At 38.9% G+C, this 288,358-nt stretch overlaps 2 protein-coding genes across 9 annotated transcripts; both read right to left on the bottom strand.

Annotated features, from left to right (window-relative positions):
- Positions 1-152,495: 152,495 nt before the first annotated feature.
- On the bottom strand, positions 152,496-202,173 carry mctp2a (multiple C2 domains, transmembrane 2a). The gene is made up of 23 exons (XM_084409921.1): positions 202,090-202,173; positions 198,059-198,805; positions 197,262-197,321; positions 197,060-197,171; positions 187,631-187,773; positions 187,089-187,165; positions 186,867-186,978; positions 186,527-186,562; positions 183,138-183,299; positions 182,307-182,437; positions 181,131-181,317; positions 180,880-180,973; positions 180,649-180,751; positions 180,463-180,565; positions 180,265-180,366; positions 179,993-180,067; positions 179,607-179,726; positions 165,129-165,248; positions 163,783-163,824; positions 158,942-159,051; positions 158,239-158,348; positions 156,343-156,440; positions 152,496-153,235 (listed from the first exon to the last, which is right to left on the bottom strand). The coding sequence occupies exons 2-23, from the start codon at positions 198,761-198,763 to the stop codon at positions 153,167-153,169; spliced, it is 2,871 nt and encodes a 956-aa protein (XP_084266047.1). The 5' UTR covers positions 198,764-198,805; positions 202,090-202,173; the 3' UTR covers positions 152,496-153,166.
- A 1,707-nt stretch (positions 202,174-203,880) lies between these two features.
- mef2aa (myocyte enhancer factor 2aa) lies at positions 203,881-285,283 on the bottom strand. Of its 8 annotated transcripts, none has more exons than XM_084409576.1 (11): positions 285,059-285,265; positions 281,202-281,344; positions 259,766-259,986; positions 249,026-249,229; positions 225,928-226,059; positions 225,728-225,862; positions 223,924-224,149; positions 213,936-214,123; positions 208,968-209,085; positions 208,603-208,726; positions 203,881-207,276 (listed from the first exon to the last, which is right to left on the bottom strand). In XM_084409576.1, exons 3-11 carry the CDS (start codon positions 259,817-259,819, stop codon positions 206,925-206,927), a joined length of 1,533 nt encoding a protein of 510 aa, XP_084265702.1. In that variant the 5' UTR covers positions 259,820-259,986; positions 281,202-281,344; positions 285,059-285,265; the 3' UTR covers positions 203,881-206,924. The 8 variants fall into 8 exon arrangements, with proteins under 8 accessions (XP_084265702.1, XP_084265704.1, XP_084265703.1 ...); XM_084409578.1 differs by having other exon boundaries at positions 213,936-214,120; XM_084409577.1 differs by lacking the exon at positions 281,202-281,344 and having other exon boundaries at positions 285,059-285,283.
- Positions 285,284-288,358: the final 3,075 nt, after the last annotated feature.

Raw genomic sequence — 288,358 nt, 5'->3', positions numbered from 1 at the left:
AGTAGCACTCACAAGATGAAATGAGATATAACTTTGAGATATTTATAGCAACTGTGTTTATCTTTCTCGCCATTCTGTTCTCATCTGGTAGTTCTGAATGGTTGAGCATCAGTTGTTTCAACAGTCAGAATTTGTTGTTGTGCCTGGCTGATTAGTTATTATAGTTAAAACAAAGTGTCCTTCTATGTTTCTGTCAAGCGACAAAACACCAGATTAATGATCGACTCATCTGGACAGCCACCTGTTGATGTGATCTGGGATAATGTGTAATTCACAGCACAATTTTATTGGTATATTAACACCTTTTACTCCTCAAGCATAATAATACCTGACTTTGTTATGCAGATTACTTAGTGATGCAAATACCATGGTGTGCACTTATAATTAGACATTCATTATGGTACTAAAGACAAAAAATGTAAGGTGTTAAAATGTATCTCTTCATTGATTCCACTTTTCCATTGTTATCTGAGAACAGTTGAGAAGCAGAAGTAGAAATCAATGATCAAAATAAATCTGTTGGGTTTCATTCTGCGCTGTTCAGCGTGTTCTTGATTTTAAGAAAGATGAGAGAAAATAAATCACCAGCATGCAAGCAAGCAGCAAACCTCAATGACACAGGGGCAGCTCTATTGAGAAAGCGCTATTCCATCAGCAGCCCTGGGACACAATTTCCTCTTTCAAGTCATGATAGCACATAAAATATGAATTAAATCCCCAAGGTGACGCACAAATTGCAGCGTGATGGGGGAATCGGTGTAGAATGTAGATGGCCTGTTCCCTGCTTTATGTGTGTGCTTTGTCTGTTTACCTGTCAACCTGTGTGTGGTTGTGTGTGGCCGCGGTCTCCTCTCTTTCACAGAGCTCACCAACCATCACACACCTCTGCTCAGCCATGACTGGGCTGAAGGTGGCCGGGGTCACTGTGGTAAATGGGGTTGCTCTTTCAAAACGTTGGGACACAAGCAAATGGGTCACGCCACTGTGTATTAACCACAGTCAAAGCTTGGATAAATGTGAGGAAACTCAGGGACGCTCAAAGGGTTGAGGGCAGAACCTCAGATGTGTGTGAGACTCTTCCTACTGTATAGATTCTGTTCTATTCAATTGCTCTCTCTGTGCAGGAATGACAACTTATAATAATATTCTGGGTTCAATACAAGTCAAGCTTAATCAACAGCATTTGTGGCATGTTGTTGATTTTTAAAAGAATATCATTTTGGCCTGTCCATCATTTTCTTGTGGAAGTACTTTTTTAAAGTTAACTTTGGAGGATTTAAAAGCAGATATGTGAAGCACTTACAATAATACTTATGGTAATACTCAAGTATTATTTGAGCTGTAAAGTTGTTTTAGGGTTTTAGTCATTACGTTGTAATGTCATTGTCATAAATGACACTTTTTCAACAGTGAGCATTTTAGCATATACGGTTTCACCCCAAATCACTTCAGTGTTATTTTAGTATTATTTATTTACTCTTATATTTTAATTAATATTTTGAATTTGCTTTATTTTCACATTTTCAGTTTTTTTCAATTTATTTAAAAAAAAGAAGTTTTTTTTTTTTTTTTTTTTTGTAATTTTGTTGGTTTTCATCTAACATTTACATTTTAATTTGTTTAATCTTTAAATAGTTTTAGTTCTACTTTTAGTGAACAGCACCAAACCAGAATATTATTATTATTATTGGTTGCACTTTATTTTAAGGTGATGTAGTTACATTGTACTTACTTAAATAAATACTGAGTAATATTAGTTAACTACTTATTATAGAGTTACGGTTAGGGTTTGGGTTTGGTTTAGAGTTAGTTATTTGGGTAACACTTAGTTTTACAGTGTCATTGTTACATATGATTACATGTAGTTACTATAGTAATAACTATAAATGATGCATAATTACATGAAACTAACCCAAAACCAAATCCAACCCTATAGTTACTTAATATTACTCAGTACTTAAATGTATAATTATAGTGTAACCGTTATTTGTAATTAAGCATAAATTACTGTTTACATATAGTAACTATTATATGTCACCTTAAAATAAGTTGAAATTACTTATGCCACCAGTGCTGTCAACTGAGCTCTGCTGAACCCAATATGTCCCATAAAAAATAAGCTCAAATCATTGGCACACTTTTGGATTATTTTTCAATCTGTTACTTGAGTTGCAGTGCATTCTGGTCTTTTCAATTCTATTACTCACTCAACGCATTGAAATTAAATCACCTCAAAGCATTGACAACAAACAATGTGACAACTATTCGATTCTACTCTATTCTGTTTTTTCTATTATATTCAATTCAATTCTATTTACATTTATGCATTTGGCAGACGCTTTTATCCAAAGCGACTTACATTGCATTTCAAATTCCCTGGGAATCAAACCCATGACCTTGGCGTTGCAAGCGCCAACGCTCTACTGTTTGAGCTATTCTATTCTATTCTATTCTATTCTATTCTATTCTATTCTATTCTATTCTATTCTATTCTATTCTATTCTATTCTATTCTACTCTACTCTACTCTACTCTACTCTACTCTACTCTACTCTATTCTATTGTGAGTACATACATCAGGATTTGAGGAATAGGGCAAAGTCTTTGCAAACAAAGCTGCAGAGAAAGGGAGAGTTGGGTGAAAATGTGAGTAAGTCTGGGCTTGGGAGAAGGTAAAAAGGGAATCAAACAAATGAGAGAGAAGACAGCAGTGTGTGAGGAAGTAGTAAGGAGTACTAATCCTCTATTAGGCTCTGGTGATCTAATGAGGCATCAGGCAGAGCTCTGTCTCCAGCTCAGTAGAGCCCAGCTGTGGCTGTGCGCTGTGGATAAGAGGTCAGTCTGTAATGGAGGGCTCCATGGCGAACCCTCCAGAGAAGGGAGGGGCCTGCTCGCGTTGACCCATTAAGTCGAGTTGCTCTCCACTGACCCTCCAAAAAGATGGGAAGTGGGCGGCCGACAAGCTCCAGACTCCCCACACATAGCAGCCCCTCTCATGCCCACAGCTATGGACCAACCAGCCGGCATGTAGCAGGGAGACAGGGCCCGCGAAAGATGTAAATTGAAAGGAAAAGGAGCAGAACTTTAACCTATGGGCTATTACGCGGGCGAGTGAAACCGAGCTGCCGTTCGAAATTAAAGGACAATGAGGAGGTTCAGGCTGAGGGCATTTACCCAACGGGCTGCGAGAGTATCACATCACAATCTAAGTGACATCGCTGACCACCTCCTTGCTCTAACGCTGATCTCTGGTGGCAGCGCACAAGACAGAGAGAAAAAACAAGGGAGAAAACATGATGTAAGATGGCAGAAAATACCGAAAAACGGATGAGAAAATAAAAATGAGACCCCGGTGGACATTACAAGCCATCGTGTGGTGCAGAGGGGCAGCAAAGCTGTGTAAATAGTCACCGGCGCACGCAGTCAATAATTCTTGCAATCTGGGGGGACAGAAAGCTATAATCAACAAAAATCCATAACATGGGTGAATGCCATAGTTTTTTTCCAAATGTCAGCGGCGTGTTTGCAGAAGGGCAGCGATGACAGATGAGGTGTGTAAACCGAGCTGAGTATTTGAGCCTGATGAGGTGCCTGTGTATGCGTCCTGGCTGGGAACATTGAAGGCTTCAGGGATTCACCCAAACCTGACGCTAGAAATCTATGTACAGCAATAAGATGCAATGTTCAGAACAGTTTCTTCAGAAGCGTATGCTGTATTTTGCATGTGTGTGTTTGGAAAAACTGGTGATTGAGCAGTGTTAAGTTACAGCAAAAATTCATGGCCTGCTGTCATAATATTCCTAGCCTGTTTGACTACTTTTACTTGGCGGAGCTCCACAGGGCAGAGATTCTTTGGTTTTCCTCAGACCGTAAGCTCAACAATCTGCCAGTGCTCTCCATCTTAACGTGAACTGTGTTGCAGTGAAATGAAGTGGTGTTTTGTGTTCGATTTCTCTCAACTCAATCATTTTGAGTGAGAGAAGTCTATTCTTTTTTTCCCCTTCTCTAAGGTCTTTTAAGTCATTATGAATTTTTTTCTCCTTTTTTCATTTTTGGCTTAGTCTGCTTGAATGAAATAAGTGCAGATTTGCTGGAAATCAGAGGCTTTTGTGTGTGGCTGCAGGAGCATGGTGAAATGTTTGGACACTAATACCCATTCATTTCAGGGAGCCCCATAAATAAAAGCAGCCAGCTATGCGGCTTGCCGTGAAGTGGTATTCTTTGGTTCCCAGCAGGACGTCCTGTTCACATTAGCCCAGCAGGGAAGCAAAGCGTCCGGAACAGCCAGACAACTAAATCAAGACATTTTCAACTTTTGACAAAAATTACTAACGGAGAGAGCCAGTTTTAAAAGGTGGGAGGTATGGTGGGGGGTAGGTTTGGGGTGGGGGGATGTATTTGTATTCAATGTGTGTGTTAGGGATTTTTGAGGGAGGGGAGAAAGATGATGTCTTTTCAGAAATTTTGTATATTCCAAAGAATACCGTAAAGGAAAGCTCCATGTGGTTGACATGGCAAAGGAAGTATTACCAGAACGTGAAATACAATGCCTTGAAAGATATTTAGGCTGATGTATTAAAAAGACCACAGCTGTGTATAAAATTAAGTAGACAATGGGAAAGAAATACAACGACAACAAAAGACTATCAGACTCCTGCTCAGTTTTATTCCGCAGAGAGGAACTACACTTGGCACTAGGAATGCTAAGGCATTGTTGTTTTGGTTTTGTAATTAAATATAAATATAAATCCTTCTATAAAATCATATCATAGTTAAGTTCAATTTGACAGTGATCTTACTGATTTATTGTTAATGACTACTAAGTTAAACCATTTCAACTTGAGATATAAATACTTTTTTTTTTTAAATAAAGAAATAAAATAAAATAAAACAATGCATGTGATACACATTTTTATAATGTTATATTTATTCATTAGTTTGTCTTAAAAAAAATTGTTTTATCCATATTTGACCCAAACACGGGTTGAAACAACCCAACATTTTTACAGTGTTGTTTTATTCTTTGAATAGTTTGAATTAAAATAAAATAGCAAGCGTGATTCAGTTTGAAAATTCATTCATGACCATGTCCAGAATCAATCGTCAGTGTCATTATTTGTAGTTTGCAGGTGGTCAGTTGCTTGTTTCTTTTTGGGGTTCAGTTGGAGAGGATCACTGTCCAGTCACTCCAAGACCACAGCTGGGATGTGCCATCGTGCCATCTTGATTACTGCTGAGTTTAACCTTCTGTATTTAATTGAGAATAAAATGAGACAATTGTGCTTTGCGCTATTGGATTTTCAAAAGAATAAAAAATAAAAGAGATAGTGTAGTGCATTGTCCCTCCCTTCCCCCACACCGCCAAGCACATATTGTATCCAGTGGAGGAAAATTAGGTTTGGCAGTGCCACCACGAGGTTGGGGCTGGATTTTATTTGTCTTGAGGCAAACTGGAGCCCTTCCAGCCCTTCTCTCCTCCCTTCTTTTTCCACTCTTTTAGAGTTCTGTGAAGTGGAGCTGAGCGAACGCTCCCTCTCTCGCTGCCGTCTCCCTTTTGTGTGACTCGGCTTGCAATCTTTGCTGCAGGGTTCAGTGGACCTTGAGAAAACACCAGCAGAATCTGTCACCATCTCCCCTCCCCTGAAGGACAAAGTTGGCCGGCCACTTCTGAAGCTGCAGTGACCCGAGGACTGAACCCTGCTGTTCTCGACTCCCTGTTCAACGTCAGCACTGGGATTGCCTGACCCTCTAGAGCATCAGTAACAGGGCCATATCAAGCCAACCCTGCCATGCTGTCATGTACATATCCTACTGTACAGGATGATGTTTAAATCTTTGCAGTCCAAAGAATTTTACAGCCCCAAAAACGATTCAACCTCTACCTAGCCATTGACTGACAATTATTATCATGACTTTGTTATCATGAGTGCAATAATTCTGGGAAATTTATGCCAATTTGTCCTGGCCCAGATGGCTCTTAATTGGTTGGCAAAAGCAGAGAGGGAGTCCTCTTTGAGGCGTGAGGAGGGATTGTTGCAGTGAATGGCTGGCGGTGTGATATAGGGCTGAAGCGGGGAGAGAGCAGCTTGCACAAAGGGAGCACCAGCCATGCTCACAGGGGGTGGGTCCTGAAGAAAGACTGCCCGAAAGGTCTAGCTCTGCAGAGGAGAGGGGACTACAAGTGTGTGGGAATGTATCCTCCCCACAGACTTCAGAGAGAAAGTGTGATGCGATAGACTATGTATGAGTGTGAATGAGTTATAATGTCTATATCCACCCTCGTAAAAAAAAAAAAAAAAAAAAACGAAATACCAAAAAACGCAGAAATCTATTTCAAATACATTAAATTTACATAAAATGTATAATTAACCTTTATTTGGAGTATTTTCTTTATTGCACAATGCACATTTCTTAATATTACGCCTAAAATGTTTTAATATCACACTGTAAAAAATTTCTAACCCTCCCAAATCAAAAATTTCAAGTGACCGATAACATCTAAATTTTTCAATTGGCCCAAGTGAAATTCTGTAAATTATAAAATTAAATGTACAGATTTTCACTTGGGCCAATTGAAATTTTTATCTATCTATCTATCTATCTATCTATCTATCTATCTATCTATCTATCTATCTATCTATCTATCTATCTATCTATCTATCTATCTATCTATCTATCTATCTATCTATCTATCTATCTATCTATCTATCTATCTATCTATTTGTCAGTCTGTCCGTCCGTCCGTCCGTCCGTCCATCCACTGTAAAAAAATAAATAAAATAAAAAATCTGTGCAATTTATCTATCTATCTATCTATCTATCTTACCTCGACCCTTACAATAAAAGAAACTGAGCTGTCTCTGATATGGCACCTTTTCATCTCGACTTATTGCTCGTTTTAAGTAAGAGACAAAAGACAAAGAAAGAAAAGAAAAAAGACTGTGGCCTTACATTGCCACAACACCTAGAAGTCTATGTTTTTACAAGCACAAGGCAAAATTAACCTGTGTCAACTTGATAAGCCTGTGGAAACGTTGAGAGAGCCGTCGAATGAGGACTTGTGCAATAGCAGATCCCATTATAAATGACACAGGCAGACCTGGGTGCAGTCAGAAGCCAGCAGCGAGGGAGAACTTCTGGTGTGACTGGCTTCATTAGAGCCCTGTTTTCAGGTGAGGTGATGGCTCTTCACTTGTCCTGAGAGGGGTGAGAAGCGAAATCTCTTTCACTCCTGCCAGCACCTTGTCACTTTAATTTCTTTTCTGACGCTCGACTTTGACACCTGGGAATGCTATGAGACAAGAGGAGTAGACCAGGATTATGGGAAGGTCCTATTTAAAGGCAGTGCTTGACACACATGACATTTCCTCTTCTTTTGTCTCAGCTTTTTCATCCTTTCCTTATTAAGAAGAGAAATGTGTCACAGTTTAAGGCATGATTTTTCAGATACTGCCCTACCGACAGTAAAGCAATGCATTGTTTTTGGTTAGACTCTGAGGACAATCTTTCTTTTTTAACCATTTGCCATATTTCCTTCAACATACTGTATGTTAATTGAAAACGCTAAGCCATTTTAATGTTGCAGATATGAGTGGGTCTGATTATTTTCCGTTTAAATGAAAATGCCAAGAAAAGGCACACTACAATGTGCACAAAATACTGGCAGCTGTGGTTGCTGTAAAAATACAATAAAAATGTAAACATATTAACTGAACAACCTATAGATTTTAAAATACTTTTTAAACTGGTAAATCCAACAGCCCTTAATTAGTAAGGCCACATTGCTTCTAAAATCTGTTTTGAACCTTTAACATTGACTGGCACCATAATAACATAATAATTGTCACGTTATTTGGTATTTTGGTTCATGTTTTTTATTTTGTAGTCATGGTTCCTTTGCTTCCTAGTTTTGTCATGTGATTCCCTTATCCCGTCATGTGATCATGCATTGTGCTTACCTAGTGTTAATATTGTCATGTTCTTATTGGTTGATCGTCTTTATTGTTCACAGGTGTTTCTTGTTCATTTTTGTGTGTGTGTTTATGTAACCCGCTGTTGGTGAGTTCATGTTTCTGTTCAAGTTTAGTTCATGGTTTAAGTCAAGTCATGCTAAGTCTTTTTATTGTACATTTTGTCTATGTTTATGTTAATAAACTGCTCATGGGTTCTACAAACTTGCCCGCAGTGGACATTCGTTACAATAACATGAATCAAAGTTCATCTTCAGCTATACAAAAAAAAAACAAAAAAAACATCATGGTAACACGACACCAAAAGAACCAAAAAAACAACAACAACTAATTAACAGGTTTACACATTTTAGCGTTTTTACAGTGTTTTACAAGCATGACTTGACTAGACCTTGACTTTTATCTAATAAAAAGGGGAATTTCTATATCTTGAATTAAAAGCTCAGGCTCCAAACCAACCATGCAGAACAAGTGAACTCGATAAAGTTGACAGGCCGTCAATGGCATGTTAATAATACAATATGCTCCCTCTTCCTCAAGGGGGTGCATCTTCACTATGCGGGTCAGTGACTGTATTGAAGAGGTTAAGGGTGGGCCATAAATTTATAGTGGATGCTACAGCAGCATTGGAGCTGGAGCACTAATGGATGACCTTGTGGCTAGGCTGCTCCAGACTCAAGGAGATCAGATCTCACTAGCTTCCAACCAGCAGCATGACCTCCTTCCCTCACCGGTCCCGGCCTCAACCTTTAACTTGCTGATCTTTGACCAACTTATTAAGCAGACACCTGCTTTCCGGTGTGGCTGTAAAGGGAGGAGAATGTCTTTAATTTGATGTAAATGTTTGGTGTGACAGTATCCTTCCGACTAGAGGGATTCCATCTGTGCAACAGTATAGATTATTTACTGTCTTTACAGCAGAGAGCTGCACTTCTCTCCTCATATGCCCTGAAGTCAGTGAACTCTGATCTGAGGGCCTAGTACTGCTTTGACAACAGTAGTGCTCGGGGAGGTCAAAACATAACGTGGAAGTAAAAATATGCTGATAATATGTGTTGATTAGCTGTACTTTGGGCCTCCCTATGTCCGTTTCCATTCACCCTAAAATGTATTTAGCAGATTAATGTTTACTTAATTGAATTCTTAGTGTCATTCAGTGCAATCCACTTCCAGTTTTGAAATAAAAGGCTACACTTTAGATTAGAGAACACTATTCACTATTAACTAGTTGGTTATTAGCATGCATATTACTAGCATATTGGCTGATTATTAGTACTTATAAATCACATATCAGTGCCTTATTCTACATGACCATATTTTACATCCTTTAACCCTATACCTAAACTTAACAACTACCTTACTTACTATCAATAAGCAGAAATAGGAGTTTATCGAGACAAAAAACTTCTATAGTGAATGTGTTCCCTAATCTAAAGTGTTACCAATTAAAGTTTATTTAATCCATTTATGTTGGGACTAAATGAATTGTGTCCAATGAGGAGAGAATTACTGCTACTGGGTTTCCAGCATGCATGCTTTGCTTGAGACTAGATAGGGAGCCAAAATGTTAAAATTAAGTGTTGTGTTTGCAAGATAAAAACTGGGAAGATATGTTAGAGTTCAATGTTCTGTTTTGGGGCTTATAGTGCAGAGTGAAGCTTGTGATTATGAGGACAGACATCAACAACATACTGTACACTCAACAATTTAACCTTGTTTTTTGCTTAATTAAAACAAGTCATTTACTTGTTTCAATTGCATTCAATTAATTTACTTCATTTCATTTTAGTCTACTTTGTGTTGTTTAGAATTGGTGAACTGGGTAGAGGATATGGATACTAGATGCAGTAATAAAGTGTTATTTTATGCATTTTGTTATCAAGATGAGGTATAATTGTTGATGTTTAAGTGTGTATCTTGGTATTTAAAGGAGTTATTTGGTATCTAAAATAGCTAAAATATATTGTCATTGTGGTGAAGATTAATGCATGCATAAGTTGAGGTCAGGTTAGTACAATTTAATGTTGCATCTTTCAAAAAGCAGTTACTGTTTATGCCAGAGTAGTAATCAGTCACGACAATTTGTATGTAAATGAACAATGTGTACTCTTTCTCTGTGTTACCTGCACCCAGATATCCCTTTTTAGTTGTCAGCAGACGTCTGCCAGATGAAGCAAAATACATTTGATCGCTTCAGGGCTTTTGATAAAACATTTTTTTGAATTCTCGCCCATGGGTGGGCAGTCGGATCAACAGAGGGGTGGCACCAAAATCGAAAGCGAGTTATGGGTTTTGAAGTTTTTGGCAAAAGGGAATGTTATCGCTACATGACTATAGAAAAGAGAAAAGGAGCTATGACTTCAGAAATGTTTTGCCTTTCTACTGCATGCATAGACAGCCAATTTTTATTAAAAGCGAGCAGTGAATTACCCCATTAATAACTAACTGCAAAATATTTGTGCTACATATATAGTATTCGCAAAGAGTTTACACATTTCCAAATGATAAAATTATAAAAAATGATTAAATTATATAATTTTTTGATTAAATAATTTATATATTTATTGTGGTTTGCTAAATTCTGCTTCTCGGGGTATTTGAATAGTTTATATATAAATCTAAAGATAAGAAAATCTATCTATAAGGATATGAACCACCAACATCTACAGACTATATCCATTACACACACACACACACACACAAACGTATAGTCAAACACCTTTACTGTGACATTTTATCTGCTTGGACAGCTCTACGGTCTTGGGGACAGGTAGTTATATGAGATAAACTGTGTCCTCTTGGCTATGGACTCCAAGGGCATTACTACCTGCCCTATCTAATGTGCAGTGAAAAGTAAATGCAATGGCAGGAGAGGACGCCCAGGTGTGTGTCTGCAGGGCAAAGATCCACTCTGTATTAAAGCAGCTCCTAGTGGCTTCTGACTGCAGTGCATAAAACAATTCAGACAGGATTTAGTGCCATTTGTTGGTGCAATTTGTCACTTTTGTGCCCAGGGAGTTAACATTAGAGGACACATTGTGTCCATGTACAGTATAAATAAGCTGTTGTGACCTCTCTCTGGACATTTGGATTAAAATATCTCAGAATCTTAGTGAAGGATGTACTGAAAGCAATAAAACATGGCAGACTTTCTAAAGTCATAGCGTCATTATCGCATTTCACAGCCTATGTGTTGAGGATTGTGGAGTGCATTAGGAATCTGCATCCCTCATTTACAGTTACCCTTAAGACCTCATCCGGTTATAAAAGTCAGGCTGTTTGCAATTGTTAGTGACATGGAGGGAAGTTATGATAATTGGTGCTATTGTACATCCAGTTGAGGATGTAGTCCTCTGTCAAGGACACAAAGCTAACAGCACAAACCCTAAAGACCTCTCGGTATCTCTGGGACCGGCCTGTGTCAAACTTCAGGCGAACAAAGAAAACCCAGCCCGAGCCATTAAGGTATGGCTTGGGAATGACACTGACCTAGGTCTGCCATCCTGTATTGTCCCACCATCTGCACCGACGTGAACTTTGCCTTTAAATCCTGCCTTCTCAATTAACATGTCCAGCTGGGTGGAGAATTCCGCCAGCTCCCTAATATCATTACTATGGCGGCAGAGTGGGATATTAATATTAAAAAAGTGCCCAGAGCTCTTTCTTGGGCTCCGGGAAGGCCTCTGCTTCTCATGGCGTAATGAGGTGCACATACACAGCGGTGTAATTCTAGACACCATGCTCTTATTAGGTTCTGTTCAATGGGAGAGGGAGGGGAGAGAGCGAGCGAGAAAGAGAGACAGGCAGAGAGGGAGATGTCTCGGACTGTCTTTGTTTGTTATACTCTCACAGATTCTCCTTTGTGCTCCACAGAGAGTCCAGACAAAGAGCCATCTCTAGCCTCTCACACCTTGATCATGGACAAGTGGCTTCCCCCGTGCCTCTATCTCGCACTCTGCCGCCAATGTCAGAAACGCTGCCGTTTCCGGCAAGCAAAGTGCGTATCAAAGAAAAACGGCTATCTTTCAAAGCCAGCCTGGTGAGGTCTCTTTTGATACCTTCCGATTCCATAAGAAGGCCGCTCTGATGTCCGTTTGGTGCAAGTATGCGTCTTAGGTGGGAAAAAAAGCCAATGAAGTCTTTGAATGTAGTACACCGCAGCTTGTGACAGTTAATCTCCCCCACAGTTCTACAGACGGTCGTGGATTTAGGGAGTTGGCATCCTTGCTGACCAGTGCTGTTTGATTAGATAACAGGACCTACTTCTGACGGCATCAATGGTCCACCATGCTGAAATGAAATGGTTCACCCAGCGGTCGCCGTCCAGTCAGCCTATAGCATGATGGGGGAACCGCTTGCCCGTCTGACACACTGCGCTGCCAAGCTGGCGTGGCTCTGCCGATTCCATGCAAAGGCAGCAGCTTGCACCAGATGCTGGGAATTAGTCGGTCCCTGTGACAATCAGAGCTTGTGAGCACCTCTCTCTTCTTGGGACAGATTGCTCGGTGTTGCTGGGGAAGCCAGTATGCTTTATTCAGACCATCTTCAGCATACTTTCTTCTTATCTGGCTTTTGCCTCTTTCTCTGTTTCGCGTTTGAAACTGTGGCTCCGTCGGAGCTATTATTGGCTTCGATAATGCTGAGTGGCCCAAAGGACGCCGCCTGGCTTGCTCATTATACTCGGTTAACATGTTGACCAGATCAAGACCCCCTCTGTGCCCTTTTGTTGCCAGAAGAAGTCCATTCACTACTAGAAGACAATAAAGAATATTGACACTGATTCGAATCTATAGAAAGGCATTATTGGATAGAGAGGAGAATCGTCTTGATGAATTTAGTGAAACCGATCAAATTAGTATCAGGCGTTGAATGAGGCGTGATGATTTTTGTAGAACAGGCTGTGTGAATTCAGAAAGTATGTGAACCATGCTTCTGGCTAGAAACAAAGTTGCTCTGGCCACAACATTCGAGCCATGCAGCTGTGCAAACAATAGGACAAAATGTAAGAAAGCTTGATTTGTTTATCTAATCGCCAGGAGCTACAGTCATTCTTCCCTTCTCTTAGATATAGACATTCCCCCTTCTTCTTTCCTTCTTTATTTTCATGTTCTAGGTTTAACTGTTGTTGTTGTTGTTGTTATGTGTTGATTTTCCAAGAATAGGACTCTACAAGAAGTTTACAAATTCAAATGCATTTCATGAACTTGAAGGAAGGACTTTTCACCCTAGCTCTCAAATGCATGAAGGTTTTCTTGTAGCAGTTATTTACAAAATAAGCAGTTTATTAATCTTAATTTCAATTGACAGCACTTGTCACTTGTGTCATAAAGTTTTATTTTTATTTTATGGGGGATATTTGGAATCAAAGTGAATGGGGCCAATCACTAAACATAAAAATAAATCACTTCCTACCCCTTTCTGTGTAAAGTAATTTTACAACTTAAGTGATATGACCGCATAATGCCCCAAACCAATATTATGCCACAAATCATGTCGATTAAACTGAACTTTACTGAACCAAGAGTATTCCTTTAAAGGGATACTCCACTTTTTTCGGAAATATGCTCATTTTACATCTCCCCCAGAGTTAAACAGTTGAGTTTTACCGTTTTAGAATCCACTCAGCCGAACTCCGGGTCTGACGGTACCACTTTTAGCATAGCTTAGCACAGATCATTGATTCTGATGAGTCCAGTAGCATTTCTTTCAAAATGACCAAAGAGTTTCAATATTTTTCCTATTTAAAACTTGACTCTTCTGTAGTTAAACCGTGTACTAAGATCGACGGAAAATGAAAAGTTGCGATTTTCTAAGCCTATATGGCTAGGAACTACTCTCATTCCGGCGTAATAATCAAGGAACTGTGCGGCTGTACCATGGGTGCAGCAGGCGTAATGATATGACGCAGCGCCTGAAAATAGGTCTAATAGGTTAGACAAACTTAGTCCCGGTCACGTTGGAAGAAGTTACCGAGCTGGGGACTATTTTCAGGCGCTGCGTCATATCACTACGCCTGCTGCACCCATGGTACAGCCACACAGTTCCTTGATTATTACGCTGGAATGAGAGTAGTTCCCAGTCATATAGGCTTAGAAAATCGCAACTTTTCATTTTCCGTCGATCTTAGTACACGGTTTAACTACAGAAGAGTCAAGTTTTAAATAGGAAAAATATTGAAACTCTTTGGTCATTTTGAAAGAAATGCTACTGGACTCATCAGAATCAATGATCTGTGCTAAGCTATGCTAAAAGTGTTACCGTCAGACCCGGAGTTCGGCTGAATGGATTCTAAAACGGTAAAACTCATCTGTTTAACTCTGGGGGAGTTGTAAAATGAGCTTATTTCCGAAAAAAGTGGAGTATCCCTTTAAATTGGGTTTATTGTTGTCTCATAAATGAATAGATGAAAATGTAATAAAGACTATTTGCAGAGGTAAACACGTTCATATGATGATATGTGATAAAGCCAAATTCAAAGCTGGTTTGTCTTTTAGGTCCTTTGTGAGCAAAATCTTTGCACTGTGTATAGATTTAAGCATGTGCTGTTTTTGTGGCATACTGGAACTCACATTTGGGGTCCTCATGGGGGAAATAATATACAACAATGATATCTTTGATCATTGTAAGAAGTCCGGCAGCCCAGGAGCTGTGTTGAGTGTGGTTATCATCAGCCCATTTTCTATCCCCCCTTCTCCACAAGCACATACACACACACACACACAAACAGCAAGCACAAATCATTCCCGGCCTGCTCCATCCCATGCGCCAGTGCGGGGCTTCAAAAGCAATTTCAGCTGAAAAATAAGGTGCTTTTCTTCAATTTTCGAGCCATTTGTGCAGGGGTTAGTCTTGTTTACCTAGCCAGTACACTGGTATTTACATACCTCTTTAAAGGGAAAGGAAAAGATGGCCAGTATGATTTATGGACTGCAGCAGAAGCACAATTTTCCATGTTGTGCACCTAATCTAAGAGGCCAGAGAGAAAGGTCGCATCGGCCGTACAAATACCAAGGCCCCTCTATGGAGAGGGGGAGAGCATATTCAATCCCTCTGACAAAAAATGCAGTGGACCTTTTAAGGTGTAGGATTATAGAATGCATAAAGCATCGGAGTTTCATATACGGCTTTGAGGTAGATGCACGACGAAGGAGCCCGTGTCGCCATTGGTAAAGATTATTATTACAAGAAATACACGCGTGCTTGATGTATATGAAAGCTAATCTTGTGTGAGTAGCCATGATCAGAAGCCTGTTATTATATCCATTCTGGTATTGTTATATACAAAGGATGCAGTTCTCAATATTCTATATAAAATAACCAAAATATAAGACGATAATGTTTCATGCATAATCACATATTTTTCATTATGACTTGACACATATGTAAATCATAATGCAAAGGAAAATATTACAGCAGGTCGGCCTTACCGAATGTGTTAAAGGAATAGTTGAAAAAAAGAAAGATTCTTTCATAATTTACTCAGCTTCATGTTGCTTCCAAACCTGTATGACTTTCTTTGTTCAGTGGAACACAAAAGAAAATGTTTTGAAAAAATGTTCCAACTGCTTTTATCCACACAATGAAACTCAATGGTGTCCAAAAACAACATCATCTGCGTTCTGGTTTGGAGTGACTTGAGGGTGACAGAATTTTAATTACTGGGTGAACTTTTTTTTTAATTACTGAGCGAAGATGGGAAAGACGATGAGACAATGAAAAAGAGAGCGATGCCCTGTGTCAAGTTCTGATGCTCCATAGTTCTAACCTTTACCCTGTCCCTTCCCTTGGAGGCTACATGCTACCATGGGATTGAAATAGAGAACGAAAGTACATTTAAAAGTACTTAGTGAACATGATACCGCTTTAGGCCTTTCTGTGTATTTATTCATTTCCCATGCAAGCACGCTGTGTGTGAAAGAAAGCCATCTTTCTTTAGCAATGCTTTGGCTTGAATTTGATCTGCTTGGCAGGGGTTTGGGGGCAGAGGGTTGTGGGGGGATGACCTGTACTCAGTCTTTTATGATTTATCAAAATACCAGTCACAGAATGGATGGCATCCCGCCTGAGGCAGTGGTTTCTGAACATGCACAGTTAACAATCAATGGCCAGTCTCTCTAATTTAATATCCATTACAGGCTGACATTCCTTGTGTTGCTCATTAATATTAACTCTGTGGTATTACCATGTGGCATGGACTTAGGTTTCTGTTCCTGGGAAAAAAAAGGGGGGATGAAACTCATGAAAAGGTCAGAGGAATCACAGAACTGCTGCAACACTCGACAAAATAATAAAGGGCATCACAATCAAGCTATCGTATCGGGACAAGCCACCGGTGGCAAAATGACAGCAAGCTCAACTGCATTGAAAAGCCCGGAATAATGTATGCATTATTTCTCATGAAAAGTATTGTTGTTGCTGTAGGCTGTAGGTACTCTATGACATTTTAATGGTTTGATAAAAAACGGTGACAATGAGGATAATTGGAAAAGATTTGCATCTTGACAATTATGATTTAAATGGCTTTGGTTTGGGTAGCCACATCGCTAGCGGGAAACACAATCCCGCTTCTTTTGCACAGTATCAAAAAGCAATATTTACTCTACCGTTTTTTGTATGTTAATATATACATTTCACAATTAATTTGCTGTTTTTTTTTCCCCTTTCAGCACAACAGTACACTATAACCACTGATTAGCCCCGTGACTCACTGTGTCCGCTGTGTACCGACCCACTGATCTCTCTTCGTGTTGAGGAGGATCAAGTTCAGTCCTAATGACGACCCAGAGCTGACCTCTCCAGAGAAAACAAATGGAACCTCAAGGTGATGTTTCAATCCAGCTAACCACTTGGGTGTCCCAGGGAGGCATGAACAGATGTAGCTTTAAGGATGGGAAAGGGGTGAGGTGCAGGTCAAGGTTGCCATACGCCAAGGTTAGGGTCAGATAAGCACGGCTGGCTTGGGGTCTTCACATGCCCAAAGGCCAAAAAGGGGAGGGAAAGATTGCAGGAACTGTGGATCAAGTGTTGGTCCTCGGAGACTGGGTGGGGGCATTTGCTGTCATCTGTGAAGCTTCAGAGTAGCAATTCTCAGGGTCAGGGTTTAAAGACACAGGATGCTAATTTGAAAATGCGTAGCTAGCTGTTGTTTTCTTGCGTTTTGGGCGCTAGTTGCAAATTATAATTTTTGCACTGATGCATTTGGTTCATCATAGCATCTTTAGCAGCAAAAGGCATTTGCATCCAATGTTTTCATTATAACACAATGAGGTACCATGTATTTGACTTTGTGTGCTTATTAAGATTTTAAGATTAAGGTTAAGAGGTGCATTAGTTAATGCATCACTATTTTTACGATCTCATGTTTTTATATCAGACTTTGCCATAAGAAAAGTCAAAACATACCTGCAAACAGGTAAAAAAAAAAAAAAAAGAGTTGTTATGGCACTCTGATATATTAGGCTGAAGGTAAGAAATCTAAGTCTTGACTGAAGAAAACATGGATGTGATTAAAAAGGTGCAATTAAAATGACCAGGTATGTATCTTTAGACAGTAAAACATCAGTTGGAGTTGTCGGTCCCAGGGTATTTCTACGGAATATATTAACTCCAGCATTCTTATTTTGACTTAATTAATAAGATGGCTTAAGTGATTTATTTGATTTTCCATGTCTGGATGTTGCAGTAATAATGCACCGGGAAAGTGCGAAGAATTCAGCCCTGGAATAAAACCGCAATTAATGTCATCCTCGGTAAGAGGAAGACTAATAAGGAGCCTCTCATTTCGCAACAGGTCCAATCAAATGTAAATGTATTCTGTCAGGTTGTGTCTCCATTAATTAGAATGAGCTAGTTGTTTGTTAAACTCCTTTAGCACCACTGGCTGTCACTTCTTAGCTAATTTACTCCTGATTTCGGCACAGTGGTGCCCATTTTGTAACATTTTAGCCTGTTAATAACAAACCTAGGTGAAAGCACCTCTGTAATAGAGATAAAATGGTATAATAAACATGTGTTAGCATGGCTACAGGGCACATTTCCGAGGTGTGCCTGCTCTGCATTTGACAATGTGAAAGAGAATCACTGCACTCATCGGTAAATTGAACAGAATTATCATTATCATCAGAAATATGTCATTTAGACTGCCATATCATTTTTCTCCTATGGTTTACTTATAATGAGCAAAAACTTAAGCGCAATCTTGAGTGTCATGTGACACAAATATGCATTAAGATAAATAAAATTCAATAAATAAAATGATAGGCACGTTGTAGTTTCAGCAGGAAACTGCAGATGAAACATTCCTTGTTGGTCTGTAACACTGACATAAACATAGCAAAAATACTAAATATTTAATGAAGATGGAGATACTGGAAACTCATTGAATTTCTCTCACATTAACATGATATGCAACGGAAAACCAAGCAGAACTGGAATAGACAGGCTGCTGGATGTTATCTACAGGATAGACCCGTTTGAAAACTGCGGTGCATACCTTCTTGACTTGTCACTCTAGATATGATTGCAAAGTATTATTCTTTTGTCTTTATACAATTTCTATGGAACATTGATATGTGTATAACTGTGACCTTAACAGTAACGGATCATATCTTACAAAATCAGAACTGGAGTTCTATTATTGTCAGTCAGTGATTTATTTTTGTTTAAACAGTTTCTGATACCTTGCATATGAAAAAAAGTGGGAAAAAAATAATATTTTAAGGGTAAAAGAGCTGTCATGTGGTCAGTATTCTCAAATGGAAAACGTTCTACCCCTAAAAGGTACATTTACTAGTACTTTATAATAATATGAACCATTAAGATACCATTATATGAACCTTTTAATGGTAAAAAAAAAGCATGTACTGTGGCGTGTATGCACTTGGTTTTCCATTGCATATCATGTTAATGTGAGAGAAATTCAATTCAATAGGGTGTGGTTTCTTTTTCACATGACTGTATACATATATAATTTCTAAATACTTTGTATATAAATCATTTTGAAATCATACCCCTTGTTCCACAGCCAAGACTTAAATTTGTCCCAGATTAAAATGCATGTTTTGAGCTCTTTTAACTAAAAGCAATTTGTTTCAAAACCATTGTTTTGTCTCAAGATGCACACCAGTAATGTTTTTTTTTTTTTTTTTTTAAGGCAAGGTTAAAAAATGTACTTAAATGTCCTCATTTAAATAAGGCCTAATCTTAGTCTAAGCCCTGTCTATGAAACCAGACCTTGATATCATTTGTAAAACTTATAACACTGTAACAAATATGATATATGATAAGTTATGACACAATATGTTTTTACATAACTTTTACAGCGCTTTTAAGTCACTTTAATGTAATTTAAGTTGAAATGACTTAACTATTCAAATTGTACTTAAAGATTTAAGGGATAAAATATGTTTTATTTATTTTCTTTATAAGAACATATAAGGTATTGTAGGCTGTAATACTGTAACAAGACATTCAATGGTTACACTTTGCCACTTTTAGTGCACTTTAGTGGAGATCAGCTGTAATTTAAGAGAATGACTAATTTAAGAGAAGGACCAACCACAGTGTTTGGGTTCACTAATCATGTGATTAAAAACTTGTGTGGCAATAATAACTGGGGTTTAAATAAAAGAGAAAAAAGAAAGCACGGTATCATTAGCACCAGCAATAAAGAAAAGCAGACACAAACCTGGAGCGAGAAAGAGAGGGAAAGAGAGCGAGAGAGAACGTGCTCTTTCAAAGGTCAGTCCTTCTTTGTAGTCAATAATTGACATTTAAACGTGCGTTTCAGACGTCACTGATAATGTTAGGCGAGATAATGGGGGAGAGCTGCTTACACTGCCACGTAATTATGAGCAAAATGAGATGCAAAAATGCAAATGGCTTTGAGCCCACTCCAGCCCGCCTTTTGTCCGGCACGATGACGGTTGTGCTGGATGATAGATACCACGCCGGCGGTGGCAGACTGCACCGTGACATGTGGGAGTGGAAGCAAGCAGGGAACAGAATTAGGGCAACTGCACCACACTCCTCCTTAAAAAAAAAACAAAAAAACATGCTCGCACATGCACAAACACACACAAACACGACGAATTCACCAATGCGACGGCGAATTTCTGTGTGAACGCTCTCCAGAGCGCCACTTTGCAGATGACTACTTGTTACAGGCTGAAAAGCCTTGGAGTCAATTTATGATTTGCGAAAATGCAAAACTGTGAAAAGTGGAAAGCTGTGGGGAGTCAAAGAGGGAAAACAAAATCAGCGATAACCATCTATCCTTCCCATACGACACAAGGAAGCATCTTGATTATGCATACAGCTACTGTATACAGACTATATGGTGACCTCATGTGCAACCAACACAACAGCAGCTTAAATCCTGTAGTAAGCAGAACGCAGAATTATGCAGAGGGAAGAAGTTCCTCCCGGCTTCTGTATGACATCAGGTCACCGGTGGGGTCAGACGGTGGGATATGGGCGGCTGCATGCTAAGCACAGTGCAGTGGTCAGATGCCCTGGTCACGCTAATTGGCGTATGAGGCAGACCTGCGCGGGACGGGGGCTAGAAGAACACAAAGCGCAGGGAATACAAATAGTGTTTGGAGAAAACTTTTGAGTTGGAGAGAGAATCACTGTAAACCTGACGTCTGTATTCAGTTTTCAAGGCTTTTAAGCAGAATAATGGCAATATTTTAAGCTCAATGTACTTCAAGATTATGCAAAGTAATGTTATGGCATAAGGTTTTGCTCGAAAGCACAGGGCGCGTAAATATTTATAGCTTGACCAAGTTTTTAATCAAGCTGCGTGGTGTTAAACACCTGAAAAATACAATGAAATAACATAATTTTCCCGCATCACTGCAAGTTGTTTAGGCGGCCAGTGTCCTCCGACACAATAAAAATGGTAATGAGCTTCCTTTCTCCAGATGAGGCGTGTAAACCCGCGCCTCCCGGCATATGTTTTGATAACATAAATCACCTTAGATCAAGTATGCCCTAAAACATATTGCCTTGACCCCCTACCCGGCCCGCCAGACCTCTCCCACCCTTCCATTTTGGGTAGGTAACGGAGTGGCACAGACTGGCTGTAAGCAGTCATGCTGTTTGTTAGCGGCAATTAATTTCTCTGCTGCTTTTGCTCTATTCAGCTAGAAGCTTTTGTGCTTTAAATCCTGCGCCTCTAAGCCTCCCCTCTTGTTAAAAGGGGAAAAAAAAGGAAAGTGAGTGAGAGATGAGAGAAAGTGAGGTGGGGGAGAGAGAGAGAGAGGGAAAGAAAGAAGGAGTGTGAAGCAGGTAGTGAAAGAAAAGGCACACAGTAAGCTAAGGATGACAGATTATCTTGGTCCAGTTAAGCATGTAATTGCTTAAATTAGTTAAAATCCTTTCAAATATCTTCTTTGCACCTCATCTCACTACTTCTTAGACTCAAATATTTGACAATGGAAGTAGATCAACTAAAATACGAATCTCCATTAATTGCCAACCAACCACCAAGACAGGCATTCTCTTCCAGAAGGCCATTTTCGGAGGATTTGTGAAGGCTTCAAAAAGTGTTTAACACTCTCCCCTTTTTTTCCTCCCATGTCCTCTTTCTCTGCCATAATGGACTGAACTGTGTCCATGGCTAAGCATATCCATTAACTCTGTTCCTTTGTGTATAATATGCACTAAACCGCCGTGCTACCTTAAACTTTTAAGTTAAAGTTTCCGATGTTTATTTTCTGCTCACAGAACAACGGCTGTCCGTAATCTCCCATAGCCGGTGTTGACTCTGCCATCAGCTCTGACGAGAGCGGCGTGCGGGAAACAGATTGGACGGAACTGATCAGAGATGTTTGTGATGGAGTAACAGAATGGATGTGCCTTAACTCCTGAGACTGGGAGATTGTGATGGAGGGTGACAGACACAGCAGTCCACACAAGGATCTGGAGACTGTGTGCACAGCTTCTGCCAAGCCTTTACACATAGCCACTGTTGCTCTAGGTCCGTGTGGATGGATGCCCACCCTGTGGAGGAGGGGCTTCCTCATGCCAGTTTAACTGGGAGCTGTTAGGTAAAAGAGAGCAATTGACTTTCACGGTAACACTTTACAATAAGGCTCATTAGTTAACATTAGTTAGCTACCTTAGTTAACATGAACTACGAATACTTCTACAGCATTTATTAATCATAGTTCATATTAATTTCAACATTTACTAATACATTATTAAAATCAAAGGTTGTATTTGTTAACATTAGTTAATGCACTGTGAACTAACATGTACAAACATGAACAGCTGTATTTTTAGTTCCTAACATTTACAAAGATTAACTAATACAGTAACAAATGTATTGCTCTTTGATAATGTTAGTTAATTAACCTATGTTAACTAATGAACCTTATTGTAAAGTGTTACCACTTTCACAATGTCATTTATCTAATTACTATGGTTTAGTTTTATTCCCTTTCATCAAATTAAATATATACATAAGTAAAAAAATCTAAAAATCTAAAACAACTGTTTCAGGTATATATGGTCAGCAGATGCAACGGCTGTCCGGCAATTGAGATTACTTGACAACGGTGTTGAAAACTAACACACTTGACTGCGAATAAAAAGGTAACAGTGATGAATGTCATGAGGTGGGAGGGGGAAGGTTTCGAGTTTCGCCAGGTGTATTTGGGCCTTGCCAAATGCCACCTTCGGAGCAGAGAGGGTGAGCTGTTTTGCCGCCCGCCCAATGAATGCTAATGAGAGCATGTGTGCGTGTGTGTCTAAATGTTATTCACACCGGATCAAACTAAGCCTACAAAGAGGTGCAAAAGCGAGGCTGGCAGACTACCAAACCAAAACACCCTGGAAGCACGTCAATACATTACATTTACTTAACACATGTAGCAGTGGAAAGTGTGTCAGCCACAATAACCATCAGCGCATAATGGCTTTTTTAGAGTTTTATGTTCAATTGCATCATAAACTGCAAAGCTAGCAGTGGCTGCTCTTTTTCATATGATTGGATATATTGAAACATGCCAAGGTTTACACGGTACACCAAATGCGGCACCCTGTTTTGTTTTTTTATTTTAGTTTTGGCTGAAAATCGGCCTTGAAAAAAAACGCTCCTTTTGTTCCCGTAAAGTTAGGCGAACTGAAAGATCCCATATTTTGATGTCGCCTTCTCGCACACCTCTTCAATTGATATAATTTGCTTTTGAAAAACTGGGTGGAATAGAAGAGTATATGTGTGCTGATGCCTGAAGTTTTCCCTACAGATTTTTTTTTAAAATTTTTATTTCAGTCGTACTTCAGCAGTAAATGGAAGGCTGGTGCTGTTTGTAAGATTTTCTCATAGCTGTTTTTTAAAGTTGGTCATGAGCACCTTCTGTCCTACCCATTGTTTTCAATGTCATTCAGTGCAGAATTGCTATGCACAGGATCTGGATGAGAGAAACGTATTCTGAATAGGAGTCATCTGATTGGCTGACAGTTGACAATCTGACAAGGTCATTGGATGTACAAGCTCTCATTAAAAAAAAAAAAAAATAGTCATTTTAGCAGGGCTGGGGTTAGTTGGGTCTATCAGGACTGTCAATCAATTAATGACAATTATTGAGCAAGGACACCCAGGGGAAGTGAGAGGGAGAATGAGAATGATAGTGGCAGGAAAGAACAGAGAGCAGGATAAATTAAGGAGATTGGAAAATAATGACGGAAACCCCCAGGATGATCAGGCCACACATGTAGATATTATTCATTAGAGTTTCAATTTTAGTTTTGTGAACCGATTTACACCATTTGATTGATTTTGTATCATTTATATTGTCTGATGTTACACAAAGAGTCATCACAATACTGTGAAACACTTAAATCAAAGAGTGATTAATTTAGTGAACAGTGTGCGTCAGAATCATATCAAATATACTGTACAGTGATGCCAGTGTTTCTTTTGAACTAGCACTGATAGTAGGTTAAGTGATTTAAACAGAGGGCTCACGTATTTCAGTATGAAAGGAATACCTTTTGATTAATGAGAGGGCCTGCACGGAAACCTGGTTAACCCGTTTTAATGAATAAAATAAGAATACGAATACTTATGAGACTGTTTGTGCAAGAGAGATATAGTTAGAAGAGTGGAGGCTATGGAAAGAAAAAAATATATCACACAGTGCAGAACACACTTTCTCAAATTGAAGCTATTGAGAGAGTAAGAAAGACACAGAGCGAGGGAGAGAAAGCTTTTTGAAATTCTCCAGCTGGCAGGCTTTAATTTTCCACCATTCTAATTAAAATGCAAATTAAATTTATAATTAGCAACCACAGTATCCGAGAAACCACCTTGTGTGCAGCCCAAACATATGGGCCAGCCAGCGGTGGGTAGAGCTGGGTGTCTGTGGCACCGGGGGTGGGGGAGTGGAGGGATAGAGGGCCATCCACACCCTCTCAGCGGGTCTGGAAAATCGAGGTGGGCAGCTTAGATGGCGAGCTCAGGCTAGCCGCTGCGTTTTCCTGGGTTCCCCAGCTGGAGGACGTCCAGGCCCTTTTGAGGCACGCAGAGCGGTGAAGGCGAAGACCACGTTCCACACTACTGTCACTGTCTATGTCACAGTTCAGCGCCTGGGTCTTCAGGGGCCCGTAGAGGTGTAAGCACTGTTGTGTCCTCTCAATCGAAAGGTCCCCGAACAAAATTAACCTCTGTGACACCCAGATAATTAATTTTCACTCACGGAGAACAACAGCAAATATCTGGAATTGCACATTCTTCTGTAATCATTTGGGAAAGGAGCATGACATGAAGCTACTGTCAGGGCCTCAACGTATTTGGGCATTTAAGCCAAAATTCAATTAAAAACACGCATAATAATAATAATTGCAAAAAGTGTGAAGTTTCTTTGCAGATTCTTCCTGGTTGGATATTTTGGGATGCAATGACATTTAGACCGTTTGAAGAATAGTAGTTTGAGATCGTTATGATGTATAAAGAAGTGTCCTATGCTCACCAATACATACGTTTTTCTATTTTAGTATACATTTAAAAATATAATGTGTTCCTTTGAGGCAAAGCGAATTTTCAGCATCATTACGTCACACGATCCTTCAGAAATCATTCTAATGTGCTGATTTGGTGCTTAAGAAACATTTCTTATTATTTGTAATGTTAAAATGGTTGTGCTTAATGTTTTTGTGGAAACCATAATACATGTTTTTTTCATGATTCTTTGATGAACAGAAAGTTTAATAGAAAACAATTTATTTGAAGTAGAATTTTCTTGTAACATTATAAATGCCACTTCTGACCAATTAAATGCATCCTTTTGGAATAAAAGTATTATTTCTTAAAAAGAAAATCAAATCATGTCGACCTCAAACTTTTAAATGGTAGTGTATGTGTTCAAATACGTTTGGGACAACTTTACAGTAATTAAATAACATCCAAATAAAGTCCAAATAAAATGAAAGTTTTTTTTTTCTTTTTTCCTTTTCATTAATTTTGTCATTGGCCCCGTATACACAGCCACCGGTTCTCTTGTGTGTACGGGTCAATATTTCATTTTCTTTAAGGTGACCGGTCTGAACACTGATGCTGGCCAAATGGCAGCATCAATCTCTCGTCAGCTGTCAGCTGTTGAAGTGTGGGGTCAAGGCTGGTACATGTCAAAATGAAAGCCACCTCTCCCCATGCGCTTTCAGTTCGGACAGTGAGACTGACACGGGCTCGCCGCAGAGGGACCGCCACCAGATACCCAGTTATTCTCTCCAATCAACCTGCCCCGTGTGGAAGTAACCAGTGTCACGTACGACCTCCTCAGTGGCTGTGTCAGTTTGTCACCTGTGTGAGACCTTTGGTCCTGTTGTGCGCTAAGTGTCTTGCCCAAAACCAGACTTATCTTGCTAGCCTGTCAGGTCATTGAACAAGCAGGCCTCTAGCTTTCAATGGACACTTTGATGTGGCCCTGTGACTTGGCTGACATCGCTGGGTCTTTCGGGCTTGCTTACGGGGCGCTATTCACAGCTACATAGGCATCTGGGACAATGACCAGTTAAATAATTCACCCCTTATCTGAGGATTCCTTCACTGAAAGAGGTATCCTGACTCAGGGAGAAATTTTGGCATGGGTTACTTCCCCTCTGTTTCCCTGGCCAACAGTTTTTATGTTTCCTTTTGAACTCCACAAAGAGTTTACAAAGATTAATGCATGTGACTCTTTAGTATGCATCAATCTGCGGAGGACCTTTAAGAGAAGCCTTTCAAGAAGCCCTGCTACTGATAACCACAGACCAGCCACATTCAGAAAAAGTCAAGATGATGTATGGTTCCACCAAGGTGGGAGCCATTTTCAGACAAAACGCTTTTCCTCTGCACAATCCCTTACATTGTCTGGCCCCTCTTTTGCAATATTTCCCCTTTTGCTGCGTGGCAGTGCCACCTGTTGCCCCATTAATCATGCAGAGAAGATACTCATAAATCATAAACATTCTGCAATTAATCAAGCTGTCAGGTCCGGGGTCACAGGTCAGCCTCGCAGGAGCCAAAGGTCGTCACTGGGGTGCGAAAGGGGTCGCGGTTGTGTGGCATCTCTCATTCTCGGGAGATGTCAGAAAGGAGACCGCTAGAACAAAGGAGAAATCAAAGTCCAGGGGGGAGTAAGAACAGAACTGCTAGGGTCCAGATCACAAAGCCAGTCAAATTGACCTGTCATTATATCAAGGGTTTCTCGCCAGACTGCAGCACTATCGCGCTCCGCCATACCCGTTCAAAATGACAGAGCTCCTGTAACCTTCCGGGCTCCTCACTTTGCTCTATTTACATAATTAACAAGTCCGTTCTTCCTTTCAGTTGACTTACATTCATTTCTTGTGGTAATCAAATGAGTTGGCACCTGCTGTATGAAATGTGATGTGTTTTTTAATGAGCTATTAAAGCAATATTGCAGTTTAATAGAAGTTAAGCTCAATTGACAGCACTTGTGGCATAGTTGATTACCATAAAACATTTTTGACTTGTTTCTGTCAAACAAACAAAAATACAAAAACTAAACTCTTTAACTAAAAAGTTACAGTTAAGGCACTTATCAGTACAATGCATAAACGCTGTTTCAATAGTAAAACAAGATGTAAGCAACATGCACGTTAACATGATAAAAAAAAAGAAAAAAAGAAGATCTCTTGTGTAAATTTAAATCCAATTTACAACTGTGTTATCATGGCAATGGCTAAAATTACCATAAAATTGAACGACTTACAGCTCAGATAATATATAAAATTCATATTCATACATATATTCTTCATATACGGTATATTTCTGTTTTTAAATCCTCCAAAATCTGGCCCAGTTCACCTCCACTATAATTGCTGTTTTTTTAGGAACTAATCGAAATGATTTTTGTGATAATCAGCGTTATGCAACAGATTTTGTTGACTTGAGCTTAAATTAACCATGAAATCAAAATTGACAATTCTCATTTGTTTTTATGTAAGGTTGAAGTTTTTATTATAAATGATATAGCTGTGCATATATTTCCAATAATCCCTCCTCTACAGCAACCTGTCACTCAGATTACATCACAGCAAATGACTGCCCTACATTTTCATTTGGATATACGCCACAATCGCGATTTCAAGACAATAGCCATTTCCATTTCATGCCAACTTTAAATTCTGTTGAACTCTGAATATTCATTTAAAAAGTGCATAGTTGTCTTGTTTTGATAAATCAAACACTTAATAGCATATACAATTAGGAAAGTATTTCTAGATATCCCAGAGTCATACATGCTGTGTTATGTCTACCACCTCTCTTTGAAACTGTCTAGCTTGACTTACCAAGCACCATTTCACCTCTGGCAGCCAAGAGTTATTATCTGGCACCCTTTCTCAAATGGGAATGCGGGTTTGCAGATGGCGACCTTGGCATGGATGATGGCGAAATTAGCCCACATCACAAAGCCACCGTGGCATTTGTGCAGTGCCTGGCACTTTCCTGGCAGTGCTGCAGTTGTAGGGTGAGGGTCTGTCAATGTTCGTAGTCAAAGCTGAAGCCTGTGAGGGCGTATGTGAGAGCTGACACCAGACCTGCTGTTACCTGCTCTCTGCACACCTCATCTCATTTCCCTGCATCATCACACTCACCCCCCCAGCCAAAGAACAGGACTTTAATAGGGCTCTCGCAGGTGTGGGGTCCATAAGAAGCCAATGGATTGTGACGAGCACTTCTGAAAACCGCTTGTAGGTAGTTCTTCTTTAATAATACGAGCCGCTCAGGGAATTAAATGATGCACATTTGTAAGTGCAAAGTTTGAAAAATAGCTCAAAACAATGTTTTAGCCATGACCACCTGCATGGCTCAGACTCAGAGTAGTCATTGACATCCATTTCTCTATCGTATTTGTCTTTTACCCTGCTAGCTCTATAGGGTGTGGGATAATAACAAGGCAGGACGGTCTCTCTGTTCAGCATTGTCTCAATCTTCTGAAAATGAGATGGATGCTTTCAGCTCAAATCCATAATGCGGAAAAGAACATTGCGTTTGTTGGAAACTTCACACAGGATAATCTGATCTGTAGGCTCACAGGGGAACTACACTAGACTATTATGTACAGGTTCTGTTTTATACTGGGAACTTCTGTTTTGTTTCGTTGATATATTGAAAATCTGAAAATGTCAAACAAGGTGATTCAGGGCACAGATGATAGGAATTGTCAAGGATCAATTGTGCATTCTTACACTTTTCAAGCAGTCAGATTTGTGTACAGTAGTATTAAAAATAGACAGTTTAGTGAGGAATATGCTATAAACATCTTTTTTATATATGGAAACAAATGTATTTTTGATGTAAATGTATATGTAGTTTCATATTGGTATATATAAGACATTATATAAGACACAAGTTGTTGGTGTTGTTAAATGAGGATGATAATAATACTAGCAATAATAATGGTATTGGAATATTAGCACTTGTAAGGTTTTTGCAATTTTGAATGTTTTGTTTATTTATATTTTCTAATGGCATTAAAACAATACGTTTAGAATGCTTGATTTTATTAAAATATTTGTTTTGTTTCATTCATGTTAATTTAAATAAGGATATTAAATTAAATGAATACATTTAAATGAAACATTTTAAGCTTGAAGATATTGCGTCTTATCTACAAGTGCTTGGCTTTTAATGCCATGTGCATCAAATGTGAACTCTGAACAGCTGAACACATCAATCACTCCTCAGATTGTGTTTGTCGTTGCATTAGTGAGCATGAATGACATTTAAATCTTACAAGTGTTGCTGCTGCCCTTTCACAGGCTACTTACGCTCTTTTAACTGTATATGATTCTGTCAATGACTGAAAAGTGTTTCGCGTGCGAACGCTAAGATTGTCAATTGCCACCGTACAGAAGGAGGAAAATGGTCTATAATTGCAGGTGGTCTCCCACAATGCATTTCATGTGCATATTAATGAGGAGAAATTATGGTAAAGTGTAGAAGAAAAGAACGGATTCAAAGAGCAGACTCGAAATATTCTTAAAGAAACTGATGGTGAAATTTAAATAATTGGCATATTTGCGACTTTTGGTTTGAATTATTAATGAAAAATATGTAAGGAAAGTGATTTCACCTTTACTAATATCTCCAATTATATAAAGGGTCATTTTTGTCAAAAAAAAAAAAAGAGAGAAAGAAAGAAAAATCACAAAGAGACAAAAGAACTCTTTTGGGGAAAAAAAAAAAAAAACTTGAAATATACTTTTTTGTTGAGTGTATGCACCATTACAAATAGTGTCTGTTTAACAGTTTGATTAAATACTTTAATCAATCACTATCTAGGCCTGTTTATTAATCACTTTATCAAGCAGTTGATGCATTGCTGCTTTTAATAGACTCCATTTATTTTGATTTCTCTCCCCTTTGTCTTATCAGGACACTCTCCCAATCTGGGGCAGATAAAGGGAGGGGCGCTGGTGGGGGTGCGGCGGCGTACAGGAGTGAGTACACCCGAGCTCAGTCTCCTTAACTTCATTACCATCACCGCACACTGACTTAACCAATTTATTAGAGGCAATATGTTCCCTGGGCAAGTGGTGAGTAAACCACACAGCTAAACTCAGATAAACAGCGGGCCATTCGTTTGCCTTTTCACCTGACACAGCGCAGATACACAATCCTAATAAGATTAATATCCCCTCATCTTCTTCCCCTCCCTTTTTCAATAGAGTGCCTCTAATGTTCCACCTCGACGATCGCAGCTCTAAATATGTAAAGAGTAGCGTCAATGTATTTCTGTGCTTTTAAGTAACACACAGCCGTTTGTATCTTTATCGCAGGTAAAACGTTTCCAGCTCATTTTCTCATGCAAAAAGCACTCTCAGAATTCCGCGTTCCGTGCTTCACGGGGCTTGGGAATGTTTTTGGAGTAGTCCTTGAACTTGTCATGCTCTGGTCAGAAATGGCCATCATTAGCAAACAATCCAACCCTCCTTTTGTAGTCTGACCAACCCCGACTTACCTACCCCCAACTAGCCTTGCCGCCTTGCCTATCCTCAGCACTCACGGCCCCATCCGTATCTGTCCTGTGTCTGCCTCTTCCATTCTCCTTATCACTCTGTTGTGTGCTAAAAAGCCATTGTCTGCATCATCTGAGGCTCTGTGTGTGCTCACCAGGCATCAGTGGAGGAAAAAAAGGAAGACAAAAATGCGGAGAACACAGGTTGGACCAGTGAATAGAAAATTGCACTTAAGTGGCCTTCGCCAGCCCATCACCCAGCGCTGCTCCTCTGCCTCCCCACGAGAGGGGCTGTGTGCTCAGGCTGTGAGGGCTAGCCAGGGGGGCACAGGCAAACTTGAAAGCTGCCATACATTTGCAGCACTCTCAAAAACAAGCGTTTCACACCTGAAGCCTTTCACGTGGGGGCCTCTGAGTGTCCCCCTTCAAGGTATTTAATTGGCTATTGCCTCTGAGCTTGTTGAACGGGGCCATTATGGTGAGGCGACAGGCAGCCAAGTATGCGGAATGAAAAGGGTCCTTCTCCCAGATGGGCCGGGGGGCATTAAAAATCGCCAGATCACTTCTTGCTGTTGACTGACAGAGAGAAGGCACAGTTCATGTGTAGACACAACACAACCTCACCTGAACAGAAGACAAAGGCGACGAAGGTTGTGTAAAGGTGCGGCGTTGTGTACGGAGCGCGTTCGGAGCGATTCGCGGAAAAAGGATTTGTTTTGACATGCATATGCGGCCGTTTAAAAATGACCGTGAACTTGATTGCACGCTCGCTATTTATTACAGCAACGCGAGGAGAGTGATTGAGGTGGGCTGCGGTGCAATACCCTGTTGCCCGCTTCTAAAAGGGGCTTGTATACAAGCAGTTAAATGTGAATAATTCTTTGTGGCTTAATTGAGCAATTCATTCAGAGGGTAGAAGTGAAAAGTACATGGCTTTGATGAAAGGCATATCCAGCTCACCCCTGAAAAATAATTATATGCAGGAAATGGGGAATGTAATGGAAGCTTTGTGTCAGACCTACAGTATACCTCTAAGATATGTATTTTCCGTTCCTGAGCCATCTGCCTCGTTCATTCACTCTCGGATTTGCCTGAGGCAGCAGGTCCCTCCAATGGCCTTGCTTTTGGGCTAGGAGAGGGGGGAAGCGCAGGGGCATGCTGACTCTCTGGACAGCCTTGAGGCAGGCCAGTGAAACTAGGTGCTAACTCTCCTTTACGAGGGAGGGGCTGCGGGTTAGGCGGTGCAAAGGCTCATGGGAAATCTGTCTCACAACTGATTCTGACTCCAAGCCAATATGCGGTATCACGAACTATTAATGGGGACAAATTTTAGTTTGATTAATATTATTTCTCTCTCTCTTTCTCTCTACCTCTGTGCCAGAAAATGTGAATACAGAAATAAAATGCAATAAAAATGACTGTATGATATTTTAAAGAGATGGGCTATTGTACTTCCATGACTTTGACTAGCCAAATTCACTGTTCAGATTTATGTTAAATCAGATCTTCCCAAGTATGACAGCTCACATCACAAAAGCAATTTCCAAAGTCACTTTTTGGAATATTAAAGGTGCCTTTCCATCCTCCGAAATCAAAGCACTATATTTTGCTTTTAGCAAAGGCACAGAACAGATATTGAGAGAAGTGATAAGTCTAAAACACTTAACTGAGAGAGAAAGAGAAAAAAAATGATGTACTCGCTCTCCCATGCAGTAGAAATCAAGAACATGTGACAACACCATCTAATTATTCTGTCCATATTTCCCCACCTGCCAGTCACACTTTTTGGGGACTAAAGCTTAAAACACGTTAGCTCACAAATGATCTGTTGTATTTACATTAACACCTCAGCTGGTTGCACAGACGGCCTCTGATGGAAAGCAATTCATTAGAGGCATTGCCATGCTGGGTAGGCACGTTCGTCCCCATTTTTATGGTAAATGGCCTGGTCTTAAATGGAGAACAAAATATATTTGGCTCCAAATATGATCATAAAAAACGTATTCATGTTTTTCTGTCATTTTTCCCTGCCCTTCACAATTGTCAGACTATAAACTGAAGAGTGGACAGTGCTGATGGTAATGGGGTATAAATCAGATCGTCTACCTCATTACTTTTATTGTGCTACAATTGTTTTCAATGTTAAGAGACATAAAATGATACAAGCTTTCAAAATGTACACAAAATCACACACGGTAGCCTACAAATGATTCATACAGCTTCCTATGGGTTTGGTGTTTTTCTGGAGGTCAGAGGGTTTGGGCAATCCTTTTTAATCAAAATTAGATCTTACAAGAGCGAGATCTAATATCATGGCACTGCATTCTGGTTGAATTGATGCGCCTGTTGAATCGGTCACTGACACGGAGTAACATGATATCAGAACAGTGGAGTGTGTGTGTATATGTGCATGTGTAACTGTGTATTCAAGTGGCAGAGCACTTCCTGAGTCCTCGTTTTTCCGAAGGGTCAGACTACAGTTGCGGTCAGGGAGTTGGAATGGTGACGAGAAGGTGGCAGGTTCAAACTCCCAAGTGAGATGTTTCAACGAGACGCTTAACCTGGCAGACTTCAATAAACATGCCACTGAATAAATACACCAGCTGTAGAATGTCAGTGTGTCGGGGAAATGTATAGATGACCAGAGAAGAGGAAACTCTCACCTTATAGAGTTAGTTCAGATTGATTGTGGTGGATAATGAGTTTTACAAGTAGGGCCTATTCCTGTCACAATTCTGTGGCTTAAACCCACTAAATAAAATAAATAAAAAAATAAAAAGTTGAAAGAAATTTGCATTATGCTATAAAAGTATATGTTTTAGAGATTATTTATTACAAACTGTAAAACGAATAAAATGAAATAAACATCGTAAATATCAACGATATTGTTCTGTTTGTGCTGCAGTTTTGTCTTCTGCCGCTTTAAAAGCTCGAGCTCTTTAAAGCAGGATGGATTCTGATTGGCTGTCAATGTTTTTGTTCAAAAGATATGGTTTCGATGTGCCACTATGTTATAGTTGTGGTGGACTCTGCTATTCTTTTATATTTAGAACAACTATGTCTTTATCGTTATTGCTCTAGCGTCTTTAGTGAACGGGCCTTGTATGTATTAATATTTACATATGAAGAAATGCATTATTTATTGTTGATTTATTGATTTATAAAAAATATATATATTTTTTACATGAATAAAATGTATAAATGAATGCATTTATTATTATTTTTTATAAAAGAATACATTTATTTATTAATAAGAAATAACAATTTTGGAGAAATACTGCATAAGAGCAAGTGAGGCGTTCAGCTGTATCTGCCCTGCACTGCACATGCCACCCCAGCTCTCCTCTCTCTGTTCCTGGTTCAAAGCAGGAATAAAAAAAAATCAATAAAGCAGCAAGATGCCCAGTCTCAATAGCTTTCACTTCAGATTAGATACTGGCCAAATAAAGAGGGGGAAAACACACCTAATGACCCCACTGAATTACAGCATCATAATCAAAATTCTGATTGATTAGCGGACAGTAAAAAAATGCATAATAATCTTACCTGAATCTGAAATCAGAGGCCCCCTGAATAGCCGATGACATGATATTAATCAGGGTGAGGGGGGGGGGAAACAAGGTTGGGGGCGGCACTGGCTTAAGTGATCTGGCAGGCAGTATGATGCCCTCCCTGTCAGAATCGATCAGTCCTGCTGAAATTAAGAGCCAGTAAGTAAACTGCATTTAATATAGTGTTTTATCCATGCCCCCTTACACTCTGGGAGTGCTGGTGGCCTGCCCCGGCGCTCCAAAGAGGAGGGTTCTCTGAAGGGCCACGGCCCCCAACCGCCGAAAGCCAGGGCGGGAACACAAATGTCACCGCCTCTCTTTTCGCCCAAGCTTGCAATAAATAGAAATGTCAGAGTGCTAGCATGGTGCAAAGTTGGGCTACTTTGAAATATTGAGTAGTGTTCTGTCGTGCATTGCTCTTTGTGATTAGGAGACACGGGACAGAGCACCACCTCTCACCCAACAACAAACTGCAATCGCTTCCCCTTGGCCTGAAGCAATAGTCTCCTCTGTCCGTAAATGTTAAAGACTCCTTTAAATAAAGAATATGTGTATGGGTTCCCCCACCCGCTTCTTTTTGCTGGAAAATAATCTGCTTACATCATTAGGCTAAGCTTGCTGAAACTAATTACCAGATGTTGTGTTCCTTTTTTCTCCTTTTTTTGCATGTGTGGGTGCATTTAAAGACCTACTACTATTCTACCCTTGGTAGCGCCTCCTCCTTCTTTGGCACTTCTATACAATAAAACCATTTGCAAATAACCACAATTGAAAAAAAAAAAAAAAAAAAACACACACACACAAAAAAACACAGGGAATTAGAGGGAAAGAAAGGAAGAGCGATAGGAGACCTATCTTGTGCTTTTCACCTCCCTCCCCCTTGTTTTTTTTTTATATGGTGCAGTCATGTGGGGGCCTGAGAAAAAGGAAAATACCTGGAGAAAAAAAGAAAACAGAAAGGACCAGGGCAATTGGGGTCCCCCTGTCGCATTTACACTTAGTAGGGATTTTTAAGGGCCTAGTCTAGCTTATCACATTATTAGCCATTAAGAGACATAAAAAGCTCCCTGTGCTTATTACACCACAGAGGCCCGCTGAGCTTACAAACACCTCTTTTATTTCTTCTCAACTATTTGGAACACTGATGTTCCTTTCACTTGTAGTCTCCACAACCATTTCTTGAAAATGTAAGATTGTATTAGAACCTCAGAAATACTCGTGAAAAACGAGAGAGAGAAAAATCTGAACAAGTTGTTCAATGCTTATAGTTAATTTTATTAATTTTTTTTTATTTTTCATTGTAGGCCTATGTATAATTTGCTAATGATTTATAATATAGTCTAATAAAATATATAATTGAGAAATTAATTTATGCTTGGAGGAAGCCTAATATGAAACAAAATACTTAGGGGAAAAATATTCATTTTAAAATAATTATTTTATGGCGGCGAATTTATATTGTATTGGAGTAAGCTGCTTTGAACTGTATTGTGAAAAGCGCTGCAATAATTTTGACGACTATTATGACCATAACTAGCCTACATGATCGTGTGCTACTTAGACATGTCAAATGTATAAAATGAATACGCGAAAATATCAACGCTAATTGAAACAAGTGTTAAAATGAGTCTGATCGCAGCATAAATAAGGTCTTAATCTACAAAGAAAAACGAAATAATTTTAGTATGTAGCCTAATAGTATAGCCGGTGCATGTTTAATGATCGTTATTGTTGACAATAACAACAACAATAATAATAAATCGTATAATAATAGCCTAATAATTATAATTATTATTTATTGTAATATAATACTTTTAAGCCGCAAAATGTTCCACTGTAGCCTAATCAGTAAAACACAGCTGACGTGTTAATTTTTTTTTTTTTTTTTTTTTTTGTACTTTGATAAATAATAGCTCACTTTCTATTGCAGAAATAGCCATAACATGACAAAACCTGTGACAGTGTCATTACACTATTGTAGAGCAGACAGCAAACACTGGATCCTGGCGATGTTACAGAGATGTTCTTTTCCCCAGCCTATAAAAGAATAAACAGACAACATGCTCTGTCTGTGAGAGAGAGAGAGAGAGAGAGAGAGAGAGAGAGAGAGAGAGAGAGAGAGAGAGAGAGAGAGAGAGAGAGAGAGTCTTATCGCAATCCAGACAGCGTTATAGTGATTCATAGCGGTCATTTAAGCGATAATACACTCATTCACAATACTAACAAACACGCGCCCACAGTTATCAGTAAAGTTAAGTCGGTTGGACGCAGGGCGCGGAGCAGGAGGGAGAGATTCAAGATGGTGGTGACTGAGAAATTGACAGGTTAATTTTGGAGCCGATAATAAGAGTAAGAGCACACGGGCTGAAAGGAAAGCGCACGAGATTGTGCTCTACAGTTTGGGTGCAGCGCCATCTATCTGTAGCTTGGAGTGCAGCAAAAGTTGCTTTCTTTAGTCAAGCACTTTGTGTATTCACCGACATTTCAATTGTGTCAAGTATTTTATAGCCTGCTAGTTATTTTAGCAATGTTTTGTAAAGGTCCACTAAATGGTTTTTATTTTATGTAGCTTTTTTATTATTATTGAGACACATTATATTAATATTGTGGGTGTCATATGAATTCGGGTTATTTTTAGTTTAGCCTACATATATCCTATTGCATAGAAATGAAAATATCCCTTCACATTTCTTCAAGGTTAATAAAGATCGATTTAATATAATACTGAGAAACTTCACATAGGCTTAAAAGAAGACGAGTTAATATAGGTTAGGCTAATTAAATCGCAAATAAAATGAACAAAAATAGTTCTAGCAAGTCGTTTGGCGTTTACGGTTTAATAGCCTACGTTTTATTTAAATAGGCCTACACCGAGACTCATATGTGTATATGCGATTTAAGTGAGTAAAATAACACATTTTTCTGAAATCTGTTTTCCAGTCTTGATTTTTCGCCCCTCTTTTTTTTCTTCTTCTTTGTATGTGCACGTGTTTTTTCCATAACCATTTTTACAGCATGCATTTTATATTATTTTATTGTTTCTTTTTCAAATGTTTTAAGTACCATTAGGCTATATCTATAATATCATGATTTAAAAAAAAGTTTTATCAGTAGGTACACATGGCTTACAGACATGTGGCAGTTCAATACTTTCTTTTTTTCCTCGTAATTTTATTTCTGGAAAGCATAATATTTATGCAAGCATTTACAAAATCTTAATTGTTTGCAAGTTATTATAAGCACGAATATAGCCTATCTACTAAACAAAGTGGTGCTATGCTGTTCGTGTGTGTGCGTATGTGTGTGTGTGTGTGTGTGTGTGTGTGGTTATTAGCGTGTAAAAGTATTTTTGATCCGTATCAACTTTCATTGTTTGTGATGTGAAAATTATTGGAAATTATATTTTCTTTGATTAAAAAAATCACTGTCACATAATTTTGAACTATTTGGGATGCAGTTGGCAAACTAGTCAAGAAACCTGTATCAGGCTTAATTAGCAGCTACAAACTCTTCAGCTAGGTGGGAGAGTGTTTCAGGAAAGGTTAGAGAGGTTTCTAAATCTGACACATATTTCTGCCGCTTGTCAGTACAATGTGCAGAGTCGACAAGCTTTCCTAATTAACTCTCCTCTCTTCATGGCTTTATATGAATCAGCATGCAACATTATCATAATGATATAGTATTATTGTCGTCCCTATACGTTGCTCTGTGAAGAAATAATTCCAGGCCTTCCTTTTTCTTCCACACAAACTTGTTTACGCGTGTTGTTGTTTACGTCTTTTCCCGCTTATTATCGCAACGGACACCATACATTATGTGCGAAATATTTGTTTATTGAAATATTTACTTTGCTTTTTGATCATTTTTACATAAGTTTGCCATCCACTCGAACCTAAAAAAAACCCATATTAAAACACCTAAAATTGTGATTGTGATTGTTTTTTTTTTTTTTTTTTTTTTAAAGCAATAGCCTATATTCGTAAGGGGAAAACGCTATCGAAACTTGCAAACTTATACGAATTAGATTGTGTATCGAAACGAGCTGTGCTTGGGCGCAGTGAACAGTACTTAAAAGGCAACCTATTTTGACCCAATTAGTGTATTTCTCTGGAGCTTGCCTGTTGTACAGCTCCCAAGACCACGATCCCTTCTGGGTTCTTCTGAATTGAATTTTCTGGCTCTTAGATGCCTCTGCCCATCTCCCAATAGCGTAGCCGTTGGCTGGGAAACTCCGGTTCTAAGTTCACTATGCTGAACCCTTTGGCTCTTTTGCTGTGCTGTAAAGCTGTCAGCTTTGTGATCAAGATGACCCATGTTTTCAAAGCAGGTTATAAAACACTTACCTCTCTAATAATTTATTTTAAACCCCTTGAACCAAGCTCAAGAATATATATATATATATATATATATATATATATATATATATATATATATATATATATATATATATATTACAATTAGAGATCATTGATGTATTTTGATAGTGCTGCGTTTTATCGCCTGCGAGTATAGTTTTAAAAATCGTTTCAAAATTCTAAATGTAAAAACACCGAGTTAATTAGGAAATCAACTGTTAAAAATTAGTGGAGCTTAATCTTTTTTTTTTTTTTTTTTACCATATTTCAAGCGTTAGCTGGTAGGCCTACTAAACACGTGTGATTTAAAAAATTGCAATAATAAAAGAGCCTGATAAAAAAAAGTAGAAACCATAGTTCATTAGCTCCATTCATTTCAAGGTAGCCCTTAAATTGCATTCTTTGTTTTGCCTGTCTGCTCTGCATGGAACCATCAGCCTATACCCAAAGGGGAATTACAAACAGCAGAGCAATTTGGCATCATTACAAACCACCGCTACCTCGGTGTTCAGACACACTCGGCTTGTGTCTTGAAGGAATAGAGCATTCTGATGTGACAAGTGAACAGTGTCCCAGGAGTAGAAGGCTCTCTTGAGCTTTTGCCAAGTTGCACTACTTCAACTTCTTGTTACTCAAATGTTCTTCCAGCATAACTTCCCACCGAACGCTTTATTGTTTTGCCATAAACACAGAAAGGAAAGAGACAAAGACAAGTAAATATCATCCTACCTGTTCTCAGTGTGATTTTTTTTCTCCCTCTGAATTCACTTACAATATCCCTGTACATTTGCTATTTAAATTGTATGTAGATGCTATAGATTTGCATTAATCATACAGCTGATTGTCTCGAAGTGGCAACGAAATGGCCGTGCAAGAGAGGTGAAATAATCGCAAATCATAGACAATAAGTGACTCTTCGTTCCAGACTAAAAAGAGGACACAAAAATGGCACCATTGAACCGACAGCACGACTGAACTCTGACCCCGTGCCATACGGTGCTGGATGCCCGCGCGTTGACATCAAGTTGCCCATGAGAAACTGATGACCCACTTCATCTCAATGTAGCTGCAACTTAAACTTCTCCCATCAGTCAAGCTCCAATCAAGTACTCTAGTAAATGTCTCACATGCCTGGCCTCTGATTACTCATCAGCCATCTTTGGTTTAGTGTGAAATGGCTTCTTGAGACTCATAAGTTATGAAGAATGACCCAATTATCTCAAGGGTATTCTTAAACAGAATACGCCGAATGAAATTGTGACGTTTTAGGAATCGTCATATCTGAAATCTCTCTGTTAAAGAAAATGCTGTGTATTTGGAATTTTAGCACTGTTGTTGCGTAAATGACCCATAAGAAAATAATGGATTCATATGATTTTCATCAAAATAAAAAGCGTTTTGTCAATGTCCACTGAATATTTCTTGTTGCAGGTGTGTCACAAAAGCAAAATGGCCTCCGTGTTCCCACTCATTGTCAGAAACCAAACAGACTCATCTCAGAACGAGCGATGAAGCTGTATCGCTGTAAATCTTCCATTCTGCTGGTGTTAATTCTCTTGTTGGTGAGGAGCAGCTTGGTGTCACCTGGGGGTCCAAACGGACGCCTTTCATAGCAGAACCCCCGCCTCTGACAGACAGACAGCACAACAACAAACCGCCATTGACTTAGTGCTGCTGCGGGAAGGGTTGCTGGGGACGCATCTTTGAAAGATCATCCCGAGCACCAGCAGCTTGATCTTGTGTCAATCTGAGGGTATAGGACTTTGGTCGTCTTGCTCTCCTTTTGTCTTTGAAAGCTAAATGGTTAATTGTAATGGATAAAAAGGGGTTTAAGTTGGAGGCGTTTCTCAAGAAAAGAGGCTGGATGCGAAATAACGTACATGAAAAGCTACTGAGGATAATAAAATTAGATATGGGGGGTTTAGATTTAGAAATGAGCAAGGCAAAAATAGAGCAGGAGCGAATTTGATGCACTGACCCTTATCATCTATGGTGAAAATAGGAGATTAAAACCTGTGCCATGCTAATTTCCATGGAGATTTTTTATTTTATTTCTTCTTGTCCATCCCGCCAGACCCCCACCCTCCGGAGCGGGTAGGGTGGTCTGCCCTGTCACACCGTTGGCCCCTTGCTGTGCCCAGGCATCCCGAGATTACTAGAGCGAAGCTGACGTCTCTATCATCCCGTGACACCGCCATGCCCTTCTCCCATCTTTCTTTACCACACACACACATACACACCTAGAACTGTCAGACGACGGCTTGATCACTCTCCGCAAACTCTCACCAGTTTCCCACTCTCTTTTTTTTTTTTTTTCCAGTTTTCATCATTCTAACATTTCATAAAACTGCCCCCCTCCCCTTTTTTGTAGACCTTTTGCTACCCCTCTGCCTTTTCCCCAAGAACTTGCTGCCTGCTCTGAGCTTGTGCTTGCCACATCAAAGGAGAACCAAGGGTCACAAAGCCACCGGCATGGAATATAAATGCAGCTAGCAGCATGGAAGTATGGGAAATCAATCCTCTAAAGATAGCTTCATCTACTTCATGAACCCATCATCATCCTCCATCATGTGCACTATAGATGATCCTGCATGAACACTTGCATTCACGAAAGCAAATGTGCGTAAGATTACAGACATTGTAGAAAGGCCATGTTTGTCCATTTTTAACTATCCTCTTGTGTATGCTCTGCTTCTACAAACATTGTGTCTAGATCCACCAGGGAATCGATGCAGATTCAATAGACAGGAGAATATTTGAGAGGAGTTCAGGTTTTATACTACAAACATATGTAGAAAGAGCGGTGGTTCTAGAATTTCAGTCTTTGATGTGTTATTTCTATGTGTTGGTCTAGAAGTTTTTTTACAAGTACACACACACACATACACAGAGTAAAAACAAAGCAAAAACTAGATATTTGCTTGGCTAAAAGCTACTCCAAAGTATTTCTTCAAAAGTCAAGCTTTTTTTGAAAAGGTAATTGGCTACATTACAAGCTAATAAAAAGTAATACACTACCTTATTGAGCCAAACCTTTTTTTTTAAAACATAACTATGTGATATTATTTTGTGTCCCTTAATTAGGCAGATTTTCTGCCACAACCATTTTGTAATGATTTAAAAAATAAATAAATTAACAATCCAGTCTCAATTAGAGTGATTAAACATTAATATATACATTTACACTAACAAAACATCGGCGAAATTTGCAGCTGTAGAAATTAGGTTTAAAATACCATGAACCGTCTTAAAGCAGTTCACTAAAATGATTCTTTCCAATGCACACGAGAGAGAGGACAGTTTAGGAAAATGGGTTTGGATATTTTTTTCAATTTGCTCAGCGATAACACTAACAGTGTGACATTAACAATACTTATGGTTAATTACTCCAAAATGTGGATTGTAAGGCAAATTATAAGGCAAATCTGGTGATTTTTATGAAGGTCTATATGGATAAGACAACTTGTAAAGTTTATCTATGGCTGCGTAAATAGTGGATCAGACAGTACTTTTAACTCTTGTTTGTTCACTTTAGCTTGGACAACTCATGAAGTATATCCTGACAAAATAACACAATATAAATTCATAACAGTATGAGTAAAATATCGGCAAACGGTGGCCAGAATCAGCTCTCTATTCATGCCGCACAAGCTTGAGCCTCTCATCACAGGAGGGAACCCGTGGCTTTGTGCTGTTTCTGGAATCCTGGGAAAAAATGTCAGACAGTTTATTGAGCAAAACACTGTGGTGGAAATATGTAAACAACCTTTGTCGGAGGCCCTCTGCAGAAGACTACTGCCAGCAGAGTATTCAAGCTTCCCGCTGTATGTCAATATCATGCTCCACTTTGATTTAAACATCTGTGAAATACGCCTGCATCTTTAACCATGGAGATTGTCTCCTTAGAAATGTTTGATAACACTTCTCGGTTCCTGTTTTCTTTACAGGAAAACAGTTACGCAACCTAGCATGTAATAGCGATTGTGTCCAAAAGATAAATCTCGCAACCCTTCTGATTTGTGAGGTCTGCTAGCAGCCAGAGCAGCGAATCGTAAATAAAACGAAGAAAAGTGAAGCTTTCGCTCGTTGCCAACCGGCCTTGTTTGAATGTGATGGCTCCACACGGAGGCTATTGGTTGCGGTTGCTTAGCGTTAGCATCAGATAAACACGCTGCCGGAAGATGTCAATGTCTCCATTAATGTTGGGCCTGCCACACAGGCTGTGCTTGAGTGACACTGGGGTTTGTGAAGTGTGACGGGGGGTTGTAAATGTTAACTCTTGCTGGCTGCCTCTCGCGGCCTGGCAGCAGCCTCGCCTGATGACTCTTGGGAATGAGGAACCCCCAAAGACACAAACGTTAAGTGAACACACACAGATGTTGTCCTCTTGCTGTCTACTCGCACTCAAATGACTCAATACAAGCATCATGTCACATTTATAGTGTGAAAACTTACAGTTCATTAAGATGTTGACAGATGCATTAAGTTAGGCTGGGATTAAGATATAAGATTGGAATTGTCACAGTTGTAAAAGAAACATTAGCTTAGCAGGAGTGTCTTTCTCCAGGGAGGAAAGGGAGGTAGTGCCTCCACCCAAAAATATGGATGATAATATTAAGTACATTGACAGTACCAAAATAAATCAAAACAAATATTATTTAGTTATTATTAATAACCTCTCATCAATCTCATTGAGGTCTTAAAGTGAGACATCACCACATTTGGTCACAGTAAAAAATGTAAAATGTGTAAAATTTAATTAATACAAAGCATTTCACTATACACATACAAAAAGCTTTAGTTGCTCATCAATATACCCAAGTTAAAATGGTGTCTCATATAACCTGGAAACTGTGTGAACATTAAATGGAAATGTAACATGAAAAAAAAAAAGCCAGAGAGGGGACTTTGTCGTCTCATTTCTGAAGTCCACCACACTCCGTTGTTACCCAGATGCATTAAATGATGTAGATATCAAATAGTCTGTATATCTGGACAAGGTAAAGTGAAGCACATCAGCAAAAGTTGTAGTTTTTTGTGGCCATGTGGACATTTTTTAAACCATGTTTTATAACATAAGTGATAAGATAGGGCTTATTCGGCTTTGGTGAGTTATCACTCTGTACCACCTCAGTCTGAGAGATTATCCTCTTCCCTTGGACCGTTAACCGCACTAGGCCTTCTCACTGAGCTCTTCAAGCCACAATATAAAAAGCTGTACATTCAGCACAAATGTAATGCACTTAAAGCATGCCACAAGTAAGCACATCCAGCGGCACAATGGGCAGGATATGGGTTTTTCCATGCTTTCACAAAGCGAACAGAGAGTTGTTCCAGTCAGAAAAGGAGCCGCTGTGTCTGGGGATGCGATACTTTTGAAGAGGAGTAAAAACATTTTTAATTAATTTTTGTCTGACCCTGGCCCTGTATTTACCATAACAATTAAAAAAAAATGTTTTAAAAAGTTTGAAATGCTTTTTGCCTTGTTTAATGTGCCACTGTAAGATTATTTAAATGATAGACCTTATGTAGCCCCGCCCCTTTTCAGCGCTACGCTCGTTGTCTTTTGACTTCCGGTCTGTATTTTCACAGCGATCTTGCGTATTTATGAATGAACGGCTCGTTTTAAAATCTTCCCGGTCTACTGACATTTATAAGACATCTGCTTTAAACATTACAATCCTCATGATGACTTTCGTTAACTTTACATTAAGTAAATCCACTTCAAAAGCTAATTACTCCGTTCCGTGTTTTTTAAACAAATCTGTGAATGATTCAACTCAATCAAAAGACTGCCACTACACTGTGAAAAATGATTGTTGTTTTAACTTAAAAAAGTAAGTTACCTGGTTGCCTAAATTTTGAGTTAATTGAAAAAAAAAAATTTGAGTTAATACAATGAAGGAGATTGATTTAATATTATGTTATCTGAACCACATTAATGATCTAAGTTGATTTGACAAAAGATAAATAGTTGTGATAACAAATCATGAAATTGTTTTTTTTTACAGTGTAGAGTTGTTCCTGAATGAATCTGTGTTTTTAACAAATCTGGTTGAATGAATGAATGACTCACTCATAAAGAGTGCCGCCACCTACTGGCGTAGTAACAATCAGATTCAATCAATCAAATAAATAAATAACAGTGATGATAACTTCAATAAAGCCTCTGTATTGAGAGAAACTGAACGATGTACTGGGTTTTAATGTCAGTCTGCCTGTACTCTGTCCACCTGACTCAGAGGCTCCACATTAACCCCATTAACCTTCTGTCTTTTCAATGCTCATTCCAGGTGGAACCTGAACACTGCAGGCCCAACAATAATTAGCAAAATTAATATTTTTTTGCAGTAGGCTTCATATTGCTTGTGTGATAACTTTTCCAACACACAAAAGGCTGATTAAAATTACTGCGGTTTTGTTTTGGGGAATGTGCACATTCATTCATAGGAGCTTGTGCCACATACAATCCTAACCTGAATGAGCAACTGGGGAGCAGAAGGGAATACAGGCATGCTTCCATCAGTCTCCGACTAGCCGGGACTCAATAAGACTAGCCCACTAAGAGCCCCTCTGTTGCCTGATGGCAGGGCCAGGCAGAGCAGTGTACCTAATGCCCCGGTTTCATTGATCTTTCCCGTAACTGCAGCCCTCCACACAAACCCACACTATCTAGACTGGGGAGTGCTCCTGGGCACCCCCCACTTCAAAGGTGCATATTTACTCTTGGAAATTTAGAGAAAGTGCAGCTGTGGATGCATCCAACAACCACAATCAATAATGGGGCTGGTCCTCCTGACCCACCCTGCTGGCTAATAAAGTGCTTCTCAAGCTTGGTGGTTTTTTCCTGCCAGTCTTTTAAAGTTGGCTCCAAGCAGCACTTAGAGGTTCCTTTCCTTTACCCCTTCTCGTAAACAGAGTTGCGTGCATGGTTTATTTGTAATATTACTTTTACCTGTACTGTATTTGACAGCTCACCAGTCATGGTCAAGTGTTAGATGCTTTTGTGTTGTTTAGGTTTAATCCCATAAAGTCAGCATGAAACTGAAGATAAGATAGTCTTCTCTTCCCTATTGTGAAGTATATCTGAGTGTGTCAGGGTTACGTCTTGTTTAATGTGTTTCTGTTCATGTGTCTCAGTTTCTTGTCTATGCATGGGATTTTGGGAAATCAAAGGCAGAGAATGATACATCTATGCTGCCTTCAAAAATCAGATGAAGGTATCTCAGGAGACAAGAAGTGAAGCTTACCTTGGATTGAGATGTTGGTGCAGGTTGGAAGTTCCTTTGTTCCTAGATTTAGTTCCTTTAATAACTGATTATTGTCGCCTGTGTCTCGTTTAGTTCCCTTGTTTGCTCTTGTGTATTTTATACACACCTGGTTCTGTTCAGTTCTTTGTTGATTCACGTATTTATTTCAAGTGTGGTTAGTGGTAATTCTCCTTGTATTTTCTTGTGGATATTCTCCTTATTGATTAAAATGTCCATCGGAACTTGATTGGATCGTTGGGTCATTGTGGTTTGCTATTGCTGCAATCTCATGCAATCTCAATGCGTCATCAGCGAAGAGAACAGATGTCGCTGCAAGAGGGAAGAAGTTATTTTGATTCAAGATTATAAGACCTCATGAATTTGATAATGATGTGCATGGATAAATAATTATAAGTATAATAAATACTGCAATATACCATTAAAAAAATTGTCAGTTTTGATTTCATCATGACTTTAAAGGTAGGGTAGGCAATTTTCAGATCGGCTAGCAATAGCAAGCTAGCTTTAAAAGCATAAGATCCCACCCTCCCTTATGAGCGCTCTCTTTCAAATCATATGAATGCACACTGCAAAGCGCCACGAGACGAGTTACGGTGTTAAACTACCTCAGCACATAACATTACAATAAAAATGATCATAAACAAGTTAAAAAGCACTGACCTGTACCACCTGACTGCTGCAAATTAATTTCGCCGTTGATAGTGTTGCCATTCAAAGGCATAAATGTAATGACTTTCAAAATGCAATCGGACCGAATGCAATGATTGGACGAACATTTTATGGTCCTATGCCTTACACAGATGATATATATAATCAGGGCTTGACATGAACTTTTTTGCTCACCAGCTAGTGATTTTCCAAAGTTACTAAACACTCAGCATTTTCACTGCCACAAAACTACCATATAGATATTTTTAGTATTTCATAATTTGGCATGAATATTAAGCTGCAGAATATTAAGCTGCTGTCACGTTAAGACATGAACACGGTCCGTGTGTATAGCTAATATACTTGTCTTTATGTGCACGCACTTTTGGTGTGCTCCAAAATTATGCTCAATACGTGCAATCCCACATGAAACGTGTGAGTGAAGGGAGGCGGGTTTGTGTGTCAACTAGCTCTTGGAGAGATGAGAGAGCAAGAACGTGCAGCTGGTATTGTGAATCCTGCAGAAGAGTTTCAGATATTTCAGTAACGATACCTAGTTTATTTCAGATGCCTTTTTAAAAGACTGAAACATTTATATTATATAAAATTCAACCCACCAAAGTGGCTAGTAGGAGTGACCGTGTTACACGCCACCGCTGAAATCCACCCGCATTTGCCGGGTGTTAATGTCAAGCCCTGTATGTAATATAAATACATTTAGACCACTTAACTTAGTGATTGCTATCAGGATGTGAAGAGACTTTTAGCCAGCATAACAAATGTTTCTAGAACAAATGGCCTACCCTGCTTTTAAGGTCACATATTTAAGTATGTGAACACAGACTCATCTTGCTACTCAAGCTCGATTTCACTTGTCGTTGCATTCTGAGCGCAATTCATAGCCTAATGCAAGTGCGCATTGCATTCTTAGCCTTTCTTTATAGCTAGGATTAGCGTAGCCTGAATGTCTTCTTTTGAGGTCACTTTTCCAACCCAGGCTCTATTGCCCCCATGACTACTGAGATTTGTAATTGCCAGACCAATGCAAGTATGTTCAACTGGACCAATCCTTTGCTAGTCCCCGTAAACCACATATGCCTGTTTGTGTGTGTGTGTGTGTGTGTGTTTGCTAGATGTTTAATCCCACTATTTCAGAGTGATTTTAAACTCGAAATGAAGTAAGCTTGATATCTCCTGGTGTCTAAAGTCTCTTGATTGTCTTATTACAAACGCTTCAATTTCTTTCATAATTCTGGATGTGTGGATTACATTTTTTAGCGGATCTTTCTCTCTCATTTTGAGTATAGTCTCATGCTGAGACCCATATAATCATAATTGTCTCTGACACCACTAAAACAAATGTGTATTAAAGCAGAGGATTGGTATGGGCCTTCTGCAGCAGTGAAATTGAGACAATCAAAATCTTTTGTAATTATATGCAACAATATTCTAATTACTGATGATTACAGATACTCCATGAAGCTCGCTTTCCCTGTAGGCAACAATTAGAAAAATATATATCAGCTGTGTTTTTGTCAATCATTTCATTTATAGTTGAGCCTCTTAAAGTGGCACAGTTGGAAATGTATTTTAGAACAATGAAAATGCAATTGTCCTCTTTGTGTAGACCATGTTTAACTTTAATACAGCTTGCTGGAGTCAAAATGCTAAAAACGGCATCCATTTGCAGAGCTATTTATTTCAGAAGAATCCTGCAGCACATGTGAAAGAGTTTCCTTTTTTCCCCTAATTAAGCTGAAAGATGTACCCACACCCCCTATTTAGAAAGAATACAGATATAACCCCTATACTGTAAAACAACATCTGTCTGCAGATCTCCAGACAGAAATTCATAACATTGTCTTCTGTTTTTAGTTTGAGCGAGTAACTGCGCACCCCTGTGAACTCATCGTATTTAGATATAGAGTTAACAATGTGTACTAAATGGACCATCATAGAGTTCTTTCAAGTGTGTATGGATACTGTTATTAGTGACATTAAGGGAAACAGATCAGGCTTTTTTCTCACATATGACTGAATCGTTTTACTGATAACACTTAAGAGATTTAATTTAAGAGAGCGCTGAAGTTAATAGAGGCAGATGTAAGAAAATATATTTTCCTACATAGTTTACGGTGTCATTATGCCAGGCTCAGCCATGCGTTACTATCAGTAATTCTGACTATTGAATTATTCTTTCACTTTCTTTATCTTTCACTTTTCATATCTCTCAATTTCTCTCTCTGTCTCCCCAAGCTTGTCTTACATGTTGACAGCCGCTTGTTAATAGGTATCAGTTTGCAGTGAGTGAGACTAGAGGGATGTGTGGTAATCATTTTCATCTCAGCACTGTTGGCAGGCTCTTCTCTCTCACTATGCCGGCAGACACTTGCCATTGAGTGGCTGTCAGGCAGAAAGGGTGTGTGGGATGTGGGAACAGGTAGCACGGGTCACGCTCCTTTCTCTCCAAAAGCCGCTCCAGCTAAAACCTTAAGTGGTGTTTTAGCTACCTGCACTGTCACTGCTGACACTCTCCACTTCTATAACGAGGAGACCACCGGAGCTGCAGCCAACTCTATTACCTCTCGGCTGCCAATATGTGTATGTCTGTGTGCATATGTGTGTAATGGCAGGACATTACTGTCACGTCCCCTCTTCAAACAAAAAACTGTTCAGTCAGATTTGCAGTCGAAAAAAGGAATTTAGCGCCAGTGGTCACCAGATTTCGTGAATTTGTTAACTTGGGTGTGAGTGCTAATGAAATTGACATATTGGAATGTATAGACCTATATGTAGTAAAAGACTATGGGCCCTATTTTAACGATCTGTAACGCAAGTATCAAGCGCGAAACGCAAGTAACTTTGTGGGCGGGTCTTGACGCAATGACAAAAGAAACGCAACGACGCAAATCTAAAATGGGTTGGTCTGAAATAGGTGTGGTTTGGGCATAACGTGAAATTAACCAATCAGAGCGTCATCTCACATTCCCTTTATGAACAGGCGTGCTTGTTCCATGGCAGGTTGCTATTATAACCATAGACAGTAAAAGAAAGATTATAACGGCAGATTTGCCAGGCGCACACCAGGAGTGGTTCACAGCCGAGGAGACCGACGTTCTCGTCAGGGCCGTAAAACACAGAGAAGTGACATTGGGGATGGGAGAAACCCACCCAAATTAGCTTCAGCTAAACAGGCGTATAATAATTTGGGTAAATGTGTAAGCTAGATTTACGCCTATTTTTTTCACATCTTCATGGACACAACAATGATTTCCCTCGTGTGTTAATATTTTTCCTTGTAATAATGTATGATTTGCAAAAATGAAAACTGCTGCTTCTGTGTAGATGAGAGAATCAAAGTGTATGCGCGTTGTGCACACGCTACATTGATTATGGCAAGCATGCGCCCTTAAAATAGCATATGAATAACATGCGCAACACAATTGTTTTCTAAACCTGCAAAATAGCACCAGGGAACGTTTGCGCCGAAACACGCCTCCTCTTTTCGCCGCACTGCCCCCGGGAGCGCAAGTTCATTCCCTAGTTTAGCGGCGTACGTTTGTGGAGGGAAAAGTCGGAATGATACATGCGTCAGTGTACAAAGTCAATTGCGCTGGGTGCAAGATAGGGCCCTATATATCATATAAGTGATGTTTTTTTTCTAAATGCAAAAATGCTGAAAGTTTGCTGTGATGGGTAGGTTTTGGGGTAGGGTCAGTGTAAGGGTATGAAATATACAGTTTGCACAGTATAAAAATCATTGTCTATGGAAAGTCCCCATAAAACATGAAAACACAACGTGTGTTTAAAATCTCCCTGACTGTAGATATCCAATACTTCCACATATAGACAAATATATATATATATATATTTGTACGCACACACACACACACACACACACACACACACACACACACACACACACACACACACACACACACACACACACACACACACACACACACACACACACACACACACTTTTCATTGTTTAGCTATTGTGAGGACCTCCATAGACATAATGGTTTTTAAACTGTACAAACTGTATATTCTGTCCCCTTATACTAACCCTACCCGTAAACCTACCCATCACACAAAACTTTCTAATATAATAAATTTTTCTTGTGAGGACCAGCAAAAAGTCCTCACAAAGTTGGGAATCTCAAGTTTTACTATCCTTTGGGGGACATTTGGTCCTCACAAGTATAGCTAAACATGCCCACACACACACACACAAAACAATCCCCAGCCTTTTTTAGTTGTTGCCATAAGCAAAGTATCATTTCCACAGTGTTCCACAGTCTGTCAAGCTCCATAGCTGACTGCTATCTAACAATAAGGCAAAGTTTCACTTGTCCGGCATAGTGAGCACATGTTTCCTTAGACATAAAAACATTTGTCAACTCTCCCCATGTTTTATCCTCACACATGGAGCCTGCTGTGGCGCTCGTGAATATATAGAGTGCAGGCTCGTAAATGGATCACATCAACAGTCCTTCAGGCTACAAGTCTGGAGGCACTGAGAAGGTTTAGTCAATGACCAGCGAGTACGTTATTGTACGGCACAATCGGAGGCACTCTGTCATCGTCGACTCTTTCCCAGCTTTGACGGATGTGCTGCTGAATAGCTGGTGGATCTGGTTAAACACGATGAATGAAAGATTTACAGCCACTGGTCAGCAAGGTTTACAGAGGTCCCTGCAATGCTCCACTGGTTTGTTTTGTGTTCTGCTCTGTGTAATGTTAAAGCCCAGGCAAAGTGCTGAGGTGGTAATTGGCCCCGAAAACCCAGAGCAAAGGGTGACTTTGAAGCGGAAAAAAAAGGCAATTTATTAGGATGACATTTTGGACTTCTTACTGATGGGGGGGCAAGCATTGCTTTGTGGCTTTGAATTGACATTCATCTGCTGGCAATATGTTAGTCAAAATGAGTTAACATTTGTGTTGCTCCAAAGGTTCATGTGCTGACTTGTGCAAAGTGGGGACACCAAAACCCATTTGCCAAGAAAGTTAGGAAAAGTACTTTTTTTTAGATGGTGTTTGCTAACTTTTATGTCCAGGGGTTTGATTTTTATTATACCTAACAAATTTAAAAGCTTTAAATAACCATACAAATATGAATTATTAAAATGATTACTTAAAAATATGCATTATTTAATGCAAAGAGTAAAATTCACAAACCATTGTAATATTTATAGTGTGAAAAAATTGTTTATGATTTTTTTAGGCCAAAACTTATGTCATTTCCAACAATGTCATTAAATTTGGTGGAAATGTTAACTATTTTGAGAAAGAAAATAAAAGACAGAATTTCTCTGGGATGCATGCATAAACCCTGTTGAATCTCAAACCCTCAGATTCATTAAAAAAATTATTTCAAGAGTTTATTTTTTTTCTTTTTCTTTCATCCACCTGCTATGCATCTTTACTATATCTATTATGTATCTGCAATGCTTTTCATAACAGAAATAAAACAATAAAAGAAATTCACTTTGCGAGTAAGAAAGAAGTTTAAAAAAATGGATGTTGTTAAACTGCAAGCAACAGTAAGTATTTCTCACTGAAAACAAAAAGAGCAGGAAAAAAGAAAACAAAGACATTTTGCTTGGATTTTTCGATGCAGTAGACACTCCCAGTGTTCCAGTTACTCCCTGACAATTATTCTGAATTAATGCAGGTTCTTCCCCAAGTTCAACAAGCAAAGCCCTCCTAGTGTACGCTGTGTTATCTAGCAACAAAACTAATTAGCAATCAAAATCTCAAGCTGCTCCAAGAGGTTATCTCCCTAAACAAAAACTGCATATGAAAGAGAACGGCGAGTTGTGTGGATGCGAATTGGCTTCTGCTCGATATGTTACAAGCTCTCGTGACCCAGACCCACAATCTTTTGAGGGATACCCTCAAGTTCACTGCAACAAATGCACTCAATCACTAAGGGAAAAGCGTTTTCTCTCAGTAGACCAATTACTGGTTTCTAAAAGCCCGGGGCGTCCAGCAAACTTTGACACTTGGAAATAAAGACCAATCTGAGAGAGAAACATAACGGCTATTAAAATCTTTATAATTCTACAAATCGCAAGTGATTTGTTTTGCCCAGTGGCTTGTTCAGATAGATGCTTACCACTATTGCAGGGGTCATGAATGCACCGCAATGGAGGAGAGCAAGCTTATTTTTACCACTCAGCCTGAAAGGAAAGGCTGGTCTTTTTTCATGTGCCGGGTGCCTGGAACAGTCAAAGATCTCCTGTGTGTCATAATTGCCTGAAGTGAGGGAGCAAAGGCCCACGAATCCTGATAGAGGAGGGTGTCTTTCATCAGGGCATCGGAGTCAGAACTTCTTTTAAAGGATCATTGTCCATTGAGGATTTTGCACCATGTTTTGTATATAATAAAGCACTTTGAGAGAAATGCATGAGCAAGTAAACTCTTTTTTTTTTTTGCTCTGGTGCAGATGCCCTTTCATTCTTACACAAATTGATTTCCAAAATCTATCTTGTTGTTGTTGTTGCTTTCATTATTCTTGCAAAGAGGTAATATTTCCCTTGAATTAATTGCATTTTACAAGTAAAACATTGCGCTTTTCCAGATACTATGTGAATTAATTAAACATTTACATAGTGGCGTTAGATTACTTATCTCAACAAAGTGAAAGCCCAAAGTGCCAGAGAGGGTCATGTAATTATGTATAAAATCACTCCAATAAAACATTAGCGTGTTAACTTTTGGAGTGCTCACACTCAGCTTTCAACTCCACATAATATAATTAGGAATCTACTTTATAAAAGCCCGAAATTAGATGCAGACATTAACAGTGTATGGGTTTATCCTGTGATGGTTTTAGGTTAAGAATGGCACTCTAACTCTGGCTGCCTCGCCGCTGGAGAGCTGATAGGCCTTCTGATAGGCCCTCTGCAAGCAGATGAGGGCCCTGAATGAGGAGCCTCTCATACTTCTCTCTCTAATCACCGCCATGTCCCCTGTGCCCAGCTGATGGACCACATGGGTCGCAGGAAGGGTGTCTCACCCATAAATCAGAAGGCTGGGGTGACAGCACACAAAATAGGTGAATTGTTCTTGGGATCCCAGGCCGACGACCATCCATGTCTTCGGAACACACGCTCCGCCCCCCGTTCTATATTTTTTTTGGAGGGGGGGATCACAGATGCCACCAAACCAGCTTCGCTTACCCCCTTTCCCATCTGCTCCCACCCCTATGACTCCGTTCAGCCAAGCACCAGCTATGAACTTCTTCCAGAGTCAGTTACTGGTGTAATTGAAAGTGCTTTGTCATGGCTTTCAGGCCAACACTGATGGATGTGAAGTTGAATGAGCTTTAGGTTTTGTACAGGGGGAAGTCGAGGGGAGATTTATCATCTCTGACTCGTGAGGCCACCAGGAGCCATTGAAAGCGCAACCTCCCTCTACCTTCCTGTGATCTGTTAATTATAACTTAGTTAACCTGGCCCGGTTAAATCACTGCGCTATATCTTTTCATTTGAAGTTAAAAGGAAATATCAGCTTTTCTTTTTATTCATTTAATTATTATTTTTTTTTCAACCAAGTGAATAGAGGAACAAAAAATACTTTTGGAATTTTATCCTGCTAAGGATACATTTTCATGTAGGCTAATGGAACCTATATTCTCCAGACTGAAGAATTAGAATAGAACATGTTACTACATTATCATAATAAACTATATTAGAGTTGGACGATTAATCATTAAATGAAGGCGATCTTGATTCAAACACTGACATGATCTTATTTCTAAATGACAATGATTCGGCTTTGTCTAGTATACTTTTGTCAAGTACGATTATAGCAAACATTGAAATCTGCCCCATACAGCAACGGCCCAGATCCGGGCCACATCTGGTACATGTGGATTCAACGCGTAGCAGATGTGGGTGGGATCTGGGCCGACACTATTTTGCTGTCTGGGGCGTTGGCGCTGCTGCTGACCCAGAGAGAGCAGTTGTCATGAATGAACAGAGAAAAATTTGTGATTCTCAATTGTAACTAATTACCTTAACGAAATATTCCATTACAATATTCAAAACAATCGGTCTAGCAACAAGACAAACACTGCAGCAATTTTGCGCTAATATTATTGCTGAAGTCTACTGAGGTCAATTACTCAAATAAGTACTGAGTAATGTTAATTAACTACATGTACTTACTATAGAGTTACGGTTAGGGTTTGGTTTAGGGTTAGTTACTTGTAGTTAGCATCATTTACTGTTATTAGTAAGTACATGTCGTAACGTGTAACCACGTCACCTTGAAATAAAGTGTTGCAAAAAAACAAAATAATCCAGACTTTCGTGAATTAAGAGATGTGTGATGAAAAGTAAAAAAAATAAAGTCAAAGCTTCACATAGCCTGTGTAACTTTGTGGGTGTCTCATTTCAAAAAGCACATTCATTAGTTAAGCAGTTAAAAAGTACAACTTTCATGACCCACAATGCAAGGCGCAGGAAGTCAGTGCGTTCTTATTGTCTCCTGATTAGAGCACGCCCCCAGCCCTGGCGAAGGGCCAGAGCGGGGCCAGCTTTGCTCTGATCTGGGCTTCTTTGTGAAGCGAGGAGTGTAGAAGTTTAGCTGGGGCTGCTGTCCTAGAGCCATGTTGGAATGTTAGAACAGCAGAGGAGGTGCAGAGGAGGGATGTGACCCTGCCGTGTGATGTGTGTGCAGGGGTCATGCCGTGAGGTTAGCCAGATTATAAATAAAGCCGAGCTTGATCTCTTTGCCATGGCGATGAGGAGACGTGGAAAGGTGAATGCCAGCGCTAGAAGCAGAGTTGTAAAAGCCCACCCGCACTTGCTCCAAACCCTTGGCTCAAGGCACAGAGGCAACATATGTGAGATGGATGTTACACTATATGGTGCAGTGAAAAACCCATTGAGGGGCTCTATCGAAAACGTGTCCTGTAGGCTTCCCTAACCCTAAGTGCTCCAAAAGAACCAAAATCAGTTCAAGAATGATATCAAATGTTAAAGGTGCTATCTGCATTAAAGATTTCGATTTTTCAATAGATAAGTCTTAGAGAGAGTGTAATCTGAAAGAAAAAGGGCCTTGTTTTAGTTTAGTTCTTAGCGCTCATGGGAGTAAAGTTTTTACATTCCATGAGAAACTCAGTTGGAATGCTAAGTAACAGAAGAGGTTGTCCAAAGCTCATTTGTTTGGCTAAAGGCAAATAAGTTGTGGGAGGTGAATGATTTTGGGTCATTGCATGTATGTAGCAGTTTTATCTAGTGCAGTTCATGGACAGAACCAGATAAAGAGCAGTATCACATTCATTCACCAAGACTAAACTAATCCGAGGAGACGGAAAAAGGGAGAAAAATAGAGCAGGGGAGCCAACCAAAATGAATACCTTAGTCTCCTGAATATGCCTTGCTCAGATTTAGCAAGACCTTCTGATTTAAAAACATTTTATTTTTAATAATTCTTTAAGGGCTAGCATCCAATAACCATATTTTAGTCTAGTATAGTTTTTGACAACCTATTACATGCTCGACATGGCGTTGTCTAACTCTGTGTTACATGTCATTTAGTCTGTTTCTTAAGAATGACGAAATCCCCCAAGTAGAAATAGATAGACTGTTACCTTTGGGAAAATTAGCATGGTAAATGAATATTAACTTGCAGATGGTTGGATATAGGGCACAGCAGTAGCTCCTAACTAACAATTGATTAACTTGTAAATTCCCATTGCCCAGCTGTTGTTCAGGCTGTTTACCATAAAGAACAGAAAAAGGGGGGCAGAGAGAGGATCCAGATGCTACGGGTACAGAGGCAAAGGCAATCTGTCATTGTTGAGAACTAACACTGATGGATGCTGCTTTGAATGGGTATTGGTTTTAGTTAAACATGACAGAGTGAAGGATGATATGTCATTGGTCACACAGGTCTGACAACAACTCGGCACTGGGTTTATTTTCCACCTAAGACTTCGTGACAATGGACCAGCAGCAAGTTAAGTCAAACAGTTTGGATGAGTTTAGGTAAAGGGAAACAAATCAATGATAAACAATGTGGTTTATCATGTTTATTATGTTATTATATATATATATGATAACATACCTACTATGGTTTTCAAGTTTTAAGTTTTCATTTTAACCACCTTAAACCTTAATGACTCTAGTCCGGTAGGTCTTTTTTCAAAAGAATAATAGAAGAATACTTTTAGTTTAAAGATTTTTTTTAAAGAAATTAATACTTTTATTCAGCAAGGATGCATTAAATTGATCAAAAGTGACAGTAAAAACAAAATGTTGGAAAACATTCCTATTTCAAAAAACTGCGGTGTTTTTTAAAACTTTTTATTCAACAAAGCCACCAGGTTCACCAAGAAGCAGCAACGTTGCCAACATAGGAATACATCATATATTTTAAAACATATAGTTTTCCTGTTATTTATTTATTTATTTAATAAATGCATCAATGAGCATAAAATAATTCTTTCAAAAACAAGAAAACTTACCGACTCTACTTTTGAACTGTAGTGTGTGTGTTTTGGTAACAACTCAATACATGGCAGCATAGAGGCAGCCCCCTAAAAACACTGAGCTGACGCTGTGCTTTATAGCACTCACATGGGAAATACAGAATTTGCATGAAACTTTTAGATCAGCACAGCCTGGCTTCCAAACAGGCCAGAACGAATCATGAAACATTGGATGGTCTGCTGCATCCTGACTCTCTGACCCTCAGTTCCTCAGGGTGAGGCCAGGTACATGTGGACCTTCCATCCAGCTGCACAGGATCAGACGTACAGCATGTGAGAGACACCGCTAGGGACCCTGCAGGACAACAAGCCAATCCATGACCCGACAGGCAGGCCTCCTAAGCTGGCCCCAGGTGACGTCTGGTCAGCCGGACACAAGGGCAGAGTCTGGGGAGTGTCTCCATGGGTTTGAATAAACAACACTTTGGCAGAACTCATCTCCCACTGGCTGCCAAACCTCGTTAATGTTTCATCTCCAAACCTTTCGAGTATCAGGAGTCATAACGCATATTTCAAGGAGGAAACGTATATATTTATTATGGACTGTAATTTATTTTCTTGCCTTTCCGATTCTGGAATATTGAATATTGACCCACGGCACATTGTTATGAAATGTAGTTTGTGAAGTCCCCTAACATGAAATCAATAGTTTTACCCATTTAAAAAGACTCTGGGATGAAAATCCATTGCTACTAGCAAATTATTAGGTTGTCGTTTTCTTAATACATGCCAATTAGCATGGCAACAGGTATAAGAAAAAGTAAAAGAATAATACATATGACTTTTGCAACAAAGTTATATAAGTGATAATTTTACTGTATACAGGAGTATTAATTGAACATCAAACTTAATTTAAATTCATTTTATTATAATTTTATGTTTATCACTTTATGCTTATACTTAATAAATAGGGCCAAGCCAACCTGTATTATATTTTTATCCCCCCCCCCAATATATACAGACCCTTTCCAAAAAATTAGAATATCATGGAAAAGTTTGTTTATTTCCATAATTCCATTCAAAACGTTAAACTTCCATAGATTATAGATTCAGGGCCCACAACTTAAACAATTTCAAGTATTTAGTTGTTTATTTGTACATAGTTTGGGCTTCCAGCTCATAAAACTCATGAAAACAGGATTTCAAAAAATTTGAATATTACATGAAATCACACAGTAATTACACAGTGATACCATGGTCATTGAACCAGGTTTTGGTTCTTTTGGCAGTGTGGGCAGGTGCAAATCCTGTTGGAAAATGAAGGAAGCATGAAGTGCTCTGAAAATGTCCTGGTAGACGGCTGCGTTGAGTGGACAGCACAGTGGACCAACACCAGCCGATGACCAACACAGACTGTGGAAACTTCACACTGGACTTCAAGCATCTTGGATTGTGTGCCTCTCCATTCTTCCTCCAGACTCTGGGACCTTGGTTTCCAAATGAGATGCAAAATTTGCTCTCATCAGAAAAGAGGACTTTGGTCCACTGTGCTTTATTAAATCCAGAGTCAACGCAGCCGTCTACCAGGACATTTTCAGAGCACTTCATGCTTCCTTCATTTTCCAGCAGGATTTGCACCTGCCCACACTGCCAAAATAACCAAAACCTGGTTCAATGACCATGGTATCACTGTGTAATTACTGTGTGATTTCATGTAATATTCAAATTTTTTGAAATCCTGTTTTCGTGGGTTTTATGAGCTGGAAGCCCAAATTGTACAAATAAACAACTAAATACTTGAAATCGTTTAAGTTGTGGGCCCTGAATCTATAATCTATGGAAGTTTAACGTTTTGAATGGAATTATGGAAATAAATCAACTTTTCCATGATATTCAAATTTTTTGGAAAGGGTCTGTATATATATATATATATATATATATATATATATATATACACTAAACAATCAATGTGTTTATATATATATTAAAGCTACATGGCAGAATTTTATTCTATTTGTATGCAACTCGAGGTGTCTAATGTTTAAATGAGCACTGTCGGGTCACATTTGAGGTTATTGGAAAAAGGTCGAGTAAATGTTAATTCATGTTAATATGGCAATTACATCAACACGACTAAAATGCACAGTAGATCATTATTCAGTTATTGCTTGTAAACCACACATTTTACACCACAGTACAACGACTGAGTGAAAAACTATTTCCCTTTTCTGCAGTGTACTGGGAATTGTACATTGTCTTGTTATAAAACAGTGTGACATTCCTTGCAAATACATTATGTTTTCTACCTAAACAGTGGGGAATTAAATAGGACTAAATAGCCCGGATCTGTAGGCGGATGTGCGATGCAGCCCTTTAAGAGTGAAAAACCCTCTGATCGAAACCCTTGAGGCTCGATGCCCTCGGACATAACCACCGACGGTAGCAGGTGAAAGTGTACAGGAAGAAGGACTCACTGCTTTGGTCAAAAGGTAGATGGGTGAAAAAAGAAAAGCAGTTGAGAAGCTTTTCAGCCGGTGAGCTTCAGATGGGAAGACCCTGGAGGAAACAGGAGAAAGCCATTAATAACCACAGTATCACGGTGATCTATTTGCATGGATGAGCTACAAACGGATAATGAACTAGCCGTACTGTTTTTCCTTTTCTCAGCGTAGCTGTCTCTTTGCTTCCTTCCAAGCTTGTAGCGCACCACTGGGAGAGCTCTCGCCTGTACAAAACAGCATGACAAATCAATGCCTTATTCCAAAATCAAGGGAAAAGGTTATTCTCTGTCTCCACGGGATTCGGCGCGCCCCAGTATCTTTTGCCCTCCCCTTCTCCATTTAATACCAAACAAGCCTCAGTCTTACGCACACTCCCTAATTAAGAGTAGGGCAGTGGGGCGTTTTTTTGTCTTTTTGGTTATGCTTGCAGTGTTAGTGTGGGGAGTGTGAAAACAGATCTGATGGACTGCATGCCCCCGACTCTACTCCGCCCAGGCTCCAGCAGGTACGGCAGCATGATTGACAGCTCTCAGGTCAGCCACTCATCTTCCAGACTGTTGTAGGGTGGGCGTTAAAGAGATTTGGAATGCCTGGGACCCTGATTGCTTTATAGCTGGGCTGTCAGAGCCATTGTATGGGTTGGTATTATTAGGGTTCGCCATCTCTCCCCGCCTGGGAGGCGTCGCGTTCGCTGCTCTCAACATAAAGAGGCAACACCACACCATTTATATCTCTTCTTTCTCTTTGGCTGAAAGAAAGAGAGAGGGAGAGAGGGTGAGAAAGAGAAAAAAGAAGAAGGGAAACAGAATCGTTAGTGTCCCTTGGGAAAGCAACCAAATGCGGTGGAACTCACACCAAACGTTCTTTGTCTTTGACAATACCGAATTTTCAATCAATACACTGCAGCAGCTTGTGCAAAATACACAGATTCAAGTATATACATTTTTATGATATACTGAACAGGTAAAAAGTTAACAAAATAGACAACAAAAACTATAATGTGTACTCACTCTAAATAATATTTAGTACCTTGCCATTTTATAGTTACGATTTGTTTAAAGAAGAGATTTGTTGAGCACACAGAAACTCGATATTTCTAGTCAAATTGACTAATTATTAATTATTTTAGAATTTTATTCCAACTGACATAAATGCTAAAGATTCTAAGTCTTCCTTCCCAAAATGTATTTAATTATCTATTTTTTACATTTCTTAAAATAGGAAATAATGACTAATATTTATGTAATCAGCAACAAAATACGTTATGGATGTTTCATTTAAATAGTAACAATTCAGAAAAGCAAAAAGCATTTCATGGAATAAAAATTTATATTACATTATAACACAACATCCTTCCTTTGGCAGATGTTTCTTCAGTCATCTCATTCCCGCAGGTAAAGCAAGTGTGCATCGGTCCTAAGAACAACAAGCAAGAATACATGTTCTTTTTTTCCCCCATCTCTTCCCTCCCCTCTTAATTCCCCAGGCGGGGATGACAGACTTGACAGGTTGCCGGAGGTCAGTGGAGCAGTGGCCCTTCTCTCCCTGGGACTGGGCTGATAGTCTATACAGGTCCCAGACACTCCTGGCTTCCTCGTGTTTTTTTGGCTGGAACCCTGCCGATGACTCGCCGGTGTACCAGCCTCCTTGGAGACTTGACAATGGGCGGGGTGCTACGTTGCCGACTCACACCTTTCTGGTCAACGCCTTTCTGCGTCCCAGTGGGGTAAGCCGGGGCCAGCATTACTCACTCAGTCAGTCTATCCACCCCCCTTTCCCGCTAGCACATAGGACATCCCGGCTTCAGTCGGGCCCCGGCGCCCTGGCACGGACGGCCCTGTGAGATTTGCCGGGATACGGCGCCTGAGACGTCGGTTCAGACCTGCGAGTCTGGGCAGGGCCTGAGAGGGGCAGCGGCGCGCTGGGACGGCCCAGACTGAGGCTGCAGATCATACTCCATTATGTTTGGACTCAGGGGGTGTGAAAGCACAGCGGTCCCCAACGTCTCTCCTCCTAAAAGATCATCAGTTGGCTGTAGCTGGAGGCGAGTGCGGCCCCTAATTCACGTCATTATCCCTATGTCTTTGTTTGGGCTTTTTAGGATGTGCTTTTGTGGTACATGACTACACCATATATACCGTAACATCTGAAGCTGTCTCTAACGGAAAACGTGTGAGGAACAGGCGGTAGAGCTTCCGGTGCTGACACCGGTATTGATTCGAACAAGTCGTGACTCCTCCGCCATGTGTCTGTATGTCTTCTCATCTGAGAAATAAGTGTTAGTCTCTTCCTCACTGTACTCCATTGTGTCCTCAGCAGTTGCCATATTGATTTTGTTTTTTCTTTGAGTCCTCCCATTGTCTGTGCCCTTTACCGCTGGGATTAATCTAATTGTTTATCTCTGAATCTTTTTCCTGCCTTCACTCCCGTCTGCCTCATTATGTGCCAAGATTTGACAAGTTGAGTCTCCACACTCTCCAATCGCATTTTACAACATGTCGATCTTCAGAACACTACAGATGGCCTGCCTCTCAGCAGACCCTCCCACATGGAATGTAACAAACATGACAACGCTGCACATTCTAACATGGTAACACGCATACACGTTCACACACGTACACAAACACACATCCACACTGGCATATACTGTTGGATGCGCTCGAGCACACACATGCAAGCGTTCGCACAAGCAACACGTTGCGAGATGCAGACACGCACAGACGCACTGACCAACCCTTCGCGTTAATACGGGATAAAAAATAAATAAATCTGCTTTTCCTCACATCGCTGTGAATTTTTTAAGAGAAATTTCAGTGGGTGCAGCCGAGGAGATGACAATATGTGCAACATCTCCAAACGCTTGTCAATCCACGTGGTACACTCGACAGCATTGTAAGCAGACAATGCTGGAGAAATATATAAATAATGCCAGCCAAAAAGACACAACTGTCAAAGAGCTTCGTCTCTCCAGACTGAGGGGACGTACAGGCAGCGATCTTTTTCCACTCGCTTTGTGTTTCATCTTTTTTTTCTCTCCCGTTGTTTTTTTCAACAGCATCCCAAACGCTCTTGGGCCCATGGAAGCCCTGTGGTCAGGTTTTATCAGTGAGTTAACTCTACAGAAGTGGGCCAGATCAATACAAGCATTCTCTGAGAGACGGGGTGCAGTCGGAGCCTTGTGAATGTAGATATGTGTGTGTGTACGAGTGCCTTCAGGAGCAGATCGATGGGCTGACAGGGGCTCCGCTTTGTTCTCACACAGTGCTCAGATGTTCGACGTGCTTTACATGATTGCTTAAAGGTTTCTGTTTGCCGTCTTGTTTGTTTGCTACATACTTTTTTCTGTCTGCTTATTTTTCATTATGCACTTTGCTAGCACAGCAGAGTTTACAACTAGTTATTGTTTTTATTGTCAGGTTTCCTCTGTGCACACTTATAATAATAAAAGACTTCATATATTCAGCTCGACAGAACAATGGGGAACGCTTGTAGTCTCAGATACTTAACTAGTGGAAATCTGAGCAAAGTGCTGCATATCAAACAGTATTGGTCAGAGTGATAAACAATAGACTCTTCGCTAAACCCCGTCTTAAAATTTGACAAGTCAATCCAACATTAGCAACTGTTGCTAACCGCCAATTTTCTCAGACAAGCTTTTGGTCTTTTCTAATGTAAGTCTATGGATAATCTGTGTTTGTATAATTTTAAGCACAATTTTTTGGGCTTTTCCAATAAATCTTTAAAGCTGCATATGGAATTAGGTAATTTGAGTGTGGCTAATAACTAACGTTCACAGCATAGTGAATATGTTGTAGAAATGTTAGGAACCATTCCTTTCACTTACAATAATGTGAATGTTTTAAATTGAGCCTTTTCTCTTTTGAGTTGACTGTCAGAAGCGTTTGGATCTATTAGCAGTAACTACAGCTCTATTAAATCACGTTACTGCGTAATTTAACAATTTCGGCAGATAAAAGTGCTTAATTCATGTCACAATTAATTCCCATAAGAATAATATCCCACCAGTTTTTACCACTTTAGGAGAACATTTGACTAAAAAAATCATGCTGTTCACAGAAAACTCCAAATTTATGGGACATTCTGTCAAAACTCATATGAGTTAGCAACAGTAACCAAGAGGAGGGTGGAGCTTAGTGAAAGTGTGATTTGTCGCTTTAGAACACACAATTGACTGCATTTTATGATAGAACTTAGAATTCAATTTGTTTAAATCATAAAAGAAAACTAAATGACCCCTTAAAACAAGGTATCATCATTTTTGCATGATAAATAATATTTCCTCAAACTATAATAAGCAAAATCAACAGGCCTCCTGTACACAAAAGTCTGAAATGTCGTCCAACAATATTCACCCACTCCACTTCTAAACAACTGTCCTAATAAGTGCTTGCAAGAGTGGCTGAAGCTTGAGAATAAGTGTCTGCATACTTGCTGTGCACAATTCTTCATCTGAAGAACTATTTTCGTCCTCTGACAGAGTTGGCCTTTGACATCCTTTGTCGTCTTTAGAGTCTAAAGAATTTTTTTTGCACCAAATTCACCCACTTCCACCGTGGCCCGCACGGTCACCTAAGGCAAGTTAAGCACTTGCCTCTCTAAATAAGCAGCCTGAAATTACTTCTAATAAGAACTTATGTGCGTAGGCTGGCCCTCCACTGAAAGGCGCTGACCGTCGAGGACAAGTAGGTGTCAACAGATCTAGTCTCCGAGCCTATGGGACTTTGAGAAGCATGAGCTCTTCTTCAGGCCTTAATAAGACTGCACAGATGCGCCCTTGTCTGAGCACGGCCTCTGTGTCTTATTGTACTTTGGCCTCACAACCACGGAGCCCCCTAACAGGGCAGGGCCGGGACCGCGTCGGCTGTGTAAGAGGGTCTCATTAAGAGAGGCAAACGAAAACCGGGGTCAAGGTACATAAAGGTGCCCTGAGCTAAGGAGCATGCCGCTAAGATGAGCTAGGAGCTTCTCCACAGCTCAGGGTCGCCCCTCCAGACCTCTGGCCCTCCCTGCCGTGACCTCCTATCTCCAGCATTATTTGATGAAGCAGAGCTTGATAATTATTTTGCATGGATGGAGAAGAGGGCAAGGATGTGAAAGGAGAATGTCATTCGGAGGGAAAGGATAGCAGGGGACGACAGAGAAGAGAAAGAAAACCAGGAGAGGAGAGAGAAGAGTGAAAAAAAAAAAAGATCAAAAGCAGGCCTTTCGCTTTTCATGCCTCAGAAGGCTCCAAAGAGGATAAGGAACAATCAGGCCTTGGGTCTCCTGTCCTCTCTAGCAATTAGACTCAGCTGATGAAGTGAATAGGATGAATGGCAGGGTTCAAGGCCTTTCTAGGATTCACACAACAGGGTGTGTTTTTCCCCTTCTCCTCCTTTATCTCTTTCTCTCCTCCGAGTGGCACAAATGCAGCTGAAATATTTCCAAATGAAGACAATGTGGTCCAAGGTGCCAAATCTTAATCACGGTGGCTGATGAGACTGAAGAGGAGAAAGAAAAGAAGGGAGGGAGGGAGAGAGGGTGTGAGAGCTGCTCAGGAGAACAAACACATACATTCAATGCAGTGCATCTTTGCACCTTATCAAACCACCACCACCACCCCCCAAAAAAGAGAAGGATTTACGTCTCAAAATCCCCTTTGTGTGTTTGCCGTTGTTCGGCTATACTAAAGAAAACAAATAAGAGCGGGGAAAAATGTATCTCTCACATCATGACAATCGCCACTGTGCTGTAGACTGAAAGCACCTCGCAGATGGCGCTTTGTCTGAAACTGATAGTACCCTGGAAATCTGGACGCGCATGTACAGCAACTACACATTCTAGGCATTCTAGGACAGATAATATTGCGTTTACCGCTCAATCCTGGAAATAAAACACCACATTGTAAATCCACATAATGACCAGGGATGGCGGAATTCAGCGAAATCCGCAATAACAATAAAGACAACAATCAGGCTCCTTTTAACCTTTACTCCTTTTTTCTAGATCATTCCTCCTATTCTATTTCATTTAACCCAAACTTAATTTACCATGAGAGCGCAGCTTTTTTTCCCACCAACCCCTCTGGTGTGTTTTGTCAGCCATTCCTAATACAGTATATGGCAGTAAGTGGCTCTGGAGGCCCGGTCCATGCCGCCACACTGCACTAAAACCTTAAGATGCTTAGTGATATTCTTTAATCTGGCCCACTGATAATGTGTTTAAAGGAGCAATTCAGCTTTCCAAACTTTGAGGGTTCAAAGTCTCTGAGGCATGGGGTCAGAATGCCAATGAGCTAAATAAAGAGTAGCCAGAATGGGCTTTGGGGAGGATTTGAAATTTGGGCTTCTCAATCTCTTTGATCTAAATAGAGTTTCAGGCCACAATGATGCAGAATATCAAATGCTAAGAACTGTGACTCGGCCTGCATTTGCTGTGTTTGGTATGCTGAATCCACAGAATGTTCAATAGTGTTTACACAATGGGCTCATTTCAGCGGTACATTTGGGTAGGGGGCATTTTTTGTGGCAATGCCACAAGAAAAAAAGAGAAGAGAAGAGAAGAGAAGAGAAGAGAAGAGAAGAGAAGAGAAGAGAAGAGAAGAGAAGAGAAGAGAAGAGAAGAGAAGAGAAGAGAGGAGAAGAACATAATGCACTGGCTCTTAATTGTGCATCTTAAAAGAGCTCATATACTCTATTATTTATTAGTTACTTACATTAAGAAGAGGTATTCTATCTTTAATGGTGTAGTCCTCATCTTCACAGGATATTATAAATTACAGTGAAGTGCTCCACATAATATTGCTAAACAGTCTATTGATATTAATAATAATATTTTAGAGTTCTGGATTAATTTTGTAATTTATATTTTAATTGAAATATCAAAATGTCACAATCAGAGCGAACTCATTTATTTCATTTTTAATATTCATCCATTCTGTAATTGTCATTGAGCAACTAAATGAACAAAAAGGATATTATTAACTCGCAATTGACAGAAATATTCCAAGATTAATGAAGGACATAAAAAAGTGCTGCGCCAACAACAGCTGATTACAGGACACAACACAGTAATCAGAAAACATCAGAGAAAGCTAATTTTCATATTAATTGTTTAAATCAAAGGTCACCTATTTAAGTTATTTTGCACAAAGGGGAATTAAGGAGGTGAAATGTTCCTGTTAGAATAAACCTAAGCTTGTAAAAGCACGTGATTTCACTCTTTACATTTTTTTAAAAGCACTTCATGGTCGTAGTAATTTTGATTTATGTTTTTTTTGTTACATAACCGCTCTCTCTCTCTCTCTCTCTCTGTATGTGTATATAATGGACAAATAAATCAGACGGAGTACAATTATAGCAATTCATTATAATAATGAATTCATTTAGGGTACAAAAATGTGTACTCCAGATCAGATTGTGTAATATTACACGCCCATATATCCTAAAACGATCCCATTGTTTTAAATGGCAGCGTCAATGATTCCATAATTGTGGTTGTAGTTTGTGTGAAGATCATTCCAAATAAAACCAATGAAATGTGAATAGGAAGTGAGGATGCTCTAGATAATGGCTGTCTATTTTTAATTGTTCACATATTTTTTCTTTTCCTCAGTGACATGGCCATTACTTGGCAGTCAACACTTATCGGCGAAATCGTCCAGGATTAATGGTCTAACTTGGGTTGGTAAAAAAAAAAAAAAAATGTTGAAGTTGTCCCGATTATCAGCTCAGGAAAAAGAATAATGGTTATTTGTCATTGTGTTAGTCTGAAAGAAAGAGTAATCTAACAAAACACAAAGTTAAGTACACTATTAACCCTTCATCGAGAACACATTTAGTGGGGGAAGAGGATGCCCAGATTGCTTTGTGTATGGCTCTATTGCTTTTCTTTAGTTGCCAGTATTGAGGCTTGAAGAAAGGACAAAGGATCATCTCAATCTACAAAAAATTGCCAAGGTTAGCGGCCATTCAAAATTAGAACTTGTATAATGACATCAGCAGACAATCCCATCTTGTTTACTTAAAGCATATGAAAAGACCAAGGACATTAAAAAAAATCTATCTATTCATCATTCATTCAAATGATCTGTATGTCTCCATTTCAGATATACTCTGTACATTTCCATTGTACATTGTGTTTTAAAGGGTCTTACTATCCACTTATTTCACTTCAGCTTGTTGCAAATATATGCAACATTCAATAACTGCTGTCAGACATGTGAATATATACATGTATACAAATATAAAATGCATATACAATTTATAACGACTCCACACTTGTACAAAGAATGTCTGGATGTCCCTAGAAATTCTGATTTGGAGCTTGGCTTGTATCAAGTGCTTAGTTGAATTCAAATGCATGATCTGACATTAAATGATACGAATCAGCTAGCCTATAAGATTTCCCAGGATGATATTATTTAAAAGCACTGAACACTATACCGCCTGAAACCATGTTCACCTCAGTGTGGCCCACAGGACAGACAGGTTGTGACATCTTGAGAGGGGGGCTATCTGTATGGCAGTGTTTCCTCTTCATCCCAGCCGAAGAGAGCAGCCATGTCCCTGCCTCATTAATCTTTAACAATAATTTTTCTTGTCTCCCTCCTTGGAAGTATCTATTAGCTACTCACTGCTATCTGTTTGTGGGCTATTTTCTTCCCTTTTTCCCGATGAATGTTTGATATATTGGAGAGAGAATGATTGTTCACTGCAATGAGGCCAGCCCATGGCCCCAGTAAGACAAATTGCTCTATAACGCCCAAATGGCAGTCAATGATAACTCATTGTAAGGAGTGTAAGTGACTTCCAATGGAGTGGCTGGAGAAACTGAGAGTAATGGTGGTGCATGGGTGAAAAATAGATGTTTGGTTCTCTATAATTACTCCATTAGGGGGCTCTCTGTTAATCCACCAAACCACAGCAAGTGTTTTCGCAGCAGTTCCCAATAAACACAACTGGACGGAGACAAGAGGAGCCGTTTGTTTTCTTGACTTTCATTTTCTGTTTCTTTAAACTAAAATGCTGTAAAATGAAACATTTGCCTACACCTTTGGGATTGTATAAGTATCTGGCTGATCTCATTTTAAAATAGCAAAAAAAAAAAAAAAAAAAGAGATTTCAGAGTAATAAAATTAATGCCAAAAGCAGTTCTGCCTCATCATATATTGAAGACCTGCATGTGTCTGGACAGATTTGACCCTCTCTATTCCTCCCCAACGTGAGAGCTGTTCAACTAGAAAGGAAAGCGCTAGCAGGACAAAAGAGGACAATCTGTCCTTTCAGGAACCTAAGTAACTCACCCTTCCCATCCCCAGACACACATAATGATAACAATTTTTAGACCATTTGGTGTCTGCTCCCACTGCCTGTAGCACTCTGGACAAAGACTAAGCAAAAACTGCAGCAATATGGTCTTTAGGGTTTGATTTGACCAAACAATCTGCTTTCTTAAGTAGACTTTTAAAAACACAGCTACAAGCAATGCCCACAGCTTTGCCACTAAGTCGAGAGTCGACCTCATGCCCTACTCAGACTGTACATCCCATCTGCTTGTATGCCCATCTCGGATTCACTCAGATGGGTTTAAACCTGTCCCTCTCGTTCTCATTTCTCCAAACCTGTGCTCATCTTTAAGTCTCACAGTAAACTGCCTGCAATGTAGAGTAATAATCACTGAGTCTTTGTGGTTCTCAACTGGTGGGTTGCTTGTGACCCAAAAATGGGCCACAGGTCTAAAAGGGTCATGGAGAACAGGAACAAAACAAAACTAAAATTAAAGCAAATAATACAACGCAAATATAATCTTGCATACTTAAGAAGGCACAATAAATAAGCTTATCAACTTTTAAATGGGTGGATAAAATGCTTTCCATGTCTTCTGTTGACGTCAAATCAAATTCTACAGTATTTTAATTCAAATGAATCTTTCACCAGGAAGAAACTAGACAGGCAAATGCCCTCTTCCTCAAAAACCATGGCATGGAACCAGGAAATATGAACCAGACTTCAGTGAATATCACTCTCAGAAAAAAAGGTACAAAAGCTGTCACTGGAACAGTACCCTTCAAAAGGGTTCTAATATGTACCATTTAGGTACTAATATGTAGGCTACACGTTTGGTACCAATATATACACGTTTGGTACCAATATGTACCTTTGAGGGACTTAAATGCACTCTTTAGGTACAAAGGTGTACCTTTTGAAAAGGTACCGCCACAGCACAGCTTTTGTACCTTTTTTTCTGAGAGTGTACAATGTATTGTGTGTGTAGCCTATTATTGCATGAAACTATTGAAATTCAATTTTGTGCAATAAATAGTTGAAGCAAAGCACTTAGAGAATCACCGATCTAAGCTACAAAGGATTTTGAACATTATATGAACATTACAGCGAGGCAAGCTTTGTTCAAGACAAAAAAACATGTAACTGTAACAGCTCAAAGGATGCTAAATTATATGTGGTGTTTACCAGCAGTCTGAAGCTCACAATGCTATGGCAGAATAGTAATTTTATATATATATTGTTTTATTATTGATATTATTTGTAGGCTATTATTAAATATATCATTTTAAAGCGAAAAAAAAACCCCATTTAATTAATATTGTGTTTTATGGGAAAACTCCATGTTGTGAAATCAACGCTTATATTTTAACTTAAAATGTTCACAGTGTTCCTACCTGCATGTCATGGGGTGTCAGATGCTTTTCTCTTGTCAGTGTGTAGTGCAGCAGAAGTGACGTGCCTCGCTCTCCTGTCACCTTGGAGCTTTCCCGCGCCCGCGCTCTAACACATCATTTTCGCGGGCTATAGCGCCGCTCAGTGGATATATCTAGTCCCTCTTTGCTCCTTTATGGTTTATGGAGACCTTGGAGGACAAACAGAAACGTCCTGTCCTTCGCCCACTTATTTTCTTGTTTGAATGTCTTCATTTATAAATCTCAGGAACTTATATAATGTGTCTAACCACTATACTAGCCTTTATAACTGTCTTTACGCGTGGTGTTTAGACATAAATTGACCACGCGGTGTTTATTGACGTACCGTGGACTCACCAACACGACTGGATGCAAGTAATGCTGTTGAAAAGTGAGGTGAGTATTACACCTGTATCTAAGCAACTGTCCAGAAATTCATTCAGAACAACAGTCGTTTTGACATGGGGAACTTTATGTTTACAAACCTATCCAGACAGCCCTCTTACCCATTTTTAGGCCTCACAGACTTTGGCATGTTACTGTATGTAACATGCAACTACAAGTTAGCATATATGATTAAATTATTATGTTTAATAAATATTGATATAATTATTTATTCAATTGTTTATTAAAAAAAAAAAAAAAAATATATATATATATATATATGTATTACTGGAGTGTTTTATGATACATGCATGTATCATACATGTTGTTTTAGACAATGTTTACTGCATTATTTTAGTATCATATATGTTACCCTGATGGTGGTTTGTGTAGCTCACACTGTGTCTTTATGGTATTATTGACCATTGCCAGAAAGCCCAACTTTGAAGAACTTGAAATTATCATGTGGTTTTCTATTGTGTCATCAATTTTATTATCGGTACAGTTTACAAAACCGTCAAAAACAAGTTCAGTAGCTCAAAAATGTTGTCATGGTATATAACTTGTGTTATAAACTAAAAAAATAGTCTCCAAAATGCCCTCCTGTAATGCTTGTTCTTCATCATTGTAGTTTTTACAATAACAATCTGGCAATCATAGCTGCATGTTTTTACCGTACATTTAACAACAGAAAGGTGTAGTTTTCGAGGCATATTTAGGCACATATGGCCACTTTCACAAATGTCTAAACTAATGAGATGGAAAGACCTGCATTTTATTGTTTCTGCTCAATTGTGTAAGATTTATTTTACACTGTTGAGGTGGATAAATGCGATACCTTATGAAGTGCAGCATTTTTATTTTTATTGCTCATTTTGGCAGTAAAATCAGCTGTAAATCGAGGCTACTGGTGTTGGATGCTTAAAATGTCTCTTGTGAATTGCCAATTTGGCCACTCAATGCAAAACCACTGAGTAAAACGTAAAAAATTAACATAAATATTTTGAACCCCCCTCCAAACCATGGATATTTTCGTATGCACTGTAAATCTGATGTTTTTCAAGAAGGGCAAGAGGAAAAGACTTGTAGAGCAGAGCAGTGTGTGTTCTGACCTGCTTGAAAAGTGAGGTTTACCTTGATTAGCTTTGATTGATTAATTAATAACAGATCATTGAACACGCATGCTGAGATCTAACTGATTACTGGGCCTGTTGTAGGGGTGGGGGTTTGCCTGAATGCTTGCTGGGGTTGTAATTGTGTGCAGCTGGGTGGCCGGGTGCTTTAAGAGTAATGGAGAGAAAGCGAGAGAAAGGAGAGTGTGGCCTCCTGCTCTTTGAAGAAGCCTGTCGCAACACGTCCGCCTGATATCACCTCTCTCTGACACCTCCCCATACAGGATGAGACCGCACCGATTTAATGGTCTCAAGCCATATGTCGAAAAGCATCGCGGTGTGTGTGTGTGCGCACCTTGTTGCTAAAATAAAAAAAAAGCCTTTTTAGCTATTGCTATTATATGTTGGGCCAACGTATGCATCGTTTCTGTTTTTGATGATCGCTTAACCAAACCTTTTGTAAACCTGCAGGATTTTTTGTGTGTAACTTTTTAGTGACGTCTTTTGGGCAATTTTGGGCATCAGAGCACATGTGGTCTTGTTTCTCTAGGCTTGCTTTGTATTAGATCAGTGTCCTTTATCTAACATTGCTCTGAAAAGATTTGCCTTTAAAGGGATAACAGTCTGTTTAAAAAGGCTCAGCGACGTGTTTGAAGCTCTAAGTGCAACAGAGGAGGGCCGGAGATTGGCAGTCTTCAGGATGTGTGAAGGAGGAACAGGCGAATTGCTTTCTCTCCTCACCCAAAAGGAGAGTATGTGGCCAAGCTTGATTATCCAAGATGAGAGAAAAGGATTGTTGAGTTCTAAAAATCTCACACTAAAGTTGTCCAGTGTAACATAAGATGTAGCACTAGGATTCTCTCCTCCTTTGTAGTTTTCTCACTCTTATTTTGTGATTGCATGTTTTCACCTAAAAAAATGACAATTATGTTTGACAATAATAATTGCTTTTTGCATATTGAAAATCTAATATTATAACGTGCATGATGTTATTAGTCGCCTGCCAACATTTGATGCTATAACCAAAAATTCTCCAACATCATCAGTTAGCGCTTTGCCAACTGGCTAATGTTGGACATACAACATCTGGTTTGTTCAGCATTAATTCATATCAAAGATGAAATAGAATTAATTTAAGTGTGCGACTGATCAATTTGGCAACTATGCTGATGATGTTATGATAGATTTATTTTAAATGCTTTTTGTCATTCAACACAACCGCTGCCAAAATTTTGCTTCATGATTAGGCCATTGTAAGCTCACTACGCCTAATGAACGCAGCGCTTAGCGCGAGCTAGACTGCTCCGTTCGTGAATCTCTTCGTCGCGACTGCCCGGTAATAACACAGCTGTGGCGTTATGTGACATCTCCAAGCATGGATCCAGGATCTTTGCTCTCCGGGTTTCGGGTGCCACTCAAGCCCTCCCTGTGAAAAGCTGTTTTTCATTTGATGCTCCAGCCGTTGGTTATTGTCAGCATATTCGAGAGGTCCTAAGTCCCGAAATGAGTCCTGTATTATTTTAGACTGGCTTGAATATTGCACTGCGGGAGGCTGAAAATGAGACCTTCCATCAAAAGATTGCCTGCAGCGCGTTCTACTCGGTGCAGCATTCGGGAGGTCTCACACAGAGCGAAAACACACTCTTTGACCACACAATTATATATTTATTATCAACTCCTTTGATGTTTTTTTTTTCTTTTTTTTTTTTCTTCCACTTCTATTCTTTACCTGATTTTGGTAGCTGAAGTGGACTAGAATTGAAGAGCTTCTAAGCTGTAGTAAGAATGTGGGCGGCCTTGTGGTTTTGGGCTGTTGAAAGATTAGAGAAAATGCAGACAGCTAGTGCAGGCGGAATCAAGTGAACCGTAAAATAAGGTGTTTTCTCACCTCCCTCGACTCAGGTGCACAGCTCAGACAAGGTTTAAGAATCTTGCAGTGCCTGTTTTATAAATGAATGAACCCGTAGCAGTTGTTCAGCTGCAGACGAATGCCAGATGTGTTCCTAATTCATATTTTCAGTTAGACAGTGCAGTGATGTTACTGCTGCTTTTTATCATTATAGACATTATAAATATAATTTATATTATTATAGACAAGTAAATATAGCAGGGAATAATGGGTAGGTGCCTGATTCGATCTTGTACTGCCCGCATGAGCACCGCAGCTCAATATGTTGCGAGCTAACCACTTGCCCACAGGTCCGACATCATGTTTGGAGTTTTGAATGTGAAGTTGCGTAGCCTCTTTGTTTCTGCACGGTCTGTGAACTTAAATTCAGATCACATCATGGTTTTGTTATATTGAGCTGTGGAAGACTGCTGTGCACAAACATCTCTGTATTATCTGAAATACATCAGAGGTTATTGTAAGGTTTTCTGGGTTGAAATTGATGGATGTACAACAAAACAAATGACAGTGTTTGTTAATTCTACAACACTTGTCTCTTTTAGCAGCAACTAACAAAGCACTTCACCACAGATTGAGGTTTGTATAAAAAATGTAAGCCTTGATAAGAACAGAAGAGAAGAATACATGTAGGAAAAAAAAAAATAGCTGCCATATTCTAGAGCTACTCATTTAAATTTCATGAAAATGCCTGTCAGTGCTTTACAATATCCACTGACCTATTGTAAAGGCTAGTTCGAATTGGCTAACGTTAAAGACAGGAGATGCCATTTGCATGGAAAAGTCCTGCTTTCAGCAAGGGAAAAGTCAGACAGAAAAACCTCGGACTTAATCAAGGCGACTTCAACTGCCTGCTACCTTTGGGACGGATCCATATCTCTTTTCCCTGGAAGAAATGGTGATGATGGCAGGCAGAAGTGTCCTTTGTGTCTAGTGAAGATATCGAATGTTTGAAGTGTTAACGCGGATACTAAGCCTCTGGGGCGAGCGGGTGAAGTCTGCATGTCACACTACGGGATGGGACTTGGATCTTTACTTCCCCTCTACTGACCTATGACCATGGCTGGTTTTCAGGGTTGCGCTGGTTCCCAGTCCTCCAAGGCAGTGTCCGCTTTGATCAGATCACAAATTGCATTGGGAATTTTTTTTTTTTGTTTACAAATACTAAAATATGAATTCCACAACAGAAAAAAAAAAAAAAAAAAAAAAAAATAATATATATATATATATAATTTATTTATTTATTATTTAAAAATCTTTAGCAATTATGTACTCGCGCACACACACACACACACACACACACACGTGTATATGTGTGTATTTTAATGGAAAATGGGAAGACAAATATAATTACATATCTTGAACATGTACAGTTTAAAAAAAAAGATTTGTATTTGTTTATTTATTTATTGTAAATTATTTATGTGTGACATATTATACGTTCTGTATTTAGTGAAACTGAATGTCTTTATTGGACACTCTTCCAAGCACCCTCTGTTTGCATGTTCTTTTGTGCCGCTGTTTGTGTAGTGGCCAGACTGACATGATCCATTGAGGCCACACATAGAACATCTTGCCATCTGCACTCCAAGCGTGGTTTTCGGCTGCATTCCCCCATCCTTGCTTTTTCCTGTCTGTGTGCAGCCTGACCCCTCTCTTTCCTTTTCCAGGCTACAGTGTCCCAATGCAAAGAAGCTTTCAAAGGCACTGTCTGCTCAAATCAAGTCAGGGGCCCTTTTTTATACTCGGCTCAAAGATCATAGCAAGTCGAAGTCAGGGAGGAGGATGACCCTTCCCTTCAGGCTTGATCGGATCTTGGCCCAGTCAAAGCCGGTAGGGTTGTGTCTCTGTGTGGCCACGTCTCTACGGGACTGGGCTGTGTGATAGTGGGAATGAAAGAGGGCACCAGCCTGAGCTACAGTATTGCAGTGTCAGGCCCCGTGTCCCTGCGGTCTCTCAGAGCAAACGGAGGAGGCAGAGGACACAGCCAGCGGGGATGCGGGCCCGCAGCCAGACCTACAGACTGTGGCTTGTCATACCAGGGCTGTCCTAGTGCTTTTAGTTCTGAACTTTGGGATCAGGTCAGGCCTGTGATGAAGGGCAGACAAAGATGCAAGGAAACAAAGGACCATGTAGAAAAGCTGAATATTCATTATAACAAGCCTGACATAGTTAAAGACTTCTCTGCAGTTTATTCAAACATTGTATTTAAGCATGATTAGGATTTAGACTACACACACCAAATAATGTTACTTTTAATATTTTTTGTTTGTTGGAAAAATACAGTGCTATCTGGTCTTTTTAAGTGAAACAAAAACATACAGGTTATTACTAACTGTGGGTCTAAATCAATGTAGTTCGAGATGTAAAAATTATTATTTTTTTTTTTAAAGATTCCATGTATTTTATAAATTAAAATCTAAAACACACACACAAAAAAAAAATGTTTTAAAGCCTTTTTCCTTATTTTATAACATTTTAAGGAACTTATGACTACCTAGGATGTTGCGTCGGAACTGTGGCGCAATTCGTGTGATTGTGAAAGCACCTCGGGTGCTCACTTCATAAAGTTCATGAAGTAAAGTAACATGCACATGCATTTGAGCTGATAATGACGTCATTAGTTCAACAAAACACACTTAAGGGAGGACAGTGGTGATGATTCATCTTGGATATGAGCGAGAGTCAGCGTGCAGAGTAAATGCGCATAGTGAGTGCAATCAGAGTGCAATGAATTGAATATCTAACATTTACTGTCTCTTCAAGAGTCCGTTTGCAAGCAACAGAAAGCCGCATTCTGCAGATGCAGTAAACACAAGTGTCTTTGCGTGAATGTTTGTGATGACTTAAGATGAACTCAAATGCACCTGGGTTTGATTAGAATTAAGCGTGAAACCAGGCCAATGCTGCGGGGGGCGCCGGGAACGATCGCACTCGGATTGGGACCGCAGTGCAGTGCCCACTGCTCAGTACCCAGAGTGAAAGCCCCCTACGTCATCTTAAGGCCCTTTTGGAAGTTTACTGTGGCCCCTTATTGGGCCCAGGCTCCCTGTTTGAGAGCCACTGGTGTAAACGGGTGTAAAACTGATTTAAATGTATTTATTATTGAAATTATGATCATTTATCATTTGGTTTTGTCACAAAATTTCTTCTAAGTTCCAAAATAATAATTAATGGAATCGATTCCCATCTCTTTTCCATTACTCCCTGTTGCTAATTTCATTTACTTGCCAGTTACTTGGTTACTAAGTGACTGGCAATGTATTTAAGGTATACATTTTTTTTTTTTTTTTTTTCTCTGAGTGTGTGTTCCCTGCCAATTAAACCCACAACCTTGACATTGCTAGCGTCACACTTAACTTTGAGGGCACCCTAGCTGCATGGGGTTCGAGCCCAGAGCTTTACTCACTGTGCCACACAACCGTTCTTATTTCAATAAATATAACGTCCAGTACTATTATCATACCCCATGTTTGGTCGTATTCACCCACGGCTACAGGCACACCATGTATAGATGCAGTAAGACAGTGTAGGACATTGTTGGCTCACACGAGTTTCACTGCTGAGCGCAGGCATTAGTGTGCAGTCTCATACTTCACTGTTGCATAGATTAAGCCCATCAAAGGCGGCTGCCATGCCAGGCTTCTCTTCACTGTAAATTTAGCTGCAGGTTGTGATGGTGGGAGCTAACAGTCCTCATGTTGACACATAGGATTAGTCCCTCTGTGATTTTGACCCTGTCCCTGCTTGACTGCCGCAAAACACACAAGCCCATGCACACACGCTTCCAAACACACACACACATACACAAACATACCCTCGCTCTCACCCGAGATCAGTGCATTCATTAAAGCTAACATATTGCTTAAAGACGGCCTCTCTTTACATAAAGGCATGCAGGTTTTGTGCCGGGCCCAGTGTGTGAGGTAAAGGGCTGAATTTTAAACGTGACAGTGCCTCGCCTTCCCATTGACCCTGCTGAAAAAGCTCAGTGATCTCATTCTCCGCTTCACTAGAATGCTGCTGATTCTCTCCCTAGCTATGTTACCCTTGCTTTAAAGAGAGCCTCTGTAGAAGCTGACAATGGCATATCACTGCAGGCTACTTTTCTCTGTATTCCCTTAAAATAAGAGTAGAGGGAAAATGACTTAATTCATACGCCTTTGATATGGAGATCCAGGCTGACCTCCTGTTTAAGCGCTTCAAAGAAAGAAATTAACTGCCAGAAAACATAATCCATCTGAATATGTGCAAACTTCAGACTGGCAGGAGGTGCGGTGAGAGCTGCATCGTGCCGCTTTGTGCTCAGGCAATTGCTTGTGAGGACTTGCGAGTTGGTGTTATTGTTGCTAATTAGTTAAAATTCATTGTTGGCTTTTGTAACCTAAAGCTGATCGTATTACACTTGTAGTCATCAGATTATTTCGGGTTTAGAGAATTTTTTTTGGCATTACGTCTCAATGAGATCATAATGATATGTAGCTTGTATAAACTATTCGATTGAGATTACGTCCAGCGCTGTGGTGATCCTCCTGCCCCCAAAGCCCGTGTCCCAGCAGGGGATGGCGGTAAAGTGATATCGCTAAGCTCCGTTGTGTGTAAACTGACTCTGAATTGTCTTCGGGACTGGAGACCTGAGGTCAGGAAAGGGCAAGGAGGTATGCATGAAGGACGCATTATACCATCAACTTACATGGATCAAAGGCTCAGATCAGATGGACTTGAACTGCTATTCTGCAGCCGTGTGTGTAAAGTCTCACTTCAGGCTCTCTAGAACAGAGGATGTGAACATCCTGGTCCATCCACTTCCATCCTCTCTGCTGTTTTGGGACAAACAGAGTTAATAGGGTGTGTCTGAGGCATTTGACAACAGTTCTTCAGGGGAATCAGTCGGTCCGGGAAAGAGGATACCTTCAGCTACCGCAGTAGCCGTATACATAACAGCACACATAAAAGAGAGTGTTTGACTCCGGCAGGATTTTGCCTCGTTTCCCGCACTGAATGAAAGGAAGATTTAGCGTCAGCTCTTGTACTTTCAGTCGTGGGAATTTACTTATATGAAGCGCTTGGGGAAACGTGGTGTGCCTTTAAGTGGTATTTCCCCTTCAGCTTTAAACGCCGGGGCATATACATTAAAGTGACACCACTCTCACCAGCAGTGATTATAATGTGTTTAACATTATGTCAGACATCACCGCATAATGCCAGTCATGAGCAAAACTAAGCAGTCAGTGCTTTGAGAGACCCTGGAAAGGTATTTCAGACAATGGTTATGTTGCCAACACAAAAAAAGTCTCACATAGATGTATTTTTTGCGATCACTGTCAATAAATCATTAAAGATTCATCAGGATGCTCCGAGGATGATCTTTTATGCACTTAGTGTATGTGTGCATGTATGGCATGAAATGTGCATATAAAATGGACCCTAAACAAAGACAATAATAAAGCATGATTTTAAAATTAATCTGGTTAATTTGTTCCAGCTATTTTTCAACATTGATAATAAAAACAAAATGTTAATTGAGCAACAAATCAACATACTAGAATGATTTCTGAATAATCATGTGAAACTAAATACTGGAGTAGCTAATGGCTGCTGAAAATTCAGCTTTGCCATTACAGGAGTAAATTGCATTTAAAAATATACTAAAATGGAAAATATTTATTTTAAATTAATAATACAGGTATTTCTATATTTGCTGTAATTCTGATCAAATAAAGACAGACTTGGTGAACAAAATCATTACTGTTTGAAACTTTGGGGTTTAGTGTATACTTTTTGTAATGTTGATTTAGACCAAAAGCACAAATGTCTTTTAATTGTTACTCAGTTTCAGTATTTCAAATTCTAGCTTTTCATTTGCATAATGTAGACTGATATTAATACTGTAGCTTAACATGAGATTCTTATTGTAGCCAAAATACAGACATTATCCTGAGAGAACCCAGCCTTGGGTCAGAGGTGAAAAGTCACCCCATTGTCTAGTCATGTTTCATTCCCCATCACTGTAATGACCTTTAGATGGAGACATCAGTAAATGGAGGACTTGTGATACCTCTGCATTGTCACTGGCAATATGGTGAGATGGTTATCAAAAATGGCCTCTTTTGGCCACCCTTGGCCTCTGACACGGCCCTTGTCATGTGGAGGGACAAATGGTTTCATTTTTGCCCTTTGCAAAATTTAGCTGGAGGACAGGATGATGAGACCTTCAAATGATGAGGGCATTATGTCATTCAGAGGCATTTCAAATGTGTGGATTTATTTTTAAGCTGTAATTAGTACTATCAGCTGTAGAGAGAAGCAGGAACCATTGGAAAAAAATAACTTTGATTAGCAGCACTGGTTAGAAAATATTTTGTAAAGATCAGTTTTACTGACCTTTTTGAATACTAAATGCATTCTTTTTTAATATCACATACTTTATATATCACTTTATATATACATGTATTTTATACAGACCCTTTCCAAAAAATTAGAATATCATGGAAAAGTTGATTTATTTCCATAATTCCATTCAAAACGTTAAACTTCCATAGATTATAGATTCAGGGCCCACAACTTAAACGATTTCAAGTATTAAGTTGTTTATTTGTACATAATTTGGGCTTCCAGCTCATAAAACCCACGAAAACAGGATTTCAAAAAATTAGAATATTACATGAAATCACACAGTAATTACACAGTGATACCATGGAGAACCAGGTTTTGGTTATTTTGGCAGTGTGGGCAGGTGCAAATCCTGCTGGAAAATGAAGTCAGCATCTCCATAAAGCTTGTCTGCTGAAGGAAGCATGAAGTGCTCTGAAAATGTCCTGGTAGACGGCTGCAGTGGACCAACACCAGCCGATGACATGGCTCCCCAAACCAACACAGACTGTGGAAACTTCACACTGGACTTCAAGCATCTTGGATTGTGTGCCTCTCCATTCTTCCTCCAGACTCTGGGACCTTGGTTTCCAAATGAGATGCAAAATTTGCTCTCATCAGAAAAGAGGACTTTGGTCCACTGTGCTTTATTAAATCCAGAGTCAACGCAGCCGTCTACCAGGACATTTTCAGAGCACTTCATGCTTCCTTCATTTTCCAGCAGGATTTGCACCTGCCCACACTGCCAAAATAACCAAAACCTGGTTCAATGACCATGGTATCACTGTGTAATTACTGTGTGATTTCATGTAATCAAATTCTTTGAAATCCTGTTTTCGTGGGTTTTATGAGCTGGAAGCCTAAATTATGTACAAATAAACAACTAAATACTTGAAATCGTTTAAGTTGTGGGCCCTGAATCTATAATCTATGGAAGTTTAACGTTTTGAATGGAATTATGGAAATAAATCAACTTTTCCATGATATTCACATTTTTTTGGAAAGGGTCTGGATATTAGCTCTAAAAGATAAGTGAAATTAAAAAAATAATCTCTGACAGACCTGATTCTAATGGTTTTTATTGATTTTTTTTAATTTATTTTTTTACGGCAATAAATAAAGGTGCTAGTTTTTTTTTAAACACTGCAATAAATTGCTGTAAATAAAGCATCTTAGATGCATACTGTAGTATAATATGAATTATTTACCTGTTTACATTTAAGAAATGTGACATGCACAATGTTTTTTTTTAAATGAGGATGACTTTTGGTCCATGAAAGCCTTTTACTAATGAAACCACACAGGGAGAGAATCTTTTGGTCATCTTTCTTGCCCAGCAGTTGCCAATTTAAGTCACCTGATCAAAAGCATGTTTACCCTATTGGTGACCTCAAAGGTCATGTAATCAATACATATGATTGAGCGGCCCACTGTGTTTTGACCATTTTAAATTACACCCCCTCATTTTTTATCGAGGCGGGTAGCCTGTGTGAAAGACAGTGCAGATCTACCATTAGCAACATGCAGTCCCTATGATGTGCCACACATTTTGTGCATTTGTGATTTTTGTGTCTTAAGCAACAGATAAACTCATCCAGTTGGCTCGAATAAATCTAGTGGGACACACATTTTGTATTTGCTTTAGGAATGTATGGTGTTGCTTTTCTTATTTCTACATTAAATACATCTTATTTCTACATTATATACATCTTTAGACACTTTTTTAAAAATTCTTTTTGATTGTTTATATAACACACACACGCACACACACACACACACACACACACACACACACACACACACACACACACACACACACACACACACACACACACACACACACACACACTTGTAAATGTGGTTTACGGACAAGGACACAGGAAGTTAAAACCATGTTTATGTTGCAAAACCCATGTAATTATACAAATTTGTGTCCTCGTAAACCATACAAGAACAAACATAATTGATATATAATTGATTTGTGTGTGTGTGTGAATATATGTGCATATACATGTATGTAAACTCTATCCTCACCCACCCAGATGGATTAGAGCAGTCAGAAGAGAGAATGATGTGAAATTTGCCGTCACTCCCTCGGCCGTTGTATTAGAAACACCCTCGCAGCCTCGCACCCTTTTTTGTAAGTAACTGGCAAGATAATACACAAAGTGAAGTTATAAATGTATACTATATAAAAAAAAAAAAAATAAAAAAAAAATGAAAAAATTTACTAGATTTGATTTAACTGTGGAAATGTCATCACAGTCTGTAAAAAGGGTCCATGCTTCTATGGCTCGTTTCTGGGGGGGTTTTCGCCAGTGTTTTGATCTGGAGATTCTGTACTATTTCAGAAAATGTGTAATTGTGCCCCCTACCATAAAACAGTGAAAACATGGATTTCTGGAAAATTCCGTTAATGGCTTTGAAGCGTTGCGTAATAAATTATGGAAAATTCTGTCAGTGGCACGGAAAGAGTTGAATATAATGCTAAATATAAATTATACATATAAAATGATTTTGCACCAGTGTCACTTTGACATACATTGGCTTTCTGAAAGAGGCCCATTCATTCATACGCCACTGACACACACACACACACGCCCAGATGCCATTATAATGATTTTTATCTACTTGAGGCATAACAGTAGGTGCTCCAGTCTCTTCTCTTTCATACAGCTATAATTACTCTGACCAAGTCAAAACCTCTGTCTTAACCCATCGATGCCCCTACATGGCAGTGTGCTGCCATTTAGTACGTCATGGAGAATGCTATCATCACTAGGCTAACCTCATAGTCCCCTGCACTGTACAGGAACCCTGCTAACAGCCAGAATCCCCTGAGTCAGTCTACCTCCTGCCCATTGCTGAGCTCTGCTGTTCCCCTGCACCGCTGCCCCACGTACCCATTAACCACTATTACCAGCTCAGGCCATTTCATGGTCAAAGAGCATTTCAGTGCTAGTGTTTCTCAGGTTCCCTGGGGCTACAAATTCATCCAAGTGTCTTTAAAACACATGTGCATGCTAAAGTTATATTCTTCATTTTTTGCACTCTGACTCTGCATGATCAATAGCGTAACTCCAGTATGAACTGCACACCATGTGCTCGTGTACACAGAGGGGGAATGTACACCGTGCATAAGTTTGCTTCAGCCTAGGATGTTATTCACGGCTCTCAGACATGATCTTCTAGCAGCATAGCTCAACACGTGGCAAGCCATTTTTTCTATGGCCTATGTGATGTTTGTCATTGTGCCAATTGCAATTGCGAAAACCACTAACATGTATTATTTTCAAAAAAAGTTAGTTAAAGTTAAGAACTATATGATGCACCACACAATGATGATTGCAATGTGAGACTAAAAACAAAAAAATATAGATATAAAATCTCATTCAAAACTATAACAGTATATCAATGATACTAAAATAACACTACTGAGATGTACTGGTTAGAATTATTATCATGACTGTATTATCATTATTATCATTATCATGTTTTGCATATTATAAACTTATCCTATATATATATATTTATGTATTTATTTCCTACAGAGCCTTGCATGACATGCACAGGGAAAAGCAATACATCCTGTGACTTATTTATTTGTTCGTTAATTTTATTTAAATCATAACTTAATTAAAACAAGGGAACAAGTGAGTACAACATGGCCACAATTTAACTAACGCGAGGGAACAAATTAATAGAAAATTAATAAGTTGCCTTTTTTATTCTGCATGTCATGGCTCCTTACTTTTTCCCCCTCTTAATTTTGCAACACAGAATTGTTTAGTTGCCTTATGAGGAGTTGACATGTCCTGTGGTGTGGAACTTTGTCTAAAACCTTTTTTTTTTACTATTGTTTAGTGTTTTGATTATTATTCATTTTACCATTTGAAAATCATTACAGAATAATTGTACTTTTTAGATTTAAATACAATCAGGGATCACATGTATGACTGGAACAGGAATGCCTTTTGAATTAAAAGAGCAAATTCAGCAATGCTCCACCTTTCCTGGGCAGGAAATTATATCATGACACTTTTATTTGCCATATACAGAAAACATTAGTCATTTGTAACCCATTGGTATTCCAGGCCCCTTTAAATAATGATATAAAGGTGTTAAGTGTGTAATGATGTTATGTGAATACTGAAAGCTGATATTTAGGCTTAGGTGGCTTCATAATTGGTTCCAAATGCAAGCATTCAGGCTTCTTTTGGACCCTACCCCCAGTTTTCCCTCAGCAAGATTACCCAATCACAAATCAGAACATCTGGAACACCTCAGAAATAAAGTAATCAAAATCAATGTCAAGCTGCTCTATGAAGTTTATTCCCCAGAGTGAGCAATCTGGCTCGAATCCTATAGCAGTTTTCTATGCTATATGATCATTTATTTCAGCATACATCTGTTATCGGTGAATCAAGCGCTTGGCACAAAAAAGTTGCGCATTCAGATTGACTGTGCTGTGTGACAGTTTCCTTGCTGGGTTATCACAACCCTGGTTGTCTTCTCTTTTCTCCCCCCCCTACTGGTGCTGTTCTGCACAGCCAGATATGTTGTAAAAAAGTTGTAATTGATCGCCGTTATCTCTGAGCTCCTCTCTTTTCCCTTCAGGCAAGTTGTCTCACTTTCCATATTGCTCCTGCCTGAGCTGTCCTATGGTTTATATGCAACTGATCTACTCACAGAAGAGAGAAAGGGAGGAAAAAAATAAAAACGCTGGCTGATTGAGGCTGGCATGCCGGTGAAATTCTGTAATTTTTCTGCACTGAGTGATGGAGAGAGAGAGGGAGGCAGTGGCGTGGAGGTTGTGGGTGGGGGGTAAACCCACCCACTGTCAAGATGCACACAAACTTAACAGCCCATGGAGCACTGACAGTCACCACAGCTGTACATTTTACGCTATGTGAAGCCCAATAATTAGCACCCCGGATTTAAGCGAGGGAGAGAGAGAAAACAGTGCCAAATATGCACACATACATGCTTCCATCCATTATAGTACCCACCACAGGCTGTCTTCCATGGCTATACCCCATCCACAACTCCCTCCCTCACTTAGTCAGTCTCTCTCTCTCTCTCTCTCTCTCTCTCTCTCTCTCTCTCTCTCTGTGTGTGTGCAAGAGGAAAGAGCCAGGCACTGATTTCATATGATTTGTGTCACTGTTACAGTTGTCAGCTTGAAGCTGTCAGAAAAGAGCCTCGTTCTTCCTGTGCGAATGCAAACATGCCAGTCCTGCCTCGTACGAGACACTTGGATGGCAGTCCAGGAATATCTCAGCATGTGCTTTTCTTCCTCTGTAACCAGACAGCTGTTTGGGTCTGGAAATATATTGTTCAAAGAAGATAGTTGAATATTTGATGTCTTGAGATGTGCCTAAACTATAAAGACAGTTTGAAGAGGCTTCCTCGGAGCATTACACATTTTGTAAAAAGGCACAAGTGTAGATTATCCAAAATGCGCTTTTAAGGGAACAAATGATAACCCCCCCCCCCCCCCCCCCCCCCCCATTGCTATTATCAGTAAAATTCCCAGCACAGCCCCATTGACAGTTGAGTCTTTAAGCAAAGGCGACTGATATATTGCACAATTTTCGAATAAAATGTCAGTCTACGCTGAGATCCATAGACTATCGACGTTGAGGAGGGGCGAAAAAAGAGAGACTGCTGTTGTGTATTTTGTCCTACAGGCAACTATGGCAGGACGAATCAGTAGGCCTCAGGACAAAACTCGCTGTCACAGGAGATGGAGAGCCCGGCCAAGCACATTGACTGATTGTTAGCATTAGCGGCTGTGAGTGTGATTAATATGCTAGCTCCTGCTGTAACTCTCCAGGAAAAAAGAGTGAGAGAGAGAGAGAGCGCGAGGGAGAGGCAGAGCAAGATGCGTGTTGCTTAAAAACTAAACAGAGGTGACTATATATCGCCCTCTATTTTAAAGCCGAGAGTACCTAGACCGGGCATGCGGGCCGCTGAGGCAGAATGAATGGCTGTGTGATTCCAGGTGTGAGTACATTAATTTTCAAGCCTAAATAAGACTGACTATGTAAGCAGGCCTTAATGAGCTTGTTGTGTGGGTTGCAGAGAGAGACAGAGACTGAGACTTTCAGTGATGCTCTCACGTAATTGCTACACTATGATGATGTTTTTTTTCCCCCCAGTTTTTCGAAGCCCCCCAGCATCTGCTTGTTTGTAACAACTCACAATGCCAGTCCCCTGCTAGCACACAATGCTGCTTAAACAGTGAGAGCTGTACTCAGACACAAGCTGTTGTGCCATTCCGTTGACGATAACTCTGATGCAATAATCCTTGCGGTAATGTATCAAACTTGTTTTAAAATGTAGTTTTTAATGATCTTTAATTGTCTTGTAGCGCAATTCTTAAAACCAGACCCTAACTGTACAAATTAACATATATATAAACTTTTGTTTTGGATACCTGACAAACTATTAATAATAAATAAATAATTATGGCCACTAGTCCCATTAAAAAATACACTTTATTAAGCCATGGGAAATTCTGCAAGAAAATGGGTAGTTGATATAAATTACTTTTGGGAAGCTGACAAGTCCTATGGTGTGGCATCTAAAAATATCTTTTTAAAAGCATCCATACATCCATACATCAATAAATATTCAATATTTTTTAATTAATAAAAACGTATTAATTATTAGTTATAAGTTATTAATCAGATATATTTTATTATTTATTACTATATGCAGGACCATAAATTAAACTAAACTAAACTAAAGTAGTATAAATACATTAAAATAAACTAGTGAAAACAAAACTTTAAAGGGATAGTTCACCCAAAAATAAAGATCGTCTCATCATTTACGCACCCTCATGTCACCTCAAAGTAAAAAAAAATGAATAGCCCTCCTTTTTACACTGAATAAACCAAATTGATTGCACTTTACAAACACGTGCCATGTTGTTACATAGATCCGCATTACTAAGAATACTGATACACGGTTGAGTCTGTTCACTTCTATGAATGATTCAGCAGAACAAAGGCGTTCTTAATGACACCGATTCGTTTGATATTTTTCATCCAGCCAGCTTGTTGTCCCAGCGTCTGTAGTGGGTTCATCTGTGTGCCACCGATCCAAGGTTCAACACCTCCCCAGTCAACCCTACAGAGGAAAGAGGCCTGCCAGAATGAGGAATGATGCTGTGGTGCTGTGATTATTAGGATTAATTGTCTTTTAGTAGTGTGTCAGAGCATGTTGGCCATAAGAGAGGCAGTCACAGATAATGAGGGCCATTGAGGGGGCTTATTGTTTTCTCTTAAACCACACTTCAACAGAGGCATGCTTTAAAAGTCCTGTCAACGCAGCTGAAATCGCACTCCTTCGACTTTGCAGTTAGCACCAAAGAAAAACATGCCTGTGAATATGACGGTGGGCTATAGAAGTACAGTCACTCTCCAATGTGTAAGTATTACAGGCATAACTTAGGGGATCACTGGTAGTTTATGATGATGCCATGACTATAATGTTGAAACGGCTTTCTGCCGCCCACCCCCCCCATCCGAACACCTGGCACAGTCATGGGCGGCCATGAGATAACGTGACCTCTGCACTTCAGTACGTTCCTCTTGACCTCCTACACGTCATCATCCTTGATTATCTTAACAGCCTGAACCCCTTATGCACTGGGCTTTGATCGCCCATGAAGTCGAATCCTGACAGAGATTCATGAGCGACGTCTTTTGTCTGGGATTGCTCAGGAGGGAATTATAGGGGTTTTACAGTCACGGCTCTTATGCTCCACATGACAGCATGCACCTGGACTTCTTAAACAAACATAAATGAGGAATTTGTATAGATGGACTCTTGAGTTACGTTTGTGCTATCTGCAGGCCCTTGCCGTTAGCATGTCACGTATGTGTAACAGTGTGTATTATGGTTGCTTATTCTGTGCGTTTAATAATATCATAGTTTATATTGATCAAAGCACCAATTTTGGGGTCATTGATGAGACACTTTTTTGTTTGTTTGTTTGTTATTGAGTAGTTTGGCATAATCTTTTATTTCTTTTTTATTTGCTAATTAATATTTGAGAAAACTTTTGTCCACCAAATCAAAGTTTTCTGGCCCAACCAGCATATATATTTAAAAAAACATAAAACAGGAAATTGACACTATTGACTGTGTCTTAAGGTCAATAAGTCTCAAACTATCTGATAAAATTATATATATATATATATATTTTTTTTTTTTGATAATTAGTTCAGGTTTTAATTTTTTTGTAATATTTCGAGTTGTAAAATTTAATATTAATTAATGAATAATTCTAAATTGTACTTGTTACCTTAACAATATTATTCATTTATTTCAAATAATGATACTTACAACTTACAACATGTTGTTATTTTTTTATTTATTTGATTCTATTATTTTTATTTTATTTTATGGAATTAACTTTTCTTGTATACTGTACTGTAATACTATACCATTCAAAGGTTTGGGGTCAGTAAGAATGATCTTTTTATATATATATATATATATGTATATATATATATATATATAATTTATTGTATTGTATTGTATTGTATTGTATAAAAAAATAAATTAAAAAAGCCATAAATGCATAAAATTGACCCCCCCCAAAAAAGCTATTTAAAAAATGCTGTTCTTTTGACCTTTCTATCCAAGACTGCTGAAAATAAGGTAATATGGCTTCCAAAAAATATTCATCACAACTGTTTTCAACATTGATAATAATTATAAATGTTTCTTGAGACTTAAATCAGCATATTAGAATGATTTCTGAAGGATTATGTGACACTGAAGACTGTCTGGAGTAATGATGCTGAAAATTTAGCTTTGCCATAGGAATACTTTAAAACATTAAAATAGACCTTCACAAGAAATTGAATTTCACAATATTACTGTTTTTGCAAGGGGCTTATTTATACTGATCCCGCATTGTATTTAAAATCATAAAAAACAAATTCACTGAGAACTAAATTTCTAGGAACTTAGAACATTTGTTTTAAAAAATGTTTAAAGGTTCTTTTTGTGTAACATGGATTTTCGTACAGTACATGTCCTGACCCTTTTAACAACCTGTCAAGTGAAGCTGTTTAGTAGCAGTTTAGAACCTTGTTCTCAAAGTCAAATGGACATTTTCTGAGGAAAGTTGCAAATAGATGCTTCACTGCAAACAAAGCATCCAAACAGCTGTCACTTCCAGGGCTGTTCATTCATCATTATTAGATAATATGAAGGGAATGGCCCCTGAAAACCTCTATTACCTCTCTGTACTGTGCTGTAAATGCAGCACTGATAACAGATGAGGCCAGGCCCGGTGTAAAATTAAATTGCTTTTTTTATATACTGGTTGCAATTAATGATGGTAAAAGGCAGTGCAGTCCCACTGCCTTTAGGTATGTCTCCTATCATCCCCTCCAGAGATGGCCCTGTCAACTGAAGGCCTCTGCGTGCAGACTAGTAATTTGGATCTGTTCTTATTCCTGAGGACCTTCTCAATAACCAAAAAAAAAAAAAACACATTGAGTTTAAAATGTGAAAATGTCTGTCATTTTGTTGCTATTAATTTTGCACCTGATTAAGCGGGTCTGCTTGACATTAGTCAAAAACGCAACTTTAGGGGTAAGTGTACAAAGCACTAGAGGGGTGTATGTGATTAGGGCCTAAAATCAAGACTTTAAAGACATTAAGTAGTCTTCGATATGATTTCTTAGCAGCTGATGTTGTTAATTTGATTTCGAGTGATTGCTGTCTGTGTCTGGCTGTTGAATTAAACTAATCCTAGAATCTAGATTGACGGCTCCTTAACATGACAGCGCTACATTACATTTAATTTATTCTCTCAAACGAACCGTGCAACGTCACCAGAATTGTACTGTGGGACTTAAGTGTTCAGTGTTTTAAGACTGTACAATTCAAGGCTAAATAAATATCCTTATGGCTATTTCTGCCCATATTATGCTATTTAAGCATAACACCGCTACTCTGGTTTTGGAATTCAGTGCCAAATGCGGTGTTCCCTCAGGTCAGTTGATAACATTGAAACTTAATGAAGGCAGCAAACATGCACAAATCAGAGACTTGAGTTTTTCTCTCTCAGGCTTTTAAAAGGATGTCAAGGATGCAGGCTTTCCCCGTCCAACTCTACCCTGCAGTGTAACTATGCGCTCCCTACTCTAAAGAGTGGTTCAAATGCCAAATTGTGCTTTTCTGAGACATATTGCCCACACCATGTGGTTACATTGCTGTTTGTGTGTACGCATGTTTGCGCTTATACAGTGGGCTGGTGTCGGCACAACAGATAGTCACGAACCTAGAGGATTCGGTTTACCATTTCAAAGACGCCTGTTTTTTTTTTCCCTAAAGTTTACACACACATGCTCGCAAGCGCACTCCCACATGCTGCTTCCTCGGCTTATCAACGTGCAATGTGGGCTGCCGAGGCTGGTGTGAACAGATGGGAGGAACAAACCAGCGCAAAATAAAGTTAAACTAGAACAAAATGACTGCACGAGTGCTGCGGCCGCCCTTTGTTTGCCAGGAAGGTGATCCTCAGCATCTGGGGTTGATGGAACCCATGATTAAAATTACCAGAGGGAATGATTAATATCTTCTTAAAACGCAAACTTCCAGCTTATCAATCATCTCATTACACCGCAAAAGTTAATTGTCTGAGGGGAGGGTGGGGGTCCCTGAACCATGAAAAAGTGTCCCACCCCTCGACATGTTTACTTACAACAGGACAGACCCGGGAACTCAACTTGTTTATCTGTGAGAGTCCACATCAGGCTCAGGCGTACGGCACATTAAATCACTAGGTGTGCTTTTTATTTTTTATTTTTTTATGGCTCTCAAACGGTCGGCATGTAAAAGCATCTTTATGTGCTCTGCAATTTACTCCTCTGCAGTATTAGCCATTCACTCAGAATCTGTTTTTGAATTCCACCTCACTGGTTTTCCGTATTTTTTTTCTATGTAAACATGGGCTAGACGGGAGTCTTTTACTGTTGTGCTTTAGTGTCTGGTGCATGACACGGCGTTCTAAAAATGTTGCGCTCAAGTTATAAGAAGTTCAAGTTCAAACATGCACTCAATGTATTTTACTTTTGCACTCGCGTCTCGCATCTTTTGCAGCATCTGTCACGACACAACAAACTCTTCCTATATATGTGCCGCTCTAGATGTGTTATGAATGGAGATTGGTGTCAGATAGGTTCTGGACACGAGGGGGTCTATCCTCACTCCTCGGCCTGGCGTGCCCTTGCCTCGCCTCCCTCCCCCTGGCTGCCGGTGTGTCCTCCTCTTTGCCCTCTCTGCTCCGCTGCGCTCGCTCCCGTCTCTCTCCCCCACCTCTCCCTGCGTGCCTGCACTGCTTGAGCCAGCTGCTCCCACTTCATCTTCTGCAGCGTCACTAGCTGGGGTATTAATCATGTTTTTCGAGGGGGACACTCTGCTATTTATCTCTCTGACACTTCCAGCATTCGGAGCCCCGTTGCTGGGCACAGCCCATTGAGTAGTAAGATTACACATTACCGCGCTCCATTGCCTCTCCCTGCCCTCTCCATTGACTGGCTGTTCAACAGTGGCATTGCGCTCGCATCATTGGACATAATTTATGCCTTACATGTATGAAAAAGCACATAGCGGTCCTTTTTCTCTCTGCTCTCCCGTGTTAGTGCTTTAAGTTGAGCTTAAACGTAGCATGTGGGCCTGTAATTGTTGCTATCCGTCTGTGCCCGAACTACTGTACATCAGCAGGCACTCAGGCTAATATCACCATTACTGTATGTTTACTCACAGTGATGGCACAGAGCAGAGCGAGAGATATGAGGCATCAAGCACGTTAGACGGTACTCACTTAGCGGCAGACTGCCAACACGCGGTTGGCCTTTATACAAGCTGTTAGGTAGGTAGGTTCTGTCAGTTCAAGTCTGTCAAGCTTGCTTTCCTTTACCTAGAAAGTCTCAAATCCAACAATAAAGGAGTTTTTGAGGTACTGGACTCCAGTTGACATGATGTTCAGAAGGCCTGTTTGATTATCGCCATTACACTTTGTTACACTGCATTGCTTGTGCATCCATGTATTTATAGCGTAGACCACTTTTCCAGCGTTCGGGGAGGGGAGGAGGATGTGAATATAATTTCATCCCTCGTTCTCACCGTAATGAATCTATACTTGGAGAATGCTGTCCTTCTGGTTGCAATTGTGTATTAATGATTTCAGCGTGAGGGAATCTGTGGGAATTGAAGCATCTGTTAACTCCAATTACCTTGTGGTGACCTGCTTTCGTAGTCTGGAACAGCACTGAACCGAACTGCTGCGAGAGTAAATAATTCATGTGCTTGAGATCTTTAGCTCAATTTGTTGTTTGTGGTCTGTAAGGAAGTAATGAATAGCTGGAATTTTTGAATCAGAAGAAGTTTTGAATGCATGTGATGTTAAATTGTAGAGGACAACGCCAGAGTCATAGGTTTGATTCATGAGTGCATGAGTTTTATTTTATATATTTTATTTTAGTTTTTTTAGTTTTATTATTTTAGTTTTTGCTTTTTTAATTAAAAACTTTTAGTAGTTAAAGTTAATTTTTTTGAAAATCTTGTAATTCATTTCTTTGAATTTAAATTATGCTTGCTTAATTCTGCTTCCTTGCATTCAAATTGCATCCTGTTTGCTACCTCAGTTCAAATTCAATTCAGGAATTGATCTGGAATTCTCAAATCATTTCTGAATGGTGCACAACTCTGTTGCATGCCATGAACTGATTACAACTGTTTAAAATGTTGGGGTAGTTGGAGATTTTTTTTCATGTTTCTGAAAGAAGTCCCTTATGCTCACTATAGCTGCATTTGATCATAAATAAAAACATTAATATTGTGAAATTTAAAATGTATACTGATTATCATTGTTGAAAACTGTTGTGATGCTTAATATTTGTGTCAGATAACTTTGAATAGAAGTTCAAAATAACTTTTTTTTTATATAACATCACTGTCATTTAGTTACATTTAATTGATCCTTTATGAATAAAAGTAGTACTTTCCTTTAGTCTTTTGAATGGTAGTCTAAGTGTAAAATATAAATGAAATCAACCTGTAACACTGACTGAAATAACCCAGGTTAAAATAAGTAAATATTCAGTGGGGTCACTTGTATGGTTGGCAGATGGCTGTGTTGGGCCAATGAGAGAAGCACATGGAGTCATTTCAGGGTTGAATGAAAGTGTCTGTTCCTCATGTGGCTGGAAGAGGTAAACTTCTGAAAATCTGGTTTCACATTTCTAGTCAGAATAGTTTATTTAAAAAAAAGAAAAGCTAAAGTACATATTTGTTTGGACTTTTCTGTCATGCTGTCTCTGACTCACACATGTAGGAGATTTGCTTGCGATGCTTGGGCTAGTAGTTGGCCGGAAAACGTGGTCGCCTCCTTACCTTTATCCGTTCCCCCAGACTTGACTCAGTGGTCCTGGATTGTGTTTGAAAGATTATAGATGCACATTCCTCATACTAATACTACCTGACATTTTAGAGAAACCTGAATCATTTCATGGTAATTTGCCCTTTACTTATCTTGTAAATCTTTGTGAAAAGAGTGAGGGGGTGATAGGTGGTCATTAACAAGAGAAAACAGCCTGGGGCAGCTCAGGGGTTTTAGAACCCAGACTTTTCCTACTTTAGACCCCCCCCCCCCACACACACACACTTTCTTTTCCATTTCCTCTCTGCATACTCCCTCATGGCAGAGAAGTTGGAGCACACAGTTACAGGACATGTAAAAGAAGAGTACGGCTTAGGAAAAGAACATTCAACCATCCTATCAGCATGTGAGCATGCTGTATCACTTTCCAATCATAACTGTTTTCTTTGGCCTGGGGACTCCAATGGGCCTCCAGAGAAGTGATTACAGTCAAATAGAAAATCCAACCCATAAACTTTCTCTTTTTTTCTTCCTTCCTCCCTCTCTTTCTCTTTCTCCCCCTTTTCTCCCTCTCTTGCCTTTCTCGGGGGACTCGTTGAAGGCACATATGGTTCAAATTCCTAGTGTGAAATAGGCCTAAACACCAATTATGTTATGGTACAAACACAGGGGAAAGATTTTCAGGCTTGTAACTTCTTACCGTAGATTAGCCTTGCTTAAGTTTTCTTGTGCGTAAAAAGGGAAATAGAAAGTATGTTTTATTGCAGACTTTTATGTCTGAGTTATTTCAGCTCCCCTTTATTTCATCCCTGTGCTTTTATAGTGCGGTGTCACTGTGCAGGCCCTCCCCACTCCTGGCTCTTCTAGCTTTGCAAGGAAAATCTTAAACAGGAAATAGCCACATCAGTTCGGAGGGGGTGATATGACCACTTACATGGACTGTAATTGGTTGATTTCTGAGGCATGTGAAATGGGAAAGTTGACTAGGCCATTTAAATAGGACCATAACACCCAAAAATGACTGACTAAAGCATGTGTGAGCTCATGCTGGTCATGCACTGATCTTTTATGCTTTCTGATATGTCTTATATCACAGTTCATGGTCTGTTTGGATAAAGTTTTGTTAGATTTGAAGTGTTAGGTTGAGGGTAAACTCCACCCAAAATGAAAATGTTTTTTTTGTAGATCACAAAAGACCATATGTTGTAGAATATCAATGTTTTTCTATGCAAAAAAAATTTGGCCATATGGCTTGGCTGCACTACTGTATATTTCAAGTGCATATATATTTATTCGATTCGATTCAGGGCTATATCGATTGATTTATCGATATTTAGATATTATGTGCCAAGTTTACACAACCATTTTTTATTTACAAAAATGTTTTTTTTATTTTCCAAAATATATAACATGAACGTTTAATTAAACTCCTCCTTTAATATTTCATTTGAAGAGTTAATTTGCAAAAACAGATAACTCTGTTCTTGTTCAATTTCATAAATCATATCTATTTTTTTATTGTGCATTCCAAGTAATATCAATCAAACTGCAGCTGGGTTGTTTTTATTAATAACTCAAATACAGAAAAATACAGGTAACTTGCACATTTTTTTTATATATATATATTATATTTATATGACATGGCCTGACAAACTTTATTGTTGTGATTACATGCAATACAGGGAGCTTTTCCCTCGCCACTAACGTGCTGCTTTAGCAAGATTCCGTGAAAAAGTTCAGCTTTTATTTTCCTTTTACGCCCCGATGAAGATATCACGGGTTCGTTGAAATCATTAATCCTCGATAACTTTTAGTCAGCTTTGTCGAAACTTCTCTCAGCTAGTGCGTCTTTTCGAGGTGACTACCAGCCTTGTCACCTGTCCTGAATACTGCGTGCTGATTTGCTAAAACTCATCGGGTTGTTCACAAACAACAAGGGTGCTTGTCGGTTTCTGCTGTAAAACATGAACTCGCGATGCCTTGACAGAGGACAATACCGACTTTTACGACAAAACGTGTTTAGGGTTCAGTCAATCTTGTCAGGCGTCTATTTCAGCTGAGAAAATTAAAGCGGGGCTCAGTAATTTCGGGATTTCTTCGCTGTATTCTCGCTTTTTGCTCGCAGGTTTCTCTCTAGAGCTCCCCCCACAGCTTCGGAATAGATATTTGACAACACTGTTGTAAAAACTCGTTGGCTATTCTCAGACACCAGAGGCTAGTAGATCAACGACATCAAAGCAGATGGGACATTCTTTAAAACGTCTTCTTCATTCGGGTTCGAACAGCGTGAGGGAGCGCAATAATGACAGCATTTTAGCAGATTTCTTTTGGCCGTAAAGCAATTGTTTACATCGCGAGACCTGATATCACGCGATACTTCCTGACGCGGCGGCCCGCCGGCTCAAAGTTGCAAGTGCGGATTTTCCGCTCACGGGCACCAGGGGGGTGCGAAACGACCACCATTCAACCCGAAATAAGTAATATAACCATTCCAATGACTCCGAAGCTGTTCAGTTAAGGTAAAAAAGTTACTTAGTTCACCTTTAACGTTATGAAGACACACCGGCAGACAGTATGGTGAGTAAACGGAAATGCGTAGATGGACGTAACGTGGAGATGTGGAGAGTGTCAAAATAAAGGTACAGTATATCGATATTTTACGTGGGGCATCGTTTCGTTAGACATTTGATCGATGCATCGATCCATATCGATGTATTGTTACCTAATAAATAAATATATATTCCACATCATTACTCCAGTCTTTAGTGTCACATGATCCTTCAGAAATCCTTCTAATATGCTGATTTGGTGCTCAAGAAACATTTCTTATCAGGTTGAAAAATTGTTTTCCTGTGTGTGTGATATACATAGTACATTTTTCTTCATTATTAATTTGATTATACATGGGAAGAACATGATTCTATCTGACAATTTGAATCAACAGAAGGATATTAATATAGCTGCTTGCGTACTGCAACCCATTTTCTTAATTTTACACATTTAACCTGCCAGTAATAATCTCCAGAATGTGTCAAAACGCCTTGTTAAGTACAAATACAGTGTTGTTCTTGTGCACTCGCTATGGTCACTACGTAGTTATATATGAAATGTAATCTGTGAACATGGGCGTTTGGAGCAGGATAAGCAGCACTGAAGCTGTGGTCCTCCTCGGCTGGCGTCTGTAGAGGGGCTGTGAGTGTGCCTCTCACATGAAAGCCCCTGACCTGCTCTCAAAAAGCCAAGGAATGGAGCCCAGAACAGCACTCTGATAACAAGGATCTGGCTTCAAACATTGACAAAAGGATAACATCAAATGCCCCTCTGTATGTGTGTGTGTGTGTGTTTGTGCACGTCCTTGGACATGCCCTATCTGTAGACCCTCCGCATTTTACCCTTTAATGATACTGTACATGGCCATGGCCACAATATAAGGACTTAGATTCACCTCTCTTTTGATGAGCTGAAATTTTTCGGCAGAAGAAAGGAGGCAACATTTTCTAGAGGAATTCTCTGAAGGCAGGAAGATGAAAAGGGCAGCAATGACTGTGTGCTGAGAACAGTATCATAGGTACCCAAGCCCGGATAGAAAGCTCCATTCTTCTGCTGCAATTTAGGACATCAGCGCCCCACGCAATCACAGTTGTTTTGAGTACTTTCAAAGAGACCATTGTTTGTTTAAGACACCTGTATCCGTTTTAAGCACTTTAAAGGCACTTCTTCTTTTGACATACAGAATTTGGTGAGTGGTGCAGTATCCACAGTACTAACAATTAAAGAAGTTAATCCAAAAAATATATTTTTCTCATCATTTACTAACCTCTTTTTGGTTACAAATCTGTATACATTTATTTTTTTTTTTCTTATTTTATATCCTGGCCATTCGCTTCAATATAAGTAAAGACTAGACCTGTAAAGCTCTCAAAACGGATGGAAAATCACCATAAAAGTATCGGTATTAAAGTGTTAAAACGGTCCATAACACTTATATATTGTATATGCTCTATATTCCAAGTATTCTGAAGCCATATGATAGCTTTGTGTAAGAAACAGGCCAAAGGTCATTACCCACTGATAATCTGCTGTAACTATAAAACAAATCAGACTAATTCATCGGACAGTCTTTGAGACTTATTTTTTTTTAATCATTTTGTTTTAGCTTAAAAGCCACAGTCCATATTTCGTTTCAGGATATTATTTTGTGTTCACTTTGTGTTCGCAAATTATTTTGAAACAACATGAGAAAATGATTTTAAGTTTGAGTGAACTATTTCTTTAAGGAACTATGATTATCTCTTTCAACGGGATGGTTTATTTTGCCACAGACTATTATTCCACCACAGGCATATTCAATATGAAATTCTTTGCATGGCTTAAACAGCAGTTATATGTAAATAGATAGGGAGATAATTATGCTTCCCTATTGAGTTTTCACCTTTTTTTCCCCTATTCTTTGTGATTATTATGCCTGAAAGTATGCTTGTGTGCCAAAACCCTAGGAACTCAAAGCGAAATCAGGGCAGCAATAATGCTCTAGCATGATGAATCACCTCAATCTCACAAAGATTCCTGGAGGATGAAGGGATCCTCTGTTACCAAATCTCCTGTTGATTCTGATCCTGGTGTGTAACACATGACCCTTCTTTTCCCGCTTCACTGACGCACTCCTCTTCTCTCCAGCATCTGAGCCCAATCTTGCAGAAGGGACGATCCAAGACTTGGCTAAATGAGTTTAGCTTTGAATAGGAGCAGTTGTCTTATATTCGCTATGCCTGAAATGGAGATTGTCCTTTCTCAGTAGCCCTTGAAATACATGAATGTGTGAGTCAATGTCTCAAAACAATGTATTTATGTGCTCAGCTGTCCCCAGAGTTTGTCTGCCAGTGAATGGAAGATGGAGGTCATGTGCTGTGATATATTTGACAAATTATTTTACATAAAGGCAGATAAACAGTGTTATACAGCAGACTCGATAACCTAATTATTTTTCATTATTAATTAACACAGAACATCTTGTTTGATCAGTGTAATTGTTTAATAGGTTGTGTGTGTGTAACAGGTTGTTAATTAAAATATCTGAATTGAAATTACCTTTGACCCTATCAGATTATTTATTTATATTTTCATGTATTTATTGTGTATATATTAAAATACAAAACTGTAATACACCAGTCTTCAGTCACCTTAAGAAATCATTCTGATATGCTGATTTTGTGTTCAAAAACATTTTTTCTTATCAGTGTTGAAACTGTTGTGCTGCTTTATTTAATTTTGTGGAAACTGGGATACGTTTTTTTGGGGATTATTTGATGAATAGAAATGTCTAAAGAACTATTTGTCTGAAATAGAAATCATGTGTTATATTGTAAATGTCTTCACTGTCACATTTGATCAATTTTGTGTGTGCTTGCTAAAAGTATTAATTTATTTAAAATAAAAATAATAATAATCTTACTGACACCAAAAGTTTGAAAGGTAATGTATATTTATTATGATTAAGACTTTGTGGTTTTTCCCTAACCACAAACTATACTTAACTTCTCATTTCACAATCATACTGAACTCAAAATGATATTTCTTTTCTTCTTTTTGTCTTTACACAATCCCAGTTATCAGATATCAGAGAGGAGTCTTAAACGGAAGAAATTCTAGTTAAAAAGAGGAAGATGGAGAATTATCGATCCCTTATCCCGAAGGTGTCCACCGTATGCAGATGTCCCCAAGGTGCACCGGAGAAGGGTAAATTAAGCCCTTAAATGTGCAATTGGCAATAATGAGCTATCATTACTCAAATTACAGCAAGCACTGATTGGGTTTAAAGTAATGAAGAAAACAACATGATCAATCATCATCAGGTCCTGAGAGCGTCAGGGTGGTGGCCGAGTCCTGCACCCGTATAGCTGGAGCAGAGCTCCATCTTCAGGAGCCAGACTGGAGCAGATACAAGAGCCCTCCAGCACACCAACACATGTGAACATCCTTCATGAGATTACAGTGGAACCTCAGATGCTGCCCAGCACAGAGATCATATCATACATATGGCAGACGTCCACCTTTGTCATCTCACTGAGGCAAGTTTGTTCTCGTCTGTCATTCTCATAAGTGCATTCTTTCCCTCTATATGTGCATGTATCAAAATGACCTAAAAGGATGGTTCACAAAAAAATTAAAATTGATTAAACCTCAGATTGTTGAAGTAATTCACGTTAAAAATATATTTTGAAAAATAGCTCAGTGGTTTTTTTTTCCGTCCATACAATCACCATGACTGTTTGGTAACGTGCATTCTTTAAACTATCTTCTTGAGTGTTACACAGATAAAAAAAGAATTGTGTATATAGTTGTGGAATGACATGAAAGGTGTGTGAATGATAACCAAATTTACATTTTTGGTCATCACACTTTCCTTTCAAGAAATAATCATCATAATTCATTATCTCTATCTCCCACCCTTTATTTTAAAGGCTCTCTTTTGTCATTGTTGCCTGGAGATTGAATTGCTTTCGAGAAAGGATATGTTAATATTCGAGAAAGGATATAGCTTTTTATAATCCAGGTTTTAGCGAATGGCTACACTGCAAAGCACTTGCACCACCTATTATCATTTTAATACACCGACACACTTATTTCATTCTGGCTGCTGACAAAATGATTTTCTTAAATAAGTAGTCTTAGGAAAGAGAGAGTCATTTATGGCACAGTTCACCAACCGATAACTTTAAAAAGATAAGGGAGTCACATAATGGAGTGGATTGAAGTCAAATTAGGAGGAATAAGCAGATGAAGGCCATACAAATATGTGTGGCGATTAAGTGATTTTTATAAGATGAATAATATAGACTTGAGTCTTTGTGTGGTTTGTGTGGGACAGTTAGATTTTTGTATGCGTAATTTTTTTAATGCCTCTTATGAATCGAGAGAATCATGCACCCCAGCGTTTAGGCAGAGAGAAATCAGCCTGGTGGTTCATCACAATCTGCACATGGACTTCTTGAACGTTTCGCCTCTACACTCTTTTGACGTTCTGGAACAAAGTTTTCTTGCAAATCCAATGGTGGCCTGGCATTAGTGTGCATGAAGGCTTCTGAAGTTGCCATCATCAATAATGAGGTCTCATTTACACAAATTACTCCGAACGCTGATTAGGTATTATCTAACGGCAAGGGCCACCTCGATCAATCATCATCAGTGCACAGAGCGTCGATGGACATCAAAAGGTTAACCCAGATCCAATGGGCCCCTGGCAGTGTCAGCACAAATCACTACGGCAGGGCCGCCACTCTGTCGATAGAGCAGCTAGACAATTAGGTAATGATTAAAATAGCTGCACACAGGAGTCAATAAGAAAATGAGCCATCCCGGCATAATTTTAGAATGATTTGTTTACCGATCTATATGGAAGCAGGAAAATAGGCACTCGAGTGCTGTGATTGAATGCCGGCCTGCTTCCTAAGTGTCACTATCATGAACTTTTCAGAGTTGTACTTTGTTATGTGGCTGAGGTCTCTAATTGAGAGTTGTTCGCATGAGGCTGTTTTATACCCGTTGTAAGGGTTTACTTTACTTTGGAGTGTCTAACATTGATGAATGTTAATAACTGTTTGTGACAGTATGCTCTTTTCATAACAGTGAAGCTTTACCAGTTCTAAGATACTTAGGGCCAGTGTCTGATTTACTATGGTTTGCCCTAGTCAATTTACTGGTATTTATGCCATTGTTTACCGCCCAAAAAAGCACGTCTTAAACCAGATGCTAATATGCGCTGCTCTTGGTAGAATGTGTTGGTCATTATGGAAATTATCTGGCTGCTATTTACATGTTCTTTAATGTGTGCATTGTCTGTAAATGACCCGGAGAACTTTCCACTTCCATCGGCTTAGTAAATTAGGCCCTTTATCTAACAAGTACAGTTGTACCTGACCAAGTGCTACATTTTTATTTTTTTATGTCTGAGCTGAGACAGATGCGCTCAGCTAAATAGTCTTTTCTCCCTCTGATATATATCATAAGTAAGCATAGGACATAATCATAGTGAATCGGCTCATTCTAAACGTTCCCTTCTCATGTAGCAATTAAATTCATTGAAGCGAATCAGAATCAACTTGAAAAAGATTTTCCTCTAATTTGTAATTGTTATTTATATGTCTGTGTGGTGTTTTTAATATGCAAACCAAATTTGAATGGACAAACCATATGCGAATTCATCAGTCAACGCCATTGCTGAGTATTTTCTCCTTAAAACGGCAGTGTATCAAAGACAGTCTCAAAACCGTGATTTGAAAACGCCACTGTTTTCTAACGTCACAAACACATAACCAATCTACATTCTATGATGTTCAAAGCATTTCTGATTTTTAAAAGGCAGCTGTCTGACTCTGATATGGCGAATTGAAACATGGTTTGTGTAACATTATCAACACCACATTATTAACATGGTCAAGCCAATGGCTAATCATATCAATTACCGTTATGTATCTGACGTTTTGAGAGCGATACATGAAACACATTACCATTCTGATACATCAACCTGTAGAAGACCCTGTATAATTCGCTCTTTCTCTTCTACTTCTGAATCAATTTCTAGTTCAAACATATATGGCTGAATTAAACCAATATTTCCTACAATGCCGAGTGGATCAGGTGGAGGCGGAGGCGGAGACTAATTTGCAAGGGTGTAGAGTTACGTTCAAGCTATTTTAAGGCATGAAGATATTGTTTTAACACAAAAAAACATTTAAATATGTCATTTTGATTATCAAATGATGAGTTTTAAAGGGATAAAATATTGACTGCAGGGGGACTTTAAATAAGCCTTGTCCCTTACCAGTCAGGGATCACTGGTGATCCCAGATTATTTTAGTTCAAAATATGTTTGAGCTTATATATCTCAATATTAATAACAGTCTGGTTAATTTTGAGTCTTGAACTATAAACTCTCAAGTGTTGGCTTTCTAAATGTATGTGTGTTATGTTTCTATTCAGAATTACTTATGAGCAGTAACCTTTTTATTTTGGGCATTTCATGTATGCAGCACTTGCCAAAATTGGGGGTGACTGGGAAGGGGTTAAAAATCAGATTCAGACATAAATTAGATTCAGATAAAATTTTTGGTTATGAAAAAACGTATAATGTTCAGTTTATTTGTCGCATGTTTAACGGGGTAGCAATTACATGTTTTTTTTCCTAGAGATCAGCTTCTTCCCCCTTATGCTGTTCATATTAGTTTCTTCACCCTTTATGTGAACCATTTCTTACACTAGTCAAAGCATTAGCATATACTAACATGGTCTAAGCTGGGATATATGGTGTGCGTGTGTGTTTGTGGCTGACGTGTAGTCGTGGGTCAGAGCTGCTGTTTGGAGGCTTGCAGAAGAGAACAGTTGGCAGTCATCATGCTGGAATCGAGAGGTGCTAATGATGACTGTAACAGGAAATGATGGACAGGATCACGTCTAAAAATAAGAGCTTGATCGGAGTGGGAGTGTTGTTTAGATCTTGACATGAAATGTAGAGAACGGTTGGTGATCTTTTCAAGACACGGTATCCTACTACTTAAATAACCTGCAGTTCAGCATGCTAGTGCTTGAAGCATTTGCTTGCACAATAGAGCATCCATTCAAATATACTTTTATATTTACAATATTGTAAGAAATGGTAAATGCCAAAATACTTCATTTCAATTAGCATGTTTCTATAAACAGCACAATATGAACTGTGAATCTAAATGGCTTCCTTTCCAATCATGTTGTCAGAGTCCAGGCAGTCAATTTCGCTGATTTGAATAAGGAAATGAAAGGCCATCTTGTCACCCAGAGTGTTTGACTACTTTCTAATTTAGTAGGTGGGGTTATGAACATGTGTCACCTAATTTTGGGTATTGTTTGCACTGCATTGTGGAGGAAGTGATGGCAAATATGAGAGTGAAATGAGAGAATAGAAGGTTCAGCTGGGGTCATATTGCATATCTTCACCTGCACACATAACAAAACTGTTCTGTTTTGCGGCCTTGCTGCTTTAGTACTTAACTGACAATAGTTATTCATCATTTTTCAGCTGGCCGAAGGAAAATTTCCTTTAGGTACTTATTTACTGTAAAACACAAAGTGATACTTTTTTTTTTTGTTCCAGGAAACAGGAGTAAATTGGCCCAAACATCCATTTGTTTTTTGTTTTTTTGGGGTAATCTTTGTGAAACACTACCCCGTTGAACAGTTGTAATCACAATTTTTGCATCTCAATCTGAAATGGAGTAAAGAAAGGGGATAATTGCTTTATGGAGTGGCAGCTTTGCTTCTTTCCTTCCTCTTCTAATACACTTGGATGGCTCAACAAGGTACTGAGATCTTTTTTTTTTTTTGTCTTAAATTACTTGAAAGAGAGCTTTGCACTCTTCCTGCATGCTAACTGCTATCAGAAACGGAAGCTCCAAATCCCTTTGGTTGAAATTCAGTGGTGATAATTTCATTGAAAACATGTTTTGCGAGGAGAAAATAGCATTATTACCTAGTTTGGTGGATTATCTTGTCCAAAAGGCCTTTCATGTGTGCACAATCACTGAAACACAGCCTCTGATCTTTGGGGGCCAGAATGAGTGGATCAGATACAATTGGGGGAAAAAGCCCTTCATTTCAAAGATCACAATATGAGGTCTTGCATTTCAGTGATATAGCTAAATCATATCACAAGGAAGCTAAGAATCCCCTGGCATCAGAGAAAGTGAACCCAAAAATGTTCACATTCTGTATGACTTTATTTTCTTTATTAATATCCTATTTTATTTGAGTTTACTGAGGTTAAGGTTAACTGTAAAATATTAGCATTCATTCTACAATATCTTAACAACTAGATTTAAAGCAGCGTAACCCCATTGGATCCAATCGTAAGATATTTAGTGCACCAATACGATTTGTATTTCCCTCAATACAAAGAGCCTAATTAGATCGATAACTCAATAAAAGAAAATGAATCTTATCATTTGCACAGCATGAATCTAGCATGAAGCACGGTTCTAACAGAGGACTTTTCAACAAATAATAACTATTTAATCTGCTCCTTCTGAGATTATCTGACCCCTCACTAGGGCTGCACAAAATATCGAAATGATCGAAATATCGCAAATGTATATATCACGATATGCATATCGCAACGGCTTGCAATAACTGGGGTCATGAACAAAAGACAAAAAGAAAATCACTCTCACTGCTCTTGGCTAAATGGAGCTTTAATAAAAATCTGTATATATTTAATTCATACAGTGAAAACTAAGCAGTGTTTCATTTTTACATTTGATTATTCAGTGTCTGTTGATAAATAAACCTAATGTGGGCCTACCTGAAACCCTAAACCCTGTGGTTTACACTGATGTTAAAATAACACTTCTTATGCTACAGTAAAACACTACTGTTCGCTTTCAGAAGTTGTAGGGATGTTTTCTTGTCACAAAAAGAATGTGAAACACGCATGTAGGTTATATAATTTTAAATATATTTTAAAGATCATTTAAGTTTATTTGACACACTTTAAGCATTATCGTATATCACAGTTTTCTTCAATATCGTGCAGCCCTACCCCTCACCATTCTCATTATATCTAAGTCTATACACAGTGTAAGCTGTTCTGTGAAAGCTGTTACCCATGCCAGCTGGTGGTCTCTTGTCCTCTCCGCCTCGATCAGAGCAGGGGAGCGGCCACCTCTCTGTGTGTATCCTCATCTCCAAACGGACTCCTCCCGGTAGGGTCCGCTAAATGGATAAGATCTAATAGCCTGGAACAAACACTGTGGTCACCTTCTCTAATGGATGCCAGTGGGGAAGTACACTAATTCAGGATGATTTGAAGAAGATAGGAGATTATGGTTTTTTTTTTCTTTTTTTTTTTCTTTTTTTCTTTTAGAGTAAGATTAAACTCTTGTGCTTCTCAAATGCCAAGCGTCACGCTGTTCCTGCTTTTCAGTGCTCGAGTACGGTTACAAGTGTTATTACTCCCACCATTTAAGAGGCCTGATCCGGAGAGATTATTACATTAACCACAGGGCACTAGTTTTCTATCCGGGAGGATAGTTGTCACTCTAGGGGTTGTGCACTCTGTGTTCGAAGATCATCCAAGCTGTTGCCCCAGCTTCTGAGATGGCAAGTGTCTTACACAGGCCTGTGGTCTGTCTGTCTTTCTTTCTTTCTTTCTTTCTTTCTTTCTTTCTTTCTTTCTTTCTTTCTTTCTTTCTTTCTTTCTTTCTTTCTTTCTTTCTTTCTTTCTTTCTTTCTTTCTTTCTTTCTTTCTTTCTTTCTTTCTTTCTTTCTTTCTTTCTTTCAAAACACGATTCTCAATTTCCCTTTAGGAGTTATGTAACTGTTTTAATTGAGTAAGTGCTCACAGGCAATAAACGATTACTCCTGCTGAGTATCTCACATAACTTCATTAGCATCATCTCTCCAAACTGACTGGATACCCCAGTGTTTAGTCTGTTAACTTATTGTCAGTAAATAAATATGATCCTGCACTGTGCAGACAGCTGTACTTGACAGCTTTGTTGCTTTTGCAATACTGCACACTGTCACTCTCGACGAGGGAAATGTGAGTTTTATATACTCTGACTGAACTGGGGAATGGAGGACATTTGCACATGAATCAATTGTATCCTGACAACTGTTAGACAGCTCAGAATCTCAGAGAGCCGTAGACATGAGCTTTTTCTCTTTGTCACATGCAAACTTAGTTTGGCTTTTGTTTATTTCATGTACTATTGTGATCCAATGGCAGTATATCAAGGTGAGCTCGTTATTAAAAGAGTGAGAGAGCAGGAAGCTTCAGTTATAAAGGCAGAGGACAGGAAATTAGATGAAACATTATTTTTGTTCTCTCTCATATCCATTTGCTCTTTCAACAACTACTTCAAAGTGAGTCACTCACATTGTTACTGAAGGTAACTGTTTGGCATTTCAGTCAGTCTTACTTGAAAAGCCTTTCCAGCTTGGGCATTTGGTAACAATCTGTCATTCATGAAGCATTACAAGGAATGAAATGCATTGGAAAAAAAATAAAGAGGTGTACAGCATGACAGTTTTCCTAATTATTTAGTTTTCCATAAATAACATCAGAATTATCAGACTCAAACGGTTCTTTCTGTTCACTAGAAAAGCTTCTTTTTCTGACTTTGGCTATATTCACAGCCTTAGAATGCAGTTTCCGGGCCTGTTTGTGTAGTTGACCTTTGATGAAATGGAAATTCTGTCATTATTTGCTTGGCATCACCTGTATGTTTAGCAGGATGTCTAAACTGCTCTCTTTAATAAAATGAAAGTGGAGCTCTTAAACTCCAAAAAGGTTTTCTGAAGAGACTCCTCAAGGCATAAAGTAAAATGTGCTATTTAGTGAAAATCTTAACTTGACGACTGTGGCCACCATTAACTTAAAAGTGCATTGGACATTTTGCTGTAAACTTCTGCTTTTGTGTTCCACAGAAGAAAGTAAGTCATATAGGTTTCGAAAGACATGATGCGGTGAGTTAATATTGAAAGAACTGTAATGTAAAGCAAGCGACAGATCTTTTCTACCGTATTGATATACATTTGAGTAAAACTGCGAGTCGATTGTAAGAGGGATTTCTATGTACAAAATAATTTGAGACATTTTGAGTAAAGAAAATGCGAGGTACGTTTTTATTTTTATTTATTTTTTATTAAAAAAATATGGCTGAATCTTTCACTAAAATCAGTATCACACATTTATAAAATAGTGTGAATTTTCACTTCATTAAAGCAGTATGAAAAATTACCACCTTAAAGACTGTATTTACATTAATTATTTGTCACTATGGTTACATGCATTACTCAATAAGGATATCGACTTCAGTTACCTATCTTGTCCATACAGACAATATCTGATTTGCTCCTGCTAATGTAAATGACAGGGGGAAACAAGCTTGCGGAGTCAGAAATTAGACTTATGTGCTACATGTTAATATTTTAAGTATGTCTAACAATTCTTGAATTTGTCAGACACTGGACACGAAAATAAATATTTGATGGTTGTCACACGCTAAGTATGGGCTACATTCATACAGTCAGTATCAATATGGTGATGCTAGATGGAAATGCAATTCCAGACTTGTTGAAGCCTATTGCGATAAACTCAGACTATTAGCAAAATTGCAGTCTCATGACTTCTTGTTGGCACAACAAGCCACATTACAGGAAACAGACAGTGGCGCATTGATCCGTTGTGCTCGGAGATACTGGGAGTGTGGCGTTTCACCCTACCAAGACTTTGACAAGTGCCAGTGATCTTGCAGTGTTCCCAGTGAAGAGCTAATCACAGCGATCAGTGTTCTTTTAAAGCTTAACCAGCCACAGTAATCTGTTCACACTCGCTTAGACCCTAATGGCTCTCAAGTTCCACCCCCCGGACCAACAAATCTCCCGACGAAGGATGGGCTGCTCGGCTCCGAGGCTGATCAATTAAAATGACTTTAGCATTTGCCGGCCCATCAATAAGTGCTCCCCTCTGGCTCAACAGTTCTTGCCTACGCTGTACTGGAGGGTTTTGGGCTGCATGCGTGGAGTCGGTTGTTTGCAATCAATGGGCTTCAATGTCATAAACAAAGCAAATTCACAGCCAGCGATCGATGTGACGAGAGCTAAATGTTGATTTACTTTCACAGCGCCTCCGTTCACACCTCTGAGACTGTTGCCGGGCTTATCTCATCAAGAATGGATGCAAATTGAAAGTTGGTTTTAGAGTAACGCCTCTACTCATTTAGAAACTTCAAATATAACCCTAGGGTTTAAAAAACAGGAGCACTGAACAGGAAGTCACTGCAGGATGGTGTGATGGATGCAAAATTAAAGGGTGTTCATTTCCAAGTGACTAAATTGTCTAAAATCTGAAAAGACAGCTTGGGGGAGGGTGTGAGATTGTAAAGACGCACATTTCTTCATTCATCCCCATACAAACTCGCTAAGACTAATGTAGATTCGACACCACTCACGGATTAAAAATGACACAATGACAAGCTCCCAGTGGACAATTATGATTTATGACACATTTTTTTATGGATTTACACTGATGCTGTCAATGGCTTAATAAGTTTTACTGCTGCAATGTGAGCTGTATTCAGTACACGGCTGGGAAGAATGTGCTAAAAGAACAGGCTATAAATGGGCTAAGGTGCTCCCCAAAGGGAACCTCACTAGACATGTGTTACTAAATCTTTCAGAGATGCCATCTGCCAGCGTGCAAGCTGTTAGAAGCTGTGACCTCTGTTGGCATTAAGGTCACCCAGAGCTAATATTGACCTTGTGTTACATTCCACCATGGATGAAATAGATCTGCATTCCAAAAGTTACTACATATATAAACATTTTATCCACCATAACCTGAGAGAGGTCTTAAACCCTTTGATAGCTATAGGGTCTAATAAATTGGCCATTTTGGGCTTCAAATCTCACTATTTTTATCCATTTGATGTTTTATTTCTTTGCTCACATGCGTTGATTAAGAGTGTCTTTCGAATATCATGCTTATTTATCCGTCATCTATTTTCCTTATTCTGAATGCATATTTAAACCTCTGGTGCTCTTTGTGTGGTGGTCAAAAATGAACAAATCTATTTTTTTAATTAATTAAATAAATGTACTATATTTTAGTTTGATAATGGTTTTTTTTTTTTGGTTTTTTTTTAATTTTATGATTCTAATTCTAAATTATGTTTATGTAGTAGTTGTAATCCACTTATTCACTTTTTTTTTGCACTTTTGGTCAAAAAGTACTGAAGAGCACCAGAGGGTTAAGGATGTTTAGGAAGTGTTGCTTGGAAAGCTTATAGAATTTTTACTTCCAGTACATCTAAAAAATGTATATATGAATGAAGAGTTCAGATGCAAAAGTGCCATCTGAAATTTTCTTCTAGAATCATAATTTTTATCAAGTTTGTATATTTAAGTTCTGCAATTGCACTTAAATGGCAATGAAAATTACCTATTAATTGTCATTTAAGTGAAATTACTGAACTTAATTATATGAGCTTGATAAAAATGATAATTCTAGAAGAAAATTTCAGATGGCACTTAGAGGCTTTTGCATCTGAACTCTTCATATATATATATATATATATAATTAATATAAAAACTTTACATTTAAGGTCTCGTTTGTTAACATTAGTTCATGCATCACTGTAGCTAACATGACCTAACAATGAGCAATTATCTCCTTTTAAATGTTCAATCATTTATTTACCTATTTTTACCGTTTTTTCCCTGTTCTTGCAATGAAAATTGCATGCCTTATGAACAACGAACCAAATAAATAAATGCTTATTTACTTTGAGCTTTATACATTTTTCAACATACTTTCCACCATGCCACTTTATTCACTTCATACATTTACATGGGCATTTCTCCACATTTATTTCTGTATATTTGAGTGTTAAAATGCATGTATCAGAGAGCAAATAGATTTGACACCTCAGGGTCCAGGGCAGCTCTCAGGACATGAGTGAGAGACCATAAGGTCATTCTATATAGACTCCTACGCTAAAGTGAGGGCACTGCTTCAGGCCATTTACACTATAGCTCGCTGGACTCTTCCATTGTGTGGAACATTCAATATTAACTGGGTAATAGTTTTGGCTAAACAAAATGAGAACATTCTTCGATTTACAGGTCTGCAGGTTGTCGAGATTTGTATGAATTGTTGATTTATTCATTAATTACTGAATTAAACTAACATTTCCTTGCTTGCAATGCAGCTTGTGTCAATGAGACAGTAGAGATAGTGGAGAATAGCAACACTTGCCCTGAAGCAGCAGGTCGTGACTTTAACATACCAATCCTCCAACCTTACAAGTGACTGACAGGGGGAGGAAGCTCACTCGAGCTGTTTCACGTGGGAATCACAGCTTGCAGCAATTTTAAAACAAAACCGTCTGTCAGATTTTTGTGGGAAAATTTAATTGTGTGGGGTTCTTTTGGCTCCCTTACCCTGTTTCTCTTAAGAAAGCCATAGGTCCAAAGTTTGTTAGTTCAGATAACATTTTAAGTCAAACTAAAGGCACAGCTGTGTTTTCTGTTCTCCCCTCAAGGTCACTAAATAAGAATTTGCTATAAATATCCTGATATGAAAGACACTCTGTTAATAATTATGATGCCATTTACCCTCCGGTTTTCTGCAAAAAGATGCTTCGGCTATTAGGTACTCCATGTTATCCTCCAAAAAAACAAATCGGCTATTAGTTAAAGTGGGAAAACTCTTAATGGAATTTAAAAAATGCTAGTCTTGTTCCTGAAGTTTCTTTTTGCTCAGCGCCATGTCTTTTTACTATGCATATGTGCTTCAATTAGCTGGCACTTGCTCAAACTGGTGCCAGACTTTATTAATGAAGGGTGCCTGAGCCATGAAGCTGATGTACCTCAAAGACGTCCTGCCTTCGGGGAGAGCAGCAAGCTGGGGGCTTTTCTTTACATTCTTGAGTAGGACTTCAGGAAGTTCAGTTTGTCTGAGGAGGGGGTCCCCTCTGAGGTTTACTCTGCCCGTCCCATGGGTGTCTTTTCCAGCAGTAATGAGGCCTCCAGGACTAGAGAGTTTCACTTTAAAACAGGGAGTAATGAGAGAGTTCTGGCAGAGGGAACAGGGATTTGTACTCTTCAGTGAGACAAGAAGGTCGCAGAGACAACTTTTTATTTTAGGAGGGAAGAAATGTTGATGGCGAAAAAAAAAAAAATCACGAAGGGGTATGTTCCAAAGAATGCAGTCCTAGACATGGTTACCGTTCGAAACTACACACCATACTGATGAGGATGTGACCTTAGAGGCTGACTTTACCTTTGACAGTTTGAAGATGAAATCGCTTAGTGCCTTTTTACAGCCCCTCAATAATTTTATCAAGAACGAAAGGCACGTTAGAGCACCTCTGACCTGAGTTTAAGCACATATACATTTGACATCTAAAAGACAGGTTTTGACCATTTCAAAATGGTACTACTTCAGTTAAGCATTGTAGAGAAATCCAGTGAAAATCTTTTGGGTTTTTTTGTGCATGACTCGAGTTGTTCAAGGTCAAATTTAAAGCTTGTGTTTTTAAAACCCGCAAGATCAATAATGTAAATCTGAACGGAGGACAGCAATGCCTCAATCATCTACCGCTACTTTAGCACATGGATGAAACAGTGGTAGTTAAGCACTGTACCCTCTAGAGCAGATTGCAAACAATAGCCTCTTTCTGCGTTCCTGCCGTTTTAATTGACTTTTTCAACCCTCGCCGACATTTTGAATGCATTGCATCCTTTTGTACCTTTTCAGTAGCAGGTGCAACACTTCAGCTATTGAAGGTAAGTTTTCCGCACAAATGGGGTCCTTCACTTGGTCATGACTGAACCTGGCAATGGAGGGGCACCTTTAGAACCTGCTGGCCCTGAGCTGAAAGGAGAGATGCGGTGCTCACGCCATGCCTCTCTTGCAGTAATAACAGTTGCCGAGTCTTCAACCCCGCCACATTCAGCTATAATTGCCCCCGACAGCAGGGCAAATCATCAGCACAGGGATCTGATAAGCATTACAGCCAGATGACAGCACACAGAAGTGTATTAGCAACACTGTGACATATCGCATTACCACTGTGAATAAAATAAAGCCAATATGGAACACTGTGGCAGTCAAGTGAAGCCATTCTTTTCTCTCTCTCCTGAGGGACTATTATGGTCCATTTGCTGATGCTGATAAGTTGTCGGCCCCCTCCACCCGCCCAACTGTCACCTTGGAGTATAAATACACACTTCACAGTGATACACACACACACTGTATAAGGATTGTCGTAAGCATAAGTGACATTGTAGGAATCGTGTGGACAACACGACAGAATACAAATCTCTGTTTCTATAATACAAGCGTAAGACAAATTGGAATAGCTGGCAGCAAGTTATTATGGTAGTCTGTCTATGAGGTCCATTATCCTTTCTATTTTTTTTTTTTTTTTTTTTTTTTTACCACCCCACACACACACACTCAATTCCCAGAAGCTAAAACTATTAGAGTCTGTCTGTCTGTCTGGAAAGTTTATAAACAAGGGTCAATAAGGAGTGTCAGAAAAATACAACTTGCCATTTTAAGCGTTTTTCTTACATGTTGAACATTGATTTTGTAAGCATATTTGTTAAGCTTACGTTTGTTTTATATTGCTGAGAAGCTTCCTTTAGGCTGTGAGGTACATTATATTTTGTATTTAGAATTTTGCCTTTTTCACAGGACGGTATGAGGATGGACAGGAAGTGATGGGAGAGAAGAGGGAATGGAATCGGCAATGGACCTTGATACGCGACTTTAAATTGGGTCACCTAGCACTGCTGCACTTTCATATTTTTATAAGTGCTAGACCTATTCCCAGTCTATAGCATTATTAGATATCTAAATCTAAAACTTTGAACAAATCTTTAAATTTGCAGGTAGTATGAAATTTTCTCCACAGATACTCTAAATAATTTGGCTCAGTCTATCACCACTGTAACCGGAGAGCTCAGATACTGGCACAGGTCTTGAACCTGATAACTTTTACATGTTTGATAGCTGTTGCATCATAAATTATTTCCACAGACTCCTGGGCTTTGGGGGATCGTATTCTGTCAGCTCTGGTTCCTGGTAATATCATTTGATGATATTAACAAATTTGGCCCTCTAGTGTTTCGGCTTTATCTGGGAAATCTTAAACGCCTCCTTGGTGAATACTTGGTTATGATATTATCGTGACCGGGCTGATTGTGCTCTGGGTGTATCGGGTGGCTATTAAGTGTGGGGAAGCAGTGGTAATAACCCAGTTTATAAATCGCAGAGACTCTTGCTTACAGCCTCACAACATTTCCTGTTGTAACCGAGAAAGATCAGCTAGAAAGGCAGGAAATAACGGTTGCTTTTTAAGGAGGCAGACATAAAGTTTGTTTATTTTCTCTTTTCCTTCATGGCTTCATTTTCCACGGTTAAATCCCTCATTAGCCTCCTTAAACTTCCTCCTTGGCATCTGATATCAAACTCTGGCCACCATTAGCGGTGCTTAAAGAGGGCAGCCATACGCTTGTGAGTCGAAAATGAGACCGTAGTGCACACAGGCTTCATATACTTCATTTTCAATTTAAATTATGCAAGATACATTTTGATTATTGGTCTTTAAAGTTTCTTTAAAAAAGAAATGTTTATGGAGATGGTTTTGGTCGTCTTAAACAAGTGGCACATGGGAATTGTTAATTTCATGTTTAAAGTGGAAGTTAAATATATACAGTGCAGTTCCAACCTACTTTGTTAGTAATATTGTAGCTTAATTTTACACCTGGGACTCTGCGAAGTGCGTACCGTTACCTGGGGGAGTTGCGCGAGCCCTGTAACACAAGCCAGAAATGCTTCAAACGCAGCAGTGCCCTCTCATCAGAACGCTGTCTGTTCTGTGTAATCGAAAGCGATTTCGCTAAAGAAGGGGAAAGATGTAGTGTATCTGTAATTGCTGAACATCAAAAGCAGCTGTTCATTTTGATATTCAGCTAGCTGAAAAGGCATAATTACTATAGTTGGCTGCCACTTACACTGGTATACTCTCAAGGTCTGCAGGACATTCAGTGATGAAAAGACTGATAAGTACCTGACTGGTGTCTGTGATGCTAATAGGAACGTACACGGAATAAGAGGCTGCCAGAAATGATTCACTGGGACCATCCGGACACGTCCCGCTTCTGTAGCCACAGCAGACATGACACATTTTAATTTCATCATGGGAAAGAATGGCAAAGCCCATTTCATCCCAGAGACAGGGAAGAGGGATTTGCCTTGCCTAATGGAGTTCAATGATTGCAGCATGTCAGATAACTAATAACCATAAGGAGCACGTGTGTGCGCCGGTACGCTCTGAGCGACCGAACGGATGAGGGTGTTAAAAAATAGATAGAATGGGATAAGTTCTTGTGGGCAGTGGGGTTGGCGCTCAGCTGGCACTTCCTTGTCACAGTGCTGAGAAATCTCTAAAAGGCTTGACAGAGGAGATAAGGAAGCGTAGGCAAAAACCTTCTTAAACCCAGACCTCGGGCCCCCGTAAGCACTGTCACCACAGACAGCTATTTATGGGAGATGACAGTTTGCAAATATCTCAATCTGCGGGAAGGCACGCGGGGTGACACTGAGGAGTGCCGTGAAATTGGAGGAGTCAGCAGCCAGCGTTTATTTCATCAGGCTCGCCAATGAGCTCCGGTCTCCTGACAGGGAAAGATTGCAGCCGGATACGTCACGGCTGCCCTCTGGACACTTTAATCCATTCTGCGTGAATCGGAATTAAGCCATCTTAAAAAAAAAAGAGAGAAAAGGGAGAAACTTTAATGAGCGCAAATGAATAGGACAAGTAAATTAATGACATTAAGGGGAAGTTAAGAGGGTTTAAAAAAGTTTAAATATGAAAAATGAAATGTGCACCACAAATTGATACTTAGTGTTTTTATTGGAATACCAAACCAAACTCTTGTAGTTATTATTTTTATTCCAGAATATTTTCTACTCTCTTTTTACAAATGATCATAAAATATAATCAGTGGTTTTGGAAATTTACACACACAAAAAAATCATAAAAATAAAATTAATCAGTGGAGAAAACTGCCTTCATCAAATGGGTTGTGATACACCAGGTGAAATGAGTCAAAGAAGTTTCACATCCACTGTATAAAGTATGCATATTCTTTTTTTTTCTTTTTCCACCAATAGTTTTAAACTTTTATCTGTTTTTGTGGTTATGAGGTTTTATTTGTCATAAACCTAAAAAAATTTTTTTTACGTATTACAGGATATGTTTTCTTTCTTCCTTGTCTTATCCCTGAAACACCTATCGCTGTTTACAAAATGATGTCAGTAGTAAAGTGGGTCGTAAATATGGGAATACAGATCGTCTCTTTTGAAGCTGTTTTGGTGTGTTTTCATGTGTGTGACTGCATGTGTATCTCAGATCACAGATCAAAGCTACATCTACGTGACTGGCTTCCAGGGTCCCGCAGATCAGCCTGGATATGGAAGCACGGGTCGGTCAGCGAGTGTGCACAGCTTAACCGCACAGCTGTACAAACATTATTAAATAAATTTGGCCAATATTTTCAAAAGGAAGCTAATAATTCAGTGAAATAATGGAGGGGAAAAAGGTTTGAAGGGAAGACACAGGTCATAAATGACCTTCCCCAGATTACTTCCAGCATTCTGTTTCGGGCAGGTTTTTTAATTGCAGTTGCTTTGGCCCTGTGCTCACTCGGCTCTTTCAGACACAAACATGGATACAGTGAAATGAGCATTAAGCCTAATTACCATAAGTGTAGGCATGTGTTGAATTTTGAGTCCGTTCAGTAGAACTACCATTGCAGTGAACTTTGAACTCTAACTGAGGTCAGGAACAAAGTGATGCCTTCATCATTACAATTGCTCATGACTGCTGAATAGTTTCATTCATGATAGGTTTCATTTCTTTGTAATGCTATTATTATCCTCACTGTCTCTAGTGGTCTTCGGTTCACCTGGATTCCATTGAACATGAAGAAAAGTCCATGTCAAAAACTCACAGAAACTCACTAAGCATTTAGCTTGTGATGTCATGAAGCGATCACAAGTAAAAGCAAATGTCAGTGGGCCATCGCCTCTGATCAGAAGTGAAAGTGAACCTAACCACAGCCCTCAGACATGGGAGACCCTCACAGATACCTTTCAGTCATCTAAAACCCCTCTACATGTCATTCTCACACTTTATTTTGGCATGCAGGACATTACAGATGACTTCTTTCCACCAAAGTTGCAGTTCCTTTAACCATTAGATTGTATTTTCTCTTTCTAATGTGGAATTCACTTTCTATTGATGATGTTCAGATCAACAGTACAATTGTAAGACTTATAATGTTTTCATGCAAGAGTTACAATTGAGTAACTTGCATTGTAGACACAATATTGGCAGTTATGTTGTCTATTTTTGCTCCACCAACAAAAATAGCTACAAACAAAGCCGCAGAAGAACCTTTATGTGTCTCAGAGCAATTAGTTCCTGAATGAATTAGCATTTTGAACAAGTTGTTTGAGTGAATGATTTGGAGACTTCCTTGTAAAGACAGTCACTTTAGTTCTTGAATCAATCAGTGTTTTGAACGAATCGGTTGACTGAATGACTTTGTGTTCATGTGGGCCTTAAGACTGCAATTGTGTGAAGAAGTTTTAATTACCTGATGGGACACAGTACATAGTGTTGTAAAATTGCAAGTAGCCTACATTTATGAGCTTTATTTACACATTTTGAATTTCAACAATTTGCACTTTAAACTTCTAAATGTATGTTCAGTAGTTCTTACAGTATGTAACAGATAACTACACTAACTTTTGGCCCTCTAGCAGTTAAAAACAAAACTGCATACATTTTGTGGAAGAACATTGTTTTGGTTGTGCTTCAGCTCTGCGTGACTCTGCGGATGAATATTACCCTTCACAATAGATAATACTTCACAATGAACTCTCATAGACAGCTACATATGCAGTATATCTGTTCTAAAATTTACAGGTGAGTGCCGCATGTACACAATTTCCCAAGAAAACCATCCCAACAGGTCTAAAAAATAAACACTTATAAGAGACTTAGTGAATCAGGGTATTACAAAAAGACTTGGAAGCAAGATTGAGGTATTGACACATTTTTTTTTTTTAACAAAAAAAGTTACATAGTGTACCTTTCAAGTAATTGTGATCCTTCTAATTAAGTGATAAAAAGCAGTTTCAAATGTTTACAAAATACACATACTCATCTTTGCACCAATAAAATGTGCAACACCGTGTTTTACTACCAAATCATTTGTAATATATAATTACTTTGACTTAAACTGGAAGTTTTTGGGGCATGTGAGTTCCTGAATGTAATGAAAGATGGGATATGATTGGCTTCAAATATCCTTCCAAAGTGGTATTGGAGATGGGAGAGAGTGTGGATTTAGTGTTCATTAATGGCACCGAGCTGTGGCATTTTTCCAACCTGGGACAGTGTTGCACACATCCTGTCGCGTACACATGCTCTCAAGTGGCCAAAACTGCAAGTCTGACCTATCACTGCATTTGGAATGTCATTCAGCCAATCAGATTTGCTGTAATATGTCTACCCTAAATGTCTTTGCATAAAAGTATCTGCTAAATGTGTAAATGTGTCATTTTCAGATACTAAAGTTGTCTTATATGCATTTGATAAAAGCTTCTACCGTGTCTGTATAGTTAGTTTAATCTTAAGTCTAGTTTAAGCTTTGTTGTTGTTACTGTCAAATTAGTGCAATACACAAGTGAGAACACAGGTAGGCCATCTTAATTCTTGCTCATTGTGCCATTCATGCAAATACCATCTGCGAAGAGAGTGAGAGAAGGGGGTGGAAGAATAGATTTTCTAAAACATGCTTTATGAGCAGTTGTATCCTATAGTGATATTTTTAATTGCTTCACACAAATTTGTTTTGAGGTAGGCTGCTACATTAATGTGCATTCCGGCAGATGAGCACGTAAAAGGCGTGTCCTTGGGGAGACATGCGCTGTTCCCCGTAATGAGTGAAGGTAATGAAAGACTTCACACAGACAGATGTATCCATTCAAAACAGTAATAACTACAGTTAAGATGGCAAAGAGCAAATTACACCCAACTTTCATTAAAGCACATGTTTACCCAGGCACTGTAGGGACCTGTAATTTTTATCCTGCTCCCAGGAAACGAGAAAAGGGATCCAGCACTATCATTGCCCCACATACAAGGTCAGGAGAGAGACAGAAACAGGAGTTACTCGTGACTTGGTATTCCTAGAGAACGGAGCATTTTCAGTGTGCAGTGTGTGCTGGCTAGAGCAGGCCACGTCATAAAAGTGCTCTGCGCTGAGGAAAGCCAGATTATTCTTTCTCTGATTACATAGCAAACATAGAAACTCAATTTGTGGGAGGAGATATGGAGTGTGTAATATATGTGGCTAGTCAGTTTTCTCTGCAGGGCCTTGGAGGGTCATTGATTTCACCTTTTGATTATTAGTATCTGCTCTCATAAAGACTATCGCAGCAGTGATGAAATTTATAAATACTGGAGATAATTTGAATAAGCTCTCATAACTACTAGACAGTCCTTTCTGGCGTGTTTTTTAATAACCACCTGAAGCGGAAGAGACATAGGCTTATAAAGATACAGGTAGGCGATATGAAGATGTGCAGGTAATTTCACAGAATTAGCTGAATAGCTTTCAGTCCTTTCAACAATTATTTCACAGCTTTTGTGTCTCAGTCTAATGAAAGAACAAGATTCTTAGATGAGTCTTGCTTGCCATCTTGTATTGTTTTAAATGGGCTTATTTTAAAGAACCAGGATGTATAAGATCATACAGCATGGTCAATAAAAAGAAGGCTTAATTGCACTTATGTTGCTTATTAAATCGCTAACGGACTCTGTTGCTTGGCTCAGCCTGAGGAACTGTATCACACCCCTGTCAACTTGTTTGTTCAAACTGTTGTTCTTTTACACTACATAGGAATATTATTGAAATACATTACTGCAACATTCAGAGTCTTTCTGTACGTGTGTTATCAAATAATCAGAATGTGGAAAGCAGTGACAAAAACGGCACAACACCTCACTGTAGTTGTATAGACAATCTGTTTTAACACTGATTTTGCAGTTAGCTGCTAATTAGCATTGCTAGCCTGCCATATATGCATACTTCTGTTACACACCTAAAGTACTTTGCTTTTGATGGAAAAGTACATATACTTTGTATATATGGTCTGTTGGATAGTCTGAATGAAGTTATTGTCGCAAAGTTGAATGGCATGCTGTACTTTTATTGTTATCTGACCGAAAGTGTTGTTTGACAGTATCATTTGGTAGCAATATTTTGTCTAATAGTTTGGACTTTGTCCAAATAATACCCTTATGACCCCCATTGCTCGTTACAAATCAGTGTTTCTCTAGTAAAATGAGGCCTTGGAATTTGTGTTTCTTAGCATCAGTTGTTTGCTTTTTTTCAATATGAAGTTCATTTGGTCAAGTAATGACCTGGTTTTGTCTTTGTCTTGTTTTGACTACAAACACTTGATCAGCTTGAAAAGTCTTTGGAGAGCACTTGGGATCAGTCTGCACATTGTGGTGTTGTGGAAAACAAAACAGAATATTTATCATCATCGTAGTGACCATATTTTGACATTAAGCTTTAGTCTGGGTTTTTGTAGATGTTGGTTCTTTGTCATCCCTTGGGTCCAGCACTGGAGTGCCTCCATCGCTGACAGGCTAGTGAGAGATTTTGGTTGTTCTAACTTGACTAAGAGTTCATTTGAAGTATTGTTCTGAAATGTTGGCACGGTTGAATGGCTAAGTAATAGCTCAAAATAATGTGGATGAAGTTCTTCAAAAGTATTGTCTTAACACGTAGCCCCTCATTTTTTTTTACTATATTTTATATATATTTTTTATGGATTTAAACTATTTGTTTTTTCATTCTTTTTAGTTATGCCACAGCATTGCTTGAACTTTTCTTAACACAGCCAAAGTTGATAACCATGTCATAATTAGCCACATATAATAATTAACTTGTTTAATGCTCTCTCGTGTAAAGAATAACTATGATTAAGATACGTTTTGCCATGTCCTATAGAATCTTCTGAATAGGTCCATTCACAATTAACATACTTTTTTTTTTCTCTAAAAAAACATCTAATCTCATCAATCGTTTATCCCAATTTACATAACAGGTTTACTATAATTTTCTATGTGTTCAGCTGTTAAACCTCATAGAGGTCATTTTAACTCTGGTCATTAATAGTGTTGTGACAGCTTACGTCCCAAGATGAGATGAAAGATCGCACACTCTGCACTAGGCCTTTCTACATAACTCCTCTCCATGCATGTAAGGTAATGGTTTAGGTTGGGAAATGAGAGGCAGGCGGGGGCCATGTAGGCAGGGGTAATGTGTTAATTGAAAGTTAGGATCACTTTGTGGCCATTAAAGGAGGAAACTTGAGACGTGCTAACGCGGCAGAGGCAGGCAGCACCTGCTGTCGCCAGGCTAATTGTGTTGGATTTGCCCGTGTCTGTCAGGAGCTGGCGCTCATCATGCTCCAGCCTCCAGTTACAGCTGTATTATTACCCTAGTTTGACATTACAGCAGGAGTCGCTTGGGGGGGGGGGGACTGGCCACCTCACGACCCTTTCCACCACCTTTCCAGACAGATCTGCTTCCAAAAAGCCTGCGGTGGAGAAGAATGAGGGAGACATTTATATCAGCACATAAACAGAGCAAGTTTAAAGTGGGATTTGGTGATGTTATGCCGAGAAAACACCAGGAACAACAAGGCACAGAGAAAGTCGAGTTAGTCAACTTTGCACATCGTGTATAGCTACTGTTCAAAAGTTTTCAGTTCAAACTGTCAGTTTATATTAAAACTGGAATTAAATTTATTAAAAGTGACAATGAAACAATTTCAAATAAATGTTCTTTTGAACTTTCTTGAAGAATCCTGAAAAATCTATCATGGTTTCCACAAAAATATTAAGCGGCACAACTTTGTTTAAGATTGATAATGGTAAGAAAATTTCTTGAGCACTAAAATCAGAAAATTATACTGATTTTCTGAGGGACAATCTGACTGAAAATATATTAAAATAGAAAACAGTTTAAATATTATTGTTTTGCTGTATTTTGATCAAATAAATGCAGCCTTTGTGAACATAAGACTTCTTTCAAAAGCGTTACCAACCTCAAACTTTTGAATAGTAGTGCTGCTACTTCTACTGCTACTTCTAAAAGTAATATTATTATTATTATTATTATTAAGTATTATTATTATTATTAATAATAATTATTCTTATTAATAATGATATCAATAATAACAATAATTATTATTATTATTATTATCACTACTACTATCTCAGTCCAGGCCTATGTAAGTGTTTGTGTATCAGTTGGTTTTGAGAATAGCATGCATTTAGTCTGGATTTATCAACAAGCTTCAAAACTAATGTTTGCACAAATATGTCAATGTGTGAATCCAGCCTACATTTTGTGAGAGAGCCTTTTCTGCTTGAATTTTTAAGCAATTACAGTAAAGTGAACGATGCCCTCTGTCTGCAGTGTCTCTATTTAGGTCTTGGGTTATTTACACTTGGTCACGTTATTAAATTTGACTGATTAGATCGATATCTGATCACTGAGTGTTAATGCCTTTCAAGACATATTTTAGCCGGATAGCATTAGCATAATGCGAGATGTGAACTGTTCTATAGTTGCATATAGCGTGGGATTAGCATAATGAATTTATATCTGTTTTGTAGAGACACATTTATGTAGATGTAAATGGAATGTGTGTACCCAGTCAGAGAGCAATCAAATCGATCAAGACGCAGGAAGTGGCTAACTGTAGTCTGTATGTTTGAGACTGTAAAACCCCTTCAGATGTGAGGCCAAGGCATATGAGGGATCTGAGAGCTCTTAAAGGCAGCCTCACTTGCATATGCATGTGCAGCACACAAACCAGGAGTGCTGTGCGGGTGACTAGTGATGAAACCATACTGTGCTTTTGAGGGCCAGCTAGGGGCAACGGCATATAATCTGATTCCAACTCCTGCAACCCCCCTTTTATTTTTAATTGTCCCTCTGTAGCATTTAAGAGCTATTGATCCCCGGAAAAGCATTAAGTTAAAGAATCACTATTACTGTTCATATTCCCTGCTTAGGAAAGGCACATCAAAGGACATTTTAATGTCACCGACTTTCTGAGGGAATTTGAAGCCCAGGTTTGAACAGGCCAGCCTATGAGCGAAAAGGACACGCAATAGACAAATGCGAGGGCAATTTGCAGCTAATCAAATTGTGTCCGAGCATTGATTTCTCTATATGTAAAAGTTTACCATGCATGGATTTCAAAAGCTGACGGCATTTAAAAGTCAAATGTTATGTTCCCATGGTTAATCCTGTAAACTGTGCAGGGTGGGCAAAGGAGGGGTGAGCTATTATTCATGACTCGGAGTGCTCGCGATGGAGCTGATACGGACAAAGTCGGAGCTAGATATGACGTTTTGGAATACGATTTTACACACAACTTGGCTTTACTTCCCATATCAAATGCATTTGTTGCACTTGTTGGTTATGCTACCTGTAGTCTGGACTTAATTGACTTATTTTGCTGGATGCATTAGTTTGCTTGTAAGAGTTTCTTTTATTATTGGCTTTATCACTCAAAGTCCTCACGGTAATTTGGGTAGCAGTTACTGCCAATGATCAATAGCCAAGAGCTGAATCCACTCTCAAACCTGCTTTCTCCCTCGCACGTGTGTCTGGAAGTTTTGCAGGGATTTCACAAGCTCCTGCATTTAATATTTCTCAACACTTTTGTTTGAGCAGTCAACTTGCATCCCCTTCAGCTGCAAAATATAGCCCTTTCAAGTGAGACGTCCCCCTTCTTATGCCTCCACCCCCAGATGTTTTGATTAGCAGCGACTCGTATGCTGGTCAGATCCCGGGATTAATGATGGATAATTTGCCTATGGTTGGCACGGCGCTCCGCCACTCTGCCAGCCTTTGGATGCCATATGGGCAGAAGCAGCTGTTTTCATTACTCTCCCTTGCCCAGATGTGTCAAACAGGATGCCTGCTTCAATCGGCTGTCTTGCTGGCACTTGGCAGGGGGTGCTTTGGACTTGCTTGGCAGCTAATTACTTTAATGTAGCCGAGGACGAAGGCCCCTGTGTGTGTTTTTAAAGGGCTTTTTACAAACAGCTGAATGCCAGCTGTCACCTCCATGCACAATAAGGGAAGACGGATAGGGTGCATGCAACCATTGACAAGAGAGACTGTAGGCGCAAATATGTTCAAGAGGAGGAGCAAATTGGGCCTGGCCCAATGAACACAGTCAAGCATCAATGCAAGTCAGCAGCTTCAGAACAAGTTCACAGTACTAAACAGCTTGCGATACAGTCATGGCTTCTTCCTCTTGTGGTTGGTGCAGTAAAGTGCACACTTGCTGTACGTATAGCATGCCAAGTCTCATCATGAACCAAACACACAGTTGCCAACATAATATTCTGTTAAGTTTATACTGATTGATTTTCCTTTTGCTTAAACATGCTTTAAACAACCTCGAGTCTCTCTTTTAAAGTACTTTAAGTGGTAAGAAAATCACATATACGTGACATTACTTTAACATCAATTTCAAAACTAGTTAAATATTGTATTACATTACATATAAATATTACTGACCATAAATGCTGACCACAAATATGTTCATATACTAATACATTTTAAAAATGTAAGTTGTATAAATGAATAGGTAATGTATGTACTGTATTAACAACGGACAATATAATATTTATAAATTAACAGAATAATAACTGTTTCATATTTATAGGTAACATATTGTAAAAATTGTTATTTAAGGAAACTCATTTTATGGTGATATTACTGTAATGTCATATGTGAAATTTACATACTTGTGATACCTAACAACTATACCTTAATCTTAAGCAATAAGCATGGTATGCTATATAAAGAACTAAAAATGGACTGTCAATTGGTTAAAAATAATTAAACGCATTAAATCTCATCCTTTTTTTTTTTGTCTATAGTAAACATGTTAACACTTTAATTTTCTTTCCTAAAAAAGAATAGAATACGCCAGTGTGTAATTATTAAGTTCAGTGATTTGTGTCAGTGACACTTGTATTGTAAATTTATGTAACAGTTTACTCGTTTCACTGCATTAAAATGCATGAGAAATAGAAACACTTTATTGATGTATGGACATTACATGTGTAAACATGCAGGCTTCTGCTGATTCCATAAATGACAATGTTTCATTTGTGGGTGATATTTCACTCGTTAAACTTTGATGATAATTAAATTTCACAATGCAAAGAATGTAAATTGAATAAATGCGTTAACAGTGTTAGAAAAATTTAACACCAATTAACATATAATGAATTGCATATGTTAGCATGTTAACAGCCCTAAAAATATTAAGAACTGTGAAACACTCAACTGTGATTTCCACCAGAGTCAGACAAAGAAGAAAAAGAAAAAAACCTTCAGCATCCAGCAATATCCTCTTGTTCTGCATGATTGACACGTGTCAAGACGACGACTCGTTCTATATTCACACCTACAGCTGTTCAAGAAACTCAAATAATAGGTGTGTACACTTAGTCAATAGCATCATTACAACAGCACAGGCTATCAATAAGTCTTCATTATGATGCACTGCTCTGTCTATATTAGCCCGCATGTGGTGCCCAGCAGCACCATTATGAAGCAGCACTATTTGAGAGCTTTCTGCTGCTGTCTCATATTTTTGACATCCATCAATAAGGACTTTTCCTCTCTTGTAGGTTTAGCACCTCAAGTGCTGCCTTGGCAGATAGAGTTCATATAGGGCTAATGAGCAACTATGGCCACCCACTAGTTTGTGTTCATCTGGGGCTTAACACCTTTCTGGCTGTTTTTGTTTGTTTGGTTTTCTGACATTAGGTGGTTTTAATGTTCACGGTGACCCTTGAGTCCATCATGCTTGGCTGACTCATGGAGCAATGCGGAGGGGCTATTTTAGACCATGCAGCGTTTGTTCGAGTATACTAGAGAACACAGACAGCAACACTTTGCCATCTCACCTATTTCCAGTTACAAGAGCGCTGGTTTGTACTGTTTGGCTTCTTTATTGATCTGTTGTATGTGCTCTCCATCCATAGTGGCGTTTACGCACGAAGGTATCTCACAAAACTAATTTTGGACAGACTTCTGAGGCAGCGTAACGTTTAATGATCTACAGGCCAAATAGAGCAAGCTTTGGTGATAACTAAGCAAATAATTAATTACTACAATAGTATTTGCACACTAGAAATTACATCAGAAGTGGAAACCTTTGGTCAAAAACGTATATTTACACACAAATTGACCACCAACCGCAACATTCAAATGGCAATTTATTGTTTAGCTCAACTGTCACAGAATGGAAAGCACAGGATTGTGGGATATCAAAGGCAGCGAAGGATACATCTACTGTATGCTGCCTTCAAAAATCGATCAGATGAAGGTATCTCAGAGGACAGGAAGTTGAAAGTGGATCTCGATTCTCGAGGGCCAGAGTTGAGAACCCCTGCCACAGAAGAAACTTTGAGTGAACAGTTCTTAAAATAACCATTCTTTTCTCAGTGTAAATAACATTTTAATAATCTAAATAACCTTTTTCCACTATAAAAAAAAAAGAAAAAAAGTTGTGCTGTGGAAAGGTTCTATGGAGTGTTATATGGAGAGAAAAAATATATATATTTTGTGATCCACAGAATAAAGTAAAGCAATGACATGGTGACTTTTGCCATGGCATGATGGTTAGTAAATGGGGACAGAATTTAAATTGTTGAATGAACTTCCCCTATAAATGCTCTCTTAAAAATAATATTTATTTTTTGACCTTCTCACTTACTGAAGTGCTAGTTTTGTGTTCATTCCTTCTAGAGTTGAAATTGTTAATATAGCAACATCAATGTGTCATGTAATTGGCCATGTGTTGTTTCATTTTACTCTGTTCTTTGAGTCTGTCGTGACTGTTGCAATGTCTGATTCATGTCTCCCTCTGAAGTCAAAACTCAGTTTCAGGCTTTTGTCCATGTTCCCCATAGGAGCCCATTATTATGCTTACATATATAAGAGAGCACCAGATTTTACAGCATAATCAATTCGGGACTTGACACACTTTCGTTCAGCAGCCCACTTCTTATGACTCTGTTTGGCTGCTAACCGGCATGTGTGAGGGTGCTTCATACTTTGAAAGTTTTTCTGAAATGATTTACATTTAAAGTCATTCAGAGTTTGCCGAGGAGGTAGTCTCAGGAGAAGAGGAAAACATCATAAGTGAGTCAGTTGGTAATTTGAATAGCTGGCAGCCCGTTTACAGGACTATAAGTAATAAACTGCAGTCTCATTAATCTTAAATTTTCAATTAGGTTTGTCAGAGATGTAAAAAATAATTTCTCTATTTTTAGAAGACAAACACACATAGTTAATATTGCACAATGCAAGGAGTCCATTCAATATTGAACCTGAAATGTGATCCAACATATATTATCGAATGATAATATACAGTTAATAATGTGAGAATTTCATTATGTGAAGCGAATGCATTTATGTATGACTCATCACAGTTAGGCTTATATTCAATAAACGGACACATAAACTGGCCCCGGGGCCCTCCAGGATTTTGAATACATATTATGAGAGAAAAGCCAGGGAATGTGGTGCGTTTTCAGGTTAGTCTTTCAAAAGATGAAGGAGCCTCAACATTTCTTTGATATGTTCAAAATTAAATTATAATTTGAGATGGGGGTGGGGGGAGGGTGCTAGGAAGGGGAGGGGGGGCATATTGCACCCATTCAAATCTAACTTTGTTCCCCAAACTGGAAGATTGGATTTTCTTTATTAAATTATCTCTCTTGTTCACACACTCAAGGGGGCCATTGGCTGTAGGCGCTGAAAGAAGGAGACGAGGGGAGCGAGAAAAGCGAGCAAGGGGGGAAAAGAATCTCGTCTGGGTTGTTGGATGCGAGGCTGGCATAATGCTGGTTTGGGGAGGAGAATGAATTGTTTTGTTCTGCTGATGCCCTTCTCTGAGAAGGGGTGAGTTTGGACTGCTTTTTTAAAACTGTCCGTCTCTGCTCCCTCTCTGTCTCTCTCTTGTTTGAGACTTTGTTGTGTGCCAGCATCAGGCCCTGAGCCTCTCACCGCTCCGGGCCTTTGATGTAGCCCCGCTGTGCCGCCACCCCCTCGCAATCCGATTGGCTGACGGCAGGCGGGGCGGCTGGGGCGGCTGGGGCAGTGTGGGAGTGGAGGAGGGATGAAAGTGAGCGGGGCAGTGAGAGGGCACCTGCACACAGAGCCTAGCCTGTGCCTCCAGCTCCAGCCTCAACTGTGTACCCTGACCGCACTGTGAACTTCTGTGTCAGCCACCATCACACGGTCGACGTGACCCCTTTTCTTTCTCTCTCTCTCTGTCTCTGTCTCTGTCTGTTCTGTTCGCTCTCACTCACTCACTGTCTGTGTTTGCACATGCGTATGTGTGTTGGTCTCACTTTTGCATTTGAAGTTGACTGTCTTTTTTATTTAAAAATGTTTTATCATTAGTTTTATTTTGCAACATTGGCTTCAGGATAAAGATTGTTGCATGAAATCAAACAAATCAAATACCTCTGTGTATGTCCAGTGCCAAATTTGAACATTTTTAGCTATAGACTTGTTAACTTGTTTATTTTGTCATGTCTGTTATCCTTTACACTCAGGGCTCAACCATAAATCCATGTATACATTATCAACAATAGATGTGTCTGTGCTGCCACTGTTTTACATTCGTTAATCATGTACATGTGTTTTTATGGTTTCCAACATAATCGTTTGGTTTTTCTAAATTGAAAATTTTTGTTATGAATTCTGTTGATTTACATATGTCACCAAAATAAAATTCTGACCAACATAGTTTTGTGAAAAATTTAGTCTAGGAAGTCAACAGGATTCAACAGCATTTATTGGTTATAAAAAAAAAGACTGACCCCAAACTTTTGTATATATGTATATTACACATATAATATATGTGTATGTGTGTGTATATATATAGTATCAAAAATATATAGTATCAAAAATAATACTGATCAACAGGAAAAAAATCTTTATTGTTAAGGCCTGCTATTACACAGACATTTAAATAGTTAAAAATATTATATGAAGAGTTCAGATGCAAAAGCCTCTAAGTGCCATTTGAAAATTTCTTCTAGAATGATCATTTTTATCAAGCTCGTATATTTAAGTTCAGTAATTTCACTTAAATGACAATTAATAGGTCATTTTCATTGCCATTTAAGTGAAATTACTGAACTTAAATATACGAGCTTGATAAAAATGATCATTCTAGAAGAAAATTTCAGATGGCACTTAGAGGCTTTTGCATCTGAACTCTTCATATGTATAGCATTGAAATAAATACTGACAAACAGAAGAAAAAAATAAATATGTTGAGGCCGGCTATTAAACAGACAATGCTTAAATCTTTTGTTGGAAACACATTCACTATAGCAAAGCTGATTCAAACTCTTAATAGAGCTGGAACAATATTCCTTAATTTCTCCATTCAAGACTTATGGTACTGCAGTGTCAGTGGAAATGAACATTCGGATTCTTTGGCATAATGAGTCAGTATCTATTTAATGTGAAGCAGATGAACACTGGCCAACATCTGTTAAGTTCCAACTGTAGGCTGATTTGCAGCTTTTGAGCTCCGTGGGAATTTGATTAACCATAAAATGGTGCATTATGTCACCCCTATTAGGGCCATTTAGTGTTGCCAGAAGGTCAGCACAAAAAGAGACCTCATCTTCACTTTTATTGAGACATCTCAGCAAAAAGGGCTCTGTTTCAGAACAGCTGTATTCCAGGAGAGGCTTCATCACAATGAACCTCTATGCACGTCTTTCATCTCTCCCATTGCACTGCGGTCAGAGGAGCCTGTGATGTGCCCGTGCTCAGAAAAGAGAGGAATGTTGGCTGAAGCTAAAATCGTGTACTTTGTTGAGGAGAACTTTGATTTGTGTTGGATCGCTGATGTTTTTATAGTAATTTTGACATGAGTCATGATACACTGTTGATTTGTGAACAGATTGATGATGTTTGGCTCACAGTTGGTAGATTATTTTATTTTTTTCATTTGTATCTAGACATTTCTCATCCTTAAAAATGAAAGCATCAATCAGACAGAGACAAATTATTGGGCTAAGAGGAAAACGCACAGTGTGTGTGCTGTCCAATTAGATTATTGCTCTTCAAACATTTGTATGACCACATGGCATTAGTGGAAGATCGGCAGTGATACCTCAATGAGTTGCAACAATGCACCCTCAGGTACCTCGAGTTGAGCTCGGCTGTAAATAACTATAATTTTGCCTTAGTCAGGGTCATGCACTAGCTCTCTCAGAGTGCCCATATGCAGGCCAGGCCTGCCTCTCAGGGAACCCTTCATAATTAAGACCTCTCCTCTGGTCAGGCCTCCTTTGAGGACACATATCTTAAGCTGACCCTGTGCAAATGCAGTTGTAGCAAAGGTGACCCACTTGTAAATGAGGGTCACGCTTCAGGTGGTGGGAGGTCACAGGGGTTGTGCTGGTTGGCTCTCTTTGTGCTTTGGGTCTTGGCCTCTTCTTCCACCCCCTCAGCAGAAATCTGTGTTCGATTGGGTTAGTGCCGATAACGTATGGAGCCGGAGGGCGCTCTGAGGGTCACCTCTGTAAGCACAAAAATGTGAAAGGTGACAGGCAGCCAGAGCAGAGCCAATAGGGACCACTGAGCATCTGTCACATCAGCCAGACAAGACTGTTTGCTCAGCAGTCGTAGAGTAGATCATGTCTTAAAGATACTTGGATGTAGGTTACAGGGACTGGATCACACTGTGACCTTTATATATATATATATATATATATATATATATATATATATATATATATATACTGTATATAGTGTTTAATGTATGTTTTGTTGTTATATTTAACAAATACCACATTGAAAGGATTACAGTTCAAAAGTTTGGGGTCAGTCAGTAAGATTATGATAATTTATCAAAAGTGCTGGTCATTTAGAACTTTGTATTTATCAAAGGTTTCTGAAAAACATTTGTAAACGGTTTCCACAAAAATATTAAGTATTGTTGAGCATCAAATCAGCATATTAACATACGGAAGATCATGTGCGACATCCATCACAGAAATAAATACTTTTTAAAATATACTAAAATAGAAAGCAGTTATTAAAAAAAAAAAAAAAAAAACTTTTAAACTGTACTGTATGTCAAAGCCATGAATCGTGATATGCTACTTGCTAGTCTTTGGCAGGTGGTATTAGAAGTTGGGGCATTCTCACTGTAGATAGCATTTGATTAGACGAAAATGTGATTTAGATTTTAAATCTGCTAAAAGTTAATTTTGTGAACTTTCAGGTGTACACTAGGAGATATAGATGACCAAAGCTAATAGACATGACTACAAACCACAAAATCTTTTTTTGTCTCTAAGCTGAGCCACCTGTGTATCTGATGTTTGTAGCTAGTATCAAGTAAGCAAATGTGCGTTTTGTCTGATTCTAATTCTCCTTTCATATTTTGTTCTCTCAGCTCAGTGCAGACATCTTAAAGAGTGGAGGAGCCCGGGGGGAAGTGTGAAAGTACTCCTGCACTGTCCCTCAGACTCTCATAGCAAAGTGTTAGAGCAAACAGCACTTAGGCCAAATCCCAAAGGCCGTGCCTAGTGCGGCCTAGCCCACATTAGCTCCCGCACAGCTCCCTGAAATGGACTCGGCTGAGCGGAATGAAGCCCATGAAGCAGCGTGCACACCATGCCGAGGACTTTATCAGGCACAGATCAATGGATGGCGGCATTCTCCTGGAGCTCCCGTGCTGCCAGGACCAATACCGGGTCTTCTGGGAGTGGGGAACGAACAGGGGGAAGGTGGGAGACATTGATGGGCTTAGTCCATGTTTGTGTCGGAGGCATGTGTATTTTCAACGGTGTGTGTGTGTCTTGCCCACTTTAATCAGGTTTTTCCAACAGCAAACACATCGTGGTTATTGAAGCATTGTGGGGTGGAGGAGCTTTTCTCTGGGGAATAAAAGATAGGGAGACGGTGTTGGAGGGTGTGTGCGGCCCACTCTGCCGGGTTTCTCTATGCCACTCGGTTCAGCTGGCTGGCTCCAGAATCCCCTGCCTTTCCAGCTGTAAAATTGGCTGACAGCGAGACTCTAAAGCCCTGTTCTCTTAGAAGGGTACACACTCAACTGCAGCATTTACCAGGCCTGATTGCCCCCTTAAGCAAGCATGCCTTTTCCCCAAACCACAACCGTTATCACACATTTTTGATCGAACCGTACCGTAAAATCGAACCATACCATTCTCCACACACGGTTTGGCACGCACTTGCACCGCGGTTCATCTTAAATCTGACGACACATCTGTAATATGGTTTGTTGAAAATAACAACGCGTAAAACAGACAGAGTTCGACTACTGCATGTCACCCGGGTGTTGATAGCGCGAGCACAGGTGAGACCTGAACAGCACACATTGCAATCTGGGTTTAAACTAAACTCATTTAAGCCTTGTGAGAAGATTTGTGTGCGCATTCTTCCAAAGCGCGCACACAGAAAGACGCGTCTCAGACAGCGCTCAAATATTGAGTTCTCTTTCAAGTCTTGCGCTTGGTCAGACAAATTCACACAAAAATTGTTAACATGCCGTCTTGGCGAGTATCCTAGCAAACATAGTAGGTTATGTCTTAAGTGAACTTAAACAGTCGAGAAAGACAACACACGTCTATCAGTATTTTGGATCCGTGCATTGTCTTTAAGTGACAACAGCCTAATATTCCTGCTGTCTGTGTGACAAGGAAAGTTTTGTAACTTTAATAATAATTCATCTTTATTTCATTTATATAGTGGAGATTATATGAAATGTTATTTTACATTTGATTTATTCAATTTCTCTACCTGAACACTACTGTTAGATACTCAAATAACCCGAAAAGCCTAACCCTAACCCTAACCCTTTGTTCTATTGTATATATTTGTGCTGTTGCTTGTAGTTTGATTATTTTTTCTTATTTTCTTAATTTTTATTCAACTTTTTTGTAAAAAAAACAAAAAAAACATGTCTTTGTCCATGCAATGAAAGTCAATGGGGTCCAAACCAGGGTAATCAAAGTTAACTCAGATTAAAATGACAAATTACTTGCACCATTAAAAAATAAAGAAATAAATGATTACTTAAAATAAAATAACATGTATAAGTATATATATATATTTATTTTATTTATTTATTTCACCTTATTTCACTTTTATTTCTGCTATAGTTGCCAATCATCATAAAAACTCATTTAAAATATTAAAATAGCACTGGTCCAAATAACATTTTGTTTCATAGAAGAAAGTATGTGAGGGTGAGTAAATGATTTTCTTGAGTTTAGTGCTCTTTCGGAAATGTTTAATAGATTATTGGTCAAGATATAGGTCCACTTTAACCAAAGATATGTCGAATAAATACATGCTTGTGTGTATAAGAAGCTTGTGTGTTTAACACTCTTAAAAAATATTATTAAATTCTTAGACTTGGACTTAAGTTAAATATGATTTTTGCAAAAGATGTGTCACTGTCTTGAAAACACATATACGTTTACTTGTATGGAAAAACAATTGCCCTAATAGTGAGAAATGAACTCTCAAAATCGCTTGTTAAAATTGAAATGATCTGGTTAGAATTCTTCCAGTTAAACGTATGTGAGCATAAAAATGCCATTAACCTCTACTGTGTTTGTTTTGTTTGGGTTTTGGGGTGCTCTTATAAACAGAGCTCCTCTGTGCCCAGCGGAGTTACTGCCTTAATCAGAAATTGAATGAAAATATCTTAGGGAGCACCTAGCCTTGAGAATTAGCACCATGGATGAAGGATTTGCAACAAAAGAAGGACTGATTAGAGAAAGGATGTGGCCTTACGAATCATTCTAAATGTATGAAATTGGCTAATGTCAAGGCCGCGGCATGGGCGCCCGGATGCTCGGAGTGGGCGAATGCGCAGGTGGCGCCAGGCACATCAGTCAAGGCCCCGCCATCTTGTTTACATGATTCTCAGGTCTCTCCTTTCATCACGGCGGCCGACACTCCTCCTACAGGAGCTCAGAGAGATGGAGAGAACGAGAGAGATTGCAACTTTGGCCCTATTGTTTAACAGCGGAGGACACTGAAAATTATTCTGAAGAGCAGAAGACACACGGCAGCTTCATGACCTTTAACTGCACTTCCTTAGCTGAATCTCATCCAATTAGACCACTGTATATTTTCCCTAATAGCGGCTGATGAGGCAGGGCGTATGAGCCAGCACGCCCGGCCCCGCGTTGCTATGCAGCGAGATGGCTGCTTAGCAGCAGAGGAGCGCTGGGGGATAAGTGAGCAGAGAGCTTTAATTTGATAGGGTTAGAATCCTGCAGGCTCCAGGGTCGCAGGTCATCAGGAGCTCGTCTCACACTGAATATGAAGAAATCAGAAGTAAATTGCTTACATCTGCTGCTGGTGGTTGGGGCCGACTGTGATTGGCTCCTGGAGGTGGATGCCATCTCGCATGGGCTAGGCAAGGGGGCCTGGGTGTAAAGAAAGCTTGTAATTGGAGTAATTCAGCATTAATAGATGTTAAAAACATCCTCCGAGCAGCTGCTACGAAAAGCCAAGCCTATTTGAAATGCTCCGAGATCTGTAGCGTGTTTATTTCTTCCCTTGTGTTTTCGTTTTGTGCCATGACTACTGATGATATCAAGCATGTGGCAGTGCTGGCAGCTCAAGGTGATGTGAAGGTCACCTGTCGTGCACTACAGAAAAACAACTGTAACATTTACATGATTATTCTTTGCTCCGTCTCATAATGGTAAAGGGATAGTACATAATGTTATGTTGTAATATTATTATGATAACATAAAGCTGCGTTTATGTGCAATCTCTCTGAAATTATGGGGATTACAGTACACTGTAAAAAAAAAAATACATCCCCAAGTCAAAAATTTCAAGTGACCGATAACATCTAAATTTTTCAATTAGTCTGACGTATTATTTCTCATTGAGCCAATGTTAACAGACTATTGCAACAAGAATTTCACTTGGGCCAATTGAAAAATGTAGATGTTATCGGTCACTTGAAATTTTTGATTTGGGAGGGTTAGAAATTTTTTATTTGTCCATCTGATTTTTCAAATGTATTAAACTAAGATTTATCTTATGTGAGTAATGTAAATAGTTAAATATGTATCAATGCTAATTCAACATTTTAATAAAAAGTATGTAAATAATACTAAAATAACACTTATAAACAATATAAATTGTATTTTCATATTTGTTATGTTATGTAAGTTGTATAAATGTGTGTGTTATATATATATTATATATTCATACAAACTTTTTCCAGCCTCCAACATCCCAGCTTTAACACTTCCCTGGGCACTGCTATAAAGCCGTCTCTGCAGCCCTGTCATTGGGACTGTGTCCAATGGAAAATTAGACTGACTGTGAATTATCGCAAATGTTCTGGCAAATGACACTCCATTTGAAGGTCTTTGTCACCAATTATGTGTCTATTAAAAAGCAGTCAATCAGTCAATGTGTAAATAGCTAGCTCTCAGAGGGCTCACTCACTGACAGGAGGCTGTCGATAGTCTATCTGATATGATTTAGCCCTTAAGAAACTAGGGACTCGCCTTAATTGTGGATTCAAATCTCCCTACAAACTACATCTATTCTCTGCCTCACGCCTGATGGCTTTAGCGAACACTTACCGAGGGCTGTAATGGTGCCTTGCATTCAAAACCTTCACGGTTTGTTGTTGCTGCGCTTTTTGTAAGACGCTTTATGCTTGAAGTTTACGTAACTCCAAAAGCTTGGTTTAGAGGGTAGCGCACTGTAACCCCCCACCCAACTACCACCACACCCCTTAACAGTCTACTGAGCAGCTCCGACATGTAACTAAACAAAAACACTAATTGGATGTCTGGCTGACTAATTTGATTTCCGAAAGAGCTGAAACCGAAACCCTGTTAGCTCCTTTCGATGACAGACGCTAATATTATGTTCTCACGCTGTAACTGCAGTTTTAGTGGGTATCCTTTCCCCAATCAAAACAACCGCTGCTTACCATTATTGCATTATGTTACCATTTTGAAATAAATGACTGCATTCTGGTTCGGGCTAGTAGCTCTAGCTCGGACAGAGCCATTAGAGTCATCGTTCCTGTCATCGTGCTTGTCTGTCTCAGGTGTCTCGATGACATGAGGTAATTATCACAGTCATGTCTGTATATGTTTGGAGAAGACACATATTGGTGAAGCGTTACAGTAGTTGTATTTATATGGCTGGATCAAATCTGTTCCTTCCTTGTCATAATGTGATGGGCCCTATTTATAAATTCTGGCGATTATTTGTTATATTTTTAGCGTACATCCTGCTTCTGCCACAACTGTCAACAGTTTCAAGGAGGACAGACGTAGAGCGCGAATAAAGACGGGAAAAATAGGTCTAATAGTGGATTCTGCTTTCAAGTATCCCCCTGATACAGAGACTTCAGCTTTCACTGTCATCTTACAAATTTGAAAATTTACATACTGCATAGATATTATTCTGGCTTTCCACAAGCGCTCTGTTTGGAGATCTTGTGAGACTAAACACATTTTTACAGCCACCACCGATCGAGATGAAAGATCTTCAGTACGGTGTTTGTACGCTTCAGTCACTAATGGTTGATTTTTGATGTTTGATTTTGGCGGATGGAAGTATATCAAGATTTACGTGTCTTAAATTGGTCATTATGGAGCCTCATTTTTGGAAGAAAACATTATTTTAAAGCCCATGCGGACGGATAATGTCCCATACTTTCGTTGCCGAGCTGTATTGACAGGTGGATATAAATATTCCCCCGGGATGAGCTTTCAAAGAAAAACAGATTAAATAAATGAGTCACATACCTCAAAGTGAAGCTACCTTTTTGACACTGCTTTGTAAGCATGATCTGCACCAAATTTTCATCAAGACACAGATGATACAAATCCCTCAGAAGATAAGCACTTTCCTCAAAACTCTGCTAAAAGGATTTTACTAATGCTTTGGTCCCTCCCATCTGTTTGGATGAAATTCATAGACTCAAAAGGTTCATCGCTTCAATTAGTAATTATATAATGTCTGATGCAACGCTTCTCCTAACCTTCTTGCAGATGTTAAAGAGAAAGAAAGAAAGCGAGAGAGAGAGAAAGAGAGAGAGAAAGAAAGAGAGAAAGAAAGAGAGAAAGAAAGAAAGAGAGAAAGAAAGAGAGAAAGAATGGTTGCACATTTCTTAGAGCTGTAGCTCTGTTAGCCTTAAACATTGGAACATGGTAATAGGAATATCTAGGGGTCAGGCAGGGTTAGTCGGGCTTCCTCCACAGGAAATGAGCTTTTGGTGTGCTGTGTTCCCAACGTAATGAGCAACGCCCCTGTGTTTAATCTTTGCTAATATTGTTATAATAACTGGATGAATTATTAAAAACAAGCAAATATATGACTACATAATCCTAAAACCACCAGTGTGCAGAGGGCTTTGTGAATATTGCACTAACTAGTTTTCAAATAGTGTGTATCTGTGTGACTTGAGCTTAATTCAGATTGCAATTGTTTATGGTCTAATAGTGCAAACAGTTAGCAGTAAAACTATATTTATGTCATTAGGGCTGATCTGAATTTTGAACTTTAGTTTGGTATCATATTTGATATCACACTATATTGTGAGAAGTACAGTATAATGGCACATTTTTTTTTTCTCTTTAATTGTTTATTCCCACATGCTGTGCATTGATGGTATGATAAATATACTTCTGAAAAGTCATCATTTTTTATTTCATCTATAGCTGGAAGTTTTATAAGAGCCATCAATATCAAGTCTTAAATCCATTTTCCATATTGTGACCGTATTGTGTTTATCCAGCACGACTGCAAGGGCAAAATCGTCCCCAGCTCGAGACGTTTTGCGAGTCAGCAAAAGCTAAAGCTGATGTCGGTAATAGCCCGGCTTTGCTCTGAATTTCCATGATAAAGGTGGACAGAAAGATGGAAAAGGGGGAAGAAGAATAGTCACAGAAATGAAGAGGCCCTTTTCAATCCGCATAATATTTCCTTTCGTAAGCATGAAGCCCAGTGTTGGACACACTTTAATGTCCAAATCACAAATGAGCAAATGTAAGTGTTTTGTCAATAGCTTGTAAATAGTTATTCATATGATGCTAATTTTACCCGGTCATTTCCATCACGTCATTCTACGCTGGAAAATTGCAATTAAGTTTGAATAGATAATAAAGGAAAGAAACACCAGACATGCCAACTGCTCTGCATTTCAAGGCTTGATTGGACTAGCAGCTAGTCAGTATTCTGCAGTGGGTTTCATCGCTGTTAATTGATCCTTTTTTTAATTAATGTGAAAAGAGGAAGGCCGTATCTCTGTCCTGTTCACTCGTCCTCTCTGTCTGTCATAACAGTATCCAAAGTTTGTAAGCTCTCTGCGTGCTGCGCCTTGTAGACAGGTGGACTATTTTTGGTGCACTTCTTTGCAAAACCATACTGGAGGTTGTCTGGGTTCATTAACCAGGCCGTTTTCATTTAAAAGCTTTTGCCGTACGATTCGTATCATGGTGTGTGGGATATTACACTGAGTTATTTTCTTTCTGATACCTTTTTTTTTTTTGCTTTTACGTCCTTCCACTCAAAAAGGCATATGTGAATATCAAATTACTTGCTGTTGAAAATCTAGCCATTTGCTTGCTGTGTTGTGTCCTATGAAAACTAATAATACATTATTTAAAACCAATCCAGAAGTCCCTCTTGAGCAATGTAACCGACAAATAATCCCAATGTTGCAGCAAGTAATTACTTTAGACAGTTTTAAGCGTTTAAAATGTTATTTTTTTTATCAATCGTCTATGTATGTTCGCTTATTCTATATGGGTTTCTTGGTCTGCGGTAGCTGAATACACTTCTTTTAAATAATTTTCAAAAGAAAAAAAGATTAATAATTTTATCACAGTCTTTTGCTTTAACTTGCCATTTTTGACCACAATCATCTTGATCATTCAGAGGTGTGAAGCAAAAAATTTTAACACTTGACTTTCCGTACTGAAAAGCTCAACTTCATTTTTATGATTGCTGTAAAAGTTACCAAAAGAGGATTAGCCTTTTTTTTTTTTCTCCTCTTAACAGACGATGAAAAAATAATGAGGAATGGCAGCTGAAGACTGAACATGTACGTATCTGTTTCTGTCTAATTAAATCTGTGAAGGAGGCTCAGACTTTGCTTCTGCCATGTGGTGCAGAGATGTGCTTGCAGCTCTTTTTGTGGTGGCATACTGCCACCTATGGGCACAAAAATAAAAACGCCAGTCCCAACAGGGTGGCTATCATTGCGTTTACTTACAGAAATAAATGCTTCATAAATATGAAATTATATCCACAAAACAAGCAAATATTTTAAGTTTTATTTTTTTCATTGCATTCTTGTGCAAGCATTAAAATAGTAATAGTAAAAAATAATAATCTTTTTGTCAATTCTATACATCATTCATTTGAGATGAGCCTCTCCTTATCTCTAAAATAAAGGATATCATAAGAGGAGAGCAGCTGCAGAAGGGTGCAGTTATTGAGACTTCATTTATCTTCCAAGAATATGTCTGTGGTCAGGCCTATAATGGCATGAGCAGTAAAAAAAAAAAAAAAAAAGAGAGAGAGCAAGAACAAGAGAGAGACTGAGCGAGAGAGATGATGATAAAATAGAAGAAAAAAAAAGCCAAAGTATGTTTCCAGATTTTTATCCTCCCACGGTCAGAAGAGTGACTGTGAGGAAGTCTTGGCCAGGCCACCTACGCTCTTCACATCCTCTCATCTCTGCCGCTGTTTCTCCATCATTTGTTTATTCATTCGTCTGTTTTACAGACGTCCTGCGGCTGCTGTCCCGCTTTCCAGGTGTTTAAGGAACTGTCAAACTTTTGAGGGCTTCATTTGAAAAAATATTAGTTTTTGTTTTTCCACTGTTCTGCATAACATCTAAAAAGGCAATTGCAATCTGGTGAAGTATTGGAAACATATTCCAAGAAAGTACACTAGGTTATTATTATTTTTGTTTGTTTGTTTTGAAGACTTTTTTATATTAATATGTGTTTGAGTGTGTGTGTGTGTGTTGTACTTGATGGGCAAAACTAAGCATCACAAGAAACATTTGCTGGGTGTACTGAATACATTGTGACTAGTGTTCAGAATTGCACTCTGCATATGAAGTCAATACTCAATCTCTGCTTGACGTGTTTCCATATTCTTTGATATTCTTCCATATATGATTTGGTAACAGGTGTAAGTACGTTTGCTGTACAGTATGTGCTTTGTTTAACGTGCATTATATGTCCAATAGGACCACTTTGACATGAATAATATGGAAATTTCTCAAGTTATCTGCTATTATCCGGGAAATATCTTGAAGAAAAATGATATTTGCGAACCCAGGAAAGTGACTTATTTTTCAGTGAATGTAATAATCCTAAGAGCCCCTTTTTTCCTTGTGTCATTGTGCTGAGGCGCTACGTATGTTAACACTATTAAATCACCTCAGATGTCTAAGTGATTCAATCTTATTCACTGAGGACAAGTGAATTGAATTCCCCTAAAGTGCCTGTCTAGATCCTGTCTATGTGTGACGGGTTGCTAGGTTGCAGAGAGAGTTCGGAATCTCTCCAGCACTGTGATGTGTGTCAAAAACGGCTTCTCAATGGAAAATGTCTCGCGAAAGTTGAATTAATGGGTTATCGATACCAGGACACATCTCACTGATGAGGTCCCGGATCTAAAGAGCTGACCACTTAAATAGAAGCAAATTTTATATGATTTACTGAGAGCTGCACATATGGTGCACATACGGGCCGGAAATGCTCAAGTGTTTCTAATTGTACTTCACAATGTTGTGAGCTAAATTACTAGTAATTAATGAATTAAAAAAAGGTTAGCTTGTCTATTTCAGGCTAAAAGATGGCATGGCAAATGATGAAACATATTGTGACATCTGTTTGGTTTTCACCGCATATGTATTTCATGTTTTTTTTACTATACCGTAAGATTCGCTTTATTGCACTCATATTCTGAACACACACTGTAACATGTTACACCCGTAACCCTCGTCCAGTACTAAATAAAAAACTGTAGTGGTGCTCTTGGCCTCCCATCCCCTAAACCTCACTCCGTTCCCTGTTGCTGGCCCTGTCCTGTCAGAGACGCTCTATAACACACTGGTGCTTAGCGACCCTGACTCTCTGACCTGCTTTCCCGCTCAGCCTCAGCCACTTCTGCACGAATGGCCGCCGGCTCTCCATCTCTCCGGCTCGTCTAACTGATCAAGGACCGGTGTTAGGAGTGCCAGGCCACACCAGCGTGCCCATCTTTGATTCGGTTAGTTTATTATGCTCTCCTGAGAGGCCGGCTGTTTCAGCACAGTGTGACAGCGCCCTCCAGGTCAGGTATAAGAATAACAATAGGGCTGCCTCTTTCCATACTCCTTAGAGGCGGGTCTGGATTGTTCTATTAGCATTCTTAATTGTGGCCATGCAAATGGTCCGAGTGGAAGATGTGGAGAGTGAGCAAATGAGAGATGCTTTATTATTATTATTATTATTATTATTAATTGTACTGCTTGCTTCCCTCTGACCAGTGTTTTGTGTTCTGAAATGGCGAACAAGACTTGGTTGATTAGAGGAACATTAAAATCCTGTCATTATTTACTCGCCTTCTTGTTCAGGAAAAAGTCTGAACTGATCTACTGCATATAATAAAAGTTGATGAGGACCAGGAGCTGTCAAGCCGAATGACTCGTTCGCTATATTCCATGTCTTCTGAAGTGATGTGACAGCTCTGTGTGGAGATGAAATTTGAGTAAATTCTCCCATGGAAAATTTGACAGTTGTCACTATTCACTTGAATTGAAAAGGCTAGTATGGACATTTTGCTATAAATAATCCTGTTTCTTTAAAAGGCACACTGGAGAGTTCTGATGTTTTTGACCATGTTACAGTATGGTTATTTCTCACAAAAATGAATATTAATTTACTCACCCTCATGTCATTTGCAAATCTTTCTACTTTATTTTAAGACTGCTGGGTTCCAAACAACATTGGCTTTCATTGCATAGATGAAAAACAGAAGTAGGAAAGTCATACAGGTTTGAGGGTGAGTAAATGACAGAATTTCATTTTTGGATGAGCTGTCCCTTTAAATACATGGTTATCCTTCTTGGATAAGAAAAACCGGTCTGTAACTGAAAAGATGTTGGTAATTTTATCGACTGTTGTAACAGCGGCAGCGGCAGCAAGGCTCTATTACCCAGGGACTCTTAATCACGGCAGGTCCCATAAGTAAAAGCCCTTATCATATGCGAGGAATAGCACTGCGAGTGCCTCATAGATAGAGTGGAGAGAAGCAGACATGCTCGCTCTAATTCCCTTTGACAGTCTGGGGCCTGTTTGCTACCTGGTTAAGCCCTGGCTTTTTCATTTCGTGTTTGGTATAAACTGACAAAAGGGAATATGGCAGCATACAGCTGAAGGAAAGTGGAGAGCTCTTTACGGGTGATTGACAGCTCTTGTCAGTCAGTAAGAGGCACCTGCTTAGGCCCTGGCGGAGTGCGTCCTTCAAGCTGAGGCGCAGAGGTGTTGTCGTAATTATCTGGGAAAAAAGGAAACACAATTAACAGTGAGCATTTAGCAGTGAGAGATTATTTACTGGGGCCTGTCCAACAGAGGCAGACGCAGACTTGCGCTGGTCTAGAGAGATCTGGGCTGTCCATCAAGTCGGGATGTCCAACTGGACTGATCCAATTAAATCCAAGATGATTCCACAAACCAGCCCTTTCTTTCCTATAATGAAATTTCTTCAGATGGTAATTGGCCAATATTGTAATTTCCTCCGAGTATGAGTGCTTTTTTTTTTTATTTTTATATTGAAATAGTTCTACATCTTTATAGTCAAAAATAACACCATTGCTATTGTGTGTGTGTCCTCAAAGACTGCCTGTATGAGTCCTTGGTCTAGAGCCATCTACATGGGAGGTGGGTTATTCAGAGGCCACAGGCATGGAGCTTCTGATTGAGTCGTTGAAGGAGTAACAAAAGCCATGAAGGCTTGCGACTGAGACGGGGGTCTGCCAGCGCTTCTCCGCACCGACACTGTACGGGGCGAAGCAAAAAGAGGCGCTGCGATGAGCTACAGAACAGCCCTTTCACTGCAGAGAAGGGAAATCAAATGAGAGTCTGGGTGTGGGGTCCGCAGGTCAGCGAGCAGGTGGGCGAGAGAGGGAGAGGGAGAAGAACGGGCGGCGAGCGGGCCCTCACATCTGGGCCGAATTAGAAAGGTAAAACAACCGAGGCTGAAAGCAGAAGAAGGGGAGGCGTGTGTGAGGATGTGAAAGACAGATCTGCTTTCTAAAGTAAGACCAGGTTAGCGAGGCAGCAGGGGGCCCAGATGAAAGTGATTAAGCGGCTGGGCTTTGAGAAGCAGGTGCCCCTCTGCTGGAGAGAGCTTCCCCTACACGTCTAACCACAGACCCACAGTGTTTACACTACCTACCGTCATGCTGCTCTATGACTCACTGAGAGACAACCTGGAAAATGATCAATGTCAAAGCTTTTGCTTTGCTTTAAATCATCTGTCTTGAAGAGCCCAACCAGCCACAGAATTGCAGATTTGAATTTTATTTAAGTTAAATATTGAAGTGTTACTATTAAACTGGTACAAATGAGTAATGTTGCCTGATATCTAACATTTCATTCTGATTATTATGCATAGGAATAATTAAAAATGCTAATGGTCCGTTTTTTAGATTATTGCTTGATTTATTAGCTGTGTCAAGCAGTTTAGACTATATTGTATGCACCTGGCATGAAGCGTACCATTTTATTATACTTTTCTATTTAGAGCGTTTGAAAGATGAATTAGAGAAGCTGCATTTCATGATTGTGTTTGTTTTAACCAGTGTTGTTCTGCCTTTATGAAACATATCATGCTGGCTGCTCAATTATTCAAAGTGGATTACCTCATCTCACTTTACCTCATCAATTAATTGTTCCAGAGTTATTTGAAACTATCATGCCGTGAGATTTCTTGGCCGGTTGATTTAATGTCCTCGGCTCGCCCTTTCTCAACTCGGACCACAGCAGCGCGGAGAGAAACAATTCTTCCAGCAGCCAATGAATACAGCGTTCTTCTGAATAGTCCCATAATTCCCCGTGGCTCTATAACACTCACTGTCTACCATCTTCTTGTCCTCCCTCGTTTCCCCAGTTAGGACTGACACATTTGATCATTGATTCATCGCTACATTAACTAACGCAATAATCAATTATTCCAACTGTTTTTTGGGGGAGAAAAAGAGGCATATTAAAAAGGCATTTATGTCAGCCTCTCGGTTCTAAAATGTTTTGGGTGCAATGTGAGCTTTGTCTGATGATAAGCGCTTCTAGCATTTTTCCCCTTTCGTTCTCCTCTTTGCTCGTTCGGCTGCTAACTTAGTTAGGCAGCACAATGAAGTGGAAAGTTTCCCTGGATCGCTTTTCCCATTTTGCAGGATTTCATTGCACCGTTTATTCCAACATGACAAGAGTAGCTCTGTGGGGCGGCATTTATTCCCATGCATCTGTTGGCTGGCGAGTGGGAAGAGCCCTGGCTAGGCTTGAAGGCCAGTGTGTAGGAGTCAAACTTACATATAGAGGCTATGCAAAGCAGCTTCAACAAACAGCTTCCCTTTTTATGTTTTTTTCATCTAATTTGTCTTCCAGGAATTTTCTATGCTGAACAGAATATAACATTTTGGTAGCCATATGCTGGTTATAATGAACTTTTAATGATTGTTAGTGGACAAGTGCAATGAATATACATTAAAAAAGAAATAACCGGTCTGCATTGTATAACAGTAGATGAATAAACATCTGACTACATATTTGCGTGTAGATCCACTTTGTAGGCCTATATTAGCAAAACCTCAGTACTTTAAAATTCGCTCACCTTAAGAGCAATCGTGCGACTTGATTCTGATTGGTCAGTTGCAGATATAGAGTGCAACAGTGCCCGCCCTCTTTTTCAGTGCTGCTTGTTCCGGAATTATTTTTACATTCTTCTTTTCCCGATAGGGATTTAAAAAAAGTCTTTGATTTGAAGCAAAAAAAGTATTTGAAAATCAGACAAAAAGACAAATGTACAAGACTGTGTACTTAATGGCTTTAGTGCAAACAGCATAATTGAATTAAAAATGATGGAGAAATATAAAACTACTCATTTACAAATTTATACATAATATATTTTTAAGTTTATTGCAAAATATGCATATACAAGCATTTAAGTATTTTAAATGTTAGCGTAGAGCGATTGATTTGATTATATCATTCCCAGTGCTTCATGGAAGTGGGCGGAGCTATTTTGGCACATGCTGCTTTTATTTAAATCATGGGTAATGTCCATAAAATGATGATTTTAAAAATAAAATTAAATAATGCAGGCTGACAGCTTCAACAGAAGGAAATACCACGGATTAAGCTCACAGTAGATCTGTCTTTAAAGGTTTATAAGTTATCGATCAAAATCAGTTTCCCTGTGGAGAAAAAGAAATAAGAGCCTTTACTTTCACCTGTTGCACTCTATTTTCTGATATTCACCATTGCCATAACTGAAACTAGCACTACTGTCATTTCTCTCGCGTCACACCATGTCCTAAACAAACTGGACACGGCATTCGATTAAAACGTTTTTGCACTAAACAAACTCAACAGTGCAGGGGATTATATCTTTTTGTGTGTGTGTGTGTGTGTTCTTGCTGTTCTGATTTGTACAGTGTAAGCATTAAGAAAAAATATTTCAACCCAAATTTTGTGATTAGCCTGAGTAGCTTTAATTTTACGATAAGTATCTGATATACTAAAAGCCTGTTCACACCAGAAATGATAACTATAAAGATAACTATAATAGCGTTCACACCAGCACATTATAATGTTCTGTTTACTATGTGCTGCAGTTCTGTGGTCTGCTGCTTTAAATGCATGTGGTGGATTCTGATTGGCTGTCACGTGTTTATCATTGCTCAGTGATGTTTCTGATTCATTCTTGGTGTGAACTGGCCAAATGAATGTGATGTTTACATTCATAAATTCCCAAATGAAATATATATATATATATATATATATATATATATATATATATATATATATATATATATATATATATATATATATATATATAACGGCCGTGGTAACCCAAAACTTAATTTTCCATTCTACTGTATAATACTGTGGTTTATGTTATTTATAAAGACTAAACTTTTCAGATCGTTTTTGTCTTCCACATCACTGTCAATCAAACCAAAAGCTTCAAACGCATCAATAATTAATTCAAGTCATTAACATTTCTGGATCATCATAATGCCCAATACACATTGTACAATTTTAAGAAAGATGACCAATCACGATGTCCGTGGTCTGACCGGTGGTCCTACGTCATACAGCGAGAGAGGTTCAAAGACGGCCAATGTCACAGTCTTGCGACCAAAGATAGCCTGAGATAATTTTCTAACAGTGTCAGAAATTTAGCATGATCGTCTCACAGTGTGTTTGCTGCTACGACCTATACGTTTACTGACAGCCAATAAAAATGCTTCATGAAATGCCGTATTGATCAACACGACATGCCGTTAAAACTTAAAACTACTTACCTCTGTTTGCAAAAATGGCATGCCAAGATGGCCTCTTTTCCCTAGCCACGACCGCCTCCATATTCTCCTCTTTCGTTTCCTCCTCTTTTTTTCAGCGCACACAAAAACCACAATTGCCAAAGTGCGATTCATCTTGCTCTATTTGTTTACCACTAGCGCATGTTGATGACGTTAATACTGTAAGTGTCATCATAGTACAGTCCACATACACGTCGTACCCAAGTTTAATCACACAGTCTGTAGCAGGCATAAGCCTGGACCAAGTACTTTCCTCCTATTATTCCATAGAGAACAAATAAGAGTTAATTATGTATTGCTAATGGCTCTACCTGTGGGTACCAATATAGTGTTAGCCAGAGTCTTGCCATGGAGAGCTCATAAATAGCTAGCTTAATTACAATTTCACACAAATCAAATGAAAGAATGAAGGAATCAATAAATCAGTAGATCTCTGGGTAGGTGTCTGCGCAGACCTTATTCCTTTATTTGTTTTCTCTTTACCACAACTTCTCTCCTCGTCAGTGGGGAGCAGGAATCCCAAATTATCCACGGGGTTACGGGGCGCACTGCCCTGGAGCCCCTCACCCCACAGCAGAGGTAACGTATTCAATGGCCCGGGGCGAGTGGTGCTGAGAGTGAGCCCTGCTGCATACTGATGGGTGAGCAGGGGAGGCAGTAATTGGTGCAGTGGAGGAGAGGGGAGAGAAGGGCAAGCACAGGGAGATGATGGCTTTGTTTCCCCCTGTCTGTCTCACGCCTAGACTCCTCCTCCTCCTGCCATCATCCACCCCGTATCTCTCCGACACTCACTCGCATGCTTCTGTCTGTCAAAGTCCTTAAAGACATAGTCACTCAAATATATATATATATATATATATAAAAAAAAAATCATTATTTACTCACCCTTGTGTTGTTGTTGCAGTACAAAACTGTTCTTGAACAGAACACAAAAGGAAAATGTTCAAGCTTCCTTTTGTCCATACAATGAAAGTCTGTGGAAACCCGGGAAAGCTGTGGTCACCATTCACTTTCAATGTAGAAGAGCAGCTTTTAAACTCAAAATAACTAAAGCTAAATAACTCCTTTTATGTTCCATGCCAGAAAGAAAGAAAGTCATACAGAGTAAGGATGAGTAGGATGGATGGATTATCCCTATATATAAAAAAAGTCTTTGTTGTCAGATGATACACTTGGTAGACATTTAGAATATGACAAATCATGGAAAGTACATACCGACATGCAGTACTCGCTGAGCAACAACCTGGACAATGATCAGTCTCTTCAAAGTTTGCTTTAAATCATTTGTCTCGAAGAACCAAAAGTGTATTCCAGCCGCAGAGGAAGGAAGATGATGATGAGAAACCTTCAAGCACTAAATCATCTTACTTTTTGATTTACATTAACCACCAGTTTGGCATACAAAACATTTTATTGAATAAATATCAAAATATCCACAAAAATTGGAACACTCTAGGCATCTTATTATTCAAAAATATATCTTTTTAAATATATAAATAATTATATTCCAATTTCATATTCACCAATGTTATTCTCATTTAAATCCAAATAATGCCATGGAAAATGCCATGTTATTGCAATAGACAGATAATACGTATATATATTTTTCACTGCAGTTCTGAACTGAAGAGGGACAGATACTGTATGTTTGTAATCCAGGAATCATCATTTGACTACACGTTACTGTCACCACATGTCTGAACAGTGTAAGGGAGCAGTGTGGTTGTAGCATCGGGGTAAGAAGAGAAATATAACCACACGGGCCTCCACTGCTTGTCAAAGCTAAAGAGGAGAAACTAACAGAGGCTTCTGCTTGCTGGCTAATTGGGCCCTGGTGGCTGACATCGTAGACTCATGAGCAAAACAAACATCATTTCAATATCTCCACAACTGGACCCTTTAAACCATGATCACAGAGCAAAGTGGTTCCAATGCAGGACCACATCTAATTAATCTGAGTCAGGAGCTTTAAATGAAGTTAAATCCCTTTTTTATATATATATATCAATGGTGTGCTCAATTACGATGTGTGCAGTGCCACGCTTTAGATCTGGAGGATAGTTCATATGGCTGTAATTAGCAGGCCTTGTTAATGAAAGAGGAGGCAAAGCATGCCTGGAGATTGACTGTGCTATCAGTGGCAGTGGGCAGAGACCTCTGTACACCTCAGTCTCCAATTATAATTGATATGTAGGCCAATTTCAATAACTCTTAGTTGATTTTTGGTGTAAAACAGACAATTTTACACTGTAAGGAAAGACAAATGTAACAATATAGTTTTTTACCAGAGATGAGACCGGAAATGAGACCAAACCCTACAGTAATTGGTAAGAGGGAATGCATGTTTTTATATGATTGTAAAAAAAAAAAAAAAAAAGGCTAAAGAATACAGAAGCACACTATTAGAGAATACGCTTTGCATGCAACATGCCTTCAGTTGTATATTTAGAGATATTATATTCTACACTAAAAAGGGGGTAACCTAAAATTGTTACATAAAAAATCAGTTTTTACTATCCATTAAAAATGACTTTTGTTCGTTTTACCTTATTTGTCAGTTAAAACAACATTTTTAATTCAGAGATTTCCTACATAAAGCACATACATTTTCAATGTTAACCCTTTTTGTAGATTATTGTACCTTTTTTAACTATAGCATTAGGCCTGCTTCATTCAAGTAGCACGCAAGTACCAAATTTAATATTTTCAATATATCTGACTGAAATCAAATGATTTAAGCTGTTTATCTTTTTGGGTTTCATTCAGTGTATGTTATTAAATGAAATACTCAACGTAGTAGCCAGGCAATCATATTATTATTTTGTATAGAGCTGCAGTTCTCTTTCACGCTAGAGTCACTGTCGGTTTGAAAGCGCTAAAGTCACTTTTTGCAGCGGCACTGCAACTTCGCTTAAAAACTATTTGTGCTGCACGGCTTGAAACCGACCGAATTGTAAAACAAACAATCAGCCATTGTCTTTTTGTGCAAGTCTCATTTCACCCTGTCGCTTTTTGTGCAATGGCACATTCCAGAACACCAGATATACATATTCATCTGACTCCTATGGAATGTGTCAAATAGAGGTGTCCTAATTGTGTCCTTGATGAAAGGCTATTAATATTGAACACTTCTGCAGTCACCCATGTGTCTGCACCTTTTTTTTTTAAATGCGAGACAAAAAGCAGATCTCTGCTTATCTCTAATGATACCTGAATCCCATGAGGTGAGAAGAGAAACTGCGAGTGGCTCCAGTAGATTCATCAAGCCAATATTGTGTTCTTTCCTCTGGAGGCTGAGAGTCACATTGCATTATATCACAGTTAATTAAAATGAAATATGCGGTTAAATTATTCTGTGTATTGTTGCCTGACGGGGTGTGCGCACGCTAAACGCAGACCATTGAGGCGACAGCAGATAGCTAACAAAGGTGTCTTTCTCTCTTTCTTTCCGTCTCCATATCTTCCTTCCTATCGTTTCACCAATTTCCACTTCCTCGGCGCTCTGTTCTCAAGGTCTAACCTCGAGGGTGTGCGACGCAATTCACTCTAGAAGGGAAAAAGAGAGATTTCCCATGTTTATTAAGCTACATTTTTTCTTGATTATTGTTATAATGCGTCACCAAGAGGGCTGTCCTTTTCTATTAACATTGTTTAACATTTCATTGCTTTGACGATAAAAGGGAAAGAAAAGGATGTAAAGTCAACGTCTCGGTGCTGAGAGCTTGTCCGCTGCAGTCGCAGAAAGGGTGACTTTGTTTCGGAGGCGGTCGGCGGCCCTCCTCATCCTCCTTTCATCTAAGCCTGGCCTTTCTGATCCTAGAGCCGAGCCTGTCAGGGCCGCACCTGTAACGGAGGGACCTTTGACCCCACGCTGCCCTCAGACTCACACTCCGTATCTCAGCCCCCGAGACTGGCCACCACCCCAGCTGTTAGCTACATTCTAATGCACTCCGAATAATATTAAAGCCAAATCAGTTGAATTTATTAATCCAGACAGGGCCCTGAGAGAGATGCTTTTAAAGGCCAGCAACTTAATTTAAGCTCTTAAAGGCTACCCCCTGCACACTTGATGTATTGTGAGAAATTACGTCTCGGTGTCAGTGAGCGTAATACGCCCACTGTATAAATAACATGCCAACAGAACAGCGGCGAGCACCCGCAGGCTCAATTGCAGTCATGACTTTAAAATATAATTAATATTTGTACCCGCTACTGGTTGTAAACTTTTGCTCTCACGTTGGCTAGCGTTTGTTCATCTACATAAGTTGCGGATCGAGCCACAGTGGTTTTCCTTCAAAAGTAGGAGAAGCGGGAATCTCTTCGACAGGCTATGCATGTAGGTTAAGGTCCTCGGTTGGTGCGGCCCACCCTGAGCAGAGTAAAAACAATCAGTCTTGTCATTTGGATCTCATTAGTGATTCCAGGAAAGCCCTTCACGTTATTGGAACTGAGGCCTGACCTCAGCGATCTCAATACAGCGACACGACGAGTCTCTGATGTCTTTTTATTTTGACTTTCTACCAAGGAAAACAAATCAGAAGTCAAGTAATGAGACATCTTTACATTAACAGGAAGCTTTAGCTTATGAAGGTTTGTCGAGGGAAGGTCGTTTCACAGTGAAAGCATCTTATTCTAATGAAACTTGGTTGGCATTGCTTCTGAAAGAGAATGCGGCACCTGCAAAGAATGTATCGCAGCACTCTCACTATTTGGCGTTGTAGTTTGATGCCCGCTTCGGGGCTGCATATCAGGAAAGAAAAAAAAAAAAAAAAAAAAAACAGGTTGTAGGGGTCCTTGCGCACAGTCTGCCCATGGTGCTGCCTGAAGGACTACCATGGAAACAAGGAGTGCGACAGGCTCTGGGGGACCTGCCACAGCTGCAGGCTCTTCCTTTCTGACAGCCTGATGAAGACATCAGCTTCATACCCAACAAAACAACAACTATTGAAGGAAAACAGAGAGAGAGAGAGAGAATGATGCAAGCAGTGTTAACTGCTGTGTGGATGAGATGTTCATTAGTGAGTTTGGGGACCATATTGCCTTTTTAGTAATCTATAGAGATTTGATGTTCCAATCCCAAGAGACCGAGGCAAACTGATCATTTTTAAACATGATTTTGTTTATTAGAAAACACAAAAGGAGAGGGGGAAACAAGATTACATAGAGTGTCCATTGTCTTCGATCACTACCTATGTTTCTAAATGTGTATTCAATTTGTGAAAAATGCTTGTAAAAACACTTATAATATATTATGTTTTCAAGAGAGTAATATAGTCACTTCTCTGGGCAAATTGTTTTTTTTTATTTGCATCTTGGTGTTTCTATCTGTATTTTGTGATCCCAAAATTCATATAAAACTGTAAATGGTTGGGTAATGGATAGTGCATTTAATAATTAACAATGTCCGATTAGTAAACAAATCTTTATTTTCAGGATTTTTTTTTTAATTTGCTTGATAAAAACTTAATAGTAAAATGCAATAAACAGCTAAATATGCTTAACCGTATCTTCTTAATTATACACCATGTCTAACATTTATGTTAGAACTGAATATTAGAGGGAGCACTAATATTTTGTGTGTTCATTTCTGTCTGTTAGGTCCACAATTTGACTTTTTAAAATGTCTTATGCATCAAAGCATGATTTTAATCAAGGCAGTTTACCCAAAAACACTTGTCAACACGAGCTCTCTCTGAGCTCTCTTTATGAGAGATTCCAATCGGCAGCCTCTCATTTCATCTGCGTTTTGGAGACGGTCTTGAATTTTTGAAGACCGTTTCTCTCCTCCAGCACAAACACTTCACATCCACTTAGAGGCTCGCTTTCAAGTTTTGGTGCTAACCCGACGACTAGAGCGTTCCTGCAAGCATTGTTTAATTGGTTTCACCTCACGCAGACATCTGATGGGGTCTCATTTACTGAGCTAAGGGACACTGGCCCTCCCCTCCATCCTCTCCCTTCTCTGTGGCCCCCCAGCGGAGACGGTGCAGGAGTTTGTGTGTGGGATTTCTCTCATCAGAGCGTCGCGGGTCACCTCCACTCCCCCTCGCTTTGAATCGGACCCCCGGTGGCAGCTCCTGGGAGAGTGCCGTGATGTCTCTATCAGACTGTCAAAAGAGATAGCCCCAGGCTCCGGCAGGTCCCTGAGAGCCAATCAAACTCTTCACGCTGCACCAACCGATGCCCTTTCACCAGCACCAAACTGCAGAGGAGTGAAGGGAGGGTGGGAGAGACGGAGGGGGGCAGGCTGGGCACTCCAATCAGTCTGAACAAACTCCCTGAGCTGAGGTCTAGGGCTCATCTGTATGGCTACGGCTATTTTTACAAAGCGTCCGCTCGGTTATTTACCTCGCTCGCTAAATTATTGAGCGAGCAGACACCCTCTGAGGAAGTACTGTTCGGTTTTACATTTCTTTGAAAGAAACTTTTCTCTGTAAATCAGTCGAAGGACCAAATTGTAAAAAAAATGAACACAGCCTTCACTGTTAACTTGGTTAACATCTTAATAATCGGTTAATATTTGTTTCAAATCAACACTCTGAATGCCTACATTCAAGATGCACCACTTTGGAAATGTTGCTTTCTATAAAAATGACTCTCTGATAGCGGAGAGGCTGAAATATGTCTGTAATATGAATAAATAAGTTGATGAGGCAGGAAATCTCCATTTGCTCTACTTGAAGCCCCATCACTGGTGCTAACACTACAGAGTGATGGGTCTAGTAGAGAGCCATTAGGCACTGGAGGTGATTTTAATGAAAATGGGAGACGCTAAGTGCGGGGTATGGAGTGTATATACTCACTCTCTCTCTTCCTCTCTCTCAATCTCCCTCCCTCTTTATGAGAGATGAGCTCTCTCATCTGGACCTTGTTATTGTCAGCGAACTACAAAAGCAGTGCATTAGCTGACTGCTCTGGACACACTGAGACTTTGATGTTTTCCTCAACAGTGACCAGCATCCTCTTCTGAAGTGTGGCCCGGGTAATAATGCTGTGCATCCTTCACAAATAATGCGGAGTTAAGGATGCGAGAGAAGAAAAACACATTTAAGAAGTCAAACTTTTAGTTATCTTCTTCATTTCATCTTTATATGCAGCATAAATGTACAAAACGTGGAAGATTAATATATATAAAAAAAAAAAAACATCACAGAATAAAACATCTTGAACAGTAGGCTGCCTTTGCATGAATAAAAATAATTAATGACATTTAGTATTTTCCATTGTATTAAGAGTTATAAATATTTTACCCTCATTTAAATATTTCCTGCTGTAAACACAAGCAACAGGAAGCACGTATGAGCTGTATGTTTTGTGGCTAATTTTTCCTTTGTTAAATGAACCAGAATGTGGTCTCTAAAAAGACTTTAATATATGAATAGGCTGTGTCGTATTTCATTGCATTTCAGCGTGACCACATGCAGAGGCTGGTGAAGCCCGCCTTTACCTTCATATGCTCAGATACTGTGACCGTGAGTTCGCAAGGGCCAAAGACCCCGTCAGCAGGGGCCCCCCTCTCTCACACACACACACACGGATACAAATATAAGCACACACACACACACAGAACAACACAGTCGATGAATACACCTCAGTGGCAATGCGGATGGCTTGGCACAAGGGGGCTCCTTCTCCTCCACTCGCACTGGGGCATTATGACTTAAACAGACCGTGTCCTGAAACGCCGCCCGTCTCTTTCATCCGACACGTCCATCGGGTTTCAGCGCAAGCGTTTCTTCTTCACCGGGCCCTGGTTGCCGAGCTCGGCTCTCAGTTCGCTGTACTGCACCTGTAAAAACAAACAGCTCTTTGGTCAGACGCAGGTAATCGGAGCTGAGGCCCGCTCACGGTAATGGCTCCCCTGAGGAGAGCCGGTGCAGGGGGAAAGCCAGGCGGGCGCGGCTGTAATGAATCATGTTTTAAACACAGGAGCAGAGGGGATTAATCACAAGGAGGAAAGATTTGAAAAGTCAAGGGTTCCGTACCGACACAGCGGTGACTATACCACCCCCACCTATAAGGGAACTATACTGGTTGAGCAGACCCGCTGTCTTAGGTCCTCGCAAACCGAGGAGTTGCGAGTTGTGTCCTTCCTGAGAAAAGTTTGTTGGAGACTAATTATAGCAGCTTGTAGGCAGGAGTAAGTGCCTGTATGGCTCCGTCTGGGGCATTGCGGTTACAGATGATCACACACTTCCCTCGTTTCAGATGAACATGCTGTTTACTTTACTTAAAGCAGGGAGTGAACTCAGGTCGGAGGTGAAGGTCGGCGTGATGAAAGTAGAGTTTCACCGAGGTATGAGAAACACTGAATAAAGATTTTTTCCTGGAGCTCACAGCGTATCCACGAACAACTTCTAGACTGCCATTAAACATGTTCAGATCTGGCATTCAAATAGATATGGAGTTAAAGTACAGCCTGTGTTCAATTAATAAGAAATTGCTATATGAATGAAAAGTCAGCCCTTCTCTTTCCGCAAAATGTCATAATGTGATGTTTCAGCATGTGAAAAGGACACTTTATCCCATGACTAATAAATGGGCCAAATTTAGTTTTACACTCCAGATGCAACTGCATTTCAGTTAAAAACTTTATTGGCAAATAAGGGGTTGGAAGCACCAGGAATTTTATTAAGACAGTGCTGGAAAACACCAGCGCCTGAGTGCAAACGCACAGAAGATCGTTTTCTCCATCTTCACTAGTTTATTGTAGCTTATTATGTTTTCTAATAATTAATTAGACAAAACTGTTAAACAAAGAAGAGAAACGGTATATGAAAAAGCATTATATCCGATAGTACTTTCTCATATGCTGTCAGCATTCAGCAAATACAGTATGCATTTATATAATTCTATCATTGTTTAAACTAATCTTTGAATTTCTAATTATTATGTATTTCCACAAACCTCGCTAACTACAGTGAATCCAGAAGTTGCTATCTAAAGTATAACTCTATTTTACAGGTTTATTTTTCATCAACATCTGTCATGACAACTCTCAGAGTGTTTGGCATGGTAATTGATATGACAATGTTAATATGTTTGGTCTTGGCAGAATAAATCTGCTACAATGCTACTTCTGCAGAGAAGACCTGCTACTGCCAGTACATACACGACACGCTGCTGCTTTACAATATAACATACATGAATTACCCATAGCAGATTTATACAGGTGGAGCTCGGGAAGGTGGAGAATTTCTGAAAGCACGCTACAAACTACTACAGCAAACACTGTCCAAGCATTTGAAGGTTGAACAGCAAGCTCATTGGCATTTCAGACACATTATCAAGCCCAGGTGCTCCTGGATTGCAAACCTCCAAAAACACTCTGATTTTCCTTTCACAGTTAAGAGTAACATCAGCCTCTGAAAATGGCATTAAAGGCATCTTTTCTTGTCCAAGGCCACCCTTCAGTCCAAACGACGTACAGAATCGACAAATAATTAAATATGGCATGAGGCTGATGGGACTCGAAAGTGTGGAGAATGCGTCCAAATGATTTTCTTGTTTGTTTCTCCTCGAAACAATAACCTGGAGGTGTATCTGTAAGGTAGGGACTGCACACTAATTACCAGGCCCTGATTATGAGAATGGGAGATGGAGCACAAGGGAACAAAGAGACGCGGCAGCCTCAGAACATGAAACTGTCCTCAGAACTGACAGATGCTGCTTATTTTAGGACAGAGGGCCGCTGTATGAAGTCCAGTTTTGAGGGTTTGTGTTTGAAGAACTGCACAGGCACTAATTGCCAAGTCATTTTCGGAACCGTGAGACTGGAGTCAATTTGAGCTTTTGTAACGTGCTGTTTATTTGGTCAATCCTTTTTTTAGCGTTAAGGTTCGAACATTGTAAACTTAACGGGGACAGCATGGATTTGCATACCTTTTTGGTATGGTTAATGACCACTGTGCCGTTTTATTGGCATTTTGTTCTTTAAAAAGTGGCTTGCTTCTTTTTTTTCTTTTTTTTTTTGCTAAAGATCATTCTGTCTTCCCATTTTTGGTGTGTTCCATTTAAATGAACAGCAGGCAGTTCATCCAACCACGAAAACATACTTCAAAAGGCTTAAAAACTCAGCAATGGTTTCCATCTTGTTTTGCCAACTTTCTGCTTCCACATGCCAAAACCAGTGTGTCATGCTGGCTTCATCTATCCACACAGACATATGTTAACGTAAAGTTGCAGAGGTTCATCCCAGGAGGTTTGTCTGAGCCAATCACTCAAGCTCTCCAGTATCTGAGCAGGACAGAAAGCATTGACAACAGTTAAATAGCCATGTTGACGGAGAAAAGCGTCCTATGCAGAACGCTTTGTCACAGTAGGACCTGCTTTGGATCCCGACTTCTGAATCGCACTCAGGGTCCGAAAGACAGAGCGAGACTCTCAGCGTTTGGCTGCACATCCGCGGGCTTATGATGTAACCCTGAATGACATATCAGCCATGGATAATGTTTCATCACATATGGCGCCCAGCAGGACAGCGTTGGCTCAACACTTCATTAATCGAGTCCTCCAACCTGATGTGACGGGGGCCGCCACACTGCCAGTGTGCAGACACCGACCCCTTAGCAATCCCTGAACCCTCTACAGCACCCTTCTTTTATCACAGGCCGACAAAACTGATAATCAGGGACAAGGCTGAAGCGTTAAGGCCGAGGATAGATCAGAGCGGACCCCATCCAGGCAGCCGGGTGACTCCATCAAGACATGCTGGGAAATAATTGGGCCAGGGGCCGCCTTTAAAGGCACGAGTCCATTAATAATCAAACACAGCCAGAGGAAATATCCTGGGTAACACTTGGGAATTCTGAGAGCAAATAATGCAGACATCTTCAGGGAATTCCTTCCTTGTCTCCGCCCCTCCCTCTCTCTCTAAATGTAAAACTGGACCCTTACCTTTTGAATATCAGAAGGCACCCTCTTGAGAAAATCCAGTATTTCATCTGTGTTAATGGCATATGGGTTGATAAGCTTCTTGGTAAATTTGTTAACACCTGTGAAAACAAGCATGAATTAATAAATACAGTTACCCGCCGCACTTGCAGGTATCTTACTGGCAAAAAAAACCTTGACCCAACAAACATTTGTCACTTTATCTGCTGTAATTCATACTGCTATGTGATTGGAAGTGCATATAAATAAATACACGCAAGGTATATCGCGGTTCACACTACTGCTGTATTTGTGATGCCATTTAACTGCAACAAGAGCAAAGCATTGCGCTGACACTAGCTGTGTTTCCATCCACCTATTTTTATGTGCATTTAGGGATATCGCATAAAAAACGCTGAATGGAAACGGCAAGATGCACATAAATAAAAATAAAATAATTCATTGAGGCAGTTAATTTTTTTTATCCGATTAGAAAACAAACGCATAAACTACGATGGAAACACATTTACCAAAAAGATTCCTCGATGAACATCAAAAAAGATGTGGCCACATGATATGACTGCATAACTGGACTAACCAGCAGATCGATCGTGTTCCACAGCATCTGAAATGTTCTTTTGGTCATTCTGAAATACCTAAGCCAAAGTCTGTCATCAAAGTGGTTCGGTATAATGACCTCCCAGAACTGTCTTAAACGACTGCGTTCACAAACAGCAGGCATCGGCCTCCGAAAGAAAGATAGCATGCCAGCATTTATTGTGTTTTGTATGCGTGCTCTGAGGCGCAAGTAATTTATTACGGTATATACAAAATAAAAAATAAAACTGCTGCAGCAATTTTCATTTTTCTTAGTGATATTTGGCAACAGTTTATCAGGAAGTGAAGATTCTTTTCTCTTCAGCTCACTGGAAGGAAACGATGCTTTATTCGCAAATGCTCTTTGGATAGCATCACACTTTTTTTTTTTTTTTTTATGAAAACATTAAGAAGAATACGCTACTGTTCAAAGGTTTGGGGTCAGTATGTTTTTTATATCATTATTAAATAAAGAAATGACATCAAGGACACATTAAATTGATCAAATAAAGCTACAGTAAAGACATTTATAATGTTACAAAAAAGTCTATTTTAAATAAATGCTGTTCTTTTGAACTTTGTATTCAATGTTTCAGTTTACACAAAAAATATTAAGCACCACAAATTATTTCTATGAATAATACATGTTTCTTGAGCAGCAAATCAGAATATTAGAATGATTTCTGAAAGATCATGTGACACTGAAGGCTAGTAATAGCTGTTGAAAATTTTATATTAAAATAGAACAGTTTTTACTGTATTTTTGATCAAATAAATGCAAGAGACTTTTTTCATAAACATTACAAAATCTTACTGACCCAAAACTTGTACATATTATATATAATTCCATATTTTAAGACAAGAAACATTACAGTATGTGAATTTCTTTTTTTCCTGCACACTTCCAATCATCAAAACTAATCATCATAAACGTGAAACCTCTAATTGACGTTAGGGGCATTAATACGGCAGAATAATGCCCACGCTCGCTAACTCTTTCTTTCTAACTGTACATACATCAAACTTTCACAAGATTGCAAAGCCTCAGTGCAGCTGGTCTCCCCAGCCAACAGCGGATCATGTTCATGATTCTGATCAGCTGTCACAGGTAGAGTTATGGAAATGGATCACTTTTTAAATAGCTTTCGTCAGGCGTCAGTAAAGGAGTTCGAGCTCAAAGCTCAGAGACAGTAAAGTGTGATTCTTTCTAAAACACCTCTGCATGACTTCCATTTAAAGGAAAGTGGAGACAGCTTAACAGCAGCACTGGAGTATCACGCATGATTGGGTGAAAGGGCTACACATGGTGTCTCACTTACTTACCCCACACTAAAACTATGTAGCGCAGTGGGATGAAGTACAAGGCAGTAGTCGCCAGAAACAGAGCCAGGCAAGCCAGGGATGACAAGAACGGCACTGACCAGTTGAATGTGCTGTCAATGGAGACACAAGACATTAATTCATTTTCATAAATTATATATGAATAAATACATGTACATTATTTTTGGACATGTATGATATTAACAGTTCAGGTTCCTTGCTATAACAATGTTTTAGTGCAAAGTAAAATAAAAATCTGTACATCTGTAAGCTGTAAACTTTTGACAATAAAGTCATACAATTTGGAGATTAAAGGCATAATATTACATAAATATAAAATAAAATAAAATAAAATCTCTATATATATATATAATGAAAGGGCATGAATAATTACAATAGTTCATCCAAGTAGCAGCAAAAATGCAAGAAATGTATTTGAAGATTTAGATCATTCTTTAGGATAGTTTACCAACAAAGAAATCCTTGCTTTTGGTATATCAGTTATCATTAGCATCCATCTCATAATAATATTATAGATTTATTCTCTATTTATTTTATTTAAACGTGGCACTAAACAGTCTTTTTAATAAAAGGACACATAAAATGCATTTTGTTTTTTTTATTAATGAAGCTATTTGACAAAGAACTTATGAGCACAAGTGCATAATGTGAGCTTCAGAAGAGGTATAAAATGCTCTGTTCTTACTTTTTCACTCTTTCCCCGATGCAAGCCACTTCATCTAAAGTGCTCTGAACTGTAAGCACAATTTCTTGAACCATGTGGATTTTTTCCATCAGTCCTCTTTTCTCTGATTCCTGAAGAGAAAGAAAAAAAAGACAGACTGATGAGGGAAGTCAGCTGCTAGAAGCCTACAAAGGAAGAGCAGTTTATTTCCAGAGTGCCATCACCAGTATTTCATCTAGTCAATGGCCTGTAATGAGCTTCTGTAACATCTCCTCAGACGTGAAAATGTGTCAGCCTCTCCTCCAGAGCTGTCACGAATCTAGGAGTATTTCAGCATTTGTCAGGCGCAAACAATAAAGGTGCATCACAATCAAAGATTAAGCGGAGGAGGAAAAAGATGTAAAAATGGCAATCAGAAAGCATACAGAGAGAGAGAGAGAGAGAGTGAGTTAAAGTACACAGACGGCGTAAGACGCCAACTTGCGAGGTCGTCTAATCCACGAGTCTCTGCCGGGCATGTCTTGGCTCGTTTCCTAGGGTGCAAGCTTTTTCGAGTACCAGTTCTTGGCGTATGAAAACTCCGAGTTGCCCACCTTATGGCAAGATTGAGTGCAGGGTTGAAATCATTGGATTTATCGTTTTCTGTATCTGAGCTCGTGGGAGAAAGATTGCAATGTCTGAGTGTAATCCTGTTATACAAAGCAATGTTTTTACTTCTTGTAAGAGAGATGGGAAATCCCATTGTCTTTTTGTATTTTGATGCATCACACAGTATTGGGTTGCCACGTAATTCAGAGACATGGGCTAAATGGACTTTCGATGAGAAAAAAAAGAGAGAGATTCTATTCCATTTTACTTAAAGAAGATTGCTAGGGTAATCTAACGTCCAAAGCAACATGATCACATCAGAGAAATCCTCCAGCATAAGAGCCCATGAGTATAGTTCTCCAAAGGGGGAAGAGAAGAAAGAGAAAGAGAGAGAAACGAGAAGCCCTCACATCAAAAGGATGGAATAATGACAGGAGTAATGATGGATAGTATGGGGGGGGAGAAAGACAAACATGTGATCGAGCGCTGTATATGTTTGTGTAAGCGACCGTCCCCCAGACAGCGGGGCCGGCGAGTCGGCCCCTGGGAAAGCTCAGCCCAGACTCCCCACTGTCACTCTCCATTCGGCCCCAGACACAGGGAACCATGGGAAGCCAGTCATGCCTCCACTCAGCACAACCCGTCAACTCCAGCGACACACAGCATGTCCGTACACAGAGACTAGGATATCAATCAAGACAAAATCAACATGCCTCCTGTTATGAGTCATTTAAAATCCCTCATTTGTGAGGAAAGTGTCAAAGGAGGATAAAGTGCAGAAGATGATATATTCTTTCAGTGTATCAACTGTGTTTGATTTCAGCTCAAATGTATTTAGTGTTTCTTTGCTTAATGACTCTCCACCAACCGCAAAAAAAAAATGAACTTAGTGCTCCCAAAAAAATATTTGAACACTTAAGTCACATAATAGATAACAAAATATCAAATCAAGTGGCGACTATTTAAAAGAAAGAGATCACAAAGTTTATTTTCGAGCAAAACAAGACGTTCTGGGTTTCTAGGTTTGGTAATAATTATGACCTGCTCAGAAAAAGAAAAAAAATCTGGTTCTTTCTATGTCTCATAATGTTTCTTTTTATTTCCTTTTTTTCTATTTTAACATTAACAAATCTGAATGATTATTTATTTTTTTTAATATTTGCATTTTGTTTTCTGATGAAGCTATTTGGCAGAACAGATATTTGCATACGTAAACCTATGAGCACAATTGAGCTTGAGTAGTATAAAAAGCTCCGTTTTTGACTTTTTCAGTCTTTCCTCAATGCAAGCCACCTAATATACTGTAAAGTGTTGTAAACTGTAAGATTATAAAAGATCTGTTCGATGCTGGTCAAAAATAAAGTGTGATCATGCCCATAGTTAATGTGATGAACTCCACCTATTGTTTTGTTTTGTGTTGCAGGTGTCAACTTGCTTTAATATTATGTTATCTAATGATATTTTTTTAGTTTCCAAAACCTTTTTGGGTTCACTGTACATGTGAGGTAACGTTTGTCACAGATTGCTTTGATAAGGCTGTAAAATCTTAAAATGACAAACATGAAATATTCATATTAATGGAGACCAAAAGATGACAGTGAAAGCATGCATAGAAGCGCGATATACAAGTTCTCTGGACTTTTGCAATTCATCTTTCTGAACCTCCTTGAAGTCAGACATCCTTTTTTTTTCTCGCCTCTGAGGTGGAAACACATTTTTTCACCATAAATAAACTATCCTACATGTCTACTGATTAGAAAACGTGTGTCAGATCATATTCTCAATTCAGATGAAATTGTCACATAACTTTTATGTTGGCTTAATAGGGAACAGATTGCACAAAGGCAAACAGAAAATGCAGTTTCACAGGGATGCTCGGCACAATCAAAAAAAAAAAAAAAAAAAAGCAAGCCAGGGTTCATTTAACATTCCTGTAATTGGGTAAATGGCATCAAATTTGAATATTCATTCAAAGCTGGTGCAAATATTCGCGACTCACTTATTCCACAACGGAATAACCAGAGGAACGCACCTAAATAAAACACCTGCGTTATTGGCTAAATGTGTTGCAAATGGGTTTGTTAAAGCCGACAACCACCGTACAAACAAGCACAAAACACCCAGCGCTCCCTAATGGATATGTCACAGGATTGTGCACTCTGGAATACACAATGATTATGACATCAACACTCTGTCCTTGTGGTGTGTGCTGAAGGTGATATGTTAGATGTGAGGGGGGAGAGGGCTTGAGGGTTAGAAGAGCACCGATGATACCCTGGGCTACGGTGGAAGACGGGGGTCTAGCCAAAGCCTGGTACTCTTAGGTGACCTGTGCCCAGGGAACAGGGCCTCTCGGTCATTTGGGACACGCATCCAGGGGGTTGTTTTCTCTTCTATCCTCTGGTTTTCTGATGTGATTCAAACCAGTGTCTGTGTGCTCAACACAATTGATACCGAAAGCCGAAGGGAAGTTACATCGCCGCGCGTGATTTGTAAATGTCTCTCTCCCCCAGGACAGATTCGTGCTCGTAGAGGAGATCTGTTATTATTTCTGCAGTATCGCGGCTTCTCCCATCGACTTTCTTAAGCTTCATTCCATCGCAGCTGCAGGTTTACATATTCTCTTCCTCCAGGGGAAAACACACTGAAAAACAGGCGGTAATCGTAACCTCCTCAGAGGGGACAGCCTTTATCCCCATGTTAACCAAAGAGGAGGAAAAAAACGGCACCTTTGAAGTGATCAAATTTAACACCGATCATTCTCCAACCCCAAAACATTAGCTGCGATGACTTTGATAGGAAGTGTAACGCTACACTGTTTGATCTGCCTGCGTGAAACTGAAGTCAAAGTGAAAAAACATAACAGGACTTTGAAACAAGCCACCTTAAATTAGAGCTGACAACTTAAAATAAACATGGACATCTGGGTAATTTGATAAATGAAAGGAGATATTTCATTTACACATGACGTGAAAGGGTGTAAAAACACAATATATCGCACTAGAAAAATACGGTTAATTATATTACTTGTAATTATAATGAAATAATACAAATAAATAAATGCACAGGCAGTCCAAGAACGGACATGCAAGGTCGAATTTGTACTGCTTCAATTCAATATTCCAAGCTAATTATTCAAATTAAATGGTTTATCTTAATTTAAACGCACACATTCCCAAATCCAAATATTTATAAGGCTTATATGTCTTCTTCTTTTTTATTTTATTTTTTTATACCCACGAACTCGTTTCTCCCTCCAAGATATATTACAATTGTTTAGCTGCTGGGCGTAAACTAATGTGCATGCACACACATATCATGCGTTTCATCCGTGAATTATCTGCTTGGCTTGGATAGGATTTGGAAGAGGGAGCTGTTTTTAACAGAGGGGTTCCTCTCAACAGATGAAGCTAGCCTGCGGTCATCATAGCAGAATATATTGAGCACATTATGAATATGAATCCTAGGCCCTAGCCGTACAGCGCAAGGGTCAGCGCTCGGAGGCTTAGAGCTGTGCACTTCCGCACATCCAAGTCAGAAAGCAATAACGCATTATCTTCCTGTTAACTCGTTCTTCTCTGGACCAGACAGCGTGGCCTAAAATGATTATGAGCCTGCCCTGCCTCATTATGAATTTATTCAGCACTCAGCATTCAGATTTTGACCATTATGACAGTTTACCATCCACACGCACCACACAACGAAACCATACCAGCTTAAATCGTGTTGTTTTTTAAAGGCAAAAAAAATGAAGGATGTTTGTACTGTTTCTTTTTTTTTTTAATGACTGAATATTTTAAGAATAATTGGATCTAAGCAGATTTGGGAGAATTTGTAATTAGTCTAATGACTCATCTTAAGCATAAAAAAATAAAAATGCTAAAAGGAGTTCAACTGCAGTCCAGCCTCCCTATTTTGCCATGCCTGCCTCAAAATCCTTACAATGCCTCCATTCCCCAGCGGAAGGCAAACTTCAATTAATGATGCCGTTCTGTGCTTATTTCTGCGTTTCAAAGGACCACAGCAAAGCAACCAAATCCATTTGTTGTATGAGCGAGGATTCCCAGAGGACTGGTGTGAAAGTACTAGAGGGAAAATGCGCTTGCTGAATCGTCTGTCCTCATTTTGAATGTATTTAAGTTGCAGTCCTGAGTTAAACGCATTATTAAAGGTACAGCGTACAGTCCATCTATGCAGAACCCCAAGGACAGCTCAGAGAGGCTCTATAAAAGTCAGCGGTTAATCAAAAACCACGCATGACCCCGGCAAAATACCTTTTCATCTTCGTCCTCGTCCTCGGCCACGGACATGTTCTCCTGTGAAAGAAGAAGAAAGAGACAGAGAGCGGATGAGATTGAGACACGTGGGCAATGGAGCATTTTCTTAACAAACACCTCGTAATGAAACCTTCGCTTGTATATACACCCCCATTGGGAGAGGCCTTGTTGCCGTAGCAACTGCCTCTCGGGTGACCTCGCACAAAAGGAGGAGGTGAATGAGAAGGGCCTTCCTCACAAGAGCGATGTCACAACCAAGCAATCTAATTTCTTCACAACAAACACGTACACACACTCACACATGCACCTGAAACCAAAAGGAATGCATTTAATCTTGGCCGTTCGGGTGCCTAGACCGCTCTTAAGTCATCCCTGACCATTTCTGGCTATTGAATGCAACTGTGGCACTCTTATCCGCTAGGTGTATTTCAGACATCTTAACCTTTGTGAATGCTGAATTTATAGATAACATGGATCTAATTAGGAAGGGCTGACCAATTAATGTCTTTAGAAATGCTGTGAAAAGACTGATTTCAGTCGTGTAAGGTGTATAATGTGCTCTAAATTATCTAATGACTCTCTGGAATATTTAATTCTGAGTGGTAAAGCAACATTCGGATAGTGCCATAATATATATATGGGGTTTCCTACGTTGCTGTGCTTGTTTCATATCATCCATATCATTAATGTTGAAAACAGTTGTGCTGCTTAACATTTTTGTGGAAATGGTGATACTTTTATTAACTTGCATTTATTAAATGGAAATCTTTTGTAATAGTGTAAATGTCTTCACTGGCACTTTTGGTCAATTTAATGCATCCTTGCTGAATAAAAGTATAAAAAATTTTTTTAAAATCTTACCACAAATGTTTGAATGGTATCATTGTTTCCACAAAAATGTTAAGCAGCAAAAACTGTTTTCAACATTGATAATAATAATAGTAAACGTTTCTTGAGCAGCAAATCAGCATTTTAGAATGATTTCTGATGGAATATTTCTAAAGGAATCAATTACATTTTCAGTTTTCAGTTTTTAAAAATTGTAATAATATTTCACGATATTACTGTTTTTACTGTATTTTTGATTAAATAAATGCAACCTTGGTGAGCATAAAATACTTCTTTCAAAAACATAAACACGTTTGGCAGGTACTGTATATGACATCACTCACATCAGATATCTGTAGACAGAACGTCTATTAATATTAATCATTCTTCAGTAGAATCTGTGAGGTTTAAAACTGATGCTTGTCATTTCTAAATCCTGTGAGTCACCAGCACAGACTCTGACTTATTAGGGACCATTTTCTGTGCAGCTGAGTGGGCGACATCACAGCACTCACCAAGTCCTGACTGGAGCTGGCCATGCCTGGTGTGATGTGGAAGTAGTTCCAGCCAATGAGCAGGAGGAGGAAGAGGGGCAACATGAACAGATCCCAAAGCCAGACTGTCAACACAAATATCTAAGAGAGAGAGAGATGGTATTAAACAGGGTATGAGGATTCCAGACAGCACAGTTGGCAATGCTGCCCACACACACACACATATGCATTTCCTCTAATATTACATTGGAAATTAACTCTTAGAAAATAGAAAGATTGACACAGAGACTCTAAACCTTGTCATAACAAGAACACTGTAGTGCAAAGTCCAAGCATCGTTTCCGGCACCTCATAAAGGTGCCCGTGCCAGAATCTGTGTGTCGTGGTATAGGAGATTTTAATATTTCAAAAACCCATTTGCAATTGATTAACACTATGCTGGTGTGTAATTCGGATGTGACAAAACGGAGCATCTGACAGGAGCGGGTCCTCCACACTTGCTCTGATGTACTGCATTTCAAATGCTTCCTGACTGCACTGCATTCCTGCTGCCTGACCTATAGCACTCGTATGCGTTTTACCACTGCGGAGAGAGACTGCGAACACTCAAGACCCCTGGTAGAAATAAGATGAATAATCCTTCAGATTTCCATAAGAGAAATAGGTGCACAACACCCACAGCACCGAGCAGCACGCCGCTAATTGGCCGGCTGAATTTAAAGCCAGCTAGCGGCAACTTAATGAGCCTGAGAAATAATAAGATGACTGTAAAAACAGACATTCTCAGGGAACATTATTATAAAAATGCACTCTGCACATTACAACTCAACCGATCTGTAACATAACATCTACACTTGAGCATTTATGTCAGCAAATTTCATAAATGTACTGCTATAAATAACTGAAACATTGATTCAAAGAAAACTAGGGATGCAAAATATACCGGTGCCATAATATTTATCAGAGACATTTATATTGTATTTGTATTATAATAGTTGACGTATATCGGCTAATACTGAATATTTAATTGTGCACAATCAATGATGTCTATTTTATATTTCGATTACCTTTGCTGCCACCTTCATAATTTGAATTATGCTGAATAATTTATTTATGTGTTAATGATAAGGAAATCTGCATTATACAATGGGAAATAGGCACATGATGATGATCCCAAAAGTCATTGCATTTTTCTCCTAATGTATACTACACAACTAATCTGTGAACACAATAAGAAATAACATTTAAAAATATATATATATTTAATAAAAAATAAGGGCTTATAAAAAAATATTGGTATCACTTTACAATAAGGTCCCATTAGTTAACTCTTTCCCTGCCATTGCAGAAATTTTCTGGCAATCCATGTTTTCACTGTTATACGGTAGGAGCGCTATTACACCTCTTCTGAAAGAGTACCGAATCTCCAGATTAAAACAGGCAAAAAAGTTTTGCTTTTGCAATTATTCTTATGAAACTTACCCAGATTCAAGTGTTGATAAAAAAGAACGCATGAAGCTAGAATAAAATGTTTTGTTACAAATAAATTAAAAAGCTCAGGCTCTGTTCTTTCTTTTGAACAAAATATTCTGGTTAACTTTAGTTGATGCATTAACTAACATGGCCCCGCCCTGCTTGCCACAATAATAAAATATATTTAATATAAATAAAATCTTAAATAATAATTGCACTACATCAGGGTATTTCCACAATAAACTTTTGAAACAATGCACATCACATCTGCCTAACCTGAATTTAAATGAATACATCTGAATTTCTCACACTGCGCGAGCGTTGTAGATTTCGTTTGAAGGTCACAAGAACGAGCTTGTACCTACACAGAACAACAGGCTTGCATTTCCATGGCGTGCTGGAGGCTTGTTAGAGACAATATGTTTGACTTAAGTTGGACGGGGCCTGCAGGCCTTACTTTAAATCTAGTACAGTACCAGCATGTTCCTGTCATATCAGCCAGTGGCCAGACATCGCGCTCTGGGCAGTCTACCTACTGCCACTCCTAAGCTAGGTTCACTTTCACACATGCCTGCACGCACACGTACACACACACACACACACACACACACACACAAACACAGCCACAGCCACCAGGGATATGAGAATCGTGCTTAATGCACAGAGCACTTGGACAACAACCCCGCAGGCACAACAACAACAGTGCACACATCTGGGTCTTTCTTTAATAATTCATTACAAATTTAGTCACACTATACTATTGGAGATGGCTGAATCTCTTTAACTCCTTATTCAATCTGTACTAGCGCACAGATTCAAGCTGAAAACCGGTTGAATTCGAGCGGCAGTAGTCGCTTCCACTTGTGGGACCCCACGCGGAGGGGCCCGCCTTCATCCTCACCCTCAGATAAACTCGAAGGGCTTATCAACAGGTTAGCTGCCATAAGTGATACCTTCCAAAGTAAGGGAGAAAGTGAGAGAGCCGAGATGGAAAAAACCTGGCGACAGCCCAGCAGGAATGTTGAACCTGCTTGCCCTGCCTGCAGAAGCTTCTACATTAACTACTAAAGTCTAATTGCCTGGTCCCTGTCTTCCCATGCGAGTCAACAGTAGGAGCCCATTCATTTGCAGCCTGTGAGTCTAGAGAGAGAGAGAATCTGTCACAGGTATTCATAATCGTCCACTAATGCAAATTTCCGCTCAACTGCTCGCAGGCTTGGTGGACAAGATAAAAGCACACAGAAATACAGTCAAATGTATTGTGTCTAAATGTAGCATCTAAATTACTGGATAAACAAAACCTGTCAGAAATGTCTTCATTGCGTCCCCAACAGTGTGAATGTGGAAGCATGCTGGATTTACGTGCCTTTTCCCCAGTGCTAATAAAAACAGAACAGGGAACATTTGGAAAAGTCTCTCTGATTTCGGTGTGAAGGCAGTGTCCGATAGCCTTGGGTTAATAAGCAGAGTTAAGCCGGGCTCAGACTACAGGAGTTTCAGGCCGATTTCGGCCCGACTTACCCCTCCCGACATTCTGAGAAAAAAATCGGCCCAATGTTCGGCCCAGATTATCTGGTAAAGTGTTTACAGATCAAATCTTAAACCTCCCGATCTGCTCGCAAATACATCGGGGCCGCCCTGACAATATCAAACATGTTTGATATTTAGGATTTTAAATCACGTCAGTACTTCCGCAATAGCCAATAAGAGACGAGTCTACAAGGAGACGTGTTGGAACTTTTGAAATGGCGACCGCGAAACAACAAGCAGCTGTACGGGTCTGGTGGACAGCAGCAACAACACGACTGCCTTTATAATGTCTCCTCATATAATGAATCCATTTTGAAAGAAGAAAATCTCCTTATGTGCATGATGCAACCAGATTTCACAATTGGTTGAGATTTACAAACTCGTGTAGTCTGAGCCCGGCTTAAGTGGTTCGTGTTTTATTAGCGCAGTGATTAAAATCTGTCAGGTTTTACCTCGTCCTCGCTTTCCTTTAGAGTCAATTTATATTGAAGAAGAAATCCAGCTGTATACTGGTTTACCTTTTAAACACCGTGATGTTTTACTGCTTAAGTACGTTAAGTGCAAACAGAATTGCTCATTTTTCTTACTGTCACATGTATTGGCTACAAAGCTACATAGCACTACATTTTAGGCGACTTTTTCTTTTTTACAGAGAACATGACACGTCTGGAATCAAACCTGTGCCTTCCACATGAGGGCCATAAAGAGCATCCACTGCTGGGCCACACGAAAAGAGCCATTAACTGCTGTGATTCAATTGAGCTGGAACTACTATGAGCAACTGAAGTCAAGTCTTTTATATTCTTTAACAGCCATGAATAACACCTGTAACCATAGTGACAGTGACGGAAATAAAGATGAAAGATGGCGACTTCTATAAGACCAGAAAGTCTTAGTTAACACTTAACAACTGGCTCTTTTTTTTCTTTTTTTAAAAACAAATATATCAAAGGCAGTGTTGCCTTGTCCATATGCATATTAGGGCTCATTGACTGGTTGCAAAGTTCCTGGTCTTATTTCCAGAATACAATCGTGAACTTGGGCTTGTTTAGGCTTATTTGGTAAGGAAAGTGAGTTATATTGGGTTTGTTTTGTCAGACCCAGTTGCTTGTTTTTCAATCGAGATCTGGCAACAATGAGCCCAGACTTTGGTTTGAGCTCTGACCACACACACAGCAAGTCTAAAACCTACTGTTGACACAGCTCATCTCCGAGTCTACAAGTTATTCCAACCCCACCGACAAAAAAAAAAAAAACCAGACAAGCATGTATACAATGCAAAGAGGCTATTTACATTGCTGTCCAGCGTTGTGTCCACTCACACAGAACACATTTCCCAAAACTCACTCTCAAAATGCAGGTGTGAGCCCTGCAATATTGCAATTATCAGTTTATAACTGTATATACACCATATTTAGCAAAGCTTGTACACACATTCTACAGCTATATGACCCCAAAAAATAGTGTCGAGTGTCCAAAGAGGGAAAGATGATTTGGAATGATACTAAGAGTGTGTTGTTGTGGATTGCTGTAGGTGATGGAGATGCCCTCTCCTCACACACCAACAAGGATCACCAGAAGACCGGCCAAACAGGGGGTTAAGAACCGCCTGACGGATTTGTTTTAGCGCGCAGCTAATATGATTGCACTAAATGTATTTCTGAGGCCTCTCTAGACGATCCCCTGTTCAGAGGAATTCCTATACCTAATAATAAAGCACTCAGCGATTAAAAGTGTGAATAAAATAAGTCCTGGAGCCGAAGCCCGGCTGGCAGCAGAACGCCACCCACGCTCTCCAGGGAGGGGGAGAGGAGAACAAAAGGACAAAGACGCCCTCACTAAGAGTTTATACAATCCTGCAAATTGATTAAACGGCAAAGGGGTGGAGAGAGGCTACCAAATCAGACTACTTACTGACAGACTAAACACAAGTGGTGTGGAGGGCTGGGAAAAAACACTCCACAGCTACTGATAAATGTAAACATGCATCACTGTGGGAGTACAATAACCTCCATCCATCTGAATTTCAAAGTCAGAACATGCAGAATAAAAATACATATACCATATATACGTACTGTACTTTACAGCAGGGTGCAACAGTTTGAGTGAACTAAGGAAAATGTGTATATTTTGTCTACTTTAAATGATTCAGATTATTTCATTAGCCTAATTTAGGTTCATTTGCTAGTATGTGGTTTGTCCACCTTTTGCTTTAATGACAGCAGCACTCAAGCCGTCATTAAAGTGTCAAACATGATGATCATATTCTCTGGCATGATCTGAGAATGATCCAAAAAGCATCTGACCGACTGTACAAAGGAGTTCTCATGATCAGAGTCACATTTTTAAAATATTTTGTTTATTTTATATATAGAGTACTGTTCAAATTTTTAAAATGGTTTTAAAAGAAGTCTCTTATTCTCACTGTATTTTGATCACTGTAGTAATATTGTGAAATATTATTCCAATTTAAAAATAGCTGTTTTAAAATCTAATTTATTCCTGTGATGCAAAGCTCTTTGCATTCAGTCTTCAGTGTCACATGATCCTTCAGAAATCATTCTAATATGCTGATTTGGTGGTCAAAAAACATTTATTATTATGTATTACCATTGTTGAAAAGAATAGCATTCATTTGAAATAGAATTGTGTCACTTTTGATCAATGCAATTCATTCTTGCTCAATAAAAAATTCGTATTGACCCTGAATTTTGAATTCCGGGTATTTTCATGGTCTCAGACATTTGGACCCCACTGTATATCAACTACAGTACTTCATATATAGAAAAGGACACAACACTGACTGGCTAAAACAACCCAGAATTTATAAAGGGAGATTAGTTTCACTAAAAGCATTTTCATAAGAGCAATATAAATCCATTCAGTGTGTTAATGAACACAGAAAGAGAAACTGAGCAAGGATCATGTCCAGTAAAGTTGGTGTTTGAATCAGAGGCAGTCTTAAGTCCATAAATCATCAACACGGCAATGTGGGGAGAATTAGCGAGATAACACTGGACATATTGGGCTGCTGTAAGACGCATATGAAAAATTCAAAACTGTTTTGAGCTATTACACAGCCGGACAAAATAACTAAACAAGTCTCAGCGGGCTTGACTTTAGAACAATTTAGATTTATAGAACAGTCTCTTCAATGGCCGCTGAACACATTTTTTAGAAGCACTTTACACAGGTAACTACTCGGAGCATTAACATTTTAGATTTGTGCATATTTACTGGGAAATCTATTCTGTGTGTGGATGCTCAAGAGCAAGTGAGCTCTAACTAAACCATGAGGAGAAGTTTGAGTCTCTCGTGTCCCTCTCATGCATTTATCTTCCGCAGCAGCGAGACACATGCAACGGCAGCCGTGCCTTATGAGGGTCAGACGAAGGGCTGTGGACGGATGCCAGAATACATGAACGTATCTGTGCAAATCTAACAAGGCTGACTATTGGCTGCAGGCTTAATGCGTATGTGTGTGTTTGAGAGACCCGATGAAACCGGGCAACTTTAATGTGAACAGAGGATCCTTACAGCGTTGCCACACTTTTCCCTCTTTCTCTGGCTTTTTTCCAAGGTGAAATGTAGGGCGATGCGAGAAACATACATCAGTGTCTTGATTAAAACACAGAAAAATGACAACATTTGCACTGAATCAAAGGCCCCAGTGGCAGTAACAGTCATACATGTCCGCAGTAAGCAATCGAGACAAAAAAAGAGACCTTGAGAGACATGGAGAAGCTTGTGTACAGCTACAGTAAATGCACACCAAGACCCATTGAGCTGTGTTCAGATTGGAGAGTTTCAGGATTCAGAACTGTGAATGGTGTGACAAAGATCAGGTTTAAATATTTCTACAACATTACACCGTCTCTATTATTCACCAATATGTCCAGTAAACTGAGTAAATGGTATTGGTGGGTCATTCATGAATGATTCGTTCATTGTTTCTGTTATGTGACAAACGAGCAAAAGATTTGGGAGGTGAACTAATCCTTTGTGTTATCTTTGGCTGCATTATAATGATTTTCTAATTTGGAATATGTTCAATTATTGCTTATGCCAACGTGTACGAGGAATTTGGTCACTGAAAATGCAAGTTCGTTCATTTTTTATCCGATTTATACAATAATATATCTACATGAAATACTCTCTGCTATTCACCAATATGCCCATCCGTGCAGGCCAGACACTTGACAAAAGTAGCAAATTTTTTGACAATATATTTTAAATATAATGCGTTTTTATAAAGTTTTTATAATATCAAAGAATATTTGGTGGCTAATTAATTCAATTAAAACATGTAATCTGTTGGAATGTAAATGAAATACAATGATGACTGTTTTAATTAAATTATTTTAAATTAATCTTGCTATTGTGGATATCATTAACAATTTATTATGAAACATTCAAAAAATTATTCTGAAATTAAGACAATTATATTCTATTTATAATTCCTTGTAGATCTAATTATTCCCAAACATAGACATACTGAAATAGATAAAGTGTAGCATATAACGTGATCCTGCAAGCGCACTGCAGGCTGTGAGTGCATGATACATGTTTGTGATTCTCGGCTCATGTCCTTATCAGTGGAGCGGTGGAGTGGACTGTGTGCGCCCAGAGGGAGCGAGAGCGAGAGAGGGAGAGATAAAGTCTCTCTGTCACCGGCGGTGTGGAGGCCAGCGTACAGAGCCCTGTGGTGCCTGTCAGCGGCTGGCACAGCGACCCCACCCCGCCGCACTGGCCACCAGTGTTTAATCCATGTTGGGAGCGTTAACATTCAGCGACCTCACGGGTGACAGATCTGCCATGCGAGCCTTCTCCCCTGGGGCAGACGGCACCCCGAGTGTCAGCTCGGCTCACGGAAGCTCACACACACATACGAGCGCATACGTCACAGCCAGTCGACCACGGGCGCCCGGGGAGAGTTGTCCTCTGTGACTGTGGAGGTGGCGAGCGTGTTAGTGCTGGTCATTACGACACGCAAACGCACACAGACATGTGCATCAGGGTTAAAGACGGAGCATGTTTGCTCGCCGGCAGTAATAGGCAAAAAAAAAAAAATGAGAGCGGAATGCAAGCTGTTTATGCTAAAGCATGTTTATGCACAGATGGAAGGAGAATATTAAAAATATGTACAAATTATGCAAAGCAAACAATGAATATGTAAACATGCAAACTGCATGCGCACATTTAAGTGGAGTGATCATAAAAACGTACACTCGTATGTAAAAAGCACAAGCGGAGTGAAGGGAGGAGCTGTCAGCGGCGCTACTGTCAGTGTGAAGGATAAGAGGGATGTGCGCGGGGTCAAGGCAGACTCGCCGCTGAGCCCCAGGAGCCGAACGATGACACGGAGCATACACATCTCAATAACAACACTGACACTGTCAAATCTCCAGCCATCACTGCACTGTTAGCGGACGCTCAAATCCAGCTCTTTAATTATTAATCCCTTCCTCCAGAGTTTCAGGAAGAGCCCGTGCACATATATCACTATCAAGGGTTCGCCCTCCTGTCATACTCGCAGCACAAACTCCTTGACAGTTTCTTAAAGCCCATGAGGCACACAGCGGGACCCACACACACACATTCATTTCAGTGTAGCTGTCCAGGGAAACTTTCAGAGTGAAGCGAAACAAAGGTAAGGGACAAAGAAAACCCTGACAGACAAAGATCTAACACAAAGACTGGAGCTGTCAATCGATTAAAACATTTAAGGGAATGAAGTGCGTGACATGTTCATTAAATAATCAAATTAATTGCATAGAAATTAGCCAAAAATGTAAATTATGTCATTGTTTACTCGTCCTAATGTTTGTTCCAAACCTCTATGACTTTCTCTTTACGGTGGAACACAGAAAAAGAATTGAGAATCTTTGACCATTCAATGGAAGTCAATGGTAACCGGAACCGAAAGTCATACAGGTTTGGGACGACATAAGGGTGAATAAATGATGAATTTTAATATTACTAATAGATATTAGATGTTGTATGTTATTGTTGCACGTCATGTGCCAAAGTTCTCTTCAATTTGTTTATTTTTGCTGGTCTCAAGCTAAATGTTTACACCCAAGTCACAGAAGCAACTATATATATTGTTTGACTCTGTAAAAGCTTAACCTTTAACCTTTTTATTTGACAATTTCTTCAAATTCTTTTTGGTCGGCTCCCTAGAATTCTGATTGGTCAATCGTGGTCATGTACTGACCACCCTGTTTGAGTTTATATTGCTCTAAAGATTGGCAGTAAATTATTGAACCAAGTAAATTATTGTTCAGACATAACCATTTAGCTTTAGAAGACAATATATTGCGTTTTGTCCACAGCTAGGCTGACTTAGTTCACATAGGAATTGTGGTTGCATTCCATCTGCACTAATTGTTGGTCCACACATATGCAGACAGATGTCTTTGGCCAATATGGTTTGCTCCTTTTTAGTGTTCTGCACCACGTTTTTAAAAAAAGTTCTGTTGGGCCTGCGCTGAGTGTGACCTTGTGGAAACCTTGCTCAAATTGAAGGGAAATTCCTTGTTGGGGAATTACAATTAAAAGTATTAATATATTTCTTTAAGTAATTAACTGTACCGAATTAACATTAAATTGACAGCCCTAGCACAGACATGAGATGCCATGCTGGAAAACCCCTCAATATCAGGAGATCATTGCGTTTTCCTGAGGACATCACACGAGTTAACTGAAATAACGAATCGGGTCGTGGAAACGCTGATAATCAGTCTAATCCCGGCTGTCCCAGTAAGCCAGTTAATAGCTTAGACCGTGCCCGCCACTTTATAGCGTTCCCCCAGGACCCAGGAACCTGCCTAGACCCCGTCCTGCTATCATCTGGTGCTGGCGATTCTGCTAGACAGAAACAGGAAGAGAGAGAATGAGAGAGAGAGAGAACGCTCCGTCACAGCTGCCAACTGTGTTTACAGCTGCACGGCATCAAACATTCATCAGATGCCATCTTTACAGTCTGTGATGTGAAGCAATCAGCATTTCACAGCCTGTCAAATGATGTCGAAACCGCTTGCTACCTGGCAGTGTCAAAAAGGGAAAGAAAAAAAATCTTAAACACGCTCACACACACAAACACGCGTGCAGGTTTTCCTTTCTAGTCCAGACTACTGACAGACGAAGCAAGCTCATATGTTAAAATATTAATTCTACTTAAATACTTAAAAGACTCTAATGACAGCAAAGCTCCAAATCAGCTTTCAAGTGTAAATAATCTCTTTTTTCCTCACCCTTCGATCCCTTTCATCTTTATTGAAAAAGCTTGAAACTACAGAGTTCAGAAGCTGCAAATTTGGCCAGTTAATGCCTGGCTGCGTAATGCTCATTTAGCCTGTGGTGGAAACTTTTTGGAGTCTGTTTGCTCTGTGTAATGCGCTGTAAGAAATTACTTTGCTTAATGCTTACCATCCGAATTGTCACCGGCCTGCTCTCGACTAATACCTGTTCTCATCGCCGGCCCTGTGTGAGTGTGTGCATGCATGTTTGGACAGTGCTGTAGCTCCATCTACAGGCCACAGTGAGACATGCAGCAGAGAACTCTGTGTGACCCCTCTGCAGTCTCCACTGATGTATGCCACATTCATCTTTCTCAGTAAGTGCAAGCCACATCTAAAAAGTGGTATTTTATAAAGATTTGATCTGACACGGGCCCTCCTTCTTGGACTTACTGTAGTTGTCGGACTTTATAAGTGCTGTTTCTAGGCTCATTACTGTTGCATAAACAAGCAATAAAAAATATTCAACTATGTAAGCAGTCTGTCTGGTTAAGAGAGCACGGCTGCATGCTTTTGGGAGATATATTAAGCGTTTTTTTTTTCTCTCAAATGTATATGCAGATGCTCCTAATGAGACTGGAAGTATTAAAAACAGTGCCTTGGGTGGACATGCATAAAAAATTCAAAGGAACACTTAACAGTGGGATTTATGCAATAAAAATCTGCATAATCACTAAAACCTCACAAAAGTTTAAAAAAGTAATATATGTAACACATGTTATTACTGATACAAATGTATTACATTGTAATATATATATGTAGGCCTACTAAGTTAAGCTTTTATTTTTAGGTAATATCCTTATAGTGTAATTATACAATTAAGGATTGAGTAATATTAGATACTAACATGTACGGTTAAGGTTGGGTTTGGGGTTGCGCTTTACTTTAGGGTACGTGCCCTTACATTAAGAAAGTACTGGGTAATATAAGGTAACTACATGGGTTATTATTAACCAGTTATTGTAATTACTATAATAATTGCATAGTATGTACATGGGGTACAGGCACTGTAAAATAAAATGTTACCAAATGTAATAACTTAATCATGATATCAATATCCTATTGTCTGATTTCTTATGCTTGCTTAGTGTAAAGTATCTTGTTTTAAGGTAGAGAGAGTTTAAGGTTTTTGTCTGGAAAACAAGACAAAAATACTTATGAAGTAAGTTATTTTTGCAGTGTTTTGCTTGTTGTTGCACGCTAGGTGATTTTGAACAACCTTAGCCATTCAAAGTTATAAGACAAATCACTCAACTAGTGACTTTACAGGTGCACTTATGTTAAACTTAACTTCCCTCCTTCAGAGGTCCAATCAGAGTTTCTTTGCATAACAAAGAATATATTATTATACAATATAGAAAAGTTTAGTGCATATATATATATATACACACATGCACAAAGCAGAGGATATTCAAACGAAAACACATGCACCCACACACATATTTCCCACTCTCCACAGATGAAAGCTGTGTTTTGCGAGAGGGAGCGTGTATATGCGCTCTGCTGTGTGCAGGTCGGGGTGGTGACCTCTGGGATTTCCAGCACTGGGGTGGGAGTGTGTTCCGGGAACAGGCGCTGCCTGTGCAACCTACAGACCTGGACAAAGAAACCGCAGCACCACAAATGCATTATAAGTTGCGTAAAGTGTAAAAGCTACAGGACAGAGACTCCACTGGCTCTATGAATAATGTATTGTAATGTATTTTAAATATATGTTTGTAAAGTAAATAGTATCCTCTCTCCACTGGCTACTTTGTGTACTACATTCCAAGTATACAGGCCTACATTATTAAATGAAACGGCTGACATGACTACGATGACATGGATTGGATGAGAACACGTCGAGGAAAGCACGGTCTCCTCTAATTATGCTCTTCTTAGAGGCAAGCATCTGTCAATGTCTGACTCTGTTACCTTATTACGGCAGCCTACAGATATGCATACACCCATAGAGCGAGAGAAAGACAGATATGTGTTTGTTGACCCTTGTGGGTTACGCGCTGTTTTATAGACGTCGTGCAACATGTATGGTAATTAAACGTTGTGAGAGAGTACAAAAAAGCATGAAACTGGTCTTTAAAGCTATAAAAAAACGCACAGTTGAGATTCACCCCTCCGGCCTGTTGTTTCTAAAGCCTAGACGGTTTACACAGGTGCCCTATTTTCATTCTTCCTGTCATTTCCATAGCTCAGCATCACCTGCACAGCTTTGAACGCAGTGGTGCGGAAACAGGCCACATGCTAGTGGAGAAGAGATGATATTCTTTCTGTTCTCAACCCCACGTGTGCAGACAAAGATAGAGCGGGCAACGGGACGTCCCACGCCTCTTCCCAGCCTGACACCCCGTCTCCTCAGGTGGATGGGCACACGCACACCTCCGATGACTCCCCTTCAGGGGGCACTGCTCATTCCAGTAGCGAGGCGCAGCGGCACGGGAGACTGCACATTATATTACAGCTTCAAGAAAGCCTCGAAAAAATAACTGCTTGTGTGTTAAAGCATGGATAAAAATGCTACCTAATTCCTAAATCTGCTCGCTGGAACATAGATCGGAAGGGCTTAAGCATTAAAGTTTAGCATAAAGTGCCGATGCTATACGCAAGCGTTCAAAAGTTTGGGGTCAGTATGATTTTTTTAATGAAAATTAATACTTTTATTCAGCAAGGACACAAACTAATCAAAAGTGACAGTAAAAACATGTATATTGCAAAATATACATGTAGCACATTTTTCAGAAATATTAAGCAGCATAACTATTTTCAACATTGATAATAATGTTTCTTGAGCAGCAAATCAGCATATTAGAATGATTTCTGAAGGATCATGTGACACTGAAGATTATTATGCTAAAAATTATGCTAAAAAATGTTTTAAAATACATTAAAATATATAGAAAATAGTTATTTTAAATTGTAATATTTCACAATATTACTGTTTTTACTGTATTTTTGATTAAATAAATGCATTCTTGGCATTTGAACCGTAGTGTAGGCCTGTATATAACAAACAGATCAATGGAGGAAAGCAAATCTGATTCGAACTTTTTGCCATTGTTTAATTGACAGGAAATGATTAAAACCTAAATCTGTCACGATTTGCAGTGAAGAGAAGATAATCTGTTCGCAAGGAGTTTATTAACTATTTCCCTCCCGGCGTTTTTTTTTTTTAAAGGTGCCACCCACCGCCAGCATTTATGATAATTTTGACAAAACATTCATGGCCCCCAGAATATTTTGTTGCATGAAGATCTGAACGCTCAATATAGTCAAAAGAAAGAACAGAGCCTCTGCTTTTAAACATTATTTTGCATCCCTTTTTTCATAAAAAGTTTCATAAAAAAGCAACATTTTGAACAAACTTTTTTTTTTTTCAAAGACTACAACGCGCCTAAGCAAAGCTTCTATCACTTGATTCTGCTCCTTTTTTGCCTGTGTTTTGATCCGGAGCTTCTCTACTCTTACAGAAAATCCATAATAGCGTTGTGTCATACAGAAAATTCCATCAATGGCAGCGCAAACGAAACGTGCAAACAAATGACAATCCAAACAAAAAAACATAAATCCAAACAGAAAGAAGAGAAGAATCCAATTGGAAATGACTGACAATCTAAGACTGAAACACAGGAGTATAAATACAAGAGGCTAACAAGGCACAGGTGTGGTTAATGGATTAATATGGTGAACTAATGAAACAAAGGCAAACAGGAACTAAACCACAGGAAATTAATCCAGAAGCAGCAAGGCAACAGAATATAAAAATAAGAGTCCTTGAACACAAAACACATGGGAAACTGTGACAGAGTCTTGAGGACATGTATTAACCTCTCAGCGATGACTCCAAACACATAATTTATTACGGTAAATAAATTTATTCCCTTTTTTTTTCTTTTTTTTTTTTTCTAAAAAAATCAACAAAAGAAATCTCGTAATGTGGATTAAGTTGTGGTGGGTGTTCAATAACAGTTATTTATTTAAAAAAATCAACAGATAAAAAAAGAAATCATTGATTCACAACACTTTATAGCTACACCCTGACAGGCCAGGGCCAAATGAGCACGGTCTGTTTTCCGTCTTGTGAAAAGTTCCTATTAAGGAGCAGAGCGTTTTCTTCAAAGAAGGATTACTCAGATGCGGTCACTGACCTCAGGTTACTAAAAGGGCCACAGAGTTGAGATCTAGTGGTATGAAGTCTTACCAGGAAGGCTGTAATACTCCTCCGTTTGTTCTCCCACTGGAAGCAGCTGTTAATATACTGCAGCGTATAGAGAATGGCCACGCTGATCTTCCTCACTCGATAGATATTACGTGCTAAAAGCTAATGGGGACAAAGCAGTAGTTAGCAAGATGTGCCTGAGGACATAATGCTCACAACATGACATTCACTCAGGTGTAAAGAGGCTTTTAAACTGAAGGTTCATAGGTGATAAATATTAATAAGTCAAGTCATCTTTGGTATCTAAAGAGCTTTAGGCGGTGCTGGAGGAAAAAACTGAACGTAATGAGTCTCTGAAGGTGCCAACAACAAAGCTAATATTAAGAGAAAGTGGAAAATATGGTGCTGTAATTGTTGATGAAGATCACCTTTTTGTTAAACTTCGGGTTGTCCTCTGCAAACATTGTTTCTTTCGGCTGGATGGTTTTGAATCCTGCTTTGATCTGGGAAAGAAGAAGAAGAAAAACAAGACTTTTGTCACATAATGACTTGACAGCTTTTAAGAACTTGAATATAATCTTAACAGAAAGTTAATTAGGTTTGAATGACGTTTCGTTTTAGTAAAGGACTCTCAAAGCATCCGATATCATTCATATTATTCATAATTAATCATGTTTATTTTATATGATGCTGCACTTACAGGGTTGTAGAGGACATCCAGCTCCACAGTGATGCTTCCTTTGGTCGCCCTTGATAGATTATTATTCTTCAGCATTCTGGTTATTTGTTGGCCATTAGAAATCTAAAGGCATAGTAGAGATATTGTAGTTTAACACTGGCACAATGATAGAAACTGTGCAACGATTATTATAAAACTACTTATTTGTGTGGTACTTACAGTCAGCAAAGGAATGGCAACTTTTCCCAGGAAGTCTGGAGCTTTGTCCCCATCATCATGATGGACTGTCAGCACCAGAACGTCATGGATGTCTTTAATGGGGCTGACGACATGTCAAAATCAATGTGATATCAATACCATGAGCATGCATAATGACATAATGAGACTTCTATCATTTTAACTTACAATGTTAGGGCTGTTCTCCATTCAGGATTCAGGGTTTTGGATATCGTGTGAGTTTGCAGTTTGCTATTACCGAGCTCAACGGTACAAAAGGGGTCACTTTTACCTGATTAAGTTCAAACATTTTGACATTATTAAGACTGCATCAATATTTATAATAGGCAATACTTTACTTAATAACTGTACAAAATCCCTTACATACATTATGACACTATATTTAATTCAGATAAGTACCACTTATATCTGTTGATGGAAGATCTGTGGCTTTTATTAACTTGATTTGAAGATAGCCAACATCCTTCAAGTCCCGCAGGAAGTTCACCGGTCTCTGTAAATACAAATGACCTTTTATCTTACAAAATTTAAAAACATATAATCATATTTATTTCATATCATATTAATCATATCAATTTACATGGAGTTGGTAACAAAAATAGATCAATAAAAAATACATGAAAACTAAAATAGCACTATGTAATACCCACATATCGCTCCTGCATCCTCTCAAAGGTCTTGGGGTCATCTAATGGAGCCGTCTGGATGTCTGAGATGGATGCACCAGAACACGGGGTCAGTGTGACCAGAAACACCAGTTGACCATAGCCTTGGTCCAGCGAATGAGTATATAACTGCCTCTGATTGGTAGGAAGTCTGGTCAGGTCAATTTCCAGACTGTGAAGAGTAGAACCTATTAGTATTTCATCAATGGATAAGCATATGCAGTGGTTTTCAAAAAGCACATTATGAATTTGTGCTTTTGAGCAATACTTTAGGTTGTGGCCATCAGATCACTGCAATATGAGAGAGTGGGGTAAGATGTGTCAGTGAGTATGCTGTCTTGTCTCCAAATGAATTACTAATACAAAATTTCACTAGATAAAATATTTAAAATATTAAAATGTCTGGTTTAGTAAAATGTGTAATATATGCAGCAAAATTAGACATTTAGAATGGGATTGGGTTTTTTTTTGTGGCCTTTTTTAACTGATCATAAGTGACAAAGGCATTAATGTTACAAAAGATTTCTATTTCAAATAAATGCTGTTCTTTCAAACTGTCTATTATTCAAAAAATCCTGAAAAAATAGCAGGTATCACCTTTCCACTAAGCAGAATAACTGTTTTCAACTGTGATAATAAGAAGAAATGTTTCTTGAGCACTAAATCAGCATATTAGAATGATTTTTGAAGGATCATGTGACTGAAGACTGGTGTAATGATGCTGAAAATTCAGCTTTGCATCACAGGAATAAATTAAATGTTTAAGTATATTAAATATATACAATTTTAAATTGTCTTTTTGATCAAATAAAAGCAGCCTTGCTGAACATACAATATGGAAATTCTTTACGACCCCAAACTTTCAATGGTAGTGTATGTGTTCACTTGAAATGTAAATCTTTTATTTCTCAATGGTTCAACTTTCCTCTTAAGATGTCCCAGCCTACTCCTAAAGTTGTGTCACTTCTATAGGCACATTCTTCAAATGTCATTTGATAGCAGACGTCCTGAAATACAGTATATTTAGGCATTTTAGAATACCTCTATCCTTTTTGTAATTGGCTAGTGGACAAACTGAAGCAAAAGGTGACACAGCTTGCCCGACTCCCCCTCCTTTTAAAACTTTTAAAACAGTATGCGAAGTGGCTCCAACAAACTTACACTCCCCAGAACTCCTCCGACTTCCTGCCCCTCTTGCAGCAAACCTCCACCACGAGATTCTCCTGTGCATCCTGGAACTGGTTAAAGTCGAAAGACTCTCTCCACTGCGGCTTTGCCTTAATACACAGATTCTGCGACAGAAAGATAGACAAGCAGGAACCAGAGAGAGAGGAAGTTGTGTCAATTTTAAGGGACTCTCAAAACAGAGACAGCTAACATGACAGGTGTATTAAGCCTTATTCAGTAAGACTTCAATAAGACATGTGGTGGAGGAGGAGCAGCCGTCTTTAGGAGAACGCATCCTCTCTTCTCGCTGGGATTATAAACTCTGACAGCATCCAATTAGAACTAGTTTTGTTCAACAAGCAAACATGCCCAAACAGAGCCAGGGGGCTCTAGAAAAAAGATGACATGAGAATACAAGACTAGCTAGTTGGAACCATTGAGGGCGGGAGGTAGATGAGCAAGGTATTCTGGGTATGCAAATGAGCCGAACAAGACGCGGTAACAGAAGCATCAGGAGAGACGCCCTGCCAGACACGGCCGATCTAATGAGAAGCCTCCTCTGTCACCAGAGCAGTGAAGCCTGGGAGAAGCCATCCGAAAGAGGGGGAGGAAGGTGTGTAGAGCGGACGGAATATCTAAAGCGAGGTATGTGAACAACTAAGAAAGTATGGGAGGAGGAAGAGGGGGAGGGAAGGGTTTAATGAGGTATTGAGAGAAAAAAAAGGATAGATGTATAGAAACAAAGAGACGAGATGATGTAATGAGCACGGGAAAAAGAGAAAGCAAGAGAAGCAAAAAGATGAAGGGGGAGAGGGATGAGCTCACCTTGCTCCTGACCCTCTGGTCTCCCAATTTGAAGCGTACGTAGATGTCTCCCTGACCGCAGTCGGGCATGTCCTGGCCTTCCACCAGGATGACGGTGTAAACTCCAGTCCAAACCTGACTCTTCATGAGTCGCCCAGCCTGCGCCTGGCTCACCGGCTGACCCTGGAACAGCCAACATACACAATAAGGCATTCGATGTTTGGGCCAATGTTGCTCTCTCAGCTCATCTTGTTGATCATAAACATGTTTTAATGCTGTGCAAACTTAAACATTCAGTTTTTGGTGTATTTTTCATTGCTGCTTATTTAAATATGTTACCAAGGTAACATATTATACTTGGCTCTCATAGATGAGGTTTTGACGAAATTGCGAGAAAGACTTGTGATAGCCTTGGAACCAGGTTCTAATTGAAGACATGTTTGTACTGTAAATAAATGTTTTGCAGCATACACCGTCATTTTATATAAATAGTGTGGTTATGAATTTAAACACACACACACATTTATGTATATATGTACTGTGTATATATATATACTGCTGAATTATCAGCATCATTACTCATTACATTCGTCTTCAGTCACAATCATTTTAATATGCTGATTTGCTGCTCAAGAAACATTTCTTATCAACTACTAGATCAATGTTGAAAACAGTTGTGCAGCTTAATATTTTTGTGGAACTGTGATACATTTCACCATTTTTTTATTTCTTTAAATGTAAATTACTTTGCTGAATAGAAAGTTTGTAATAAATGCCACATTTGAAAGTACTGACCTCAAACTGTCTGTTAAAATTTGGTATTAAAAGCAAAGGGACAAATACAATTTTGAAGCAGGGATCTTCTCCTTCTGAGTTATGACCTACTATAAATAAATGAAATGTATGCATATATATATATATATATAGTAGAATATGCATGTTAAAACACATTTTAAATACAATTCTATTTCTGTTTCTTGTAACAAAATATATCATGAAATAAAACCCTTCTAAAAACTGCTAGTTGAAATGTGCAGGTGATCCCCACACCTCGGAGAGAGAAAACAGGTCCATCAACACGACTGCAGATGGATAAGTACACAGTACGGAGATGACTTGTGGGTTGATAGCCCTGCACTTTCAAAAAACACAGCATCAGGAAGAGGCTGGTCTGTTCTGCCAGTAATCACAGACCAGAGAGCTGTTTTCCCACCTGGCTGCTCGGAGAGTGTGACTGAGCCTTTGCTCCATTAGCATCACACACACACACACACACACGGCACAGCAGACAAACCAGCATTAACATTTAATGTAATGGCCACATCTCCATAAACAAGCCTCTTTAAAGAGAGAGAGAGAGAGACTGAGAGAGTGGGGGATAAGGGGGGTAGTTATAGAGGGAGCTGAGAGAGAAATATAATATTCATCCAAGCCAAGTCTTCCCAAGTGTTTATTTTGGACAAATTTGTGATCGGCGTGGCCAATAAAACAATTCCGCTTAAGAGTAAGTGGCCCCAAAAGAGAGGCTATTCCTGGTGCTAAAAGAGCTGGGGGATTGCCTCCATATGGTGGAGCAGCATGGGGACAAGGGGACAAGCCCAAAGCCGTACCCATTTGGCTAGAGCTTCAGTGCTGTCCGTCCACAGCTGTGATATTACATCCCAACATCTGGGTTATAGCTCACCATGCCTGGGAATGAGCCATCACACATATCCTCAGCATCTTACACTGGCATAGTGCCTCAAAGACTTACACACACATAGACACACTCCAGACACTGTCAGGAAGAAGAACCACATGCTATGTGCCAATACCGCTGCCCGTTTCCATCTCAAAGACAGCGTGGCATGGCTGTGAAGAAGGAAGTGTGATAGAGGAGGAGAGGTAAGAATTGAGAGACATGTTCTGCCTGTACTGATAGGTGTCAAATAGAACTAGATCTCAGTTGATTTGGCAGAAGACACTGCAGTGGAAACACCAACAAAACACATACTGATCCATACCTGATCACATAAACTAACAACACGTGTGCTTTTGAGTCAGTCTCACAAAAACTGGCTTCACGTTTCAGACATTTTAAATTAAAATCAAGTGAAAGAAGCAAGAAATTATATTTTGAAGCTATAAGATTGTTGCAACTGATTTAAGCACGTCAAATTCTATTGCTAATGCAAATCAGATTTTATATTGTATAATTTGATATTTAGTTTATAAATGTATATGAGAAATGTATGTGTATTTTAAAGCTCATTCGTAAATATACATCATGATAGTTCTTGTATAGAATAAAAATGTTGCTGATTTTAATAAAGAGAAAGATATTTTGTCCTGACAATATATATATATATAATATAATAAAAACATCAGCAAAAAAGTTTCATTTTAGTCATAAGAGGCAAGATTTTGGGACAAATGAAAATTACATATAAAACTGTGTGTTTATACTTTGCCTGCTTTATGCCACTAAAATAAGAACATTTTGCTGATTTTAATAAAGCTAAAAATGTTGTCCTGACAGTGTGATTTTTATTTCTGTATTAACAAGAATTATATACAAATGTACTTTTTTTTAATGAAAATAATGTCTCGTCCCCAATGTAGCCCATTGTTTTTACACAAAATATAATTTGGTAATTTTATATTAATTTTGGGGTAAAATCCAACCCAGAAGTTTCTTTAAAATACCTTTATCTAAAAAAGACTTTATCTAACAATCTAGCAAGATACTGCATCTAAAATAGTTCTTGTCAGTGTATTGATTATCCAAACAGGTTATATAACTTAGGCTATATAATATACAGTTATACGACATACTGAAATGAAATTAATTGCTGGTCGAAAATACAGTATACTAAAAGTACATTCACAGCACTGGCACCCCACTCTACAGAAGCATGCGGCAGAGCTTTTGTTCGGAGAAATCTTAAATTGCAAGCTTTCACGGCTGTGAGGTAAATAAGCTCTCATCTATGAATTGACCTGCACAAAATGCTAGACAGACCGTGTGCTTTGTTTAAATCATGGTGATACATTTACTTTGGAAATCACATCAGAGAGTCGCAGACACAAACAAAAGTTTCTCGCTCTGTTGAAGTATATGTTGAAGTTTCACTAACTAAGTGAAAGTGAATGTAAGATAAAGTCAAGAAACTTGCATAAATCTTGTGCAAAACAGCAGTGAAGTATCTGTGGGGAAGATGGTGAGGATCTACTGCCCTCCAGTGGACAGATGTGATACAATAATAACCTTATTGCTGTGTGTCTCTTTTATTAGATTGTGTAACTTAGTGCATTTAACCAAATGTATATATTTTGTGTATTTTGGCCTGGTAACAAATACTGTGTGGGTGCTCTTCTCACTTGTAGGCAGCTGGACAGAAGTAATATGGAGAGAATGTATCATGACATACCTTATTAAAGCTTCCCTTTCTTCTTAGTAGCCACTTCTGAAAAATGGGTGGCAAATGAACATTATGTTAGAAAGCCTCTTGACTGTTTCCACTAAAATGAGACTATTGTCATTGTTTCTGCCTTAAATTATTACATTGTTTCAATTAATACATTTGTAGATAACTGTGATTTTGATATGTATTGAATAAATACGTAGACAGTTACCTCTGATAACAGATCAGTCTAAATTGTAATGTGGACTCATGCATTTTCTGTAAAGCTCCTTTGAAACGATGTGTATTGTGAAAAGCGCTATACAAATAAATGTGAATTGAATTGAACTATTTCCAGGAGTCGTACATTTCGTTTGGCAGGTTCCTCTCGGATGGACAGGCAGGTCTCTATAATGATCACTCCCATGTCGGCCTCCACGCTGTTGGGGTCCTCCAAAGATAAAGCCATCGGAATCGTTCTGCGGATGGAAATCTGTTTATGTATGTCTGAGGAGGAATTCTTTTCATGAGAGAAACTTTAACAGTACAATATCATATGGAAGTCATGAAATGACAAAGTTGTCCTCACTTGTCCAATTCCAGTTGTTGGAGAGCAAAGCTGCTTGATCCCATGAAGTCATTGGATCTTAGGTCACGATCATACACCTGCATCAATCGTAATTGTGGGATGATGACACAAAAGTTTAACACACAAAACCAAACAAAAAAATTACGATTATTTTCTTTTGTTTACATAAATTCTTCCATATTCCAACTTTATTCTGATTTTTTTTTTTTTTTTTTTCATGTACCATTAACTGAGGAATCTCAAGATATAACTCTTCCTTTAACATTATGAATACCTTGGCAAATAGACTGGATTTGAATGCAACTCCAAAATATGTGAAAATGGTAAACATATAAATCACCACTTTGTCAGAATTATTACAGAATTTGTTTGTTTTTGTTTTGCAGTTGCTTGCCACAGTATTGTACACATTACTTTCTTCATACTTTGTAAATGTTTGAAGAAAAAAAATAATGACTTAAAGTAGAATGAATAATAGAGATATTAAAGTTCATAATTAAGCAATTATTTGCATTATGTAACGATGTAAATACATCCCAAACCTTGAGAATAACAGTCTGATCGAGGTCTCTGACCGGGAAGGAAAAGCATTCATTCCAGGTGGGATTCAGGTTCTTGTTCACAACTTTGCTTTTGTAGATGTGTTTGCCGTCTAATTTGAATTTGACGAATGGGTCACTTGTACCTGTAGAAAACAAACAGTTATCAGTACACTACTAACATAAAAAGGACTCAGTACATGTACATCTAAATCAATAGTAATTGTTGCATAAGGGAACAAGTCAAAATTATATTTTGTGGTATTCAATCATACGTAAGGCCACAAATTCTGATGATTGAGCTTTGTTTATACATTCATTTAATGACAAAACATGATGGAACAGAGTTTCATATCATCACACTGTCCAAGCACACAGATACGGTCTTCCAGACATTGAATAAAACTCATTATTAAGGCGAGCGTTCTTAGCGTAGGGAGGCGGACATTTTGTGTCTTTCATGGTGATGGGAGCTGGCTGATTGTGAAAGAGTAAAAATTATAGCCAGCGTGAATTTGTTAATTTAATGCCGGTGTATTAAAACCCCAGAAACCGGGAGCAAGCAGTGTTAATCTCCAAAGCCTGTTAAGAAAGTCTGCCTTGAGTCTGTCTGCGAGAGGGGAGGGCGAGAGCTCCGTCTTTGTCTATGCTGTGGTATGCAGATTGGCTAGTAAGAAGAAGAAAAAAAAAAAATATGAGAGAAAAAGAGTCCATCGCTTCATTTGTATGGATGGATAAAGGAGTGCTTGAGAGAACCTGCGGGGAGCCTGGAATCACATGACAAAAGCCCTGTGGGGACGGGCTGTCAGGCCTGTCAGCTCGCCTCTCCAAATGAACATCTCCAGGAGGAACTCCTCCCTGCCAGACGCTGACAAGCAAACCTCCAGGCAGCTTGACAGGAGGAAGGGGCTCGAGCAGCCAGGGGAAGACAAAACACTGACGGCGGAAATTAACACAAGCAAAATGGAGGACGGGGAGGGGACTCGCGGGCCGCTTCTCCCATGTAGCGTCAGTCGGGGAGCGAGCTGGCCGTTAATTGTTAGGCAAATACAGGTGCTGGAGAAGACACGAGACGGGGAATGCTGTCGTGTCAGGCCGAGTGAGGACTCAACTAGTAATGCAAATGGCTGCAGACCGAAAGAGATTTTCTTTTCAGAGAACATCTGAATCTTATCAATAAAGTATGGGATGGAAAGATGGGTAAAACGTAGCCAGCATAACTATTAGTTCACTGGATAGCACTGTAAAGGCTTTCGTATCCATCAGCGCAAAATGTCTGATAATCACAAAGTTTCAAGACACAGACTTAGAAGTTTTGCAATAAAGAAGACAAACAAGATCATGAATCTGAAAGTGAAAATATTTCAATGTAAAGAAGAAATATTTCGATATTTCGATATTTCGATGGTCCACTTTAGACATTCTACTAACTACTTATCAACTACGAGTATTAGTAGAATAAGTTGACATGTACTCGCAAAGTTACTCATAGTCAGTAGAATATCTGTTGGGGAGCATCAAAATAAAGTGTTTGTAGATATTAAGCAGACAGTCTACTAAAGTACTCTAATGACTGGTAGTTGACATGTAGTTGCAAAGTTACTTATAGTTAGTAGAATGACTAAAGTGGACCATCGAATTAAAGTCTTATCAAAGACTCTGCACCTGCTTCATTCATTTCTTTTGCTGTAGGTAAAAAGTTTGGAATAACGCACTGTATCATACTGTATTGTAGACATGAGATGATGTGTCATTCTCAAACACCACCACACGAGGTCGCAATTTTGCACCCAACAAAATCTTAATCTAATCTTTTTACATTACTCACAAGACATTTTTTCCCAAAGAAACTTACAAATACAATAAAGTGATTCATCTTAAGTAGGCAACACAAGAAAAAAAGTTTGAAATACTGTCTAGAATATATATATATATATATTCTAGACAATATATATTAATATCATTTTTTTTTATATGTCAGCTCTGAACAGTTATCTCAGGGAAAAGCTTTCCCTTCATTGGTCACAAATACTGAATATATGACCAAACGGTTGAGAACACTCTCTGCAAGGACTAAGATTCAGATGTTTGTCAGTGATTTGGACAGGAAAACATTTCTTTAGATAGCAGCCGGCAGAATATATCCTGAAACTACTAAAGTCACTGCCACTTCTATGTGTACATGGAGATGAGCTTAAAAAAAAAAAAAAAAAAATGTAATTTTCTCATCATACTGTCTTTTTTTTTCTCCATCAAGCAAATAATGTGGATAAAGGAAGTTGCCCGTATAAGGTTACACATTATGTTTGGTCACAACTGCAATGCGTGATTTGAAAGACATCACTTGACATTCCAGTGTCCATAACACACACACATTATATATTAATATTATTTACTCAATTCATATGGACATGATATGATGTAGGGATTAATATACAGTTTCCTATACTGACAACTAAATTACTATTTATTTATTTATTTATTTACTTTCTTTCTTTCTCCTGCAGGTGGCAATGTATCCCATTTCATAACTCATACTGTATATGTATGCATTTAATTCCCAGATTTTACAGTACATAAAGGAAGTTATAAACAAACTTAAAAAAAAAAAAAAAAAAAAAAGACTTCAGAGACAATAATTTTTGGTACCTGCCAGGTTGTTTGGGCTTCAACACAAAAGATTTGAGAAAGTGCATGGCCGAATTCTGAACAGGATATCTGGCACGCTATTGCCACCAATAACTTCACTCAGTCTATAGTGTGCATGACCATTTCATTAGATTCCGTTGGCAGAGAAGAATATCACTAGAATATATTCTAATTATGAAAAATAATGAGGTAGAGATGGTAATTAACAGCCTCTGGGCATACACCTGTGACTTTGAACATGAGAACGAGCTGCCCAATCAGCTTGCTCAGGCCTGCCAGGACACTGGCATTATGTCTGAAGAACCGCTCTGGGTATCAAATGGAAATTTAGTGCAATCATATGCCTGTAGTAAACCTTAGTTGTTTAAACCTCTGTTCTCTCTCTCTCTCTCTCTCTCTCTCTCTCTCTCTCTCTCTCTCTCTTTTGTATCTATAGTTCTCTCGCATAAGCAAATAATTAAGAGATAAAACAGACAACACGTTTTACATTATGACACCAGGGATTGTGTACAGCCTCTAGGAAACAACCGCTCAACATGACTCTATTTGCATCCACGCCGTAGTAAAAACAAAACAAGGCCATCTCATTTGTTTCCCAGCACTAGCCTGATAAAACTGCTGTGACTTCTGTGCTATCAAGGTACAACATTGGAATGCAAGACAGGTAATGACAACTTCCAAAAATAGGTTTTTGTTTCTTTTAAATGTAACACGGTTACAATAGCCAGACTGAAGTTACAGAAAGACATTCCGGTCCGACCGCATTCAGTTTTGGGATGACCAGATAAACTGGCTTAACTTAACATTCCGTCTCTAACAAGCTCAGTCCTCCCTGCTAAAGTACATTCATAATGGCCACAAACAAAGCTGTGGGATAGTCAAATTTACTTTTATTTAATTAAATCATATATTACATAATGTAATCCAAAACCAAATTTAACTTAAGCACTTAAAATGTCTTTTTATTTAAGATTCTATTTTATCTTTGTTATATCAGATTCCATTATATTTTATACTTCTATAGAAAGTTTTACAGATAGTCAAAATTGAAATTTGAGATGAATGATGCTAAAACCAGCATGCCAAATCAAAAAACACTACTACTCACAGTCAATTCTTTGACATTAAACAGAAGAACCTAGAATTTGAACAATCTAAGGATTTTTTCATTCGTAAGATTCCAGAACTTCCCTAAACAAGACATGTTTTTGTTCACATGGTTACAGTACACTTACTGCTGAACCTAGAGCTGTGCTTTGCGTAATGGTATTAAAGCAAGACTCAGCTGGTAAAGAAACAAAATCATAAAACAAGATTTATACCTTTCATTATTGTGCTGGAAAGTGCTGATGACCATCTAACCTGCATAATTCCAGATAAAGCTCCGCTGATTTCCCCGTTAATAAAGTTCCCCTTATGTGTGTTATATTTGTTTATTTAATTTAACTATACTGTTAATATAATGAAATCAATAAAGAGTATTACTCCCCCCTCTATAAGTAAAGACAAAAAAACTGTTTTCTCACTGAACGTAGAATAAGGAACATTTCTGATTTAAAAAAAGAAAGAATGTAGACATGCAAGATCCCAAGCATAGTGTCATCTATATGCACACTAGGACAGAAGAATCTGTTCTGTCAAGTTCAGCAGTTAATTAAAAAAAGTGGGAAAAACTCGTTTTTCTATGGTAGTGACATCTGACAGTGACATCTACAAGCCACCATAGGTTTCCTAGATCAGCAACAAGTTCAATTCTAATCATTACAAAAATGTAATAAACACTCAATGCATCAGATTATGTATTCACTATCGTTAAAAAATCTTTAAGTCTGTAATTTTTTTAACCTTTTTGAAAGAAGTCTCTTATTCTCATCAAGCCTGTATTTAGACTGCATTTAAAAATACATTAAAAAGCAGGAATATTGTGAAAGAATATTACTATTTAAAATAACTTTTTTCTATTAAAATGTATTTAATCACTTGGTCACCAGAATATCTGTACTATGTAAGTGTAAATTTCTGAGCAATTCTTGAAATTTGTGTTGTGACACTTTTCATGGTACTTTACTCCTAGGATGAATTGTAGCATTCCTTATTTTTGTAATGTGCATTTACAAATTTCAGAAGGGAATGGACAAAGACAGCAAAGGCCGAAATGTCAGTGTTTCCCTAGCCTGGGTGCCAGCCCGAACCCCGCCCACAACATTTTTTGGTCGGGAAGTTCGGTCTGGACTCGCTCCGTTGAGCGGGCTTTAGACGATGATGGACAGATGAGCAACGGTAACGTAATCATCCACGTCACCAAAGAGCGCTTGATTTGAATTAGTTTACAACAAAGACGACTGCTGCTGGAGAATTGAGATTTCACGAGCTCACATTTACAAATAAGTCAGATAGAATAAATGCGTATATAAGAGTTCACACAAATAAGTCGATAGAATAAATGCGTATATGACGTGCTGTCCGAGGAGAGGGCTGTGGGCTCGGTAGCCATACTCCCCCGTATTCCTGGTTGTGAGAGAACAAGACAAGAGTGAGGATTCGGGGTGGTGGAGGGATGCTGAAAAACTGTCAAGGAGTGTTAGGTAAGTTGACAGAGTGAATATGCTTCCTCATGCTGATAGATAGGGTAACGTTAGACATGGTATTGTTTGATGACAAGTTGACATTGGATTGATTATTTGTACGTGCTCCTCCCGAACTTTGTTTATGAAACATCATGTGTAGATTCCGCCATCGCGTCTGTTATAGAAGATATCGGCAGCGCATTCATTTTAAAAGAGGAACAGAGAGCCGCGACATTTTTATTTATTTATTTATTTATTTATTTTATTAAATGCTTGTAGAAGCCGCGACATTTTGTTGGTTGAAAATATGAATGAAGAACATGCGTCATTTACTCCGTTGCTCTGATTGGTTGTAGGTCTATCCAATTGAGTGCAGAGTTTTTTTTTTTCCTGGTTCGGTTGAGACACACCCCATAATCAAATCTCTATGGAGCAGTATCAGACTCACATTCTGACTAGAATCTGAGTATGACGACGTCAGGCTAGTGTTTCCCATTAATTGACTCTAATTAATTCCCACTAATTGCGGCCCACCATAGTTTAATCTGTTCTGACACAGTTTCATAATTAACCGAAAATATTTTCAAATTTATCATAAAAACATAAAAGGTCTCTAACGTTGTTTTGCGCCATTGCTTTGGCAAAGTATTTATCAAACAAACTACATTGAAAGCGTGATATGGCTTTGTGCGATATCTTGGAAACAAAGATATGTCAAGAGTGACACAAGACTAGACAAACCATCAGGAACTTTCTGTAGCATGTAAAAAAGACCTTTCATTTTTAGAAGGAAGTTGAATGTAATCTGATACATTGGCTATGTGTTTGTTACATTTTTAAAATGATTAGAATTGAACTTGTTGCTGATCTAGGAAACCTACTGTATGGTGGCATGTAGATGTCAACACTGTCAAATGCTGCCATAGAAAAATCTTGCATGTCTACATTCTTTCTTTTGTTATCAGAAAGGTTCCTTATTCTAATGATTTCTAATGTTCAGAGAGAAACAACAGTTTTGTTTTTGTTTCATTATTGAGGGGGGAGTAATATTATTTTATTGATTTCATTATATTAAAGGTATACTAGGCTTGGGCGGTATTCGAATTTTGAAACCGTCAAACCGCCTCCCTATTTTACCGGGGTATACGGTATTACCGTGACTAATTAAAAATGATGACATAATGGGCTCAGACGGCGTCACCAAACTGTTGGCTTGTGCCTACACCGTTCAGAAACTGAATGCCAGATCGGGCAAAAAAACAACAACAAAAAAATCAAGCCCAACCCGTGCACGTTGTGTCTGAGTCAGGCCGACGGCATTAACTGTTATTATGAGCCGGAGCCCACCATTATTCAACATATCTGTGTGCGTGCAACAAGCAAGAAGTGCCTTTGTAATCCGGTGACGCATGTCCATTGATTTTTATTAATAAAACTTTTCTGCAAAGATGGAAGTTGACGATCGCATCTCTGTAGTGAACGAACATATGAGAAATGCACATCATTACACAATCAGAGAGTGGCCTTTTTCTTTTCGTTTTGAATTGTTTCGTTTAAAGAAATTGACGATCGCCTTCTCCGTAGTGAACGCTATAGAGAGAAATGCACATCATGGATTACAGAGAGTAGGCTAGTCTATTTATTTTCGTTTTGAATGGTTTCGTTTACTGAAATTGACGATCGCATCTCCGTATGAACGCGCCTAGAGAGAAATGCACATCGTGGATTACTTAGCCTAATCAGTGAGTAGCCTATTTCTTTCGTTTTGAATTGTTACATTTAAAGAAATTGACGATCGCCATCTCCGTATGAACGCGCCTAGAGAGAAATGCACATCGTGGATTACTTAGCCTAATCAGTGAGTAGCCTATTTCTTTCGTTTTGAATTGTTTCGTTTAAAGAAATTGACGATCGCCATCTCAATAGTGAACGCTATAGAGAGAAATGCACACCATTGATTAATCAGACTATATTTATTTTCGTTTTGAATTGTTTCGTTTAATGAAATTGACGATCGCATCTCTGTATGAACGAGAGAAATGCACATCATGGATTACTTAGCCTAATCAGTGAGTTGCCTATTTCTTTCGTTTTTAATTGTTTCGTTTAAAGAAATTTCAAGCTTTATTTATTTGTCATGTCAGTGAGGCATAGCCTTTTTTATGAGATTTCAATGCAAGTGACAGCGGCATGCCCATCATGTCATGATTATATTAAATCCAGGCAATATTGGTTGATGAAAATTTTATAAAAATTTAGATACAATTTATACAAAACGAAATTCGTTTTAAAGAGGCCTTTTACAAAACTAAATTTATTGAAATGGTCAAATCGTCTGACTCCCGATGCATCCCATCTTATTTGTGCTGTTCACTTTTCATAATCAACAAAGATGGAAAAAATAACATTATAATATTTTAACAAATACGAAACTTAATGCGCTTTTGTATCCTGGCAGCAGTGAGTGGGCGTTTTTTTCCGAGATGCGACGTTAGAGGTGTTTACATCTCTCGCGGTCACCTTTTTATTGCACAATTTACAAATTGCCTCGTCAGTATTTACCGCCTCTCCCTTCTCATTCGGTTGGAACCAGAAATATTGCCAAACTACAACCACACATAAGCATTTTTTAGGCAATAAATAAATTATATATATTATAGGCTATATAAGTGCCGGTAATGACGGTATTGAAACTGATACCGGTGCTATTTTAAGATCCCGCGGTATCCGATATTACCGTAATACCGCCCAACCCTAAGGTATACTCCACTTTTTTTTGGAAATAGGCTCATTTTACAACTCCCCCAGAGTTAAACAGTTGAGTTTTACCGTTTTCGAATCCATTCAAACACTTTTAGCATAGCTTAGCATAGATAATTGAATCGGACAAGACCATAAGCATCTCTCTCAAAAAAATGACCAAAGAGTTTAGATATTTTTCCTATTTAAAACTTGACACTTCTGTAGTTACATCGTGTACTAAGACTGACGGAAAATGAAAAGTTGTGATTTTCTAGGCTGATATGGCTAGGAACTATACTCTCATTCCTGCGTAATAATCAAGAAACTGGCAGCAGCAGTAATGAAATGACGCAGCGCCTGAAAATAGGTCTAATACAGGGGTGCCCAATCCTGCTCCTGCCGATCGACTGTCCTGCACAGTTCATCTCCAACCCTAATCAAACACACCTGACTTTAATTTTCAAGTGATCCTGAAGACATTAATTGGTTGCTTCAGGTGTGTTTGATTAGGGTTGGAGATGAACTGTGCAGGACAGTCGATCGGCAGGAGCAGGATTGGGCACCCCTGGTCTAATAGGTTAGACAAACTTAGTCCCGGTCACGCTGGAAGTTACTGAGCTGGGGACTATTTTCAGGCACTGCGTCATATCATTACGCCTGCTGGACTCACGGTACGGCAGCAAAGTTTCTTGATTATTACGCAGGAATGAGAGTATAGTTCCTAGCCATATCAGCCTAGAAAATCGCAACTTTTCATTTTCCGTCGGTCTTAGTACACGATGTAACTTCAGAAGAGTCAAGTTTTAAATAGGAAAAATATCGAAACTCTTTGGTCATTTTTTTTTAGAGAGATGCTAATGGTCTTGTCCGATTCAATGATCTATGCTAAGCTATGCTAAAAGTGGTACCCGCCAGACCCGGAGTTCGGCTGAATGGATTCGAAAACGGTAAAACTCAACTGTTTAACTCTGGGGGAGTTGTAAAATGAGCCTATATAATTTCCCAAAAAAGTGGAGTATCCCTTTAACAGTATAAGTAAATTATGCTGTTAATACAATGAAACACATAAGGGGAACTTTATTAATGTGAAAATCAGCGGAGCTTTATGTGGAATTATGCAGGTTAGATGGTCATCAGCACATTCTGGCACAATAATGAAAGGTGTAAATCCTGTTTTGTGATTTTGTTACATTACCAGCTGAATAAAACCATTTAATACCAGAACTTACAGTATAAAGAGTCTAAGGCCAAACTAAAAGATCAAAATTCTCAAGAAGAAGATCAGGATTTTTAAATGATGCATAGTGCTGAATAATAATAGTCATGACCTACTAATAACATTACTCATTCATTCATTTCCTATGAGTAAACCACACCACCCAGTGTTAAGAGGTTTAGATTAATTATCTGTTAAAATAATTAAATACACCCTAGATTAATTATCTGTGTCAGTGATTGTTTCAAAGTTCAATACCTGAGCGGTCTCTGATAACCAGGTTTCTGCCTTCCTTTAGATTGATGGTGAGGAGATACTGGACCTTCTGCAGTGTTAGAGCGCTCTGACTGTCATTTAACCCTTCTGAGATCTGAAAAGTAGTGTGTAAAGGACTTGGTCAAGGCTGGATTATATTATTATCAAGCTTTTTTAATTCTGTCTTTACAATTAAAATACTCACGTTTCGTTCTTGTTCTGTACAGGAAAGCGCATCATAGTCACTGGTTTCATTGAGAATGTCCTGAGGGAGAGATTAAGATGTAAAATGAGAAAGTTCTACATTACTTTTCCTCTGCTATACTCAAATAGATGGTAAATTGAGGATTTGGCAACATGCTTTTTAACGTCTAATAGCAGAATTAGAATTGAAATTTTGCTTAAACTTATTCTGTTTATGTCTCAGGTTTAAATAATAATATAAAAAATCCAGATATTCTGTGTATTCTCAGACTTTTGGATACATTTGAACATATTTCAGTATGATATCAGCCCTCGGCCACTCTACTCGATAGATATACTGTAATCTTCAGTCTTTGAAAATATATCGGTCTAATAATTTCATATTTGGTTTTGAGAATCAAAATCCCAAATTCACCTCATGTTAATATATATTAGAATCATAATAAAGAAGATAATTGGTTTCATTTCATAATTAGTCTAATTAGTCCAATTTTAAATATACAGATATGTTATTTTCAGCATCATTACTTCAGTCTTCAGTGTCACATGATCCTTCAGAAATCATTCTAATATGCTGATTTGCTGCTCAAGAAACATTTCTTATTTTAATCAATGTTGAAAACAGTTTAATACATTTCTTTCAGAATTCTTTGATGAAAGCAACGTTTAAACGAACAGCATTGGTTTGAAATTGAAATATTTTATAATATTTTAAAAGTCAAAAGAAGATCAAATACTGCTAACTTGTGACCAGTAGTGCATATTGATGTAGTGATAGAAAACTTTGAGATGACTTACCATGTCCTCCGCGGACCCTGCAATGAACATATCCATTGGAGAAAACTGCTCGTGCTCAGTAAGAAAAGAAATGCAGGCTTTCTCCTCAGACGGAGTAGTGCTGACTGACTCTGTGTTGGTCCATGCACACATGTCATCTGAAGCTCGCGCAGGAGGCATCTGTCTTCCGGCTCTGCTAAGGGCTGCAGCCACTTTATCTGTGGGGTTGTTCAGTCTCTGACCAGGCGATTTCCTCTCTGCAGGCACAGGTGTTATCAGTCTTTCTGTAGGTGGAGGTAAAGCTCCAGTCGCTGCATCTAATTCATCTGTGTACCATGTCGTGACTCTTGGCCGCTTATCAGGTTCCACTGGAAGTGTAAAGTCTGCAGGAACTGATTTCTCTGATGGCGCTGGGCTGCAGGAGTATTGCAAGTCAGTGACACTGGACTGCTCAGAAAATGCAAGACTGGAGGTTTCACTTCCTGTTTCATCCAAGTCACCTACACCCTCCAGGTTTCCAAAGAAAACGGAGTGTTGACCTGGTGTCCTGGGATCATCTTGCAAAGCCATCCTCATGGCTTGAGGATGAAGCCTGATGTCTGGTACTGACATACTCCTCCTGTATTTCAGAGGGGTCTTTTTCTTCTTCCCCAGACCCTTCTTTCCGAACAGATTCAACTTTGCTTTCTCACGGAAATTGGGCCAGACTTTCTTCTTTTGCTCCATTGTGATTGTGGATGAGACTGCACTTCAGCTGAAATTAAACAACTGTCAGGCAAAAGACAAGCAATGTGTGTTAGACAGTTTAAAAGAAAAAGCCAAAGTATCACGTTACAAAAGAAAAGTTTAAAAAATCTAAGTAAAATAATGTGACCTTACACTACACTTCAAAAGCTTGGGGTCAAGACATTTAAAAAGTGACATTAAAAACAAAAGTGACATTAAAAGTGACATTAGCTGTTGCTTTGAATCTATTCAAAAAACCTGCATAGAAAAAAAAACGTATCATGGTTTTAGCAAAAATAATACTAAGCAGCACAACTTTTCATGTGACACTGAAGACTGGAGTAATGATGCTGAAAATTCAGCTTTGCATCACAGGAATAAATGGAATTTTACCATATAATAAAATAGCAAACAGTTATATTAAATAGTATTCATATTTCATAATGTTACTGTTATTACTGTATTTTTGATCAAATAAATACAGCCTTGGTGACAATAAGAGACTTCTTTTAAAAACATTTAAAAACAATCTTACCCCAAACTTTTGAACAGAAGTGTAGTTTCTAAAAATGTTCTGTTAACTGTAAATTAGCTAGAAAATTAACTCTAGAGAGGATCATTTAAAGAAAAAGCGCTATATTATTACATTTTCTTATATTTGCCCTTATTAAAAAGTTATTATAAGCACTATATTATAAAATTTTCATATATTTACTCTTATTAAAAAATACATTATTATTATAAAAAACTGTATTATATGCAACTGTATGCAAATCAGCTGTTAATTTTAACCTTTAATATTACAGTACCAACTGACTGAGTTGTGGGTTCCCTCTATAGTTTAACTTTACAGCATTCGTTGAGAGATTTTTTCCTTGAGAAATACGTACATGTACTGTACCTGATATATATACAAAAGAATCGCTACTGAATCAAATTGAATCTAATCGGAATCTAACCATAAGCTTAGAAATCGAATCTTGAAATCTGTATCAATGCCGAACCTTAATAAAAACAGTCTATTCAGTGTTGGCTCGAAGTTCATTAAAAAGACATTTTCAAAGTGATTTCTAACACTTTACAATAAGGTTCATTAGTTAACATTAGTTAACTAACATGAACTAACAATGAGCAATACATTTGTTACTGTATTAGTTAACTAATGTTAACTAATGAACCTTATTGTAAAATGTTACCGTTTTATTCATTAGTTAAAAGGTACAACTCCATATTTTAATTAACTAATCGATCAAAGCCTACTGATTAATCTGTGAAATAATCGATTAGATGACTAATCGACTATCAAAAGAATCGGTTGTCTCAGCCCTACTGTAAATACAGTACATAATGTGCACACCATATACATCTTCTGTTTATTTCATCTAGATGTATATTAAAGTGTTTATTATAATTCCACTTATATAAGACATGAATCATGTTCATGTTTTTCTTACAGTTGATAAAGGGATGTTGTTCCAAACCTGTACAAGTTTCTTCCTTGTGTTGAACACAAAGAGGATATGTTAAAGAATGTTGGTGATCAAACAGGTGACGGCAGCCATTGACATCCATTGAAAGTCAATGGCTACCGTCAGCTGTTACTGTTTGATTACCAACATTCTTTAACATATCCTCTTTTGTGTTCAACAGAAGGAAGAAACTCATATAGGTTTGGAACAATTTAAGGATGAGTAAATTATGACAAAAATGTAGTTTTAGGGTAAACTATCCCTTTAGCACCAACTGTTATTATGCTCTGGTTGTAATCTACCCACAGTCCCGTCAGCATTTTTGGTTAGTTAGGGTACATGATGCTCACTTTTCAGCAAAGAATATGTAGTGAACTACTGCTGTTTGTAAATGAACGCATGATGTTGGGCTGAAGGAGAAGACCTTCATTTTTAGATTTCTTTTTGTTTTCCTTGAGCAGCTCTGAGCGTAGAACATTTGTGTAGTAGCCTACAGTAGATCCAGTCTGAAGTCTGAAGAGCGTTCAAGCAGATGTTGTACAGCATGTTATTGGTGTCCAATCTTGCTCCTGGAGGGCCAACGTCCTACAGTTTGGCTCCAACTTGCCCCATCACACTTGTCTGGAAGTATCGAGTAATCCTGAAGACCTTGAATAGCTGGTTCAGGTTTGTTTTGAATAGGACTGATTTACTCAGCAGGACAATAAGCCTTCCAGGAGCCGGATTGGACACTGTTTTTCAGGTGAAACCGCCAAAAAACACACATAATATCAAGGGTTCACACTTTGACACGAAACAGCATGCGTGTAGAGCACAATGGCACACAAGTCGACTGCAAAGTATGCAGAAAATGTGCTTGTTACATTGTCAACTTGCAGACCACGCCGCTATCTTTGTGGTTGAACTGTGATGTTTCTCAAAAAATGGTCACACATCTGAAGACTATCACATGACAATGCCGACCACTATTACATGCTTTTCATGTCTAGATCAGCAAACACAGAAGTGTAAAAAGTGCTGAGAATGGTATGGGTACTGAAAAGTAAAACTACTCTCAGTAGAGTAAACTAAATTGGCTGAATTCAGCTCATTCTTTAGCTATATTAGTCTTTAAAATGGAGTTGAACACGTATTTACTTAAAAAATGAAATTTAATAGTTTATTCTTTAGATGAGTACATTTACATTTACATTTACATTTAGTCATTTAGCAGACGCTTTTATCCAAAGCGACTTACAGTAATGGAGGAAGTGCAAAAATGATACACTGTTAAAATGATATGATCAAGAAGTCATGGTTGTCATGGCTTCTTCAGATCATATCATTGGTGCAATGTATCATTTTTGCCTTAGAAATGTAAAAACAAGGTTTTTAGTTTCAACAGTACTTCAGTAAAGAATACATTTCCCAAAATACACTCCACAGCAAAGCATACCAGAGACTTTCTAGAAATCTCTTTTGTCAGCAACAGTTAAAATGAGAAATAAGAATATACATATATGAATACACATCCTTTCTCTGTACATATTTCACAGTTATGAATTTGATTGCACTATATAATGTCACTACATAAATGTTCACGAGGTGTGTAGGCCTACATTGTTTTCAGAGGTGTGTTAGGCTGGTTTCTACATTTTTGTTGATGTAATTGGCAACAAATTATTAGGACAATTCGACAACTTACAGCAAAAAGAAAGTTTGAGATTGTTTCATTACTGCAAATAGCTAAATATTCAAGTTGGCACATTGAAGTAGATCAGTGATTTGTTATGTAAATCAGTAACAACATCTGTAGCAGATGTATTTTGACAGAAACTGTTACCATGAAAAAGTATTTGACGAAGAGGAAGCTCTTACCTCTTTCCAGATGAACTACTGGACGTGTTTTCTTGTAGAAGACATAACTGACAACTGTAGTAAGTTTCACATCATCTGTAGACTAAGTGTCAGTAGTGATGTCCTCAGAGAGATATTTCAGCTTGGACCGGTTTGCCTCTCCAGGGCGGAGTTATGACTAGTTTTGCAGCAGTTACCGGAGTTTCAGGTTGGTATAGCGTGTACTACCGTAAAATGTTTTGTTTCCATTCTTCCTAGATATTTAAAAATGTAAATGAACACTCCTAAACTGATATATTGTTATTTGACATTTTCCGCTTTGTATATGTATAATTTGGTTGGTTGCGTTTTTTGTTGTTGTTTTTTTTTACCTAAAATATAATTTCTAAAATAACTATTTCCTTTCCAGTGCTTCTTGGGATTGAACTTGCAATGCTTGTATCGTTATTGTCCATTTATTATTGGGTTTGTCTGCATGCAAATTCAGTGCCACCTGCTGGATCGTTTTCATATTGCATGTAAATGTGTCAATGACATGATGCTCACATTTTGTCCGGATCTATATGTGTGTGTGTGTGTGTGTGTGTGTGTGTGTGTGTGTATATATATATATATATATATATATATATATATATATATATATATATATATATATACCTTTTTATGTCCATTTAATAAAATATATTGACATTTGTAATTCAAAAATTAATAAAAGTTAATAAAAGCATTTACCTTTAAAATTATGTAACGTTTTTTATTATTATTATTAAATTGACAAGTTTTAGGCTATGTTTAAAAAAAATATATATATTTTTTTATATATATAAATTAATATATTAATATATAATATTAATATATATATATATAATATAATATATATAATATATAAATTATATATAAATTTATGTAAAATAAATTTTAAATCTATGTTTAAAAACTTTAATATATACATATATAGCCTATATATTATCAGCTTGGTTCAAGAATTTCACATAAACTTGAAGAGCTACTTTATGACGTCATACAGTGTGTGTATTAAATGAATCATATAAACAAATACTTTTTTATATGACTGTTAATGACTGTTTTTTTAACGACTGTTCTTGAATGCCTATTTTCTGGTCTATGTGTTTCATAAAACCCTAAACTAGTTCATGGGCAAAATATTAGCCAGCTTCCACACTGAAGTTCCATGTGCACTGACTGTGTGTTTCTCAGAGATGCAGTATGAAGGCACATAGAGTGAGTATTTGAGGGTACAATGAGGTTTTTAATAAAGCGGACAGATTCTAATGTTTGGGACTTCACATGTGGACAAAGTCTACTCAAATTCAAAGAATTGTTCACTTCAGTTTGCACAGAATAAGCGAGAGAACCTATGTTACACAATAAAAGCCAATATCTTTACTTTAGTGAATGCAGAATACAAATTTGTACAACAATCTCTAGCATAATATCTTAGTCATTCAATAAAAAGTTCACTAGAATATTTATTGTATAATGAAGATAAAACAACACATTCAAGGGAAATATAATGCAGATTAAAGTTCTCTCTCATGTTTTACTCTTTTTCTTTTCTTTTTTTTTTTTGTCCTTTTTTTTTTAATCATTTTTGAAACATCTTGTTTCAGTTATGGCAACAAAGTCCAGCTTGTGCCGCCAAACGATTTGAGCGTCCAAACCGCAAACAGCTTCTTGAAGTGAACTAGTAACTACAAACAATTACCAAATACATAATTCTGATTTAGAAAAGCCATAAAGCAAAGCAGTGTACTCTTGCACAGCAAAGTGAAGAAAGTAAGCAACAAACAGTTGTTGTTTCCTCTTTATCCTTTCCTTTCACATTCAACAGTTTGTGACACAGCACTCCGCACCAAAGGATCGTCCTCCCCCCTTAGATCTCTTATGTATTTCTCACGTGCGTTTATAGGGACCCCTGACGTGAGGGTGATTTTGTTTCGATGAATTCAAAATGTGATGAGTGACATCAGATTTGATTCGGAACACTAGCAACTCTTTGGAATAAGGCTCTAATTGTGCATGTAGCAGAGAAACTCCCTGATTCCTAATCAAGCACTAATGTTGAGTGTTTGTGTGTGCATTTACCGCGGTATGAAAATCCTGCATGTTTTTAAATCCTCAGTGCTTTCAGAACACTGGGCTGGCATTATTGCTTGTCTACCCTGAAAAGCTTTGATTGCGATCAACTTTAAATGATTTTGACAGACATCGTAGAAGTTTCGAATGGGTTTCCGAGTGTTTCAATTCAGCTGAGACAACAAAGCTCGTACATCTGAGATTAGATCTAAAGCTATACCTAAAGCAGTGTTTGCATGGCTCTTGTGGTTGTCATATTTAGTCAGTGTGCCTTTATATGTAAAGTTAAAGGGATAGTTCACCCAAAAATGAGAATTCAATTAATGAACATCAGTGGGGTCGATATTTGTTTTGGGCCCCATTAGCTGTAATTGCAAAAAAAATTCTTTAAAATATCATCTTCTGTGTTAAAAGTCATACAAATTTGGAATGACTTGAGGATGAGTAAATGACGACAGAATTTTTGGGTGAACTATCTCTTTAATATGCAAGCACTTAAGGAGAAAGGGTTAACAGTCATTTTCTCATTCATCAACTAGGCAACATTGTATGATTAATGGGTATGTGATAGTATAATATGCATGATTTGATTTTTTTTCTTCTCTCAATTTTTTTTATTAAGAATTCCACTTTCAATGTGAATGCTTTGTGCTCCTGGCTATGTGTGGGTTGGGGACTGCATAGATTAACATCAGCTTATTGCCAGTTGCTGTGGTGCTCAAGAGGGCAGGGAGGATGCGCACACTGACCGAATATATACATAACAAATCTGAAGAGGAGAGCGTCCCATGGCAAACTTGAACATACAAACTTTTTGTGCAATCCAGTACAGATATCATGTCCAAGCTTGTTTGCATTGTCTAGTATTTCCATCTTTAGCTGCTGAATCCCCTGACGCTTTGCCACCTGAGGGGCAGTAAGGTGTGATGCAAGCCAGAGGCCACAAACAAACAGCCACACATGAAGAGCCCCGCGACGGGGAGATATGCACACACAGAGCGAAACGCGACGCCGGAGAAAGCTACAGCACCCCCTCTTGTCCAGCAATACAGAACTGATGCCTCCTTAAGGTGTCTCCTTTACATTAGGAAATCTGTAGATGAGCCAATTCACAAAAGAACTTGAAAGGTGTTCTGTACATAGTATGCATGTATGTGTGAAGTAGGGTTACTTAATTAAAGATATGGTATTTACAATTTCGGAGGAATTCGCTTGAAATGAATTTAACAGGGTTTCAACAAAATGAGCTTTCTTTACAAACTGTGGGAACGTCTGTAAAGAGAAATGTGTCTTGTACTGGATATCGATGAATAGTGCATCTAAGCCGTGATGGGTTAAAGTAGGCAGTGTGTTCAGCAGCTGCAGGCTAATCCCTCACAAAACAGTTGCAAGAAATGCAATCATATTTTTTTCTTAGCATGACGAGTATCGTTTTTACAAAACAAAATAGACACTTGAGCCTGAATCATACAGCTCTGTTGTTACAATTTCTTATGGACAGACATTCACCACCATTAAAGGGTAAACGACCCAAAAATGACCTTCTAGGAAAAAAAAAAAACAAAAAAAAAAAACACTTTGATTATTACCAGTAATAGTCAGATTTGAAGAAAGTACAGTATAGTTAACAAAATAGTAAATATTAACCAGTGAATACTCTACTTAATAAGGATCTCGCCTTGTAAACTTGGCAGTAATCCACAAAAATATACTTTTTCTTGAATCTGGTGAAGGTACAATACATACGTACTTACACCAAAAGTGATATATATTAAAGTTGCTATGTACATAACAAAAGAAAAAAAGGTTTGGCTCAAATCTTTAATTTACAAACAGAACAGCGAGTGTTCATGGCTTTAGATATCGTTTCAAGATCTGCTTTGCATGTTAATCGTTTTCCAAGGTTTGTAACAACGCACACTATGACAGAACTAATATGAAACAAACATCGAGAGAGAAATGCTGAAAATTCCCAACCTACAGTACGACAAAATTACATAGAGGCTTTGGCTTGCGTTACCATTGAGTTGTCGGAGCTGCATGAATGTACAATGACGACTAGCTTTTCTCTTCCTATTTGTTAAAAAAAAAAAGAAAAAAAATTATAATTGAATTGCTGACCATTATAAATTTAGAGACATTTTCATTTCTTTGACTTAATGTCTGAACTGAGGTGAAATGTGATATCATTTTAGATACAAGCCTTCCCTCGTAAAACTGATCCAAATCTATCATCAGATACCTTTAAATAAATTAATAAGTGACATACTTCATATAAGGGCGAGTGCAGATACAGATTGTTTAATACATGAGCCCAACAGGCGGGAGCCTTCGGACAGAAAGCCGCCCCTAAACTTTCTTTGATTGTTTGCAAATTCAACAGCGAAAACAGCTACAAGTGTCAAACTGCACCAGTGACAACAATTATCGAAATGTTTTCTTCATACATTGGACTATCGCACAATGCAATTTGCATCAAGTACCTGATAACACCTGTTTTTTTGAGTACACCATTCATTCTGACTGCTCGACTTGAGAATTTATCTCTCTCTCTCTCTCCTCACATCTGTTAAATTTCGATATGTCAGGACATTTTTGATTTCTCTCCCCATCCACCTACTTACAAAAAAAAGTGAAATGACATTAAATTATATCAATAGAATAATAACAATAATGACCCTCCCTGCTGTCACTCCTCTCTCCCTTTCCCCCTGCCCAGCCCTGCGTGTGACTGACTGGCTGTCAAGCTCCAGACAGCTTTATGTCACCCAGGTGTCCATGCGCATGCGCTTGACCGTGGGGCTCTCTCTCTCCTCGCCCCCGGCGGCGGGGGGTCGGCCCAGGCCGAGGGGAGAGTGGAAATCAGGCCGGTGATCCTCTCGGTCGCTTCCATCGTAAGAGGAGCAGGAGGAGCTGAGGCTGTCGACGGGCGAGCGGCCCATGTCGGGACGGCCAGACGGAGCCTGTTGCTGTTGCTGCTGCTGCTGCTGCTGGGGCGGGAAGCCGGACGGGGTCACGCGCTCACGTGGAGGAGAGATGGGCTCCGATTTAATGTTGACATGCTGGCTGGTGTTGATGGAAAGATTTGAGCCCTGAGGTAAGTGGCCACCTCTGAACAAAGAGAGGAAATTACAAAATGACAAATTAGTACAAGTGTATAAAACGGTAACGCTTTACAATAAGGTTTCATTTGTTAACATTAGTTAACTACATTAGTTAACGTGAACTAAGCTTCTACAGCATTTATTAATCTTAGTTCATTTCAACTTTTACTAATATATTATTAAAATGAAAAGTTGTATGTTAACATTAGTTAATGCACTGTGATCTAACATGAACAAACAATGAACAGATGATTTTTTGTTAACTAATGTTAACGAAGATGAATAAATACTGTAACAAATGTTAGGTAATGTTAGTTAATACAGTACCTAATGTTAACAATTGAGACCTCATTGTAAAGTCTTACCCATAAAACATTTTTATATGCGTATGAACTCAACAGCAACTATGTGACGCTAAAACAGAGACCCAGATAGCCCTGTAATAATAATATCCCACCCTCCATCTGTTTACTCAATGGCGCTTGCAGCAATAACAGCACCTGAATCATTTTAGAGGGTGGCATCTAATTAGAGCATGCCTGGCAGAATGTGTCAAAAACAGTTCACTAATGTTTTGATGGCACAACCACTGCGTTTAAATGAAAGCTTTCATTCACAGGCTCTGGAAACCTTTTAGAATCTTTTTTAGATAATTTTTTTCTGTCTGTGAGCAATGCACTCTGCTGTTACAGTGAGATTCTGATCTATATCCATAAAAAGAAAAGAAAAAGAAATTGCATAAAGAAAAATAAGCCTATTTTAAGACCATTAAGATTTATGGAGACATTACTTTCATAATAATTAAGCATCATTAATTTTTTTTTATATAATTCCCATTATAATAATTTTATTATTATTATTATTATTTAAATGAGTATAAACACCATCATAAAAACTTTAAAGTCCCCCCCCCCCAAAAAAAAAGATTACATTTTGTCTAAAAGCGAAGTGTGTAATTTTTCAGCCTTTATTCTGCAAAAAAAATTATGTAATAAAATGAAATAAAAATATTCTGACTGTATTTTCCATTAAAAACAAGATGCATTTACTTGAGAAGCACAATGACACAAGATATTAAGATATGACCTTTTTTCAGGAAAACATAACACAAATCAGCCAAACACATAACCTCATGGCATTTTTAGAGTGAATTATGACCTGGACATCCATCCATCCATCCTTTCATTCCACTCTCTACAAAATAAAAAGTGAAAAAGTATGGCAACTAAGAATGCATTTGACCTCATGCCCACTAACATTAGTTAGTGTTCTGCAAACCTGTGTGTGTGTGTGTGTGTGCTTGTGTGTGACTGCACACATCTATGTTACTCACACCAGCGAGCTGAGAGCTGCCTGGCCCAGTTGATGCTGTTGCCATGCCGACATTGAGCCTATAGAGAGCCCTGGAGAGCCGAAGCCTTGCAGAGAGGAGAGCTCAGCACTGCTCAGGGAGTATTCTAGAGCAAAACAACACACAACAATCAACAACAGAGTTTATGAGTCACTCAATCACCTCTGCACTCACACTGTAGAGCTTTTCAAGTATTTGTGTTATGTTTATTATTTAGCTCAGAGCTGGATGGTGTCATGAAACATAGGGTCTTCCTCTTTTTTATCAAGCCACTCATAGATTAATTCAATCAAACCTTGAATGAATGAATACATTACAATTATTGTAGAAGTGTGTGTTATACTCACCAGAGTTGTAGGCAGTGGGCATGCCTGAGTAGACCAGGCCTTGCGGTGGCAGACTCGGGGTGGTGACGGAGACCACTGGTGTGGCCAGAGCCTGGGAACTGCTTATCCTCTGAGTGTTCTGCACACAGGACCACATACACAAAGTTAATGAGATAGAAATCCCATCACAGACATGCATGCATATCCAACCATGTGAAGCACTGTCATTAGAATAGCGTGGTTTGGTGGAAATGATGTGGTAATACCATTTCACACCAATAAGAGGCGCTGCAGATTCATTCTAGAAAGAAATCAAACTGTTTTGCAGGATGCTGTTAGTTAAACAGCTTTAATTCAGAAGCCCCTGTCCAATATAAGAAAATATCATATAAAATGAAGACACCACAGAATGTTGTCTACCTGTATATCTGTAAACAAGTTCACTGCAAAGTTTTGCTAAGGTATATTCAGTGACCTGTGTTGTACTTAAGCACAATAATATAGAAAATCCACACATAAACAGTCATCGTCAAGAAAAACCAAACTCTCTTATGAAATAATCAGGTTTGTCTAAGATGTTTCTACTAAAATACCTTAAAACTAAAACCAATGGTTGACACAGTAAGAGTATAGAGCTAATGGTAGAATTAGCTGAGAAATATTTGAGTTCATTGAAAAGAGTTTGATTGAAGACTATCTTGATAAAGCAAGATGTTTGAGACACATGAGATAAATTTAGTCTTTTTCTCGAGAGAAAAATGAGAGGCAGCAGACTTGAGGAAAGTCTTAAATTGCACTCCATTTAATGCCACTGCTGCCTAGGAGACACAACTGATATTAATATTACTGATATTAAAGAGAGTTTATTTACTGGATCCGAAATGCACTGAATAAGGTAAATCTCTGATCCAAATAGCATCCAGCATGCAGTGAAATAAAATAGTCACCGCAAGCCAAACGTGTGGACATGCAGTGTGTGGACACACAAACACACACACACACACACACACACACACACACACACACACACACACACACACACACACACACGCATACTGGGTTTTCATGTTTTACGGGGACATTCCATAGGCATAACGATTTTTATACTGTGCAAACTGTATATTCTATCCCCCTAAACCTACCCATCACAGAAAACTTTCTGCATTTTTAGCTTTTCAAAAAACATCACTTTGTATGATTTATAAGTTGTTTTCCTCATGGGGACCAAAAACTGTTGTGGATATTGCCATCTTTGTGAGGACATTTTAACCCCATAACGTAGGGTATATCTGAACCACAAACAAACACACACACTTAAAAAAGCATATTTAATTCAAAGCAATTTTGCTCAGTTTTACATTAGCTGAGGTACAGTAGATGAATATTCAATCTACATACTGAGATTGAGTCTGAGATGGACATCGCATAGTCTCTCAACTAATGTGGAATGTAGATGCTACAGAACAGTGGTCTTTCAATGTTGTACAGTAGTGTTTCAATATTGTAAAATGCATTCACATTTGTTTCATTTGCTAGTGAAAGTATGTTCTCTGACAGCATTTGGCGTTCTCCTCAACTGATGTCATCATTTTGGACTCAACTCCATTTTAACAACATCATCATCATAAAGCAATCACTGCCCAGGCCAAAAAACAAGAAACACAAGAGAATAAGAATTTGGGTAATACTCAAATATGTTGACTGCTAGAACATGTTTTATGTGGATTGTGTTTCTTAAAATGTTGCTTTGATTGATCAAAGCTTTTACGTTGCTTTAATAAGCTGATACCAGACTTATTGGTGAGGCCTTAGGCAAATATTAAATAATTACTAATGATTGCATCTTTGGGGATTCTGTGGATTCATCATTTTCCTTTTCTTCTTCAAATACACCCACAACACTCTTTCTTTAGCACAAACACACACACGTACACGTACATTTCGGAACATACTGTGGCTCTTTCAAACTTCCTTAAAAAGGCTCAGTACATGCAGTGTGAGTCACACACAATGCAGACCAGACATCCACACAACACTCATGAGTTTATCCAGTTCAGGTTGGCTTTAGTGTATCTTTACGCAAGCAGTGGAATCATCTCACTAAGCTGTGTGGCAGTGTGATTTTAAAACCAAACTGAACCCTGTATCAGTCTTCCCAAGGCATTCTGTGAAACTCACCAACTCCATCTCTTCCTCCTCCGACTGCTTCCAACAGAAAAGAGCAGACGAAGCTGTCAGTAAAGAGCCAGGTGGCACACCTAAGCTGAGCGGGGTCAACCCCCCCGTTCGCACCAGGACGTGCCTTTAAACTAACTTATTCAAATTCAGAGACTAAAGCGTGAACCGAACGCTGCCTCGGGTTACTTGCAATAAAACTGGAAATTCAAATTCGGAGTCAAATTCAAATGAAAAGTCAAATTTGTTGGCACTAAATACACAACATTTTCATTCCTCATGGCCATGTGGTTTGTACAACACAGCAATTAGGTGTGAAATGCTAAACAAAGGGAGAGTAATAGTGGAGTAAGGGAGAAAAGTAGTGGGGTTTTTAAGTCCTTAGGGGAAAAACAAATCATTGAGAAGCTTGACCTCACAGCTAGGATGTGCTTAACCCTTCACCTCAGACACTCATCCATACATGAGCTTGTGTTTCCAATAGCTCCATCAATCATTTTGCTTTCATTGGCACAGTCCTCCACTTGATTTAATTGATTATTTACCAGAGTGGAATGGTAAACACTAGGTTAAATGAGAGCGAGAAAATGTAGCTAAGAACTCTTGAGAATATAAGAACTTTATGTTACATTTTAACATGCATGTAATATTTATTTGTAATATAATAATGTGTTTTAAATATTATTTATATAAATTGAATTGGATAAATTATATATTTATATACAATTATATATATAGCTAATTTATGTCTTTGAAAGAAGTCGCTCATCAAGCCTGCATTTATTTGATAAAAAAAATTCAAAAAAATTCAAATAATGGTTTTCTTGGTTAATTTTTTTTTTTTTTTTACATACTTTAAAATTTAATTTATTTATGTAATCAAAGGTGAATTTTCAGCATCATTACTTTGGACATCATTACTAAATCCTTTAGAAATCATTCTAATATGCTGATTTGATTTGATTATTATCAATGTTGGAAACAGTTGTGCTGCTTAATATTTTTTTGGGAACCTGTGATACTTTTTTCAGGATTTAATGTTGTATAAAAAATGTAAAAGAACAGCATTTATTCAAAATAGAAATATTTTCTAACAATATAAATCTCTACTATAACTTTTTATCAACTTAACACATCCTTGCTGAATAAAAGCCACAAAAAAAGAAGAAAAAATTACTGACCCCAAACTTTTAAACACTATATTGCTACAAAAGATTTCTATATTAAATAAATGTTGTTCTTTTTAAACTTTATATTCATCAAATAATCCTAAAAAAAATATATATATATAAAAAATCATTATAAAACAGCAGCACAACTGTTTCCAACATTTATAATAAATCAGCACATTAGAATGATTTCTGAAGGATCATGTGACACTGAAGACTGGAGTAATGGCTGATGAAAATTTAGTTTTGCATCACAGAAATAAATCATATTTTAAATTATATTCAAATAGAAAACGATTTTAAATTGTAATAATATTTCACAATATAACTGTTGTTTCTGTATATTTTAATCAAAGAGACTTCTTTCAAACACATTAAAAATAGTAATGTACAACTTATTTCGAGCTAATAGCACAGCAACTCCAAATTGCAAACCTAGATTTTTTCCCCCTGTTCTCTCTCTCTCATAATATATTTGCAAAGTGCTAGTCAACTCCGTAATTCACAGTTTCTCTCGATACTTTTGGCCCAAATGTAACCAGTTGTCCTTCTTTTTCACTTCCGAAAGAAAAAAAAATGTATTATGGCATTAGGGTGTCTCTTTTTGCATATGCATATGCATATATCCCTTTGTTCGAAGCCAGCTGACAGCATGGAGTTGTACAGTATTGAGGACGCTGAGCTTTCTTCTCAGTAGTGCCAGACCAGTGCTGTCTCAATACCAGCACTCAATCAATAACAGTGGGGAGACACGACAAGGGCGACAAGATATTATCTGGCTCACACTATGGGCTTCTGATTAAGCCTTCATCCCCACTCTGTCACACTGCGATGTGATTAATTTAATACCATTATGTTCTAATGACAGCCTGTCTGCAGGCACTCTCACAGGCTCTGCCTTAGTCTGTCTGTCTGAGGCAGTTCATTCACACACACACACACACACACACACACACACACACACATATAACAAAAGGACACTCACCATAAACGCAAATGTACACAAATGAATAATGCTCTGGGCTTCTTACTACTGATGACTTCAGATGCCACGAGCTTGGCATGTGGGATTTGTTTTGATTCATGGTGGGTAAGAAACTGTACCGCTTCCAGATGCTGGCGTGGTATTCCATAGACTCGCATGCATATGTATATTTACACTGAGCTAAGAGAGCCCTGCGTAACCCCAACTCTATTTACCAAACAAGATTCTGTACACGCGCAGTGCTGTAGAAGAAACCCGCGCAGCTTCTGCAGCTGAAACGAACGAATTATTGACCATATTTAAATATAATAATAATAATATTCTTTATTTCTGCTTCCCATTTTATGTTGTAGTGATTAATGAGGCTGACAGCCAGGTACAGCCTCAGGTGCTGAATGTGGCCAGAGCTCTCTGCACCTTAATTATAATCATTTGAGAGGCCCTCTAATTTCTAGATGAATAATAGAAGGAGTGAGGGTACCTGGATCTCAGATATTTCTCTCCGTTGCTCAACTTGTTGTGTAGCTGACACCGTTTCAGTTTAATTTCACTGTCTAAAGACCATCATTTCACTCAAACGCTTGCGCGTGCTGATCAACATTGATTTGGAGCAACAATCTTGTGGATGTGTGAATGTAGAATCAGTTCTTTTATACTCACCAGCGGTGGCATCATGCCCTTGCTGGATGCGGGGATGACGACTCTCAAGTCTGGCTTGCGGCTACCGATGCCCATGTTGCCCCCCGGTGGCGGCGGTGACTTCGCAGGCATGATTTTACCCAGTCCGTTCCCGCTGGGTGTACCCAGAAGCCCCGGCGAGCCCCTCGGGTTAACAAAGCCGTTTCCTGCTGAGACACACATATGGGCGAAAAGCATCATGGGATTGTGCTCTAATCAACCAATCCCCAACAGCTATCAGTCGATCGGACGACATGCCATTTCCCAGCTGCAGTCGCAGAATCTCATAGCACGCAACGTTAAGTGTTCCCGACCCTCTGGGAAAGTTCTAGTAATTATCCCACACATTAATGAAAATAAAACATAAATTTTGAAATTGATGAGCCTTTGGTTCTGTTGGTGTACAATGCTGTTTTCGTGTGTCCCAGGATGAGAAAAGCAATTCAGTTTAACAAATGTAGTGTGACTTGAGCTCTTTAAGAAGGAATGGCTGAAGTCATTACAACTGAGTGCAGCCATTCACTACTATCAAAGGCAATTAAAGTGCCATTTTGGAGAACAAATCTTAAAACTTTGGTGGAGTGTCGACGGTATGCCATTCCTGGTTCGAAACTGAACTACAGACACTTTTATTTGGATCTTTCTCCTGCTGAACTAGAGCAAACGGGATGCATTCAAAATGTGCACGTTAAATGTTTGCACATGCGGCAATGACCCCAAAAAGCACAATGAGAGGAACCCAGTGTGACTGAACGGCAGTCTGTTGAACGTCAACAATAAATACTGAAAAGTTTGTGCGCGAATGATGTCATCACATGAGAACGAACAGGCTAATCCATCAAGTCTGCACCTGACTGACCTCACACCCGTATACTATATATATTGCGGGTTTCTGGTTTCATGTGAACTTCAGAGTTTTACAAAGATGTCTTTCTACCATCTGCTGGCTCACATTGTTAGCAAGTTCCTTCACACAACCATCTGAAATATTCTTTAACAATCACGGGTCATTTACTCACACAATGTGTAACCTCCAAAGACAAACACAGGAATTACAATTGGCCGACATTCAAACCCAAAAGCACAATTGCCCCTAAGGTCTCTGTTTCAATGTTTTCTCTCCTCAGTATGAAAAATGCTGAGCAACTAAACAACAACCATCAGGCAAACAAGTGCAATGTCTTCTGGTTTCGAGAAAAGGTCCATTTCATTTCCATTTGTTTGGAACTGTGCATACAGCAAAGTGCAATGTAATTTTTATTTCCATGTGTTTTCTCAACAACAGCAGCTTGATTAAATGTTAGTCATGGGGTTTTTTTCTGCCCCCCCACCCAATGCTCATTTCCTGTGGGTGCTTGCTGTGGGACAGCGAGAGAGAAGGCCATCATCTGAGAGACAGAGAGCAGAGACCTGCACTTACTGTGTCTCTGTTAAAACACACCTCTGCTGAGAGGGACATACACACGTAATGCTCTTTTTTTTTTGGTTATATCTATGGACAGAAATACTCATAATCAGACAGCAAACAGTGTCTTCGGAAAATGATCCAAGCGAGATTTGAACTAGGATCACCCGCACATAACATGTCGGTGCAAGTGCACTACTCAACGGTTCACGTCTCCAAGATTTTATTCTCAGATTGTACGAGAATTTCAGTTGAAGCTAAATCTGCATGCAGTTATGTGTGTTCACTAACTTATAAAACTCAATGAATATCAAAGCAAACTTTTTGCAGGTTGTAATTAAAAGCTTAAGCACTGCATCAGCTGTTTCATCAATTGTCTGGGACAAATAAATACCTTTCATGAAACTTGGCAAGTATAACATTAACATGTATTCATTTTGCAGATGCTCTTATCCAAAGTGACAAAGAAAATTAGGAATAATTCAACACAAGTGGAAGCAGCAATACATACTGCAAACAGAAATATTAGAACACATTTAATGCACTTACATATATCTTCTATATATATATATATATATATATATATATACATATATAAAATGAAATGCATAAATATAATCTGCATTATGTAATAGTTTGATGACTTTGATGGCTACTATTCTAAATGAGGAAAACAGTACTTAATAAAGAATGCGTCTTCATTTTTTGATGCTACTGTGAATGTTTTTTCAATTGACATGAAATATACGATGAATGTGAGCACTGGAATGTGTGAACCTGCAGTGAGAGGGAGGAAAATATCTTGTAATTACTGTAAAAAAAAAAAAAAGCACAGCGCCAGTGCATTACTCTGATAATGATCAAAAGGAGGATGATATCATTACGTTGAAATGCTCCCAATTTCTGTAAAAGGCGCCTGTTCTCAAAAAGGCGGAATGTGTAACTGAGGCCCTACTGAGACATAAGCTGCTCTCATTCTGAACTGTAAGCAGTGTCCCCACCCCTCTTGCTCTTGAAACACCATGTCTATGTAAGTCCCGCATTAAATCCTCTCATACCCAACAGAGTGAACCCAGTGTCACAATTCCTAAATGAACACATAATACAGAAGAGTAATGCCTTATTACATTGCTGTCTTGAACAATGCTGCTTACCCTCATAAAATAAGTCTCTCGCTCAGCTCTGAGTAATGCACGATCCTTTGGGAGCATGGTTACATAATGACCCGCTTTTACAAAACAAATAATTTGTTTCTTTTCAGAGCAAGGCTGTTTTGATAAAAAGCACCAGAAAAGTCCTAACCATTTATAAGTCGTCATTACCTTGAGCAACATGGTGTCTTTAAAGGGGCAAAGTATGCATGAATGAGAAAAGACTAATGGATTTCAGAATCAAAGCTTCGCCTCCCTAATAGATTAAGAGGAACAGAGTCCAAATTCTAATTATAGTCTTAATTAATGAGGCTGAACAGTACCTCTTTAACGGGTGCAGCCATATTGTTTTGGCTCCAGAAATCATGCACAGGAACAATGTGAGCTGGGAAAAGAGTTCCAACTGTTGGTGCCAAAAAATCCAATTCATATTTTACTTGGAGAACCCTTTTGTACAAAAAATAAATATAATTTGTTATGCCTCCATGAGGTATCTGAGAAAAAAGAAAGAAAAAAAGGCCGGTAGCACTGGAGCGGGATGGCGCCGTGGACCTCAAGATATAGTAAAGTAACTGGCACATAAACGCTCTTTCTAGGAACCAGCCTATTATTCCTCAGTATTAATGAAGAAAGCTGTGCAGCTTCTAAGCACATTGCATAACACAGATACAACTCCAAACAAACCCTCGTTTTTAACAGAGACGGTCCTGAACGGCCCAAAAGCACATCTGTGTACGCTGCGTTGTGCTCAAAACTGAATTCGAGATCGCCTCAAAGATCGGCTCATCAGATTGCTAATTGGTGCTCATCAAAACACGTATCATGTATTTCTGGAAACATTACGTTTGCATCAATTCCTATTTGTGCATGATCACGCATTGTGAACTTTGGCATAATCCGCAAAGCTGAGAGTTTGCTCTTGTCAGCTTGAACAAGGTGTCTTTAACACTTCAACTAGCAGTGCCAAATTGTTTGCAATAATCTAATTGAATGTGTGGGATCTGATCTTCTAATGTATCAGCCACACTTCTGCGATCCCATGATGAAAGCACATCTACCTTTACAAGACTTCACATCGTTTCACTTTTAATTAAATTAAGATAGTTGCTAAACCAGCAACTTCGCTGTTGAAAACACTGAATATAAGTCAATTTAACTATTTTATATTTAACACTCTACTATTATTAGAAAACACAAGGTTCTAACATGTTCGGTACTCCCAGTTATCCAATTCAGAAGCACAAATACTTTGACAGACCTAAGAAGCGGTGCTGTTAAGATGGAGATGATCGAAAGATATCTCGGATCAAAGGAGAGTGAGCACAAAGCATCAAGGACTTGTTCACCTTCTGGAGTTGAGGGCTCTTCAGCCATAAGTGATTTGTGCTGGGCTGTATCCCTTCTTTCTTCACAAATAAACACACAGGACCTGTGCTTAAGGACAAGACAGGTGCTGAAGTATGTTGGGACAACTGACAAAAAATTCAACTAAATCGTGAGGGTACTGTCTGCAGGACTGATAATGCCAAGCAAGAGCTGTCAGTTGCTTCATTCAGGCTTAAAATGTACTAAACTTGTGAGCTTTCACATTCAGATTTCAGTCATAAATAAATAGAATTGATTATTCATTTATAATGATACGTACAATAATTTTAAAACATATAATAATATAAAAAGATATTAAATAAAACTAAACGATATAAATACATACAGATGTATACAATTACATGTAATTAAATTGCATACTAAAATAAACAATAAAATTATGTTATACTTTGTATAATGACTGCTAAAGACCGGGTCTGGTTCAACTGGAAAAATCCACCATGTGGGAAGAGATATTTTTCTCTTGCATCAACAGAAAAACAGTGCCAATGATTTGTTAGTCAACAACGAGATCTGGGTAATTTGACAGAAACTAGGCCTTCTGTTCCCCGCACAAGTCAACAACAAAATAAAATCTGAAACGAAGATGATCCGAAACCAAATATTCAGCTGGAAGCGTGCAGAGCTTCCATATCAGAGAACTCTGAGAGGAAACTAAGCCATTTAGTTTCACAGTGCTGATGATTCATCCTGACCTCCAGCAACTGTACATAGTTAGGTAACACCGAATTGCTTCAGAAAAGAAAGAATCGTGCTACAACACGAGCCTGATATTTCACGAACAAAAAGATTCATTTGCACCCCAGCTGGGCATGTCAACATGATGAAAAAGTTTTTTTTCTCCCTGAAGAGGAGAGCTGGTGTATGTGCTTGGATTATAGTTTAGATCCTCTTCACTATTCCTTTGGCTTAACTGGTGATCAGAGCATTCCGCTGAACTCATTCAGGCAATATGAGGTCGCTCTACACAGGGGAAAGAGCAGAGGAAGTGTGCTGTGAGCTGCATTCCTGCAGGCTCTGCTCTGAGATGTCCCTGCTCTGTATGCAAGGAATGCACGGAATATGCAAGGAATTGCCATCTGACAGGAGCACTAAAGTGATTCCTCTCCAAGGCAGCCACGCTGGTCGAAGCTGTTTGGAACAAACAACAGCTGCGCTATGCGATCAGAGAGCCAAATGCTGCGCTATGTGACCACGGAGCCAAAGGCCTGAGACCTCTGGGCATACGCTCCTTGCCACACCCCATAATGCCCCTGTCAACTAAGCACTGTACGTCCAGGACCTTAAATACACCCCAGATACTCTAGGCTGGGCCGTGACTAAACCTAGAACCCCAAATGTCAGTGCTGGATGATTTAGAAGTGCACAGATAAAGAACTTAATTTAACCGCAAATGCATTATTTATTGGGTAATTAATAAACTAATAACAAGCCTAAACATTCAGAATATTTCTCATAGCATTTCTCTCCCAAAGTCAAAACTTGTGGAGGAGTCTGGCATTAGCGATGATGGCAAAAACAACAGCATTCCCATGAGCGGCACAGGGCGCCATCCCTGCACACATTCACACACTCCATTTCTCTATCACTCATCTGCGACAGTTTCACGCCACTGCTCCCGCTCTCTCTGAGCTATACTTCGCTTCCCCCTCTCACTTCTGCTGCTATCTGTGTACCTATGGGAAAAGTATCTTTACCCGCTCGGAGCAAAAATTTAGGTTTTATTAGAAACGTACAGTACAGGTCAATAAAATAATTGTCAATTAAAATAATAAAATATTTAAAATGTAATATATATTTAAACTTATGGCCTTTGTCACCTCATAATAAAATAATACATATATATACACAAACATACAAAAGTATAATACGTTGTTTTATTATGTTGTATTTATATTTTATAACATTTGATAATAAATTTATTTATTAATTACATTTTTGTTTACAAACGTTTACATTTAAAATATATGATTTTCACAATTCAGTCAGAATTTATTATATTACAATATGTTTCATTATTTTATAATATTTTTAATCAAATGTTTATGAATATAATTATTTCAAACAAAGTGTTTTTATTTCCATGTATTTTTCTACCATACCTTTATGGCAACATGTTATAAATCCTTGAAAATATTGAATTCCGATTTAAATGGTGTAGGTATTTTTGCATTATGATATAGCACTAATAGGCTAAGCCCGGGTGTCATTTATATAGACCGACATCCTTGTTTCAAATCTCTAAATATTGATTCTTAAAGAGATCCTCTGCACCACTGTCGCAAAGGGACTATGCTACTGGGGACTGGCTCAGTAATGTCTGACAATTATTCAAAGACTGATGAGAGGCATCGGGTGCATAATAGCAATGAATTCTGCACCGTGTAACTGAAAAAGTACTCTGAGGTATTCATTACCAAAAGGCTCCGAGTGCTATACTGTACATGATCTCATAAGAGACTCAAAAGCCAATATTTTCTCCCACCGTGTACATTCAATCAAGAGAGTCTCGGACACTTAGCAGTAGCACTCAGTAAGCGCATTTCTGTGTGTGAGTGTGTTTAGTTGGCAAAAAGATGGTTAAATACCACCTGTCTCTGCCTCTCACTGCCACAGAATGCTTATGACAGGTTGCCTGGTCATTGTGCACAAGAGTCTTAGAGGGATGTCATGGTCCGAATGCTTGCCGGGTTCTGCTGGGTCAGGCATTTAGCAGGCTTACGCCAGCCGTATAAGGACTGTCACAGTACCAGGAAAACAGATGCACCTGTCAATAGGGGGAAGGAAACTCGAGGGGGCCGGGAGGGATGGAGGCAGGGGGTCGAAGACTTAAAGGAAATGCTGAGTTTATTTACCTGCCTGTCTGAATCAGCTGCTGGAACAGTTAACCGTTTCGTACACACAGACACAGACAAAAAGGAACTTCTTGCTGAGATGCATCTAAGCTGCACCTGCACTACATCTAATGTTTCCGGTTGACGTTTAAGGCCTCGATATACTCACGACTAAATTCCTTTTTGTTCTTCGATTGGGGTGAAAATAATTACCTGAGCAGCGGTATAACCATAGGGAACATACCGAATCCACCCACGCCGCTAGAAAGCAGCATATTTCCTCGCAATAACAAAATAAACACACAAAAAAAAATGCCTGGTTAGAAAACAGCAGTTAAGAAAGCATCTGATCATAGCGACATGGATATGTATGTCAGGTCATGCTTGTTTATATAGCATTTTGTCCAATATATAAGTGTTTACCAGCTAGAGCGAACTTTTCCAGAAAGTTTGCTTTGGCAGGCTGTTTTGAACTCCCGATATGAGCTCCAAATGAACTTTGTTTTGGCCTGATTTTGTTTAAAATGACAACACACCAGTTAATTCTTTGATTTAGTTTGAAGTATATCAGTGCCTTAAGATTTCCAGCAAAAAAAAACTAAACAAAAAACCCCCCAGCAAATTAGGGCAGGAGGAATCTTCAAGATCATGTGAGAGAGCATGAATCTCATGGCTTGTTGTTCCAGCAGTCATGCTCTTGTGCTCGGATGCTTTGTAATGTTGAAAAAGTAGCCCTGGTCTACAGCTGACATAGACAGAGCGGCCCACTAGAGAATGGAGGCAACCCTTGTATTTGTAACTGTCAGGGAAAAACAGTTGGACACATGACCTTGTGTGCGTCCTTGGTGACTTGACTGTGTGTGTACACACAAGCAGCAGGGCAGAGACTCTCGCAGCTGGCGCCATTTTACATCATCACATGACTGTTTACGCCCGCTTTATCAAACGCCTGAACCCACAAGTCAGCACCGGTTTTCTGTGAATGATAATTGTTATATGCTAATATACATCTTTTCTTTTTTTCATGAGAAGCCATAGAAAAACCCCTTGATAATATCCTTCTGATGTCCTCATAAAGGGCAGAGTCACTTCAACATCCATCACTGGCTCATAACGGTTTGGCCTAGATTTCCAAATATCAAGAGAGAGAAGGGGGTGGTGTGCTACTGTAACATGCCAGTTATACTCTAAGCAGAGGAGAAGCGACTGAGGGTGAACCGCTTATCTGATCACAGGGGTAAAGATGGTGCTACTCCGTTAGGACCAAGAAAGAGGGCAACGTACTTCCTGAAAAAAGAGACCCTCTCTTACAAATCAACCATATCAATCATAAAAACAGAAGCCGGATTCAGAAACCCCTGCAAAGCGAAACATCTATTGACACAGGAGCTGGTGCAGTCACCCCAGAGGACTAACCCGCAGGGCTGGAGTCGACACCGCTTGGCACTGGGAGCTCTGTGAGGGTACCCAGCATGTCACCTAATGAGATGCACAAAATGAGATGATTAACCATCTGCATCTTTTATCTCCAAGTGTGTGGGTACATGTGTGTGACAGGCCAAGCTCTGCTCCCTTTAGTGTGTCAAACACATTTCAGTGTTGCAGAATTTTAAGGAGTGAAACTGCCTGCTAAGGCAAGAATAACTATTGCTCATCTCATACTTTGGGATTTTAACAAACCCTTAATTCTAACTATAATTATACACTGTTTGTGCTACGGACATGAATGTTCTCTCAAATTGTGGCAAATTGTATTACTTATCTAAGTGTGCTGACATCTTTCGCCTGGCAGGAAATAAAATGTACTAGTTATTCTTTAGCACCTAACATTTTCTGAACTGTATACATAAGTTAAATTACAAACAATACTGTTCAAAAGTTTGGGGTCAGTACGATTATTATTATTATTATTTTTTTTTATTAAAACCTTATTTAGGAAGGATGCATTCAATTGATCAAAGGTGACGATAAAGATTTTTATATTGCTACAAAAAAAAAAAACATTCTATTCATCGAAGAATCCTGGAATAAAATATATCACAATTTCCACAAAAATATTTTGTAGAACAACCATTTTTAACATTAATAATAATAAGAAATGTTTCTTGAGCACCAAATCTGCATATTATAATGTTTTCTGAAGGATCATGTAAAATAATGGCTGTTGAAAATTTAGCTTTGCCATCACAAAAATGTATTGCTTTTTAAAATTCAATAAAATAGAATAATAAAATATTAAAAATATTACTTCACAATATTGCTGCTTTATTGTATTTTTGAAGTCAACTACACAATCAAATCTTGCCATCGTGATTTCAAACAGCATTTGCACTGTTGAGTACAACCTCCAAAGAGCGTGTGCTGGCCTGTGGAGGGCGAGTGTTGTTTGGGTATTGTTGAGGTCAGTAATGGCTGTTGTTGGAACATCAAACATTATTTAGCAGCGATGCAACGCAGCGGTGTTTTTGCACTCTACTATGATCAAGCCTCCCTCCTACATAGCAACAGAGATAAAAGGATGACTAATGTGTCCAGTGCAGAAAAACATGCATTTAACACTTGTGTTACAGCTTGAAGACGTATAAGGCGCACAAGGGCCAAATGCAAAACAGCTATTTATGGATTTTCAGGTTGCAAGGTTCCTTATAAAGGTTCAGTGTAAATCTAAAAAGCTTTCTGCTGCATTTTCATCTTTTGTCACAGGAAAAATGTTTACGAAACACATCACAAGTGTATTCACTATCTGTACGACTGTCTGTCTTTCATTTTTCACACTTGGGTTGGTGTGGCCCAGTCACAAAGCCCACTGCTGTCAGACCAGCTTAAAGATCAGATGGTATTAAAGCCTGCAGTCGTCATGGAGACCACTTCCAGGAGACTACTAATTGATCTCACTTCCGTTCCACCCATGCTAGGGCTGAGAAGTTGTGAAACGCAAAGCATAAGAAGAAATATATAGATGTCTGTGCATAAAAGCTGGGAAACAACATTACTTCTCCATTATTACAGATCTCTCAATGTGAGACAGAAAAAAAAAAAAAAACATCTATATTGAATTTTAAAAGCAAAGCAATAAGACAGAAAACACATCTCTTGATATACACGCCATTACAATAGCAGAATCCCATGACGGAGCTGTGCCTGCCCCACTTTTGTTGGTAGAAATTAAAGAATGTTGAGGGAATTGCACAAACCTGCGTTGCCTGTGCTGGGGGGCCTCTGTGGGGGCCCGCCAGACACTACGTTTCTGTGCAGAGAACCCTGAGGAGGAGACAGCATGGCACCGTCACTCAGAGAGGCAGTGGCGACCGACAGGCTCTGGCTGCTCAGAGAGGCCCCGGGGTTGTAGGACATGGCATTGGGGTTCGTCACTGGCACAGCCACATGCATGGAGAAGTTCTGCGGGGGCAAGGCCGTCGGCTGGAAGAGACACACACACATGGCTTTATGTGAGAGGCATTAGAGACTGATATTTAATCTAAGTATCCCAGTATCAAAATTGACATTCAGACAGATAACTGCAGAGTCATATCTCAACAAGAAACGATATAATCATTTAGCCTGGATATTCAGGTAGAATGGCCCATAATGGTGCACTGCACATATCTTCAGGCCTCTACCAGAAGTGAAAGATGACCCCTGAGCTTTGGTGCTTTTATCATACAATGGAGGAAAACAGGAGATAGATTGCTGGGTGGAAAAATGTAATCTCAGGAGGGAATATCTACGGATCACCTTGGGCTGTCCAAAAAGCCCGGCATAAAGTGAGAAATACTCCTGGAAAACAATTCTACTATTGGGAGTCATTTTCGCTGTGCTCGGAACACCAATTTTTTTTTACCCAGGCTCAATACATAAAACAACATCTTGAAATAAGATATATTACGAAGGCATGCAAATTTGGGACATTTCTTGAAATAGCTCTCCAGTCAAGTATGGCTATAGCCAGCACTGCACTTGGCCGTTTTCACAAAACAAAACAACTAAAACACACACACAAAAACAAAGAAGAAGGAAATCATACGACAGCAACAGTGGCATCTTCATCAAAGGAACAGGCAGTGCATTGCTGACTATCCATAGAGTTATCCAGAGTGAGTGTGAGCAGGGACAGTGTGAGGCCACTCAATTCACTTAATAGTGCAGCGAGCCAGTTAGTGAGTATATTAGTATGTTAATAACTCGAGCTTTGTTAATGTCCATTCGGTGCAGCGAAAATAATCATCTGACACCATCTATCAGGTGCAGAATGTTATGGTCATCACCTAATAAGATCACGATTATTACTAGCTTGAACTTGAAAAAGGTTCAGTTATTTGATTGTGCTTGGATTCTGGGTTCTGGGAGATGAACAAACAAACCCAGGTTTTGCCACCCACCAGAAAAGTGAGACAAAAAGAAATCAGTTCTAATGAGTGGAGGAGAAACGGTGAGATAGTCGCTCCATCTTTATACGATGGCAAATCTTCTCCATCACGCGACCTGAACAGAGCACAGCACTGAGAGAAAAGATTCAATTTCCAGATCTGTTGGGGAGAGTGCTGAGATGAACACATCAATTACCTGGACATCGAGGCATTCTCTCCAAAAATAAATACCACAAATACATCACACTTGTACTGTTTGTTTGTTTTTGCAGTATTTCAGGTCACTAATCAAATAAGCACATTTGTGGGGGGGTTTTATTCAACTTTTCACTTGTATAGTATTTATATAGTGTATCTTATTTTAGAAATGTATCAACAAAAAAAAGGGGGGGGGGGGGCGGTGGGGATTTAATAACTCCAAACAATGTGATCTTATTAGGGTCAGAGCTGCAAAATGAAAGAGAAAAAAAGTGCACTTCCAATGGACAAAAAAAAGAAAAAGAGTATGCTTTAAAAAAAAAAAGGTCCTTAGGTGCTGACAGTGGTTGCAGGGTGAGGCAATGAAAAAAGGGGGAGAGGGGGGAGTATCCTTTCTGCCACAAAGCCAAGCAAAAACATTGCATTTACTTACGATTTTATGATTTCGCATCATATTATCAAACTCTTCATTAATTTTTTTATATTTTTCTTCTGTGTGAGGGGTGAGGACATATGAGGCGTCAGGATCCGGGCTATCACAGCCTCTGTGTTCTTTCTTGTTAAGCGCCTGTAGTAAACATCAACATAAAAAGAGGGATCAACACAAAAAGGCAGGGAGGAAGCAGTACTTACACCACAGCGCTTGTACATTAAATCACTCTCTTCGTTTAGTTTGCCGAAACGATCGTCCATGAGGGGACTGTGACCGAAACAGTCATCTGGATCAGGACTGGGACAGTCATTATGGCCTTTGTTTCTTAATTTCTGAAAATGAAATTGGAAAATTCACACATACATAGACATATGTCAACCCAAACAGCTGTTATCGTTGGGTTCATTTAAACAAAGTAAAAGCAATTGACTGGTTAGTAATTATGATAATTAACTACTTAAATAATCTAAGGCAGAACATTTTGATAAAGTGCATTCACAGAATTTAATAAAGAAATACAGTTATTGAACTTTGCTACAATTGCATGCTGCTTAGAGAACACAGAGGAGCTGCGATCAGGATGTTGAAATTGCACTGGTAACAGTTCAATGGATAATTCGGCAAATACATTAAGAGGTAATACGCTGATGGTTGCACCATGCCTATTGCATTAGCCCCTGGGGAGGAAATTGAATTGTCACTCCTTATCCTTTCCCTTAAAAACATTAGGCTGGGAAAAAACCAAATCGTCTTTTCTCTCTCTGCGTTTCTCTCCCTCTCTCCTCTTTGCTCTCTTCTTTAGGAACATACATTTCCCTCAGCATGTGTGTGTTGCGATGCATATTTCATTATCTTTCAGTTATCATAAGCCACCCAGCTGGAAGACACACACACATAAGAGGATCCCACAGTGCAGCGCTTTAGAAGCTCTCTCACTGTAATTCAGCACACCTGTCACTCACAGAAGCCTATCAGAGTGAATGCAATGTACAAATTGAATGGATTATCATATCCGGTCACTAGCATTTACGTGTGGAGAGGACTGATTATTTTAAGAGGAAAGTGCAAGGGGCCCAGCACCTGATGTAATATTAGCCATTTTTACCCTGAAGGAGCAGAAGTATTTCTTTTGTCAGGGGAGTCCATTGGTAACATGTTACTTAAGGCCAGTATAATGAATTTTATTATCTATTTATAGCTGGTCCTTAAAATAGTGTAATGCGTTCAAATGCATCATCGCAATACATAATTTAACATACCATCATGCATTATTGCCTTTAAAGGAAAAAGCGTTAAAAGGTTAAAATTGTATTGTATTGTAGCCTGTTATAAGTATGTACAAAAAAGAATGATAATGATCATTTATAAAATACATCACACAATTTAATGCACCATTCTGAATTATAATTGATTTGGAAAATATTACTTTGAATATGTGTAAATAAAACATAAAATTAAATGTAAATTAATAATTTTATTAAACAATTTATGGAAAGAGAAGATAATGCATTTGCAATTACAGTATACGGCATTACGAATACCTTCATAATACAATATACACTGAATATTGTGTTTAAGTAAACTGTTAACCTTTTATTTTTTTCAAACTCTCCATTACCAATCAGACCGGTAGCATCAACAAGATGACAGTGAAGGTTGCCAAAAAGGGAAATCTTCATTTTATGCCCTGATGTGTTTCTTACTAGATACATCTCCTGTAATAAGACTACCTCTGGGTGGTTTGGCAGCAGAGGTCACATGTTCTTTCAGATGAAAAAGTCATGTTTTGAAGGAAGTGAAGCCCCTACACTAACAAGCCCCTTAGTCGTTGTCTCCAACACGATGTGTGTGAGAGTGTAGGTACGCGTGTGGGTGTGTGTGAGAGTGCCTTTAGAGTGCAGCTGCTGTCCTCTGGTATTTCTGTGACTGTAGAGTGAGATCTTTGTTGATCCTTATCTACTTTATCTAACAACATGTGCAACCGAGCTCAGCACTGTGAAGTCAAACACCACAACGCATTCGTACAGATGCACAGGAACAATCTATACATGTGCACAATGCGCACTGCTCTGCAATGTCTAAGCAAAAAAAAAAAAAAAAGCAAGTGGTATACAACTTACAGCTACAGATATATGGCTTTACTGGGACCATCTGTAACCATAAAGCCTGTTAGTGTGGTGCCGAAGGTGGCTCTCGCTCTCTCTTCCCGGGTCATTTCCTGTTTACAGGGCCCTATGTGGATCTCTGAAACACTGTGTTTACCAGTGAAACTATGCACTTTCTCCCCCAGAGTGCCACAGATTCCATCAGGACCTGCAAATTATTGTCCCAACCTGCTCATTATGTGGCAAGCGCTGTGGCTGGAGCTGGGCAGCGAGGTCTGTGTGAGCAGGGCAGGGCCGCTGACTTCCACAGTAACCCTAGGGACACACCCGTCCGCTGGGGCCTGAGTCTGCAGGGAGGGGCCCCTGTGGAAATCTTGGCCGCCAGGCCAGCCTCCTCATGGGCACACAATGCTGATGAGCAAAACAACATTTCCAAACAAAGGAATGTGATGGAACTACATTATAGAGTAGACCTTAATCCGAGTAGATGCCATATTAAATTGTACACGGATGAAAGCACCTCTGATGTGTGTTTAAACACGTTATTAACAACTAGCTGTTCCATAAACACTGCATATCATTAAACGTAGTTGTCACTACGTTTATTTTTTCGGGAGTTGTAGAATGCAGCTGTCACTCCCATGAACTGAACTCTGTGTACAGAATACGATTAAGCAATAAAAGGTGAACTGACAACCTATTTCGCTGCAGTGTGTACTTGAGTCACAATCATGAACAGTTTGACAAAAAGAAGCAACACAATCGCACTAATACGCCCGTTGTCTTGCATGGTATGGAGCTAACATTTGCACCATGCACCATGCCGTGCTTTAAAGTCTGAAGGACCGGGATGGCACGCTGGTAAGTCCTTCTTAAATTGCTTGGCATGTTTTGGGTGTCCCACAGACACTGCCCGCAGCTCTAGTAAATGGATCACTAAATCAGCACATGTCCAAACAGGTGTCCCTCTCCCCCAACACCTGTCAGACCCTTCACCTTACGATCCAGCCAATCAGCAGCCTCTGCACGTCAGCACGGCCATAGAAGGACACATCATGTCAGTGCTGCATTACAGCAGATAAAAGATGCTGCCAATGAGCGATCCACGTGAATCCATTAAATGCAAGCACAGATGGGGGCATGAGGTTGATCACGATGGCTAATTTGCATTCTTGATTACACCTTTAAGTGTATGGCTGACATGATCTCTCATCAACAGGCCAAAGTGACGACTGCATGCAGCATCCTTCCAACCTTTTTCCAACCAAATTATTTGTAAAGACAGCATCAGATGAGATGATGGCTGTGTTTGAAAATCTAGTGAGATGCCTCTAGACAGCATTTTTCTGGGTATTAAAGAAATGCGCTTTGAGCATCTGAACAAACATTTGCTTAATTTAATGTTCTAATATTGTCTAATACAGTAAATTTTGCCAGGGGGAAAGGACTCATATTGTTATTAGAGTTTAGAGATGGCTGGCTTATTCGGTGTACGTGTGTGTGAGACTGGATTGTGAGTGTATGAAAGAGGGAGAGTGGGCAGTGCTGGCGTAAGCAGTTCTGGAGAGGGAGCTGAAAACTTATATTGTGTAATCTGTTCAACATGTCCCGCATGGCTCTGAGTCAGTGGGACAGCTGCCAATATTAGTACCATTATTATTATTTTTTAATAGAACACTAGCTAGACCTGTATTGATAAACTTTGGCAATCAGCACAAAAAAAATGAGAGACTGGCATAAAGCCAGCACGACATAACTATGTAGTGAGGGATTTCAGTGTTTGTGTGTATGTGTTTGAGATAAAAGGAGAACTGAATAACGAAAGAGAGGGATAGAGAGACATACTTAGAAACCCAACAGTTTAAAAAGCCTTCTTCTGTAACACACAACTTCCCTCTCTGAGACACTCTCTGACGAGCCACTGGAAAGATTACTGGAAAGAGAAATGCTGTGAAACATCTTGAATAAGAAAGCAGAATTAGAATAAAGTTTAACAAAAAAAGACATGATTTGCAAGAAATCTCAAACAGGAGAAGATGTGTACCGCTAGGGATGCTCCAATATTAAAATTCATAAAGCCATAAAGGTTATGTCAACAAATTTTTACTCTTTAAAGCACATGCACTCTTCAAGAGATAGTGCTCTTGAAGGGTTATATACCGAAGCATACAAGTTAGCATGAGATGATTGCAAAGTAATCTGAATCTAAAATAGAAGGAAGCTACATTTCTAACAAGAAAATATCCGATATATATCGAAAAAAAGCTAAATACGGAAAAAAAACTAATTTTAGTTGATAATCAACACACACACACACACACACACCAGGTTTGTTGGGTGTTTTATATGGACTTTCCAGACATAATGCTTTTTATACTCTACAAACTATATATTCTATCCTGTAACCCTACCCCTAAACACAACCTCAAAGAACACTTTCTTACAGCAATAATTAATTTTTATATATTTTAATGTATTTATTGCAAATCAATTTATTTTGAAGTTTAAATATATTGTCTAAATCACAAAGTATTTTACAGTATACCTCGAAAAAAACATTTCACTCATACCCCCGTTCTGTCAAATGTCTTTTGTATTTGACTTATGTGCTGCAAATGGATAAAAGGAAGATTAAAATATAGACGGAAATTGTAGGCCTGGCATTCAAAATAAAGCAGAACCGCAAGAAAAACTGAAGAAAGAATGGAGGATGATGATAGAGTGCGAGCTGTGTAATGGGTGGAGTGAGGGTGGAGAGCTTATCCTCCATTTCTGATTAAATCATACAGTACGGTGACGCAGCTGTGTGTGTGTGTGTGTGTGTGTGTGTGGAGAAGAGACTGGAACAGAGGTCGCGTTAGACTTTCTCATTGTCCGTCATTTTGACGGACAGGGTCATAAAAATTCCGTCATTATCACACATCATTTCATTTTTCATAGTTTAATAATAAACTTTGAATAGCTTTTGTTTTCATACACATTTTCATTTTGAACTTACAGCACGAGCATATAGACTTCATTAGGTGTTTGTTTGTTTATTTACGAAGAGAACAGATGAACACAGATGAACCAGTTTTTTTCTCCAGCAGTGACAGTGGAGGCCATTAAAACACAACCTTTTGTGCCTGAACAGGCAAATATGAACAGCCCAATATATTACCAAATAAAATTCGGTTTGCGTCTTTGAGACGACTTCTCGTGGCAATTTTAATTTTGTTTTGGAGGCTGAACCCACGCTCTGCTGCCACACTGGAGCGCATTCACCACCACCAACTGGACAGGGGTGGGAATTACAGTTACAAGTTCCAATATACATCACCCTCAGTGTAAACTGTCAAAATGACAGGCAGCCTTCAGATTATTCTGTCACTGCTAAAAAAATTCAGTCAATGGAGGAAAATATTCGGTTTAACACGACCTCTGCAGTAGAGTGAATAAAAGAAAGATGTGGAAAGTATTTTGTATAATCTTAGCTTAGATAAAGCATATCTGCTGTAATGTTTGCATGCTCAATCATATATTGTTGCATTCAAAATGGAGGCATGGTTTCTCTCTGGGTGACTGGTGTACTGTAATCTGTCCTAACCTCATTTCTAGCAGGCATCTCCATATCTTTGGCCCTACAGAGTCGTCCCTGTAGCAACACTGAGCAGCATGCTAATCCTTATGACATCACCACTGTGTCCGGTGCATTTTGTTTAGCATGATTATCCAAGCGGAGAGTGAGCAGTACCCTTAAAACTTTGAGCAGAGAGGAAGTCAATAGGACAATATGTTATCTGTTGAGGAATACTGTACAACATTTTTTTTAAGTTGCAAATAAAACAAAGATTACTGGAGTATGTTTTACAAGAAAATACTATTTCAGTCTGTTCTACTTCAAAATTTCATACTAAATTCATGTGTGTAATACACTAGCAATTCCTGAGTAAAAATTGTTTCAAAGTAAATCATACACCATTTTTCAATATAGTCAGCTATCATTACAAGGAACTTGCACTTCCACTTTCTTTGTCCCTCACATGCTCAGTGATGCCTATTCAATCAGAACAACATGACATAAACTAAATATGGAAAAAACCAGCCCTTATAATAATGCATATGGTTAAGAAAATAGCTATACTAAGAAATGTCTCAGTGTGCTGCACTTCAGATCTCATTCTATGGGCTATCGAGTCAAAAACCAGGATGTGACCTCATGCGTGTCCTTCCTGCCTCTGTGCTATTGTCTGAGCGCTCCTCTCAGAGGAAGCTGGACAGCGGGGGCTCGTTTTCAGTAAGCGGTAATTATGATTTCTGCGCAGCTGTTTAGAAAAAAACAACATACTGTGAAATGCGCCTCCCCACCCGACAAAATCTAGTCGTTTTCACGTAGGGTGCATCTCTTTTTTTTTGCATATCTCCACGTACCATAGTTAAATACTGCTGGTTGACCGCTGAGATTGCTGTTTTTATGTGAATACGCCATTTCATATTAGCTAGTAAGAGTGTGTTACACTTCCAGGAGCAATAGTTTCCCACAAAGACAAGCAGATGTTCGTAGACTGTAGGCTGGCGGGTTTGATCAAGCTATTAGCAGCCACAGTGAGGGAAGGAACGCTTTCACAATCAAGGGTATTTTGAGACATGAGAGCAGATTGGGAATTGAAACCAAAATTGAGGTGAAGGCATATCAAAGTCATCGCTCAAGTTTCCTTGCAACGATGTTGCTCTCCAATCCCACTGGCCTAAATAAATGATCTCATCTATTTAACAGTCACATCTACAGTAAAACTATTACAGTTAATGACGAACAAAGGGAGGAAAGAGTTGAGAGATTTCGATGAGACAAATTAATCGTTTTCCTCATCCTTCCCCAATACCCATTTCCTCCCGAGCCCGATAGTCTTTCTCACTACCTGTCTTTCATTCCCACCCGTCTTGACCCACAGACTGGATCATTAGCCATCAGAGCCCTTGAAACAATAGCCCCCCCCCCCCCCCCCCCCCGAACCCCTCCGTTCCTGCTCTCCTCTAAAATATTCATAAGGACAATTAGGAGTTCCGATAAGGCAGAGAGGAGAAAGCAGAGAGGGTAGGTCGTGCCAGCAGGACGTCTGTTCTGTAACACTCTATACCCCTGCCACCGAGCAGGCCTCATCAATCTGTGAGAGCGCACCTCTCCTCACGTACCTCGCCTCCTGAAAACCACCGGCCTTGACCGCGGCCTTGATACTCACATTGTGTGGTATGTTAGGTCAAAAGATGGGGCACAGAGGTGACGAATGGGCTGGCAAACATATTTAACAAACAGCCCTATGGGCTTGTGGTGGACTGTTTCACACAGGCATTTATATATAAGGTGGTCTGTGGTTTTGCCATTTTTCAGGTCATCAACTGTTGACAAAATAATTTCCTGGACTCACAAAACACGGTGGTTTCAGGTTGACAAGTCGCACGTAAAAACGCTAAGTACGACGCTTTGTTTGATTAAAAAGACACTGGATACAGATGCTGTAAATACACCTACAAGTGTCTGTAATCTCGATAAGCCTTTAAGTGAAGCGCACATACTTATAATGATTGTTTGGGCTGATCTGCAGTACTGCAATGAAACTTTACTTTGAGTACACATTTGTCTTTCGTGGAAAGAAGAAGACAAGCCTCCTACACATGACTCAGATAGAGAGAAAAAAATGGTTTCCATGAAAAGGGAGGGCATTATGGGAGAGGTTATCACTTTACTCTTCAGTAAATCGGGTGTTCTGTGTTGCTGTCCTTACACTAATTCAAGTGGAAAAGAAGGAACCGAGTAGGTGTGTATTTCTTCATTTTCCTTGCATCCCAAATCATTTCTTGTTTTGCAATTACAAATTAGTTTTGTAAAATTAGGAACACGAAACCTTAACACCTTTGAGACATTTGGGAATGTGTTATACAGCAAACTTTCTTTGAAGTCAAATCCGTGGTGAGCCGCCAAGTTTTTACAATGAATCAAAGCATATGCAAAAACCAAACCATAAGCAGTGTCAACTGATTTAAAATCCTTCCTCAGGCGGTCCACATCACCACTAAGATCAATTCAACCCACTCCTGCAAAGAACAAACAATACATCGCTGGAAGAATTTTAATTGAAAGCATAACAATCGCTGCATGTGCCAGTTCTTGAATGCCGAATAATAATTTCACCAAACTGCCGGACTGCCTGCTTCCTCTACATTAGAAATCATGCCGGAGTAAGTAAACATGATCTTTCACATTCAACAGTGTTGAAATCATTACAGAGGCTATTTGGTCTTACGTCATCTGAGAATAATTCATGGCTGAAATTGGCAAACACGTGCCAGATCACTGAGCTGGGAACCATGGAACAGTATCTGAGGTAGAAAGAGAAAGAGAGAGAGAAGGCCCCATTTTTGCTCTTATTGAATTACATTCAATCATGTTTGCCCGTGTCGGAGATGCTTTTCCCCCTCCCACTGGAGAGTAATCAATAGTCAAAGAGGACACTTCCATTAGCTTTTGCGCCTGCTATCTAGGGAATGGTTCTGATGGTAACCAGGAAAAAGAAGGGAGGGAGGAGAGAGGTTTGTTAAGTTCAAGTAGACTGGGCACTTCATTGTTTCCATTTTTGCTTCCATTACACTGCTATGTTCTGCATCTAAGCATTGAAAATGAATGAAAGCCTCTTAATTGAGACCACTGAGATATTCTAGCACCAATACCATGAAAAGCAAAGTTCTATCGATTCCAATACCGGCCCCGAAAAAAATTGTCGTCACGTCCATTTCTCTCAAAACATACAGTAAGTTTGTAAAGTCTCAGAAATATTATGAGAACACAGGGATGTATCACTCAGAAATATTTTCTGTTTGTCTGTCAATATGATTTTTTTTCCTAGAGGACCTAGAGAACCTATAGAGGAGAGGGCAGGCATGGATCTGTCATAGACACACCTATCAGGACTTAAACAGGACAGAGAGCACAAGGGTGAAGACAGCTGCCAGATGTGGCTGCTCTTGTACTCTTTTTCATTCAGCCATCTGACATGTGAAGTTAAACAAAACAAGCAAAAGCAGTCAATGGACACCTCAAAAATAACCAGTTATAAAGAAAAACAAAAACATTTTAAACTAAATTTACTCAAAACTAAAAAATATATCTATTGGCAAGACATTACCAAACAATATATAGATCTATCAAAATAACAACCAATACAAATATGAGAATCATTTATACATTTCATTATATGTATATATACAGTATAATCTCATTGTTGTTAAGAAGAACTAATATTTAAATATTCATAACTAAATACATTAATGTCAAGAAAGAATCCAACAGTTTACGCAGGATTAACTATCCAAATTAAAGTTTTGTTGTAAGTTAATTTCACTTGACTGGAAGGATGGCTTTATTGATTTCTGTTCATTACACTGAGCTATTAGCAGATTAAACTCAATAATTAGTTCAGTTGATAAACTGGCCTTTAATAAATGGTAGGAGCTCTGATTCAAGGTTGAAATCATTGCGATCCTAGAACCAGGTTGAGTTTCTATGTAACTATTTCCATAATGTTTCCAAATCAAGTCAATAATCTCAAAATGGCCAAATGTATCATTTGTCTCAACACTAGTTAACACTTTTCAGTCAGTTCAATAGTCACTATATGTAGGCAACTGGTTGTAGGCCAGGACAAGGAAAATATTGTGGGCACCAATTTGCCTAATGTTCCTTGGAAAGCCTAAACAACAGTTTCAGCTTTGTGTTTTGTAGGAACTACTAGATTGCAACAAATTACTTCAGTGAGGGGGACAACTACAGATAAATATCAGTTTCAGTAAATAAAAAAAGAATAGAAAAGAATAGAATAGAAAATCTACCAGTTTATAAACATTTATAAAACATGAAGTACAGTTTTACTGAACAGTATCGATACGCAGATGAGAAACAGCGTATTTATCCAGTGAGCTGAGAGTGAAAATGATAGTTCAGAATTAGTCATTCATTTGCAGCGTGCTTCATCCCCCTCTTGTTTCCTCTGTGAATAAGCACCAGGGTTATTTGCTCAGAGTCAGCGCATCTATGTTCAAGCACTTGAGATTAGAGCCTGCCTCATTAGTCTCATTGGAGACTAATGTTTACCAAAGACCCACCTCGCTCTGGGCCTTTTGTTGCTTTGTCTTTTTTTTTAAATTCAGCCTCTTGAAGAAGGCCTGGTTTTTAAATGAAAAATATCAGCTTTGCTAGAAAATGAGAAAATGAGAAAGAGAGAGAGAGAGAGAGAGAGAGAGAGAGAGAGAGAGAGAGAGAGAGAGAGAGAGAAAGAGAGAGAGAGAGAAAGAGAAAGAGAGAGATAAAAAGAAGGGGTGGGGGTTAAAAAAAGTTCTTCTGACGTCAATGAGGCACGACACGTGCTAAAAACAAGAATCTCTTGGCAGTAACCAGGTAACAAGCATCATGCTCAAAGGAAGAAGGGACGTTCTCAAAGAGCACAGCGAGAGGGAACAAGACATTCGCTTCAGTGTTTCGAGTTCATCAATACGTCCAGTTCACACATGAACCCTAGTCTTCTAAAATGTGCTCTCCTAACTGATGCATCATAGATAGTATGGCCGTGTACAGTCCATTTTCCACTTATGTGGTTGCTTGGAAGCATAATGTTTGGCTTGATGTGGCGCGCAGTCTTACTTTAAATCCTTTAACGTTGTATGTCCTTTATATTCGCTTCCGGGAGAGATATTTTAAGTGAAAGAGGAATATTCTGCTGCCACTGATTCTTGCTGGTCTCTGTTGTGAGGTAAACACCAAACTGTGTTTCCACAGCAACCTGGTCACACTTTACATGGGAGACAGAGGGAAAAGAACAACAATTACCACGAATTCAGACCTTGAATCTAGAGAGCTGTCAGAGAGACAGGGTCTTATAGAGTGGCTATCAGAAGAATAAACCACATGTAGCTCTTTGTTTCAGAAGAGAGAGAAAATGGCATGTTCCAAAGAGGGGCTGTGCTCTTGTTCTAGAGTAGACTGAAAGCCCAGAGGAAAGGGAGTCCTTGTCCTATAAAAAAGGGCACTTTGAAAAGCTGCAGGAGGCTTGATTCAACACCATTATTGTTGCAGCTCTTAGTGTGGTATATAAAGACAGTGCTTTTTTAACCTGACATGTGCACTTCACTCCAGTAAGAATAGGCCATTCATTTACAAAATGTGACTTTTTTTATGAGGCCATCAATGTGTGGTTTATTTCCATGCATAATATTTCAAATGTATGTCTTTCAACCTGAGAATTGTTAGTTGCACAAACTGTAGAATACTATCCATAAATAATAAGGTTATTAAAAATAAAATGTATTTGCTTTGTAAGCCCGTCTGGATCGGTCCAAATGCGGCATCCGATAGAACGGGTGAAGGTCTCTGCGTGTTACTGTCTTTCCGCGTGGCAAAGTATTTAATTCCATTTAAGCTTTTATCTGACTCCATTTTATATCGACCTCGAATTTAGGTTAGATTGGTCAATTATATAATAGTTTAGCAATACATTTGATTGTTCTATTTAACTCTTTACTTATATTTTAGCCATTCATATTAGGAAGCTATGTTGATAAGAGGGTCCTCACGCCTTGTTTAACGTGGGTCTCACGATCACAAGCTCGCCAGCTTCGGTCACCAAACAGAGGTCATTTCTATATACCTGAGATTGGTCGCATTCACGCTTACACAATCAAAGATACTTTGGTATAGCCCTCATGGAATTGCATACACTTTAACCCCATGGAATTTAACGTAACGTTTACTTCAGTAGAGGTATGGCCACTACTACAGATACAAGTCAACCAACTTTACTTCTCTTATTATAGCTTTGGATTGGCCATGCCGTGGTTTCCCATGTACACTTATCTAAAGTAACATCAAATTAAAAGGTAAGACACACACAGATTTAGGTTGGACACCCACAGCAGTTAACAAGATATCTCTAAACTCTACACACCTTATTATCTTTTTGGTTTACTTCTATGGGAATGCGACCTTTGTACCAGTCGCACTGAGACATTTCAAATGATACCAAACATGTATAACACTGTATGATAATTGTTCATATTAAACCATATAGATTTTTGGGTGAATACAGGTAGGGATGGGTGAAGAAAAAGATGTGTAAATTGGGAGGTGATCAACTCAAGTGTGATCGTGTCTCGAATGGGGATGGTAAAATAGCAAGAGAGTTCAAAAGTTAATTTCCTTTGTTGTTGTTTTTTTGTTCCTTTGAGAGTAGCCCTCTCTTCCAGTTCTTCCAGTTCTTCCAGCCTTACACTAGGAACAAATTGCTCTTTTTGTATGACACTATCCTTTAACAAAATGTTACAATCCTCTGGTTAAATTCAAACTCTCAAATATCTCACACTCCCATTCAATAGCATCCAAAAGGAATGTTTTGTTTTTTGTTTGTTTTTGCTCAGAAGTGGCTCTTTTAGAATGATAATGGAATTTTCTGTTATGTTTCAGTTAAGTATCACCTTCTCAGATGTTTCTCTTAAAAATCTTTGAGAAAAAAAAAAAAAAACAGAAACAAACACAATACTATGTGACATATAGTAGGAGTGTAGAGATATAAAATGGATGTGGATAGATTAGTTAAGATTATGTGGTCTTAGAAGAATTTGTTCAGACATATTTGAGTTCACACTGAAATAACTAAATTCTGATTGCAGACGTTGCTATCTTGGAGAATCTAAGCATATTAAAATTTATAGAAGAAAAAATCTGAGAGGCAGGAGACTACTGCAATATTATCAATTTATTCTGTGAGTCATTTCAGTGCTTCCTGGGTAAAACAACTGATATATTTAAGATATTGTCTGTACTATTATCTTCATTCTGGTCCTAAATGTACATTTTAACATTCTGGTATGACTCCTCTTATTATAATTAGCAAAAAATGACAACACTTTCCTTCAGAAACTACCATAACTACGCTGACTCAGAGAAGAGGAGTGTTTGTTTTTAGTCTGCAGGTTGACAAAACACGTTATTTAAGCAAGCATTGGTGAAGGAGAACTGTTGCCACAGTTTGGTCATTGATTTACCCTAGTGATAAGAAAACAATTCTATTTGAACTATTTATTAGGTAAACCGCCTCTTTAAGATGAGGTCAAACGTTCCTTATAAAATCTTCATGTACAAGGTCGAATGCAGAAGGCATTTATTGTCACAAACAGATTTTTAAACAGTTACGAAAAATATCTAACAACCCTAAAATGTATCTCCATGTGATTCATAAATAGTGGATACTTTTCTAATGTAAATCTATATAACATAACAATTGCTTCTACCTATGAATCATTAAAATCATTTTTAAAACTTACCCACATTCAAATGTTGATAAAGAATGCAAAAAAGAATGCATGAAGCTTAAAAAAGAGGCTCTGTTCTTTCCTTTGATATATTGCATGTTCAGATATTCATACAACTACATATTCTGGGGGCCATAAAAGTTTTGTGAAAATGATTAAAAATGCTGGCGGTAACTAGCAACTTTTTTTTTAAACCTGCTGGAAGGACTATTCAATTATCAGCAAGTTAAAAGTACATCAAATCATCCACAACCTAGAAAACACTCCCTAAATCTCTGCATGAACATGCCAAGGATCATTCTGAAGGATCTACAGCATACAACTGAGAATGTGTGAAAGCACAACTATAATTTGCACCAAAAAAAAGTGACCCAGTTGCAATGAGGGCAAATATTCTGTGGTCAGATGAGACCAAGATAGAGCATATTCACCAAAATTCACAATGATATGTGTGCTGTGCGTTCACACCTCAAAAAATACCATCAGCGAAGTTTGGTGGTGATGGCATCATATAGAGCTGCTATATGAAAATGATAAGAAAATCAAACAAAAGGCAGACCAATAAAATAATTCCTCCTTAGTCTACGCAACAATTATAATGTAGAGTGTCAGCTCATTATTAAGAATCATATTGGAGAGATACTGCACATATATCAGAATATCCTAAAGAAGACACCTTTCCTTTATGTCAATACAGCTGACATTTTCGTTTGACTTAATAAGCACTTTAATATGAAGACTGCTCGATGTGAGAGTAAGCGGCATAACAGAAAAAATGTAAAAATATAAAAAAGAAGGAAGGAAAGGAAGAGAGTGGCAGTAGATGAGACATTAAAGAGCGAGCAGTGGGAATTGAGAATAGAGAGAAACGGAGATCACTGAAATGAAGTGATATGTTACAGATCATAAGGGAAATTAGACTAGATTTAATAAGTAGTTTATCAAAACAGTGTGAAAATCAGACGAGAACCGACAGCTGCTAAAAAAGGACAATGAATATAACAAAAATGATTAACTAAAAAAAAGTACTAATTTAATTTCACTGAATGAGAAGATCATGTCAAAAAAAAAAGTTTTTTGGAAGACCTGAGAATGTAATATTTCATTTTATTTTTTAAAATGCTATGGAGCTGCTTATAAAAATGTTTTAAAAAAAAAAATGCAATTATTGATCAATGTATTTCCGTAAAAACTGAGGACACTGTGTGTGTGGTTTAAAGAGCCACCCAGGATGAGCCGAGCAGTGAAACTGACCATGCATCCCCCCTTCAGCCTTTTCAAATGTCAAACATGGCTTTAGCAGATCACACAGTCAATCTGGCCCATGGCCAGCCCAAAGTCAAGCCACTAAGTTAAGCGCTAGCCAATTAAAATGCAATCTTTTCTTGCGTGTTGTCGTCTGTGCATATCAAGCGCAAATTAAGCTCCTGGCCCTTTTTAGATTAATCCTTGCAGACTAGGTTAATAGTCCAGAACCGTAGGGGTCGTCTGCCCCGCCAGAGCGTGAGGTGAGTGGCGTCATTGTGCGAGTGAGTGATCCTTTAGTGCAGTGCCTGCCAAAACCTCAAGGAAGGACTCGGATGCCCCTGCTTTCAGCTGGAGATTGCTGCATGAACTCTCAAAGTGACTTCATTTACTTGTTGAAACAATGACAAATCAAATTAAAAATGGACTAGGTCAAAACGAGATAAAGTATGTGTGTTCATTCCTTAGTCGCCTTTCCAATAGTATCAAACGATAACATCCGGACAACAAGAGAGCAGAAAGAGCTCTGTTAAGTCTGGTTTCCCCACTAGTAAGGCAGGGCAAATGTGATTGGAAGGACACTCAGGCCTGAATATGGTGCCTGTTAGCAGGGCTCTATTATCTGGATATGTCACCGTTAAAGATACCAGCACTCCAGCCCTGATCTGTCTCTGAAACATCCCAGACAGGCCCCTCTGAGACACGCTGCCGCTAATGTTTGGAAAATGAGCTTAGCAGCTAAGTCTTAATCAACAGGGCCATATAAATAATACTTCCATTAGACTGCCACCTAAGCCTGCTAAGAGAGGGATGAATTTGTCATTTTCATGGTATTAACAACACATACTGAGAGACAACTGAGTCCTCTCCTCGTTAGAGCAGGCTAAATGTTGACAAATGACATTCTTTTAAAATATAATAACTTCACTGGTTTTACTGTATTTTTGATTAGATGAATGCAGCCTTGGACACATCTTTCAAAAATCTAGCCCACCTCAAACCTTTGAATGGCAGTATAGCTGCTAATTTCTAAAATTAGACAAACGGGCTGATTCACTGTATAAAATGGCCAAATTTAGTGTAATGAAATTACACATCAATGGACATCAAGGCCAATGAATGGTGGATCCATGGGAGTTTTCCCAACAGTTCATGAAAATAAAATAAAAATCACAGACTAGTTTTGTTTAAAAATGCCATGATTTCAATTTGTCTTGTCAAAGTCAATTTTACATCTGTGTTGCTTAAAGTGTAAGCATGACTTAAATCATTCCATCACTATTAATTTAGACTAATCAAATCTAAAGACCGTATTTGAATAGGCAGACTTAAGGGATTTGGACCGAAGCGTTCATCTCCATCTCTCACTTCTCGCACTGTTGCTTTTCTTTCTTTCTGCCACACTCTTTCCATCCTCACATCAGCAGGAGGAGGATAATTGATCAATCATGCTAATTGAACAGTCTGGCCAGCTAGCTCACAGAAGCAGATGTGCCAATTTGCATTCATTAAGGCAGAGTCGGGTCTTAATCACCGCACAAGCTTTGATTGACAGCACAAACAATTCAATGCAAAGCTCCCAACAAAACAGTAAAATTCAGCTCAGCAGCTATAAAAATAAATGCAATTATCTTGCAAAGTGTGCATATTTACAGAAAAAAAAAACTTCACAAGTCTTACAGAGGCGTTGTGGCACTCGTACAAAAGTGCTCTGATAAAATGACGATTGATTTAACAGCTTTGGCAGCATTACTGATATAACACAGAGTCGTGTGTTGTGTTGAATGTCCCAAAAATCCCCAGACCCAATGACATCAGCCAGAGTGTTGAATAAAAGTCCCTTATCAAAAATATCTCCCTCCCCCAGTGCCACAGCATAGCCTCATTTCCTTCCTCTCCTCCCCAGACACAGGCTCCTTACTACATCCACATCCAGAGCCAATAGAAACTGTGAGCGGGCTCTTGTTACGAGCTCAAGTGCTTCTATACGAACATGAATATGCATAGCATAGCTAATACAGTTGCATGGCTGTTTGGAGGCGCTTGTATGCCGATTGCAGCTTCAAAGGTTCAGATGAAAAGCAAGAGTGACTGCTTTTGGTCCCATGCTTGTGATAAAACAATGGTGTTATTCACACGGAACAAAACAGGAATCTCATGCAGAAAAGCTGACATTTGGGAATGGTCAAGATTTACATATCCTGCGTCTCTTGATTATGCCTTTTCCAGGAAATAATTCTCAAAAGAATTACTCGAGACTAAGATGGCAATTTTCTAAAATTCTGTTCAGTGCAAACTAATGAGAGTGACAGAAACGTTTAAATTATGATGAGAGAATTTCCGTTTTTTGGGTAAACGGTCCCTTTAAAAATGATTGTATTATATTTGATATGCTTTCTTTGTTGATATGTTACAGTGGTACTGTCTACTGTACTGGTCGGCCTTTGAATATTTCTTCAGGAAAGAAAAAAGCATTTGCTTTTTAAAACCACACACAACAATGCAAGCCTCTTACGGAGGCCTAAAACATTTGCCTGAATCATTCCCTGATTTGCTTACTATTTGAGCCAGGTAAATGACAACTCAGACAACAACTAGAGTATTGCTAAAGGTCAGCCGGCCGCTCACAAAAGCACACTCACCGGTTCGGTTATTTGCAACATGGTGAGAGTGGTGGAAAAAAGTCATACATGTAAATCTCAAAGCAAACATACAGTCCGCCGTGTGAATGTAAGTCTGCAGCCTAACTTCTCCCAGCATTCAATAGAAAGGCTGTTAGCTGGGATCACTAATGTGTTCAAACCATGATAATATGGGCTAATGAGAATGGACTGATATCAGCATGGCTGAGTAATGCTCTCGAGAGCATCTAACAGAGGCGAGGGGGTAAAAGGGACAAATGGACGCCACATATCTGCTGTGAAGTTGATATCTGATTTCAAGGAATCCTATGTGCACACTGAGAAGCCTGTATTCAGAATACCAGTGTAGAGCTACTAAGATTTCATTACCTCCAGTTGGAGAGGAACAAGAGAAAGGATGATTTAATTATTTTAATTACCTGCAGCAGCTTTTTCATTTGGAGCACAAACAGAATTCAATTTGAAACACAACAGGAACTATAAGGACAGTCTTTAGACAGGACAACTGTTAAGTATTTTCGCTCATTCATACAGTCTTTGTCCACCTTTGTATTCATTAAAATTGACGTACAGTAAGAGGAAATTCAATAACGAGTCAAATTCAAAGGAATTAAAGGAATGTATTGATATTTGCTCTATTACCACAGAGAATTATTTCAGCTTGTTCCTCAGTTCGTCAAAACAAGCAAATAATACACACATTACGCCAGGACAGACTTTCTGTTGAGCATGTCAACCTGAGACCAGTGTGATAGAAACGTTTTTACAACTTGTCAACTAGTCATGATCATGTAAAGTCACTAAAAAATGGTAAATATCGCATTTTGAAAGTGCATCGATACCAGAAAGAGACCAATTATTATTTTAATGTCCTTGGTGATAACTGATAAATGGAAAATATCAAAATTATATTATTATTATTAATCTACTACCTGTCTTAATAAATAAAAAATAACACTAAAAACTTAAGTCATTTTAAATGTTACAAGTGAATTTAGGCATCACAACAATATAATGTGCATGAAAAATTATTCTCTAAAGATAACATTTTACAGTATTGTTAATTTTTGTCAATATTTTGTGAAATTTAGATTACTAAAATAATCATGCACAAATCAATATGTGCAATACGACAATACCAATAATTAAAAAAGAACTCTAATATCATAATTTAACAATATGGTACTAATATATTGTGCATCCCTAGTTCCAACCACAAGAATTACTTCAGTAACTAATAATTAGACGAACAATATAGAGTTCACAGCTCAAATAATACATGCATTTATGATGTACTGTAACTAATATGAAAATTGTACAAAAAATATGAGCCCTATGGAAAATATTTTCCACCATAGACTCTCCTGCAGTAAATTACTGACAACACTTTTTGTTTAACAAATTAAAGAATGAGACCAAATAATAGTATGTGCTAACTGCATGACATATTCTGAACCTATAAACAGTGAATATGCCTTAAATACATCAATAACCTGACTCTTCTCACCAAAAGGTCAGAGAACTTCCACGGTCTTTATAAAAGTGAAATGTATGGGGCTGTTCTATTATACACAATTTCTAGACTGAGGTCCATCATACATGAAAAGTCCTTTCAACTCTACTTCCTTTCATATTCTCTGAGCAATGCAAAAGGTGAGAACAAGGACAAAGTGTGCTAGTGGAGACCCAATACCGTGGAACACCAGTGGTCCTTAAAGACCCCTGCGAGACGTTGAATGGACATGCTCTGAGGAAACGCTCCATCAATCCTGCGCTGCTACTCAGTAAATAAAAGGGCTTGCTTCAGACCCACAGCCTTTGAAAAGGGAGACACAGATGGGATCGCGGCCACTTTTAATCAGACAGAGAAGTGGACAGGATCCACAAAGGGAGATTTCACGCAACGCTTCACCTGTCGCCTGGAGTGTTATTGAAGTTGAACCACAGTGCGGCAGGCGCACAGTCGCACACACACCGAAAACACACATACGCATGCCACTCTTTGCTCAGGCATGGTGATCTCGGTCTAGCGCTCCGGTACTGACTGCGGGCCAGACTTGAGACAAAGTCCATAGCCCTGAGCCTGGTCGTCACACTGTGCCCCACTCACACATCCATCTGTGGAAAGCAATACATCTGTTCCCCTGACTATGCAAGGCCAGGCCTTTTGCTACAGATGGTGGTGGCAAGTAGGAATGTGACTTTTGATTTGACTTTTCACATGGAACAGGAATTTAAGCAAGTCAATGAAAAAGCAGCAAAGGATGCATTTGTTCTAGAGGACAGAAAAAAGTACAAATGAGGAAAAAAAATGTGTGATTGCTTGTGTGGCATTTATCACTTTAACACAATTTATTTAGATAAGTGTAAGTGCCTCCATGTGAAACACATTTCACCAGGATAAGGCAAGAAGAAAGAGGGGGGAAAAAACGCAAATGGGAGGTTTAGAGATGGCGGTATTGATTTGTTAAATAAATGTTTAACTCTTCACCTATTCTTTGACAAGCTAACTGTTTGACAAAAACAAAAAGTAAAGATTCAAATAACACTGGATTTGTAAGAAAGCAGTTTCTATAAAGCTGGACAAACAGTCTAAAGTTACTTAAGAAAAAGTACAACGAGGAGGAAATAGATCACAATTAGTCAAAACTGAAAAATATCTAGAACCAAACTTTTGTAGCCTGTATTTTAATTTTCAGGGATGCACCTTATTATAATTCAGGATGATACTATGTTGGGTGAAAACTAATAAATATCTAATATTAAAAATTGTGTACTATTTTGTGTAAAATAAATGATTACATGTAAGCATCAGAAAATTAAGTAGAGTATGAAAAAAATATTTGTTGTAAAATTTGTCAAAGATTACATTTAACAGTGTTATTAATAAATGTAGTGTTTTTAAAAGATTAATTCATTAAGTCATCCATATGTTAAAAAGGAAATAATTGCACAATTAAAATATCTAATATCAGCCAATACCACATAATAATAATTTATTTACAACTAACTAATTTAATAACTAAATAACTAAACTAAATAACTAAAGACAAAAACGACACCTCATACATCACTAGAACAAATACAGTTTTCAGCTTTCAGTGTAGCTTGATTTCAAATAAAGCAGCAAACTTTACAATGCCTTTTTTTTTTTTGTGAAATTTGGTTTCAAATTTGGAGATTTCATTTGGAGATATCAATTTGCCCCCATTTAGCTAAACAGGAGCTGAACTTGAGTGCCTACATTTTACGGGGTGTTGCCAAGATGGCCGAAGAGTGGACTGACATATCTTAAAAGGGCTTTGGGTTACTTCCTCTTTGTACAAGCCATTTGATTAATAATATCACTATACAGTATCCTCTTTCAGAATTGCACACTGTATATGATATGAGAACACAGGCCTGTGTTGTTATGGATACAATCAATATTGCTGAGTACTGATATCCGTTGGTTATATCGGTATACTGTATAACTCCTGCACAGATCTTTACATGTGTCTCTATGGAGACATGCTGCCTTCAACCAAAATCAAAGTCAACAGCACTTTTGATGGAAGTCCAGGGCTGATATCTCTGCTCCTGGTTTCTCCAGCACTGTAAAACATGTAGCCAGGCAAGAAAAGAGAGTGGAGGCTTCAAAAAGCTTATTTCTGCTCTGCTTCTTTACGGCTGAAACATGGCCTCAGAAAGAGAGCTGGCTGTGGGCGATCTCTGCAGCTATGAGTAGACGCTGGCCCACTGAGCAGGGACAAGGCTGCTTTGTTGGGACCCTTCACGCATTGGGTCAGGCTCCTACACAGCGGGCCGGAGGGCCGACGTGGGAAATGCGGCAGCTTGCCACCAGCTTGCGTTCCACATCAGTAAGCGTCAGAAAGAAATCTGCTGACGCCTGATTGTGCAGATATACATGTCCTGCATGTGTTTGTTGATGTCCTACAAGACAATTGCAGGATAAAGCTAACCTTTTTTCACTTAAAAAAGGCGTCGAATGGCAATTTACAACAGCAAAGAGGCTCTTTAGTCATGCAAGAGGACGTTTTGCAACACAGAACACAGTGATTTCCCGTTCTTTAAAATCACAGAGGGAAAGGCACAAAGCCACTGAGAGGGGGCACAGCATCAGCAACCTCTTTAAAAGCTGTTGTAAAGAGGTAAAGCTGACATGGGGTGGCTGTTACATAAGGGGAAAGTGTGTCCATTCATTTTTAATGCAGGTGAGGGCCCTCTCGTTGCAGAAAAGAGAGCAGATGGGCCACTGATGGAGAGCTCAGGCCTTGTGGATGGCTCTGTGCATTCTTCTGCAGTTCTGCCATGCAGGTAATTCACCAGCAAGTGTCATCAGCATGAATAAAAGATAACTTGGCCCAGCTGACTCCTTTTATGCAGTTTTAGACTTTTTTTTTTTTTTAAGTAAAAGACTTTAAAGCAATACTTTACCCAAAAATGAAAAGTCTGTCATAAATTCTGTTACTCACCCTCATGTCATTCCAAACCTGTATACATTTCTTTCCTCTGCAGAACACACACACACAAAAAAAAAACTTTTTGGACCATAAAATGAAAGTCGATGGTCCAAACAACACTGGACCACACTGACTTTCATCTGTGTTCCACAGAAGACAGAAAGCCATACAGGTACTGTATGGAACGACATGAGAGTGAGTAAATGATGACAATTTTTTCATTTTTGGATGAACCATCCCTTTATTTTACTTTAAAAATATCTAAAACTGCATAACAATTCATAGGATTTTGTGAATTGCATTCAAATCTTGCTTTACAACAGAAAATATGAAAAATATGAGTGAATGAGGATGCTTTCACGTGTACCATGCAGACAACTGAGAATATTTGAAAGACTAAAAATATTATTTATGCATAATATGCCAATTTGTATTCACTTATTATAAAACCTTTCAAAACATTTTTTGTCTGTATTACGCATGCTACACTGATTTTTTTTATTTCTATTTAGTAAGCAAGTGAGTACGGAATGATAAAAAAAATCTAGAATGACGTCAAAGAGACGTTTTGAATGCATTTTTGTTCTTAGCTCACTGATGGTCTCAACCTATAAAACTGGAATGTTGCTTTTGAAAAATGAGGACAGTGCATGCTTGGCAAATGCTACTTTCTGTGTACTGAACACTACAGTAGTATGGTTTTGGTTTACACAGCACTCATATGGCCAGCTGGGAAGGCTTTATGATGAGCACACAGTTTTACGATTTGTATAAATGGGACATTTTTTACACACTCATTAATTGAGGCAAACATGAATGGTGGACAAAAAAAAAAGATGCCATGTGCCCAGTTCAGTTAGGGGGCTGTTACATGATCTATGCCCCTTTGTCAGTTGTGGTACTCAAATACGTCTGGACTTATCAGTGGCTGCAGACGTCCTGAACCCTATCTAAGCACGAATGAGAAGGAAACTGTCACATGCTGTCCAGACATCAGTTTGTCCTCCATGGTACTATGGAACAACACATGCTGAACATTTGTGCATAGATCATTTCGGAACTTCAACTTAAAACTGATTGCTGTGTTAGACCTTAACAAACGACAACATATTTTGAGAGAATTAATATCTCATATTTTGATATATAAAGTATTTGCATTATATAACAAAATATTTAAAAAAAAATAACAACTGGCAGTTAAAATTGAGGGGAACAAAAATATTATCTTGGTTGGTTAAAAGTAAAAAGTAAGGAAAAAATGGCTACAAGAACTGAAAATATTTCTGAGAAAAGCTCCAGCATTATTTATTTGCAGAAGCCACTTTTATATTATGTTTTCTAATGCAATGAAATTCAAACATTTTAAAGTCAATGTTTTAAAGTCAATGTCCAAATGTCCAATTACCTTTTGGGGCTTAGTACATCAAAAATGACATTTACAGTAAATGTAAAAATCCTTCAATCATCAAAGACTGGTCATTACAGGAATCAGAAGTAGGCCACACTCACCTCTACAATGTCAGAGTTGGTTCTGCTCTCGTGGGGTTCGTTGTATTCTGTGTACTTAAGTAGGACTTTGTCCATGTCAGTGCTGGCATACTGAAAGAGTTTGTTTGAACTGTTGAATATGATCAGGGCAATCTCACAGTCACACAACACGCTCAGCTCATAAGCTTTCTTCATCAAACCAAACTTCCGCTTTGTGAAGGTGACCTGTGAGGAAACAGAGAAAATAACAAGACATACTCAGTAAAATGTTGTTTTATATAAAAACACAGCTTGACACTAACTTTTTTGCTCAACAGCCACTGTGGCTAGTGGTTTTCCAAAGTAACTAGCCACTCAGCATTTTCACTGTCCACAATTTTGACATCGATATCATGAGGAAAACCTGCAATATAGATTTTTTTAAATATTATCTCATAATTTGCCAGCAGGTATTAGGCTGCTGTCACTTTAAGACCTGACGCACGGATCCGTTATAGTGTTACACATGCATTTTCTTTCTCAACTGATTACGTTCACTTAAAACATAACTGACTGTGTTTACGTGAATACTTGCCAAGACCGGCATTTTGACATTATTTATAAGCAGCAAAAAAGAACTCAATTTATATGCATGCACTTTAGGTGTGGGCACAAAATCTGTGGGAATGAGTAAAATTATGTGTAATCCCATGCTGAAATTCAAGCCCTGTAAAACCAACAATATTCATCCGGAGCAAATGAAACGAGTGAGTGAGGGAAGGTGGGTTTGTGTGTCAACTCGCTGCCAGAGAGATGAGAGAGCGAAAAAGCACAGCTGGTATCGTGCATCTATGCTGCAGAAAATGATGGATGGATGGATGGATGGACGGATGGACGGATGGACGGATGGACGGATGGATGGATGGATGGATGGATGGATGGATGGATGGATGGATGGATGGATGGATGGATGGATGGATGGATGGATGGATGGATGGATGGATGGATGGATGGATGGATGGATGGATGGATGGATGGAGTATGGTAACCCAATTTGTAAAAAACAATAATAATAATAATGTGTAAATTTTTGTACATTTGTCCTCTGCATTTAACAGTTACAGTTAGTGCACACATTAGGCGAAGTGAGTAGTGAACACACTCACTGCAAACCATGGACACACACCCGGAGCAGTGAGCAGACATTTTTGCTGCGGTGCCCGGGGAGCGATTTGGGGTTAGGTGCCTTGCTCAAGGGCACCTCAGTCATTTCCTGCCGGAATTGAGAATCAAAACAATTCTCTCACTGTGGTGGTGGGTATCCTTACAATGGTTTTGGACTGATTTTAGATCTTCTAAAAGTCTAATTGTTTTAGTGGTCTTCATCTATCCTGGGCCATGTTACTGCGAGATAATGAGTCGAGCAGACAGCAGAGATGCCACACTGATGTCATGGGCAGGTCAGACAGAAGGTCAGTGTGAGGAACGCAACAGAGGCTCCACAGCCTGTGCAATCAGCCCATTAGGGAGACAGCAGGCTCCATCACTCCTGCCTGCATCCCCTGACAGCCTCTTCCTGCAGGACCATCGCTGTAACACGAGCCGGCATGTGCGCTTCTGCAGGTCGCACGCATACGCCCATAACTATCTGACAAGAGATGACCAGCCATAATGCACCAAGCTATATGCTTTGCTTTAGATCCGGCTATACAGTAAGCCAAGCCAAGCATGTGTCCTATTATCCACAAGAAGCTCATTCAGGAGCCTTCAAAAGCCTGAAAATGAATTATGCATTTGTTCAGCTCCCATGTTTAACAAGTGTTGTACAGTGAAGATAGCAGCAGATTTACTTTCATAATATGGGAGCATCAGAACGACATCATGGATGAGCATATGAACACTCAAGATGAACAGGATGTGTCGTGCACATGGCAAAACTTACAGAGATGTCATGGAAAGCTGTGCCTAGAGCGAAAAGAAGTTGGAGAGCGTGTCTATGCGAGGGAGAGAGAGAGGGAGAGAGAGAGCTGTATGATTACTTCCGCCAATTTCACTGACCTACAAAGCAGAGCTGAGCAGATGAGCTGGCTTTGTTCAACTTTAATTGGTCACAGCTTGCAGAAACCCTCATTTCAAACGGTACAATGCAATATAATCCAATGAGCAGCACAGTTTCTTTAAATCTATACTGATTTCTGTCCAACTGTGGAGTCACGTGTTTTGCATTACAGGTGATTATAATGCTTAATTACGTTTTCATTTGAACACAATACATACATCTGGTCACTCGATTTATGCATATAAAGAGATCAAATTGATATTCTTCAATTGATAAACCTCATATTGAGATAGATAGATTTTTTTTTCATTTAAAATTAAATAATTAATATATATTATAATTAATTACAACACATAAGACAATGTGCAGAAAAAAAGTATTACTGTGATGGCAAAGCTGAATTTTCAGCAGCCATTACTCAGCCATCAGTGTCAAATGATCCTTCAGAAATCATTCTAATATGCTAATATATATATATATATACGCATGTATGTATGAAAATCAATTAACAAATTCCTTCAGATAATTATACAAGCATGCCACACTTCACAACACTGCTTAAAATTCCATGTCAGCTACCCAAGTAACTTTTGAACCAAATCAAATCTGCACAGGCCATACATAACACATTAATCTAAATCCATTCAACCTCCAATGACATGAGGCAATGACACACAGCGGCTTTCATTATCAATAAACAGGAAGCGAATGGAGTGTGCTGGAGGAGCAGGACTGTATACTTGAGCAGTCTAGAGAGAGTAGTAAGCTGAGCTCAGGCAGACAGCAGTGTGAATTCCCAGAGCCACAAAGAGCAACTCCCTCCCAGCTGTCATTAGACTCCTCTTGCCTCTCTTGCAGAGCAAACACAGGCAAAGCAGCCTCCAAAATCTCTGGACAAGCCTTTTCCAGGTATATATCATTATTAAATGCTCCCTCCTACCATAAATGGCAGATTTAATTGTACAGCTTAATAGTGGAAAAAGAGATGGCCAAAGTAGGTTGCATAGTTCAGGTTGGAGTTGACCTCTGAGGCAGCAGAAGAAAATGTCACCTTTAGTATGGGACAGGTCCTGCTGTATGGTGTGTTCTGTGACATTGTTCCACTCCATTGCTGTTAAGGGCACTCAGAGTAGTTTCTTGCTGACCCAGAGTAACGATTTATTCCAGCTGCAGTGCAGGACACTGTCACACACACTCGCATAGACATGCATAAAACCATCCGCATGCAAACAAGAGCTTTTAACTCATGTTTAACTTCTTATTATAAAAAGAGCAATTATACTTTTCTCAGCCTTAGGCAGCACAATGCACGCCTGTGATGGCAGTGATGACAAATGCAGTTGTCATCTTTACGATAAGTACAGTCAACTAGCCACAGTTTAAGAACGCCACAAATAAGCTCTCTAGCTGCAACAAGGGCTTTTGGGTGAGTCCCCAAAAAACAACCCCAGTCTCCCGGGTCACTGCTGAGACGGTGGAAAGCCATTGAGAAATCTAGGGTCATGTGGGAGGTCATTGGTGCTTTTTTCCCCACCAGCTCACAGAGAAACACACTCACACAGTAGCTGACTGATTTCAGACTGTAATTTACTGATCTAGTTACTGTCATGTGAGTTAGGGCTGCACAATTTATCGAAATAAAACCAAATTTATATGGCTTAGTGTGACTATCAAAGTCTGTGATTTAATTAAGTACATATACACAACAAGTTTCAGAGTGAAGTGCGGCACTGTGCTTTTTTACACATAGGCAGCTCATGATCCAGTGTTTTCAATGTCAAAGAGTAGCTCGGTTCACATCAAATGCTGCTCCACACAAACTCATCTATGCATCTGCTCTGAGTTTGGGTTGTTTATAACGTGCATTTTGGGAATGCAACATGTGCCAACATCGTCCCATTGTTGTAATGAGAAGTGCTTATAAACCAGCTGTTGTCAACAAAAGAGAAGCTTTTTGCCAAAATAAAAGCTCAATAGTTTTGCGTTCAAAAATGAAGAAATGAATACAGACATATTTTTTAGTTCTTTTTTATTATTATAATTACATTTTTGTATTACAGTTAAACTTTACAATAGTAATTTTTGTTTAATATGTGCAATTAGTAATAATTGTAAATATAATAATTCAAATAATAATATTATCATTATTTTATAGTCATATCAACTGCCACATTGTGGAGGTACAATGACACAATTTTGGGCCAAACTGTGCAGACCTACAAAGAAACGCAGCAAACCTTTTATTAGAAAAATTGCAGTTCGAATTTTTCCCCAAATCGAGCAAGCCTAATAGTAGTCATAAATATAAATATAATATTTATGTCAACACAAAAATATATTGGTAAGAATAATCCCACAAACAGATATTGGGAGCTCTTCAACACAGCACCCACAGTAACTAAAGTTTGAGGAAGTAATGTTATGAGTCATGTTTTGTGCTCCAAACTTCCCTTTGTTCCCTCCAACTTGTGGCAGTCTTTGATAAGGTCATTCTATCCCAGCCATCCAGTAATTATATTAGCATTTCTCATCTAATTGTACAGCAGGAATAAGAATGCTGACCTTTTCACAACTTTTTCAGCATATCAGGTAGTTACTGGGGTACTAATTCTGCTCTGCCATCATCTCTTCTATGTTGTATCTCTTACTTTTCAGTCTGTCCTCTTTCTGCTGGCAGCGCACTGGGCTGACTTGTATACCGCTGGGTATTGTGGCTTCTTAGAATTTCAAGATACCAGTGAATCAAAGCAAATGGGGATGTGTGTAAGTAAAAATAAATCCTTGCTCCCATAAAGAGGAAATGGGCGATATGTGTGGGTGAAAAGTGTTGAGTAATGCATTTACGTGACCAGAATCTTGAGGAATTCCTTGTTATGGATTGTGGTGAGACGAAATAGATCATGAAGAAGTGTACCCACATATTTTAAGGGTATATGAATACATGTAAATCTGTGTGTGTGTTTCACCTCAGAAAAATGACAAGGTCTGACTTGTCAGTCAAAGGCTCCATCAAATGCTGTCCTTGGGGAGGGGAGTCAACAGGAAAAACAAGCCATGTGGGCCTGTAATGTTCTCTGGCATTGAAGGTGATGCCTCTTATATCGAATAGAGAGCATAGTTAGGGACCAGTGGTGACATATCATTGAAAGCAGCATGTCAGCTTCAATGATCTCGATAACAAATAGCAGGGGGTTTGTGTCCAGAGAGTCTCTGCCATAGCACCAGCTGGCAGAGTGACCCAAGCCCCCTGGCTCCTGCGCTCCTGCTTCCCAGCAAAGAGCACTCAGGCCTGGGAGACAGGCAGCGGTCCCTCCCTCCTGTCCGGCTGGATCAGCTTTCACAGGACACAGAGGAAGCCCCAGGTCCACAGTTCAATGCTGGGTTCTGAGCGTTCGAGTACCCAGAGGGCAGAATCAGCCAGCTGGGGCTGAGCCGGTGTGACCTTGTAATTAGACTTATCTCTATGCATTTAACTCTCACAATCACTCACAACATGAACCTCACCTGTGATAATTGGTCTCTTATATTCTGTTCAAAAACAGCAAAGCAATTAAGGCAAAACAAGGTGGGGGAAAAAAACTGTTTATACTTTTAAAGGAATTATTCTGATAGAATGTGATTACATAACCTAGTGAGATGCCAATGGAGACACAATTTAAAGGTATCTAAGGCACACTCATGACATTAAAGCTGTTATAATAAGTAGGCAACGTAATTATGCTGCCACATAATATACAATTTGGCCAAATTTTAAAGCAGAATTGTATTCACAAAGAAGGCAGACACAGAATGCACTACCTTCCGTGAAATTACAAGCTTGGTGAAATATACATATAAGGTGTTTATTAAATGAAATAATAATGAAGGTAATACATATATCTATTAATATATTAAATATAATGAATGTTATTATTTAATATACTGTATATCATTTGAATAAATAAATACTGTACAATTTCATTGTAATTCAGTACTGCAAATGCATTGCAACAAGGTCAGTTTGAGTAAAGAATTTAATCAAAGATGGACGAATGTTGATTACAGAAACACTTTATTATAATTACAATTATAATATACGTATTTACTTCATTATAAACAATATATTTATTAACACGCATATATTTATAATAAGCAAATATATTTATTTATAGAAATAAATGATTACCATATAGGCAATATGCAGGTGTTGTTATATGCTAGGTGTAGGCAATATGCTAGGTGGTGTTAGAACAGAACACTTGTTTGGTTTATTGAATGAATAATGAGGCCAACAAGCTTGACATGAAAAGAAATCAATGAACACATTCTCTCGGATATAAAGATCATGTGCATTCCTATGACTTTTCATTCTGTGTTGTGATGTTCCGCCACCACGATGAATAACTGAAGGGAGGTGGGTGGAGTTTTCATTGTTCTGAGCATTTCATTGTTGTTGTCATCAAACATGAATTACAGACAGAAAACCTCCCACACTATTTCCCCTTACAAACCTAGAGCTATACTCGAATGCAGTTAAACTAAAAACAAAACTCCCTTTGCTTTAAATAATCCACCTTAGCTGCAATTACAATCACTTAAGGACGCCTAATATCGAAAAGGGCACTTTGAGAGAACGTTAACTTTTTTTTTCTTTTCTTTTTTTTACTGAAACCTTCTTCTTTTTTCACTCCCTGGTTTCTAAACCATGTTTTTTATCATTAAAGAATAATGGTTTTCTCTCAGAACCTTTTAGGAGAGAGAAGAAGAGGAGTCTAATCAAATGGAAGGATGCACGTCACTTTTTTCCTGCCTACAAAAAAAAAACAGAGAGCAAGAGGCTCGGCACTCCTGAACGAGCAACATGCAGAAGCAAAAGTAAGCCAAAGCAAGGGCGGGTGACACTCCACCCAGCAGTGAAATCATCAAACTTTTAATGACTTGGGTAATTACCCCTAGTGAGCCTGCTTAATGGCGTACAGCGGACGTCGTTAGGCACAGAGGTCCAAACGCACACACTCGCACACAGACGCAGCTGCGAGAGAGCATGTCGACTGTATGGAAACAAAACCAAAAGATACCTGATGAAATTGCGAGCGACAATTTTTCTCTCTCGGCTTAACAAGGAGTTTTTCCTGTGCGTGCTTTTGCAGAACTCTTCCCTTGAGTCTTTACTCTTGTGTTCACGATAATACTTTCCATCCTCTCTGAATCAAAGAGCTGTCACAACACAATCAGAGCTACAATGAAGTGATGCTGTTTTCACAGTGACAGGTAGCTCTCATTAGGGTCCTTTGAGACCATCACCGCAATTATAAGTTTTCTACTAGGGGAGTAATTCAAAAGCATGTTACGACCACCATCGCATGCGCTGCAAATGAGACAGGTGTACGACCTTATCAGGACATATAATTACAGGTTTGAAGAGCCTTAGAGGAAATCAGAGCTTGTAATGAGTGGACGAAGGACAGGTGGAGAGCGAAAGGGAGGGGGGTTCAGGATCATTCTGTCCTCCTGCGCTATTATGGCAGTCGTCCCCCTTACACAGCTTTGCAATTAGTATGTCAGCCTGAGCTGTTCAGTGAGGCTCACCAAATCCTCTCCTCTTCTCCTTTCGCTGTCACTCCTTCCTCCTCCTACAGGCCGCACTTAAGGGGCTTTTGGTGGAAAGCCCCAGAAGGACAGGGATGCATGCATGACAGGACCTCCAGCTCCTCTATATTTCATAGAGTCTGAGCGTGCTGCCGAGTAAGAACAGAGATGCTCTGCCTTCATTCTCATAAAATAATGAATTCATACCTCTTTCTTCCACTGATGGGACTCAATCAATGGTTGAATCGACATCTGTTATGCCTTCGGTCTTTTTTCCTGGCAAATTTCATGGCGAATCGATCGAAGAGCAGGATCCGACGCTCACTAAGATCTTACAAACCTCTTGGGGGTGAATAATATTGCAGGATACGTGCAGGAACGGCACAATGAACGTCCCGCGGCTTGCCTCTGAACCCATTGTTTTGACAGATACTGCAATTGTGGACATCACGACCCCCGCTAAGCTCTCCTAAATAAATCCTGATAGGTCAACAGGCTTTCAAGATCCCTTCACATAATGATTCGAGATGCCCCTGCCGAAGCCTGTGCTGCGTGCAGAACCGCCACTGTATTTAATTAGGCCACTTAAGGCATTCTCTCATTCTAATGCAATGAATAAAGATAGCTCCCGGCACAGCCGCGCAGATAAGGATTTTAATTGTCTTCTTTCAACGGGCCCAGTATGCTAATGGCCATCTCCCCAGGGTGAGGAGAGCACCCTAGAGCGAGCAGGAGACCGGGTTCATGCTAGTGTGTGTGTGGGGGGGGGGGGGGGGGGGGGGAGACTGTGTGCGAATGCACGCAAAAGCTCTAATAAAAAGGCTTTACGTCTTACATCTTTCTCCATTTGTCTCCAAGAACTCTCTGCTGAGCAAGTCGACCACACTCATGGCTGAGCCTGTGTGCCACTGATAACCACTCTCTCCGATGAGCACCATGAAATTCGGATTCTGACGGACAAGAGCGCAATTAATTACTGTGTGGTGTATTGTCTCTCAGGCTCTATAATAACAGCAGGGAAAAGAAAAAGCTGTATTGTGATACGTTTAAAGTTGCAAGTCAATGCGAGTGAATGAATTCTTAAAGGGATCATCCAAATGATTTACTCACCCTCACGTCCTTCCAAAAATATATGACTTTTTTTTCTTTTGTGAAACATAATAGAAGAATTTCTAAAGAATGGGAAACTCTTTTTGTCCTTATAATGAAAGTCAATGGGGTATAAAACAACATTAGATAAAAGTGACGTTCATTGTATAGACAAAACAACACCGAGACATTTTTCAAAATACCTTTTTTGTCTTGGACATGAGAGTGAATAAATGATGACAATTACAATTTTTGGTAGGAGATGAGTGATCCACTTTGAATGAATGAATGAGGCATTTATAGGCTTTGAGTGATCCGATATCAAGACCTTGCTCATAGACAAAGCCTTGGTTTTCCGATTCTGTCCTCTCTTGTCCCAATAAATACAAAAAATGTCAAAAATAAACAAAAACAAAAATTTGGAGGTGAACTATCCCATTGAGATTGGTAGAATTAAATACACTGAACTAAAAAAAAGTGATTTTACAGTAACTTTCTCTTTGCCCTCTCTTTTTCTTTTTCTTTTTTCTTTTCTTTTTGCTGATGTTGTAGGCTGGGGCAGATAGTGCAGATGCTGATGTTTCTAGTAGACATCTTCTCTTTGCCTGCCTTCCTATTTGGATCCCACCCAGGACCTGGTGTTATGCTGATAATTGGCCTGTCCTGTAAATTCGAGTTTCTCACTTGGCTGAACTGCTACCTCCACAGTAACTGTCAGAGAGGTGGGAGGAGAGCTGGGGGCAAGGAGGGAGGGAGGAGGGCACGGGCTGTTATGTTATCACCCTCAGGAGAGTGAGCAAAACCTCAATTAGCTTTCCGTGAGCATGGCAAGAAAGTTATTTCACCGACGAGACAGTGCAAATGATATTTTGAGCGGGTGTGAATGGGTGCATCAAGTCTAGCTGGAGAGACCTGGACTGATGCATACTTTTTTCATTATCAAATCTATAAACATGACAAATGGAGTGACTTCCTCTTTCAAATGGATATTAGTCATGCCATGTATGTTTGAGCAGAACTGTACGTGCCTCACATCTGTTTTCTACGTGTATTTTCCCTTCTCTAAAACGACTGTGTCAGAGAAAGCGACCAGACGGGGCTGTGTTATGTTATTTATATTTAGCGTCAGTAGACAAGGGTGAATTCCAGTCTGTCTCTGGCCAGATCATTGGCACTTTTCTGGGGAAAGGACAGGAATATATAGAGAGAGACAGAAGCAAAAATAGGGAGACGGAGAGAGAGATGGGCACAGTGTATCCCACTGTCCCTCCTTGTAATGAGAGGGTGCCGAGGTGCAGTGGCTGCTCCTAATTACTACCAAGCAGCTGCAACCGCAAAGAGCAACGGGCCCTAGCACAAGCCCACCAGTGTAAAGAGAGAGAGAGAGAGAGAGAGAGAGAGAGAGAGAGAGAGGGAAAAGGGAGAGGCTATAGTCGCCCCAATTCACCCCAGTCACCCCTTGCTGCGTGCCGCTGCCACACCAACTCAACTGACTTGCAACAGCTCTGTCTGCCTCATCAACTTCTCCGGACCGAAATTGCAGAGTGGTGTGTGGGAGCCGCGTCTGTAAATATGGCTGGAAATGTGTCCCAGTCCCTTTTTATGGCTGTGTGTCTATCCTGGAATGCTGGGACAACGTGTTTAGCCAATGAACAGATGGCCCAAACTAAGCAATAATCAAATGGGTCTTTCAGGCCTGTTGTGTTTGCTGTGTACAAAATCATGAAGGGATTCAGATTTTTCTTCCATAACATGTAGTGCAAAAGTTTGGGGTCGGTGAGATTTTTTTGCTTGGCAAGGCTTCATTTATTTGATCATAAGTACAGTAAAAACAGTAATAGTGTGAAATATTATTACAATTTTAAATAATTTTGATTCATTGTTGAATAGAAAGTTCAAAAGAAAGGCATTTATTTGAAATATAAATCTTTTGTAGCTTTATAAATATCTTTTTTGAGCAATTTCATGAGTCCTTGCTGAATAAAAGCATTGATGTCTTTGTCAAATGTTAAAATAGAAGAAATGGAGCATGCACGATAAGGATGATGTGCATAACAACTACTGACCTGCCGGTTCCTCTCATCCATGATCCGTGTGATCTGTATCTTCTTCCGTCCCATCTTGACGTCCTGCTTGGTCTCTCTGACACCCCGAGAATATCAGAAAAACACGAGAGTTTGTCTGCCTTCACTCCCCTAGCACATGGTACTCCACTCTTTCTTCTCGAGTCTTTCTCTCTTACTCTCTTTCTGTCTATATCTTTTTCCTGAGGTGTCCACACCACTATCTGTGAAACAGAATTAGAGAAGGAAAGAGAAAAAGAAAGGAAGATCAGAGACAGAAAGAGAGAAAAAAAAAAAAGAGAAAACACGTTATAATGTGAAAACTCAAAAGTGGAGGTCTGATGCAGATGAAAGCAGCTGAATGCACCGTGTTCCACTGCCTGATACATGCAGGAAGGATATAAAACTGAGACACACAATGATTTCTTATCTTCACACCTGCTCTTCTTCAACAGCTGGAGATCGGCCCACACACGTGATATTTATTATTAGTTTAAAAAACTAAAACACTGGATAATGGATATGTATTTGTAATGCTCATTCCCCCTACTTTTACATTATATTACCTTTGTTGACATCTAACACTGACCTAATCTTTAACCATCCTAAGGATATATTCTATTCTATTCTATTCTATTATAAAATAATAATAGTATTATGTTATAATATAATGAACACAATGTAATCCTAAACCATTATAATGTTGTGATGCCTATATTCACTTGTAGCATGAATTTTTTTGTTTTTTCAGACCAAATATTATAGAATTTTAATATATTGGTATCTGTTATCAGCCATAACAAGAAAATTGATAATTGATTATTGGTACTGGATAGAATTTGAATATTGCTGCATTCTAAACTCGAACGCTTCTTTTTGCCTCTATAAAACATCTACGCAATCCTATCTGTCAAGCGCTCCATCAGAGCTTTCTCTAGTGTGTAGACGCCCTAAAACAAGCTTTACTAAGTATCATCCCTGCAATTACATAGCTGTTTAACAATGATTGACAACTATGTGACAGACAGTTAACAGCATGAAAGTAAGCAGACTAATAAGTAAAGACGAAAACCATGTGGATGCTTCCTGCTGACTTCAGGCTTAAAGAGAAGCAAGCCTTAGCAGATAAGCCAATATGACACCAATAAGCGGGTCATAAAGTCATCCGTCTGGATTCAGAATGCACACAGTGCATAATGTCTCTTCGGTCATCTCGTCCTGTTTTCTTTCCTCATTTCCCTCCTTCCCACGTATCTTTCTGTCTGCATCTCTCTCTGACACAACCTAGGACACAAGCACACACACCCTGCCCCTGCACAGCGTCTCAGGAGACAGCAAGCAGGCCTCATTCTCCCTCTCATAACCCCGGCTGCTGCCAGCTCTCACTTCTAAGATGATTAAGAGTACACACAGTCTCAGGCTGACATAAGTTTAAATCCTCTGGGCCAGATGAGGCAATTCACACGTGAGAGAGAGCGTGGAAGCCAAGTCAAAAAGGTTCAGAGCACAGTTAGCCCCCGGGGAGCCCGCGAGTCGCCCCCGCTCCGTCTTCTGTCCCCGTCTCCCATTGCTAACCTGCCCACAAAGAGCCGGCTAGCTCTCAGAGGAAGCATTCATCATCTCCGTCCAGCATGGACACAGATGAACACGTAAATAGAAAATGCCTATGTAACCACATCTCACATCTGAGAGACGCTGAGGGAGGGCAGAAACTCTCTCCTCCAGAGAGGCAGAAAGACCACGGCGTGCTTTGTAGCCACACGATGCCAGCAGAAAGATGTGGAAGTTGATGACCAGGAGGCTGCGAGTGACCCGCAGGAAATAAACACTATAATTACTTGCTGAACAGAAACGGGTGTTTAGGTGTCTGCAGGTCTCTATTAGGAGTGAGATCACGCTGTCTGTCCACAGAAGGAAACTCTGACAACAGGCAGGCAAAATCAGACATTTCCCTATACCACATCACGCCAGGGCTGTGAGACCGACACTGTTCTTTCTCAGTCACCATGTCCCCCAGCAGGAAGGGAAAATGGTTGGCTCTTCCTTCGGCGCTCGCCCTCACGACATGTGCATATTGTCTGTTTCGAGTGCCATACTCAAACCCTCATTATGGAAATGCGTTTAGAAAACCTACAACAATGGGAGTTTTGCGAGATGATCTGCGCTGGGCTGAAACTACGCGGAGTGCTCAAAAATCTGGATCGACAGAGGGATTATTAATTTACAATGCGCCCCGGCAAATGCGTGCGCTCTAAAATCATGTTCTATTCACTGCCGATGAACAATTTCAAACTCCAGAGATTAAAAAACCAAACAGTTTCTTATTTGTTTGCTTTTTAATCAGTCAAACTGAAATGAAAACATTTGGATTAACCATTCAAAGCTTACAAGCTTCATGATTGAAAATGTACATAGTTGAAGTTGAAGGCTTTATCTGTGTTTGTGTGCACATAACAATGCTGTTCTGCTTATTCAAACACAGAAAAACAGAAATACATGTATCCAGGCTTCTTGCTCTAAATCGTATTTGTGAGCTGTCATGCCCGTCTCGGAGACTGTGGGTCCAAAAGCGTAATGCATCGTGTCATGACATTTCTGTCAACTTAACAGACACAGACAAGCTACGGCCCTGCAGTGCAGACAGGCAGGCTGGGTGAAGCTCTGAATGACTTGTATCGCGCAAGCCAGAACGGGACTCTATTACCGCATGAGAGTTGTTTTGTTGATCGTGAGTCTCTGTTTATTTCCCTGAGACGGTCTGGCACAGCGGTGGAGTGGTAGTGTCTTGTACAGAGATGCAGAAAAAAGGATGTCATTTGGCCCTGTATCATAATGCCTGGTTTAACTCAGCTTAAGTCAAGTCAAGTCACCTTTATTTTTATAGCGCTTTATACAATACAGATTGTTTCAAAGAAGCTTTACGGAGTTGATAATGCATTTCGGTTGTTGTTAAGCTGAAGTCAGTTCGGCGTTGAATCAGTTCTGTTTTAAAGATAATCAATTATTAAATTAGTTTTTTATAAAGCAGTTCTGCAAAAAATTATGTTATCGTCCAGCTCAGTTCAATTCTCATACAGCAGCGTCAGTACAGTCAGATCAAAAATATTGTTGAATATTAAGCCTAGAGACATGTTCAGAAAAATTCGAAGACACTTACAATTACGAATTCATTACAATTTATAGAATTATAGACCGATTTTTCGCGATGCCGGCTCAACATCGTGATGTCTGTCAGCCAACCCTAGCAGGACTTGATTTTGTCCATCGGGAATTGATTGGATCAATTTGATGTGCATGGACAAATCAATTATAACAAACAGGCTGCGATATTACATTGAAAAAAATAAGATGGCTGGTGACTTTATAGCTACTACCGTGCAAAAATGTACCAATGGAAATTGTCAGGATGCTGAAAAATGCAAACAGTGATGAATGTCTGGTGCAGTCTAGATCATTATAAACACTTGTTCTGAAATTATCTCGCTGTACTGACTGTGTTGATGATATATTGTATAAAGCTTATCTGCAACAGTCACATTTAACTGAAAGCAGCTATGTGAGTGTCTCCGATAGAAACAATGTTTGTTTTACACATTTACGGTGAACTGGCATAATGTCTACGTGTGAGTAATCTCACCTCCAAGCAGCTCTTTGTGACAGATACTAGCTTTCTTGACAAAAGGGAGTGTCTTTGTGGTCTTTAATGAGTGCCAAGAGCATGATGATTTAATGTTGTCAATCACAACGCTAATGATAAATAAACGGCTGCTTGAACCTCATTCCAATGACAACACTTCAGGCATTCTTTCTCCTCCCTCACTTCACCTTTATTCCCTATCATTAATCAGGTCCAGGAGAGTGTATTACAGCTCGAGTTGAGTCTTGTGTTCAAGCCCCTTCTTTTTATCACTAAGGGTTAGTTTACCCGAAACTGAAAAAAAACTTGTCAATTACTCACTCTCATCCTGTATGACTAACTTTCTTTTGAAGAACACACACACAAAGAATAATGTTGGGGTTCAAACAACACTGGGCCCCACTGTATATAAAAAGACATTTTTCAAAATATTGTTTGTGTTCCACAGACAAACACACAAATAATTTATTAAAGTTCAATGTAGATACATTTTTTAGCAAATCTCCAAATGAATATCCATTTTCCACACTGTACATTACAATTGTGTGATGCCTAAAAAAAAAATTAAAAAAAATTATCACTCGCAGTATAGACAAAATGATGTATTCAAATTTTTATATCAGGTTATCGGTACTGGTCAGAGCTTTAATAATCAATGCATTCTTTAATATCAGGCCTATTAAATATTACATGAAACAAAACTTTTTTGCCTTTAACAATTTGTGATTAGGGTCAGTGTGGTTTACAAAAAAGAATCTATATAAGGAGAAATGTGACGTCTTAAATGATTGCACAAGACTTTAATGTTTAACTGGTTATTTCTTCTTCTTTTTTTTCGTGTTTACAAGCTTTTTAATTCAAAACATTTATTTAAATTAAAAATATAGTAAAACTACATTACTTCAAACTAAATCAATAAAACAATTCCATGATGGGAAACTATAAAAAAATATATATATATATATATATATATTCTTCTAAAAGTAAATAATTATGAGCAAATGTACCTGAGATCAAGAGAAAAAATACTGTACGTACTGCCCTCATAGGTCAATTCAAAAGCAAATGTCACAGCAAAATTGCAATAAAAAAAAAAAAAAAAAAAGAGATCTCTTTGAGCTGGGTTTATAGGAAAGTAGGGTGGATGCAGTGGGGCTTGCTGGCTGTGGGAGAGATCCACTAAGAGCCTGTTGGATCACTCCAGCGCTCCAGGACATGGGCAGAAGAGCCAGCAGTCCAAAGCCACTGCCGATTACATCAGCTCTCCTAAATATTACACACTCTTCCACTGCACGTTATCAAGCCAAAAGTTAACGGCAGAGAATGTAAAACTAAGGGAACATTAAGATAACTGACATGTGATGTAATTTGTGGCAACGATACAGTTCTTGAGTAAAACATGAAATAATGTATTCACCAAAAAATGCATTCCTTGATGCAATGCACCTGGTCAAAAGTTTATCTTTGATTTAAACCAGTCCAGCATTTTTGAAAGCTGCTTACTAAACATTTGCAGTCACTGTGATCGATAAGCGGGGAATATGTCTCTATAGGAGCAACTGCCGGGGCCTGACATGAAAATCAATAGGAGTACATGACCCACAGAATGTGCACAGCAAAGCCGATCTCTAGTGAGACATGTCCATGTGCTCACTGCGCTGACCCTGACCCCGCTGCACAGAGGTCGTTCACTCACACACGGTCGAACACAGGTGCATATACGGGGGGTAAAACACACTCACACAGAGAGAGAGCGTGTGCGAGAGAGAGAGAGAGAGAGAGAGATAGAGAAAAAAAATCTTCTCGTGTAACGTAATATATATTTGGTTTCCATTTGAGATATGAAACATGCATTTATCGCACACACCTCAAAATGTGAGAGGAGAGGCCCCACATGACATGCTGACACTCCCTTGTCTTATAAACAAGTAAACTCCCATGTCCTTCACACTGCCTGTGAGGATTGTGTATTGTAACTGAGATGATCCCATGATGAGCGGGTCTATATAAATGTAAATGATTGCGCTGTGCGTGCATGTGCGAGTGGGCGTGAGCACACAAGCAGTGTGTTAGTGATAGGCCTCTCGCTCTCTCTCCCTTCGGAACGTGCCAATGTGAGAGTGTGGGAGGGCTGGTACTGGGGTCAGGCCTTTTCACACTCAATAAAACATGCCCTACTCCCACTGTAATTACCGCACACATACACACATTCGCACACTGCGTTCCCTCATCTGCCCGCCAAACCTTTAACTACCTCTCTTTTAAACAAACCTGTCATTTTGAAGAGTGTTCCTCTAATCCCTTAACTGTATAAACTGAGGTTTCCTCAGCTGTATTGAAAACATATTAAGAATATAAGCGACTGCATGGACTACAAAGAGACTTCTACGTGCTGTATATTTACAGGGCTCAACAAGTGTGAAAGTGTTTTCTTTTTTTAAAAGCGTTTACTTTGCACATTCATTTAAAAAGAAAATCTGACAAAAATCATGCTAAAAAATAATTGTTTCTTTCTCAATTACTGAAATTAAAATCATAGCAAGCATATCTGCAGCAGATTATACATAAATTGACTATTTCATAACGGCTTCAAATGTGACTGATCCATATTTATCTTGCCTAAATTTTACCTTTTGGTTAAAATAATTAAAGTCACTAGATCACAAAGAAAAGACACATACACACATTACATACATTATATAGTAAATATATAGTACAGTAATCGAATTGCTCATATAAATTAAATTTCATCGAACACACACCATCCGTCAATATAAATGCAATATCAATATAAACAAAGTCCTACATTCCTTACTTCAAAGATGGTATTGAAGGTGTAAAGGGAAACCTAGTGACAGCACTTGGAAATATAGAGAGGGTCACTACTTTTCCCACTTCAGGCAGTGTCCAGAATCTCGGGCACCACCATGACAGCGCTGTTTCCTGTGCACAGCCGCCCTGAAAGCTCAACGTCCCAGAACAAGCTGTGGGCAGAACGCGCTCCCTACATCCTGCTCCTCAACTTCCTGTTTTTCAAACCCCTTCAGATGACCAATAGCAGCCAGCCAGAGACATTAGAGAAAGAGCTAGACAGGGTGGGAAAGAGAAAGCCAGAGACACAGAGAGAGAGAGAAGAAAGGGGGAAAAAGGAGCCATTGGGACAAGCATCTGCTCTGATCCTTCCCCTTGTTATCTTCCTGTCTGTTAGAGACTAAACAACTACACAAGTCCATCTCCTGTGTATTCTCCCAGCATGTTTATTATGTTTACAACCAGGGCCATTTCGCAGGCGACTCAAGCACGTTCTTCCAAGCTCTCGTTCACTTTCTATTCTTTCCATTCGTTTTTTATTTGTTGTTGTTTTTTTTTAAACAAGCAGCACCAGGCTTCCCTTTTTTTGGCCTCCGCTGATAAGAAGCTCAAACCTTCCCAGCTTACATAACTATGAATCATCATTCGATAACACAGCAAAGAAGGACGAAGCCATAAAACAGGACAAATCTGCAGTAGGCCGTGTAGAACTTTCAAATACAAATGACCAGACCGTCGACCACAAAAGCTCAGCGTATTACAAACACAAAGGAACTGATTTGCCTCCATTTAGTGTGGTGTTGCAGTTGTGGGTCTGGCGGGGAAACTTTAAGGTTCATTTGTAGCGACGCATTGACATAAGAACAGAAGGGGAGGGTGGAGAGCCTGGGCTTTTGTTCTCTGGCTTCTAAGAGGTGGATGTGTACCTGGCCTGGATGGGGAGGAGGCGTACTGGTGTCTGCCTTTGTGAGCGTGTGCTTATCTTCCTCTCCAGCAGCCCAGGGTAAAGAGTCCGGTCCCGGCAGTTTCGTCGTAGTTAATGTCTCCCGATGCTAATCTGACAATGCCATTTTCCCCTCTTCCTCCTCACACTTTTATTTTCTGCTGTCTTGCTTCCTTTCTGCTTTTTGCTTCCTTTCTCTCTGGCTCTCATCCTCTCATTCTTTCCCTTGTTAAGTCTCTCAGTTTCCTCTCTCCACATTCCCTCACCTCTGTTTCCAAGGCAACTAATGAGATATAATTAATAAGATCCAGCAAAGGGGAGTGCGTGAAGAAATGAGTGAAAATGAGGCTCGGAGAAGGAGAGTGTGCGAGCGCAGATGGAATAATGCTGCACGCGCTCGCTCATAACAAACTTTTCACACCATGTTAACTTCCTTTTTTAAAACATGGCTTAAGGTGATGTTACGCGGCAGGACAAATGAGTTTCGAAATACATTCTTCACAAGTTGAGATGATCAGGATATGAGCTCTGTTTCAGGAAAATGGTACATATGTTCATGTCAACAAAAAAAAAGAGCCCTGGAGGGGAGACTGAAATATGAGGAATCTTACGCAGGCGTGAGATTTTCTACATTTATATTTTAGCACTTCATTATGCAAAATATAATAAGAGAACAGAATAAAAGAATAGGGCAGGGTGTGTAGATAATGCTTGAGGAGTAAAACTAAATTCTATATAAAATCTCACACACCCTCAGAGAAATAGAACTAAATTAGGCGCTATGGGATCAATCTGACATATTTCGTGGTTTATATTGGCACAATAAAAATTAGAAGGCCACATTGGCATGCTAAAGCCTATATATGTCAATGAAAACATGCAAGTAATTCTGAACTGAATTTTGTCATTCAAAACTGATGTCATGCTTAAATCTGGAAACTTGTCACTTACATCACAAAAAAGAAGGATGGGATTAAAAATAAACAAGTTTCATTTCACACATAAAGAAAGACAGAGTAGGTAAATATTTCCTTAAAGGGGACTTTATACTATACTATTTGTGAAATATGATGTCCCTAGAGCTCACGGTTACATGTGACTGGAGACCATGTCTGTCCTTTGCTAACCCATTCAAAAAGCTTTATTTGGATACTGTCAAGCACAGTTCTGAGAAACAAAAGCATGTGTTACCCCCCAAAAAAAGACATTCCCAAGAAAATGACACATATAACCTTATGCAGTGGATATCAAAACCCTAATTTGAACCCTCTGCTGATGTTTACCAGGTCTCTCTCATTATCTATGTATTATACTCAGAGAGCTTGGATTTAAGAGTGTGATATAGATGTTTATATACTGTTTGTTTGATGGGTAGCTCTCTGGCACTGCTGAGCAGGCAGACATTGGGTGGTTAATCTCTGATAATGACTGCATGCTCCATTCAACGACTCTCCTCTGACCGTGCTTTATTCCCTGCCCGGATCAATGCCAGCTGAGACGATCTTCCGTACTGCTCGTGTAGAACTATATAACAGGCGAGAACTTGGCACCAGAGGCGGGAAGGTGAGGAAAAGAAAGCCACTTCTCACCTCCAAAATGCCATCACCACATCCAAACTCTCTCAGGCTTGAACGCAAGTAATAACAGCAGGTACGGCCCCACGAGATAAAACTTCCCAAAATGCATGATTAATACGTTTTTATATATATTTTCATTCATATCTTTACATAGGTGTATATACAGTCACCATCCTCCATGTAATTTCAAAGCGCAAATTATCATTAAATTAAATGATTTGCGGTCGCTTTGTCTGATTTCAATCCAATTGTGTGGCTTTAATGCATCAAAATGTACTAGACTTTGCAATTAAAGCAGCAAAATATAAATTAATACCATAACCACAGGAGTTATACCATTGTGGTTATTTTATTAAAATGTAATCAATTACTTAATTCATAGTTCATAAAAAAATGCAATTAATAAATAAATAAAACAATTCATTCATTCATTAAGGAATTAACTGCGACCCATGGATGGATGGATGGATGGATGGATGGATGGATGGATGGATGGATGGATGGATGGATGGATGGATGGATGGATGGATGGATGGATGGATGGATAATAAAACATTTATCAACTTTTATGTAAACTGCGTGTTTCTAACATGATTTTTCCACCCCACTGATATCACAAAATTCAAAATAATACACTATATTGCATCTAAAATTACACTTGAAACCATGCTATCGTCACAAATATAAATGTCTATTGCTTCAAATTATAAAAGCAATAAAGATATGCTACATTCACAGTGAGAGAATGCCGAGCGCACACTAGACGTGCCCACAATCAATCAAGGATTTAAGCAAGGTCGAGAGCTGGGAGAGAGGCGAACTACACAAGGTGACTTTGACTGAGAAGATGCCTTAGGGGCCGTGCTGAAAAAGCCATAGAGAAAACTTCAATGTGGCTCTAGTTCCCACCACTGTCCTCTCCTTGATCATCAATTACATCATTTTCTTTCAGCTTTTGCTAAATGTTTTATTTTTATGACAAAGACATCTGGAAAAGTAAAAAGTCATGAGCAGAAAAGATCAAAAAGAAATAATGCAACTAGCCTCACTTAAAACTACCCTTTGATTGCACAGTCGTTAGGTGTGACGTGCTACTGTGAAGTTCACTCTTCAGCACATGGTAAATGTCATGACGGATTGTTGTGTTCTGTCTGTGTGTGTGTGAATATGACAGGCAATAAGAAAAGGACAAAAGAGGGGGAAAAACTTGTAATGAAACAAGAGAAGTATCACTATTCTCTTCACCACCGCCTACCACCTCTCCCCCCCCCCCCCCCCCCCCCCACCCCCCTACCCTCTGGTCGTGTGCGGTAGCAGCGTTGTAACATAATTACTGCTGGGACACTCATATTCCCAGTGATCCATTTGCGTCAGTCAGGTTTCCAAGCCGAGCCGATGAATGGATTCTCAGTTTCTCAAGGATAAAGCGATGACCCTCTCCGAACAGTTAGATCTATTTCATGTGGGAAGACCACTGTGCTGGGTGGGTGAACGTTTGCGACTAATTGTGACAGGAATCAGGGATTTTGGAGTCTATAATAAAAGTGATGGAACTCCAAGCCAGTCCAGATGTCTTTTATCAACTAAACAACTGAATCCTTGAACCAGATGGGTTAGGGTTAGATGTTTAACATTTATCTATATCGGTCAACTTCTAGCAAAAAAAAAAAATTATATGATGGTTTATTTAACATGATACAATAAACACAGCACAAAATGACACTCGCTCAACATTTGGCTTCCATTATGTGACATTTTCGAATTAACCAGAATCAGTTCAGTGGGTAGGTTTTTTTTTTTTTTTTTTTACCCAACTGACCTTGGAAAACATCAGCAGACAATAAAATTTCAAAGTTGAAAGTTCTTACATTTTGATAGAAAATTATAAAAAACAATTTTATTATTTAAAGATTAAAAAGTGACTGCAAACTCACAATCAGTTCTGGAAAGCCAAACATTTTCCGATGCATAAAATTGCGAATGAGTTGCGAATGCAGTTTCATGTTGTCTTTAGGTATGTAACTTAAAGCGCAGTTTACCACCATAATATCAGGGTTTTTGACTGATGTGTGATCGTCTTTGACATCATATCTACACCAGCTCACTCAACATCTCCATCAAAAGTGAAATCAAAAAGAAAAAACTGTGAGCTTGTCTGAAAAATTATTTCATCACCGAAATTCATTATGACAGAATGTCAATGCGCAGAGAGAATGTCTTGACACAAAAGTCAGCATAGGATTTTTTCCCCACTTGGATTAGTTCCTCAAGAGTAGTTATTATGAAACTTTACAAATGACTTTTTGACTTGTTTGTTTTTTTTGTTTTTTTTAAATGGCAATAGGTTGTGAAATTGCAACAATTCACAAGATGAACTTTGGCACAAAAACGTTCATATTTCACAGATCTTTCATGCTTTTGATAAATGAAACTACATTTCAATTGTATGATTTTTACAAACATTTATTCTTACTTTCCTCTCTTTCTCTCACCCACTCTCACATACACTAACAGCGTTAAAATACACACACGCGTACACAGTCTGTGTGATCTCTAGATGAGAGATGTTTGCATGAAAGCATTCTTCCGGACTGTATGATGGCATGTGTTCCTGGCTCTCTTAACATGACTGTCCATCAGCACAGAAAGAAAGAGAGTCATCATCAGATATAACTAATCCCCCACTGATGTACATAGAAGTGTCTGCCTACCCTCAGAACTACCCCCCGTTTTGCCCACAGCCACCCTGCAAGCTGTGTTAACTGGCATGGCGGTCTTTTGATGTTGCGCAGATCTCAGCTCAGAAATGATAAACAGATTTTCCTCCTCAGGGAACAGTGGCTCATGAGTATTAAAGATGCCGTGCATTAATGCATAACATGAGCACACAACTCACAGTAACATCCTCTAGACAGCTAAATCATTGAAAATTCACAATACTGTGACTGTTTCAAAACCTTGTGAGCTGCCTACCTAGACGATATTTTTGGGCATCACAGCCACATTCAAACCTTCAATTGTTACTTCACACATCAGAAATCCTCTCTAATGTGGATCTGCAAAACTACTTAAAATCTATTAGTTGGGAGACTGCCACAACAAGTACCTGTAGTCCTAAGAAAATCATATAATTATGCTGGTCCACATTCAGATGCGTTTCTTAGGAGGCATTAACATAAGATAAATTCTTGAATTCAAAAACAGCTGAATGGGGCACAAAGGAATGAAACAGAATGTAGAAGTCTCTATTTAACTTGACAAACCACAGCGCTGTTTTACTTTGTCAATACAATCATACTAAAAATACATTTGAGTGTGTTGAAAGTTAGGCTAATAACGTTACTCTGTGCGTTAGCTCGGTGGCTGGTATGAGACACTTGTTGCACATTGCAGATTGATATTAGAATTTCATATTAATAAAAGCTGATGACTTGTGTTGTTAAATGGCATGCAATTAATAAAAAAATGTACTGTATGGTGGAGAAAATGCTGTATTATTGTTACTACAAATAAAGCTCATTCTGATTATGCTATGTTAGCCACAAAATAGTGTTGTCTCAGTGTTTCTGTCAATAAAGACATCCAAACAGTTGCTCATCTGTCTAATAAATCAGAATACATTAAAGCGTCTTTGGTGCTTCCATGGTTTTTAACGGAAGTATTACTTGGAATGCGAGAGTAATGTAGATATGACGTCATTAGACAACACAATGACACAAGCCGTAACACTGGTTAAAATGGCTGATTTATCTGGATTTAAACATTTCGGATAATGTCAACAAAATATATATAAGTCTATATTTATAATATTTTAATCCAAAAATCGTACATATTGTTCCTGTAAAGGGGATGAATTAAAATACAAAACCAAGAGGTTTTTACCCTGCAAATTGGCAAACGACAAAGTCACGGCATGCTGTCAGTATGCCAATTAAAGCACCAGTACTAAAAATCTAAAATCTAAAAATATATATAAAAAAATCTAGAACTCTGTAATTGACTAACTATCTACGATGACTAAGGTAATCTCTGCACCCAAATACAACAAAAAATCCTATCTTTAGCACTCCAGCTGTCACGGCAGACACTAAATGCCTTCCTCTGCCTGACCTGTGAGATACTTCAGCTTTTTACAGGAAAACTTTAGCTTTCGGCTTACACTAAATATTTGATACTATGCTCTTTCCCTATGACATTTCAATCCTCTTCAGTCCCATTGTTCTACAATACTCCATTATGTAAAAGGTTTATGCAATCCAGGCAGCATGGATGCCAATGACTCATAAAATGGGAAAGGTTGTGAACTGATGAAATTTATATATTTATATATTTATATATATATATACACAATAATCTCTCACATTCCATGAAAGAAAGAAGGCAGCACCAAAAAAAACTACATGTCATTTGTTTGAAATCTAAAGCAAAAAGCTGTTCGGGATACAAATGCTTTCCCTTGTGTGATTTTTCAAAATGACATGATGGCAACCCGACCGATAAGCTGCATCTCTCTCTGGGGCCCTTGAAGAAAAATGCAATTGAAGAGTACCCTACAAATTTGAGAGCCTGTCACGAAAAAAACAAACCATATTTGGCAAGTCAAACTATTCTCTTAATTTCATTATGGGCTGAAACTGTAGAATCAACTTCATGTTACTTCGCTGGACTGCTGGAGTCTGTTGTTTGGTTTTGCAGAAGGTTCAAACCACTAACTCTTTGTTTTGCAGTACAAGACCGCCTGATGAGAAACGGTTTGAGAAAATAGAGGAGATGAAAAGAGAGAAAAGAATGTTGCTGTAGTATACATGCTCCAGAGAGGCTGCCGTGATGATTTTTACTTCCTCCATTCAGCAAACATTTTTTTTTTTTTTATATCTTAAATATAGATATGTTTTTACAGAAACGTCTGCTTGTAGCTGCACTAGTGTTTATGCAATGTACTGTACAATGGAGGCACTTCTTTAGAAAATGCTGCTCTTTAACTAATGGACTCTAAATGCAGTCTCTCTTAACTCTACACAATGAACTAATGTTTGAAGTGCACAGATATGCATTGTCTGTTTATGTTTGCTTTTTGGTTAGCGGGAATTCTCATCTGTGTAGCATAACAAATAATGAAATTTTGCTTTATTCTAATGAGTTGCAAAGAAACAAAGTGCAAATATTGGGTCAGTGAGATGATACTGTTATTCCTGAGAGTGGCTGATAAACTAATTCATCATTGAATCTGACAGGATTTACATACCGCTACTCCATATGCTACAGTGAGTGAGAGAAGGGGCCAGAGATGTGGCATATCGGTTGATGGGAAATGCAGGTTCGAATCTGACCTGCGACGTGCCCCGTTTCCATCACCAATGTCAATAAAACTAGCCTAAACACAAAGAGAGGGTTCTAAAAATAAAATACAGAGACAAAGGGGTCTAGTGTGGCATTGTGCTAGTGAGAGTGAAGCCCTGCTGTTTGCCTTCCCAGGAATCTTTTTAGCACAACTGTTCTCTGATAGCCTGTGGCCTGACTGGGTGGTTAGTGACGGCCTAGCTCTCTTCCCATGTGTGCTCTGAAGCAGGCTAGCAGCTAAGCCACTGACAGACAGACGATTGGCGAAGAGGGGGAGGGGGGGTGGCCGAGTGAGAGATAAGACCCCGGGTGTCAGAGATGCTGGCCAAGTATGGCCACAGAGCAGCTGAGATACCAGGCCCCGAGTACTATTTCACCTGGATCAGCAGAGAGAGAGAAAGCTGGCAACAAGCAGAACTTTATGCACTTACGGGTGTAGTACAACCAAAGAGTTTGAGAACACAGTGACATGACATAGTACACTTGGCGAAATCAATCAATGTATAGTGTGACCTCAATCTCGAGCCTCTCTGACTTAAATACTCCACTAAAATTAACATTAGAACCAGAAACATTTACATTCAACCAATTTCAACATTAGCCAGAGACCGTATTTCTAGACTGACCCATATCCCTACATCTGTAAAACACTTTACCGAGACAAAGTGACATGTACATCTTATTTGTCCTGTGTACTTCGCTGAGTTTTAACTGCTCAGACTTTTACTAAGGGAGTGGCGTCATGTTTTCCCTCACTGTAAAGTGCCAGCACCAGAGGGAGGGTGATGTCATGCCTGTAAAACTGATACCTCCCTGTCCTGGCTTCCACTTCTTTCTCCTTACATGGCAGAGGTCAACTACTTCATATCAGCTCCCAAACGAATGAGCCCGAATCCATCTCGCCATGTTTTCTCTGCTTTACTACGTTATCGTGGTATCGGCATGGCAAGCCGATTGATAAATAGACAGACGCTGCTGACCTGTGAACGTTAATCTAATCAATGTGCAAAATCAATGAAAGGGGAAACCTAATAAAACATGCACAAGCTACAAAGATTTACTATGGTTAACTATTCACAATATTCGGTTACGCTTCAGAATGGGGTACAAGACTATGGAGAGAAAATCTCAACAACAGCAAAAGCACATGAAGCTCTCAGATACTGCTCTAAGTCAAGTCATGACACACTGGTTTTAAATCATTAGGATCTCCAATGAAAAATGCAGAATTCAACTTAACTGAATGGTCCTTATGGAGAGAAAGCAGACTGATGTTTATCTGAAGCTTGAGATTGTTTCCATCCGGCAACAGAATAAAAATCAAGATGGAAGAGGACCCTGCTATAGTCGAATTCTTCAGCTGAACACCAGTAAAATAAAAGAACCATTGAAACAGCGTTGTGTTGAATTGAATATGGATCTAAAAGCATGGGCAATTTCCCTCTCAGCACAGTTAAGACAAAGAGCTCCATTTACATCCAGGATGGAGCTTTTTACATGGACATCCTGCTATCAGTGTGCTACAGACAGTGGAAAGATGGAAAATATTCCAGGTGGCCTTGACAAATCACTGGAGTCATATATTACTGGAATTACGTCTTTGCAAATTCAGGGGATTAGGGTCATTTAAAACTCCCTCACAGATAGATGAGACAGTGTGCCAAAAGCATATCGGCAGGGTTCACAGACAGATCGGACATGTGTTTAGGGTTAGGGAGGAATCACGCCGTACAAAAAACAGCAATTTAGCATTTTATAATCTGAACAGATCTGCCTGTCATTACAATTATATAAACGCCTAATCACCAGCATGGGTTCCTCAATGTTTTTCTTTCTTCTCACAGTAGCTCGTGGTCAGAATATGTCAGTGCTGAACTTAAGTAAAAGAGTAAACTAAAGTAAAAAACCAAAGAAGGAAAGTCAATAACCGATAACAATTTACAGTATGGCCCTCTGATTGTCATGTATCATCTTTTACAACCTTTTGCAGCCACAAACTCACCACATCTCTCCAACAACTGGGAAAAACACGGATGAGGGCCCCTTTTCTTCCTGTTTGTAGAGCACAGCTGCATTATTTCCTACTGTGCCACAGGTTCTGACTTGACTTGAACCGCAACAATGCACATTCATGATACGCTGAAACAGTATGACAAATTAAAACAACATTCTTTTGGGATGATCTTTTTCCATCAGTAATTAATCATAGTTTTATTTCCTTCACAAGTGAATGAATTACTCGAACTAAAAATGATCTTTTTATCATTCTGTAAAGTTCAAGAGAGTTTAAAGAGAGTCTTGTCCTGTTAAAAAAAGACACACCCAGGACAAGTAGATGGTTTTGCTAGTATGATTTACATGCCAAACATGCTTTCAGCTCACAATGACATAGGGCTGGGCATTTTATCGCACTTTCACAATTTATTCACAATGCTTTTCCTGGCACTATAAAATGAAGCAACATTGTGGTGATTTTAATGAACCTTTTTTTTAGCCTCTGATGTCAAATGCATTCGATTCGATTCGATTCGAAATTAATGTGAAAGTCTCTGTGACTTATTTTTTAGTTTTACCAAAAAAGTATGTTGTTTATGATTATGTATTGTTATATTGTTACAAGATTTTTCTTTTGTTTTTCACAATTATTGAACATTTTGGTAAATATGGCTTGTTTATATTTATCTAAATTCTATTTGTAACTATTTGTAACTAAATGTACTGAATTGGACATTGCATTAGACATTTCAAATCTAATTTGCGACAGACAGACAGACAGACAGATACTTAAGAAGCGCTCGTCTCTGAGCTGAAAGCATTACAGACACTCATTGCATACAACACTCACAAATGACAGATGATGTGTCATTATTCAAAAACAGTTCCTTAAAACTACAAACACAGAGATGATAGAAAGCTATAATGTGGCATGAAAACAACATCACATTCAAAAACCATCTACTATGATATAAAGAAAAACAACAAGCCAGAAGGGATGTTGGCTCAAAACGATACAAGCGCGGCATTATGGTTCCACTGAGACGTTTCTCTCTTAAGGTGTGTCCACAATAACATCCAATGCTGATATTATAAGCACAGGGAGCAACACACGGCTGCAGTTTGAAGCACATATCAGTGCCCACAGAGCAGAGTTAATGAGAGAACACAGGTGCAGACTGCGTCACTCCTCCGAGCCATCAGCAGTGTCTACCGCACGTTCACACGAGCCCACCTCAGAAGCCACACTTGCTTACGCGCACCCTCTGTGACATCACGTGACGCATGGAGGGCTGAGAGAGAGGACTTTCACAAGCTTTTAAACGCTTTTCTTTCCCATATGCTCAATCTCACTTTCAGAAAGTAATTTTGCTAGAGGACATTTTACCTTAACGAAATAAGTATTAATCATGCAAAAGTGTGCAAAGTATTTCCAATGAATAATTATAATTGTGAAATTGAAAATTATCTATTCAGAGACAACTGAGCCAAGTGTGGAACTTTAACTTTCTGGCCCACGCAGCAAAGAAGAAAAAAAAAGTTGTTGAAATTCCACTAAACATAATTTAAAACACATACACAGAAACACACAAACATATATTTACATACTGTACTTTTGGGGAAACTTGTTTTACAAAGAATATTGCAATCATAAAAGAGTATTAACAACCCATAAACAATTTATATACACCATTCAAAAGTCTGAGGTTGGTACGATTTGTATTGTTTATGAATGTCTTTTATGCTCACCAAGGCTGCATTTATTTGATCAAAATACAGCAAAAGTAATATTGCGAAATATTATTCAGGAAATAAGTCAAATACAACTGATATTTCTACAAAAATAAAAATAATGATATAATAATAACCTTTTTTTTTTTTTTTATAAAATATTTTGAATTGTTATGTTAAACCAAGGAAAAGAGTATGGCCAAAGCCTCAAACATTTGGTTTCTCTGAAAATCCCAGGATGTGATTTTTATACACCTCACGTTTAAAATACGGGTTCTCTGCGATATTCATAAAAAAAAATGTCCCCAACAGAGGACAAAAATGATTTGCTGGGTCCCAGGAGGATAAAGAGGCACTCTGATGACAAGTGCAACAACAGATAAAAGACATAATCCTGATCACAGTGGCACTTCAAGATAAACCGGCACTCATAGGAGTTCATAATGAAGCTTGTGTCAAGGCTAATCGCTGACCCACAAAATGAGATAATCTACGGTAAGTTACCCTCCATGGACTACACGGATTAGTGTTCAGCACTTGAAGGGTTTTGTTTTGTTTTGGTTTGGTGTTGAGTAACATGGGACTTCTGCCTATGCTGCCCTTTAAACCCTGAGAGGGCGGCGTGGTGGCAGGGTGAGGAGGCAGAGAGGAAGAGGATCAGTAGGGAAAGAGGATTAGCAGCTTTGGGCTGCTCTGGCTTCAGTCTCACACCCGTGATGCCGGGGACCCAGCCACGGCCTAGAGCGAAGGGGACACCTGAAACCAGGTGCTCTTCGGGAAGGGCGAAGGAGACAGGAAAGAGGTTGACGATCCTTAAGCCGCTCTGCACTGTTCAGCAGCACATGTGCTGAGTGGACCGTATGGCGTGGCTTAACACCAGAGGTCACAGCCAAGGGCAGGCCAGTCGAAAGGTCAATGTTAGCTGTTTCTTTAGACAACGCAGGCGTAGCCTTCCGGTCGTGCACCACTAAAGAAGTAGATCATTCACAACAGATGGCATTTGCTTTCAAAAATGCTGTTACATGAACATGTGTGGTCAGACAACACTGGGTTTCATGGGTAAAGTTGTGTCTTTATGCAGGGAATGTCCAAATTGTAAATTACAATTTCAACATAACAATACAATGTTCCCTGGAAACTTTGACCACTTTTTCAAATGCTTACGGTATTAAAAATGGTATTGATATTGTTTAAATAGAAATTTGATACAGTGTGGCTATGGCACTCTGAGACTACAGAGTCTCCATTAAACTTCAGATGGACAGGCATTAAAGTTTAATACCCTTTAATGAATGTTAGAAGTTAAATGGAGATTATTGACAAATTGAATAAAGTTCTTGTACATTTACAACAGATTTAAAACTACAAAGATGGAAGAATAACATTTGTGTGTTCACAAAACATTTTGGTTGGGTAACACTGACGACGTATCACACCATTCTTGCCTAAATTCTGTTCTTGATGACCCAGACAGACCCGAAGGCTTTTCTAGGGAGTGATAAATAGAGAAACAGGAATACATTCAGCTGACGTGTGTCTAGCCAGATAATTCTCAGTTGTAAGTCCCTCTCACATGCTCTTATTTAATTATAATTTTGTGCATGCTTTTTTGCCCCAGCCATTCTGCAACACTGGCTATACACTTTAAATACGATTTAACCAATATTAACTCTGAAATCTTATCCACATGTCAGAAAGTGAGCTGTATTTTCATGTGGTGAGGAGGCCTGTGCCAACTTGGATGCTAATCCTCAAGCCAATGGTTTGGAAATCATCATCACTACATATTAAGAAGCTGGCTAATAAAGCTAAAACTGAGGAGCCTAAGAACCTGATAGATGGTTTTATTTGGCAAGTGAAATGGAAACCTATTTACAGCTTGCAACAGACGCAGTTGTGTGTGCATGCAAGTTAAATGAGGAGCTAATATTTTGATACACGTCTTAAATGATGGTTTTTCTGTTTGCCTAACATGTTCCCCATATCCTCTGGTAACTTATTTAGAATCAAAAGTGTGGCAATGTGGAGTGGTGGTGGGGACAGGAGGCAGCCAGAGGTTTCTGGTTTTGGAGCTGCTACTTATGGGGTGACCCCGCTGGGACATCGTACATTCCACTGGGTTAGAGAGCCGATCCAAAAACCACAGATAATAGAGAGGGAAGTCAGCGCAGACTAAAATCAACTGAATATATGCATGCGGATGCATATTCATAACTCTGCCCTTTATGGTGATAAAAGCAGCCCATTTATACGCCTTTTATTGAACAAAAAAAAATCCTCCGAGATGTTCCCAGAGGAGGGAAAAAGGTCTGCATTGCCCACACAAGCAAACTATGGCTCAAACATTATCTGCTGGGCTCAAGATTCTGCATCCTGCCTCCAGGTCTCACGGGAGAATGCTGGAATCTCCAGCTCAATGATAGGGTTCCAATAAACAATGAATCACGCTGCTCTGAGCAAGCGTGAAAGAGAGCCGTTGCACAAAAAGAAAACCGAGCGTGATTTAATGGACATGGTGCAGAAGTATGGCACATTCCATAGGCCTGATCTGAAAAATATTTAGACCAGGACTGCTAAAGAGTCTTCACACTCTGGGAAAAAGAATGGGCCTGCGACAGGAGCGTTCGAACAAGTAATGAGCAAGACGCGTAAAATGCAATGACGTCCCCTGCAAACAGCCTGTTTCCAGTAAGTATTGCACAAATGTGTCATTAAATATGTCATTGAGTGGTTTTGCTGTTACTTGTTTTGGTTTATATTGCGAATGGATGACAGCAAAGATGAACCATTTCACTTAAGATCCTTAAGCTCAGTTAACAATATAGTTTAAAAAGCAGTATTTTTATTTTACAAGAATTCCACAATGTTGGTCTCTAAATAATAAACTGCATCACATTTTCAGCAGCAATTAATGAATGAATAGGCTAAATCTCTCTTCTTATTTTTTTTTCAAATGTACAGACTAACAAAATTACATACCAGTGCCCTTGTTCTGAAAAGTTCCAGCCTCCGCTTGTTAAATAACATTTGTGGCTAACTTCGAGACTGAACAATGCATCCTTTGCCAGCTGCAGCTGACTCAAATAAGACACATAAGAACAGGGTGTTTCACTTTAAATTCAGCTAACGTGAAATTAACCTTCAAATTAAACACTACAACTTCTCCAGTGCCAATGTAACTCCTATTTGAAACAAGACCAACAACTTGTTTTCAACAGAGTTTCACCATATAAATCCTATTGTGCATGTAGAGTATATGGCAGGCACTCAACATTAGATGTCAACTGACCATATGGCACTGTATCATGTTTACTTCATTAGATTTAATACATAAAAAGTGAGGCCCTGTGTAATTAAAACAGATGCAGCATTGTTTGACAGGAAGAGAAGAAGAGCTGGGCTTACCCTAACAAACGAAGCAGCACAATCCTCAGTCCTGGACCCAAAATATCCAGCTCAAGTCTTATTTACGTTCTTTCTTCTTTTGCTTTCAATGCTTCTCTCTACTTGGAGCTTCCTGGTGCTTTCTCCTCCTGGGGTAAAATGCCCTGTTCGAGGGGGAAGGGAAGAGAGGAAAAGTGTTTCGCTCAGTGATTCAGAAGCATGGTGTAAACGCCAGCCTTCTCTTTCTGACAACCAGCGTTAATTGCAGATCAGACTCGCCCACACACTCCAGACTCTCTCTATTCACTCTCTCCTGGAAGGAGCTGAGAGCAGGCTGTGAGATTGGAGTGCTATGAACAGCACAGTGGGAGATGCTCTAACCCCCACCCTGGGCAACACCAATCACCACCTCTGGAGCTCGACTTCACCACGGCTGACTTTATTTCACAAGAACAGGACAGGCATGGACTGACGCCCATGGGACGATGCATACTGACAGAAGAGGTACACCATATAGCATACGCTATAAATCTGATGTCACTACAGTCTACAGCAAGCCTATGGGAGAAATATTAAGAAGTGTCCCTGAGAAAACTTCTACAGCCCAAGTCACATGTCAGAATGTATTTAACCGTGGTCCAGTGCTGTTGAGTCTAACCTGGAAATCATATTAGATACTGATTGCATGGACTTCATTCAACTACATTAGCATTGACCGGGGTCGAAAAGAGGAGTGATTTAAATACCGTTAATATACAAAAGAAAACAACCCCCAAAAAATATCAGAAATAGAACCTTCATATAAAATAATACCCCTGGTGTATCGGTATCTAGTGATAAAAAACAAACAAAACATCATAAAACAAAAGACGGTTTATTACTAGAGCACAGCAGGACACCAATTTCAAGTGTGATGTTGTGCTTTATCGGATTTGTAGAGGGGCATGTCGGGTGAACAGCATTCAGAATATTAAAAGAATTCCTTCGCTGACTAATTCATTGTCAAGTGTGTAAACAGAAAGCTATTGAATTTCAGTGTGATGTTTTCAGAGCTGAATTTGCACCCATGTTTAGTTTGGGCTTATTAAACTATAATGAAGTCGCACAGAAGGCCAGATGGAAAAAGTGCGACGGTATATTATACACTTGACTGGGATATTAAATCTTTACTATGCACCTCAGATGAAAAAGAGGGCAGCAAAACACATTTATTCAAACCATATTTTAACATGGTTTGCAACAAAACTTTTTCAATGCGTGTTATCCGTACTGTTAATGGGCTAATCAAACAATAATATAGAACCAATTCTAAAAACCAAGGCTGAATAAATCTCTGTCCATCAAAAATACATACTTCATATATTATGTCAAGCTTCTGTATGACTTTATATTAGGTGTTTTAACTAATATGTACTTACATATACTGTGCATATATATACACACACAATACTTATTGTGTTCATTTTGTATTGCAAAAACACGTTTTTCATTAAATTAATTACAGATGTGCATGCAGTATGGGGTGGTGTGGCGCAATGGATAAGACACGTGCCTTTGGTGTGAGAGACCCGGGTTCGAATCCACTGTGAGACACCAATGTGTCCCTGAGCAAGACACTAAACCCCTAGTTGCTCCAGAGGCGTGCGACCTCTGACATATATAGCAATTGTAAGTCGCTTTGGATAAAAGCGTCAGCTAAATGTAAATGTAAATGTATAATATGTGTCTGTGTACAATATAAAATCACAATAAATATACACAAAAATGTATACATATCAAATGATTAATTCAAATGTTAGTACATAGTAGCTAAAGTGAGTCCAAAGCTTGATTTTTTTTTATTATTAAATAACACTACTTCTTATTACTTTGTTATACCTGGACACATCAAATAAATGTGCTCCAGCCCAAATCCAAAACATGCACTCATGCACAAGAAAGACACATGTTGTTGTTTTTTTGCCTTTGTTCAATTTGGGACAAACACTATTTCCTATAAGGCTATACCATCTCTCTGAGCAGCTTGAAATATTGAACTAATCAATAAATCTATAGTGTGTTGGGCATTGACCACTGAGGCTTTAAGCCTCTTAAAAGCCAAACAATCAGAGGAACAGACAAACATTCTTCCTGAGGTCATTTTCATGATGATGTACCGTAATCTGATTGCCTGCCTCGTGTGGCTCGTAATTACAATGCTTGTCAGACACAAGCATTGAGCAACCCTAGGAACACAGCCTCATTTAGCTTTTGGCATTCGGACTACAGGTCAAGACAACGTGGCTTACTTTTGTATTAGTTTGGTCAATTTGATATCTTTACCAATGTGAAATATTTATAATTGATACACCTAAAACATTTGTGAAGGTCAAAATGACATGTCATCTCGTAATGTTGCGTTTAAGGCAAGTCTAAGACACTTTACTGATAACTAAATGGCAGGCTACATTGCATGTGTAATCTTACAAGCACAAGTACTACACTCTCTGCCAGTGGATGATTTGGCAGTTCCCTCACTGTGCATGTCAAAGTCAGCAGCTCTTGCAGAAAAGACACAAAACAGGCCATTTTTTATAACTAATAAAAGGGAATGACCCAATTGTCGATTAGTGTCAATACTAGCTAAAAATAAAAGAAATAAAATTGAAATTGTATTTAATTGAATAACTTTCCATCAGTATGGCCTTGCAGATGAGTCACAATCATGTACCACACAATAGCTAGACCTCTCACTAGTTTGTAACAAGACATTGTGACCTCATGAATAACATTAAATCACAAGTTGAATTAATATGCTATAATAAAATAATTGATGGCATCAATTTACACTTGTCTCAGTTTATTCACTAACATACAGTATGTACAGAGAGACTCCAATACACTCTGCGACGCTTCACCAATACGACACTTCGTGCTGTTCCTATAGTTTCAACTATCCAAAGCTCTGCAAGAGACCAGCACCATCTAGATTTCAGACAGAAAAGCATTTGCAACGACTTCCAAAGTTATGCATAACGAAAGATCAATAACTTTCTATAATATACTTAAAGTTGTCGGGCGTGCTTTAGAGTGCAATACGGAGGTGATGTCCTACATTTAACCCTGTTGACTGTGTGTGTTAGAATGTCTTAAAATCTAAAACAATTTAACTATCACAAATGATATTGTCTAAAGTACGACAAATTAGTAGCCTAAATGTATTTTTAGGAAGTAGGAAAAAGTAGGGAAAAAAAACTTTCCCTTTCAAAAAGCCTGCTAGAATGGAATAAATTGGCTATTTGAATTTAACCACAGTTAGGAGACAAACACAAAGTCAAGAAACATTATGTCGCGCGAGTTCTGAAGTTGAACTTGCCCTGTTTTGAAGTTCTGAATCTCTGCAGGTGACCCTCTTCAACCAGTGATATTCAAAAGCGAAAGCTTAACGGTTTTCAAACTACAATATCCACACAAACTCTACTCTTACAGTAAAAAAATAAATAACCCTTACTGTCCGCTGGCTTTCCTGACTAATATCTTTCATTTTTAATCGCCCCTCCAGAAATATTTAACACCGCCCGGAAAATTATGTGAGACTAGAGCGCAACTATGCCAAGTGTCAAAGTGGACTGAACCCAAAACCACGCACGAGCTCTTCACAGAGAATTACGAGCACGAAAAATATTGTTGTCCTTCAATCAGGTGCTCGCAACTCGGCATCAAATTCTTCCAGGCGTGTTGCCGACCCCTAGACACACACATGACAAACATGTTTAGCTTCCCAAACGAATTGTAACGCGTTTAATTCGTGCTCATCCATTCTCACTCCACGACTCCCTCCTCTTTCTCTCTCGCTCTCTGACTGCTGTCTAAACATTGTTGCTATTTTTGCGACTCACCTTTTTTTCTTCGCGGTCCCCCTCGCTGTATATAGATACTGTGTATCAGTGACTCCCGTGGATACACTGTGACATAAATGTATTTTCAGTCACATTGACACACGGCTTCTATTTTCGGGAGCTGGGCTGACAAACTCAGAAGAAGCAGCAGTCGCTCTTGTCACAACACAAGCTCCTCCCCCAATATGACGAACACTAGACGGAGGCAACCTCCTACGGCAAGCCGTTTTAACATAGGCTACATTCCTTTTAAAACTAAATAGGTTCAATCGCTGTATTACTGTAACTTACGTTTTATTACAAGTAAGAGATGAAATAGTGAGGTTCCTATCCTTTATAGGCCCAATAGTGCTTATTAACAATCTCAAGTTAGAACCGATCCCAGCTCTTGTAGACCTACTTAATTAGATAGCCTACTACCTATTTTTGAGACATTAGTAGGCCTATACATCCCAATTGTGACTAGTCCATTTCTTCCCTCATGATTTACAATAGTATTTTACTTAGGCTATGTTTTATGTAATGACTAGTTAAACAGACTACTTTATAGCTTGATTAAGTCTTAAATAGCCTATATTATAAATCACTATTATCAGAAATCCAGGCTAATAGTGTCTAATCCATAATACTAATGTTTATTTTACTGGTACTAAGAAAACTGGAATACTAGTAGGCCTATTGGAATAGTCTTAACTAAAATATAAGTAGTAGTTCCTAAAGAAGTTACAAGTAAAACTGGAAAAGGTAGGCTACCACCAATAACTTGAATACAGGATACTAGCAAAGACTAGGCTATAGTATAGAAAGAAGGTTCACTTATAGACCTTGTGTAGCACCGTCCCTGTGTTCTGCCTTCCAGTTTGTATTTACACCACATGAAGGTAAAATCTTATGTATTGTGAATGAACCGCTCATTTTAAAATCTTCCTTATATAATTGACATAGGCTTTGTTTTGACATCAACTTCAAATATTAGGCTACAATGCTCGTGATAGCCTAACTTTCGTTAACTCTACAATAAGTAAATCCACTTCTCCAGCTAATTACTCTTCAGCAGCCATGCCAAAAAAAAATGTACAGAGCTACTGCAAAAACAGAAGTTCAAACAATATTAGAGATGGCTGCGAGCTTGTTTATCTGGCATAAGGTCTATTATGAATGGGAGAAATTTGTGCAATATGTCGGAATACTTTTACTTCTAAGTAAAACAGCCACTAGTAAAACTAGTCACTATTCGATTATTTCGTAGTAATTAAATTAAATATACAAGTAGCCTACAATAGATTATTGTTATTCTAAAGGAATACATGCTACAGGGGCTTGCCATAAAACGCCGCCTCCTCATCCTCCACCTCCTACTCTACTCGTGTCTCATCTCTAGTTTAAAAACAAATATGAAAAACTCAAGAACTCCGACTTAAGCAAAATGAAAACATCACGAAACAAGTCATACATTGTGTTTTTGTCAAAAGGAAACGCGATAATTAAGTGAGCGCGCCAGTTAAGGAGAGAAGGAGACTGCTCCCGCCACACCATGACATCACCGTGTTTAACAGTTTGAGAAAGCGAGGAAACAACCCGAATAGTATGTTCATGTCATCGAATCGAGGAAGTGATAGTTAAAGCACTGTCGCGCGTAAAAAAAAGTTAAAGTTAAGAAGTTAAAAAAGACGTCACTATTGGACCACAGCAACCATTACTGGATGCTTTCTGAAAGCCCATTATGTGCAGAGCAATGTAATATTTATTATGGTCGTCACTGGCACTACCTTAGATACGATTGACGTAAGTTCTATAAAACAACAGTAACAATAGGGTCAGTACATTTGAAGTGACACGCTTCTCATCCAATCCGATCCCTCAGCGGCTTGTCACTGACCAATCAGATAAAAGAGGCTGGCTGCGTTTTACGTTGCATGTGTCAGAGTCACGTGTAGTTGTAAGATCTGTGGAAGAGGTGTGGTGCTGAACATGAGTTGTTTTTGCTGGGACTTAAAGGCAATTTGTTTTACCACAGTTTTGCCACATGTAAAATGGGACAGGCAGGATACCAAATGAATTACAACATGTTAAAACAATGAAACAACAAAAAAAGACCAATAGATAAAAATGTACCAGAATAAGTTTGGGCCCTTCATAAATGATTTACATTTATAAAACTCAGTTTGTTTTCCTTTGGAATCAGTGTTGAGACTTTTATACCTTTCTAATCCACAGCACAGTTTGACTTTGAGCTTCAAATTGAACCTGACAAAAATAATGGATGTTAATAATAAGCAATCATCATGGATTCAGATAACAATCAAAACGGGCAGCTAAGTCATTATATATTTTATTATATAAATATCTATTTACTTTTTTTGCAGCTACTTTGTGTAAACAGATGAATTCATTTGCAGCATGAATATAATTTTTTAAGATAAAAAAGTATTTTCATCGCTGAACAGATCAACCTTCTATGCTTGTTTTTTTTAAACATTGGTTATAATGTCACCATTACCATAAGTTAACCTAAAGTATGTCAATATTAATTCATATCAAATTAATTAAATTATATTTTAAAAACTTAAAAAAAGACTTTTGCCTTAATGTCGTCATCAATTACATGCACAATGACAAAGAAATCACAACCAGCATGACGAGTTCAACAGTCTCAAGTCAGACACACAGAGATGTCAGTGTAAAAGTACTTCATTATATAAATTTCGTAAGACAAATACTTATTCCAATGCCAGTGCCATCTGAAATAACTAATCTACAATAGAAGATATAGCAACAGAATCCACAGCAAACTCGCACGGTAGTAAGTAATCCCTTGAAAATGGCTATGTATATTGATGAAATCCCTGATTATGTGGCCTCTGTGACTTCACATTTTTTCACATTCTATTTGAAGCCCTTTAAAGCTGGAGCTGTGCATACAAAAAGTCCCATCAGGGCTAGGCGCATACTCCGGATCCCCTGTGCAAACACCCATTGGCACCAGAACCCAAACCACAATGAACACCAGCCACCTGTGATCCAGAGATTAGCTAGAAAGAAACACATTTTGTTCTTCTTACATCTAATTTAGTGAACATTTTCTATAATAATTTGTATAATAACCGGTAAGTAGTGAAAAGATTATTATGAAATGCAAAATCATTTTTTGAGTTTAAAGCAATTTAAAAAATCTGAGTTAAAAAAGAAAGAATCAGTGTGGTGCAGGCAAAGCAGTAGACATTGACAAAATTGAACCAAAAATCCTCCTAGAAAACCTGTTTCCTCTGTTTACAATTTCAACTCTCTAAAACAGACTGA

Source organism: Rutilus rutilus (genome assembly GCF_951802725.1).
Source record: "Rutilus rutilus genome assembly, chromosome: 5".
Lineage (NCBI taxonomy): Eukaryota > Metazoa > Chordata > Actinopteri > Cypriniformes > Leuciscidae > Rutilus > Rutilus rutilus.
The sequence above is the reverse complement of the archived record's forward strand: the minus strand, read 5'-3'. Positions and strand labels throughout refer to the sequence as shown.

Excerpts from the sequence above, each read along its gene's own strand:
- mctp2a (XM_084409921.1), bottom strand. The coding sequence starts at position 198,763 with ATGGAGCAAAAGAAGAAAGTCTGGCCCAATTTCCGTGAGAAAGCAAAG. Across the intron at positions 186,979-187,088 it reads CAACAACTGGAATTGGACAA|AACGATTCCGATGGCTTTAT; the intron begins GTGAGGACAACT and ends TTCCATCCGCAG. Across the intron at positions 186,563-186,866 it reads AGGAACCTGCCAAACGAAAT|AAGTGGCTACTAAGAAGAAA; the intron begins GTACGACTCCTG and ends CCCATTTTTCAG.
- mef2aa (XM_084409577.1), bottom strand. The coding sequence starts at position 259,819 with ATGGGACGGAAGAAGATACAGATCACACGGATCATGGATGAGAGGAAC. Across the intron at positions 224,150-225,727 it reads TGATGCGAAATCATAAAATC|CCGACGGCCTTGCCCCCGCA; the intron begins GTAAGTAAATGC and ends TGTCTCTTCCAG. Across the intron at positions 209,086-213,935 it reads AGGGCATGATGCCACCGCTG|AACACTCAGAGGATAAGCAG; the intron begins GTGAGTATAAAA and ends TCCTGTGTGCAG.